At 42.3% G+C, this 288,358-nt stretch overlaps 2 protein-coding genes across 9 annotated transcripts in view; one reads left to right on the top strand and one right to left on the bottom strand.

The window, feature by feature from the left end:
* The window catches only part of MECOM (MDS1 and EVI1 complex locus), a 333,266-nt gene extending 273,306 nt beyond the window's left edge, over nucleotides 1-59,960 (top strand). Inside the window, exons 1-16 of one of the 7 annotated variants that reach the window (XM_064665807.1) lie at nucleotides 11,644-11,912; nucleotides 13,504-13,638; nucleotides 23,947-24,049; nucleotides 25,922-26,138; nucleotides 28,438-28,585; nucleotides 29,611-29,767; nucleotides 35,100-36,462; nucleotides 38,632-38,719; nucleotides 41,616-41,642; nucleotides 48,776-48,942; nucleotides 50,297-50,374; nucleotides 52,150-52,319; nucleotides 53,424-53,568; nucleotides 56,335-56,571; nucleotides 57,136-57,322; nucleotides 58,283-59,960. In XM_064665807.1, the coding sequence (XP_064521877.1) occupies nucleotides 24,001-24,049; nucleotides 25,922-26,138; nucleotides 28,438-28,585; nucleotides 29,611-29,767; nucleotides 35,100-36,462; nucleotides 38,632-38,719; nucleotides 41,616-41,642; nucleotides 48,776-48,942; nucleotides 50,297-50,374; nucleotides 52,150-52,319; nucleotides 53,424-53,568; nucleotides 56,335-56,571; nucleotides 57,136-57,322; nucleotides 58,283-58,417 (3,168 nt within the window). In that variant the 5' untranslated portion in view covers nucleotides 11,644-11,912; nucleotides 13,504-13,638; nucleotides 23,947-24,000 and the 3' untranslated portion in view covers nucleotides 58,418-59,960. Of the gene's footprint in view, nucleotides 1-11,643; nucleotides 11,913-13,503; nucleotides 13,639-23,946; nucleotides 24,050-25,921; nucleotides 26,139-28,437; nucleotides 28,586-29,610; nucleotides 29,768-35,099; nucleotides 36,463-38,631; nucleotides 38,720-41,615; nucleotides 41,643-48,775; nucleotides 48,943-50,296; nucleotides 50,375-52,149; nucleotides 52,320-53,423; nucleotides 53,569-56,334; nucleotides 56,572-57,135; nucleotides 57,323-58,282 lie in introns of those variants that run through there. The other 6 variants (XM_064665804.1, XM_064665803.1, XM_064665808.1 and 3 more) reach the window with 6 other exon arrangements.
* Nucleotides 59,961-94,092: 34,132 nt separating this feature from the next.
* Nucleotides 94,093-286,962, bottom strand: LOC135419443 (multiple epidermal growth factor-like domains protein 6). Of its 2 annotated transcripts, XM_064665802.1 has the most exons (38): nucleotides 286,689-286,956; nucleotides 274,361-274,495; nucleotides 273,600-273,709; nucleotides 272,046-272,150; nucleotides 183,409-183,531; nucleotides 163,733-163,855; nucleotides 157,597-157,719; nucleotides 152,973-153,095; nucleotides 150,276-150,398; nucleotides 147,596-147,733; nucleotides 145,174-145,296; nucleotides 144,183-144,305; nucleotides 143,074-143,232; nucleotides 140,562-140,693; nucleotides 138,372-138,500; nucleotides 138,016-138,144; nucleotides 136,761-136,895; nucleotides 135,651-135,785; nucleotides 135,083-135,208; nucleotides 134,034-134,165; nucleotides 133,030-133,158; nucleotides 131,316-131,447; nucleotides 128,164-128,292; nucleotides 122,295-122,423; nucleotides 116,989-117,117; nucleotides 115,237-115,365; nucleotides 114,626-114,751; nucleotides 113,468-113,596; nucleotides 113,127-113,255; nucleotides 111,911-112,042; nucleotides 106,815-106,943; nucleotides 105,822-105,947; nucleotides 105,243-105,371; nucleotides 102,893-103,021; nucleotides 102,482-102,610; nucleotides 101,685-101,810; nucleotides 99,266-99,394; nucleotides 94,093-98,905 (listed from the first exon to the last, which is right to left on the bottom strand). In XM_064665802.1, the coding sequence occupies exons 1-38, from the start codon at nucleotides 286,772-286,774 to the stop codon at nucleotides 98,826-98,828; spliced, it is 4,782 nt and encodes a 1,593-aa protein (XP_064521872.1). In that variant the 5' UTR covers nucleotides 286,775-286,956; the 3' UTR covers nucleotides 94,093-98,825. The 2 variants fall into 2 exon arrangements, 1 of the variants encoding a protein (XP_064521872.1); XR_010432993.1 differs by lacking the exons at nucleotides 94,093-98,905; nucleotides 99,266-99,394; nucleotides 101,685-101,810; nucleotides 102,482-102,610 and having other exon boundaries at nucleotides 102,908-103,021; nucleotides 105,243-105,360; nucleotides 286,689-286,962.
* Nucleotides 286,963-288,358: the final 1,396 nt, after the last annotated feature.

Here is a 288,358-nt window from a genome sequence, read left to right as displayed (position 1 = left end):
ACACTGGTGGAGACAGGGGTTGCCCCATCAAACTGGAGCTTCAGGCAGAACTGAGCTGCTAAATCATGATTTACTCTATTTCGGGCATCTCTTGTGTGTCCAGATGTAATTCTGTTCTGATGCAAACTGGTCTGAGCACCGAGGGAGAGCAGCTTCGCTAACGCTCGTTAATCTGCTGTCATTTGCATATATGCAAGGCAGTGGGTTAACAGGATTTCCCTGACGCCCTGCCAGCAGCAGCAATGGTGTTGGTTTCCTCCAGTATGTCAAGCAGGTCGCTGTTAATCAGTTACCATCAGGATTTCTGTGCCAGCTCCTCTGCTTGATCTGCTGCTGTGTCCACGGGAGCAGCTGCAGCAGGGAAGGGCTTCAGGTGCAAGCACAGGTCCCAGAAAAGCTCCAGGTGTAAAAGGAATAAAATTTAATATTCAGTGCAAAGTTTTGTCCCCTCCATAAGCCAGCATAGGGGGAAGTTTGAAGGCATGGCCATTGGGTGAGAAACACCTGGCTGTGCTGTCTGCATTCGTGGAAAGCTGGGGAATGGCTCCTAATCCAGCAGGGACAGTGGGGTCATGTCATTAGCAAAAGAGGCTTATGAACTTTATTCTCATTTGTTAACAACCTAGTGGTGGCTCTATACACACAAAATTTCTTGGGATGTGACCAAGCATGTGCCCACTGACACTGGGTGAAAAAGGGGTGCTTCTGGTGGGACACTCCTCGAGTACCCTGGAAGTGTCAGGAAGCTTGGAAGCAAAGGTACAGAGAAGAGCTTGATGAATAAGATGATGTGAAACTGAATCACTGCACAGAGATGAATCAAAATTATAAAATCAATAGGTATCGATCTATATATATCACACAAATAACTGTGCCTGAAGAGGTGCCCAGATTTAACATGCTGATTATACAGCAGTCAGTGGAAATAACTTGAGATCTGAAGAGCTATTAGGTTTTAGTTGTTCAGTGCTGCAGCTGAAGCTGATAATATCTTAGTTGAAATCTCTTTTAAATTTTTTCCTGCTTGAAGTTCTTGGTAACAAGTATATTTAATCAACAAACCAGAACCGAAGAACAGATTTTTGGCTTACAAAATATTCTTGAGCCATCTAAAGCTGGAGTCCAAACACTACAAATTCTTCTAAAAATATACTCCTTTCATTTTAACTTCCATTTGCTTTTACTACTGGCCTCACTCACGCAAGCCAAGGTCACTGCTCTTCAGATGTGTCTGCTGCCCACTTGGCTACTGACAGGAGTTGCAACGAATCACATGGAACAGCATCATCCATGGTCACCAAACCCTCTGTGTGGCTGACTGGAAATCAGGTCAACAAGGTCTTTGTTATATCCTTTTCACATAAACCCCATTTATGTCTTATTCTTTGTGTACCCCTTAAACTGGTGGAGCTGCACCAGCTGGAGGATTTACTGGAGTTTTAGGGGTTTTGGTCAGTCTTTGAATCGGGAGTTGATCTTTCCCCTCAGTAGATGTGTTAAGGAAGGAAGGATGTGCTTAACTCAGTGTGGTGAGTAGCTGTCTCTATTATTGCTTTCTTCCAGGTTCTCATGGTGTTCTTTGTCCCCAGATTTTGCTTCCTAAACTCAGAGTAAACACAAACCTAACAGATATGTAAAAAGGCTTCAGATCAGTTACTTGTCATACGTGGGCAATCACAGTTTGAAATCGCTGCAGAATTACTTCCCATCTTTATTCATGGATTGATAATGTTCATTTTCCTTTGCTGGATTAGATTTGCTGAGTAGATTTCCGGGCATATAAATGATATTTCAGAATGAAACCCTCACATTTTATAAATCATTCAAGCCAATTCAGTTTCTTCTTTCTGTATAAGTATTTCCTGGTCCACAACAGCCTTGATCTAAACCTACTGTTTTCTATTTGAGACAAAATTCATGGATTAACTTAGAGAATGAAATAAGAATTAAGTAATTCCTTAAGAATGAGCACTCATAACTCCTACTTTCATCTTTTATAGCATTGTTAAATGCACCACAAGGGAAAATTTTGGTCACTCATATCGAGACAGATATTTGTACTTTATCGCCCAAGCTGACAGATGTCCTTCATGCAACACACAACTGGTTTGAGCTTCTCTTCACAGTGCCTGGCAGGACACCTTCTGGCTCCAGTTTGTTTCTGGAGGTGTCAAAAATATAAAATTAAAATGATAGCGTGCACAAATGTAACATTAAAAAGATAGAGTGGATAAATGTCTGGCATATCCAGCCACTCTTGCAGGTTACCAGGGGCACCATACTTTGGTTGATCCAGAGCTTTCCAGGCTGCAGCACTGTGGCCCAGCCCCCCAGTCCTGGAGCTGAAAGCAATGGAGGGATCTAGGACTGGCTTTCATCTGGAGCTGGAGCAGCTCATCCATCTACAGCCCTTGGGCAGCCTGGGTCTGGTCTGAGAGTCCTGTTCAATTCCAGGACTACACAGTAACTTTGGGTGGAAATGGTACTCTGTCTGGGCTTGATCAATACTTCTGGCCACCAGTTCAGCTCCAAGGTAGCCAACTGTCTTATGTCAGTGCTGTCTTCAGGACTCGGAGTTGCTGATGCTTTCCTGAGGAATATGTGACCACCCTTCCAGGCACTGATCTCACCATAACTCCTTGACAAGCCCACAGAGATGACCACCTTCCTCAGTCAATACATACACATCCTATGACATCTCTTTAACCTCAGTGGATCTCCTGCTTTGCCCCACGTGAGAATTCCAGCACAGGGAAGACTGGGGAAAGAAATGACCTTTAGTGCCATGCTTACCATACTGGATTCTCAGCAACACAGATCATACAGTCTCTGAAATTCTTTCTGGTGGAAAAATATCTGTTCTCAACACATTGCTTTATTCTGCTTCTATGGACCCAAAAAGTTGCAACCTACCCCAAGCACGTGCCCATTCCCTGCTGCTTTTTGCAGTCACTTACTGAGGTTTAGCAGCAGATGATGGGGTGGTTGGGGCACTCTCTCCCCCCTCTGTCTGGTGGGGATTGTGATCCATCTTATGTTCAGCACTTGCATGATTGCTGGAGGACTCCTAGCAACAAGACTTGACATCATGAACTCTGTTTCACATTTCTGCCACAAAAGTCAAAGGCAGAGTTTGACATATCCTCCCCAAAACTGTTTCTACAGGAGGAGCTTTCAGTTATGGCACCAATCAGCGCAACGTGCTTATGTTTAAAGACCTGTTCCAAAGTATCAGCTGCTCATTCACAAAGCTAAAATATTTTCCTAGCTTAAAAAGGGAGATAAAGTAGAACGTCTGCTACAGATGAGCCATATTAAAGCCTACAGAACTGTTTTTACTGGCAGAGACCAAGCAGACTCCCACTATTTATCCATGGGAAGCCGTGAGCACCAGCGGGCAGATAGGTGCTTCTGTTCACTGCAGTCAAAGGAAAGGAGTAAAAAAGCAACTTCTTCAGTGAGTGAAAGTTATGGGAAAATATTGCATGAGGTTCTGCCACTGATTTTCTCCATGAGCAGAACTCGGTATTCCATCTGTGAAAATAAAATGATAATCTTCCCATCTGGCACACCTTTTATCCCGTCCATGCCAACAGTAAGCTTTTCAGGGCAGAGTTTTGTATTTATTATTTTTCTACCCACAAAGGGTCCCAGTTTCCACTGGGGCCTCTAGGTGCTGCTGTAATGTTAATAATACTAATAATTCTGCTAGTGGCAAATTTACCCCAACATCTTAGGCTTAAATAAGTTATACGGAAAAATGGTTATAAACCAGCTTCCATCCTCCTTCACATTGTGCAGGTCATTTTGCATCTGCAAAACTCAGTTTGTGGATTGATATGCATCTTATATGTTGTATCTCGGGAATGTTTTCTCTATGAATCTCAGACAAAATCTGCAGCATGACTTGTGGATAAAAAAGCCACAGAAAAAAATGCCTGAAGCTGTACCACTCACCTCCCTCCTCCTTCGCATGCACACATGCCCAACTGCTTTTTTTTTTTTTTCCTTTCCCCCTTTGTTTTATCAGTATGGTGCTAAATTACCAAGTTTGAAATTTCTTCAGCAAATAAGGGATGCATGCCAGAACACAAGTGCCCCGAGGGATCTGAGTCTTAGGGGAAAAAGCCCTTAATCTCCAAGTTTATAGGTAGCAGCACTTTCCTGAAACTGGAAAATGTTCAACTCATTTATGAAGGAAATCTGCCACAAGGATACGGTGATGTTCACAGCTATTTCATTAATAACTCATTGTGATCCATGGGTTATAGGACAGGTTTATTTGGACACCTGCATCAAATATATTCTCACCCCCCTCCCTGCCCCAAATTTTCCCGATGAGCAAAAATCTCTTTAGTGCAAGCCAGGTAGCTCTGGGAGTAAGGTTTTTCAAAATGAATCAGGCACCTTTAGCCATGTGTGACTAATTTATGTGGAGCAGCACTTCACATGCACGCCCAGGTGGGCTGTTGTGCACGCACGAGGCTAGTTAAGCATTTACAGCTCAGGACCCTGGTTTGCACACCCAGGGTGGGGGCACATGAAGAGCTCTGCCTGCCTGTGGTGGGGAGCCTGACCCACTCACATGGCACCCATGGTCCAAATACTTTATGACTTAATCCCAGGGTACAGGATAAGGATCAACTTTGCATGTTCCTCCACCGGCTGAATAAATTAACATTCCTGAATTTCAGTCCTCGGATTTATCTACCAAGCATGACTTGAACTGTTGATGGGGATTTTAATGTATTTATAGTTTCACAACAAACCCATAACAAAGAATTCTTCCTCTCCTACCCATATGTAAATAATATCTAACACTACTGTCAGGGTTTGGCAGAGCAGCGATGTTTTGGAGGTAATGTGGATCCTCAGCCTGCTTTTAGCAGGGCATCTCTCTACTTGCAGGCAAGTGCCTTGCAATAGGAGGAGGATTAATCATCACTATTAGAGCCCTCGCTTTCCTCTGCAACCTTCTCTTCCCAGGGATGATGAGTTAATTCAGCTGGAACAATGTTAGTTCATCAAGTTTTGTGGTTTATCTGAAAATCGAATGGCAGTAATTTCATATGGCAACTGACTTAATGCCCATTTAGTTCAGGTTTTAGACAACTCTGGTCGATGAACACAATGGGTTTAATAAGAAACATAGGAGGGATGAAACTGTAACACCAATGCTTTCAGGCAGGTTTTCTTCCCGGCTGCAGAGCTGGTTATGTTGGCTGTCTGCACGTGTGTTTCTGCATGTAGGATGTGTATCCTCCTCTCTGAACCTCCCCTAGAACCATCCACACATGTAATGTTTAAAATAGCAAATGCAAACCTGAAAATTTTAAAATGAGTGTTTGACATTTTATTGGGTGATAAATTGCTTCTTACTCTTATAAAGTCCACAGGTGTTTATGCCCACTCTTGTACGCCTAGTTAAAACTTTGGCTACAATAGGAATGCTTTGAAAATAGCCAGTCACTCCTAAAATTGATTATTAAAATAGAATTACCTGTTATGCATCACATTATTCTAGTTGTGTAAAGTTCTGTTGTTTAACCCTTTCAATCTCTATTGTCCTGGAGTTTTCCCCGATTCTGTATTTTCTTTTCCACCCTTTTGGTTTGTAAATTCTGTTGTCAGATTCTGGATAGTGCCTAGACCCAAATGGCTCCCCAGGACTTGCTGCCACACACCTTCCTTCTGTGGGTCTTCCCATGCCATGAGAGCTCTGGGGCTAGAAGAAGTCTTCCAAAGCAGACCATCAGATTTTTTATCAAATGAGAAGGCTTGAAAATTAAAAATTTGGAAGGAATGGAGAATTAATGGAACCGTGTTGAATTCTTATGCACATACATACAAAGGAAGTCTGCAAAATCCTTACACTGTGCTTCCTATTTTGTGGATATCATGCCTTCTCAGGGTGTGTTTTTTAGGGATCTTCCATTTTTAGAGCAGCCTATGCAAAATGTGGTGTTTTCAGGCAGAGAAGTAGTGGCTACATCATGTGGGGGCCTCTGTCTGCTCCATGGGTCCCACTGCTCCATCTCTGGATGAGCAAATCGTGGGAAGCAGGAATGAGTATAAACCTGAGAGGTTTACTCAGTTGTATTTCAGCAAGGACGAATGATAAGTGATTAAAAAAAAAAAAAAGGTGGTTTTTTTAGTCACGTTGGTAGTATTTAGAGAGCCAAGCACAAGCTCTTACTCTTTGGGTGGTTAAAAAAGAAAAGAGCCTTCCAGGCTGCCAAGTACATAGGGGGGAGATGCAGAATAAGGGCATTGCCAATGGAGTTTCCCAGATTATCCAGGATTTTGGCTTCTTTTCAAAACATGAGAAAGGTGAAGCACAGAAAAGCACAGCTTCTGGCTGGCCAGGAGGCCAACACCCACATCAGTCAGCTGCAGCCTCACAGTGCCTGCCTCTAGTAGGTGCTAAGACAAGCTGGCTAATGCAGGTTTCTCCCCCGACTTTTATTGTAGCCAAACTCGTGCCAAACTTGCCCAGTGGGGACTGTCTCACCCCGCAGGTACAGAAACCCTGAGTGTGAGAAGGGCCCAGGCTGGATTTGGAGGCTTCCAGACTCTTCTGTAATGGAAGTAATGAATGCTGCAAAGGAAAACAGCAACAGTCCTCAGCATCCGGCGCCAGAACACGCGCCTTGGCAGGGAAACCTAAGGGAAGGTTTGGAGGAGGAAAACGAGGAGATTTTTTCCCATTGCAAGGAGGATGGTCACAGCAGGGAGTGGATAAGCAGCACTGCATCCCTCAGCATCAAATTTTGGGGTGTGCTGTGAGTGCCGTGGTTTATTTGCAGTAAGGCAAACATCTTGTCCTGCTGCAAGGAAGGGCAGTTTCTGCAGGGTTTCCTCCCCAAGGCAGGAGCAAAATCACCTAGGCAGTTGGATACTAGTCAGTGAATCATTTTTACATCTTCCTTATCGATGGAGAGGGTAAATCTTCTGCAATTTGCCTTCTCCTAGTGTGCAGTAACACCCAAGGTCCAAAAAGATTCAGGCTTGAACCCCAGCAGCACAGCTCAGCGTCTGCCAGAAAACTCCCTCCCACCAGGCAGCCCCTGCTCAGGAAGTTTCCCCTCATCCATCAGCCGTGACCCTCACCCCCACAGGGAGACTTGGACCATTGGGATGGGATGGAGCCACTGGCACACATGGCTTCAGGACAAGAGGGCAGCAGGTCTGATGGGATCACACACACCAGGACAATGGGAGATGAGAAGGTGGGGTTGGGCTGTCAAGCTTAGATCGGGGTACAAAGGAATATGCTATTTTAAAGCCTAGATTTTAATAGGAGAGAGAAAGTGAAGCCTTTCTGCTCAGTACTTGGGTAGTTGTTTGGCTTGTGCCAGTAGAAGCATTGTGCTGTTACAGACCATAAGAGGGGGTGCAAGTTGCAGCAGTGCCCATGGGAGTGCAGGGTGGCTTCACCCACACTTGGACCCCAACAGTGCTGGAGCATCACTCATGTGTGCCATGGCACCATGAATTCCCTATAGATTGTGCTGTGCCAGGGGGACTCATGCAGCAGTCAGAGAGTGAACCTAAACACCCGCTGCCTCTTTGTATGGCTGGGAGCTGTGTGTGCTCCACAGCTCCCCGAGAACACCTCTGTTCCCACAGGAATCACAGAGGCCCTTTAACTTTTTTTACCGCCTGCACATGCACCCCTCTGACTTTTTTGCAAGGATTTGGGGTTTATTTTTTTTCTCCTGAAGGCAGTCGGTATTTTCAGCAGGGAGGGTGTGTGTTTTTCTGCATGCTCCTCATTTCACACTGGGTAATGCCCCTTGCTACCTGGCTATGAGGGGGGGAATAGTTATGGGGCTCCCTGACTCAGCTGGAGGTTCTGGGCTTCGCTGCCAAAAGGGGACCACCTCTGCTGGTGGGGAGAGCCCCAAGGACCCCCAGAACCCTGCGCTGCCCTGGGGAAAGGGGTTCTGGGCGCAGGAAAGCGCTGATCCCCCTGCATCCCACAGCCGGGCTGGGGGGAGGAAACCCACCCTCCAGCAGTGCCGGCAAAGCCAGCCTGACCCGAGCAAATGAAAATAATCAAAAGTAATTAGAAGCGTGCTGGACTGCTCCTCAGAGATCTGTGCGAGAGAATAAACATGCCGGAGCCCTCCGAGCCACTGCAAAGGCCCATGTCTGAGCTGTTAGGTGCCCTGACCTTGTCCACATAAAGACGTGATTTATGAAGTGCAGGGCACAGCAGCAGGGCTTCTGTCTTCTCCAGGAGAACCAAATTACTGAGGTGGAGATTAACATGCTTTCAGTTGGGCCCATTTCCAGACCAAGGGAAATTTTTTATTTACATTTTTTTACCTTTAATTTTCCCCTCCTCTCCCTCGCGTGAAAACCGCCTTTTGGCTGGGAAGGATGAGCCCAGCAGCGTGTGAGGGCAGGAGGGGCAGCAGGGACAGGGCACCAACGTGAGGGGCATCACGATGCCCACCCCACTCCTTCATCAAGGGCTGGAAGTGATGCAAATCTTCCCCCTGAAATCGGCAGCAACACTTGTGGTTTCGCTTGATTTTATTTTTTTTTCCCCCTAAGTTGACATCCACAACATGGGGTGGAGGAATTGACGTGCAGAAACTGTGTCGCCTTTTCTGCTTGTCGTTGTTTCCCAGGTCTGTCCCGGAGCCTTTGGATATGTCAGAAGGCTGTTGTTTTCTGCATTTGTTTTGCTTTGCTTTTCCTTTCCCTTTCTCTCTCCCTGTTTGATGCACTCACACGGTATTTCAAACACTCCCTGCAGCGTTAGTCAGGATGCTCAATGTTGCATTTAGTCACCTTGAGAAATACAACATTAAACCCCACTTAAAAAGGTGGTTGTGAAGTGGCTTGTCTATAAACATAAGGATAATATTAAGCCTAATATGAACATTTATGGTATTTAAAAAATCACCAGCGACTTGTCTGATTTTTCCCCATTGTCCTCGGCAGCATTTGGCCCCAGGAAGCCCATTAAACGTGGACAGTGCCGTTATTTCATCTGGCTGTGGCCAAGCTGCTTTGCTTTGCTTTAATGATGTGCTGGAATGCACGATGCCCATAGGGTCTCCATTAGGAGAACTTTTACTTCTGGGACGACCATGAAGTTAAAGGCTTAAAAGAGGCATCAGTTTACAGCCTGGTGGGGATTACTAGCAGACTGGAGTACTAACTCCTGACTGCTCCACTAATAGAGCGACTTGTTTTAAATAAACAATTGCCAAAGGGACCCCGTGGAAATATTCGGGCCTCTTGAAGCGCCCACCGAACCGAGGGGAAAGACGACGGAGATGTTTAAAAGGTTGAAACGAGAAAAAAGAAATGCATCGAGGTGTGTTGATGTGTGTATCCACTTCCCCGCACCGGGATGTTGGAGGTCCCGACCGGCGGCGGGGCCAGGCTGACCCCCCGCACCTCCCCAGCCGCCAACCCTCCAGCTGGGGGGCTTGTGCCTTTTTCCCCCTCCTCTTCCTCCTCCTCCTCCTCCTCGGGCCGTGCTCCCCTCCACCCGGCTGGAGGGAGCCGCTGGGAGTGCTGCATGAAGGGGAATTACTAAAAATGGGGGTTTTCCCCCCAAAAAGCGGGTTTTCCCCGGCGGCGATCGCCACCCAGCGGCGGCGGAGCCCCGGTGCGGAGCAGCCCCGCTCCGCCGGTACCGGGAGCCCCTTTTGTTTATCCACCCGCGTTTCCTCCCTTTGTGGCACAGCGGAGGGGAGGGGGGGGGAGTAGGGGGGGGTCTCCGGCTCCTATCGGGGGCTCTGATCAGGCCGATGGGCTCGAGCAATCAGTTTCCCAGATTACTTGTATTTAATACACAATGCATCATAAAGCAAATCCCTCATCCTGACAGGGAGAAAATAGAACAGCTCATAGCGCGAGCCGGGCCAATTTATGGCTAAATTAAAAAAAAAAAAAAAAAAAAAAAAAAGAGAAAAAGAAAAAGAAAAAAAAAAAGAGAGGGAGAAAAAAATAAGAAAGAAAAAAATCCCCAACAATGGGGAGCGGAGGGAGGGCAGGAACCCACGGCCCCGCACACCGGGCGGGCGCCGGTTCCCAGGCCCGGGCGCTCTGGGGTTTTTGAGGTTATTGACAAAGGATTTTTTTTTCTTTAATTTTTTTTTTCCTGTCCTACCTACTACCACTGAGGTTCCCCCCCCCCCTCGTCTCTCTCCCCTCGGACAATAGCCATTATCTGAGCTAACAGGTCAATGTCACAGATAACGGGCCGCTGAGACAAATCCATCAGCATCTCCTGTCACCCGGCTTCTCGCTCTCTCCCCGTGTTCCTTCCCCAGCCCCTTTCGGCCCCCGGGGAAGAAAAATCCACTTTCAGTCTGAAAAATATATATGCACTTAAAAAAAAAAAAAAGTGGGTGGCACTGCTGGATGGTGCAATAAAAGATACAACTCAGCACTCTTAGGTTTTTTTTTTTCCTTGCCCTCTTCCCAAAACACACAAATGTACGTGGATCTCGCCGTAGTGAGAGCTGTTCCAAACTTTGCGGATGTTTGCGGTTTTGCGCGATTTCGGGTCCATTTGCGGAGCCCGGAGGGCCCCGCACCGGGGGGGGGGGCTGCGCTGCCGCGGGGGTGGGAGCGGGAGCGGGCCCGGCCCCACCGCCCCCGCCGGCAGGTAGAGCCCGGCCTCCCGCCGCTCCATTCATGGGATTCGTTACCAAAGAAATAAAGGGGGGAAAAAAAAAAAAGGAGTAGTTTAGGAAGCGCCGGCAAACGTGGAGGTGGTTCCGCGGCACCAAACGGGGGGGTCGTCGGGAAAATTGACCGGCAAAAAAAAAAAAAAAAGTTGCATTTCATTAAAAATTGTTATTAATAACCAGAGTGACGCGATGACGGGAACAACTCGGGTTAACGCGCCGGCTCCCGGAGCGCCGGGAGAAGCCGTCGGGGCGAGCGCGGCGCGGCTCCCGCTCGGGGCTGCGGGGGCGAGCGGCGAATAAATAGAGGCGAGCGGGGCGAGGGCCCCGGGGCATCGCGCACCGCCGGCCCCGGGCGGGGGATGCGGCCGGGGGGGGTTTGCGGGGGCCGCCCCCGCGGAGGGGCCGCTCCGCCGCGACCTGGCGGTGACCCCCGGCCGCGGGGCCGCTGTCGCTTTAAGCGCGCCGGGAGCGCCGCCGCCGCCCGGGCCGGGGGGGCCGAGCAGGAGGGGGGGAAAGGCGGCCGGAGCGGCCGGGGCTGCCCCGCTTTAAAGAGACAGTGCCCGGAGGGGGAGCGGCGGGCGGGCACGGCCCGACGGGGTGGGCGGGGAGGGGGGGCGGGCAGGGCCGCGCCGGGCCGGGCCGGGCCGGGCGCTGCCCGGGGGTGCGGCGGGGAAGCAGCGCCGCGGGCAGGCTGCGGGGGTGGGGAGGGGGAGAGCTGCCCGCCCGCCCTCCCACGCGCACTCACTTTTCTCCCATCCCCGGCGGAGAAGTGAAAGAAGTTTGTTTTGTTGAGCGGTGCGCGGTGGGGTTTGTTGTTGTTGTTTTTCTTTTTCTTTTTTTTTTTTTTTCTTTTTTTTCCCCCTCCCTGAAGAGGCTTGTGTGAGGGTTTGGGGTGCTTTCTTTTTTTTTTTTTTTCCCTTCCTCCCTCTTCCTCGAAAACTTTCTTCGCACACCACCCCCCCCAAAGCCAACCGATAAGACCAGGAGGGGCCGAAAGGGGACGGTGATGGCGAACCGGCAGGAACCCGCCGAGCCCCGCCGCCGCTGAGCCCTCCGGGGCCGGCAGCCCCCGCCCCGGCCCCGCCGCCCCCCGCACATGGTGGAGCGCCCCGCGCCGCGCCCGCCGCTGCCCCGGACACCGACGGCCGCGGCCTCCGCCCGCCTTTAGCGCCGAGATGTTGCTTCCAGCCGCCTGAAGGATATTTGTCCCTCTCCCCCCTCCCTGCCCCTGCGGGCTCCCGGCGACAGAAGGTAAGAGCGGTGAGCGCGGCGGCGGCGCTGCCCCGGCCCCGCGGGACGGGGCCGCCTTGCCCCGTCGGTGCCGCCGGCCCCGGGGCAGACCCTCCTCCGCCGGCCCGGGGAGGGGGGGTGAGCCGCCCTCCCCTCCTCGCGGGTTACTTTGAAAGGGAAAAATTAAGTGTTCCCCCTTCCAAAAACCAGCCAGAGGTGCGGGCGGCGGGGCAGCGCGCACGCCCGCGGGGACCGAGCGCGCCTCGTTGAGGCGCGGGATTTGGGGGGCTGCGGGGTTGAGGTTTTCCCCCTTCGTTTGCCGGGGGCGAGAGGAGACACTCGGGTGCCGCGCGGCGATGCTCGGCAGCCCCGGGGGGCTGCGCGCACCCACCGCACCCCCACCTCACGGACGGGCCCGATCCCGAGCATCCCGATCATCCCGATCCCGGTTCCCGGGGGGGCGGCGGGGGGCCGTGACCCGGGCAGCCCCCGCTGTCCCTGCGCTGTCCCGGGCTGGCTCCGCGGGCACAGCGCGTTTAGTGCCCGGTCGTGAGCCCGGGGCAGGAACTTCCGTGGGCTCCCGGTGACCGAGCACCGGCAGCGCCCGCTCCGGCCGCGGGTCCAGGCGCTTCCCGGCGGGGCACAGCCTCCCTCTCCTTTCGCTTTTCGTTTGGGGCGTTTTAAGGTTGTTTCCTTTTATTTTCCTAATAAAACGGGATGGCTGATGCCCGTGCCAAGCGGGAGAAGTTACAGTTTAGCAGTGAGCTCCCTGGGATGCGCTGGGAAGTTTGGGATAGGCCGATGGTAAAGATTGCAAATAATGGTATTCAACCCGCTGTAACGATTAGTAATTTGTCATAATATTAGAATAGAACATCCTCTTTAGGTTGTCTACGAGCAGTCTCATTATATTTGTTTATTGTCTGCATAATTTGAACCATTTATTGGTGTGTATTGAATTCTGCCATGGTTTGCATGAGTGTTTACATTGTTTTTCATTTATTCTCTTTTATTTTGACAGAAGGAGTTTTGTTATTTGCTTCAATTAGGGGGAGGGATTTAAGTGTTGCACAGGACTGTTCGGGGAGTGTAATATTAAAACAAGATAAATAACTCTGCCTACCAAATAAAGTTTGGTTCAGAGCAACAAATCCGAAAATTCTAAATGGGAGCTGCAAACAACGTAAATTCTGAAACAAAACAGAAACCTCAAATGAAGCCAACACCATCTATTTTAATAATTTTTGTTATATTCCTGGCAGAATCTGATTTAATTATAATTTCAAATGTAGTCATTGATGAATGCATAGAAAATCAGATCCATCTTAAATTAACATAGTGTTTCATAGCAATAATTAGACATCTCAATTACTTGTATATGTTTGTCAAGATATTTTTCAGAACGTTTATTGCGCTTTTATAGTTATGTGTGTATTCTGATAATTCCTAAAAACAAATCTCACCAGGGAAACATATTTCTGAATAAGCACACCTATATTATTATTATTATTATTATTATCCATTTGTTTATCTGGAAACCTGTGATTTATCTTTTGATTAGTACACCCAGCCAGCAACAGAAAGATTTACTCTTTCATATTCTTCTTTTTAGATCTTGGATGAGTTTTGCAATGTGAAGTTCTGCATAGATGCCAGTCAACCAGATGTAGGAAACTGGCTCAAATATATCAAGTTTGCTGGATGCTACAATCAGCACAACCTTGTTGCATGTCAAATAGGTGATCAGGTACGTGGTCTTCAGTTTCTGGACTTACTTTTTTAAGGAACTTGAAGGTGTCAATGCAAAAAAAATAATAGCAATTCACAGCAGCTTTTGGCCTGTTTGGTGTTATGGCAAAAGATAAAGGACAGATGGGAAAGGCAGAATGGAATAATTTTGGTTATGGGTGCTAGAAAATATGAATTTTCCATTTTTTCACAGTGTTGTTTAATTCATAAATGATTTTTTTTTTTTGTCTTACACCTGATAAAAATTGTGACCGCTTTCTTGGGTGTACAAAGCCAGTATTTGCTGATTTTGAATTAGCAGCATTTTCTGGCTCCTCTTCCAGTCCTCTTGGGTTGCTCCCATAAACCGTTGAGTTGATTGGAAGCTGTAACATAAATGTGATGGCAAGAGTGGAGGGGAAGGCACAGAAGTGGTGATGTTACCAATGTAGTTGCATGTGTAGGGCTTTGGATTTGAATGCACATGTGCATGGATATTATTGTGCCTTCCCATACACTTTGCTGGAACTCGTAATACTCATATATTGAATCGGGGTCTTCGGTGGTTTTCTTTTTCTTTTCATTTATTGCTCTTAAATCCACTCTTTGTTGAGCTGAAACATTATTTATCCTTGTGTGTTGGAAAAAGGCTGATATAGGCAGAGGAAGGACACAGTAAAGCATTTTGTTTTCAATTATGCTGATGAGTTATTAGGTGTTTCTTAAATCAGGGTTCGCTTTTGTCTGCAGATAATACATACCATTATGAAATATTTTAATGGGCAAAGTTAGGTTAAGGAAGCTTTGCTTCTTTAAAGTGAAATATCTAAAATAGCAAAGCAAATGATTGTGAATTCTGGTTTCCAATTTAAACTTTGCTACCTGCAACATAGGATTCAATTCATTTAATCAGTGTTTCATTTCCCCCCCCTTAATTAACTGCATCAGGTGAATGTTAAAGATTATCTTTAGCTGATTTAATTGCCCTGACAGTATTGAAAGAAGAATCACAACCAGACACAAAGCTTCAATTAGAAATCATTCTTTCTAATCAAATTCCTTACGTATAGGAAATGAACGTGAGACAGCCTGCTATTTCCAGCCCAGCATTACATATTTCACTCATGCAAGATAGCTGATTAAAACAGGTTTAAATAACTTTCTCAATCATGAGAGAAGATCTTTTTAATTTTCAACTTTTCCAGTTCAGCCCTGAGCACATGTAGCACAGAACGAGCCAGCCAGCCGACCGAGAGATAATTTCCTTTTCATACAGCAGCTGGTTTAACTAAAGAAACCATAAAAATTATTAGTAAATGCAAGATACATTTTCCAAGCTGAAATACACTTTATGCTGAAAAACGATAAATTCTCTCAAGTGCAGAGCATTTATGGACGAGCGATAGGAAAAGGAAACTATACAGATTGATTGGAACAACAAATTCAAATATTTTACGTTTAGTAGGAGCTGGCATAGATAGGGAAGATCAGAAGTGGGATCACGTGCATTGGTCAAAGCAACCCACTGTCTTTGGGTTGGAATTGGGGATCTGCAACTGAAAATGCACACGAGGCTGAAACATCAGCATCTCCCTCTGCAACGCAGACACGCACCCGCGCCTTGACGTTTTTGGAAGGAAAGTCATGGCGCTTTTAACTTTCTCTTTTTTTAGTGTTTACATTTCTGACATTTGGTAATGGTGGCTGTACTGCTGCCAATAATTTCTTTCATTCACAGGAGGCTTGTTATTTATTTTGCACAGTATCGTGCTGTTCATAATTCCATACTCTTATAGCTTTTTGTTGCTGAGATTTGCAAATTAGGATTTGGTTGTCTTTCAAGTAGCATGTTGTGAGCTGGGCGCTGTCAGCAAGGGATTGTTGTCCGTTTGGCCCTCTGGAAATGCTGTGGATTTACCCACAGAATCATCCGCGTACTCCCAACGTTTTATGACCAGAGCCTGAAAAGTTAATGCTAAAAATGTGCTCTCAAATCTTAAAGCAAAAAACCCTTTCTAGCAGCTCCTCCTTCTGCTTTCTTCTGGCACAAACTCACCAGAGGTAATATAAAATATAATAGGAAGGCAGACTGGGAAATGGACGTTACATGGCCAAACGTGTGCGTGCGTGTACGAGGAGTGACAAATGCAAGTCAGGGCTGAGCGTGCATATGTAGACTGTATGGGGCTGCCAAGGGGTCACGGGGCCTCGGTAACTCCTGGAAAGAAGGGGGGGGAAAGAAAAACATGGGGAAAAAAAGGGAAAATAAAAATAAGGTGGAGCTGAGGATGTGTATCAGTGGTAGTAGCTAGAGCTGGAAGGCAGAGGTGATGCAGCCCAGCTGGGACAGGAGACCCCAGCTCAGCTGGAGCCACAGCCAGTGATGGGTGCAGGGGTGGGGGGACACCCTGCTGGGGGGACACCCCAGGTCCGCTTTCTTCCCCCAGGAATACAAAGGACCTCAGCAGCCCTGGGTGCACGGGGAGCATCCCCGCTGCGGAGACGCTGCTCGCTCCCGAGGCACAGACACTCGATCAGCAGTAATTGTTCACCTCTAATTGCTTCAACTCATCTGTAAAATTCACAAGCAAACATTGGGCTCTACCTGAGAAGGTAAAAGATCCTGCCAGCGCTCCCAGGCTCATGCTGCCCACAAGTTTATACTACTAAATTCAAGCTTGACTGACAGGCAGGTATGATTCCCAGACTGCTTGAGGCAGGATTTAGATGGACTCAGGGCGATGTGTAATGTAGTCACTCTGCTATGTTCTACCTGCTGTATTTAACAAAAAGAGTGAAAGAAAAACATTTTTTGTCATTTTTGCTATTAGAGTTTTTTCAGAGACATACCACCCCACCCCCTGACTCACGGCTGAGGTTAGGTTTCATCACTTAGGATCAACTTTACAAAAGGCCTGGGCTCTTTCTTATGACTATATAAATGAGCTTTGCTGAGATGAACAGCTCGATAATGGTGGGATGCAGTCAAAACATGCACGCTGGATGCAACTCGTGTTTCATTTGATTGCAGCTGGAGTAGGGTTTAAAAGCTGCATTTTTTTTTTGTTGTTGGTTTGGTTTTTTTTTTATTTCAAATGAGATTGATCTAGGATTTCTTTTTTCTGTTTTCCTATTATCTCCTGTCATGCTTAATCTGACCTGAACATATGTAATTCAAGATGGATATAAATAATCAAATTCCACAAACAGGGCACTCTTGTTTTTGCCTTTCCCCAAAGAGACTACAGCGTGTGCAGAGCTGCAGAGAGTCTTGTCCCTGTTCTTGCCCTGGAATGCATTTTTTCATCTCAGAGTCAGGATTCAAGAGCAGTTTCTGCTAACTTGGACGACTCCCCTGTTATCATTAAATATCTATTAATTCAACTTTTTCATGACTTCAGAATGATTAGCCCTGTTAGGCTTTCTGGCGGCACTGTCAGCCCAGCTAAAGCATTATTTTTAAAGATGTACGTTAATGAAAGTGCAGTTGCAATTCCAGCAGTGACTATGGCAGTGGCATGGCAGGGACTGTCACACATTCCAGGCTGGGATCACGGTCACCTTCAAGCTCTAAGAAATAATTTATTTTTAAATTTTTTTTTTTTTTAAGAAACGTTGTTGATGTTGAAGTTAAAATACCTGAATGCTGTTTTTATCTTGCTTATTGCTCGCAGAGTTCTGACAGTGATACAGCCACATACTGCTGTGAAACTGCCCTGAGCTTCCAGGTCTTTTCCCCCCTAACAAAGCAGCTCCTGAAGACTCCCTTTGGTTTATCCATGGAAAACTCAAAGTGGCTCAGATCACTTTTCTGAGGTTTTAGCTTGCTGTGCGTGCTGAAATAGGTTTTCGGTGGGGTTTTTTTTTGTGCGTGCTTTGTTTTCTTTCCTTATACTCAAGTATGTGCCGCTGCAAAGGGAGAAAAACCAGTAGTATCACACCCTTAACAACGTGCCCAATGTCAGTGATATAAACTTACAGGAGTGAACCTACTGCTGTAGGTTCCACCAGATCTGATCCCATCTTACACGTTTTACAAACTTTTTTAATCTGCAGGCACAGCCTCATGTTTCAGGTTTTACGGCCGCGGCCCCCCCTCCGTGGCGGGCAGAGGCTCCTTGCACAGCCACCTGCAAAAGTTGTGTATTTAAGGAATAGTTTTGAGGCTTTGTTGTCAGAGAGTGAAATTAAGGTTTTGGCTGTTGTGGGTCAGGAGGGCACACACACGCTGAGCTCATACGGGGCCCTATTCTGTCATGATTCTTCCTATGATTTATTAGTTATTAAGCAAATAAAACTTAATCCAGCTCCCACTGAAAATCTGTCTCCAGTGGAGCAGGGATGTATTAGCTTGGGGCTGGTGGAACAAGGAGCTGCTTGGTGTTTTTCCACTTGCTGCAGTTAAAGCTGAGGCTGTGGGTGAAATTCCTGCCTGGGCTTTATGACTGCCTGTGTTATCTGGAATTTGATGCACTTGGTGGTGTTACCACTCTTGGTGTTGGACTGTCCTGATGTGACCTAAAATAAGCTGTTCAGAACCAAACCCAACAACCCAGTTGTTGCCATTTCTGCCAAGTGGTAAGGTTTTTATTGATGATTTGTGTTTAATAAAAGGGATAAGGCATGCTACCTCTAAACAGAAATGCCTTTTTTGTGATGAGAGCTGTCAAATCCTTCTGATCTGCTTGCCAGAGTGTAGAGGATTATGGAGAGCCACAGAGCCAGGACACAGCTGCACCTTGCTTGACATTCATGTGGTTCATTAATGAGGGTTCAGGACTGTTGGAGGACAACTGAGTGGTGAGGTCAGCTCAGGAGAACAGGTGGGCACACAGGAGCTGGGGTCTGGTATCAGTGGTTAGTGACCCCCAAGCAGGAGGTTCTGCAGGACCAGAGCAGCTTGGCTGGATGTGGCAGCCTTTCACCTGGAACTGGGTCTTTCACAGAAGCTAAAATTCATGTCTGAAGGAAGAAGACATGAATGGCTCTGGGGAGGTGGCCTGCAGCCCCCAAGATGCCAAAGAGGGTGTCCTGCAGTTCCTTCCTTGCTCTCAGGGAGCAGGAGGCACCTTTTGCGTTGGAAGGTCGAAAAATGGGGATTCCTGGACCATTCTTCCTCCAGTCTATCCTGCTTGACAATTTTGGGGCATTTTGGAAATGAAGAAAGAAAGGATTCTTAGTCCTGGTGCTGAGGCACTGTAGTGCTCCTCCACCGCCTCCGCAGGGTGAGAGGAGAGTCCTCTCTCCCCACCGGGCTCCCACCCGTACCTCTGCAGACACTTGCTGAGTTTTGCCTGTGGATTTTTGCTGAAGTTTTCTTTGGGCCAAGTGCAGCTTTCAGGCAGGACTCCTCTACATTAGCCCTTGAAAAAACTCGGGTTTGTTTCAATTTATCATTTGCTTGAGTACAGCAAGAAGAACCTGGCTCGGGTTTCATCACACAGCTCTCCAGCTGCACAAGTTGTTCATCACAGGAGCTAAAGTTGAAGCTTCACCATTTGGACCTTTTTCTTTCTTGTTTTTTCCTTTCAAACTCGTAATTAGGGCTTGTTGTGAAGTTATATATCTCTTCGTCCTTCTCCTTTTCCTGGCGAGCATAATTCCTGGTTTTGATGGGGCTCCTTGAGCATAAACGCTTATTATTAGTTTTGGACATTTAATTTGTTTTGCTTTTCAAGCAAGTTCCACTCTTGCTCCGAAGCAGCACAGGGGTGAATGCCAGTTGGCAGTGTGCAGGCTGCCTCTACAGGCACTCACTTTCCTGCCCCAATTCAGGACATGCTCTCTCTGGAGCACCAGAGCCTCCAAGGACAGCGAGGAGTTGAGGCTTGAGATAGATATGCCCATGGCACGTGGTCCAGCTGGTGCAGGAGCAGCAGTGCAGGGGTTTGTGGGTGCTGATGGTGTTTGCTGGGGAATGATCCACCTTTGGGCTCTTCTGTTCCATCCCACCATCCCATGCAGAGTGGATCCTCCATTCGGTCCTGCCACTTACAGCTGTGTGGGGCAGGGCAGAATCACCGGGTGCCTTCCCTCGTGGTGGGAGCTGTGAGTTCAATACATGGGCTGGCTGCTGAAGTACGAGCAGCAGCACCTCTCACCTGCCCTAAAATCTGAATTTCCCAGGCAGCAGTGGAGCCCATGTAATGTTTTCTGAAGCTCTTGTGTGCACAGGGTTTAGTTGTGGACTCTTGGGGCACAACTGATGTGTGCCTGGCAGCCGGTGCCTTTGCTCATCTGCCAAAGTGTAGCTTTTCCCCCCAAACTGTAACTTCAGTTAAATCCTCCTGGCTCTGGGGGGGTGCTGGGAGGGAGCAGAGGGGGGTGCAGGCAGGGTGGTGTGGGGCTGGCCAGGGCAGGGGGGTGGCCGGGGTGTTTCACAGCACGGCCCGGCCGAGCTCGCGGGGAGTGCGTTTTAGCTATTATTGCAATTATTACAACTTCCTGAATAGGTCGAAGGTCGTTCATAATTCACGCTTCTGTCATCTTTACACATGCCAAACGCAGTCTATTAAGCATAAATAAAATTTCAAGTGCCTGACCAGGAAAAGTAAACTGGGATTCATAACAATGAGGCCTTATTCATCCATTTAAAAGTAAATTGTGTGTGTTCCTTTTTTCTCCCCCCTCCTCCCCTTTCCCTTTACGGCTTTGCAGTTTGGGAGCTTTTATTTCTGCTCGGTAGCAGAGATCTCTGACCTGCAGTGTGGGCAGGCACAGAGGACTGATGAGCCAGGCCTCCCCCAACTTCTCCCCACCTCGGACCCCCTGAACTCTGGAAGTGTTTCCAGATCTGGATCCGATTTTGCTCTTCCTATATAAACTGCAGTCACACACCGCTGATCCCAGGGCATGTGAAATGTGCATCTGGACTTTACTTTTCTTTTTTTCCCCCCTCCGCTCATTGTTCCTCTCCTGTGCAGAAGCTCTTCCTATACTCAATCTCGAGGCAGACTGGTGCACACTCGCACAGGTTAACCTGAAAAAGTTGGGTAATGGAATGGGCTTGATAGTCTGGAGAAAATGAAAATCTTTCATTAATTACAGTAGAGTCAGGACTGCACCCAAGAAATCTTCAGGCTTTGCAATTGAAAAATCCACTTATTCTATGTTTGTATTTCCTAATACAAAAAATACTGCCCGCAGTAGAGGTGCTGTAGTTGCAAAACGTGGGCAGCCTGAGGAAGACCTTAAGGGCTGGAGTGAAATTATGAGCTTCCTCATCTGAGGGTTGCAGGACCCCCCCATCACCAGCCCTCAGTAGGCTGCTGCTGCCTCAAAATTCGGGTAACATGGTTCATTGCAACAGTTGGCTTCTCAGTTTTTCTCAGCCAGGATAATTCCAGGAGGTTTTAGGTGAGAAGAGTGAGCAAACAAGTTTTTTTTTGTGAAGTAGTAAGGACAGCTCTTAATATCAGATTAAATTTACCTGCACGATCGTTTTGGTTTAAACTTCAATATGTTTTATTTTAGATTCTCACTGCAACTCAAATTGATGTGTAAAGCGTTAGTGCAGGTGAGGGTTTTTTTGTACATACAGAAATTAAGAAATCTATTTTTAATAATAATTAAAGTTAGTATTATAATAACATGTAAATGCCAGACCCGGAAGTCTGTCACTTGGCTCTTGAGTTGCAAAATAAAGAAACATCACTCAGACTTGGGAGTTTTTTAGAACACTGTCTCATCTCCCCACTGAGGTGTGGAGGGGCTGGCCAAGGAGTTTCTGATGGGTAGTTCGATCATCTCTGCTACTTTTAAATACCAACACAGACAAGATAACTGGCTGCAGAGTTTATTCCCTGTGTAGGGATTTGTCCCACAGCTGCAAGAAAGATGCAGCATTGTACCAGCACTTCCCAGAGAGAAGGGATGCTCCCCAGCACAGCACTTGGTGAACAAGGCCCTCTTTATGCCCCTGTACAGTCCATGTGTCCTCACTTTGCTGTGAGAGGTGAAAAGGTCTATCAAAGGTCTATCAAAACACCTTTGATGGGACAGGGAAAATACAGGAGGAGGCTTTGCTGTGGTTTCGTTTGCTCCTTGGTGTGGAGGCACCACCAACCTCAGACTAGCAGCTGCATTTGCCTGACTGTGACGCAGAACCTGTCCTGGGCAGAGCAGAAGCTTTGGCACAGCCTGTGGATGGTGGAAGTCCCACCTGGCTGTGTGGTGGTCCCGATCCTGCTCCCACCCAACAGGGAAGTTTGCAGAAGTCTCTCTGGTCAGTGTGCACATATTATTGTTGCACATTTTATTTCCACCCAAAGCCAGGCAGCAGCCAAGCTTATCTTCCACAGATCCGACTGCAGCTTCCCTTTCAGATATGTGGAGTCCCTTATGCTTCTGGAAAAAAAAAGCCAGTTTTCAATACATTTATCTTAATAAAGGGAAAAACAAGCATCACTTACAGAAGATATTCACTGGATGTGGTGCTGTCATCAGGTTTATTTTCAAGAGGTGGAAGTTGGCTTCACTTGAATGTGTTTTGGTCTTTGATGAAATGAGTTTTGTTGCCCCAGCACGTCCCCAGCACGCCGAAGCCGACAGAGCATCCCCGTATCCTTCAGCACCGAGGATGGCATTGCCTCCAGAGAGGATTGTGGTACCAGGCATTCGTCCAGCTGCAGGATGAGATACTACAAAACCCTGCCATGGCTCTTTTGGCCTCCAAAATACTCGATGGAGTTTGAAATCCCCTCGGCAAGAAATACAAATGGGAAGCCCAAACAGCCCCAGCTGATGGTTCAGTGAGGGTGGTGTGGAAGAGGAGGGAGGTGCAGCCTGGGCAGATCACACCGCACATAAACTCCTCCTCCTGGTTTTTATGGGGAAAATTTGCCACAAGCAGGAGTTTGTGGCACGGGTACATTGTGCCTGATGTGTTTTGCCAGCGCTCCTGTCACCTGGTGAGGGGTGAGCACCGGGGTGGTGGGACGAGCTGCCCCAGGAGCCTCCACCACTGCTCGTTGCACCCTCCTCCAGAGTATCTTTTGGGACAAGGTGAAGGAAAAAAAAATCCAAATCCGAGGAGATGCAACTTAATCCGTTGTTTTTAGGTATTTAGCCCGTGTCTGTGGGCACAGTTTGTGCAGAAAGGAAGGATTAGGCTATACGGCCACCTCCTGGAGGACACCGGTATGTGCTGGCTGCCGATGGTGTCAGTCCATGTGCAAGTGGGCAAGGAAAGCACCCACAAACCTTCACAGACCCGTTCCTACCTGTGACAGATGCACCTGTGTGACTTTGAACAACGCAGGTGATTTTCTGCCCTACTCCCAACAGCGAGTGTTGAGAGTAAAGAGTTTGGGAGCAAAACACTTAAAAATACATTAGTCTGAGAAAATGCAAAGACATCACTTTTTAGCATAGGAAATATAGCTGTCATGTGTTTTTGTTTAACAAGGCCCAAGGAAGTTACTAATATTTATTTGAGCTGTTTCGTGGAGCTTTTTAGGGCTCTTCACATTTCCTGCTGAGAGAGAAAGCAGCCAGATGGATTTTGGGAATTTCCTTTCGGCAGAGCCTTGTGGTGCTGGTGTGTGCTTCCTCTGGTGCATGGACCCAAGGGAGGGTGTCCCCTTTGACCCCTTCACAGCCTCCTGCCTCCCTGATGGGCTGCTTCCCACAGCCCAGTATCACCTGTATGAGGGGACCAATGTCACTGGCCAGGGTCACTACCAGCAGCTTTGGCTGCTCACCGTGTTTCTTCATCCAGGACTGATTTTTCCTTTGATTTCCATTTGAAGCTAAGGAATAACCAGGCTCATTGGTTTGTATAAGTCTGTTTCCTCACAGCTTTCTGGACTGCGTAGATGGTTGGAATGGGGGATGGATGTCTGTGGCTTAACTAGTAGCATCTACTCATGTCTGCTTTAGAATTATGGAATCATTAAGGTTGGAAAAGACCTCTAAGATCATCGAGTCCAACCATTAAAGTTACTTTAGTACCTTTTCCCAATGCAACAGGAGTTCCCCTTTCCAGGGATTACTCAGGGATGTGTTTTATGGCCACTCTGCTCACGGGTTTGGTGTAACTCAACACACAAGTTGCTGGTGATATCTGCAGTCATCACACAGCTCATTTTGCAGCAGAGGCTGTTGAAAGCACTCGTCCTTTTCTGTCCTCACAGAGCCCAAAGTACAACAGCTTTGGGGCTGGAAGGAGCAGACCTGCCACAGTCAGTGGGCACCTCTCCAGCAGCAGCACCACGACAGGGCAGGCTCTGGCCACATGGTTTTGGTCTGTAACACTCACCAGCAGTGGCTGATACCTCTTTCCCTATTGTGCTGCTCATGTTGCTTTCTCTTTTTGTTTGTTTTCCAGATATTCTACAGAGTGGTAGCAGATATTGAACCAGGAGAGGAGCTCTTACTGTTCATGAAGAGTGAAGATTATTCACATGAGACAATGGCTCCGGACATCCACGGTTAGCCTCTTCTTACTCTTTCATCTAGTTGAGAGTATCACTGAAATTAAGCCAAAATGTAGGGAGATTTCTCCTCTGCTGGAATCCTGTTGAAATCTGGGATGGCTTTACTGCAGCCAGGGAGGAGAGCTGGACCATGGTTGTATCTGTCCATCTTCTGCCCCTCTTTTTCTGATTGAAATTTGATTGGTTTGTGGGTATTGCAAAAGAAGAACAGGAGTTCATGTCCTTATCTTACGGCTGTGCTGATCCTGCAAGACACATATGGACCCTGATTATAGGTTATTTTTTGTCACTTAGCCAAACGTCTGTTACCTTGAAAAGAGTAAATCTGAAAAGAGTAAATCCCAGAATGTTCTGAGTTGGAAGGGACCCACAAGAATCATTGAGTCCAGCTCTTGAAATCTCAGACTGTTAATGTTGTTGTCACTTGTGAGGACATTTCAGCCATTCTTCCTCCTTATGCTCATCCCACACACAGATTCTGGGTCTGAAACTCCTGAGTTGTTGCTGAGATTTGTTCTCCACCTCCAAAAGCTCCTTTTGCTGTGCTGCCTGTCAGGCAGTGGGTTACACAGCCACAGTGGGAACTGGGTGTAGGATATCTGCTTGGTGCCCAGTAGGTTGCAGTTCATGCCAACAGGGACATTTTACAAATTCTCAGGGATTCAAGGACAGTACACAGGGGTTTTCCCGGGGCAGGAAGTATCAAGGTCTGCACTTTCTTCACTGCCTGTACATTTAAAGCAGTATCTTTTGTTGTCTTAAGAAAAAGGTAGGGATTATTCATTCATTCCTTCCCACTTGATTTTGTATTTGGTTTTTTTTTTTCCTCCAGTGGTAACTTTGTTTAGTTATTGCTAAAGATGTTCCCCTTTTCAGCACAGTGTTTTCCCTGTCTAGTCCTTATGGTCAAGTAGCTATTGTATAAGTGACACCAGAGGAAATCTCTGCAGTCACATGCAGGATTATGTCCCACAGGGCTGATTTAGAAGCAGATTGAGCCAAAGTGTTGCTTGTGGACAGCCAAGAACAGAACCCTGTGACGCTTTCTCTGGATCAGCTCAACTGTAAAGTAGCAACCAAGTACATACATTGGAGATTTCAGCCAGACTCCTCAGTGCCTTTCTGACTCAGGGCCTCTGGGCATTTTTATCTGGAACCAGACCAAGGTGTCTGGCTCCTCATGTGGACCAACAGTAGAAAACCCAGCAGAAAAAAAATCATGATACTGTTTGCCAAGTTTGTTTTTTGGGATTTTCTTCAGCTAATCTATTCTTTTGCAGGAATTGCTAATTAATGGAATGCAGTATTCACTCCAAAGTAACACTCCAGTATGTTCTACACTCATTTTCAGTGAGAAAAACATTATGACTGATGTTATGGAATTTAAAGCAAGGACTTCAACTTCCTGTGTCTCTGGCTTACTTGAACAGGGTTGGGTGCTGCAAAAGGACTCATGGAAATGAAGAGGCTTTTAAAAACTATTAACACCTTTTTGGCTATTTTAGGTGCTGATGTTTGTGTCTGAGTCATCTCCTTCACCCTCTACTGGAGATCCACCTTAGACCTCATATATATAGTTCCATTTAGGATGGTATATAGACACACTGACTTTTGTCCTGAGCCTGTGTTAGGGATCCCTATTTGATCCCAGGCAGTTAACATGTAGTGTTGCACTGTCATATATTGTAGAATTGAAGCATTATTATAAAGCATTCTTAGGAATCCTTCTTTCTTTTGAGGTTCTTCTCTTTTTAATTGAATAGCTCTTCATTTAACCACGCCATCATCCAACTCCTGATGGGATGGTGGTTAAAAATGGCTGAAAACTGATGTGGTCTCCCTGTGCCCAACCCCTCTGTGTTCCAGAGGAGCGTCAGTACCGCTGCGAGGACTGCGACCAGCTCTTCGAGTCCAAGGCTGAGCTTGTAGATCACCAGAAGTTCCCCTGCAGCACCCCTCACTCTGCCTTCTCCATGGTGGAGGAGGACTTCCAGAAGAAGCTTGAGAATGAGAATGACCTTCAGGATGTTCATGAAATCCAGGAGTGCAAAGAGTGTGACCAAGTCTTCCCAGACTTACAAAGGTAGGAGTAGATGCTTAAAATGTAGATGCAAGTTCTTCAGTGGCTTCAGTTGGATTCCCACAATTCCATAGAGTCTTCTTTCCTCTCCACATTGTGTGGGCACAGTTGAAGTGACTGTGAACTGCCCTTTTTGGGATAGCAGTGTGTCTGTTTGCACTGCTTAATAATCATGTGCCCCTTAAATGCTGACTTGTCAATTTGGAGTATTCAGTGTGTTTCACAGAAACCTTCACTAGTCCATGATTCAGGGTGTCGTGGCGCCTGTCAGAGCTTAGCATGGATTTCTGCATGCCCAGTGTTAGTCCTTTTGGATAATTGCTCCTGGAGGCTCCAGGTGCTTGTTCTGCCAGATGGAACCCTCTCTCCCAAAACAGAGACACTCCTTTGCTCCTCTTGATGGGAGTGGAGGTGGCTCAGCATCACATGGGGCATCTCAGATCAGCGTTATCTGACCTGATCCTTTCACTTCCACAAAATTAGTGACACTGAAATTAAAACATGATGTGCCAAGCATCACTCCCCACATATTAGGTCAGGCCCACTGAGCAGGAATTTGTGCAGGCACAAGGTCTTGTTCACCCACTGATGTTGAGCAGTGTGTGGCTCCACCTGTCTAATTTTCAGTCTGAGGGATTGATTCGAAGGGGCTGATGGAGGCAGATAAGTCAGAAGGATTTCCAGCAGCTTGGATGAGGCAGGACTCTTGTCCATAACGGTTTTGCGTATGCGAGTTATTTGGTGTTAAAGTCCTTTTCTCCCTGAGAGCCATAGGATGATATCTAACATATGGGAATCATTGAGGAAATGTAAATTTAGCTTAAAATATTAAATATTGAAGAGAAAGGGCAGAAAACAAAGAACGAGTCATCATAAATAGATGGGCAGTACTGTGAGAAAGAGTGAAAAATGAGAGGGAATGCAGTTGTTCTCCCAACTCTTGAATTATTGAAAGGCTCATACACCACAAAGACAGTTCACAGCAAAAAAGTGCCAAAATGTACTATATCCAGATTATATAAAATAAAAGGCCCAAGTGAGCCATGGCTGGGGAAGTGAGTAACTACATGAAGAAATAGCTGAGCAGGAAGATGGAGATGTTGGGTCCAGGAGTGCCCAGTGCTGATGGGGAGTCATGGAGCTGCAGCAGAGTCAGGGAGCTGGTGCCAGAGCCAGGGACAAGCATCTGTTTGGGTCTTATGGCAAATTTGCTTATTAGTGCATGATGGAGAGTCAGTTGGTATAAAAATATTAGGAGGAGAAGCCAGAAATACTTTTTCCTCCCCGAAGGAAGGAGAGAGGTAGAAGAAAAAGCATCCACAGGGTGAAAGTATTTCCATTACCTTTGGCTGAGGATGGAGGTTGCTATTGGGGCTGCACAACCCAAACAAGACTGTAACCCCAGTAGATTTTGTCACTGATTCTGCAGAGATCACTGGGAACTTCATGTGAGAATAGGTTGATCCAGTTGGGCATCCTGGGCTAAAAATCACAGTTTCCAGTGGCTTTTCTGTGGACCTGTTCTTGCGTTATGTAGTGATCTTTCCCCAAGCAGTAGTGTGAGTTATGACTCAGTTTGTGACCAAGCAATACAGGTGTTTAAAAATATATGTTCACTACAAATGAATAATAAAAATTCAGAGACAAAAATTAATTCAAAGACATGCAACGGAAATTAGGTGGACATTGAATATCCTACTAATAGACTGAATAAACCACTTAGAAATTAGTGACTAAACAACTACACAGTTGAACACAGTTAACAGTAATCATCAAGAATAACTTCATTTGTAGTGTACCATATCTAAAGGCTTCTTAAACTCCTCCTGTCCTACTCCAGAGGTGTTATTCCTCATCTATTCCTGCTGTAAGGAAAATTGATTACCATCAAAGGAGTGGATTTATGGCAGGTGGTGGGATCCAAGGTGTGTTTAGAGGGAAAGTCATAAGGTAGAAATAATTCAGACTGCAGGGAAGAATTACCAGAGTGAAATATTGAGACGTGTATGAAATAATTTCCTTAGGGAGAGATGGCAGCAGCATCTCCTGGAGCATTTGCAAGTGACCTGGCAAAACATGAGAGGATGTGTTATTCTGGTAGGGAGGAGGAGGTTCTGCCTCCTGGCTGGAGTGAGCCTGATGTTCAAAAACTTGTTTCTGTCAGGATTGGGCCTTTGGGGCTATTAAAGAAATTTTTTTTTTTTTGCTGTAACTGTGCACTCTGCTCTTTCTTCTTCCTGTAAACCACTGATAAGCCCACGTGTGTGATGGACCATGCTGAGCCCTGTTCCTCTTTCCACAGCCTGGAGAAGCACATGCTGTCACACAGTGAGGAGAGGGAGTACAAGTGTGACCAGTGTCCCAAAGCCTTTAACTGGAAGTCCAACTTGATACGTCATCAAATGTCTCACGACAGTGGGAAGCACTACGAGTGTGAGAACTGTGCCAAGGTACAGTGAATTTGTAGGCTGCCTGGCACTTCTTGTGCTGCTGGATACACGGGAGCATGGAAATGGGGATACCTTGGGCTGGGATATAGGAGGGTGTAGGGTTTCTGCCATGCTCCAGGTGGATTTTCAAGGGTTTACGCTTCTACATTATAAATATGTTATTTTTCTACCCCTTTTGATTTGGTTATGGCTGTGGAGTCTGAATTGAGCACTGATGCAGGATGCTGAGCAATCTCAAGCTCAGGGCTTGGTAGCCTCAGAGGATTGGTGGGGTGTAAGAAGGTCCCTGAGAGGCACTGAGGGGCAAGAAACCCCAGTGAAACGCAGGGTGGAGAGTTCCCCAGGCTGTGTGCCAGCTGTTGGGACCAGAAACGTCAGGACACTACTGCAATATAAAGGAAAATAAGAAATAGCAATAGGCCCCAGCTGCACTAAGAGAGCACAGCTCATCTCTAGAGCATCTCCCGTCACTTCCCTGTGCTGGGCTTGCTGTGTGGATTATTTGTATAGGATGTGGTGCTCTGCATTGCTTTTCATCAGATCCCCAAAGCTTGGGCCTTCTGCATGAGAACCTAGTTGGTTTTAGGTGGATTTGCTGCAATAAAAGGAATTGCTATTGACATTACAAGCCCTGGTTTCTGGGACTGTATTGTGTACAGGATTTCTTGCTGTCACACTCTCCATTGTTGATATAAAGTATTTTTATTTCAGTAATGCTTAGAGGTTTCAAGCAACCACATTTTGACACATTTTCCACGAAGTCCCTGACCTCAGATGTGCGATTCCTAATGGCCAGGTCAAATGCATTTGCTGTAAAGGGCTTAACAGATCCACCCAATACTTGGCTGATCCTGGGAAACTGAGGCCCCATCCTGCAGGCACAGCTCCCACTGATGCCCATTAGTGAGGTTTTTAATCTTAGGCACTCCCAAAAATAGCTCCAAGGTTTGAATTTTAAAAGACTCTTGTAATAACTGGCTTCTTCCACAGTCAAGTTTCTTGGTTAATCAGTACTCATTTCCTAGCAGGTTTTCACGGACCCCAGCAACCTTCAGAGGCACATTCGTTCCCAGCATGTTGGGGCTCGTGCTCACGCTTGTCCAGAGTGTGGCAAAACCTTTGCCACTTCTTCAGGCCTCAAACAGCATAAACACATCCACAGCAGTGTCAAACCTTTTATATGTAAGTCTTCAACTAAATGTGTTTGTTTAAGTGTTTCTTTTGCTGTAAAGCAGGGCGAGCTGGAAGCAGGAGGTTGTGTTCTGCTCCCTTTGAACTGCCCACCGGTGTCGTGTGGGTTGTGAGTAGTTAAATGAGTTCTGGGTAATTTGTGATCCAATGCAAAGAGTTATTTTCATTTGATTTTCCTTTTCAGACAGACCCTGTATGTTGTATAAGTGTACCTGTTGTCCCTGGGAATTTTTTCCATGCACAGATGCAAAGCGAGGAGTGGGATTTAGCAGGGAGGAGCCATGCCAGCCTCGTGCAGCCTCACTGCTTTGCACCGTGCTGAGCTGGCTGCTCTCCTTCCTGCTCTAGGGGTTAATTTTGCACCACAGTCTCCACAGCAGATGCCATGACTTTTGCTGGAGTTGGGAAACAAACCTCAGAGGCAGTGAGTTTGAGTCAGAGCAGTTTGCTGCCCTCCTTGAGGCTCCTTTGCATGCCCCAAGTTTTAAGTACTGAATGAGCTATTAGATCTTTCCCAGCAATAAAACTTGCCTTGGACGTGAGCCTGACTCTGTACTGGGCTTAAATCAGATCCTTAATGTCTCATGGGTTGTGTTTGCTGCTGAGTCAGACCCTGCTTGATAAGGGTGCAGGTTGCTATCTCTCCCTTTCACCAGGGAAGCACAGGCAGAAAATATTTTTAAAAATTGTTCTTAGTACTGCTCCTTTCCACCACAGCCTTTTCAGGCACCTGCTGTGGCTTGAAAGGTACCTTATGACCACTTCCCCTACTTGTCCACTAGACCTCTTAGTCTTTTGCTGCTCTCAGCAGTAATTTACCTAAATATTGGCACCACAGCTGGAAAAACCATTGGCCACAAGCTTATATAATTCCTCTAGAGAAGGAGTATTGTCTTAAAAAACTAATTTGTGCAAGATCTGTAACCTGCCATTGGGTTAATAATACTTTTGATTTGGATTCCTTCAGTGAGAAAAATATATAAATAGATCCAATGTTAAATATCACTAATAACTTTTAAAGCTGATTGCAGGTTAAGTAGTGACCCTCAATTAGAAAACACCACCTTCTGGTTGAGTGGGGAGTCTTCAGATAATCCTATTGCAACATCTTACATAAAAGTCTCTTAAGTGGCACCTCTCGTACATGAAGTAATCTCTCAGATGCTCTTTGTTGCTATTTATTCTGATAAATCCAAACAGCAACTGGTATTCTTCACATGTACAATGTGAGGGATGAAACCCCATTGAGCAACCTACAAGTAAGAGCCGTGTAATCGCAGAACAAAAGGGTTTGGAGACCACATGTTTGGTCAGCTTTGCCGAGCAATGAGAGGGAGGTAGGGTCACCTAGAGCAGATATCTGTTTTCCACCAAAAGGCCACACACCATGATTTACTCGTACCAGTCTGTTTATGGCAACTGTCTCTTATTACAGTGCACCGCCCAAGCTTGAGTGAAAACTCACCAACACTAAGGTAATTACTCACTGCCTTAGCAAAATCTCCAGCCTCCCCAAATAGAAACCACATGCCATAATAGACTGAACATATTCAAAATAGTACTTACAGTAATTTTTTTTTAATAAGCAGAAAATATGCAAACTTAACTGCTGGCTAATTTGGGGTCCAGAGACAATGGTGGTACAGAGAGTGCTTCGGCATGAGATTAGTTTTTGCAATTTGGGATCCAGATTGGGAGTTTGTGTTAAACCTGGGGTCTCTAGAGCAATAAAAGCTGCAAGAAGGGAAGCTTCCCTTACAAGTTAGTTGCTTAAAAGTATGGCACTGAGATTTAAAGGGTGTAGTAAGGTGTAATAGGTGAAATCAAACCTGGCTTATGTTGCTTTGCTACATGGAAGCAATTAAAGTTGATAACCATCCTCAGTCTACTAAAGTTTAAGTCACGTGATGAAAAGGAGGTGGATCTTATAACACAGACTGAGGAGTCCTGGCTCCTTGGAATATCCATGGAGGTGGCGGTGGCACAGTCTGTTTAGACAGAGTCTCCTCCAAAATCCGTGGGGCATTGAGTGTGCCTATCACTGTGATCACCCAGGCTTCAGGTGGCAGTCCCCAGGAGTAAAACTACTCCAGGGGGCAAGGGCTTCAAGCTGGGCCCAAAATTTCTTTTCCAGCCTTTTGAGCCCATGGATTAAACAGAGTGCCTGTTAAATACAAAAGGCACCTTGAGAAAGCAGCACCTCATTAAATAGTTTCAAATAACTTCAATGCTCAGAAATGTGAAATCCTGGGTACAGTTGTTAATTGTTTGATTGAGATTGTAACGATAAATATTTACATATTTTCATGGTATTGCCATTATTGATTGAATTTAGCTTTGAAACTGATAAAATACATTTAGTCAAATGATGAATTTCATCTCCCTTAACAGTCTGCAAGGATATCTCTCAATTCTAAGTGTATATTTTTGCTTTTCTCCAGAACTGAGTATTTCTTGATTCTGTTGACTTTGGAGTATATTAATGGAGAATAATAATTTAATACTGTACCACTTCTCTCTAAGGCAGAACTTCCTAGACTTTAGGAAGACTAAATCTGTGCCAATACTTCCCTTTTCACCCCCTTGCCACTCCAGCCTACCTGAGCAAAGCCTTGTCTTTAATAAAGCCATGTCAATAAGAAGCAGGCTCTCAACGCAATCTGGTAGAAGATCAAAAGTTCATAAAACATTATTTATTTTTAATTCTACCTTAGCCTAGCCTTGGAAATGCATGCATTTGAGATATTTTTGTCTGGAGAAATATATATGGTCTGTTCTGCTTTACACATGGAGAGAAGTTGCTCCATAATATTCAAGATGAAGCTTGTGCAAAATTATGGATGCGACACTCATGTCACCATTTGGGTCAGTTTAATTTTGGTTTCTGTGAGCAACGTGATGGGAGCAGGGGGAGCTCACTGTGTAAAACCTCAGCAGTGAAGGTAAGGGGCCTGGTTCTGTACCTGAAGTTTGGAGGCGGGAGCAGAAATTTTGTGCCTGCAATTAGGCTAAAAATAGGAGAAAATAGCAGAAAAATCAGAGCTTCATACTGCAAAAAGTAAGCAATAAATAGTTCTATATTAAATAAAAAATATTTCTATGTTAAATAGGCAAATAAAAAATGAAAATATTTTTAAAAAGGGGCAGAAAGTACTTAAGAGGAAAACAGGCATTTTCAAGGAACTAGAATAATCTCTCCTCATCTTTCATGTCTCTCTTTTTTGTTTTTGTTTCCCTTCCATATTTTTTCTTCTGTATTTTTCATTATACTTTTAATTTTCTCTCTTTTCTCTCTTGTCTCTCCTTGTGAATGAAGATTTCCAGCAGGAACAGTTACTGATACACAGCACCAAACATTCTTCCTGAATTACCGCATTGCGAGTTTCCTGTGTTTGGGCCCAATTCTGCACTCTCTCTGCCCCACGAATTGTCCCGGGGATGTCAGTGGGATGTGAGCAGGGAAAACGGGTGGATGGGGCAGGATCGGGCCGTGGAACAATAGGAGCATTGTTGCTGAGATATGGAGCAGCCTCCTGAAGAGGTAAACAGTTAAGGGATGACAACAAGTGGTCAGGTTTCTCAAGGGCAGAGATTCGGAGGAGCAGGAAGGCTAATGCGGCCCCGGTGCGAGTGGAAGTTAGAGGACGTGATTGCAGTTCATGGGAACCAAGAGTGCAGGATGAGATACATTCAATTCAGTTTCCTCTGCGGGCTTAAAATAGAGCCATTGTAAATTATGTCAGACTGTCTCAAATCATGAAAATGATTGTTAAAAAGCCCTCAGAATACACAATGTGTATTGTTGCACGGCTTTGATGTGTGAAAGATGAGAGTTTATGATATAACACAAATTAAATAAAAATAAAACGGCCACATGCTTTTTCCTGGCTGGGAAAAAAAAAAAAAAAAGATTTATTGCAGAGGGATAACACTGCTTGCTGATAATGCTGCTGCCTTGTTTTTAAACAACTGTTAGAAGCAAGGTAGTGCAGAGGTACAGACAAATGTCAGCATAATGAAGAGCGCAAGACTCAGACTTGCCCAATGCTCCTGCTTATCCAAAGGATGCCAAAAGGGGACATAAAAAGGCACTGGGGAGCTGAGCATTACCCTCTTCCAAACCCCACTTTAACTTATAACTTAGTTGTTGCCCCGGTTTGCTCCCTAAGCTTTGTAGCAGCCAGAAAATCAGGAATGTGCAGAATCCTGTTTGGATCAGTGACGTGATGGTGATGGGCTCTTCGTAGTGTCTCCCTCTGTACCACCAGGAGCACTTCCAGCCTCCTGCTACTGCTAATGGTTACTGGAAGCTGTGCTGAGTGTCACAGGCTAGATCAGGTCTGTGTTCCCAAGGTAGATCTGCTCCCCTCTGTGGTCCCAGGCTCTCTCCAAGTGCTGCTTTTGTGAGGCTGAAACTATTTCTCATCCCAGAGGAGTTTGAAGGGAAATCCACTGGGCTCTTACTGAGCATCAGACGTGCAAATAAATACAGCTTCATTCTTAAATTAAATTTTTTTCGAAATGCAGTGTATTTTGTCATGTGCAAGAGGCAAATAAGCAATGTTATGACTAGTAAAGTTATTAAGATGTGGGATTTAGAGTTACAGCATCACAGGCACCTGTAAGGACTATGCTTTACACAAATAGAAATGCTTTGGACATATGAGAGTACTAGGCTGAGGTTACTCAGGCTCTAGCCTGGACTTCCATGAGATTAAATTTTTAATTGTAAGTGGAAAAAAGTGTTGTTCGTTATCAAGATTATACCTGGAAATACTTTGTTGTCTCCTCCTTCACCTCTTTCCTATCCTTGTGGTCTTACAGACTGAAAGCTCTGTGAGGCAGCTCCATCTCTGTCTGGTCGTGCAAATATTTATTTTAATGACTAATTTCCACATGGGAATAGTGACATGAATGGATGTCATTTGAAGACACCTGTGCTCTCACACAGGAGTGCTGTGGGTTCATACAGGGTCACAGCACCGTGGCTCTTGGTGGGGCTCTGGGGGCTGATGCAACATGGAATAACAGTACTGACTGTGCAACACTGTGCAATGCAAAGAGCAAACGAGGAGAGTGTGTCTTTTAGTGATTCCAGACCTTTTCTGGTTTGTTGGAGCGGGTTTTGATTCTGTCTTTAGACGTTTGTCTGCCTTGCTTTGGAGAGTACAATAGCTTTTGTACATTTGTGCACCCAAACTTCTCCCTGCGGCTTCCTCGTTGACATTTGGTGGGTAAAAAAATGGTGTTATTTGCACAATTTTGGGGGTGGGGGCAATTACCATAAAGCCTGAGATGTGTTGTTGTTGTTGTTTACATACAGGTGAGGTCTGCCATAAATCCTATACTCAGTTTTCAAACCTTTGTCGTCATAAGCGCATGCATGCTGATTGCAGAACCCAAATCAAGTGCAAAGACTGTGGACAAATGTTCAGCACTACGTCTTCCTTAAATAAACACAGGAGATTTTGTGAGGGCAAGAACCATTTTGCAGCAGGAGGATTTTTTGGCCAAGGCATTTCTCTTCCTGGAACCCCAGCTATGGATAAAACGTCCATGGTTAATATGAATCATGCAAATCCGGGCCTTGCTGACTATTTTGGAGCCAATAGGCATCCTGCTGGTCTTACCTTTCCAACAGCTCCTGGATTTTCTTTTAGCTTCCCCGGTCTGTTTCCTTCAGGCTTGTACCACAGGCCACCTTTGCTACCTACTAGTTCTCCTGTTAAAGGACTTCCAAGCGCAGATCAGACAAACAAAAGCCAAAGTCCCCTCATGACAAATCCTCAGATACTGCCAGCCACCCAGGATATTTTGAAGGCACTAAATAAACAACCACCAGTAGGGGAGAATAAGCCAGTGGAGCTTCAACCAGAAGGGTCCTCTGAAGAGAGGCCGCATGAGAAACTCAGTGACCAGTCAGAGAGTAGTGACCTTGACCTTGACGATGTCAGTACCCCCAGTGGCAGTGACCTGGAAACCACCTCGGGCTCTGATCTGGAAAGTGACATTGAAAGTGAGAAAGAGAAATTTAAAGAAAATGGTAAAATGTTCAAAGACAAAGTAAGCTCTCTGCAGAGCCTGGCGTCAATAAATAATAAGAAAGACCACAGCAATCATTCCATTTTCTCACCATCCTTAGAGGAGCAGACTGCGGTGTCAGGAGCGGTGAATGATTCTATAAAGGCTATTGCTTCTATTGCTGAAAAGTACTTTGGTTCAACAGGACTTGTGGGGCTGCAAGACAAAAAAGTCGGAGCCTTACCTTACCCTTCCATGTTTCCCCTCCCGTTTTTTCCAGCATTCTCTCAATCAATGTATCCATTTCCTGATAGAGACTTGAGACCGTTACCCTTGAAAGTGGAGCCCCAATCACCCAGTGAAATAAAGAAGATCCCAAAGGGAAGCTCTGAGTCTCCCTTTGACCTCACCATAAAGCGTAAGGAGGAGAAGCCACTTACTCCCATACCCTCAAAGCCAGCAGCCCCCTGTGCAGCCAGCCAGGACCAGCCGCTGGATCTCAGCATGGGCAGCCGAAGTCGAGCCAGCAGCACAAAACAAGCCGAGCCTCGGAAGAACCACGTCTTTGGAGAGAAGAAGGGGGGAGACCTCGAGCAAAGGAAAGCTTCAGAGTCCTCTTTGCAGCACGCCAGACCCACCCCATTCTTTATGGATCCCATTTACAGGTAACAGACTGTCTGCTGCCTTTCAGCATCCTTTGGGACAGGCAGCCAGGGCCACAACCCCGTCCCCCTCCCAGTGTCCCTGGAGGTACCATCCCACTGTGGGGGTATAGGGGGGGGGTGGTCCAGGCTGCATTTTGACCTGCACATCCCACCTCACATCCCAGCTGTTCCCACCCAGCCCCAGGGCTGGTAATGCTGCAATTAACAAGTCTTTGTGACTGCCCTCATTGCCATGAGTCATTAGTTTAGCCTGCATAGCTTGATATGCAGAAGCTAAATATATTCTCTTACCCATAAATGAATTGGCATCAGTGTTGAATATTTGTATATTTGCTGTGTATTTGACATAACTGGTTTGCCTGAAATTCTTTTTTTCCCAAAATGCTGCCCACTCTGGCTTCCCCTGGATTTGACAGTGCATCTCCCCAGGATGCCTGTTGTACTCCACCTTGCCAGTTCCTCTTGAATTCAGTGGGAGTATCTCATAAGTACAACATTGGTCCTAAGGAATATTAAAAACATGGAAATTGAGAGTGATTTCTGCCCTTTTTTACCATTATTTGAGTAGTGGGTTGATTTCTTCAGGCATTTCATTCATGGAATTGAAGGCACAGCGTCCTTGTGTGTATAAAGCCTCCCCAGTGGGCTACTTAATCATAGAGTTATCACAGAAACACTTGGGTTGGAAGGGACCCTAAAGGTCATCTCCTTCCAACCCCCTGCCATGGGCAAGGACACCTTCCACTAGACCAGGTTGCTCAGAGCCCCATCCATGATCTACCTGGAATGATCTGCCATAGATCTACCTGAAGTCAGTGGGAGCCTCAGTGTTGGCTTTGACACGTGAACAAGCAGACACTGTCAGTGAGCTGAGGTTTTAAAAACCAGTGGTAAAATCCAGACTTCCTGGTGTTTCCCAGTAGAGCTAAGATGGATCTCACTGGGATCTGAATTTCACCTGCATCCTCTGTACGTCAGCCCCCTTGCCCTTTCTGTAACCAGCCAAAGTCATGCATCTAAATTAGTTTAGAGAAATATTAGCCATAAAAATATTTGTAATATAAATGACTGATTTTACAGCCTATTGTTAAAAAAAGGTTATTGCCGTGTAAATTACGTTAATTTATTACTTTATCTGGTAAAGGAATGCTGTGGGCAAAGTTTTTGCAGAATGCTTGTGCATAAGACAGCAAGTCTGCATTATGAAGAAACAGGATATGATGCTATTTAGTGAGATGGTTTTATTTCATGCCAGATTGATATCTGTATTAGACCATAGGTTTTCTTTGCGTCATATTCATTTAAAATGCCTGAAGCAGCGGAAATAATGATCCGTCCTTTATGGCCCTGCATTACAAACTAATTAAATTGCATTACAAACTCCCCTGCCCACAGCAGGGGGGTTGGAACTAGATGATCCTTAAGGTGCCTTCCAACCCAAACCATTCAGTGATTCTAATGAAATCTGTACAAGTTCTGGCAGCGTAGCACGAGGCCAGTTGTTACTGAGCCTTCCTTTTCCCTGAGTTACATCTGCATGTGGACAACGGGATCTGTCCCTTAAACCATACACACCAATAACAAAAAAAGCAAAAGCCCCAAATTCCCACACTGTTTCTGAATTATTCATGCTGTGTTTTGCTGCCCGAATGCCCATGAGTGGATTGCAGTCTTTGCTGCTGGCACCTCAGATTTGGTGTGTTTCCTACAAGCCCACCTTTCTCCCTCATGCACACGAGAGGGTTCCAGGGTGATGGCTGTGATGTCCTGCATGGGCAGGCAAGAATGGACCCATTGCTCAAGTCTCTGTTGCCTTGATCTCCCCTGAGTTGAGACCACACTCTGTTGTCTTATTTCTTTATAAAAGTACTCAGTAACTGATCATTGGTTCCTGTTATAATTATTACCAATCTCTTGTTCCCTGTTTATATAGGCTTATTCTGTATATAAATGGTATCATCTCCCTTTAATGAAGATTCACAGCCCCCCACCTCAGTAATGAGCTGTACCTGGGTATTGAGACTTGACTGTCCTCCCTTATCTTGTACCATTATCTCTAAGAAAAGAATTACTTGATGCATAACTGCCTATTTTAAACATGAGTAGCTGTATGATTACTATTATCTGAGACTGATTCATCACAAGAAAATCTAATTTTAACATTTACAGAGTAGAAAAAAGAAAGTTAACTGACCCACTGGAAGCTTTAAAAGAGAAATACTTGAGACCTTCCCCGGGATTCTTGTTTCATCCACAAGTAAGTATTTTGGGAATTTTAATGTTGTAAACAAGCCTGTTGATGCTTCAAAGCAGGTGCAGAGAAATGAATGCAGTCTTAGTCATTTTTGGATTTCCTAAAACACACAGTTTTTACTGGGCCATTGTGGTGGAAAAGCGTAAGCATTGTTCTGAGCTTCTTGATGTTTTGCAGATGAAACAACATGTTTTGATTATAGAGGAAGCCAGATCCGAACTACATGTATCTTTTAGAACCGTGTTCCTCCAAAACCACAGCATAGCTACCAACACTGGCAGCTACTCGTGTCTTCTTCAGCACTCCCGTGCTCTGGGCGAGTAGAGCCAGTATTGACTACGAGGACTCAGTGCAGGTTCAAAGTAGGGCCAGCAAAACTGAGCATCCCAGTTGTCAAGCGATTTTATTATATTTAAGGACTCCCATAAAAGAGATAAAAACTTCCACCCAATGTTTTTCCAGTTTCATAATGCAAATGCTCCATCTTTTTGAGGCAGCTGTTGTGGGCTATAGTGTGTGCGGTCACTGTGTAGGACCCCTGCTCCTCCATACCTGAAGATGTGCTATGTGAGGGCTGCTCTCTTGTTCCTAGGCCACACTCCTGAATAACAAACACGTAGGAGGGTGTCTCTAAAATGGTGTAACAACTGCAATGTGTATGTAGTATAGGAAGAGGATCTGTGTGCAAATTACGTTGCTTTTCTCCACCGGCACCACAACCTCATTTTGTGTTCCTCCTCCTTGCTTAAGGAGATTTTGCTAAAAATTTGGGTTAAATCTTATACCTGAAATAAAATGCTCTGTGGTATCTTCAAATTTGAACCCCTTGCTGACGGTGGGCTCTTTCATTTTAGTAATGGCAGCCTATTAACACATCTTGTATTTTAAGCACACAACCACGAGCTCCTGTCTCTGGTTCAGGTTCCTCTGAATTCTTGGGCAAAACACCCCATTAATCTGCCACCACTTGCTTTCTTTTTCCAATGAAGTCCTAAGTTATTATGTCTTAAGTTATATGGAATATATTCTGAAGTATGGGACTTCTGGAGAACTGGGAAGAGCAGCTGATGGCATATATGGTTGCAGATGCACAAACATAATACTACTGCATGGCTGGAGAGTGCAGAAAAGCACCCTATTCTAATTTCAGTTTCCAAAGGAAGTGTCGGATCTAAGTATTGAAGTATTTAGTAGTATTTATGTGCTATAAATATTTACAGCACTATATAAGTATTTTTAAGCATTAAATAAGTATTTAAGGTGTATTAAAATTACTGAGAATTTATGTGCAAGATTTAATAGTAGCTCAACACTTCTTACTGAGATTACCCTAAATAAGTTAAGTTTGCTTAAGTAGGAAAACAGCAAGTGAAAATTCCCATTTCATAGCAGATAGCACTAATGGACAAACAGGAGCTCAGTCCTCTTTGTGTCCCTGGTGTAAAACCAGACTGGTTCTTCTCCACTGAGTGACTTATTCTGTTAGAGCAGATAAGGGGCTGTAAATTATTTAAATGAGGGCATTTTAGGTACTGTGTTGATGAAAAACCCGGTATTATTTTGCTTAGTGCTCTCTGTTCAGAAGGTGTAACTCACTGTGGTTCAGCGAAGTTGGATTCAGGGGGCTCTGAAGGTGTCACAGGTCTGATGCCAGTGTTAGGTTGGGTGGTCAGTGGGTGGGACAGGGGCTCTTGGGGGAGAGTTCACTGTTAGGAGTTTGGCTGTGGTGGACAAGGAAGGAGCTGGATACTGTTCTGTGTAGTGATGGCCAACTGAGTTCCCTGGGGAACTGGGAGTCAGGCCAGGATGCTGTGGATGTGCAGGTGACATGGAGACTTTGGGCATTTTCCCATTAATGGGCAGGATGTCTGGATTTCGCCCTTCCTGTTTTTTCACAGAGGGTTGGTTAAACCTCTTGTTGGTGCCAGAGGAAGGTGCCAGTGCTGCCACCAAGTCCCTCAGTGTGAGGAGGAGGTGTCAGATGCCACCTCCCCACGGCAGGGCCAGCCCAGGTGGGGCAGAGCCAGCACCCTGTGGCAGGAGGGAGGGCTGGCTGTGCACCTGCCTTGCTGAACCCCCTCCTCCCCATTTCCCATTGTGCAGTTGAATAAAAAACCCACGGCAAAGCCTGGGTTCCATTTTATCACTTACCTGAGTGAGTGGGATAACGTCTTAAACATGGTGTGAGAGGGATCCATGCAAAGGTCAGCAGTGTAACAGGCACTCTTAGTACATTGTAAAAGAAAACTAAACCACCAGCACATGTCCTGTCAAAAAAGTAAATGCCAAAAGGTGCTCTCTTGCAAACTTTAATAGAAAGGAGCCTCCTGTTTGCAAAGGCAGAATCTGGCTTGGTATTTATAGAGGACTGGGGAACGGCAGAAAAGCTGTTTTTCCTTTATAGTCCTGTTCACCCCTATAAAAGCACAGGTGGGGAGTGCTCCACAAGTTTTCATTTTCTGCTGGCAGGACTTATCCATGTAAAATATCTCCGGAATTACTGTTTGTGTCCTACAAGCTTGTGTTTCTGTAGGTGAATTTATTTCTGAAAATTGCCATCTCATGAAGAAGGAATTTCTTTTTTTTAACTGGGTAATATGACAGCAGACAGATGTATCTTTTGAATAGGTTTCTGAAGTAGAGCTTAAAGACTTAAACCCTGTAGTCCTTATCCTGTCCCTGCCTGGGCAAAATGAAAATTAGAAAATTTAATGGCATTTCACGATAATTTTTCATTACAAGGATTACATTTTTAGGAAGAGGACACCCCCCTGCAACAAATAATGCAGGATAACATTTTAATTAGTGTCTTTAAATAAAATCTTAGTAGATAGATTGATTGCAATGAGGGTTCCAACGCAGGAATAATATGTTGTTTTTGTTTCAATTTTGCTCCCAGTTCCAATTGCCTGATCAAAGAATTTGGGTAAGTTCACTGCTTATATTTTTGATTTAATCACTGTGAGACAAATTGCATAAGAAAAATATAATATGAAAGATAACTTACCACTCAATTATGGACCATGCCACACTTTCCTACAGGGTGTTGTAGCTATAGCAGATAAATATCCTCTTATGTCAAATTGGCTTTATTTTTACGTACCTGATCCTGCTGGTTTTATTTGGCAAAGGCAGTAGGAGCTTTACCTGGGTTTCAGAATGCAGTCTTTGTTTATATGTAACTGAAATTGTTCCCAGCCATTTCCTTCAGAGATTGCAGTGAAATTTTCAGGGTGAAATCTTGTTGGATTGCAATAGTTAATAAATATTTAATCTGCATTAAAATACAGACCCTCAGAGGACTTCATGTTTCTCTCTCCTTGACTTCAGTGGGAGTTAGTCACTTTAATAGTCACTTTAATAGCTTTGAAATTTGGAGCTTAATTGCTCATTGCGGTGCTTAAAGCAGAAATAAAACACCCGTTTATTTGCGGTGTTTAGGTCAAATTTGTCCTGTGTGTATACTTACATTGTCCCCCTTACACGAACAGGAATCGTGCTTTTAGTACTGTGGGATAAATTTGAGATCGCTCTTCTATTTTTATAAAACGTTATTTTTAATAGGTCTAAATTGTTCATGAAAAAAAAAAAAGAGAGAGAGCTACAGCAACTGCTTTTGCAGATGCAACTCAAATAACACCGTGTTCTGCTCTTGCGTTGCTGGCTCCTCAGCTGCAGCGCTGAACCCATAAATACTCGTCCCAGATTTTTCCCAACCTTTGGGCTTGGGAGGGGAGAGCTGGAGCCAGGCGGCTGCGGGTCCTGACTCACTCGCTCATCGCTCGCAGAGCGACGTGGACTCATTTCACAAGGCAAAGCCAGAATTTTGCAAAGTGAGCTCCGGGATCTTCGCGTGCTCCTCCCCACGTGCACGGGGCTGGTGTGGGAGCCCCCAGAGGTGCTGCCCCTGCAGATGAGCACTTAGCCCCGCTCTCCATTCCGTGCCATCCATGGCACACTTGAAAAGCAGTGATGGACCTTGCTTTGTGTACACGTGGCTTTTAATCCCACTGTCTTTCTGTGCAGCCATGGTTTATGCAGCTGCAAGAGATGCACTGGGACCCTGAGCTGAAAGGAGCTGAGGCACTGAAGGACTCCTGTGAGCACCCATGGGTGCTGATGGAGCTCAGCAGGCAGGAGGTAGCATTAGATGCCAGACTGGGAGAGCACAAGAGCTGGTTTCCAAACATTGTCTTTGCTGTAGAGGGAATTCAATGTAGGACATGAAGGGGGCATGGTAGAATCTGTGATTTGGCCCAGGCACCCTTAATGCTCTGCTCTCAGAAAAGTGGCTCATTTTGGGGATATTTGGGAATTTGAAAACCCAAGCGCAGTCTGTTCCTTCTGTCTGCTTTCCTTGACCTTGGCTTGGTCCTCAAATTTCCATCATCCTACTTCTTTTGTGAGTGTACAGCTCCTGGCTGTGCTCGTGCTTTGAGCAGCTCCAGCAGAAATAGGTATTTAAAACATAAAGTGACTGAGCAGGATGCTGATTCATGGATGAATCTCCATCTTGGGAGATTTGAATATGTCACACAAGCCTTTCTATCTCAATTCCCAGTTGCATGTGCCATATATTTCAAGATTATTTGAGATTGTTTTTCATTGTTTGGCAGGAACCCTGTAGTACAAATCAATGGCCTACACCCTCTCTTGAATGGATCAGGATTTATTTGATCTGTGGACTCTTTTATCCCCTCCTGGTCCCGTCAGGAGAAGGTTGCTATAAAGAGGTTCTGTAATGATAGGCACCCATTGTCTGCAATAGCTTTATGGAAAATCATTTAAAACAATTTTACAAATAAATGAAAAAGAATTTGGTGAGTGCATTTACAAAGTTTTTATTTTGCTGCGCTTATTTTTAGGACTTGATCCATTCTGTTAGCTCAGCTAAATCCCCACCAATTGTATTCATACAAATAAAGTTATTCTGGAACCATACTGCAGATCAGCAGGAGTTTCTCGCTACTGCATCATAAAGTTCAGCCACATGTGATGGGTCTCTTGAACGTGAATATAGCTCAGCCAAGTTCCAGGACTGGATGTCCAAATACACCCAGTTCCAAGACAACAAATTCACAAGTTGTAGTTTTTAGAGGCAGCATTATAACTTGAACTAGGGAGGGAGAAATCCTGAGCTTTAGTAGCTGGATTTTGAAGATTTCTCCAAATAACAGTAGTAAAAATAGAAAGCAAACACTTGATCAGTTTTTTTTCCCATGAGTTGCAGCCATAAAGTCAGTTGTTTTTGTGATAGTAGCAATGAAGGAGTCGCGTTTGTGAAACATGAGGTCATGTAATTCATGACATTGTCTGCGAGATTATTCCATATCATCAGGTTATTCTTAAAAAGCAGCAACAGCGAACCTCTGCTTAATTTATGCCACTTTTTCTTTGGTTGGTTAATAAATTTTAAGACAAATGCTCCAGGCCCCTGCTGATGATATCTTGCCCACTGAAATGTTTATAAATACTTGTTTTAGCCGATTATGGTAATGTCTGCATTTTTGAGTCGGAGCTGGGGAATTGTGACTGCACATTAGTTTGCGTCAGTCGGAGGTTAATAGCCTCTCAGGGAGCAGGAGGGAGGTGGGGGAAAGCTGCTTCCTTTTCCAGACATCTGGACACAGATAGAATCAACAACTCTTATATATGTAAATCAAAAGTTACTGTTCTATATAAAATACTGTCATTCACTGATCTCAGATTAGGAGCAGGCACGACTTGTCCATAAGGCAAGAGCTGTATGTAAAATATGTAATAGGATCTTCTCGCTCTCTACCTCCTCAGAGAGCTTTCTCCATGGACATGGCAATTACACTAATCCCATCCTCGGGGTCAAGCAGTGCCTCCCTCCCCATGCCCCGCTCAGGGATCGCCGCAGCCCTTGGGCACTTGGCTCGGATGCAGACCCCCTTAAAGTGCTGGCTGGTGTCTTGAGCCACATGTCTGCCTCCCTGGTGGTCCCCAGGGGCCATGCCTGGAGAGGTGAGGTGACCATGAGCACCCACCTAGACTCCCAGGACAGATGCCGTCGCTAACAACTCGCTGCAGGAGTTTGGAGGATTGATGACCAGTAGCATCTCCGTGGCCAACACAACCCCTACGGGGGCACTTCTTGCTTTGCCATCAGCAGTAATGGTGTTTTGAAGGAGGAAGAGGTACTTAGTTGTGTTTCAACTGAAAGAGGGAGTTCCACTGCAGAAGCAGGAAAGTCATCTCCTGGGTTAATATTTAGTCATTAAAAAAAGAAGGCGAGGAAAAAGGGCAAGCATAAAGTAGTGATTTTTACAGTCATTGAAAATGATCAGTGAGTCCACCTTGGGGTGTCTTTGGGCTCTGAACTATGGCCTGTGTCTGTAAATGCCATAGGAAGAAGGATGATCAGGAAAAGAGCGGAGTTTGTGACTGTTTACTGAGAATAGCCAAATCCAAAGCTGTCTGTGAAGATTTTGCAGAACAGTCAGAGAAAGCTGAGTCACCAGGATTAAAACAGCAATAAAACTCAATGTCAGTAAATACCCAGTAATATCAAGGGGAAAGTGTGACTCTTAACTCATGTCATTCAGGAAAAAGATCTTGAAGTTGATAGTTTTATGAAAATATCTTCTGAGTGCTTAGCAGAAAGAAATTGAAAACATTGTTATGTTATAATGCCTTCAGGTCTTAAATACAGCCAAAGTCCCCCTCAAAAAGGACATAGAATTAGAAAAGACACAGAAAAGTGCAACAATAGTGATCAGAGGTAAGGAACAGCTTCCATACAAAAAGAGACTAAATAGATTTTGATTTTTTCAGCTTGGAAAAAGATGCCTGAGGGAGCTGTGCCCCAGCTCCGTAGCCCATGAATGGTGAGCAGGACCTGAATGAGGAGTGGTTATTCATTAGTGTTAACAATAGCAAAAAAAAAAAAAAAAAAAGAGGTGCACACAGCTGCATTATCAGGAAAAAGCCTTGGTAGGAACAAAAACCAGTATCTTTTCATACGCACCTAATTAAATTGGTGAACTCTCTTTGATGGAAATATAAATGGGTTTGAAAAGGGCTTAGTCAAGTGAATGGGAGCAGCAGCAGCCGATGGCCATTTAACACCATAAGTGAGATGCAGCCTCCAGTTAGTGCTCATGCACCTCTTGATGCTGGAGCATGACAGGAGACACTGGGAAGAAGGTCTGTCCCTCCTGCACATCCCCTGGGGGCACTGCTTGGAACTGGGATACTGCCTTCCAAACGTGTGTGTCACAGGTTTAGAATTCCTGCTTGGTTTTGGTGCCTGAGCTGGTCCTTGATGAGACCAACCCCCAGATTTCATACTGCTTGGTTGGTATTTTGCAAGTAGACTGATGAGCAGAGGCTGCCTGCTTGCACGTGAAGTGATGGAGAGCATGTTGTGGGTCTGTGCTGGCAAGATTTTCTGGGCTGGAAGACACCCCCACAGCCCAGGTGCTCATCTCATGATATGTATTTACATCCTGAAGGCTCTGAGCATGAACACACTCCAGGACTTGTTAAGAAAATGCCTCAGTTTTAGTTCTAGTGAGCCCTACCTCCAGCAGATAGTACCAGCTCTAATTATCTGACAGTGCCTCGTATCAGCAAAGCTGTGAGGCCAAACTCTTCCTGTTGGTGCTGGTCCAGTTCTTCAAAAACATAAATCATTCCAGGTAACTGCACAGATCAGGCTTTAGAAAAAAACAGACCAAAACACAATAGTCATTCCTATGGTGAGAAACGTATTTTTAGAAAGCGGTAATACTTTAAAATAATTGGAAGTGCTTGTGTTTCCTCTGGATGAGGGATTTAAGATTAGGTGCAGGTTTCATACGTATTTTGGGACTGATGTAATCCTGGAGGCGGTGTTGGAGGTAGCACTGATCTGCATCGCTGTACATTAAAGGAGAATCAGTCTCAATTTCTCCTCTGCAAAATCCTGGAAATAAGAACTAAAAAAAAAAAAAACAGCATGACTAAACCATTTTAAATGTAAGGGGGAAAATATTTGCTCTCATATATTACAGGGGGGGGCCATGTGCATGAGAAATGGTGATCCAAAAATGATTTAAACCCACTAGCTAATGAAACGGACTTGAATATTAAATATACATAAATAAAACATTTATTATACTTCTCAATACCCTTATTATTCTTCACCATAAATATGTGCTTTCATAACCCATGCACTGTCTTGTCACTGCTAATCAGCCCGAAGGCCAAAGGGCATTTTTCATTCAAACCATTTCTTTTCAGCAACTGTAAAATAGACGAGTGAATTTGTGGGAGGGAACAATTAGAGGGAATTAAAGGCAGTGGAATGACTATTGTAAAAGCTTTAAGAATCAGTTCTGACTAAAGGAAAAGATGGAGCCATATAAAAAGAAATATATGGTAATGTTGGGTTGTATGGGTTGATAATGACATCTCTGTGCCGAGATAGAATTACCTCCTCTCCCAGCAGCATCATCATTACATATCTCACGCCTGTGATCAGTACATGTCAAAATCCTTCATATTGACAAATGTGCTGTCCACTTGCATCTGTGGAGAATGTTTTAGCAGCTGAGTGATTATGAATCAAACCCCAGAGCTTACAGCCCCTACTGCCTCGCAATGCTTTCACATTTGTTGCCTGACAAGTAAATGTATCTTGACTTCCCTCTGAGATTTTTTATTTTTTTCACCGTGTTTGATGAAAGACATTTGGCAAATTGGCAGTGGTACCCTGTACGTTGCAATTTGTACTCAGCATTAGGAATCTGAGCATGAAATGAGAGGGCAGGCTACAGGCTAAAGGGAAAAAAACAACCCAGGCCAAAGGCAGAGCTAATCAGCCTGGAAATAGTCATTCCAGGAGATAAAGGTGTAATTCCGCCAATTAAAATAAAATTAAATAAACCCCAACAAATGTGCAATTCTTCCAATTAAAATTTCGATTTTCCAGCAGTCAGAGCAGTCTGTTATGGATTTTAAAGAATGGTTTGTGGAGGTGTTCCAGCTGAGAAGTGTTCAGCATCTTGTCTTTCATAAAATTTCCTTCTTCTTTACAAGCCAGATATTGTACAGGCTCATGCTGTGGTTTTTTTACTCTGTAGGTGAGATCTTGGCATGCTTTCTTTTTGTTTGTTTGTGATGTTATAACGGGGTGGATGGTTACTCTCATCTGTCAGTAGGCTCAGCAGCATTCTTGAACTCTTCAAGTGGCAATATTTGAGGTTTTGGACTAATTTTTCATGGGCTGTTCCAGACACCTTAAAGGAAATAATTCTCCAGAAATTATTTAATCCCCACTCCCTGCAAATTACAGACAGCTAATCAAGGGTGGAGACATTCCAAAGCACAGAGGATTTACAAGCAACTAAAGACAGAGCAGGAATATTAAGAGGTAGTAGAAAATAGGGTAGACATCTAACAGGTAATGTAAATACAGAGCACCAAACTCACCAAAACTTCATTTCTTATGAGTTTATCTCTTGGTCTTTGATTGTGATGGGCAAAAAAACTGGCCTGAATGGTTGGTTGGATGTGGCTGAGATATTGATGGAGCCTCTCTGGATCTGGCTTGTTGCAACCCTTGGTTGAGCTACAGTGTTCATGAAGTTTCCTTTGCAGTATTGTCCTCTGCAAGTCCTTAAAGAAAACAGATGTAGGAATTCAATTATTGTTTCTGTTGATTTGGTCAAAATGGCCAGTGCTTTCAGCAGACGGGATGCAGAGACTCATAGGCACACACCCACAGAACACGACTGCAAAAACTAGAATTTTATAGAAGCTGGGACTTAAGAAGAAATGAACACTGGCCGATTCAGATGTTGTGTGGAAGCAGCTTTCCATTATAACAATTAGGACAGCACCCACTGTAGGTGGCAGTATTCCAAGTGGGACAACATCTTGGCCACAACCTCACTTAACGTAATTTTTGAGACTTCAGCTCTCCATTGGCTTTTTTTTTCCCTGTTTCTTTTCACTTGTCAGTGTCTGCTCTCCGTATTTCGTGTTCCCGGTGAGAGCAGAAAGCCGCGGTGGTATTTACCCTGACGGGTTCTGTGCTCCCTTCTCTTGCAGATGTCAGCTATAGAGAACATGGCCGAAAAGCTGGAGAGCTTTAGTGCCCTGAAGCCCGAGGCCAGCGAGCTGATCCAGTCGGTGCCATCCATGTTCAACTTCCGCGCGCCGCCGAGCGCCCTTCCCGAGACCCTGCTGCGCAAGGGCAAGGAGCGCTACACCTGCAGGTAAATCTGCTCCCCAAATCCCCCCGCCCAGGGGGTCTCTGACAGGGACAACGTTGAGACTTTCAGCGCTCTCTGTGCCCAACAAAACACGAAAAGCCTTTTTCCTTTGCGGTTCTTATTTATTAAATTATGGGTGTTACGAAACAAAGAGTTTTCCCTGTATCATACCGGTTTGATAAATGAGGTGGAAACTATTATATAAACAATCCTTTTTTTTCCAGATTTTCTCATCGCTTTCATATATGAAAGTGCGCTTTCATTATTGATTTTTTTGATCATAAACTACAGACGTGTTTTCTCTCAGGCTTCTGGTTTTAATATCCAAAGGGATCGGTGATAAAATACATGACTTATTAGGACTCATGTGTACAGACTTAAAAAAAAAAAAAAACAACCCACAATGAAGATAGTCATTGAACGTGCGCCCAAAATGAATGGGAGCTTTGTCAAGGAGAGTGGAATTGGGCTGTGTGGGTATTTTGAAGGCTTATACATCACGTTGTGGAAAAATAAATGGGATGGTAAAAGTGAGGGGATGCAATCTTCAAAGTCATCACGTGAAGCAACCACCACCCTCATTCACCTAAGAGTGTGCTGTGTGTGCTCTGTCCCCATGAAAAAATGGGCTCAATGTCCTTAAGAGAATGGGCCAATTATAAACTGAATATTAATATTTTACTTGAACAAAGGATAATTATTTTTTTTGGCCATTATTTTTCCTGTGACATATTATTGAGTTTGGAGAATGGTTTTTAAATTGCATTATTTAGGTCTCTATATCATCTCCAGAATGCGCAGGTGTTTGACACTGGCATATCGGTTTATCTGATCTTTTTGAAAACATGTCACCTTCTTTCAAGACATGTTGTTATAGAAACATACCTTGATGGATTAGGTCTTTGAGTCTTGTCTGCTCTGATCCTATTCAATGCACAGAACGGTGTCACGTTTGCTGACACGTAGAATTGGTTGAAAGGTTTGAAATTTGCTTACATGGAGGCAGAAATCCAAGGCTTTAATAGCAGATTCTCTTGATTCCAAATCTGAATGAGGCTGATAATCACCTAGTGAGCTTAGAAACTTGGGGTGATCTTTAAAATCGGTGTGTTTTTGTATATCCCTCCATTATGCACAAGCAAAGCTGGTTGGTACCAGCAGTTCCAGTCCCATTCTCATGTGTGTGTGTCAATCCCTTACTTCTGCTGAATGCTTTTATTAGGATGTTGTTGCACCAAAGCAGTGCCAATAGTACCATATATTAATGATTCCATTTGGGCTGTGCAGCCAGTGCAGCTCAAACTGGGACAAAGCCATTGAGGGTTGTGTTCTCTTATCAAACCTTCTCTTATCACAGATACTGTGGCAAGATTTTCCCGAGATCTGCAAACCTGACACGTCACCTGAGGACGCACACTGGAGAGCAGCCCTATAGGTACCACGACCCCTCACCCCTGTCTGTGCTGTTGTCAAGTGATCTTTAAGGTCCCTTCCAACCCAAAGTATTCCAGGATTCTCTGAATAAAGCCAAGGAACGGGTGTTCAACATCCTTTCTTGGCCAGCTCCAGCCATTCCTTCTTAGCATTGATGACCCACCGCTGCATTTTGGTCTCTTTGTGTGTTCTATGCTGATACTCAGTGTTGGAGCTGCATGAAGGGGGAGTTTTTTGGTCCTAGTTAGTGAAATTCTTTTGGCTGAGGCAGCTCCCCAGCACTGTCCACAAGTTCTGCCTTTGCTGGAGGGATGGCTGGCACTGCTGAAGCAGTGTGATTGAAATGATGTCCAATAGGGCTCATGGGCATATTTTCTCTTGCAAAAATGTTTTTTCTTAGAGTTCTGTGGTGTTATTTGCAGCCTGAAGTTGGGTGATTTGTCAATCATCTGATTTCTGAAAGGTCCCGGTTGCAAAGGCGTTACTGTATTTATTTGTTTCCTGCCTAATCTGGATCCTTTCTGAGGTCTGCTTAGCCAAAAACCCGTGTGGGTGTACTCTCCTGTTGATAAGAATATGTGTGTGATACTGAATCCAGGACAGTCAGATGCAGAAATGTGGATAGAAGCTTCACCTTATTGAAAATGAAAGACTAATTTAAACTGGACAGAAGCCAGTTCATGTTCCAGTAAAACAAATGCACAGATTTCTGCATTTTATGAGCTGTAAAGAGCAGAGTAAGCTCATTGTTTGTGAGGAAACAATATGTTTTTTTGCCTCTAGTCTCTTTGGGAAATGAGATTCACATCTGATTTTATTGAAGGAAAGTCTTGATGCATGTTAAACCCATCCACTGCATAAAAGCCACAAGCAATTAGTAGCATAATGGACGATTTCAGCACTAAAAAAAATTTGACATCATTGACAAGCATAAGAGAGGCACGGGAGAAGTAAAAGATTGAAAAAGTAAAGTGGTGAAGACTGTTGGCTACTTGCCAGCCAGAGAATTTGGAATAGTTATAGTATGACTTAGTAATGGCTTAAAGAGCAATACAGTAAAGGCTTTAGGGACTCCAAATCGCTACAGAGTATGAAAATTGATGCCTCTGGTACCAGAGTGATAGACTAAACTACTCACATTGGCACGGTATTAAAGGTTGGGATTGTTTATTGCTGGTTTTTGCAAGATAACCAAATTTCCTCTGGGATTAGCAATCGAGCAAGCTAATTCCTCAAGAAAAGATTTAATCACACAGCATAATTTAGAATAGGAAAAGAAATAGCCCTTTTTACCTTATTTGAGCATTAGAAGAGATCTGTTTCATGTTTTTTCCAAAAGTGTTTAATTGTATTGTATTGGCAGCACATGAAACAATAGAGTTATTGCTCTACTGTTTTCAAACTTCCCAACTTTGCGTGCAACAGTTTTAAAAACATGGGACTCAATTACCATAGCTAATTTGATACCATTAACTCTGAAATATTATGCTTATTCCTAAAGGCAGTATTTAAAATATGAAGTCTAATGTGAATTAAAGCTGAAAAACCAACCACAGAAATGAAGTGTCCATTCCAAGAGCACAGCTCTCTAGTTATACAGCCAAAATTTGTCTTTATTTCAGGGAGGATTGTGCCTCAGTAGGGACCAAGGAACTGCTGTTGGCTACTGAGACTGAGCCCAGGAGGTGCTTCATGTCTCTTAAGACAAATTTTACATTTCCAGCTACTAACTAACCCTTTTCTACCGACTTGTTTTGTTTTGGGTTTTTTTTGCAGATGCAAATACTGTGACAGATCCTTCAGCATATCCTCTAACCTGCAGAGACATGTGCGTAACATCCACAATAAAGAGAAGCCATTCAAGTGTCACTTGTGTGACAGGTGTTTTGGTCAACAAACCAATCTTGACAGACATCTAAAGAAGCACGAGAATGGGAACATGTCTGGTATGTGTGTCTCTTCCCTCCCCAGCTTGCCCTGTGTGCCATGTCCAGGGGCTGCACGTTCACTGTCAGTGCTGCTGGGTGTCAGTAGGCACACGCAGATCCGCACTGCCTGCTCTGATGAGTGGGGGGGTTGTTGGAAAATATGTAAGTGCCTAAGCTCTGCTGACATTTAAAGTGCTTTGAAAATCCCAGCATAAACTCTCCCCTTGTATAACTTAAGACCACTGGATGATGTCTTTTCTTTTGGTTTTAATTAAGCCGACCATAGCGTTTTGAGAACAGACTGGGAAAATTGGTTTAATCCCGTCGCCGCAATCACTTGGCTCTCCATGGGAGTCCTAGATTTAGAGTCTCAAGGGGCACTCTAAAAGATTTTCTTGGCACCTTCTAAAATATTCCCACTGTCAGGAGCTGAAAAGTGCTGGCTATTATGGAGGTAATGGTGCCTCTCAAGGCCCAGAGCAGGTCAGTCACCATACAGCAGCAGCAAAGGCAGCGGCAGGGAGGGGATGTCATTGCTCTGGTTTGGGTATCTGCAGCATTTAATGAAAACCTCTCTGCAGTCCTTCCAGTCTGCATTTCCCCTCACTGGAAACAACCAGGTGCAGGCAGTGAATCCAGAGCTGTCCCTTCCCCAATGCTCAGAGAAAGACGTCTGTCACTGCTCTCTCAGTGCTAATGAACCTGGGTGATTATGTCAGTGGCTGCTCCATATTATAAGCAAATCTGCATAATTAGTAGCTTAAATGACGTTCTGTTTGCTCAATTCAGCCATTGGTCTAACAAAGACAGTTACTGACAGTCCTTGAATCACAGGGGACAGGAGGGAGATGTTGAAATAGATACTTGGCAAAAGCGATTATAAACCATGGAAATGGCACCCAGAATGCAACCAGTCATTTTGGCTGGAAACCACCTCTGCCCTTGGGTAATATACTTCCCTTCTAATTGCTGGTTTTATGGCCAAAAGCTGATAGATCACTATGACCAACTTTTTCTGGCTCTCACCCATTTTAACCATAGTTTCAATTTCATTTTGATTTAAATAGTTAAATATAGAAAATATAAAAGACCAGCAACAGAAGTCATGTGTTTTGTTTTAAGGTACTGCAACATCTTCACCTCACTCAGAACTGGAAAGCACAGGGGCAATCCTTGACGACAAGGAAGACTCCTACTTCACAGAAATTAGGAATTTTATTGGAAACAGCAACCACAACAACCAGTCCCCCCGAAACTCAGAGGAGAGGTGAGTTGTGTCTGATCTGCATTCAAAAGGTGCCACTGCTCCTTTTCCAGTTTTGCAGACTAAGCCTGATTTCTCACTTTTGATGATGTCTGGAGCCAGAGTTATTTTAGAATCTGGTTGCTTCAGTGGTCATATTGGTGTCTTATGGAAAGAAATGTGTCGGTTCTCTCCCCATCGTGCATGAAGATATTCCAGGTGGCAGATGCTGGACGGAAGGTTCTGTCTGTGAACACATTTCTCCTTGTATCAGGAGCTCTCAGTTTCAGGTTCCCATCGTTCACTTGAGTCTGTTGGAAAATTCCTTCACTTTACAATCGTGGCAGAACAGGTGAATTCTACATCCTGTGGCTAAATGTATGGAGCCTCAGGATTTAAGTGCAATATAAATGTGTAATTAATAAAGTAGACTAAGCTAAATTCTTGGGTCAAATGAAAGGTTGTTACTGAAAGTCCTTTCCCGTAAGTAACTCAATCCCAAGAAAGATGCTGACTAGCCAAAAGCCCGTGAGGCTGTGGGTAGGCGTTGGTAGTCCACAGTGCTCCAGCATGTGAGAGAATTTTTTTCTACCAAGATTTATTAAGTATATGGGTGTTTGAATTCTTCTGAACTAACAGAAGAGAGACCACCTCTAAATATTTTCAGCTAATAAAAGTACAGCTAAGCAGAAAAGGCTGTGGGATGGATACGCACATGAGCCCCACATATTTCTTTGGGATTGGTGCTGCATTATGCATTATTTGCCCTTTTGAATTGGCATTTCATTATCAACATCAAAAAATTCTTACTGTTGGTGACAAACTTCGCTGTCTTCTCAATTTCCACATGCCTTTGTGAAGGGATAAAAATGGTGGACATAACACAATTTCCACAAAAGTATTGGATTAAGTGATTACATGCATATTCAAATTTCATTCCATCTTGATTGGCAATGAGGGTTTGGGATTTTTTTCCTCACACATCTGGTCTCAACATGTCCTCCGACAGGAAGTCAGCAAAGTGGAAAGGTTGCTGGGTTGTGCAGTGTTTCCTTTCTAAATTTGGCACTTCAGACTGCTCTTGACGGATATTTTATCCCTGGCAAATTGCTGCATTTGAAAGCATAATTAGAGAATCTGTTTTCTTAATCACATGGCTTTTGTTACTTTGGTTGTAGTCCATCTCCCTTTCATTTCTAGCAGCCTCAATTGAGCATAACAAGCAAGTTGGCAGCCCAAACTGTGCTCAATAATTTCTTATTTCTGCCTGTTTAAATAAAAGATGATAAAGAGATATTGCTCTGATGATCTTAGAGGGGGGTGGCTGCTTCAGCTCTCCCTGCTCTGCACAACCTCAGATTTTTTGATAGTGCTATAAAGACAGACCATTCCCTAGAGCACTTTTTTAAGTGCAGTACTAAACTCATGACAATCAGTTGGAATTTGCTCGGAAAACAGATAAAACTCTGCTATGTTTAGGAAGGCGATGCTGTTGTGTAAGAAACCAGCTTTGCTTGCGTACACTCCTCAGAAAGTCCGTATGTTGCAGCAGCAAGTCACACATTAAAACCCAACCAGGCTGGAAGGGCTCATCTTATCTTGCTCCAGCTTTTCGTGTATCCTACATTGTTCCACACAGTTTGAAGCACACGGAATCTGAAGCAAACTTCGTGCCGACAATAACGTTTCCATTTTTGTAACTGTATTCCTGGAAGAGTTAAGGACCTTTTGCACAATGAGAACAATAGATGAATCAAGGCCTCTGTGCTACATAATGTGGCAGAGCAGATAGACTGGTAGCATGAATATGGGGGGCTCCACCAAGTGCAGCCTGTTCACACCACGAGTACCTCTGGATGGGCGTTTGTTGACGTGGTGGTGCCGAGGTTCTTTAGCTCCCATTTAATGTGGTGGATGCAATGCAGCTCCAGATGCTCCAAACCCTACAGGATTGCGACCATTACTAAACGAGCCCCTACTTCAGCGTGGGTATTATGTCCTTGATAAAAATCCCATAGGAAGTAGTTAAGAGAAGTCATTGTCTGAAAGCAAAGGACAGCGTAATTACAGCGCGTAGGCCAAATGGTTTTCCGTGTGTGTATTGCTGCAATTACTCATTTAGTAAGAATAAATGCACTTAAAATGCTATATGACCTTTCTTTTCATTACTTCTTGCCCTTCAAATCAGTTCATAATCTGGTTCAGCATGGAGGAATATTGCAGGCCACTCTTCAGGTCTTCAGCTCAAGTCCCTTAGGTTCCCATGTGTGAAATCCATACGTTCAGTGAAGCAGTATGGCTTCCAAATGGGTGGTAGCGTGCAAAATTAATTATGCATGTAATTTTGACTTTAAAACTCTGAATGTGGTATTGGATGTCATTTTTTTTAAAAATGCCGGATCTGATTTTCAGCGTTTCTTGGCCCCTACAGCTCCTGTTAAAAGGCAGTGAGTTGTTTTGCCCAGACTACATGTATGATTGGAAACATGAGACGAAATAATGCGTGAGAAAATTTGGAATGGATATCTGAACATACCTCTGCTTGAACAGTAGTTTTAGCAGGGTAACAGGAAAATCCCATGCTGATGGTGCTGTAATGTCCCACTGATTTTTGAGTGGAATTTTCTCCAATGCTGCCTGAATGTCTGAAGCCAAGCAAGATAAAAAATACAGAAATCACTTTATTCTGCTGGGACAGATCCTTTTCAGATCTGCCTCCAAGTGTCTGCTGGTGAGGAGCTTTCATATCTGATTTGTGTTGATAGCTCGGGTTTGTTTTGGTACTTTCAGAATGAATGGCAGCCACTTTAAGGATGAAAAAGCCATGGTAGCCAGCCAGAACTCAGATCTGTTGGATGATGAAGAGGCAGAAGATGAAGTAATGATGGATGAAGAGGATGAAGAGAGCGAAATGGCAGGGAAGGCAGTCAAAGAGCCCGTTACGAGTGACATGCACGAGGGGACTCCAGAGGAGGATTACGAGGAAACAAGTACTTTGGACATGAACTGCAAAGCTTCCCCTGGCAGGTTGGTTCCTTCCGAGTATTGGTGTACCCGATACGTGGGATAAAAACAATAAACCATACAAGGATGCCAACCCCAAACTGTGCCGTGGGAACCGGTCTGGAGTAGCCGACTTCCCAGTTACAATAGCAACGTGCGTCTGTGTTTGGGTCAATACCAGCCCTGCTTCCAGCCTCTCCATGCGATCTGTAGCCCTTGTTAGGAAAATTAACTGTGCTTGGGGAGCTATTGTCAGGTTCTGGGTGAGACAGGAAACAGGGTGAGACAGTTTCATGGGAGAGACGTTATCTGCTCCATGAACCGTCCTGGATCCCTTGTAATGGTCTTGTGAAAAGCTGTGGAGACACCAGGAGAGAAACAAACTCTCCCTCCCCCACTCCCACTTCCCACCCTTTCTTTAGAACAGAAAAGGGAATTCCTTTTATTTCAGGATCACCGTTCCATGAGCCAAGGGGGTTTATGAATGTGAAAAAGGGGGAAAATGCCCAGATGTGTAAATCTGAGAGGACAAGGGAACACAGAGAGGATCATTGAATTGACATTAAAATCTCCGTGGTGTTTCTGTAGGTATAAAGAAGAGGAGTATAATAAGACTGGACTTTCGGCTTTGGACCACATAAGGCACTTCACAGATAGCCTCAAAATGAGGAAAATGGAAGAAAATCAATACAGTGAAGCTGAATTGGCAGCTTTCAATGCTTCCCAGCTGCCAGAGGACCTCAAGCAACCGTTGTACAGGAAATCCAAATCCCAGGTAAAAGCTTAACTCAGTTAAAGTGTTATTGTCACCAGATACCCACAGGATTAAGCTGTTAGTGTGTGGCAGGCAGGGTTGTTCCAGCTTAGTCAAATGGGACTGTGCTCCATGTCCACAAACCTCAGGCTGCCCCGACTCCCCCTTTGCTCCCACTGCACCCCAGAGACGTGACAGGGTCCTTGGGTCCCTGAGAATGGAGGATTTCCATACTTTTTTCTTACTTTTTTTGTTGTTTTTGTTCCTGTCTGCCACCCACTGAAATGCCATGGTAAGAACTAGCCCCACCCTGCTCTCAGACAGCCGGTGTGGTCATGCTGATGCTGTGGAGTTTAGCTCCTGCCTCCCAGGGATGTGACTTGATCTTCTGGTTGGCTTGGCTTTTTGGTATTTTTTTTTGATAACCTGTTGGATGTTACCACCTTAAGGTCCTCAGTGTGTTTTACAAACAGCAATAACTAAAATTATATCCTAGTGCTATTTCTTATAATTTTTTAAAATATTTTTAAACATTTTTTTAAATGTTTTAGAGGGTCTTTTTAGCCCCTCTAAAAGATTCCTGTTTTAAAAACTGCAGAATATGCACGTAGGAAAGGTCAGCAAAGGAGACCCTGGTGAAGTACAGGACCAGCCAAGGGATAATGTGATTCCTCAGGCTCTTGAAAAGAGCCTCCTGTGCCAAGAATCTGAAGGCAAAGGAGACTTTGGGACCTTGTCTACTATCAAAGGTTTCTCAGAGCTTTGTGAAACCAGATGAAAGAAGAAATTATTATTACTATTAGTGAGTCAAAAGTGTCGGTGAAAGGCTTGACAGTGGTTTTACCTAATGCATTTTCATTTTGTTTTAAAATAAGTTGAGAACAGTGGCTGTAGCCTGACGGGGTGGGGGTGGCACCGGTCCAAGCTCAGATCGGCGCCGCGGGATCGTGACCTCTTTGTCCTTCTTCTGTCCCCATCCAGGCGTATGCCATGATGCTCTCTCTCTCCGACAAGGACTCCCTTCATTCTGCATCCCACAGTTCTCCCAACATGTGGCACAGTATGGCGAGAGCCGCCGCGGAATCCAGCGCCATTCAATCCATCAGTCACGTATGACAGTGTGAAGTCTTACCAAGAATGGGACCAAGTCCAAACCAGTAGCATGGCTCTTTCATATATGACTATTTAAAAAGACTGCTGAGCAGAATGCCTTATAAATCTGCAGGGTCACTCATTTAAAGTCCGGTGACCTTAAACTGAATAATTTTAAAAAGAAAAGAAACTATTTATTCTCAATATTTTGTTTTGCACAGCAAAGGCAGCTGCTGACTTCTGGAGGATCAATGCGACTTAAAAATAAAAAAAAAAGTTTCAGTGGATTATGTAAACGGGGCCGGGAAAAAGTGTCTTCCAGTTCACCCGGCTTTGAGGGGCAGGGGCAGAAGGGTTAAGACTGCATTGATACACACATGGGCACTCCTTTAAAGTAGGAACTGAATTGATTTTCTTTTTGTATAAGATAGTTTGACACAGGATTGGGAACAGTTGCTTTTATGTACAAATCTCTTCATTAAAGCTTTATGCATTTTAGCCCTTCAAAGAAAGAAAATAGTTCTATCAAATGCACACTATCCATCGTAAATGTAGAAAGAAGTAACAGGGAATATTTTGTTCTCTCCGTAATTCTTTTGCCTTCTCAACTGCATTGTTAAAAAAAAAAAGGAAAAACGAGGAGAAAAAAAAAAAAAGACAGAAAAAGAAAGAACTCTGAGAAACAATACATAAGAGGCTTGTGTATATTGTAAACTATGAATGTTCACTACTCCAAGAAGCTAAATCATCCAGATAATTCCGTGAAAGCACCGCGTTCATCGACAGCACCACTAGTTCGAATCATTGTAAGGAGATTTTAATTTTTGACAATCATGTCACTATTTTGTTGTATTGTTTCCTTTCCCCCCCTACCCTCTTAATTTCTTCTTTGTGTTGTGTGTACCATGTATTTATTTGTTGGCAAACGATTGTTTGTTGATTACAATAGCACTGTTCCTGTAACAAACAGCACTGCTCCAGTCCCCCACTGCGTTACGATGTAAGGCACCCATGTACTTCCAAAAAAGTGAGGTGAACTGATCTGTGTATATGGGAGTGCAAAACAGTGTTGGAAATTTTCTTACATTCCTCTTTTATTTTATTTTTTGCCTTTTAATGAACTAAATAACTAATAGATACGACTTAGTTTGTTTTTTTTTTGTAATACAGTAAATTGATTCGATTGTATAAACAGTTATAATTTCTTCATGAAAGCATGATTCTTCTGATTAAAAAAACTGTACCCAATATTTTATGCTGGTTGTCTGCGAGCTTGTGTGATGTTATGTTCATGTTAATCCTATTTGTAAGATGAAGTGTTCCAAATTTATGTTTTAAAAAAAAATAAATAAATAATGGAAGGTATTCAGTTATTTTTTGGGGTTTTTTTTGGCCTTTAGTGAGGGACCAGATTTATTTTTCCTTTTGTTTATAATCTCATTTTGAAATAATCGGCAAGTTGAGGTACTTTCTTTAAATGCTTTGTACAATGTAACTGTTACGCATTTCAGTACATTACTATGGGAGGAACAACTTAAAAAAAATAATAAAGGACTACAAAACTGAAGGGATCTATTTCCTTATTGTCTTGGTTTTCTCTGGGTTGGGGCAGTATTGGCACTTTTTTTTTCTGCATTCTGGGCAGCAAAGATGGGTCTGTGGGGTGATGAGGATAAGGGTAATGAGAGGATGGGGCACTCTGAGGTGTCTTGGACTTGGCTGTGCAATGTAGGACCCAAGCCAGAGCCTCTCAACAGGCTGTTGAAGGGATTTAGATCTATCCTCTAAGTTTCAAAACACTACTTTGGAAAAGAAGAATATTTTAAGTGGTTTTTCAGGAGGGATTGGTGCAATGTCACCTTCAAAGACAGTTGTGGAGCCTTGAGCTTGGGCTGGTGTTGCACCCACCTGCTGCTCGTGGGAACAGGGTTGGGATGCAGTGTCTTGGATGGTGCATAGTGAAATACTGACTCACCAGAAGGATCAAAACCCATAGCTGAGAAGCTAAACAAGCCTCCAAGTGCATGAAATGAGCCTTTAGAGTCTAAAAGGGAAAAAAAAAAGTGTTTTATTTTGTGTTCCTTTTGAGATCAGGTCCAAACCCCTGCTTCTGGGCAGCCTGTGGAGCAGGGGAGGTGGGATGTCAGGAAAGGCAGCATTGGCCCAGGAACTGCCCATCTTAGTGCTCTGCTCATCAGCAGAGATAGAAGGACTGAGATGCTCCTCTCATGGCCTCTGTCAGTACACAAAGACCTCTCATAGCTCACCAGATTCCTAAGTTACATTTCAGAATGACCTGTATGTGTCCCTCTTGCCTTCTGCCCAGATGTATAACCATCCTGTAGCAACAAGGGCATTGGCAAGGCTGAGCCCAAACCCAGCAAGCACAGGTGTGGGCTGCCTTTGGTTTGCTGTCTCGGCTCTAGAGCCTCCTGCACAGGCTGATGGCAAGCTGAGACCTACAAGCTGATGGTTTCCATGCAGGAAGCCTAAACTAGAACTGAAAAAAAAAATTAAAGCCTGTATGCATATTCTTGTACTCACTTCACTGGCCTGAGGCAATGGCCAGGTACATGCAGATAATTGCATAAATAGGCTATTATTTTTAGTGCAGTTAAAGTCACCGTGAAACTTGGTTTTAGGTTTCTGCCAAATAAAGAGAACAAATAGATTAATCAAGTCACTTTTTATCTGCAAACAACTTTCCAGATCATTTTCCCCTTTAATTTGATGGAATGACAGTTCTTTTCAGCTCTACCCTCACCTGCCCTAGATGAAAGGGGGTTTGGGAGGTGGAGAAAGGGTGGGACAGTCTCCCCTGGGTTTAATGTTCTGGGTTACAGTAGCACAGGCATCATATACCTGTCAGGGAAAGTACTCCTTGAGCTGAGCTGCAGGGTTAGTTTAACCTGCCCATAACCAGGTCTGTTGACTATTAAGGAGCAAATGTTGCCACTCATCCAATCCCTGAGTTGTTTTCCCCATTGGGTGCCTGGAATTTGGTATTTTCTTGTCAAAGTATCCCACCCAGCAGCCCTGCCAATGGGATGTGATGAGCTGAGGGAATGAAATATATTTCTGTAATATCAGAAAGAGTCCTCCAACTCTTTGCAGGTCCCTTACCATGACCTTGATGTTCATTGCCTTTTCTCAGTGCTAGAGTTATTCACCCAGAGGAATAGCTGAAGAGCAAACTGAGATTTAATTAGTCATCTAATCCCCCAGTAAACAAAGAAAACTGGGTAATTTTTGTGTCATACCCTTCCTGATGGACCACACATGCACTTGTCCAGTTGCAGACATTGTTGAGTGAGGACTAAGGTTTCTGTCTTTCTGCTACAGTGATTTTATTTTTTTAAGAGGGGGAAAAAAAAAAGGCCAATTTCTAAAAACCTTTCAGCTTATTTCAGCATCATCCTACTGTTCACCCCACTGTAGTAGTTCTCTGTAACTCAGCAAATCATTCCCATGTGATCCAGCAGCCTTACTACATGGAGGAGCTGCACATTACCCCCTCAATTCCTATCTGCAGAACCTAACAAAGCCCCAGCATGACAAGATGATTAATCAATATTTCACCCTGGCCCAGCTCCTCGATACCACTGTGGGTCCTAGTCACCGTTCCCGTGTCAGCTGCTGTTTTTAATAGGTACATTTGTGGAATAATGGGAGGGGAAGTTATTATAAAAGCATTTGCGAGGCTGCTTTTGCTCAGTGATTCAGTTTGGCCCGTTGCTCCATGCGTGTCTTGAACTTTAAAACTTTCTGTCAGGTCTCTGTTACTCAGACGGAGAATCGCTGTGAGCTCCTGGATGGTTCCGCTGCATTCTCTGCCTTCAGCTATATTTAGTCTCAGTTGTGGTTTTGTTGGTCATTCATAGACTGGTGTGGAAAAGTTAGAGATGCTTCCAGTAATGATTTAAACAAAACAAAGGTATCCGGCAGCAAACAGAAACCCCTTTCTCCATGTCAAAGCCCGGGTACCTTGCCAGGACTCCAGTTAGGGGAAAAATGTATCCTGCAGCCTGGCCAAAACCATCCTGTCTCCCATCCCATTGAATGGCTCTGTAGGTTTGTGAGTGCACCTAGTCTGAGGCTTCCAAGAGCCTGATTAATTCAACTTTTGTTTCTATAGAGTAAATGGTGCCAGCTTTAGGAAAAGCTCAGCTCTACAGTTCAATGTCATGTAATGAAGCCTGGGGAGATGGTGAACATCAAGTAAAAAGTAAAAAAATAAATACTGTATTCCTCTTCTGTTACTTATTTTTTCCCCAGACTCATTTGCTGCTAGAGGAAAACAATTTTCAGCAAAATTGTCCCAGAATTTAGATTTTAATCAGACTAACAGGTAATCCCTAGAAAGAGGCCCCACTGCCAGGATTCAGGAACTTGTGGTACATCCTGCAAGACTGAAGCCTTTGTCCCAAAACTACTGCCTAGATTTTGGGACTGGTTGCCCACCTGGATGTGAACATAAACCAGACTGAACACAGATCCTTTTGCATGCTGGAAGCAGAGCCTCCTTTTTTTTTTTGACCAAGAGTGTCCACATTTTAATGACAGTTGAATCTATTTATATCTATAAATCCATTTGGGGAAGTTTGGGGAACCTTTTATTATAATAGGTGCTGTGAAAATATAGAAGTATTCTGATATAAGGAGCTTTAGCAGTATCTGCTCTGGCTGTCTGAGCGGGGGGTCTGAGAGAAGGCACCTCCAGGAGGCTCCTGCCTTTTCCCTGCTTTATTTTAATACTAATTAATTCCAGAAGGGCTAAAGATATTTGATGAAATGTTACACTTCTAAGAGAAAGTTTTGCCCAAGAGTCTTAGAGCAGGCCTCCCAGCTTGGGAGGGTCTGGTGGGAAAAGAGGGTTAGTGGTGATTTTGATGCTTAAATTATCAGTAATTAAGAAGTTGATTTTTAGGGATTGAAGAAAATTTTAAACAGCTGCTTCTTTGGGGCCTTTTACTCCTCATTTTCATTAGCATGTGCTAAGGCAATCTGGAAAATATATTTAGGTCTATATTATGCTGTGTCAAGACCTCAGCATCTGTACCTTGGGGCAGATACATGTGAGATAGCCGAGGGTAGATGTGCCAGCTCGCACATGTGGAAGCGTTCAATTTGTAATATGATTATAGCCCCAACACAAAGCCTGCTTGATACCTGTGGCAGATTTGTTTCATGGTAAGTGCAGAAAATTCTCAAAAAATCATGTCATGTTTCACATCACCAGCCAACTCAAACTAGAGAAGTAGCGCTTTAATTCCTGGGGAATCTCTTTCAGCAGGCGTGTGTCAGGCCCAATTAAGGCCCAGGCAGCCTTGCACTAATTGGGTTGAGTTATGCAGTGGTGTAACATGGTCCTTTAGCAAAGCAGCCCCTTTGACCAGGCCACACCAGCCGGTCTGTCTTCCCGAAGGTGGACAGCAGAGTAACTCCTGCTAGAAAATCACCTGGAAAAAGTTAACAACTGGAGTGAGAGTTTTTAGTAGCAGTGGATAGGACAGCTCATGGTGCTCAGTTAGCTCAGCATGGGACCTACCTCCTGCATTATAGGTACCACCACAGGAAATAAAGGTGGTGAGCTGTAGCCTCCACACACGAAGTATAAGCCTGACATCAGCATCCTCCAAGGATGCTCCCTCATCTCATCCACAAGTCTTTCTCCACTCCCAAAATAAAGAGGGCTTTTTCTGAAATCTGAAGTGTTAACACACTAGAGTAGAGAAAGAAAAATTAAGGCATGAGCTGAGATATGAAAATTAATTTAAGCTTTTAACCTCTCTTGAATCTCAGAGGCATTTGCGTGAAAATCCCCACAACAGACTCAGCTTCAGGTTGTCTGTAATCCAAATGAAAGTGAAACACTGGAGGGCAGAGTCTAATGGTCTTTGATCAACAGATCCCTACAAGACTCTTTATATCTACTCTAAAGTTACTCTCTTTTAGTTTAAAACCATCATCCCTTGTCTAGTTGCAACTGTCCAATTGCAACAGACTGCTAGAGTCTGTCCTCTTTCTCCTGTGGCTGCAGGGTCTGTTGGGCACCAGTCTGGTGTGTCTTCTCTTGAATTCATCTCGTGTCTGAGCCTGGCCAGGGATCTTTTCTAGCACCCAGTCTCTGGCTCATGTCTTAAAGGAGGATAATCTTTGCCACCCTTGGACCAATATGAAGTCCTGGCTCGCTGACACAAGCCTACCCTTCCTCAGGAGGGGACTCACAGATGTGAAGTCCAGTCAGCTGCAATCACACCATGTAATAAAGATTTAGTTCAGAAGGATCCACAGACCCTCTGCTCTGTGTAACCACAAGCCACAAAACACTTTGCAATCCACTGTAACGAAGGAAAGACCTTTATTACATTTAGACTTGATTCCCTGGTACTCTCTGGAAGCAGTTCTGCTGTTTTTATTACTTAAGAGCTATTAAAACCTTAACCACAGCATGGAGTAACTTGCTCCAGCTTTACACTTGTCCATAAAATATTTGACTGGGAAATCAAGAACTACCTTTTGGACCTAACACCCCATCAGCTGAGGAATGTCAGAGTCAGGTCTGAATTTGTCCCTGCCCTGGCTGAGTGTACAGGCCAGGCTGAGAGATGCTGAAGGGCAGGAGCATGGCTTGTAGCTGCTTTTCCCCATGGTTTTCTTTGCTGCCTGTAAGGAAGGACAGGGAGTGGGAAGCCACAGTGACCTCTCCTTCCCCCTTGTGTCGGCCATAAGCCAAGCTCTGCACATGCCAGCCTCTGTTAGCTTAGGAAGGAACAAAATTGGAAGGAAAAGTCACTGCATGGAGAATGAAGGAGAGCAGGAATAGGGACCGGGTTAATCCCACCCCAAAAAAACCAAAAGAAATCTTGAATCACCCTAAATTTGACACTGTGCTGGGGGAAAAGAAGCAGACATGGGTAATCAGCAGGATGGCACAGAAACATCAGTCACCCCTCTGAAAAAACCTTCTGAAGCACAAGTACAAAACCAAAACAACCTGACATGGTGTAAGGGAAAAAGTACCAGCCAAAAACTTCTATAAGGCAACTCCCTATGTTGCTCTTTATGTTGCCCAGATACTGGTGGGGTGTAACACAGAAGCTCAAAGCCTCTCATTATTTTGACTTTTTTTTATTATGAAATAGAAAAATCTGGCTTTCTCAGCTCGCTGCTGGTTCCAAATTATAACTTCCTCCTCCTCCTCCACTCTGCCACTGAATTTTTAATATTTCCTCTTTGGAAAATGGCAGGAGTCTCAGCAGGGTGGGGGCTTCTGCTCTAGTACAGCTCTGCCAGGGGTGAGCAAGGCTGGGGTGCCTTAGGACAACACTTTGCCCTTGGAAAATATATTCTAGCTACTGTCACCACAGAACAACAAGGGAAAGAAAAAAAAAGAAGCATTTTTCCCAAAACCTGAGGAACCAGCCTCATAAATTATCCATTTATTATGTTTCTTCGTTTCAGCTGAAACAATGATCCCAGTACATTTTCTTTTAAACTCTGTCTCCCCAGTCCAAGTGGCCACCTACTTTGTTGTCCAAATTTCTCGTGCAGTTTGAATCCTACAATGTGTAATCTCAGTAGGGTTATCAGTTATGTCATGCATTATACAGCCTCCAATCAGCGTAGTGGGAAACAACATTTTCATTTAATACCAGGAGAAACAGTGGAAGTCAGTGATTGATACCAACACAATGATGGGAAAAAGTGTCCAGAGGTGCTACTCACATAATCTCACTTTACAACATCTTGAAAATTCAATAGAAAGGACTTTGCTAACAATACCAGAATGACATCCACTGATTATTGTTCCTAAAGCTCTTAACAATAAGAAAGCCCTCTAAATATATCTCAACAAAAAACATATAACAGTTTGTTTCTTCTTTTTTTTTTTTTCTTTGCAAAGCACATAGTATTAGTCAACAATTGTTGTGTGGCGTGAGCCCATTAGGGCTGTTGGCTGGTAATGTTCTGGGAAATGAGCTCTTGAAAGATCTTTTTTTCTTTTTTAAACATGCCTAACAATTGTATCTTAAAACAATCCTGGATCAGCAAACTGCAAGGACCCACTCTTGTTTTCTTAAGCCTGAAGAAAAAACTAACCCCGCTTGCATTTTATTCACTCGCTTCGAAATTTGGTCGTGAGAAGTAAATTTTAGCTCAGAGCAGAAATGAGAAGCTTTCTAAGGACCAGCTGCTACCTGTTAAGCCTTTGGTCTGGGCAGGGTTGTGTCAGTTCTCCAAATTACACGTGGGTGCTTTCCTGGTCAGTCTCTCCCCAGCAGCCAGACCTCAGTGTAACATGACTTTCAGAAAGGGTTAAAATACAATTAAATTGAACAGTTAGTAAACCATGACATTTCTGTCAGGAGAAAAGTGGAAATAGGCATATTTACTGCTAAACTCACACATTAGAGGATGAGCCAGAAGCCACTAAGCTCTCAGTGTCTACTACAGAAAAGCCCTAAAAGTGGTTCATTGCTCAGCACCCTCCAAGAGCAGCACCTCTGGGGCCATTCCTGCTGCCCCAAAGCACACAAATGAAGACAGATATGGGAATAAAATCCTTCACTTACTTTGCAGCATCAGGTCCATTCCTATATTTCATCACCGTGTTATTGCACAACACTTTTGGGGTATATGGCCATCCAGAAACTAATTGGTAAAGATTAAATAATTTAAATTACTTTTATATTTTTTATATTTTCAAAATAAAATGAGCACTTACATGTCTCAGAGACCTTCACTGCATTTATAGCACTGAAAGGCCCGTGAAAGATCCCTAAAAATCGTTAACTGAAGTAAACATTGAATCACGTTACAGAATCAACAACAGAGAATTTTTGAATTAAATAATTGTGTCGCGCTCAAGGATATCAAGTGAATTATCCACTGGATTTTCTTTTATTGTGTGCTCTTAATCTCTCTGTTTATTATTGAAGTGGTTAATAAGCAATTCCTAAAACAGATCCAGAAGGTGTCTTTAGCAGCCTGTCAGCCCACACCATCCAATATGTTTTCCACCAGCCTTTTGCAATCCTAGCTTGATTTCACCTTAAAGACTTTTTGGAATGATTATTTTTGTTCGCTGAACTTGGACATTACTTGTGTAGATTCAGTTAAGATTTGTTTGCAGTCGATATAAACAGCATTTACTGGGTACAAGACATATCAGAAGGAAAAATTTTAACTTCTGCAAACATTTTTAGATGATCAAATGAAGGAAGGGAGAGAACATTGTGAAAATCTAACTCAAGCACTGGCTGCTTGGCACTGCTTTCCCTGTTATTGCCCGTCAATACCCCCAAATTTATTTAGAGAAATAGACCCATTATGTACTTCACTCGGAGAATTTTTTTCACTTCCCCACCAGACACTATGGATGTCCTTCAAAGCACCTTCTAGTAAATTTTTTGGCACCTGGTTATCAAACCAACCATCTCATCTCTCTCAATTGAATATATTTACTGAAACTTTTTTATTAAGTAATAAATATTAAGCAAAATTTTGTTTTCTTATAATTTCTCTGATATTTAAGTATAGACTCAATTAGTGGAATTCCTCCACAGGGTAACCTGAATGAAGCCTCAGCTGAATTAGGGGCTGACTCTCCCAAGGGCAGGGCTGGAAATACCCCTGGGTTTAATATGGTTTCAAACATTTTTTGCTGCTCTTCACTCCTCTGTGATTTTATGTACTTAAAAAACTCATATATCAGCCTTGCATATAATAACAACTACTTAAACCTGAGTATTGCATATAATTGCATATCTATTAATGCAATTTGTAGGCAGTGCTTATTGCTCACGAAAGGGACAGAGGCAACAATGGCTGTGGGAGTAAGGAGATGACTTCAAAGTACCTCTGGCTGAAAGGTGAGGGGTCCACACACCTGTGCCCAGGTGGGGTGTGTGTCCCCTGCCCCGGGGTCAGTGCAGGTCAGTGCGTGGCAGAGCCGCTGGTTGTTGTTGTTGTTGGTTGGTTTTGAAGTCATAGGAAACCGCTTGAATGGCTGGAGCCAGAGCGTCTCTGAGAGGGGCTGCCAAACATGAAACAACACACGGAGCTCAATCGGTGCTTAATTACTTTGTTGTTTCTTAAATATGGGGGGAGGGGGGGGTACCTCTGTTGAAAGGCTCCAACTTGACAGTACCAGGGAGTGGAGCTGGTGCTGCAGGGGCTGCTCACTGGGGGCTCAGTGCCATTGAGGACGTGAGGCAGAGCACTCAAATCCCTTTACAAACTCTTTGGCCTTGGGCACACTCTCCCTCCTCCTTTTTTTCTCCCAAAAAAATCTTTCCCAAACCCAGTCCTGGAAGAAAAGTACATCCCTGAAAGGTTGGAGCCCTGGCTCAGGGACACCCCACAGCTGAAAGCAAAGAGCCAAAGCCCTTTTACTAAGGATACTTGCTGTGCCATGCAGGGCATCACCCTTGCCCCTGCTCCGGGGAGAACACCGCCCCCAGCCTTGCTGTAGCACAGCCAGGCCACATGTCTGGAGGTGTGCAAGTCACCAGCAGCTCTGGCAGTGGGATGGGATCAAGCTTTGGACATCACAGCTCTCAGCTGGGCACGCTGCCTCGGACCTGTGCCCGGGAGCTGCTGTTACATGCCTGTGAAAATATGTATCCCAGGAACCACACCAGTAAACATGTGCCTTGTGAACTACATGATTCATATGTGATCTGAGGTTTTAGGATATTTCTGCATATTTTAAATGCTATCCATGTTTGAAAGCACTGTCCAGGAACATAAAGCCTCAATGTAAATTATTTTCTATTATTTATTATATTTATGTCTCTTTTTTGACAGTTCACCCTAAACCTTACAGTAAAATCTGGCATAAACTCTATGAAAACAGAGATAAAACCTTTTGAGTTTACAACCAAGATTTTAATATGCTCTGGGAGTGCTGCAATTCTTCACGGGAGCATCAGGAATGGTTGGATTTGATGATCTTGGAGGTCTTTTCCAAGCAAAAATGATTCTATGGCCCAATGAAACGTGCCCTGGCGGGGCCAGCAGCAGGCGATAGACCCGCACAGACCCCCTCCCCGTGCCTGCCTGTCTGCACAACATTTCTTGTCTCTATTGATGTATCTAACGTGAGAAATAAAGTGTGGAAAACTTATTTCAGCTGCATTTCACGGGCAGGCTCTTTGATCAGCCAGTGCCTGAGTATTACCCAGCACACAGGAAAATGGACAACTTAACTTTCAGACTTTTAGGTACAGCGCTAGCCGCCGCGAAAGGGCTGTCGACATTGCCAGCAGTCGTTAGGCTGCCTTTGGCTTTGAACAAGAGTATCCCAAGCCAGGGGACAAACTCCCCCATCCCCTGCACCGGGGCGATGTTCGCAGCCCCCACCCCATGCACCCACCCGCGGTAAACCTCGGAGCAACTCAAAACAAGTAGCCAGGCTTTAGTTAACCCTGGCTTGCATTCCTGACTCTAATTCTGTTTAAAGAGCGTCAGGCGAGGAGGGAACCCTGCGAAGCGTTTCTCTCAGCGTTGAGAGTGATTTATGTCCTCCCCGGCGCTGCCGGAGCCCTCCAGCCCTAATTGCCGGGTGCTCTCTCGTGGCTGCACAGGGAAGTGCTGGCGGTCCCTCCTCCGGCTCAGACCAGACTTCTTCAAAACAAATCAAAGCAAAGGGCCCGTCGCCAACTGGAAGTAACGACTGCGAAGTCCTCAGTAAGAGGACTCTTTACAGCGCTGGCCTACCAGAGCTCCTTGCTGGGCTGGCAGTGGGGAGAAAATTCAGATTTTTGCCTAATTATTGGCTGTTTGAGAAGCCGAGAAACAAACAGGAGCTAAGCCTGGGCAGAGGTACCAGTTTTGACCTCCTTGTGCTGGCAGTCTCTCTCTGTTAGCTGGTAGCTACCATAAGGATTTTGGAATTCAGCTTTACCTTTTTTTTTTTTTTAGTACACGTTAGTATGTGGAGCGGAACGCACGAGCCAGACCTGAGCAGTGAGGAAAGGCTGTCTTGATTCATTGCACTCATATGATTTTGGCTGCAGTAAATTCACTCTCCTGCTACAGCATGCAATTTGAGGGTTTATTGAATACTGGCACAACCAGAGGGGAATCATCAAAGTGGAGATAATTGCAGGGCTCTCGTTGCTTCTGCTGTCATTGCTTTACCAGCTATTGTCTCACTGCTCGGGTGAGCAGGGCCAAAGACCTCTCATAAGAAATAAAATAGTCAAAAAAGTCAATTTTATCCCTTCTTCTATTTCTTTTCCTTGTGGTAGGACTTACTCTTATGTGTGATTCTTTACAGTCTCCAGGAAGTTTTCGGTTTCTTCTCCTATTTCACTATCCCTTTATTCAGCGCTGTCTCTGAAAAACATTATACAAGATCCCGTCCTTTTTTTTTGTTAGCACCCAAACTCTTGGCCCCTTTCCGTTTGAGGTGGAAACCTAACGCCTCTCCTCCAGCAGCAGGAGTTTGGCCTGTGGAATCCCTGGAGAAGCTTTCTGTTCCCCTCAGTAAGCACCAGACCGACGGCCGGGAGAGCGCCTTCTCCCTCAGCCTTCCCCTGCTATTTGTCTTCCCTGCTCTCCCCACATTTCAGTTCCCCTAAAAATCACCCGGAGATCATTGGCCAGTTCAGCAAAGACAACTGCTCCATCACAGCCGAAATCTGAGCTCGCACATCTGGTTGAAGTTAAGCTAAGGTCTTCTTCCCAGAAATGCTTTGTGAAGTTCTTCTCCAGGCAAGACTTTTCCAGTAAGATAGTGTCTCCTTGCCTGCTATTTTGCTTAGTCTCGCTTTCTTTTATCTTCCTTGTCGAACTTAAATGTCGCCATTCACTGCTAGCAGATGTGGTTTGGGATTCCTACATTCTTTTATGCCTTTATTTCAGTGCTTTCATCACAGCTTCTCTTTCAGCTAGGTGAATCAAAGGCCTTTCCTTAGTCCAGTCAATGCGAGCTATACATGATGGCTTGTTTTATTTGGCAATCTTCTCCAGTATGTGATTCATTGTCTGCAGGTGATTCATAGTTAGGAAATTACTTCTGAACCCTGCCAGTGCTTGTGGTTGATTAAAGTTCAGAAGTCCCTGTAGTCTGTTCACCAGTGCTCTTTTGTCAACTCAAATATTTGTGTGCAGTAAAGAACAGTAAAAAGTGGATGTGCTATTGACATGAGCAATTTACTTGAATGTTTGCATCTTTAGAAAGTTCTACCAAAATCTCTAGAACTGGCATGAAACTGTTTCACAATGTCTGACTAAATGAATCACGTTTCACAAATAAATATCTGTCAAATCATTCAATTACTTGAGATCCAGTCATTAAGCAATAAAATAAAGCAGTAAATAGGAGACATCTGCTGCGAAGTGCTACAGAAACATAAGCATCTTTCTCAAGTTACCTTCTTTGCATTTTGGTATAATGATTCACCAAAAATATCTTACCCAAGGCAATCAAACATCAGAAAACTCTCCACTGCAAAACAGCATTGGCATAACATGGTACCTTACCCAAAGCAAATACATCTTGGTGGAGGCTACCAGGGAACAAAGAGGAGATCGATCAGCTGACATGCTGCAGCATTATTAGGTGAGCTCAGATGGCTCAGGGTACTGAAAACTTGAAACAAAAATAGAATTGGAAGCCATTGCTTCTGATCTTGAATTGATTTTTTTAAGATGTAAATTCTGTCCTTCCTTTGAAAGGTAATATTTCTCATAATGGCCAAGAGGTTCTCTTTACATCAGAGGTGCTTTACATCAGAGGTACTTGTAGGGATAATATTAAAACTCGAGGCCTGGATGGTCAAGGGGCTTGAAAACTGACTCTCTAAGGACCTCCTGCTCAAATCCATTGCAGCAGGAGCTGAATCCCAGAGTTTGGCAGCTTCTAGGGAGCTGCTGTCATACTGAAGTGGGGATAACAGCTCATGTCGGTCAGGCACATCCACATCAGAACCGCCACTTTCCCCAGAAGGATGAGGGGCTTTTTGGCAGCATCATCCTACAGGGTTGACCCAGAAAATGGTATTTCCAAGACTACAAATTAATTCAAGTACCTTTTGGAGAGGCACTCAGATAACAGCAGATTTAGGGACTTGTAGCCTCTTCGCTTTTCTTTTGGGCAGCTTGGGCTCATTGCTTCATCTAGAGTGTCAGTTTGCAGAGCAGTGCTTGATTTGCATTTCTTTGAGAAAGAAAACATTTTTAAAACTTATCTTGATAGTTATAGAATTTCCTGTGAAAGATACATTTTTCCTGCCAAAAGATTCCTACAATGCTCGAGCAGCACTTCAAAACCGGTAGAGCTGGACTGACATTGCATATTTTACTGGTAATGGAGCATAGTAAAAACAAAAATGGAAAGAACAATCAAGCACCCAAAGCAGCATTATCACAGAAGTATCAGCTCCTTTCAGACCTTTCCCTGGATAACATTTCAGCACCAGCAGCTCTGCCTATATTTTGGCTCGGAGATTATGTTTAAAATTGGAATTGCCTGTATTAAACCCATACCTATGAAGGCTTCTGTATCTAATTCAAAATTCTTCTCTAAACAAACCCTGTAACTTTGTGCTTCAGGTTGCAACAGCTTCTCAGTACATATCTCCAAATGGAGGTGGTTTTTTGACAAAATTGAGGTTTTAAATATCTGTTTAGTGACTTTAGTTACTTTCTACATTTCTCACAAGCCTAAGAAGTTCCAGCAAGTGCAGTGTGTGTTTCAAACCTTCTCTCAATATGCTTGTTCAGGCAAATATTTCTGCTGAGTTCGATTCCTCCCAGGGGAATATACTTTGGAGAAGAAGTGGTTAAAAAAACTCCCCCAGGATTTGACTGAGTATAACCAGCAGCAATTTAGTAAGAACATCAGGACATTGTGAAGTTTAAAATTGGATTAAAAAAAAAAAATCCATAAAACAGGAGGTTAAGACCTCAGTTTTCCATCTCATCCAAGAAATTGCATTTAGTATAGTTTAAATAAAGATGTTCAACAACTAGGAGCTGAACTCTTGACTTGTAGCCACCCTCTAAACCTGTCTCAGAAGACACAGAAATGCTCCATCTCAGGCAAGGTTTTCAAAAGCCATCACTTCTGCCCTGCCAGCTGCCACGTGTGTTTGCAGGTCTTGCTGGCTCAGCAACCCTCCAGGTTGGATTTGCCTGCTGAGATCAGCCCACAGCGTTCCTCTTCTATAAAAAACTGCAAGCAATGACAATGAATTTGGCATTTTATCCATTTGCAGTGCTCAGCTTTGAATTCCTGCCTCATTTAGCCGAAGATATTTGGCTTGGTCACTCCTCCTCTTTGACAGCTTAGATATTGGTGCTCTTTGCCTTCATGCAAACATGTGCTTTTTATTTTAGGCTATGCAAAAACTATGTCATGACTCTAGGGAAAATATATCCCCCTGCAACCCCAGATAAAAAGGATGGCAGTCAATTCAAATTGGTGTCCACTCTTCCGTGCCAGGTGCATGAAAATCTAACTGATAACTGTGTTTATTTCCAGTCTTCCTCTATGGTTCTGACATCAAGAGAAGCACAAAATCCACCATGAGTGGCAGAAGGACTTCCATGAGGAGCCATGCCTCTGGCTGATCTATTTCTGGACTACCACTCTAATTAACCTGAAAATGTCAAACACAACAAATGTGTCTTTCAAGTAGAAGTCAAAAGATGAAGAACACATACCAATGAAACACAAAACTAGTGTAGTTTTGCTTTTTTTCCTGAACAAAAAAGCAGTGCTATTATAAAACTCCAGTGTTCCTAGTTATGGTGTAGGGACTCAACACACAGGGCAGAGAGAGAGAGAGGAAGGAGAATGATGCCTTTCTGAAATAAAACCCCATGATTGTGTGTCACACTCAATTACACACAAGGAGAAGATAAATGCTGTTGGTCTGATGTCCATGTGCATCCTGCCTGCACAGCCATCAGAAAATGGAGGGGAGGTTAACAGCATCAGGACTTGACCAGTTGGGATGTTTGTAGGACATATAAAACAAGTTTAAAACAAACAGTGAGCACAAAGGAGTAACATGGGGAGAACCCTTCCTGAAAGCCTGGAGAGGCTCCTTGGAAACAACAACTCTTTGGAATCATTTACAAATGCTGCCCCATCTGTAAACACAAGAAACATCCGTAATGTAAACAGCGTCCCTCGCTCAGAAAGTGCGAGGAGAAATGAACAGGAAGCAAGGCAGCAGAAGGAGGAATAAATCAGTGACAGACTTTTATGAAACAAGACATCTTGGTCCTTACGCGTATGCGCACTCACCAAAATCGCTTATTAAGTCCACATGGATCAAGTGAGCTCTTTGGAAAAGAGAGTCTAAAGAGATGAGGAACATGAAAGGAGCATCTAGAAACAGATGGGACATAACGTTTTCAATAAACCTGAACATAGATGGGAATCTCTCATAGCAGCAGCTAAACTGCCTCGTGCTGTGAGCCCATCAAAATTCACAAGCTTAACAACATTGGACCGAGTCTGTACATGTGGATGAGAATTTGCAGAGGATAAATCTAGCATGTTGTTTGAAGCTGATGAGCTGTGTGGTTCAGCAGCAAGGACGCTCCCTCCAGGATAACACAAAGTACCCGTGTAGTGCATTGCTGGAATCAGCAGCTGCTCAGTGGGATTTGCCAACGTATCTTTCCCGGTCTATGGTTAATTAAAGGATCATACAATTCCCTTTCCTGTTCTCTAAACTGTGCCCATGCCAGAAATTCTTGTTCTAAGCCTGGATCTGGATCTCACTTTTAAATAAAATTTTTAAAGGATCCCCGGTGTCTGTTAGTATTCCATAGTTATTATTTGTGTTATAGGAAGACCAACAGATCCAAAAATAAGACAAAGGGCAATATGGTCATCTCAGTACAAATATAGTGATACAGTGTAATTCTTCTTAACTTAAAGAATTTCCAAAAATAGGCAGTAATGGACAGACATTCAAACAAAGGTTGTTAGCAATGCAGAGAATAAACATCCAGTTCCTTGATACCCCACAGACAGTCCTGTCCTGTTCTAGTTGACAGGGTGGTGTATGGTCAAAGGTTGGATGTGATGATCTTAGAGGTCTTTTCCAACCTAAATGATTCTGTGATTCTGCCCATGTTGCCTGTCCATCCTAGGCTTTCTAACCCTCCTCATGACCACTGAAGGCTGTTTTTTGATCAAGAGCTGCTGTGGTACTGATGAATACAAGTATTCCCTGGGATAGAAAAGTGATCTTGACTGCAGAGACAAGATGCCCCCAGGTAAAATCAGATTTCCCATTAAAAAGCTGTGTGTATCTTCAGATCTGACAAGACACTAATAGCCACCAGTTACACCTGACACAACAGATAACAAAAATCTGTAGTTATCTCTAATATGTAACAGTGCCTACAACTTAATTACCTGAATCACATTTATCCTTACTCTGAGGCTGGTGATTCACAACCAATCATTCCATCAAGCATTTGGTAAAAGTGCCTTGGAGGAAAAGTTGCATTTTATGAGAACACTCCATTAGGCTACGGATTAAGAAAGGAAATTAGTACCGAGGGTCAAATCCTTTTGGTACTATTTACATTGGAAACGGGTTCCCTGATTTATATCTCTGTAAATATTATCTCCTCACCTGGTGCCAGCTGCCAACACAAGGCCAGGCTGGTCTCTGTAGAGTGTAAGTCAGGACAGAATATGGTGTGTCCTCTGCATCCACCTGAAGGGCAGGTCCCTAAAGGACAGTGTGGTATGATGGGGTCATGCCCCTGGGGATGTGGGTGGAGGTGTAAGCTGTGACACAAGATCCTTCATTTTGGGCTGCAGGAAATTCAAGGCAGAAATATGGGCCCAGGAATGAGCATCATGGGCACAGAAATTGGGACACACACGTATACACATCTACATATATTGTGCTCATGAATTAAGGGATATCCCAGCAATTCACAGGCATTCCTTTAGGCAGCAGCAGCCACCTGCCTGCCTTGGGGCAGGAGTTATGTAGAGGGCAGCAAGCACACCTCACCCCGTATAAATCATATAAATCAGTCTGTGCTTGGGAAGATGGACTTTCTCCCAACTTTATCAGACATTATCAGCCCTTACCTTGAAGTCCTGACTCACTGGATCGGTCCTGCCTTTCCATTTCTTTCTGTGCCGTGCAGTCCCATGGGATGAACAAGGGATGAGCATGGTGCTGGACATCTCCTTCCTTCTCCAAAAGCTCCTCAGGACCCACCTTATCATCCCACAGTTTTCTGGGACATAATGTGATGTCAATGACTCCACCACTGCTTTTTGCCATGATTTTGTGCAGTCCTGACCCATCTGGAGGGGAAGGAGTGATGATAAAGCAAAGAGCCCCATGTGCAAACCAGAGCTGAGATACTGCCATGAGGAAATCCCAGCAGAAGTGTAGACTGAGCCACCAAGCACCTTCAAGAATCTGGTTTGTGAAGTGTCTTGGGTAAGTCAGACTCAGCAGTGCACAGCTATTTGCAGGAGGGGATTGGGAGAATGAACATAAATTATTTTCTTTACATTTCTGAAAAAGATGTGTGCTGGTTAGACTCAAGAATATTTTTAACAAAAGATGGCACAGCAGAAATATTTCAAATAGGAATTCCGTATCACTATGTAGGGAGTTATTCTTCAAGTCCAAGTGTTAGCAGGATTTATGGTAAGATTGTCCCTTCAACTATTGCTGCCACGACTGCTAGTCCTACCCAGTCATTAAATACTGGGTTTTTGCAAGAACTAAGAGTTTTTCACAGTAAATAAATCTAAGTATCCTCCATTTACTATCGGAGAAACAGAGACAGAAAGCAAAGACTTTAGATCTTCCTGAGATCGCAATCTGTGAAATGTCCATGCTGGAAAACCACAACGTTCAGGAAAAAAATGATACAGGATCTAAGAAAGCTTCAACTGTTTTATAGAAACATTTACACACATCAAAACATTTCATCCCAGGCCACTGCCACTGCAGGTAGCTGCTAATTAAAATCTGCTGTGCTGTGGCTACTGTCTCTAAAACTCTGGCCAGCACATGTTTTATTTCTCTTCCTTTTTATGCCTTTTTTTGTTTGTTTAGATTCTGAGCTTGTCTGATGATATTTTCAAAATTCAGTTTTATGTTTAAAGATTAAGTTTAATAAGCTTGTACGATATATAAAGAGATTATAATTTATTATTTAAAAAGTTTCCTGACAAGATGTCTACAAGAAACATGACCCAAACCACACCGCCTTGTAATAATACCTCTTAAAAATTCCTGACCTCCCACTAAACACTCCTGCAGACTTCCCTGCTTCAGTCCTCACTGAATATCTCATATATGTCCCCTATAACATTACACAGGAGGAAATGAAACGGGAAAGTCATCAGCTCAGACTGACGAACGACAGCAATTATCTACCACTGTGTTATTTTCTCTGAGTATTGACATAAAGCACTTTTTCTGGCAGTGTAGGGCTGGGGGCTCATGAAAGCAGTTTTAGATCCCCTGTGACACTTGATGCATCTGCCCTTTTCCTAAAAATGGGCCACTAAGAATAGGGAAAGGAGATACAATGCAATGAGAGAAACAATGCAAAGGGTGCAGGGTGTAACTGCCATGGGGAATACAGGCATGAGAGTGAGAAATACAGCCAGAAGAAACACAGGTGTGAGAAGTAAAGGCATAACCACGAGGAGCACAGTAGCCCTGCAGTCAGCCCTGTCTGACAGGGGTTTGGTGCTCACATACCCACACCCAAACTCAGTCCAGGGGTGATGCTGCCTCCGCCTGCTCCAGCAGCCCTTTTCAGGGGTTTCTCCATTCCCCTCCCCAGCCCTGCTCCTGCACACTCTGCTCACTACAGCAGAGGTTTTCCCACCAGCCAGGTCGTGTCTCCTCTCCCAGTAGTTTTCCAATGACCTGGCTGTCTCCCTTCCCTGCATTACACTACCTCAGGGGTAGCCACCTTTTTGCCATCACCACTGTCCCTGTGTCCCCACAACTGCACGTGAAGACCACGCTGGGTGCCAGGTTGGTATTGCATTGACATACCCATTTGCTAATTTGTGATTTGCATTATTACAGATTTCATATTTGCTAAAAGTAAGTTGCTTTTTCAGCTGGAGAATGCTTTTTTTTTTTTTTTTAATTTTAAGGTTTATTTTTATTCCTTGTGATAGGGTTTGTAACTTTAGGAACATTACTGTAAGAGAGCTTTGTGTGAGCTTGGTCCACATGCCAACAGCTACTCACCATCACTAATAGGTAAAACTACTCAGGGATTTTAAAGCTTTTAACAAGACCTTGTCTAGACTGGTATTTAGTGGCAATACAATTAAATCATATTGCAGAAGAAAAAAGAAAAAGAGATTAAATTATTTTAATTACCTTTTGAAGCCACTTCTCCCCTGTAGATGTCAGACCTTGATCTGATTTAAATTGGTGCACATCAGGTGTTGCTCCACTGATGTAGCAGCAGTGTAAAGGTTAAAGGGATCATGATGTTTTTATATGACAGGCTAAAGCCTGGCCTATAGCACAGCTATATTTGCAATAAATTTGTTCCTTTTTTCTTTTTTTTTTTCAGTTGCTACAAACTTTGCCAAAGGAGTCTCTCAGCATGGGATGTCACTCAGGTTGTTACTCATTTCTCACGTGAAGTTCCCAGGATGCAAATACTGGGCATAAGCTTTCCAGGGATGGATTTTCCATGGATGCATTTTCCATGCCTGTTCTCCATGGGCATCTCCACGTCCTTGGTGCCACCCTGCCCTGCAGATCTGCAGTGTGGAGGGAAGACCAACCATGGTTTTGCTGAAGGCAGATGCCAATGGGCTCCCACCGGTGACAGAGGGGGTGTTTGTGGCCATTCACTGTGGCACTGACCCAGGGGTGGTTTCACCTCTGAAACAGCCTCATCCTTCCCAGCCCGGAGTGGGCAAGGGCTGGTCCATACGTATTTCTCCCATATCATCCCATTTATTGTTTCTCCATCATACTGGGGTGGATGGCTTGACTGCCTTGCTCCATGGGCTATTCCAGTCCTCCCTCCACATCAGATGCATCTCTAATGCCTGATACTCTTTCCCTAGACAATTAAACCTTCATTTGTTGCTTCCTTGCAACTCCAGATTTTAAAACTATACTTTTTTTTTTTCCTGTTAGGTTAGGATTGCTTCCAACTTCCAATCCCCAATTTAGATTACACGCTCAGAAACTAACTCCAAACATTTACTGCGTTTGAAGGTCACAGTGCTATTGATTGATTTCCAGTTATAATGTATGTTGTCCTAACATGAGTTAAAAACATTCTGGGCTAAATCCAAAAATGCTGGGATCAAAGCATCTGGACTTGTTGCTTTCATGTTTGGCACATAAAGGGGCTGGCAGTCACCAATGTGGTCTTGGCTGGGCTATAGTTGTTTTCATTCTCTGATGTGAAACAGTTGGGAATCACAGACCCTCCAACAGTTATAGTGGACTAAATAAAAATTGGCTTAATAACCTGCCAAGCATTTGAAAGTGCCAGTCTCCAGAGTTTTTCACAACTTATTGGCTATGGCATGTTTTTCTTTTCATTTCTCTTGTGTTTTTTTCATCCTCTCTCTCTTTTTTTTAAGAAAGAATTTTCTATAAAATTAGACTTTCAGTTGGGTATTTGAAATAGGTAAAGTCTTCATCTCATCAGACTCAATTTATCATCTTTGATCTGACTTCACTCATTCCTTTGGCTGCTCCATCTGATTTTATAATTTAAAAAAAATTATAAAAACATTTTCGCTATCTAACTTATCACATAAGAAAATAAACAAAGCCCAGTTCCTTGGCTAGCCTGTCTTAAAGATATCCCAGCACTGCATCTGCATGTCAGCTTTTCACTTTCAAATTCACTTTAAACAGATTATTCCTAAAGTTTTTTTATTAGTCTCCCTAAAAGTCTTCTATTTATATTTGCTGTTTATAAAATCGCATCCAGAGGCCATTGTGCAACGCGCTGCACATAGTCAAAAGCCATCAAGCTCTTGAGACAAACAATGGAAACACTTTACAGATGGGAGCTGTTGTACAGATGGAAGACGGGGGCAGGAGAGATGTGGAGGTTGGAGAGAGGAAGAATTATGGATGTTGGCCATGGTTGCGAAAGAAGCCAGTGGCAGAGCCAGGCACTTAACCCACGTTCCCATCCAATTGCTTCCCTACTAATTAATTTTCCTCTCCCATCCTTTTAGAAGGCACATTATAATTTTTACCCCCTTCTCTCATGTTTCTAAAAAAATAAAGTGCTGGCGATTGAAAAATCAGACTCCTCCCGCGCGTCACACATTTTTCAGTCACTTTGGCTAATTTCTAGGAACTTTGCGTTGGCTTTTTTGGATCAGACATGGGGGCTGCCCCTGGAGAGGGCAGGACCAGGAAGGTCACTGCTTCCAAAGTAAAAGAGCTACTCCTGTTGTTTCCAGCCAGACAACACATCTCCTTACACACTGGGTTGAGGTTTACACCTAGACAAGGTTTTGTGTAGTCTATTGGTCAGAGGGAGCAGTGCTGCTCCTCTTGCTTCCCACTCTTGACAGGTAATCCACAGAAAAAGAAAATTTATTGTGGCCCCATCAGTGGTTCAGCCTTGCACTGGTGTTCAAGGTTGATGCCATCAGTGTTCTCTGCCCATTCCCCTGTGGCTCCAGCAAACATCTCCCAAGGGAGATGCGCTGCAAAACCCTTTTCAGATCCCCAAGCTGAGCTGAGATTCCTTGGATTCATGCAACTGATATCGCAGGGAAAAATAGGAGGAGGGAAAGGACTGTATGGTCCTTAACCTCTGCATGAGGAACACGGTCTTCTCTGGCTGATTTTTAAGCAGCTCATTTTAAACATCTACATGAGGCTTCCAATCAGTTCTGGGACAGTAAAACTTGGATTGAAGAGAGACTAAAACCAGCTAAAACTAATGTTTTAGAGACAGTCAGGACATGAGGGATGAAGTGTTTAAGTAAAGAGATGATTTCAGTTCTGGCACCTTTAGCAGGGCTAAATATCTCTTTAGGACTCTTAGTAATAAAAAAATGAATGTGCCGCTAAGAAAACCAACACTCAGCACAAAAAGCACATTTACCATTAATATGTAGTCTAGAGCCATCTAAAAGTAAGATTACTTTATAGTAAAATGAATATAAATTTGGTTTGCTAAAGGATTTTGAGGACTTTTTTTGTGTTCAGGTGAAACATTATCAATTGGTGCTGTGTGTGGCTGTATTTATACAGTTTGCTTTTCATATTGCCATTAGAAAAACCCGTGCACATTCTTTCCACGTAAAATAATTTTGTAAAATAACTTAGTCCAACAGTTACACCTAGTCTGAGTATCAAAGATTTTTTTTTTTTTTTATTTTTAATGTTTTGATTATAAGTGAGTAAATGAGCATATGTGCAATTATATTTTGGGTGCAATAGCTTCAGCCGCCACATTTTGGCATTTTATTTTATTAGCTAAAAGCTCACATATGGTTTCCATGTTTCCAATCTGGCTTTAAGGATGCAATGGCTGAATTAAGCAATGTTTCTCCTCACTCCAATTCCCTTAGATATACTTAAAAAGTCCATTCAGATTATAAAAAAAGTAAATTAAGGTTTATAATATTCAGAAGGTGGCCCATGGTAGTGACTAATACAGTGCTATCCTGTAAGTCCCCTTGCACCCTGCAGAAACTGTTAAAAGCCATGTTTCATAGTTTAAAATATTAAATCACTCTATGATCCTGTGGGGCACAGTCATGCCTGAATGCCAGCATATTTCTTTTATGAACAATGATACCATTGTAGCAGCGTGAGAACCCACAGATAACGGGTCACCCCATGTGGCCACCGGGATTTACAGGTCCTCCAGCACCTCCTCACATTGGACCTGGGGGCATTTGGGGAGGATTTTCAGAGAGCCTCCATTCAGCACAGTCTGACAAAGCCTAAGAAAATGACCTGAGGGAAGAAGCTCAGGGTCACTTGATGCGTAGCTGTGGGGGTGATCCACAGGAGCTGAGCGGTGCATGGGACAGAGGCCTGGGAGAGGGGCGCAGCTCCGGGGAGGTTGTGAAAAGGGCAATGAACAATTCTGTGTCCCATGGGGTTTGCAGCAGAGGTGGTGTGGGTTGGGCGTGAGGCAACACTCCCCAACTGCAGAGGTTGTGAAGCGCTAAATGAAAAGAGTGAAGTTAGTGAGTCCCTCGAGGAGAGCTTTGCAATAACTGCACAGGCAAACACATGTCAGGGATGGTCTTGGCCTCAGTGCAGCAGCTTGGCTAAGTGACCTTTTAAGGTCCCAGCCAACCCCGCAGTTTGAGCTCATCAAAATGCATCTATGGCTTGTCTGGGGTCATGGAAACATGGGACTTCTTTACTGCATTGATGCAAAAGTGAATCAGATTCAGGATATCCCTCTTTTATCATAGAATCCTGGAATGATTTGATTTTGAGGGGATCCTTTAAAGATCATCTCCTTCCAACCCCCTGCCATGGGCAGGGACACCTTCCACTAGACCAAGTTGCTCCAAGCCCTGTCCAACCTGGCCTTGGACACTTCCAGGGATGGGGCAGCCACAGCTTTTCTGGGTAACCTGTTCCAGATCTTCAAGTTTCCATCTAAATCCATCCAAATCCAGCAAAACATGCAAGTTTGAACATAACCCATATCCATAGGTACACTTAAGTATGGGATTAAACAGTTTGCTGAATGGGGTCCCTATGTTACTAAGGATTGGCTGTTAGTCTTGGCTCTTTTTTCAGCTAAATTAAGATGGGAAAAGGTTTTCACACTGGGATGAAGCCAAGGGGTTTTTTTCTCCCTTTCTCTTTTTTTTTTTTTTCGCCTTTTTCTCTCCAAGAGAACAAGATAGATGCCTGACAACTGTTTCTATCTTGTTAATATCCTGGAATTTAGGCTTTTGGGTGTGGGAAATTCAAGACCAAACTTCTGCTCAGACACATTCAGCTGAAGGTTGTAATCCCAGTTCTCACACATGTGAGCTATCCTGACCACCGCGCTCTTTAAAACAGCAAAATTCTTGGGATTTGGGTAAATCCCAGAATAAGAAGTGGAGACAGTTCAAGGGACGTTCTAAGTTCATCTGATCCTCCACAGGGCTTTGGTGTTGACAAATGATTTTCTAAAATTTTGTTTTAATTGAGCTGTTCTAACCAACTCTAAACATTCAACAGATATTTTAGAGGGTGGCCATTATTTTTTCAGTTCTTTGGAGATATCAAACTCCCATAACTTTGCCTGGAGTCATGGAGAAGAAGGTGACGTCAGGTTTTCTGAAAATCAGCTGTACGTCCCATGTTTGTGGACAGAATTACTGTCTGCGATCACCTTTAAAAATGTAGACCTTGGATGCCTTCCCTTCCTAGCACCAGTGAAATGAAATAATCAAAACACTGAGAGTTGGGAGAACAAGTGAATATTGTGCTGAAAATTCCACATAGTGCCTGGACTGGTCCACACGGACACACAGTCTGCAAGATCAAGAGATGCTTCAGCCCTTCTGCCGACACATGAAAAAGGCACTACAAGGTTTTAGGAGGAAAACAAATTAATGGAAACATCCCCTTAAAAGGACCGTTTCCAATCACTGGTACTCCATTCATTACAGGCCCGAGTGGTTCCAGAGACAACAGAAAACTATGCATTGTTGCAATGCCAAGAGCAAGAGAGGCAACAGGGATGCTGTGCTGCTTCTCACTCACAGCAATCTGAGCATTTTCATGCCTTCCCATCTCGCCTGGCATGTTCGTCACCCAGAAGGTTGTGGCCACTCTCTCACCTGTGACCAAATGGGACCCTTCCAGCCAAACACAGCTGGGTTGGGACGCTGGCACTGGAGCTGTGTTGCTTGCACAGCCCAAAGAGCAACATAAAGCAGACACTGGGCAGGATTTCTGCCTCATGCATTGTCAAGCTGAAAAGCTTTTACAGGAGGCAAAGTTTTTTATGGGAGGTAAAAACACAGCAGTCATTTAATTAACATTACCTCGAAGTCTTCAGAGAACCACATGGCTGAAGTTTTCCCAGGGCCGCTGTGATAACCTCGTTAAAATTTGGACAATATTATTTAATCCTTGCTCTGTAAGCCAGGCTTCTGCCATTTCCCCAGTGCCCCTGCAGCGTGACAGTGACATTACAGCATGGACTCTCCAGCTTGATGAAGATCTGAAAGTGTCACCACATGTTACAGGTATCTCAAGAGTGCTTTGAAAAACTTCACCTCAAAGCCCAGGAAGACACACACAATAACATAGGGCTCTTTGAGAAAATGAAGCAGCAACCTGTCATCAGAACTTGCTTCCAACCCATGTCTAACAGAGGGCAGGGTGCACCATTTCTAATTAGTCCCTAAGGAACCTGTACTCGAAATACTCACTGCTTCACCAGGTAAGGCAGAAACAACCCTACATTGTCCCATATTACCTGCACCGAGGTCAACAGGCCATAAGCAGGAGTAGGATCAGCTGCCACAGCCCAGTGTAAAGTCTCCATCACAGGCTACTGGAGTCGTCAACTTCTGTTGAGTTTGATCAAACCAGAATGGGTTAAGAAATGGGTATGTGTGGTGAAATTGTGCAACTTGTATTGTTTTGGCACTATATATATTCTAAACAAATGATCTTGGCTAAGACAGGCACTTTTTTTTAAATCTTTCCTTTTATGCCTTTTGTAATTTAATCTTACCCAAAACTTTATGGAAAGAATACATATTCACTTTATGCCAATCACTGAGGATTAGAACTTGCAAAGACTACTTTTTTCTCGTGCTATTTCGCATCTTGCTGCAGTTTTCTAGATCTCTTAAATGCGAAAATAAACAAACACCCATACATCTGGGAGCAGATTTCCAAGTCGAGCTCAGCGCCAGCTTTTTTTCCTTTTCTGAGCGCTCAGCACCCACGACGGGGCCAGTTCAGCTAAACCAGGGCCAGGTTTCCACAGAAACACGGCGATCTGGAGGCTCCCATCGTGACGAATATGCACAGATTCATCGTTTAACTCATCCTCCCACCCAGCAATGATAAAACGACACAGTGCTGTAGCAGCAATAACATCAGCTATTGATAACAACAGCAGCAACCCTATGGTGAACACATAAACAGCTGGGAGGAATGTTGGCCACGGAGGGCGATTGCTCAAGTCCCCAGTGAAGACCTGAGTGTTTGCTTATGTTCTTGCTTGGCAAGATACGGCTCTATCAGGATGCTATTTAGTGTTTGAGTAACAGTATCATTTCTGACATGCCACTGATTCCTCGGAGTGTAAGAGAGCCATTGGGAGGGGAGATATGCTGTTGGTAACTGCTCTTCCTTCCCAGTTTACTGGGCCTAACCCTGATTTATGAAGTGCAGCTCTGGACAGGATGTTGCCAGTTGAGGCCGTATATTGCGTGTCAGCTGCAGAATTTAGGGATGACCTATGTCCTGCAGGGAAATGGCTCTACCCTGGACAGAAGATGATCTGAGCAGGTGTTTTCCATCTCCAGCTTCTATGGTGAGTCGAATCATTCAGTTTGACGACTGCCAAGTGCACATTTAATTGGATAGGAGAGAGAGTTGGGTGAGCAGAACAGGCGAGTCTTGCCCTTATTCATACAGGCTGATGAATTTCTTTCTGCTACAGTCCCCCATGTTTTCCATTTCCTTTCCACAAACATTTCAGTGAACCAAATTCATGGAAAAGCAATCCCATGGTCTCATGTAAAAGAGTTACTGGGAGTCATTTTTGCACATACAAATACTTGGGCTGGTAATTAGGGGACAATAATGTCATGTGCCAGAGAAGCCACATGGTCAGATGTTGGGTATCTGATCCACATCTAAATATACACAGAACCATGGAATTATTAAGGTTGGAAAAGCCCTCTAAGACCACTAAGTCCAACTGTAAACCCATCACTGCCAAGTCTGCCACTAACCATGTCCCTAAGCACCACATTTACATGTTTTTTGAACAATTCCAGGGACGGTGACTCCATCATTTCCCTGGGAAGCCTTTTCCAATGCCTGACCACCATCTCAGTGAAGAAACTTTTCCTAATATGAACCCAAACCTCCCCTGGCACGACTTGAGGCTGTTTCCTCTTGTCCTGTCACTTGTTACCTGGGAAAAAAGATCATCCACCTACAACCTACAGTCAGACAGTTGTAGAGAGTAAGAAGGTGCCCCTGAGATTCCTTTCCTCCAGCCTAAACAACCCTCTTACAGCTAGATTTCACTATCAGACACAGGAGTGGTGAACAGTCACACCAAAAAAATGATTTTTAGAGGAATTAGTGAGAAAAAAACTAGGGAATAACAGCTACATGGATCGTCTTCCTGGTAAGAAATTATGTAGCATGTTTGAAACAACTTTCAGTGTGTGTGACTGCTCTGCATGCTATGCCTTTTTCACAGGAATTTTTTTCCAGCATTATAGAAAAAACCCTCAAACCCCCACAGTTATTTGCTCACTGTTTGTAACACTCTGCAACTTAAAAAATTCTTCCTCCCCAGTGCAAACATACTTCCTCAGAGAGGCAGCAGCAGAGCCCCGCTAAGATGCTTAAAAGGAGGTCAAGAGAAAAGCCATTTACCAGGGGAATCTCTCTCAGTCCTTAATACATTTTTATTACTACCTATGCACACAGTGTTCTCTCAGAGGCTAGATGAATAAATATGCCTCTTTTGAGCAAACATTTATAATGCTATTTGAACATGGGGGAAGAACAGTTTCAGCTTAAAAATGATACTCACACCATGTTTACATTTTTTTTTCCCAAGCTGCAGTTAAAATGAAACTATCCAGACAGACATTCAGCATGAGGCTTGGGAAAGATTGTTTCTTTTGGCCACTTCCACTACAGAATTTCACCTAAAAATGAAATACAAAAGACTGGGGTTTTGGGGGTGGAGGGGGAGAAATACAAAAGAAAGATTTGTTTGTAGATGAATTACTCTGTGCAAATCCATCCAAGAACATCAATGTAATTGCTCGTTAATAAGAGAGTTGGAAGATACTTAGAAATGTTTCTCTTCCTTTGAACTTTCTGAAGGCAAACAAAGTCCTCGAGCTGGTGATGTACTTGTGCATGGACTTCACTTGGAGTGAAGGGGTACCCCTTCCTTCCTCCTACACTGCCCAAAACCCAGCAGATGTGATTCTGATCTGCTTTGGGGCACCCTGGGCTCAGCCCTCAGTGGCAGATCTGCCCCTGGGAAAGGAACTTTCTCCCTTTTTTTCAGCTCTTCACCTTCAAATTTTAAATTCCTGAGGTTAGGGAGCAGCTCTTATTTTATCAGAAGATGGAGGAATGAGCTGGTCCTCTGGACACTATCCCAGCAGCATTCCTAATGCCAGTTTTAAGAGGACTCCTCACACACTAGAAGTCAAGGAGCACTGAAGGGCTTTCCTGGCCAGGACTGGAGGAGGGTAATTAGCCCCTGTAAGGATCCTGGTCCTCTGAGTTGGGAGAGACTTCAAATCCCACTGACTTCACTGGCACTTCAGGGCACTCAGCACCTTCCAAGATTAATTCCTCAAGCAGGGAGAGGTCTAGAAACATATATATTAGAGCACTTTACGTCTTCAGCTGCAGTAGGGCTCTTTCTGGTGAGCTTGACAAAGGACAGATTATATATTATGCCATGCCATAAACTTCAGCAATCTAAGAATTCTGAAAATACCCCGTTCTATTACTCTGCTTGCTTTGACATGAAATATTAAACACCGCTTACCAAAGTAACATTATTGAACACAGATGTCCACTATCAGATTCAAATTGTTCAAGTCAATCTAGGTTTATATATTTTCTTTACTTAAGCGTTTGTATAAACCCAAGTGTGCCCTGACAGTAATGATTTCACAATATACTATATTCAATTAAGGAGACAAATATGCATTTACATTTTTACCAAACTTCTTTCACACACACACACACACAAGCTCCAGCTCCAACTTATTTTTGACATTTGGTGGAAAATAAAGGAATAGAAAGGGTGCCACCTACTGAGTCGCTCAGACATTTTTGGAGGCTGAAAAACAGTGCAAATTACCAATATGTTCATTCCAGTTAAAAATAAACAAACCTTCAAGCTATATTTATAAGCCTGTGGGAAGATAGCCACAGGGAGTGTTTTCCTTATCAAATCACTCAGTGACTGGAGCTCTTACCAGGGTGTAGGAGACCCCAGCTCCAGCTCCCTGTTTCTCAGCAGGTTTGAAACCACCTATTCCTCTGGAAAACCCAAGCAAAATGAGTCAGTCTGTGTCATCACAGTCCATGAATACCTTTTGCAAGCAATGGATGTCACAAGACATGAGAATCCAGCAGTGCTGCACCATAAACGTGACCCATTGCACAGTACTCATGTCATTTAGCAGCCTGTCACTAATTGGGAAGGTATGTTGTCAAGTAGCTCGCACATAAACTGTATCAAGCAGATGAGATTTAGGCAGGCATCTAAATTTACAAGGTGAAAAGGTGTATCAAGGCTCAAGAATGAAGACAGGCTCTCAGTACCACTTCAAACGCCAGTGTCCCTTTTTGACATCCATCAAGGCACAGCCTTGTATTTAAGATCCTGCAGAGTGAGGCAGAAATATAGAAGGTGACAGGCTAGTGCTGCAGTTTCCTCACTTGGGGAGGATAAACTGTCAAAATAAACTTCAATGTTGCCTTGATATCGGACAGAGAAGCCACCACTCATGGCCTTTTTTCAGTGGTAAAGGTACACAGCCTGGTCAGCCTTAACATTCACAAGGGAAAGTTGATGAAGAGCTCTGTAAATACACCTTGAGGCAGGAACATCACAGCTCTGATAAATCAAGAGTTTGTCTCTGATCTGAAGCCAGTGATGAAGCAACAGCTTCAGAAGGATGGGGCACTTACCAGCAATCCCTCCTGACTGACCACCAACACAGCTCTCCTTTGTTCCCTCTAACAAAAAAGTTAGGAGGTGCTAGCCATAAAGGAGTTTGTTGCTTAACTTCCTTCCACAAAAGATGAAAATCATGTTGATTTTCTTTGGAAGAGTTGTAGTCAGGACTGACAGAGCCCCAGGTTTTTATTCTTCCTGATTACACACAGACCAGGGGAGGACACCACCTGATGTCAGGTGTGCCCCATGTCAGGGGAATGGCACAAAAAGCACAAGTCTGAGACTTTTTTTCATCTCTTATATAGTGAGTCAGCCTTGGGGCTGAAAAAGGATAGATTAAAAATCACAGGATCACAAAGCTGGGCAAAGAAATAACAAGATTTTCAATACTATGATAAGAAGGCACTGGCATAGTTAATTTTTCATTATGGACCACCATCTCTTCCCTAGTGCTGCTTCAGAACAGATCCCAAGTGTGTGCCCAACACATCCCATTAATCCCTCCCTGCTGAGTGCAAGCTCAGCTCACTGAGCCCTCACCAGACCTGCAGATGCAGCTGTATCTTGGTCTTGGCAGATCCAGACAGACCACAGGTTTCCACAGTTATCGCGTATTTAATATTTGCCAAAGTTTCTTGTGTTGGGGACTGGTGCAGCAATTACATACTTGGGAAAATAATTGTGAAACATTAACAAGTCCTTATTGTTAACAGGTATTTCTGGCAGAGATTCCTTCAGGGCAATTTGGACCAGACACCCCAGTTGAGCTGGTAATGGCATTTTTCCCAGAGGGACCTTCAAAGTCTCTTGTGTGGGGCTTTGTTTTGCTGGCAGCAGAGGCAGGAAGAAAACCAGTTTCCAACATCCTCCTTCATGCCTACTCAAAATAATACATTCACTTATGGACCATGATGCTTTTCACGTCTCCCATGACTTGGAACACACTTATTACGTGAGGCTGCAGCAGGCGCTGGAGCACGGATTATGTACTCGAGATAACAAGGGCTGTGGATCCATCCCTTTTCCAGCTCCTCAAGTGTTCAGGGGCTGCTTTCTGCTTGCACAAGCCCTCACTGAGATATGCATTAAAACGGATTTTTACTGCTGCCATGTGTAGTGAAATCATTCTGTCCCAAGCCCTTACAGAACTTTTTGGATTTTTCTAAAGGGAGGCAGCCCTGGCTCTCTAGAGGACCTCGTGTAGTAGTTGGGCTGCACACCTAGGAGCAGCACTTTTCTTTTTTACATATTTAGACAAAAAAAAGCTAAAAAACCCCCAAAAAGTCAACATTGGTTTTTTGATTTTTTTTTGTTCTGTTTTGTTTTGGGTTTTTTTTGTGTTGTTTTTTTTTTTTTTTTTTTTTTAAGTTAGAAGTCAGAAATAAGAGAAAATACACTGCAAATTCATCATGATGCTATACTTAGTATAGAGTAAAAAAACTGGACTTAAAGTACTGATGCACCAAGTCACATCTCACATTATCCAACCAGTGACACTGAACTACCAAATTAATCTGCGAAGCTGCCCAAGGGCAGGAAATCTCCAGCTAACACTCCACAGCAAAAAGGTTTGCAACAAGAAACCAAAGCATACCAACCCCCATCAATGCTCTTTTCAAAGATGTAAAGATTTTCCAGGTGCTTGACATTCACCTTAACTTTTTAAGTAATAAAACTTGAGGAGAGGATTCCCGTTGGATCAGAGGGGAGACTTAGCTACAACAATAGCTGTGTTGGCAAACCAACTCCTTTCAACACCTTCTTGAGTTTGTATTTTAAGTGGTTTTGCCACGTTGGCAGCCAAAAATAACTATTTTCTGATCAAATTCACTAGTTCTTGTAAAATATTTTAACAGGCTAAATATGACCGTGAGCAGTTCTAATAGTCCTTCAAGCTGTCTGTTCAAACCTCTTACTTTTGAGAGGGTGAAGGGTTCCAGGAGAGGCTGGAGCAGAGCAATGCCCTGGCCAGAGTGGTCCTTGTGAGGCTGTTCCTGCAGCATTCCCATCTCTCCTTACCCGGGAATACAGACCATATTTAATGCAATGCTATTATGCTTGCTGTTTTGTACTTAAGGTTAAAGAAATAATTAAGAGCAGCCTCCCCTGTGCCTGGTAGTGCAAGGCCGAGATCCACAACAGCTACCACAGCAGAAATGTCAGAGAAAAGAGAAAAAAGCAACTGGAAATGCAGGAATTACCCCACAGCCTCTGCTTGCACTGATCCTACTCTTTGCTGGTGGCGTACAGCAAGGAATCCTAATGTGGGTCTTACAGGATAAATAAATCATTTAAAACTGCATTTCTGGTTAAAAAAAGCCTCCAGCTGAGAAAATTAGAGAATTTTCATTAAGTCACTTTGTAAGTAATTTATGGTGCTCCAAGACTTATAACAAAGAAATGACAGGCAAGTTCCTTGTTAATGAGAACTGGAAAAACAGGACAGAATCAATGGGAACACGGAGCATTTCCACCCCAAACGTGGCTCTATTTAACTGACCAACATACATTCAGTTAACAATGCTGCTCCTACACTGGGAAATCTCCATGGCCACCTCCAAAGTAGGAGACAGAGATGAGACAACCCTCGGATTTCACAAGAGGTTTCCTTCACGTTTCTGGATGAACCAAGAAGGACTTGTAGGTAGAAAGAAAACATGGATTCAAAGTACAGAAACTCAGTTGTTGGGGACCAACGTGGTGGTTTCAGGGCAGGATCATCACCTTGATACCTTTGTGTAGCCTTTGCTCAGATGGACCATGGTCTATGACTGATGCCAGTAGGTATCAATATACTAATTAATTAGCCATGATTCAACCTCTGAGGAGCAGCAAGGCTAACTCTCCAATCTCTTACACCAAGAAATCACAGACCTTAAACTAATTAATTAGCTTAATTATCATTAGGCTCTTGGAATCACTAGAGGGAGAAGCAAGCACATGCCTCAAACCAAGATACTACATCTGGATGGGAAAAAACACCCAGTAGATGATGGCATGAACCATTTATACATTAACTATAATATCTACACCACATGCAGCTTCTCAAGATGTTTTGCTGTCATCAGCTTACTAAAAGATAAAGATTTATTGGGCTATTACTGAAAAGGAAGCTAGATACTGCCAAATGGCACGGACAGTTAGATGACTAGTTGCTGACATCTTTATTCATATATAAAACAACACAACTGAGCTGTATTTTTTTTAACTACCATGCTTGAAGGAATCAACAAAGCAATGCCTTATCATACAGCACTTTTAAGTCATTTTTAAATCATTCATGGGCTTTGGATAGCTGTTTTTATTGTGTGCATACAGAATATTCTATTAGCACCCTGTGAACTTCTAGTGCTGACTAAAATAAGAGATAAGAAGTGCTGGCTGCAGATTGCTATAACAGCTTCTGAAGATGCTGAGGGACCATCCCATGGAGCATTACTCCCTGGATACAGTCACAAGGTCACTCTTACTCTGCTGCCATATATCTTAGAGGTTGGGAAAAATTTCTTCCCTGTGAGGGTGGTGAGGCCCTGGCCAGGTTGCCCAGAGAAGCTGTGGCTGCCCCATCCCTGGAAGTGCCCAATGCCAGGTTGGATGGAGCTCTGAACAACCTGGTCTAGTGGAAGGTGTTCCTGCTCATGGCAAGGGGTGGAACAAGATGAACTTTAAGTTCCCTTCTAACCCAAATCATTCAGTGATCTATGATTTATGAACATTTAAGTGCTGCAGAGACAGTGCTAACTCTGCATATGTTGAGAATATTATGGTTAAATATTCCATGCCTACTTTTTGATCAGCTCTTAATAGCAATCTGAAAGGTTAGTGCAATAACATCAACAACTTATTTGAATAGTTGAAATACTGCTTCTAATAAAGAAATTACTGAATAAGTTGCAAGGCTTATAGGATTATTTTTAGAACATATGTTAAAAAGATGACAAACCAAATGAACTTAATTATTCTATTCCTTGTTGAAAACTGTAGGAAAAGTGAAGCAAATCATGTAAGACAGAACCCAGCAGTATTACAAAGCTCAATTTAAAACATTTGCCCAAAAATTTAAAAAGGATTCCAAGCCTGCAGAGCTGCTGTCCCAGAAGCTACCAAGCCATAGCTGTCCACTTTTGCTCTGACAGCTTGATATACTGTCCCCCCTTTGTTACACATTTTGAATTCAATTTAGCATGCTACTTCCAATTAACCAGCACACACTTACCGCATTATTTGGCATTAAACAGGCACATGTGCTCCTTTAGCTCCTGCCAATGTGAGAAGACAATACCCTGAAGGTGAACCAGGCTATCTGTTCAGCAGTATCAGGCTCTGGGAAGTGTCCAAGCAGGCTGGTGGAAGCCCACAGGTGTGTGGTTTCAAATGCCTTCAAGGTGCTTCATGCCCAAGTCTTCCAGAATTGTTACACTTCATAACCATCCTCTTCCAGCAAGATTTATGCTGTGTTTTGAATATTTCTGATACTCTGGGGTCTGAGTGCCAGAAACCTCTACTTATCAGTCTCAGTCACTGGCCAGGTTGCTCTGGTCAGGGATCATATATAAATCCATTTGTGCACAGGCCATTTTTTATTCTATACAAAATACTAAAAGCAGGTGTGATTTCAGTCTGTTTCCTCTGAAAAGGAATTACAGAATCACAGAATATGCTGAGCTGGAAGGGACACACCAGGATCACTGGGTCCAGCTCCTGGCCCTGCACAGGACCACCAAGAGTCACGTCATGTGCCCAAGGGTATTGGTTCAACAGAATAAAGTTTCATCCACAACATAAACCTGCTGCTTCGAGACTATCAATAAGGAAAAAACAAGAACAAGTTTTAATGACATGTTTATATAAAAGAAATCAGCATCCTTTCACCATGATATGTCTACAACAGAAAGTACAGCACAGATGTGAGATACATCCCACATATTCCTTGAAGAGGGGTTACAAATTCACAAAGACATAATATATTGCTATGTAAGTGCTTATTAAAAGCAATAAAAAGAACAGAATGAACAATTTATGCTCTACAAGTCTGAGATTTGGTGTTTACTGCTGGAAATTGCTTTATACAGTGTCAGAATTTAAAGCTTTTACCCTGCAAAAGAATTACTGGGCACAGTTGCAGCTCATGCATGGAGCTGCTCAGTCAGCCACAGGTCAACCTGCAGGAGAAGTCCTTTTGGAACTGGGAAGTGAGAAGGCTTCTAGCCTAAACATAGCAAAATTAACACAAGGATGTGACGATGGAGATTTCTTGGTCCATCAGTTCTCTCAAAGATTATTCTTAAGCTTACTTTGCTCTGATAAGAACTTAAATTCTAACAGAGTCACTGTTTGATCTACAGTATGAAGCCACGAGGGCTCCAAAATGTGTCTTTGCCTTTTCTGGGAAGGACATAAAGGTATTATTTCCATGTTTGTCCCGTTGGCAACTCCTGACACTATGCTGGTTATTACTTACACAAACAGAAATCTGCAGCCAATCAAAATAATATGGTTGGCAAAGAATCTGGGCAAACTTTAATAGCTATGGTTCTTCAACATAAAAAGGATAAAAGTGGAATAATAATTTTTGGCAGGGGAAGCGGGGAATTTTTAAAATTCTGATTGTTTTCCTATGAGAATAGTGTTAGTGAAGTCTAACTTGAAACATGTTGTTCTGGTTTCATAAATTCTCATTGAGCAAGATTCTGCTGGACCCACTGAGTTACACTCAACTTATTTCCACTCCAGCTGAAGTTATCTGGAATACACAAGGTAAGAGAGGGGGATTTGGCACAGAAACTGCATGGCTGAAATAATTCCAATGTCTTTCTGAAAGGAGTTATCTGCACATGCAAGTGTGTTGCAGAGGAATTCACAGAGCACTCTCTTCAAGAAAGTGTAATTAACTTCAGCCTCCTGGGAACCTGGGAGCCAAGAAAGGCCTTCACAAAGTGGAAGGTGGACATCAGTTTAACTATAAACTCCATTTTCACTGAAGTTTTCACTTTCATTTTCCACAAGCCCCAGTGCTATGGTCAGGACAGTATCACCCTGACACTCTTTCACTGGAACCTGATGAAGCAAATAAGCAGAGTTATATTAATTTAGTAGTAGCTACAATCACTTGCCATAAAATTAATCTGTGGATGAGGTGATTTAGTAGATTTTTCATTAAAAAAGTCCATGCTGTCTAACAAAGTCTACTTTGTAGGTAAAGAATTAGGTAAATGGGTTAATCTGTAGTAAGGGGCAGAACCAAAACATAATAATGACATCATAAGTAAACTTCCTTAATTAATAGTTAATAATGTGAAGTTGTGGCTCTTCTAGAAAACAAAAATCCGTAAACGTTTTTTCTGCCTTGTGAAAAAAGTGAAAACTTCAGAAATAGAGAACCAAGACAAGACATTCCAAACTACCCCAATCAAAATTCATGTCTTAGTATTTTTTAAATCTTTAATTCTGATTTTTACCTTTAAATGACTGTACTTTCTTTTGGAACAAAAAATCATACTGAGCCCCAAATCAGAATGATCTGTTTGATGGCACTGAGGGGAACTTCTTTCTCCAAGGCAATATCACAAAGAAGCTAAGAAGTATTTTGAAGGAGGAATGAATAAAAAAGACTATTGCATATGAATGGCTTTGTATGAATTGGCAGTTTTTGATTTAAAAAAAGGTTTGCTGAAATATTTCCCAAGCAGATCTACTTGGTCCTCTAAATTCATTGGCACAGGCTCAGTATTTGTCTCCTAAAATATGTGTTTCATCATGTACCTAAAATTGTGACATTCTTTAAAAACACTTGATACAAAAAACTTTTATTTCCTTATACTACATATTTACAATTCTATTATCAAGGTACTGTGGAAAATGTAAACAAGTGTACACAGGTGTAAATAATATGGCTTGAGAAAAGTGTCCCCTTGGATTAGCTGCTCGAATCATGTATCAGTAAAAAAAAAAAAAAAAAAAGAGAAAAACAGTACATTTGATATATTTTGCTGTTTGACAGCACTGTCAGGGTTTTATGCATCAGCTGCTGAGTAACCACACCAATCTCTGGGCATCTGTCCCTGAACTGGAATATCAGATGTCCTGGAATGGGGCCAGTGGAGGGTCACCAAGGTAAGAGGGGCTGTGCAGTTGGGTTGAGGAGAACAGGGTCTGCTCAGCCTTCAGAAGAGAAGGTACCACTGCTTAGTCAACTACCCCATGGGGGCTGTAGAGGAGATGAAGACAAACACTTCTTGGAGATCCACACTGAAAGGATGAGAAGCAGTGGACCAAACCTGAAACTTAGGAAATTCTGTTTGGAAAACAGGAAAAATAATAAAAAAAAAAAGGCATGAAATCTTCACTAGGACAGTGGTGGTGGGATCTCCATCCTTGGAGATATTCAGAACTCAGCTGGGTGAATCTCTGAGCAACCCCATTTAACTCTGAAGGCGACCAGGCTTTGAAAGGAACCCTGGACCTCCAGAGGTCTCCTACAACTTTACTCTCTCGATGATCCTACACAAAATCTTGAGCACAATGAGATATTTGCACTACTGTTGTAGTTTGGCTCTGCAGTAAATACATAGTTAAGAACAAAATATGTCAACTGCTCAACTTGAATTATTCTTTTCCAGTAGTTGCTTAGATTATATCTCATTGTCTCATTTACCTTATCAGTTCCAGTACAGTGAAACTGCCCCAAATGCACATAATTGTAGGATCAGACCCAGGCCTTCACATCTCCAAAAGAACATTTAAAATGCCACAGCCCTACTGAAAGTCATACGCTTCTGACTAGTTTTGGAACAAGAATTTTGTCACATTTACACTGAATGAACTTTCCATCAACGTTTACAGAGCTCTACAGCAGAAATGACAAGGGATCAGCATCAATCACACTGATATTTTGGCTGAAAGCACAGTTGGTTAATTAATTTTGACACATTCACAAATATCTTTACTTTCAATAGCTATGAAGTGATGAATAACAACAATAAGACTTCCACAAAGCTTGAAAAAATACCTTCCAAACCAGTATTGCTTCCAGGAGATCACAGTTTGAATTAAACTCCCCAGTGAGCAAGTGCCACTTGCTTTGTCCTGGATAGTTAATGATTGCAGATGTGTTTAAGACCTGAGAAGAACTGTGGGGTAAAATTGTTACTTCACCTACTCATCCAACCAACTGGATCCTACTTCACCAACTCACCACTTACGCAACCACAACAACAAAGGTCTTAAAAATCACAAATTACCATCAATTATTGTAATTTCGTCTCTCCTAAGACAAAAATCTGCTCTTGCTGCTCGTTATTGTGGGTGGATGGAGTGTGAACACAAGACCTGGGACTCCCCATATTTCCATACTGCCCATTTTCCATACTGAGCCCATGGTCCTGATGCCCTTTCCTAAGTGCACTTTTGAAAGAGTCAGACTTGAGTGGTTACTGCATAGCTTTGTAACTTCTAACCTAAAGAGGTATAAAGAGGCACTCTGAAATCTTTCAGTCTGGTTAACTCAGGGTATTAAAATATAGAACATAAGTTCTTTATAACAACATAGTCCTGTATCAAAGAACAACCTGTCTAAAGAGACAAAATAGCACCAAAATGTCTTTGTTCCATGAAGTGACCAACAGCAGCTGTCGAATGGTATCAGGACTGTTTTAAGCTGAGTTCATTAAAAAAAAATTGTGCAGTAAAATCATAAACCCCACAGAGATTATCTTTAAACATCTATCGTTGTTCACTGTCTGCTTTCTCCATCCAAGATAAAACCTCTTCTGCGTTAGCAGGTACTGTTTGAGGAGATCTGCTGCCCAGTTTGACTTGACAAACCACTGAAACTCATCTGACACGATGTGAGAACGCAGAAAGCCAGGAGAGTCTGACAGATGACACCACGCTCTTTGGAAGATGGATTCAGACATAAGCAAGATACAGATGGAGACCTTCCAATCAGTCAGTCCACACTAGAACAGCAGTAGATGTTCTTAAATTAATTAAGAACTTCTTGGGGACTGTGGTGGACTCTTCTTCAGCTGCAAGTTTAAAATTAGACTGCATGTTTCTCTAGAACACACAATGTCATTCAAAGAGGAATCAGTTTGGTGAATCCCACTAGTTTCTGTGCAGTGTGATTTTGCAGTGGATCTGTACCAGCTTCATAATCTGTGAAACACTCATTAAACGTGGTGGTGCTGGTTGTCAGGAGGGTTTAGAAAGTCCCTGATACGTGGCGTGGCTCACTGAACATTGATGTGTTACACACTGCTTATCCTGATACTCTCTGGAGCTGGTCTGATTAAAAACATGTCCAAGCTTTCAAGTGATGAATTATATTAATATCAGAAAGAATGTCCAGAGTAGATTAATGGAGGGGCAAGAGGCTAGAAATAAGTACATGAAACAGATTCAGCTTTTTAAAAGGATCCAACTACTAAATGGCCTCTGTAGTCTTCCATAAGAAGTGTGAATACTTCAGTACAATTCAAGCTGAATTGAATAACTGTTTTCATATCCAAATTCAAATACCGTCTGTGCATATAAAACAGTTCATTTATTAGTCCAAATGTTACTGTTGTAGAGCTCTTGGAAAAATACTCCCTTTTTCTTGAGTTTGTTCTTCATAAAAAGGAAGCTTTGCAGGGCCACCTAGAGAATTAAGTAGAAACACGGTTTCAGGTCTATATAACATAATACCGAAAGAGTATATAGATTATACAATTTACACTTAAATAATTCAATAAATGGTAGCCTTGAAAAGAAGGTAGGGGAAGTTACACGGTCCTCCTCACAGAGGCAGAGAGCAGGCAAAACACATCTCAGGTGGGAGGTTCCCAATGTGTTTCCTAAACTAAAGGAGGAATTGAGAGGAAACTTCCACTCAATACTACAGCTCATTAAGAGGAGATATCTAAATAATTGATCCTCTTGTCCAAACACTGACCACCACCACGTTCAACAAATGGTTTCTTCTACTAAAAAAGGCTGCACACTCCCAGCCTGTGTTACCTTCTCTGCAGGTTGGCCCCATCCACGTGGCTGGGCAGGCGCAGCTCCCGTTGTATGGATTGCACTGGGATTTGCTGGCACATTGGCACCGCAGGGAGCAGTTGGGGCCATACCGGTCTGACCTGCATTCTGGAAGGACAGAAGTCTTTGGAAGACGTGGAACACTTCCTAGCAGTCTCCCTGTTCTCTGGGATCAGGAAGCTGCTTAGACACCTACATCTGTTAACATTAAAACATGACATTTTGGAAAGCACTGCAGCCTTCAAGTTTCGTCTGCCACATGGTCTGCCCAAACTGCAGCCCAGCTGTCCCGAAGAAGTTCCCAGAATGGAAATCATTACTGGTGTAAAAACAGGGGTTGACAGCCCAAGAGAAAACATCTTGGGATCTGCTCAGGAAAGTTACTGTCAGCATCCTGGATCCACACTATCTCCTGCCCTTCTCCTTCCTGCACGGCTTGGCTGTCGGTGGGTGCCGGCCAAGAGCCTTCACTCACAGAATGTGTAATTGAAAATTAATTCATTTTATATACACTCTTATGTCTTGCTCCAAATTGTACAATTCTGCTGCCTCCTGGCAAATTAAACTCACAAAAAACCCACACTTCCAAATACAAATATGTTTCACACCATACCTGGTAAATCCTCACTGCAATTTTTTATGCAACAGAGGTACAGGTGTGAAGGGAAAGTGAGCAGCAGGTCACAGGGCAGGGTGTGAAGCATTCTGCAAACAATAGCCCTCTCTCTCTCACCTCACTGGAAAACCCAGGGCATTTGCTTTCTCCCATGAGCACCCTGGGGTAAATAAAGCTCTGCTGAGACCCCCATCAGCTGCAGCCTCAGCACGTGGGAGAACTTGCCCCGTGCGCTCCGAGCTTGGCCTTTTCAATTAGGAAATGTTATGAGAAAAGGTCTCCTCAAACACCTCTGGACCTGATTTTAATTTATGTAATACCACATTTTCATGTTAATAACAATGTGTATTTAAGACATCTGTTTGAAAGTCTGCAATGTTAATTTACTACAAAAAAAGAACGCCCATAAAAGTCTGTTATATTCTCTCTCTCTCTTTTTTTTTTTTTTTTAATTAACATTTTGCCTGTTTAATGGGTGCTTTACCAGAGTTCAAATTAAAATCAGGCCTTTTATCTTTATGGCTGCAGCACAGTCACAGCTGCTCACAGTTATATCACAGATGAACTGCGCCTAATTGAAAATAAAAATGCAAATAAAACCTACCCCATAACAGCTTTTCATGGATGGGGGCTACCCTAGCTGATTGGAGAAAAATAAAAGTGACTCGCAGAGTTTGCAAGAAGCAAAACCTCAGTTCCCATTTTTGGTGCTGAGCTTCCCCCTTGCGTTCCACTTCTGCCTAAAATTTCCTTGGAAAGGCCTATGGATGCCCAGTGCTGTGTGGTCACAAGGGTGGCTGATATTCCCCATTGGAGCAGCACTGCAGACTGGGTGGCTTCTTTCTCTGACCACAGGACAGTGCTCAGATGGAATCAAATAATTTTCCACTTTATTTTTGCAGGTTGCATTAGTGCTTAAGCTTCCAGCAATTACTTTTTGTTATTAATTGCCTGTTCAAAGCTGTTTCCTGCCCTATCCTAGGACAAAAGAAGAAATAATATTCCCCCAGTGTTTCAGGGGCTCTGGAGGATTATGGTTCCTGGTGTGAAGCTCCATAGTAGCACATGGATGTTCACTCCTTTTATCTTCTTTGCCACAGCATCTGGATCACAAATCTCTTACACTCAATTAAACCACTGCAATTCCTTTTACTCCTGTATTATCCTAAATCTATTCTATCATAATCATAGAATCACCAAAAGGTTTAGGTTGGAAAGGATCTTAAAGCTCATCTGGTTCCAGTCCCAGCCCCCTGCCACTAAACCAGGTTGCTCCAAGCCCCATCCAACCTGGCCTTGAACAAGGCACAGCTGCTGCAGCACCACTACCCTCATCCATAGGGATTCTCCCCTACTTCCAGGGAAAGCAAATCCTGAGTTGGACATACTTTTTCATTGGTCTGAAAAGGGTCACAAATTTCGGTGTGAAAAAACACACAGAAATTGGGGCTCTTGGTGTCTATCTGCATCCTCTGGAGTCCTCCCCACCACCTTTGCAACATTTCTTGGTCTATTCTTCCCCAGTCCATGTTTTCCAGAACTCCACGCAAATGACATTTTACAGCTGACCCACAAAAAGTTTTCCTATCAGTGTATCAATTTAAATATTGCTTAAATCACGAGGTACAGCCCTGCTGATAAAGGTGTTGATAACCCATAAGAGCAATTTGCTACAAACAATGTGATTTTGAACACCGGCAAAAGTCCTTCTACAGTTCTTAAACCAACAGGTCATAGTGGTTTAACTATTCACAGTCCAGCCCTCAAAAACATTATCCTTACCAAGGTCACATTTGTCTCCAGTCTTCCCAGGTGGGCAAAGGCACTTCCCAGTCTCTGGATCACAAGGAGAATCTCCGCAGTCACACCGATGCTGGCACCTCTCACCAAACCAACCCCTGTCACAGGCTGATACCAAGAGAACTTTTTACATGCACATTTCAATGGCAAGATGTACATTAAAGCCAGAGGAGTTTTCCCAGGATGTCTCAGAGGAAAGCTCATAAACTCTCTGCTGAAGCCAGTGTAAATGCCAGCTTTAATGAAGAATTGAATGTAGTGGAATACGCATAATATTTGTATGAGCTCCCCTTATGTCGGGTTTGTCTAATCTAACCTATCAAAGGTATCTGTAAATCTGTCTCAGAAATGTAACTGGCACTTATTTTCATTTTTAATTAGAACTCTCTAGAAGACTATTCCATAACACTCAACAGGTCTGACATGCACCTATTTAATAATCTTATTTGGAGCTTTAGAAGCAAATTTAGAATCAGTAAAAGGGACTTATTTTTAATAAATGACATGTGGAACTCATTGCTCCAAGACATCATGGAGACCAGGACTTTCACTATATTAATCGGAACCAGATTAGTTAATTTCCAAGGGAATAAGAACACCCAGCTGTATAACAGGAAATCTGTCCCAATTTCAGTGTTTCAGGATATTCACAAGGAAAATATGGAAGAAGTTGCTCTTAACAAACAAATATTTGAGTAATTACATGAGGCTTTTTGAGGTCTGTTTTGGCTCTGGTTTTTTGTTTGCTTTTTTCTCTCACATCAGAGGGGTACCAGTACCTTTTTCACAGTGGACACCGTGATACCCCAAAGGACAAATGCACTGTCCTGTCACTGCATCACAGCTCGCTCCATTTTTACAGGCACAGGGGTGAAGACAGCCCAGCCCATAAAATCCAAGGGGGCACCCTGAAAAATTAAATTGAGGAAGGTCCATGAAGGAAATCATACACCCCATTAAAATCCTTTGTATTCTCAGCCACGTTCCCCGGGAGCCATCAAAAGTTACCCTTAACTCTAATAATGCCACATGCTTTCAAACTTGTGCCACCCAGCATCAGAGACACGCAGGACCTGGAGGCAGCCAGGTGATCTGGGACACCCCAAAAATTTTAACTGAACCAGCAGGGTGTTTCTTGATTACTCTGAAGCCCCACCTCCCACCACAATTACCCCGGGGGCCCCACTTACTGTGCTCGCAGGAGTGCCCGTAGTAGCCCTGGGGGCACTGGCAGCACCCTGTGAACCTGTCACAGGTGCCATTGTGCTGGCATGAGCAGTCCAAGGTGCAGCCAGACCCATACTTCCCTGGGAGACATTCTGCTGGCAGGGCATGGACAGAAAAATGGACAAACAAACAAAAAAAACAATCACTGACCTCACCTCAAAAATACTCATACAGGATAGCTTGTATTGCTGAGAGATGATGCCCAGAGGATAACTTGCAGACCCAAGAATATGTGTTATGAAGACACAGAGCTTCTGCCCAACTGTTATGCATTTACATACTTTGATGAAAAATCGTTTATATTACATAAATGTTTGAACAATAATTTCCTCATACTTTTAATAGTCTGCCTTTTTTAATTTGTCTCTTCACATACTTGATGTTGAACCCATACCATGGGCTGTAAAGCCGTGTAGTGAATGGTATAAATGTTATCTTCTTTTTTTTTCTTTATCTACAGCAATATTTTCTTTTAGGCACTTAGAAAGTGCAAAAGAAAACATGAAGCTTTTCCTCCTCTGTGTTATCATTGGAGTTCACGCTATTCCAATTTCTAATAAAACCAGGAGAATCTTTTTCACACATAGCAACAGCCTTTACATGTATAATGAGATATCTGCTTTCACAGTACCAAACACATCTCAAATTACTGAAAGCCAAGCCATGCAAAGGGGACTGTGCCAATACAATTAACCCCAGCATCATCTCTGAATAAGTTAACTTCCCACTGCTGTGATAATTTGAATACAGGCAGCTGAACTTAAACGAGCGTGGCCGTCCAAGTAATCAGATTCAGAACTCTGCAAATGCCAGGCAAGATCTTTCAAAAACATCATATTTAATCACTATTAAAAGGATGCCTGATTAGCTGTCTTTGATTTCCAGTCAAAACACACTCAAACCCACACTGCTGTGGAGATCAAGACTCGATTTTCCAATAATTTCACTCTCTCTGTCAAAAGATAAACAGTGAAGTTCTTTCTAGTGACACAACACAGTCCCTTATACAAGGTGTGCAAGTCTGCCCCTCATGCTCCACTCCAGAGATGTTTCATCTGTAAGATACACCCACGAGCCACGACTCCATGTGGTGACACCTGCATCATCCTGCTGAGCCTTGGCAACCCCAATGCAGCCTATGGGTGACTACAGGGATTTAGAGGAACAGACAGAGATGAACACAATTGGTCTGTGAAATGCCAGGTCAGCCAGTTATTGGTTAATTGCAAATTTTTTAGTGCCTGTCCACAGTGATCATTCACTGTGCACTGAATGCTCACAGTACTCACGCTGTGAGTACCTCCATGTAGCATCTTTCTTTTTCTTCCTGCTTCTTCTCTGCACACACACATGCATGAATTGGGCTTCTGGGTCTTCTCAAGTGCAAAGTGAAACAATTATATCTCAGAATGCTGCTAAAAAGTGTCATTTCTATATAATACTTTTATATAGGGACACTGCCCTTTAAAGACCAGTGCGTGGTAAAGATACTTATGGAGTTTGAGGTGGACATTCTACAGGTGTCAGGGGCAGAAAGGCTGTAAGTAAGTTCCTAAGAACACGTTGTGGAGCTTGAACCATGGCAGTTATGTTCTAGGGATGACATTTGTCTTGAATGTGAACTCAGAACTCGTGGTTTCCTGAACATTTAAGTCTGCAAATATGCGGGTATTTCATCTACAGAGAAACATGGGAAGGTAGAAATGCAGAATTATTTTTGAGAGACAGACAGAAGGACAGATGTGGGAAGACTCTACTCTGGACTGGCAGGAGGGTTTCTGGAGTGAAAACTGAGCTTATTCTGTTAGTGTGCTTTGCCTTGTGTAAGGGAGAGCTGTCACAGAGAAGTAAGGGTGAGAGATAGCAGGGCAATCTTAACTGCTTTGGACAGAAGTTGTCAGAACATCTGTGAAAATACTTGAGATGTTCAACTGCAGTCCAGTGTCAAATGGAAAAGAAGAACATAACAAGAGAGGAGGGATACAGGCTTCTGCTGACTGAGGAGCAGCACATGAAAGAAGGCACAAAACAACATTCCCATGAGCAAAAGAATTCAAAAGTTGGACAGCAGAAGGAGTCTCTACAAAGGAATTTATGAGAGTTACAAGTAGAACTCACAAGGTTACTGTCTCTGAGAAATGACTTGAAGCTCTAACTAGGGGTAGTTTCATGTAAGAGAAGCTACAGAGGGGAATGGAGCAGTGATGTAGCCTACTTAAGCAAAAACTGTCTGTCCCCTTTTGTGGCTGCCTGGGGACACTTCAAACCTCTTCTTGAATGTACAAGTCCACTGGCATCAAAGCAGAAAATCACCTTTCTCACAGGATCTTCCTGTCCAGCCCAGCCCGCAGGTGCAGTTGCCATCCACGTGGTCACAGATGCCACCGTTCTGACAGGTACATGTCAGGTGGCAGCTGGGGCCATACTGTCCCTGGGGACACACTACAGAGAATTAACAAAGTTTGTAAAGAAAAATAAATTAGCATTCAAAAAAAAAAAAAAAAGAATGAAAGTGATAGGGAATAAATACAAACACATGCTCCCCACAGAGTATCCCAAGTTACTGGTGTCTCCCGAGCGTGGCTGGACACCACTCCATGACTGTTATCAGTTTCATCCAAACACTTTGTCTTGCCATATCTCCTCAGCCCCGTGGAGATCCCAGTGCCCTGGAACTGAGGGTGGCAGAGCGAAGCGGGGAGATGTGGCAGGATAAGGAAGGGTGATGGAGCAGAGAGGGACAGAGCTGAGTACACCCGACTGCGACATTGACATTATCGAGCAAAGGCACTGGGAATGCAGCTACAAACAATGTTTGGTGCTGGCTTTTGTTTGCTGGGTGTTTTAAGTGTGTCACCATTGACGAGGTGACCTCGGGTCCCGCTTTGTTACCTTGCTGACAGCCAGGTCCCATTTGGCCAGGGGGACAGGAGCACTTGCCAGTCCGTGGGTCACACCGACCTTTACCACAGGCACAGAACTGGGCGCAGTCCTTCCCATATCGGTTTTCAGGGCAAGCTGAAGGAAACACAGGCTTTTGTTAAACATCCCGATGCCAGTTTTCATCTTTAACATAGGCAGGATCTTATAGGTAGAGTTGGCTTCATTTTTATTCCACCTAATGTGCTTCAAAGCAACAGCTATGAAACCAAAACCCATCCAAAGACATGACTGCTTCATCCTCTGAGACTTTACCTGAAGTTATAAATATAATCTGTGGTTTCACATGGAGTATTTAAAAGATTTCCTACTAAAATGTGAGTGTACAACTGAAATATCACTTGCTCATCCTTCCAGCTAAAAACATCTTTCCATCTTTAATATTGATGCTGTCCTATACCAGAGAACAAAGCTATAGGCTCCTAAATGTTCAAACATTGCCTTTCTGTGAAAAAGCTGAAGAGAACTTCACAGAGATCAGAGCTTTGGAAACAGGACAGAAATTCGGCCACGTCATTTAGCTCTGAAACACAGAAGTAACACTAAAGTTGCCATGGAGTCTTTACCAGTTTTGCCACGATAAAACTTGATCTTTTTCCCATTTATTGAAACTAATGGCACCATAGTGTGAAGCAAAATATTGAGATAATTTCTCAACCTCAAAATTTTGGACAGGAAGAAGGAACTTGAGCAACTCATGCTGAGCTGGCTCTAGAAATACATTTGGGCAAGCAGGTTGTAATCCTGGGATGAGTGTCCTTGCTCCTACGCGTGCGGAAGAGAGGAAAAATATTTTGCAAGAGATTTTTTTACAAAGCTGGAATCCTGATTTACAATTCAAGGAAGAGGTAGCTGGGATCTGTCTGTTTTTCTACTGACAAGCTCTTATGCAAATTATTCTCTGTGCTGTGTTTTGACAGAGGCAGAACATGAATGTTGGCTTACTTTTACTGCAGTCGGCTCCAATGAAACCGGGCGCGCAATCACACGTTCCCGACGCGGGGTCGCAGTGGCCTCCGTTCATGCATTTACAGGGATTTTGGCAGTTTGAACCATAAGTACCTTTTGGACACCCTGTTTGAAAACAAAAAAAAAAAACCCATCAATTAGGCTACGTTGCTACTGGGCCTGCTGCTTTTCACGCCATAAACACTTTTTTTGCTTACAACCGAAATTAGATTTTTATTTTCTAAGTCTAGTCACTTCTAGAGGGCCAGGAGCAGGCCTTGGTGAGCAGATGGCTGCCTGGGGCAGCATGGTCCTTGGGGGAGCACTGACTTAGAATGTCAAACCCCTGGAAAGCTGGACCAAGTGCTGCTGCTGAGCCTGGTCCGACTGCTCCTGGCTCTGTGCTCCTTCCATTCCCCATATGTGACTGTAGAAAGACAAGCAAGTCCAGTTCTAGAGAGGTTTTCCTCTGGGATTTATGTTCCAAATAAACCTGTTCCCTCTTTCCCTCCTACAGAGAAGGAAAGATGGGGCCCTGCTCCCCCTTCCTTTGGGCAGCAGCAGCCTGGTTTGCCTGAGATGGCAAGAAGCCGTGAGCCATCTCCGTGTCTTTTAGCAGCCATTTTATGGATACTGGGGCAGGTCATGTCTTTCAAAAATGTGGAAGTTGGGGGAAGTTTGTTTTCTCTATTATCTACTGATTCCCTGCAAAATGGAGCTGGCATTGTAAGTGGTTGCCCAGAGAAGTTGTGGATTCTCCGTCCCAGGCAGTGTTCAAGGACAGGTTGGATGGGGTTCTGAGCAATCTGTTCTAGTGGAAGGTGTCCCTACCTAAGGTGGGGGATTGTCCCTTCCAACCCTATGGATAGAAGACTATGAAAACCTGTACCTGACAGTGCAGGTTATGTTACTATGTTACTGCACATGACAGTAACATGGAATTTCAGAAGAGACCTTCTCAGGAGACAGACACAGGAAAAAGATGGTTTAAATGCAAAGTCAGAAAATTCCCTGAGGAAAAAACCAAAGCAGCTGTATTTCATAAAAACCAGGGGGATCATTAGACCTGGATGGATTGTTGAGCCAGTGTTACATGGCAACAAGCTGTCCATGAAGAGGTTTTCCAGGTGCTAGTGACTATTTCTGGTTTCTTTCCGGACAGCTAACGTGGAAGGAGAAATGAATAAAAGATCAGGGAGATCTGAATGCATCTGCCGTGCTTAGCTTATGTCTTCAAGATGCTCTTTAGAGCAATGAAGGCTGGAACTGAGGGAAAGAGCTGGGCAGAGCTGCTGGGCACGTGCCTCTGTCTGTCACCACTGAACCTCCAGTGTGCCACCAGTGAACTCCAGCAATGCAAGTTATTCTCCTAATTTTCCAGTGTACTGGAAGAGAAAGTACCTGGTACTTTAAGAGCAGCATGATCATCATCAAACAGTTCCACTAGTGCTGCTACACCTAAATGTCATTTCTTTGCTCGCTCCTTCCTTCTCTTCCCTGGCAAAAGGAAAGTCTATGGCTACTTTGGAAATCTGGTTGAATATATATTCGCACACGTATCCAAGCAACAGATCCCTTGCAATCTGTGCATAAATAACTTCATGTATTTTCTCTTTCCTGAAGGCATGAAAACATGGCCTGAGCAGCTGGAGAAATCTCTGGATTTTCTGAACTATTCAATAGCAAGGGAGAGCTTATAGGGAAGCTTTGAAGGGGTGCCTCTTACAATAAAACTGAACATTGGCTTCTGCTCAAACCAGGATAGCAGATCATCAGGACTAAACAGATACACACTTTTATAACATGCAGATACTCTCCCCAGCCCTTCTCAACCATGAACTCTTCTCAATGAATACTTTGTCATCAGTGTTTCTGTCTGTCAGCACACAAATTCATGTGCAAACCCTGGCATCAAGGAGTGAGCCCTGCAACATCTAATTCATTCCCACCAAAACATGAAGTTAAGGACAAACCCAGATTCTATGATTTAATTGGACTCTACATGAGTTTCTCTTTCCTCTCCCCTTTCTTTTTGGTATCATTTGGCTTTCCTCTTTCTCTTTAATTCTGTTTCCCACACTCCCAAACACGTTGCTTCTCCTTGGCAAAGCTTCCAGAGCTGTTCCTCAGCTCAAGGCCAGTGATAGATGCTCCATCACTGAAAGGGATGCAGTAATTCAACACTCCCCCACACCCCCTTACCAATTTATTTACTCTTGCAGCACCATCTGTATTTCAGTTCAAGAAGGAGCAGCACAAGCAGGTCAAGCTCAGCCACTGCAGTGTGCACATATTTATTAACAAGGCCACTTCATCTGTTACTACTTTGCAGAAGACTTTCAGTGCAGACAGTGGGGACAATTTTACACCGTGTTCTACCATTTCAGTAGGCTCTGCTCTTCTAAAGAGGGTTATCCTCTCACTGCCATATGTCTTTATGTCTTTATCTCATAGAGACATTTTCAAATTCAACGGTTTCCTGTGCTTCTGACTTATGTTCTTCTGCTAACAAAAAAGAGTGGCAGCCAGATTTCCACCTCATTTCCCAATTTTTTTCCTTCTGGTTTGAGTTGGTTTGCCATGACCAAGAGCTCCTAAATCTTTTCACACCAGTGGCACACTCTGAGACTTTTTTGACCAATGTTATTAACTGCATTGTCAAATAATCCCTTCTGACACATCCTGTTACCTACAGCCTAGAGGTGAAGCTGGTGAGGTCTTTCTGGCTCTGGGTGTCCTCAGCCCAGTCAATGTCACCACTTACTGCTTTTTATTCATTTCACCCAAGCAGATCTTCCCATTCACCAAGTTATGGACAAGTGATGGGAACCTTATTGCTAATTTGTCTGCTTCCTCTGGATCCTGCCAAGAGACTGTTTCAGCTCTTCACTCCAAAATTTGAGAACATGAAAGCCTCGTTGCTCTTGGCTCCTGGAAATTTGACTTCCCAGCCAACTACACCTTTTATAGATACTTTCTTCAACCTTTTTTCACAGTACTATAAATATAGCAATAGTTGCCAGAAACTGTTTCCAGCAGCATCCAACCACATGTTGACTGGACTGAAGCCCATTTCACGTGTTTGGGAGCGGCTCCCTGTGCTGGTTTTAATATTCTATTGAAAGCTTCTTCATCCTGGAGCAGCCCCAGTTCTCCCTGTAGTGAGGACAGCGGGAACATGGAGTATTCCCACCAAAGTCACGCTAGCTATCCTTGGTTTTCAGTCAGTCACTTTAGAATCAGGCCCACAATCTCTCCCTTCACTGACCACAATCTAAAAATAACTCACAATTAAATGTTTTCCTTCTATTTTTGTGTCTGTCTATGCAATGCTCAGAGTTGTACAGGGGAGAATAGGAGGTTCTCTCTTCATGAACCTCCACCATTCCATTATTTCTCCAGTAAACGTTTAACAAGTCTGTATTTAAGTGAGAATTTTCTGTGCAAGACACTGTGCAGTTTTGGAATCTCAGAGAGCACAACACCATGAAGTCTCTTGTCTCATGCTCTATAGTTTTAATCCCAGCTACATAGAAATCCATGGCTAAATTCCCTCTGAATGCAGCAAAACACAGATTTCATTTTGTAATTAATCTTTTTATGTATTTTATATCAGAACTTCAGTGTCATTGTTAATGTTTTCAATTTTAAAATTCTGAAATAAAATCTTAAGAACTAAAGCAAGTTTGAAGACATTTACCATAATTTATAATTTAGATTTAGTGCTACACAAACAGGTAATGAGTCCTGAGGGATTGCTACATAAAAGTAATAGGCAGACCATGATTAAGTCTTTTAAAATGATACCGTTAAATAGTTGATCTCCACTACTGCTCTAACATTTATTATAATCTAATGTATAATGGATCCAGATGGCTCCAGCCTCAATGTTGAAGGCCAGACTTCGATCTCACTTACAGCAAAAACTGATGTACAAAGGAAGATTGAATCAATCTTTTCTATTTTATTTATAATTTATATTTTAAAGAATAGCTTGTGATGACATGATGGTACCACAAAAGCCAACGTCTAAAATGAGTCTCTTTCCTGCTTCTACTCAAGGAATAAAGAACAGGTTTAACCCTTACTAGAGCTGCACATGTTACAGCTGGCTTTTGTATACAAACTGTCACCCAAAAAAGCAATTAAACCAGGGCCACACTGAATTCCTAAGAAAGGAAAATCAGCGTTCGCCAAAAAGAGAAAGGCTGAGCTCGAAAGACAACGGCTTTTTTTCCCCCCTTTATTTTTTTCCCCCCCTTCAAAATGAGACTATTACAAGCCATGGAGTAAAACCAAAATTAAAGTTGTAAATAAAAAGGTAATTAACTGTCTCCTTTATTGGCTACTTTGGTATGTGTTTCTTATCAGTCGCCACATTCCAGCAGAAACAACTTTACAGATGTCCTAAAATACCGGCATGAGGCGTGTGGATCTGGGAATATTTTTTATGATGGAGCATTGGGCCAGTTGGCATTTTGTCCTCTACACTAGTCACCATTTTTCAATCCAGAGTAACAGTTGGTTTAATTTGATTGTTCCTCAGAAGGCCCTACAACTGAAGGGACTTTATGAATCACTCAGATTTATTGCCAATTGCAGCTTGTTGTTTTCTCATAACCATTTGTCCTTACTTGAGCACGCAGAGATTTCTGGAAGTATTTTGGACTTGGTATTTGGAAATGAAAGAGCTACTCAATATCCAGGTGTAGCTGAAGATGGGAGGTGTAAATGCAGAAGATATATTTATATCCTTTAGCATGGCATGAAACTGGAAAGAATTTACCTAATAAATCTGGGGGTTTTAAACATTAATTTAAATGTTGAATTAATTACATTTTCGAATTAAAAATTTTAAAATACATATTTTTAAATTAACCCCTTTCAACAATACGGGTATTTTTATTACTGTAAATTAATATGCTTACTTCTTATACCATAACTTCTTACACTAAAATTTTTATATATAGATATCTATATAAAAACCTCTATTTCTCTCAGTCAACACTGAGGGTACTGACACAGATGAACTCAAAAGCACTAGCACATTCTCCTGCATGACCCAGTCCTCTCTCCAAAAGGCGGGTACTCACGGAGGTGGCACTGGGCACCGTGGTACCCCGGGATGCAGGAGCATTCTCCAGTCACAGGGTGACATTCCTGGTTCTCGGCAGAGCACTGGCACACTCCGTTACAGTTCCTCCCATACGTGCCCGGTGGACAAGCTTTGGGAAGAAGAAATGTAAACCAATAAATTAAATTTGTCTTGGTAAATATAGCACTCAAACAAAGAGCGAGCTCAAATTTATTAAATAAAATCCCTGCCTATGGAACAACGCTCTCCTCCGGGACTTTGGATTTATTACATTTACTTGGGGGTTACTTGACTGCTTGATTTTGTTTTGTTCAGTCAATTTGTGCCCAACTGTCAAGGGCCAGATACAATTTTCTTGTCACTAGAAAAAAATCATAGGGAAATGTCAGGTAAAATTGACTAAAATAACAGTATAATTCCCAAGGGACCAGGCGTGTGGATAAAGACATTCTACCTTTTGCGGAGAGTTTAAACTTGCAAAGCTGCTGTGGCATCAACATCTCCACAGCTCTCATTCTGCCTGTTGACAGCCACATTGCCTGCAGGTTTGGACCTTCCACACGTAATTCTTAGGTCTGACTTCCATTAAGTTGCCCTAGCTATGGTCAGGATTTAGAGTCCTTTAGTGGGGGATACAGGACACTGATGTCAATTCTTTCAATTCTTATTTATTTCTGGTTTTCCTTTTGCTGAAGCAGGGCTCAGGCAAAGCTTTGTAAGGAGGAACAAAGTCAGGGTGCTGCAGCTGGGGTCAGAGCAGGAGCCTGCTTCCAAAGACAGCTCTGGGTGAAAAACTCCACGCTGAAGAAAAACCAGATAATGCCCTTCCTGTGAGCTTTGAGAGCAGGAATAGATGGTCTCTCATGGGGACGAAGCCAAGAGAAACCTGATCTGCTGCTTTACTGACAGCACAGCGATGGCTGTGGGCAGGAGCTGGGCTCCATTGGCACCTCCTCAGCCTATTTGGATCCAGTTCAGCCCCCAGCTGCTCTGAGAGCCGCAAACCCAGAGAGGGCAAACCCACCATCCCAAACTGTGCCTGGCACAGAGCTCAGAGCTGGGTGAGGGACAAGCAGCCCTTGGCCATCCTCCCTGCTGTCAGGTTGTTGTCTCCTCCCTCTTCAGGCACTATTTCATCAGGTTGGTACTGAAGAAATTAATTTCTTAATTAATTTACATGGGAAGCGTTTGCATTTTTATAACAACCAACTTACTTTTCTCGCAGCCGTGGCCGGTGAATCCCGGGGGACAACCGCAGGCTCCCGTCAGGTGGTGGCAGGGGCTGCCGGGGGGACAGCGGCACCGCTGGGCACAGCCCGTGCCAAACCGGCCTGGCAAACACGCTGCAGGGGTGACACCAACCCTCGTCAGGGTGTGGGGCAGGGCCTGGGCAGGATGGGGCAAAGCCACCCCGATCCAGTGGATCCGCTGCTCCCAGCCCTGTGAGCGCCTCCAGACCGACCCCGTGGCACAAGGTGGGAGCGAAAACACCCCGCCACAGCCCTGGATTTGGGAGGAACGTGTGCACCAACCTGAACTGCCTTCCTTCACTCACGTTTGTCACAGTGCCTCCCTCGCCATCCCTTCTGGCAGTGACACGCTCCGGTTTGGTGGTGGCAGGACAAGCCGTGCACGCAGTCACACCGCTCCTCGCACCGCTTCCCAAAATATCCCGGGGGGCAGGCTGAGGGGGAGCAGACAGAGCAACAGCTCTACCTGCTGCATGGACAGCATCCACCGCTGGTAACCAGCCAATATCATCCTCGACTGTGGGATGTATATTTGGCAGAGTGCATGGCCAGAAAAATCAGTGAAAGAGAAGATACTAAAAATATCAAAAGCATTTAGTGCTGGCTGTTAATGAGTCCGCACAGGAAAGCTTACAAAGACTTAGTCGTAGTCTGGAGTGTTAGTCCAGATATAGAGATGGTGATGCCATTTGATTTCACACAACTGTGCACAAAGAAACAGCTGTTTGAACAGAGAAAACATGCCCTGTCCACAAACTGCTTCCACCTCTCAGTGCAGAGAGTCAAAGAGAAAGTGAGGCCTGAAGAAAGGGAAGAGGGGGAACTGTGAAGGCTTTACAGGCCACGCTGTTGGCTGAGGCTTTGAGAGCCCTCAGCACCTGAGGAGATATCAGAAAACTGCTCATGTCTTGCAAAAATCACAACACCTCAGTGGCCCAGCTGAAAGCACATTTCAAGTCACCTGCACATGAGATTTCATCCCTATTTCAGGGATTCAGATGGTTCTAAACATGCCAAACAGCTTTGTCAAATCTGGATCTTTGTCAAATGCAAGATCTGTAAATCTGAACCATCACAGTTTATTTTGCTGAGCTCCTCTCAGAGACCCACAGAGACTCAGCAGCAGGTGGCTGATCTGGCAAATTGTCCTTAAAACTCCCTCCCTTTTGTATGCTCTTCCTTGTATCCCTAAGGCAGAGAAATACCTTCATTTTCTTAGCAGGCAGAGAACAGAGGTAGGAGGAGATAAAATGATTTGGACAAGGGCATGGCTGGGCAGAGAGGGCATGGTTATCACAGCCCCAGAGCCTGTGGGGCTGAGACATGGGGTGAGCAGGCATGAACCCTGACTGGCCTACAGAATATTGGAAAACTAAGACACAAAATAGAAAAGGACTTCATACTGTGGAGGCAGAAATGGCTGGTTGTTAAAATCAAGCATCTGCAGAAGGAGCTGCCCTTACCAACATCACAGTGGTCCCCAGTCCAGCCGGCACGACAGACGCATTTCCCCGAGGGCTGGTCACACACCCCGTGGTGGCAGCTGCAGTTCTGCTCACAGCCCTCTCCATGCTGCCCATCCCCACACTCTGAAACAAGATGGGGGAGACTGACAGAGGGCCTGGCTGGAGGAGCTCCAGGAGGAACACACTTATGCCTCTGCAAGACAGTGAGCCACCTAAACTGGTCTTAAAAACCTTCAGTGAGAGAGATTTTGAAGCCTCCCTTAACAAAATTCCTTAGAAATAAATATTTTTTTCTCTTGGAGGATTTACTACTTTTTTCTCCTCAAATGAAGGTCATTACCTATTTTCCCTGTCCCCAGGGGACAGGGAATAGCTTATTTTTCTCATCTATTAAAGAAGTTTCCAGCACCATCGTACATTCAAGTGCCAATATCTCCCTCATCTCTGACTAAACAACCCCAGTTTTTTCAGCCCCTCCACACCTAGTGCTCTCCATCCCTCTGCCTTCTCTTTTTTCCTGTGTTGTCTCAAACCAGACCCCACCACAACTGAACTTCCTAGCAGAGCAACTGAGGTGCTGGAGGGATGGAGGATGTTATGAGACTCACCCAGCTCACATGCTGTCCCTGTCCAGCCCTGGGGACACTGGCACTCTCCTGTCACACTGTCACACGTGGCCTGGCCGTGGCAGACACAGCGCTGGAGGCAGTTTGCACCATACCATCCAGGAGGGCAGCCTGGGAAGGGGAGGCAGCACAAAACATTCCATTAGGGAGTGCAGGAAAAAAATGCAGGTTAAACACCACCCTTTCCCAGCTCACACTCCTTCCCGCCCTGGAAGATGCTGTGGGAGGTACAACCAAGTAGAAATGGGGACATGATTGATAAGGAATTACTCAGGGTAAAACTGGTCTGGGAACAAAATAGTGGATGAAGTGAATTAGCTGTGACCCACCAAATGACCTTGAGATTTCCTGTTTGCACCAACAAAAAACACCCCTTGGTTCCTGCCAGCTTTCTCAACACCAAGGAGGGGAGTTATTGATTCCCCTCTTTTCAGAATCTCTTTGTACATTTCTCTTAAAATCACGGCTCCCTCTCTAATTAATCCTGCCGCCCACAGCTGGCTGATGAAATTTCACAGTTTACCTGGTTTTAATTTAGCAGGTTTGTATTAATTCCCATCAGAACCAGATGGACAGACTCTAACTTTTTGGCACAAAAAAACCCCAAACCTCTGTCATATGCCAGAGTGACACCTCTTTAGGATGGCAAAAGGAGTGAGTTCTCACTCCGCAAAAGCACAGTCACAGCAGGATGGCTCCCCCAGCCTCATACAATTTTTCTACCTCCTTACTTCCAAAGAGAAAAGAAATCCCCAAACATATCTTTAAAAGAAAAGGGTAATTTGACAATGTCTTCATATTTGACAACAGCTTTTTTAACTTTTCTTTGGTTTCGTATTTGAGGCTCTCAGACAAACCAGAAAAATTTAGGTCACGTCATATACATCATCAAGAGCGGTTTGGTACCTTCACAATTTTTTGATCCTTCATGGAAAGAATTCTTCAGATCAGGTTTTAAAGGGGGATACACTTAATTTATATATTATTCTACCCCTGCCAGCTTTCATCCCCTTTTCCTAACAGTCCTCCTGGTATGCTGAAGGCCACTGAGTGAAGGTGCTGACACCAAAGCCCAGCTCACCCAGGAGCATCCACAGCAGCATTCCCAGCTCCATGGCACTGCTGGCAGTACAGGGAAGGCACAGAACAAGGAGCCTTCTACAACGGGGATGGACAGACTTTCCAGCGGGTGAGGTGCAGAGGATTAGGTCACACAAGCTGCAGTGCAGCCTTTCTTTGCCAGCCTCTTTTCTTAAGGCTCTGTGGAGTTGGGCTTGTGTTTGAGTCACACGTATGGGTCTAATTGCCCAGGCTCAATGCCTTTCACATGTCCTGGATTTAGCCCACGTCTGGAACTGCACACGGTAATGACGAGGATCAGTCGGGCGCATGGGATGGTAAATCAGGCCATAGAAAAGAAACAGAGCTTCACTTCAGTGTCATAATTCGGAGTTTTATGGACCTTTTCTCCCTTCATCAGCCCTCAAAATCAGCTCTCTTTCCCGTTTATGGCTGTTTCAGCCCCCTCTGCCCCGTGCACACTGAGCTCCTACACCCTACAATGGTGCCGTGGATTTATTTAATGGACCGATCACGTCATTGCGGATACAGAACCAGTGACAACACAAGGCAATGAGCTGATAGTTAAAATACCAATGAACTTCCCCCAAGCAGATGTTTTATTTTTTTTCCCTCCTATAATCCTTCTTCAGGGGGTTGAATTTCCAACTGTACCTTCTTGGCAGGTGGCTCCTTTCCAGCCCGGGCTACAAAGGCACGTCCCAGTGACGTGATGACAGAGCGCTCCGTTGTGACAGTGACAAGTGTTGCTGCAGCCCGGCCCGTAGCTATTCCCCTGGCAGGCTGTAATGAGAGAATTCCATAGAACTCCATCAGGAAGCATCAAAGGAGGCACTGCACAGAGCAAACCCGAGACACAACCCAGCGCCAGGGAAATCAGGTTGGAATTGTCTTCTGATGACACACTTTTCACATCACAAGGGTGCCTAAGACCATATATAATCATAAAATCATTAAGGATGGAAAAGACTTCCAAGATCAAGTCCAGCCTTTGGCCTAATACCACCATGCTCATTAAACCAAATTGCAGAATGCCACATCTACTCATTTTTTTGAACACTTCAAGTGATGGTGACTCCACCATTCCCGGAAATATATATATACATATATATAAAACCATTTATTAACCTGACACTAGATAGAATAATAGAACTGTTTAGGTTTGAAAAGACCTTTAAGATCATTAAGTCTAACCATTAACTCAGTACTGCCAAGTCCACCACAGCATCAGCCAATACAACTGCAAAGGGTATTTTAAAACAATTCTGCAAATTAGGATCACATAAAATGAAATTGCTCTGCAACACTTGCAATTTAGAGGTAATGTATCTTATGAGAGCCTAGCACAATAATGTGGCTTAAAAATATGTATCATAGCACATTCTGAAGAGGTTTTTATGGAAGGGCTGGACCGCTGGGGTGATGGATCAGCTGTCAGCCCCAGCCCTGCAGAATGTCTTTGTGCTAAACTAATGGTCCAGCAGAACCACCAGTCCGACAGCCCGGGTATTTATTTGCATCCTGGTAAGAGAACTGACAACTTCATTGTTTTCAGTGTTCATTTTTCACAGCTGGATGCCTTCGCTCGCCCCGACTCTCATTCTTTGGTCAGAGAGGGGTGATATTTTCAATGAGTTTGGTTAAGCAGCTGGCTCCCAGGTGAAAACTTAACACAGCCATCTCGCAAGCGTACGCTCGCCGCAGCTCTGCTTTCAGTGCTGCTGCCTGTGAAAAATGGCAGTGATAAAATTCCCCCAGTCCCCGCTGCATTGGAGATTTGGATGGCTTTAAATGGTGGAAAGCAGACAGTACTGCTACCCTGTTTTCTTCAGATATCTCCCCAAAAATATACAAAGCGAGTTGATGCAGCTGGATCACCTCCTTGGACGGTTTTTGTCCTGTCTTGCAGGGGCTCTCCTGCACTTGGACAAAGCTGCCAGAGTCTCTCATCCCTGCAGCACTTCTGGCATGCACTGGAGAAGCAAAAAAACCCCAGATCCCTAATCCAGAAGAGTGTCCTGTGCTTGCTGGATGTGACAGCTCCCAGGCTCAGACCCAAACAGTGACTTTCCACCCAAACCTCAATACCTTTGAGGGTGTCAGTGAACGAGATGCAGTGTTGCAGGAGGACATGTCCCTGGGGACAGAAGGGAGGTGTGAAACCATCTTGGTCTCAGAGGTGAACTTGGTTGACAGTATCTGATACATTCTCAGCCCTTTTCTTCCCATCTGAAGACTTCCAGCTTCCCAGCCTGTTTCTCAGACACCATTTCTCCCAGGACTTCTTTTCAGCAGCGTTCATTTTTGTCATCACTTGGACCTCATTCACATTGAAACCACAAGAAAGAGAAGGAGCTCAGTCCCATCACAGCTAAAAGTTTGCTCTGCAAATGAAGCTTGGTTGCCAACTGAAAAGTTCAGCCCATCCTACAAAGCTCTGGCTCGATTTTGGGAGCAGAACTAAATATTTCCACAATACAGACCAGAACTATAGCATAACCAAGCCAAAGGAAAAACCAGCTCATCACCAGGTCCCCTGACTGGTTACCAGTGGTTTGTGTGAGGTTTATGGAGTATGTGTGCAAAGCTCTTGTTACACTTATTGAGAAGATAAAAGAGTGTTCCAGTGAAAATTCTGGTAAGAAAGCAAAAATTTCTAGAGAAGAAAATTTTTATTATTCTATTGGGTGAATACAAATGCTTTTTGCTTCTTGGTGGGACAATCCTGATTATCAAAGTACTTTTCTGAAGATTAAGAAAATAAATTATATACTGAAGCTATTTCATGAAGTTCCACAACTGAATGTACAAAATTCCTGGGCCTTATCTTTGTTCTTCATGGTGAGTGAAAAGGGAAGACTCAATCCAAAGGTTTAAATAATTAGATTTCTCTCTCTTTCAAAATTTTCCTCTCAGTGCCTTTCCCCCATAAGAGAAGGATTTACTTGTCTGCAGTCTTTAAAATCCCATTTTTGCATGCAGAGTAAGGAATATATGAACCTGGAGAATTTCTTCCAGACTGAAAGTCAAAAGCCACCCAAAGTGCCCAGGAGCACAGGGAAATGATGGGCACTAATGTTCTACAGGGTGTCCAGAAGCTTTGTTTTCATGCAGCTCCTGTGGATCATTCTCCACAAACTGAAATACTGGATTTAAAAGAATAGGGAATTTGCAAAGTCAAGTGTTCACATGCCACGAAATGTCAAACCTCTATTATCAATGCCTCTGGCAGAACCAATCTTTCTGTACTTGTTTATTTTTCAAACTAATGTGGTTTCTCTTTTTACCACAAGGAACCTCTTTTGTGAAGTTCCTGCTGAGCCCAAACAGCTTCAAAAAGAGGCATTTTTAGTACTGATAGAATTAGGGTAAAATTCAGATGTTTAATTGTATTTAGCTTCTACAGACCATATTCAAAATGAGATTCCTGGAGGTTTGGGTTGATTTTTTAAAGACTGCAAACTATGAATGAGTTTGTATAGAATCATAGAATGGTTTGGGGTGGAAGTAACCATAAAGATCATCTAGTTCCAACTCCCCTGCCATGAACAGTGATGTTACTCACTAAATCAGGTTGCTCAGGGCCCCATCCAATCTGGCCTTGAACACTTCCAGGGATGGAGTATACAGAAAGGAAGGTTACACTCTGTCCTAAAGAAATGCCAAATGTCAGATCCCCGCTTCTGTATCACTGAAGCATCTTGACACTCAATGAAGCAGTTTATTAAAACCCCCCAAAAAGAATAGGCAACAGACTTTTCCTAAATCTCTTTCTTGGAACCCTAAAATATCTTAGGTGCACACTCAAAAAGAAAAAAAAAAATCAAAAATAAAATCTCCAAACACAGACTGAAGCTGAGGCAGAGCTTGCTTGGCACATTTCATCCCAGTTTAACATAATTCATTTTCAAACAAACTGAAAACCACAGTCTGGTAATGGAAAGCATTAGGCAGCTTCAACAAAAGGCATCACTGTCTCTATTGCCCATAATTAGATAGCAGAGCATAAAATGCACTGCATGGCTGGCTTAAGATCAATTCAAATCCCATGATGTCAAAATTATTCCTCAATATCCTCCAGCACATTGCCTGCAATCTGATTACTTCCACACGAGTGCTGTCCTTCCAGCTGCTCGAGCTGGTCCCAGGAACCAGCAAGGTGAATATTAAACACCCGGTGGGGATGGGGAGTGGTGAGCTCTCCCCCACCCCTGGCTCCCTCACTCTGAGCAGCTCTGGAGCAGCGTGAATGAGGTGCAGTCATAAAATCGAAATGAAGATTCCTCACTTAGCCAAGAGAAAAGGAGGTTACACTCTGCACTGTTCACTGACCTCACTCTTTTACTTACAGGGACCTTAGAGGCTTTGGTATCTTCACCAGCCTGAGGAATAAATCAACCAACACAAAGCTCTCATGGCTCAGGCACAAGGCAATAAACAGGGTTTTTTCCTAATGTGAGTAGGGGAGGGGGCACAGGAGGCCATGGACAAAGAGCTGCATTTCTTAATTGACTTTAATGAAATACATAACAAAGCTTCCTGTCCCTAATGCAGGGTAAGGAGCAGGGAAGGGGTGAGGTGACACATTGCAACCCTGTGGCTCAGCAGTAAAACCAGGCTGTGACCAAGGAGCAAACATCACACCTGTTCAGCAGCACCTTTTCTGCTCTGTGGGATGGCTAAATGACTCTGGCTCTGCACTTATATTGTGGTCAATCCATTAATCTACAGCCACAGGGTGTGTTACCACCAGCATCTTCAGGTGGTGGGTGATGGAGGGCCAAGCGTTCCTATGGGGGGCACAGGGAGGCACAAAGGACTGCAATGGTGAGATGCTGGCAGAAATGTCTAAAATCTGGGAACATTCAGCAGCACTGACCCACCAGTAGCAGGGGATTCTGCAGGAGAAGATGGGTTGTGTTGCATGGTGGGGGCAAATAAGGGAAAAATATTATGAAGAGCAAGTGCTGCCCTCAAACAGGGCTGATGATAAGATGGCATATGGCTGGAGAATAGAATTGCTTCAATACAAGCAACATTTCCCTCTTTTTTGTAAATTAAACCAATTCTCTATTGCAGAAAACTACTACCCATGGTTTAAAGAAGTGTTCACAGAAGTGTTCACAAACAATCAGAGTTGGCTCCTTGTGGAACTGCTCTGGAGCCCAGCTCTACACCACCGTCCTGCAGACAGCAGTTGTATTTTCAAAAGGAAGTTTAGACCATGACATCATCCTAAAGTGAAACAAGGAAGTTGAGAGGCTAAACCCTGAAAATCTTAAAAAAGCCCACATATTTGATCTTAAAAAACCCCACATATTTGCTAAACTTTGCAAATAGGCTCAGTGTTTCCATGTGTAATGTCATGTAGCTAAAGAAAAAAATATAATTTCCCATGAAATGTAGTGAAAAGTTTCTCAGAAGAGACAATGTTATACATACACACAAACACCTTTTTAGCTTAAAGAGCGTGGGATAATCCATGTTTGTGAACATCTAAGAAGTTGACATTTGTTTTAAAACAAATAACTTTTCTAATAATTAGTTAAAAACCTATTTTGTCACACTCAAATAACAAAACAGTCCCAGCTCTGATTTTTCCACTTTGCGCATTTGTAATCTGTCACTTTATAATTGATAATTAGATGAGACACACCAGAAACAGATACACAACATTTCATCTCTTAATGTCACACAAAAAGAAAAAGCTGGGAGTTGTCATATGGCAGGAGACAGCTCTGCTATTTAAAACCTGATGCTTATCATGTTTGACGAGTGCCAACAGCGGCCAAAAAAAAATGATGTTGACGATTTCTGCAGCTACCAAAAATTGTTCCCTTTTTTGGCATCTTTGGAAAGGAATGTGATCCAGCTAAAACTGTACCCCGGCAGGTCATCCTGCATTCCCAGGGCAAACCCATGCCAGTGCTGGGGGAGTTTGGGAGCAGGGATGTACTCACGCTGCTCGCAGGTCTCTCCCAGCCAGCCCGGGAGGCAGTGGCACGTGCCCAGGACGTGGTCACAGCCAGCAGCATTCTTGCACTTGCACACCTGGTGGCAGTCAAGCCCAAAGAATCCTTCTGGACAAGCTGCAAATGCAAAACATTAATTTTTAGCACAGTTCCTGTTTGTTTTTTCTGTATAAACTCCAGCTCATCTTTTCACAGATGCTTAACAACCAAAGTTGCTTCAAGGGGCTAAGCCTGCACAATTCTGCTAAAAGCATCTTGGAAACATGTGACCCTTTTACATAAGCAATGGATTTCTGCACAGTAAAACATGGCTTAGAGTATTGAAAAGCCATAAAGCAAGTCAGAGAATGGAGCTGGGTTCACACAAGCTGGTACTTGTGCTTCTGTAACGAACAGAGGAAAAAAGAAATATTTCAACATAACGTGAGACTCCAGGGCCATCCCTGCTGATCTCCCTCCCTTTGGAAATGCAAAACTTCTGCTCCCATTTACTGTCCTGACACTTTTCTAAAGATTTTTTACAGCGAACATAAGCCACAGTGGTGCAGTTCAGTGCTGACATGAAAAACTGGCAAAGTGAATGAACAGAGAAAACCAAGATGAATTAAATGTAGCAAAACAACTCCAGGGAGCCGAAGGAGCTCCATATCTACATCTGGGAGATGTAAGGAAGAGCAGCACCATGGGTTCAATTTATATCTTTACCAGTGCTGAAAGCAGTGAAAATAAGCATTGGTACTTGTCAGTGGGCCACATCATAGCTAAATGTTTCACTACAAGAGTGCTAACGCTGCTATGTACAGTTTTAAAAAAATAAAATAGCCTTATTTAACATCTCTGCATATATATATGTGTGTGTCTAGTTTATTTAAATATCTGTATAATTATGTCTCACTAAATGATAATAAATCTGTAGATACACAATTATGTGTCACTCGTTCCCCAGAACCCCTGAATCAGTCTCAGGAATTATGCTGCTCATGAGATAAGCATAAGTTATTCAATAAAACTTATCTCTTTCTCCTCCTTGTCAATATAAACTTATATTTAAAACCAAATCCTCACACTTCTATCATGAAATCACAACAACTGTCTTCCAATAGAGTCTTATGACAATTATTATCACATACACTACCCAACAACCCTCCACACTAATTTCACAGCCCTCAACCAGATCAGAATAACACTGGTATCATCACAGAATGATTTAGGTTGGAAAGGACCTTAAAGATCATCTCATTCCAACCCCCCTGCCATGGGCAGGGACACATTCCATTACACCACGTTGCTCAAAGCCCTGTCCAACCCGGCCTTGAACACTTCCAGGGAGTTATCCGTGTGCATCTTTCACTGTTGGACTCTTCTGTCATTTTTCTTGCCCTGTGTCTTCTCCATGCCCAGGTTTTTTGTCTCAGTCTGCTCATCCTGCCTCTTCCATGGATGCAGATTCTGTTCTCCAGCAGTGAGCTGTCTGTTTTGGCTACTAGTTGGGGGAATTTCACATCCATAGCCAGAGGCAAACCTGACCTTCATCCAGTGACAGCAGCAGTGTAACACACTGAGCATCTGCTTTGGCTCCTCTACTCTCAGAGCTTCTGCTCAGCTTGTGACTACAAACCACTGTTTCATCTACTCAAAATCAAAAGGCTGCTCTTCCCTTTGTCCTGTCCAGAAAGATTTCAGGTTTCCCGCCCTTCCCAAGTTTGTGCTGCCTCAGTAAAACAGGAAAGAGCTTCATACCAATGTAACACCATAATGCATCCATCAGCCTCTGCTCAAACTGCACTGGGAGAGAGCTGTTAGCAAGTTGTAAGGATGAGCCACCTGTGTGTGGTTTAATCTCTCTGTCCATATTTATTCTGCTTCAGCAGACAAGGACAGGCTTCTCCTGCTGAACCCTCAGCGACTTCAAAGCCCGACAAAGTTCTTTATTTAACAGAGGGACTACGCAGCCTTGTCAGCTGTTCCTCGACATGCACAGTATTTATTTTCCCTTTTTATCTTATTAAAACAGTAATCTTGCTGGGCTATCTTATGACAATGATTAACAGCTGTAATCTCAAGGGAGAAGTCCAGTCTGTCCGTCCCGTGGCAGTGCTGATCAGCAGCTAAGATGCAAATGCCAAGTGCTGTGCCCCACAAGGGCAATATGTTGCTGTTACTAATGCATCAATTAATACATATTCTGCAGGAATGGCCCAAGACTCCTGCTGCCTTCAGTTAGTGAACTAATTGTCTGGCATTTGGGGATATTTGGTCAGATGAACCAGCGAACTGGATAATTCTTGTGTTGGCCTGATCCCATAACTGGACACAGCCTTGGGTCACACAGCACATACCAGGGAGCAGCAGGGAACGGAATTAAACAAAATTACAGTGCAGTGAAGGCAACCCCAACCTTCAAAGCGAGAGCAGCAGATGCTCAGCACTTCACAGAACTAAAACAATTATAACAATTGCCTCCCCAAACAGGAGCAGCCCCTGTTCAGGGCAGGGTGACTGCTCGCTCGGCACATTTCTGACAGAGCTGGGAGTGTGGCTGGTGAAGGCAGGCACACCTGGATTCCTCTGGGTTTGCTGGGCTGCCTGACATCAGGAGCCCAGGCTCAGGCTTCCTCCATGTCAGATGTTTACATTTAGTTGAAGCAAGAATTGATATATTTATCTAATTATCACAATAAAGATTGGTTTTGGAGTTGGGATTTTTTGATTTTTTTCCCCCTTGCCTTTTCAGCTGTAAGTGCATTAAACCCAAAGCCCCTTGGTAGAAGCATCTTTTCTGGAGAAGATGCTACTTAGGTTATCTGTGATTGAACAGGAGAGAGAAAGGACTTTACAAAGCCACCTTTGCCATGATCCTCGCCTTTGCACAGTCCAGGAACGTAGAGGCATTAATTGCTACTTGTTCAAGACCAGTCAGAACTCCATGTGTGCCTCTGGTACCTCATCCCCAAGCAAGTAACATTCTCCACCCAGATAAGGAAGGTATCTAGTGGCATTGCTAGTAGCATCTACCAAAAATTATTCACTTTCCTTTGGTAATGCAAGACCTTGTGAAGAAACATATATTATTTCATCGGTGTTCTTTTTGTATCACTTGCTGCTTTCAAGAAAATTCAAAGGAAGCCTTTCCTAGATTGTTCCTACAGACTGAAAACATTTCTTTGTAGATTATTTTGTTTTCAGCCTTATTTGCAAACGTTACCTATTTTGCAGCTGAAACACTTCTGCTCATTTTGCAACTCCTTTGAAATAGATTTGAAAAGATTCACGAGGTTCATTTTCACAAAGGATTGAGTAGGGGTGAAAGATGGAGCAGGCACGTCCCACTTTCAGAAATGTCTAATTTTCTTTCAGGAAGTGTCTCAATAGCTTTATTCTTACCCATCATTATTATATGTGACCACAGCACTACTGCAGGGGCAGCAGTACCACTGAATGACACCAGATGAAGGGCAGCTGATCAAAGGTGACTCAGGGCAGAGCTGAGCTGAGATGATGGGGGACAGACAAAAGTACTTTGAAGAGTGTGAGGTCTTTTGGCAGCTTTCTGTGGCCAAGGGCACAGAAGTTCAGTCACCTCCCAAATAATTCACAGCAAGGTCTCATGAAACAGCAGCCTGGAGCAAAGGTATCTCCTGCTATGACAGAGCTTGGAAACTGTCTTGTGCTGGCAAATGATGATGATGATGATGGTGGGTGTTTGGCTGCTATCTGTATTACTGACAGGTGATATACGTAGGTTGAGACTTAGGAAGGACTAAAATTACATTAATTATTCTAATAAATAATAAGAAGAGATTATGGAAATTTGTGGCAAGAACTTGGAAATGGCCACTGAAGTGGTGTTTTCCAATAGGGACTGGCAGGCTAACCTATGAAGCCCTACTTCATACTGAAGGTCATAAATTAATGAAAAGGAACAGGAGTACTTTGCTCCCACCTGAAGAAATGAAAAGCAATTCCAGAAAACCCCAAGGCAAATTTTGGGACTTCTGCAATTTCACCCTGAATCTTGATCCCACGCTGCCACAATGCAAAACACCAGAAGCAACGATTGCAGGTTCAAACACCCTCACTGTGCAGGGGTGATATTAATTATTAATATTAGTCAATATTAGATTTTGTAAGGGACTGCCCTCTCCTAGAGCTTTGAACTTCGAAGGCTGCAAAAGTCTCAGTCTCAACATATCTGTGACGACGGAAAAGTCCTTCCCAGCCATGGGATGAGGCATCAGCAGGATGTGAAAAGTCTGAGGCAACACCGCAGTGCTGGGTGTCAATCCCTAAATTTGTGCCTGGGAGGAACAGAGCCTGGCCAGCGTGGGTGGATTGCCAAGAGGACGGCAAAAAGCACATCCCTGCCAGAAGGAAACCCTGCCAGTCTCCCAGTCACCAGAAACAGAAGCGCTGCAGCTCCTCACAGAAAAGGTGCCAAGAAGGTTCTACCAAGGGCAAACCACCCACACGTTTTCCTCCCTCATCGTCTTTCGGAAGCAGCCAAACTGTTCTGGCTGAAATGTTTTATGTTAAAAGGTAACTCAGGTCAGCCCAGATCAAGCACCCTGCCTGTTTGAGAGAAAACACGTAGAAAACAGTGTTTTATGAACGTTAAGTACTAAATTCTACTCTCCCCTCCACAATCTTCTTTCAGGAATTAAAAAAGATAAAAATGTCCAACATGACTGATTTGGAAGGTGAGAGCTGTATTTTTTTTTTCCCTATAGATGTTATATTCCTCACACCTACTTTGGCAAAGGTTATTTAGTTTCTTTGTCCCCATTAAGATTCCTGCTGGAATGAGCGGATTTACACAACAACACAGACAAATGCTTTGTTTTTCCAATAAAAAATAATAATTAAAAAACCCCAGATTTAGGAAAACAGAGTTCAAGTAAATCATAATAAAAAGGGGACATAATGGAGATACCATAAATTACAAAGCTCTATTTGTAGCAGAGCCTTGGAAAAAATATTTATTTTGTATAATAATCCCTGGTAAAAATGAGAAGGAAACAACAAGCAGTGTGTGAACACAAGCCAGTGGGTGCTTTGCTGTATTCCTGGTCAGGCTGTGGAGCATCTCCCTTCCCATGAGAGGGCAGCAGCTGCCTGCAAGTGCTGCCACTTCCCTTTACTGTGGCTCTAATGCTGCCCTTGTAAACTGGCTGATAAAGCTGCTTTCTAAGCAAAACAATTGTGGTTTAAGGATCATAATTCGTGCAATCTTCAATCCTTTACACTTAAATAAGTTTCAGAGTGCCTGACTGACTATATGCTGTTTCTGTTGCATTTATTATGATCTGCACAATGATGCAGCTCAACAGCAACCTCCTTTGGTGACGCCAAGGACTGACTTAATAATGTATTTAAGGAATCCAGTCCAGCACTTTAACCAAAGGATTTGTAAAGTTTAAAAGAATATCTGTTGTTAAAGATTTCCATTGGGATGATCCACATATCCATGTGCATCTTAATCGTTTCAGGGAGGCACGAGAAACAAGCAAGTATAAGGCTGAACAAGCATCTTCCTGCTCAGAGCTCAAATAGTAGGACTCTGTTTAAGAACAGTCTCCTTAAAGACGTGATACAGCCAGACCCTTAAGCATATATCTAATTTTAACCATGTGAAAATACATGCCCAACACCAGGCACCCAGCAAGAAGCTTTGCTGAGTTAGGATGGAAGCTCACATTTCGGTGTTGGTTTCCAAGTAAGTTCAATGTTTTATTTAAATCTGACACTGTAAATTTTAAAATCAGCTCTCGGAATTAAAAAAAAAAACCCACAAAAAACCCAAAAAAACAACCAAAACCCTCTGCATAAACCCAAAAGGGACCAGAGGGAGCAACAGTACCTCTTTCACAGAAGGTTCCCGTCCAGCCCGCCGTGCAGGCGCAGGCTCCGCTGACGTGGTCGCAGGCAGCTCCATTCTGGCACTGACAGCTGTGCTCACAGCCTGGGCCAAAGCTTCCCTCGGGGCACCCTGCAGCACAGGAATCACAGCCACATGATGGGTTAGTGCTGGAGCAGATCAGGGATCAACAGGGAGTTTTGAGATACATGGGAAATCTTACTATTTCCAAAAGAAGAATCAAGGCATAATGGTAAGGGCTTAAAACTGAGGAGATTAAGTGTTCTCCTTGGGGTCTAGGTAAGTTGGGTTGGTTTTAAGATCTATTTTAGGAAAATATCACGATGTTGAAAGACTAAATTCTGCGAAGAAAACTGACATCTTCTAGTTGTAAAGCCTGAGACTTCACGAATTCTGCCTGATGACACTTTGCCCACTGGTCTGGAGTTGCTTATGTGCACATCTCCTCTGGGACTTCATCAACTGGGAGGGGAGAAGCTCCTCTGTTTTCCTGAAAATCCTCTTTCCCCAGAAAGCTGGAGAAAATATGAAATGTGGTGATTTCCTTCGGAAAGCTCCAAACTGAGTGCTGCACATTTTACTTTCATGCTCTGCTTTGAAAAATTCAAATGAAAATATTACATCTGGGGGACAGATTAACAATTACATTTCCACAGCAGTTAATGTAAGGAGTTACAAAAGATTTGCATGGTACTCACTACTGGAAGAAAGAAAACATTTGAGAAAGAAAATAATTTCTTCCAGGATTATAGGAAAATCAATTAAGAACAGGGCCAGTTGCCTAATTCACATTAGATATTTTGGACAGGTTGAAACACAGAGATACACTTGGCTAAACACGATATTACAGTGCCTCCACTCATTTTTGAAGACCATTCCTCTAAATGACTTATGTAGATTATTGCCAGATCTCTTCTAGAAGCATATGATTTTAGTGTTTGCATCAACAAAGTGATTTTCAGGCAATCTGGAAAGAATCACAGAGAACAGAAAGCAACGAGGGTCCTCAAAGACAATTCTATGCCTAGAATAAAGGGGTGGGTTTGGTGTTACCTATTTGGTGCCATAGGTGGGCAGTGATGGGAGCTGGCATGAATTCGGGTGCTCCTGCAGCTTAGTGACTTTCTCCTAATTGGAGCCAACCCCTGTGTCTCTTACAGAGGAGTTGGGGTGGGAGGCAAGAGAATAGCAAGCTACCTTAAGTATTTCTTTGCTTTAAAATAGTCAAAAAATGGGCCATCGTTTAAATATGAATATGTTTGAACACATTGTTTGCACTTACAGGTGAAATTCAGTCCCCCCATTTGCATCCCCTCCTGCTCCCAAAGCTGCAGATCCCCGTGCATCCTGCCTCCCGTGCTAGTTCAACAAGTAAATACACTGAAGTGCACTTGTGCCTTAAAAGCTGGATCCTTCTCAGTGTTTTCACTTGAAATTTCAGTCAGAGTTCAGGGAATTTATGCCAGGGAAATCACACTGCAAAGCAGCCACAGGTGTGGGGCTCTCAGCAGAGCTTCCTTCAAACCCACAGTGCTTAGCCTGGAGCTGAGGCTTTCAAGGTGATGGCAAGGGGTCAGTACACTTCACAAACGATTTCACAGTCCACATCACAGAGAATCTGCCCCTGCCTGAGCAGGCACAGGCTGCTGTGATGCATGTTGAGATCCAGGCACTCCTCCAGAGAGCCTGCTCATCAAGGGAAGGAGCCCAACCTGCAAGGAGAGGCTGGGGGTGTCTTGGGAGCAGAGGAGCTCTCCAGGGATAAAGATCTAACCTTCAAGGAAGCATAAAATGTTTAGGGAAGAATTATGGCTTTCAGAACCTTGCACACACACACACAGATCTATAAATATATATATGCATTTCATATATTCGCAAAGCCTAGCTATGATGATGATTATATATATATATATTTTTACACACACACACACACACAAAGTGGGGTAAAAAGCAGACTTAATAAAACAAAAAAAAACCCCATGGACAGAACTTTAAGGACTGCCAGATGTTTCATCAGTGGCAATGGCTTCACTGATTCGCTTGCCAGCCAAGATTAGACCCAGCTATTTGGCTACTTTCTGTCTGCAAAGCTGCTATTTTGAGAGAGATCAAGAGTGAAAGAGAAGTGGAGCTGGCAGCTCTTTCTCTGGGAGCTGGTCTTCCCAACACATTGCCCTTCCACTCCCTCTGTGCCAACAGCAACAAGGGCTGCAAGATCAACTTTCCAGGCTTTTTGTCTTAGGTCACATTTCCAGATTAATTGTTTTGACATTTCCATGTGACACCAGCAGTTAATCCTGCCTACGCTACTGAGACTCTGGTCTCACATCTGTGCTACTGTAAGATTGTTAAACTAATAGATAAAATGTTTATTTTATTTAACAACATCAATATAATCAATAATAATAAGAGCAGCTCAACCATGCAACTTACTGCCACAAGATGAAGTGGACTCCAAATGCTTGCACGGAATGAAAAAGAAAATAGGCACATTAATTGGAAAAGAAAAAAAAAAATCAAGTTGTGTTAAATATAGAGATATTGCTTCTGTCTCAAGAAGCTCCTGAATGACAAAGTGAAGAAACCTGGGAAGACGTATCAGGAATTATCTATAAGCTTGTTTTTATACACTTAAGGCCTCTGATATTGACCTCTGCCAGAGGTGAAGGTGAAGGTTATGGGCCTCTGGTAAGACCAACGTGCATTTTTGTTGTTCATAACCACAGGACCCTAAAACTTCCTGATTTTTCTTATGTTCTATACATGTGAAGCATTTCTATATGCCTGACCTTAAAAAGTGATTTATGGAGGAATAGTGCAGCCCTAAAACTGAATAAATAAAACCAGTATGGAAACCCTTATGCCACAAACCAAACATACATCTGTCCTATCCCTCACACGAGGTCTTGACGTTAAAAATTACTGCAGAGCCCAGAACAAGCCTGAAAATATCTTTTCTGGAATTCAGATTAGGGAAAGGATCTAACCCCGATGAAACCCGAGAGCGCTGCGATGCGCCGGGCAGACCGGGGGCGGCACAGCCGGGGGGTCCTTCCCGCAGGGAATTAGCAGGAAAACACGGTTTCCGCCGCTCAGGTTTGTAAATTCCGTGTGTTGACAGAGCAGGCACTTACTGTGCTCGCAGTGTGTCCCGGTGAATCCCGGCTCGCAGAGGCAGGAGCCGCTGATGGGGTCGCAGGTGCCGTCGCTGTTGCTGCAGACACACGAGTTCTCACAGCGCGGGCCCCAGCGGCCGCTGCTGCAGGCTGCAAGGGAAAGTGGGATTTGCGGGGGGAACCACCTTCAAACCCACCTCGTGGATTATTTTGCTTCTAAACGAGAGAACAGAAAACACGCGAAATGGTACAGCAGCCCTGGAGTAAACCCTCCGCTGCAGCGTGGGCACGAAGCAGTGGAAATAAAGACAGCTTTTGCTGAACTATTTCAGCTGAAAGAAGGCAGATATTATCCCATACACATAAAACTAACCATTGGTAGTCAATCCATACCAATCAATCCACAGCCACAAACAAGTAATTTCATGGAAATAAAATATCAGCTGTTGACTCACTAAACAAAAATCTGTCTAACCAGAATAGTTAATGGGTAAAACCAGACAGATTTGGGAGCACCCTCCATGATTTCATCAAAATACTGGGAAATGCAACACGGATATAGAGACATCTCACAATGTTTGTTAAAGTAACTTATTACTTTCATTGTAAAAATCACATCTGACACAATTATGACAATGCACTGCGGCATCTCCTCTCTTTCGTGTGAGTATAACGATGAAAGTGTCAATTAGGGCAACAAAAACCTGGGTTTGGAGGTTTTGGAGCTGGGAATCTGTTTCATGTCCAGTCTGCAACTGCTGGAAGAGGTGCCTTGCCAAGACATCTCTGCAAAACAACTTTTCTCAGATCTTATACTGAATAGAAATAAAAGCTTTTCTCTGCCATGGTCTCTCAGTTCTTTAGACAGCCTTGAGAGTCTTGAAAAGCCATCTCAGTGGCTCTACACGCTGCCAGCTGGTTTGATTTTTAAAATACCCATATTGGTGGAAACTTCAGATTTTCCCAGAGTTTTCTTCAGCACAGAGCCTGAGAAGTCAGGTCCAAAACTTACTGCTGTCAACACTGGCAATCAATTTAAATGATTTTATGTGTTTAAGACCACATTTAGAGGGAGGTTTGTATTCTATTGGCTTTTTGCAAGAGGCATCACAAGGAATCAAGCAGAATAGATGTGTCACAGGAAAAGGATGGAATCAAGCAGGATGGCTTCACATTTATATGGTGCCATCCAAAAAGGGCAAATCTACTCTCTTACACAACCACCAATATGGAGAGTGATGCTAAAGTCAACAGAAGGATGCTCTGCTCTTCCAGAGAACAGAATTTCTCACAGCATTTATATTCCCAAGTTAAAAAGTGACCTTTAGACACATGACTCTACATGCCACTCACTTGTTGAATAAATCTCCCCCAAACAAAATGAAAAATGGAGAATTAATCTCAAAACTAATCTGCACTGAAAATGAAAAACAAAACTGTCTGTCAGTCAAAAAGCTGACGGGACAGATGGTATTGGGCAAAGGGATCCATAGTGTTGAAATAAGAGCTTATATCAATACTTTGCGCTTCATCAGCCATCTATTTCAACGCTTTGAACCTGGATAATTAAGGATTATAACCACCCAGGCTGTGCAAACCCATAAACACACAATTTCAGAAGCAATAAGATTAACAAAACTATATTAAAAAACTGTAACAGACTAAGAACAAACGGAGCTGGTTCTTCCATGTGCAGTTGAGTCCCTGAGAGGCACCGTGTGCCCTGACTTACGGTGCTTGCAGCCGTGGCCAGTCCAGCCTGGGGGACACGAGCACTCTCCAGTGATGTGGTGACACTGGGCACTGCTGCCACAGCTGCACAGCAAGTGGCACTTTGGTCCATAGGAGCCGTCGGGGCAGGCTGAGAACAGATGAGCAGACTGTGAATTCTCCTACGTCAGGCACAGACTGATCTGTCCAAACAGACAGCAACATCTCACCCCCTATAACGTGATTTAGCTGAATCCAGAAATCAAAATGGCAAGATGAAAGAAATAACTGTAATTCATACCCTGGGTGGGTGAGGCCAGGTCCTGTAATGTGGGAATAGCTTTTGGAGTGACTTTTGGGTACTTCTGTGTATCTGTCTTGCACAGAGGATGGAAAACTGCTGAGCAAACCTTCCCTAAAATTCACTTTGTGACTAACAAGGATTAAAATATGCCACACCGAGGTCTGGCACAAAGCAGGGCTGTCCCTGAGAACCTGTCTGTGCAGCACAACAGCCATACTCAAGCAGCCTTTTAACACCCAGAGGCTGGATAAGCAGCACAAAACAGTTCCTTGAGTGTACTCCCATAGTCTCTAGCTGCAAGGATAGCCCTGACACTAATCCTTCATCCTCACTATTATTTAATCCTGAATTATATACATTAAAGAATGCTGCTGAAAACATAACCCACGGTGATGCCATACAGGCCAGCTGGTCAGCACCTCCTGCCAAACAGCCAGGATTACAATGCAAGTGTTGTGGCTATTAAGCACTGTATTCCTAAGTACAGTTTGCCATAAATTAGGTCTAATGATAACATCCTTTTGGGATGCAGTTTAGCTGGTCATCTGCATTTATCTGCAATCTCCCTCCCATAAATAATGTTCAGGGAATTCCTAAAGCTGAAGGGCACTTTATTTTGGATCAGCACGTTGCATCTCACAAAACAAGAAGAAGGTAGAAATCATTAAGTGAATTTTCAATCTGACTTTCTTTTCATGGGGAAGGCTGATGCAAGGACTTACTGTCAGAGCAGGATGCCCCAGTGTAGCCAGGGGGACAGTCACAGGCTCCAGTTTCTCTGTTGCACTGTCCCCCGTTGGCACAGGGCTCACAGGAGGACTGGCAGTCTGGTCCCCACCAGCCAGCCGGGCAATCTAGGGAAAAAATACATGAGGTTTCCCCAATGCCATTTTCTGTTACAGGACAATTACAGATTTCTGTAGAAGAATTTAAAAGTACCAGTAGAATTGAACTGTGTGTCTGCTTATTAGTTTGGTTTCTGACACAGTAATATCAGGAGTATTTGGATGTATCTGAAAAATTAATTATTGCACTCAGCAAAGGAGATCTCCAGAGGATGGTAATCTGCAGGAGGGGAGGGCTGCTGTTGTATTTTTGCTGGGCTGAGTGGAGGTCTGGCTGGTCACACAGCCCAGAGGGACTGGATGTGAGCTGGAGCCCAGGTCTCCACACAGCTCCACCTCCTTTGTGCTCTGTGGAGTAGTGAGACACAACCTGGGTCCAGCAGATGCTCCTCAGGTGTGTGACAGCCAGAGCTTTGAGAGTGGCCAGGGTACATCCCATGTCTCAGTAGTTCAGTGTCTCTGAGACTTTTTACATCCCTTTACTTAATTACCCACAATAATATTGTCCTTTTTAATTACTTCCTCCATTCTAGGTTCTTGCTGGTTTCACAACAGCTGGTTTTGGCCAAGGCCCCTCCACTGAGACACCCTGTGTGCATGTGGCAGCACAGTCCCAAGCTCTGCTCTGGGACTCCGAGCTGCTGCAATGCACCAGCATCTCTGCCCAACTTGTACAAACCCAGCCCAACATACAAATCACTGTTATTAACTGGAGCAGAGACATGGGGCAGGATAACTGAGCCACACTCCCTCTTTTCCAAGCAACCCCACGCAGTGGATGTCACCTGTTCTGCACCAAGACTGATCCTTTACCCATTCTGCAAATGAAGCACATTGCACTGCAGCAGTTTGGGTGGGAGACAGAGTGATTCCACATCTTATCATGTCTTCCAAAGCAGAGCACTCATCACCCTGGTGCAACGCACCTTGCTCACACGTAGCACCAGTCTTCCCAGCTGGGCAAACACACTGCCCTGTCTTTGGATCACATGGTGCTCCTCCACAGTTGCACCTCTGCCTGCAGCTCACCCCAAAACTCCCAGGCTGACAAGCTAGGATGAAAGAAACCCAAAGACCCGGTTAGGAAGCATTTTGAAGACATTAGGAGGCACCACCACCACCAATTTTTAACTGAGCTGCCCTGGTAAAAGTGATCAATATTAGCATTAGTGTCTCAGCAACTGCTGGTCTGTAATTAACTGCAACAGAGCTGTGGAAAATTCTGTGCCTGAAGCTTTAAAAGCAGCTACAGTTACCTGGACAAATGTTAGTTTTAGTAACTGGCCTCAGCCTTGTTCCTCGACCTTTGCGAGCAGAGAGAGACAGCATTTGCCAGGCTCCAAATATCACTTTGGTTTCAGTGGGGAACTGCCAACTCATATCAACAACAAATGTGCCCTTTTATTTGCAACTTCTATATCTGAACATAAGTTTCCTGAATAATCTTTCCCATCCAAAGTGCATCTCCCAGGGAAACATGCAGTGAGTACCTACATAAATGGCATTTTTCTCCGTGAAACCCAGGTGGACACGGATGTTTGCAGACTCCTGTCTCAGGATCACACAAAATATCAGGAGGACAGTTGCACCTCAGCTTGCAACCAGCCCCATAAAAGCCAGGTGTGCACTCTGGAAATGGAGGTAGACAGAGAACATGTATAAGAAAAAGGAAGAGTTAAGAATACTGAACTAAAAATCAGAAAACATAATGTATGTTTTAGAGGTGGTGGTAACAAAGTATAAATACTTTGTCCATTTGCGTGGACATTTCACAGAGGTTTCTGCTCATATACAAGCCAGAAACAGAGTGGCAGAATACTTAATTAACTTGTAACTTATTCAATTAGAATACTTAAGGATATATTCAATTACAGCCATTACAGAATTCTCTTATATGTCCGTATATTCTGCTGCTCTCTGCCTTGGTGCAAAGCCAGTGCTGGGCAAGGGATGCTCCCTGCCAGAACTGAGCCCCATCACCAAGAATGCTAAAATTATTAAATATTGTCACTATTGTTCTCTACTAAACCCCCAGAACCAGTGCCATCAATCTGTCATGTTCCTGTCTGCCCAGAGAAGAAACCCTATTGCTTTACTCCACTGCTGTCTAGAAAGGGCTACTGAGACATGCAAACATGAATGTGGAATACAATTCTCTTTGAACTACCCCCCAAAAACTACAAAGAGTAAGTTTGAATTCAAAGGGCTGCAAATCTGAAGGAAAACCAGCATTGCTGAACCCATTTACAAATCACGCTGCTGCCATAAAACAAGGGGTTTGCCACTTATTTACTGTCTGTGTGGAAAAAGCAAAGAACAAAAGTGAAAACTCCCACAATCTTCATTATTTAGGGCTGTATTAGAATTTGGGTTCCGGATTTCTGTTGCTATTTGATCAGGCTAAAACTCCTGCATTCTTAAGCTGTATTCCCCTTGATGTTCCTGCAACCCTGTGCCATCAGGGCTAAAAAAACCCACACTAAATTATGAGTAGAATATGACTATATTAGTAACAGCAGCCAAACAAAACAGATGGGCAGAAGAATGAGAAATTACTAGGATAAAGGAATAAGCAGAGATGGGGAATCTGGCTTTCCAGGGTACCTTTCTGACACTTCTTGCCGTGATACCCAGGCTTGCAGGTGCAGGAGCCGTTCCTGGCGTCGCACTCCAGCGTGTGCTCCTTCACACACTGACACTCCTCCGAGCAGCCCGCTCCGAAGGCCCACCTGGGACAGGCTGCAGCCAGAGGAAAAAGAGCCATTAGCTCTGTATTTATGCAAGAGTTGTTTGGAATTGCACACCACTGCTGCAAGAAGCAAAACCCTCACTTTGCTCTCAGCAAACACGATCCCCGTTCCTGTGGCAGCATCTGCTCGTGCGTGGGTGGGTAAAATAGACTTCACATGACTCCTGTGTTAAGTGATTCATTTCATGTCAAGCAGCATGTGAATGCGAGAACCAGAAACGTTTCAAAGCAAACTTAACTAAGTTTCTGAATGAAAAAATATTTGGGTGCGCTCCGAGACAAAAGCTTTCATTAAAAAAAACAAACAAAAATAAAACAAAACACAGAAGATTTTCAGTCTTGCACAGATTTTACAAACAAAGCCTGTAAGTACAATGAAACTTGCAATGTTTTTGTTTTAATTATTTTTTTTCCCCATTTAACATTTTGCCCTCATCCTGCCTCTGCTCCTCAGCTCCCACTCCAAACACATTGGCAGCCCCCAGCCAGCTCCAACCAGGCTCTAACCTCGGCAGTAACCCTAATGTTAACCTGCCCACCCCAGCCCAGCCCTACCTGTAGTCCTCACCTTTGTGTGTCAGTAAATCTCTGTCCTTATGGCAAAGATTAATTGCTAGAGGAAAAGACTAATGAAGTTTTTGGGGCCTCCTGACACATGTCAGAAGTCCTGTCCTCCTGCTACTCCCAGCCCATTGCAGAACCCAAAGCCTCACTCATTTTATCATAGAATGATAGAATGGTTTGGGTTGGGAGGGAACATGAAGCCCATCTAGTTCCACCCCCTGCCATGGGCAGGGACTCCTTCCACTGGACCAGGTTACTCCAAGACCCGTCCAACCTGGCCTTGAACACTTCCAGGGATGGAGCAGCCACAGTTCCTCTGGGCAACCTGTGCCAGTGACCACTCTTGTAGTAAAAAATTTATCCTTAATGTCTAATGTAAACCTGCCCTCCTTCAGCTTAAGGCCATTTCCCCTTGTCCTATTACCTTGCCTATGTAAAAAGTCACTGTCCTCCCTTTTTGCAAGCCTCCTTTATACAATGTGGAATCTTTCAACACTATTATGTGATGTGTGCATTAAGAAGATCCGAAAAATGCTGGGGACTTACTGAGGTGGCAGAAGCGCCCGTAGAGCCCGGGGTCACACAGGCAGGCTCCATAGAGTCTGTGGCAGTAGCCCTTGTTGGCACAGTTGCACGGCTTGTTACAGTTCTTCCCAAAGAAACCTTTCGGGCAACCTTTGGAGTGCACAAACACATCAAGGAATCAGCTGCCAAGGGTTAAAACCCCAGCTCCAAATCAGTTTGCTTTTAGCTGGCGCTACAGAAAGCCCAGGCTGGCTGGTGGCTGACCTGCAGCTCACCAGCCACTTGCTTTCTCTCACGCACTGTTTTGCTCATTATTTAAAAAAAAAGAAACAAGGGGGGAAGAAGTGGAGATGCTCCAGGCACAGATGGGGCCGTACCGTCCTCGCAGAGCCGGCCGTGCACTCCGGGCGGGCAGCGGCACTGCCCCGTGCCGGGGTCACAGGAGCCTCCGTTCTGGCACTTGCAGACACCAGCACAGCCTCTGCCGTAGGTCCCGGGGGGACAAGCTGTGGAGAGAGTAGGGAAGGTGAGCAGACTAAGAAATCCTTCCACTTTGCTGTAAAAAAAGTAAAATAAGATTTCAGTCATCAAAACTGAGCAAGGAGAGAGTCCTTTTAGTCCAGCGGGCTCTAAACAAAGTCATATTCTTTCTATGTAAGGCAATGGGCATCCATCTGGTATTTACTAGAACATTGCAAGGGACACCCGAATTAATCAAGCTTTGTGAAGTACTACATCACGTATCCAACCTTCCCCTGCATGTGCTCCCCTCCCCACAATTCCAAAACCATTGCCTGTCAAGTCCAGAGCTTAAAAATCAGAGCACAGCTTTGAATATTTGGAGACAAAAATTTTAAACATTTTTTTTCCCCTCTCCCAAATACTATTATGAAAATAACACTGTGTTTTTCCAACACAGTCTCTGAAACTGCCCAGATGATCAAGGCAGCAGTGGGGCCACAAAAGCAAAACCAAACTGTGAGATGAAGCCTCGCTCCACTGTTGCAGCCTGAGCTGGCTGAGTGAATACAGTTGCTGGAGTCATCTGACTTAACTGACATTTTATCAATGCACATTAAGAAAGTTGACATTTCACATCAATTTTCATTCAGCTTCTTTGGTGTATTATCAGAGAAATTTAGTTGCAGTTTTCTCAACAGTTTTAGCTTACCCCAAACCCAGGAACTATTCTGTATATTAAAAAAGTAAGACAAAAGACTGAAAGCAATCACTTATGACTAATTCATTAAATATTGTATCATCACTATCAATGCCTATTTTGCTGGACTACAGGTTTGGTTCAATAACACAGTCCTATTAAAGTTCTTTAAATTCCAGAGGTGAATTCCACCAATGGATATTGACTGTAAATATACACCAAAAAAGTTATTATTTATAAAATTAACTAAACAATTTATATTCTACCTTGAGATTTTTATAATCTATCCTGAATCATCGGAGCACCAGGAATAGAAGAATATGCTAACTTGATAATTTGATATATTTGCTAATTGATAACTGTTTTAGGGAGGCTGGAAATTATCATTTTAATCCTCTCCATTCTTATTCTCTCAGCTGTCCCCAGTGTTTACAAACCAAACCCACCATCAGTCTCCCAGAATAACTACGGGCAGACTGTTGGTTTCAATCACTTGCTGGGTTTTCTATATTTCTGTCCTTGTGATGACGCCTGATAAACAATCTTGATGGCAATTAACCTGAAGATTGCTGTCTACTGATGTCAAGTAATAAATTTTCATCGACTCTTTGTCTCACCAGTGACAGCACAGACTTTCTGAGTATGATGGGCCATCATATCACACACCATGAAACAAAGGAACTCATCTCAAAAGCACAGGAAATCTGCTCAGACAAGCAACAGACAAGTTTTGCCAAACTGCAGATGAAAAACAGCGAATCAAGAAATCACCACTCTCTTTCCAGTTGGTTTTGACACATACTTCTGAATCAGAAAGATCTGCCAGGAAGCAGGAATAAGAAGAGTGGAAAGCTATTATAAAGGGCACTGACTTGGCAAGAGAATTCTGAAAAACACAATTTCCAATATGAAAAAATAGTCATCCCAAGAATATGATGCTAATAATAAAAAGAATTATAAGGAAAAAAAATGGAAAAAAAAATAATAAAGGCAATGTCTTGGGATCCTATGATGGAAAAACTGAAGTTTAATGTACATGTCCACCCAGATTGTCACACCAGCTGCTGGGACAGACTTCTGAAAGTCATTGAGGCAAGTTGTGGAATGAAGCATGGCCAGCAAACTTTGGCAGTTTTTAGCAGCAGAGTGAATGAACAGCAACCAAATATTTAGGAGGGCTATGATGCTGTCCTGTACTGGAGGGCAAGGACCTCACTCTTTGAGGGTTTGCATTGTGTCCCACAGCACCCCTTACAATTTCTATTTACTGTGCCCCAACACAATAAAATTTTGATGTGCTCCTTAGAGAGCTTTGCAGATTAGAAGTACGACAGGTTATTCTTATTCCCTACCTGCAGTGTCCCAGCACGAGGACCAATTGCCCACCTTTTAAACCCTCTGTACTCACTCTCATTGCAGATAACTCCAGTCCAGCCAGGGGGGCAAACACAGCCGCTGTGGTCACTGTCACACCGGCCCCCGTTCAGACAGTCCTCACACCTCAGGCTGCAGTCGTGGCCAAAAGTGTTATCAAGGCAAACTGAAATGAAAAAAACCCACAATGCTCAGTGAGCAGCCAGACAAAATGCTTCTACACAAGCTCTTACCTATTGTTAGGTTGCAAATGCCACCGATTCGGTGCAGAAGACAGTCCAAAACAGAGATGCCTGAATTTTCCTCTTCGAATTTTTGACTCTAAGTAAAAGGGAAGCTGGGAGTTTAGCTGGAATTTACCCCCTAAAATGCTGTAATTCCCCAGCAAAGAGCACTTCAAGCTACTTCTTAAGAGCAAATATTTTGCCTTCAGAGAAGTGAATTTGCACGTAATGCTTAATATTGAATTTATTGGAAGAGACTTTCCTTCTCTCCTTGCTAGGTTAACCCTGTTTTACTGCAGTAAGTGGATGCAGTGCTATTTAAATATTGTTCATTGATATTTTTAACAGCATAGTTTGAGTGTTATTCTAGGATAACAAAGCAAAATACACATTTATCACTTCCTTTTTTCTTCATGGATATGAAAAAAAGCAGTTAGTTTATACAGGAAAACTTATATGAAAATGCATTCCTCCCTCCCCTTCTCCACTCTCCTTTTCTCCCTTGCACCCTCATGTTTTCTTTGTGGGGTCTATCGAAAAAAACATAGAAAATAAGTGTTACTGTCTGATAAAATACCTCAGTGGCATTAAGATCCCATCCACATGGTCACTTTATTGCCTTTGAGGCTTTGTGGCTGTGGCTGGAGGCTTTTTGGAAGGAGACTTTGAACAGCACCTGAAAGCGAGCTGGCAGCTTATTACAGCCTCCAGTAAGTCACAGGTTGGTTGCTTTTCACCAGCAATTTTCTATGTGAGGACAGATTTCCTCTAGGTCTGAGCACCCAACTGTTAGTTCCCTTTTCTGCAGCTGAAAAAATGCCCAAGCTTTCAGAGACATTCAGAATCCCAGTGCTCCTACTTGGGACAGGTTACAAATTCATATTTCAGCAGAAGAATACAGATTACCACTAAAAACATTATGCTTCCACATTAAAAAGTCATTCAAGCTGTAGAAAATATTTAATTACTTACACCAGCTTACTGATAAAACATGATCTTTTTGTAATACAGATAGCAGCTCAAAAAATATGTCTGAAAGTATAAGCAATAAATTACTATCTGGGAGATAAAAGAATCTACTAAACCATTTAAAGTTCTATTTCTCCATCACTTTTTCCTACAAACCACTGTGTGTTGCAAAGCCTCAGCCTTAGAAAAAGTGCAGCTTCTCAGCTATGAGTGATAACATCCAAATTTCTGTGGCTAAATATAAATAAAACATGCAAAAAGTGGTCAATAAATATTTGATTGTGGTTTCTAGGCCTGATAATTTTGCCTGTGGTTATCTCATTTATCAGTTTCCCAATTGGTTATCGGTGTCGCTGAGTCCGGCTGGATGCTGTGTGATTTGGGGGGGGTCTTAACAGTTGTGTTCATAAAAACAAGTTAATTTTTTATCAAAGTCAAGACCAGCTCCTGATTTTTGCCTGTAGGGCACAATCCTCAGATGAGTAATTAGGGCTTCTATAAAAATCATGGGACACACAGAGGAAAAACAAGAAATCTCAGTCGTCCCTGGTGACCCACCAGCACTCAGCACGAAGCAAACACAGGGTTTCACCTCATAATAGTCTTTAAGTGGTGAAGTTTCCACTTTAAGGTGGAAAGACTGAAGTCATGCAAAGCCCAGGTGGGTTTGCAAAGCTGCTCTGCACCCACTCCTGTGACAGTGGGTGCTCCTGTGCTGTTCATCACCACTGGTGCCGAGCCCTTGGCCAGTCTGAGCTATATGTGGATGGGTCTGTCCTTCTCCTGGAGAACATGCCTAAAACATCAAAAGACACCTGAGTCTTCAGAGGGTTGTTTGTTCCACAAACAAAAATGCAAATATCTTAAACAAAAGTCCTCCAGTTGTTATAAAAGGGTTTGTAAACAGGGACACATACTGCCCCCACACTCCCTTTCCCAGCTCTAGGAGAAAGGGAGTGTTTCCCAAGGGATTTTGTACACTCAGTAACCCACACAATCCTCTCACCCTTGGGATGAAGAGATCTCTCTCGCTGTTGCCTCTGGGGCTCTGTGCAGACACCCTGTTTTCCAAGTAGCCTCCCAGTCCTTGCTTGCTGTGCTGCTTACTTTTCCTCTGCAGCACCCCGTATCCCTCCCCACCGCATCCAGGCAGCCTCCCAGTTCCTCAAACGTGTCCCATTTGGGATGGGACACAGCCTCATCCCTGCTGGCATGAAGACAGGCAGGAAGCAGGATTAACGCCCATCCCGACACTCAAGCCCGGCCAGCCCAGCACAACTCTCGCCCCAAATCCTCTTTCCGAGACCGTTCCCCCAGTTTGCTGTGGTGGCTCAGAGCACTCAGGGCACTCACCGACCCTGTGCACCAGGGTGAGCTCTCCTCGGGGGTCTTCATCCTCGTACAGGGCCCCGAGCGCGTAGCGGAGGAGCTGGGGGGGACCTCGGAACTGCAGCCCCGGAGCACCAGCGAACCCCACTGCCTCCTCTGCATCCGCCTCCTCCCCACCTAGGGCTGACACAAACACACACCATCAGCACCTCAGTCTTCCCCCACAGCGCTTTCCTCTCAATTACATCTTTTTTTTTATTACTATGACACTGATAGGTTTTCCAGCGACACCCCTGTTCAGTTTGCCCAGTGGTCACAGCCAAGTCATTTTCTCACCTGGACTTACAGAGTTTCTGCTATCCAAAAAAAAAAAAAAAGGGAAGAGGGGAAACCCCCCCCATCTTTCCCTTTTCTTTCTTCTGGAAATAAACTCTGGTCCTGGTGAATTTAAAAAAAAAAATTTTAAACGAGGAGATTAATTTTCCTCACTTGAAGTTTGAGATTATTTTTAGTTAATGAAGGTCATTACTCTTGCTCGTTTTGGAGATGACAAATAGAGAGTCAGGCTGGCTGTGCAATTTATTTTCAGAAACACTAAAATTTGAGTCTTAAAATGACGAGAAATCAGTTGGCTTTCTTTTTGGTGTTGGTTGCAGCATCAAACTCTGCCCAAGCTTTAGCAGGTGCTAAACTTGGTTATAAAACTGAGTTGCTTAGCTAAACTCTGCACTGGTTACACTGGCAGAAATCCAGCCTCACACCACTGACTAATGGAAAACTTGCCGTGGCTGATCAAAGCAGAATCTTTGATTTTGGCTACCTTTTCTTTTCCACAGGATGTTAAACTTCATCGAACAGTGAAAGAAAACTGTCAAAACACTATTTATTTCAAAAACATGAGCATTAGGTTTTTGAGCATGTCCAGGGTATTTAAGTGTTCATCTGCCATTAATCTTTGGCAAAACCCATTACCGGAGGATGAACTTGGATCCACTCACTGCACGTAGCTCTACCCTGGCCACGTTCGGAGATGGCTCCAGTTGGGCTCCCAAAATCCCAGGATCTGTGAAAATCCCAGTTCCAAAATCACATTTTAAATACTTAATGGTCCTCAAGATATAAAAAGAACTCACCGACACAGGCCCATCTGTTATCACTGAGCCTGTACCCCTCCTTACAGGCACATTCGTACGACCCCAGGGAATTAACACAGAAATGGTCGCAGTTGCCATTATCCACACGACATTCATCCACATCTAGGAAATCCAGATAGAAATGGTGATTAGGAGCAAGTACCACACTGTACCTGGCTGCATTGGACAAACTGTTCTGCACATAAGAAAACCTAATTTTCTTTGTACTTTGGGTCTCTGTTTCTCACTAGTATTGGAGATATGAAAACATTTTAGGGCAACGTGGAACAGATTATTTGGATGTTTTTGTTTCAAGAGCAAACAGCTGCTTTAAGCTGTTAAGCCCAGTTGATCCTTCAGTTATTTTGAGGGCTCTTCTTTTGTAGAAGGAGTCTTTAACACACATCAATATACAGTGTCCGTGGAGAGAGGAGGAAAAGTTCCTCTCTGCTGGCTCATCTCTCCTGTCCCCTCTTTGCCATGCTGAATGCTGGGTTATTCCTGTATTCCAGCCTCATAAAGAGGAAATTACACATCTGTAAAACCTTATCAGCAAAGCTGGCAGAGGGTCAGCGATTCTCTCATTAGGGCAATGCCTACAAAGCCCTGCAATGGGCTTTGACAGCATTTCTTCTGCCCTTGGTTGTGCTTAGTTAGATTTAGCCTCTGGTATCAAAGGACTTTTGACAAGGGCATGGAATGATATAGAACAAGTGAGAATGGCTTTAAATTAACAGAGGGCAGGATTAGATTGGATATTAGGAAAAAATTCTTTCCTGTGAGGGTGGTGAGGCCCCGGCATAGGTTGCCCAGAGAAACTGTGGCTGCCTCATCCCTGGAAGTCCCAGCCGCTCCCATCAAGGCCAGGCTGGACAGGGCTTGGAGCAACCTGGTCTTGTTGAAGGTGTCCCTGCCCATGGCAGGGACGTGGGAATGAGATGATCTTTAAGCCCCTTCCAACCCAAAACCATTGCATGATTCCATGACTCACCGTCGCAGGCACAGCCGTCGGCGTTGAGCTGGAACCCCCCTTTGCAGGCACACTCATAGCCCCCCACGTAGTTGATGCAGAACTGGGAGCAGCAGGACTCCCCAGTCTCACACTCGTCCACCTCTGCAAGGAAAGGGCAGCACATTCAGCCCTTGGACACAGTCTGAGCTGCTGCCACAGTTCTGCTCACGGCTACTGTGCTTCAGCGCACATCTTTCTATGTCTTCCTCTCCCTTCACCCACCCAAAGCACTGGCTGAATCCTGAATCCTGACAGCATCTGTCTTCTACCTTCTCCCATAGCAGCCAACACCCTCCACGTCCAGGGAGAGGCATCTCCTCCACAAGTCTCAGTTGCCACGAGGTGATTTACAGAGCACCAGCTGGTCTCGGTGGTGACCAGCAGTAGGACCCAAGGGAACAGCTAGAGCTGTGTCAGGGGAGGTTTAGGCTGGATATTAGGAAAAGGTTCTTCACCCAGAGGGTGTTTGGGCACTGGAACAGGCTCCCCAGAGCACTAAGCCTGACAGAGCTCAAAGAGTGTTTGGATGACACTTTCAGGCACTTGGGGTGTCCTGTGCAGGGCCAGGAGTTGGACTTGATCCTTGTGGGTCCCTTCCAACTCAGGATACTCTATGATTCTATGAAAACAGACAACAGCTAGGACCCACCAGCCCTGAAATATCTGCTCTTTAGCAGTAACCTAATTTAACCACTTGGACTTTACATTTAGCCTTATTCAATGCAAACTAACAGTGAAACAATGCTCTGATCTAACAAGGCATTTTACTGGACATCAGCAGCTAGTAGGGGCAATTACAGTCTTTGTTAACTAATTGCAGTTTTGATAACTAATTGTCTGTTGCCTTGTCCTGCTCTGTGTTCACCCAGAAGTTGGTAGCATTGACACCCCTGTTCTGGTGATTAGATACAAGAACTGAGCTGTTATCTTTGCACTGCAGGCTCCTGGCTGCTGTCAGCCCAGGCAGGCTGCTGAGCAGCTCAGTGGCCATCCAAGGGCCACCTTGTCAATGCTGAGTCTGCAAAATGCTTCTGAAGGTTGCCCAGCTGAGCAGCTGCAGATGGGAAAGGTCAGTGTCTCAATTAACCTTGGAAGGAGCACCAACTTTATGAGGAAACACAAGCAGGAGAAAGAAAATGTAATTAATCAATTGAGGTGAGGAGGTCACTGTGAAAATGATTAATGCAGGTTATTTGAATGCAGAGTTTTCCAGAAACGTCACAAGCTGAGCTCCCCTGCAGTATGTCAGGTGATGCTCTGGGGTCCAGCAACAGCTCCTTGTTTGTGTAGGAATACAAAACATATATCCAACAAAAAAGAGATTTTTGCTATTAAGAGCAACTTTCCACGTCCTCAGCCTTGCCAAACCCTTCCTTTGTGCTCTCCCTTCCTTTTCTGTGCCTGGAGTAACAGCTTCCCTCTGAAACCCCCATCAGCAGGCCACTGAGCTGGGATGTGGGCAGGAGGCTGCTCTGCTCGTGTCAGCCATAGACAGACAAGACTGTGTAACCCACCCACCTCTGTGAGGCTCTGGCTCCAAATTTGCCTCCCAGACCTTTTTAAGTTTTGCTTTTGAAGCTGCATCATCACCCACCTTTGCCTTCCTCCTCCCCTGCTCCTCTCTCTCCTGCACTTGGCTTTTTTCCTTGCAAGACTCATTTTGTCTGTAATGCCTCTCACTCACCAGTGCTCCCACTCTCTACCTCTCATGTCTTACTCCACTGCTTTGTGATGCCTGCTCCTTTCCCCCCTCTCTCTTCTTGGCTATTCTTGAAAACTTTATTGGCTTAGTGACAGCAAGTCAAAACCAGAATGAGATGTAGTTTGCATTACAAATGCCAAACAAACAAACAAACAAAAAAAAATCACATAATAAAATTGCTCAAAACATGAATTTTTAGGCTCTTCTCTTGAAGTAAACCCAAAATAACTATATTGCTTTCACTTCCCAAGTGAGACTTCTCACAGCCAGAAGTGCAATCTCATCACTGAGTAAATCTGATGGAAACACAGCAACCTCCATATCACAAAGTGAGGTTTGTGCATGAAGCACTTCAGAGCAGCCGTGTCGCTGCTCCCAGCCACAGCCAACCTCTTCCCAGCCACCGGCTGAGAAGGGAAGGGAAATCAAGTCAAGTCAGGGCTGCACACAGTGAGATATGACCATGGCAACTGGTGATGCACCAGTGTCATCTTCCATGTGGGAGGCAGAACTCCTTCCCCTCGTTAGTGAACAATCCTCGTGAACACACAGAGCAGGGCAAGCTGGAGCAGAGCCGAGGAAGCGCCAGAGGACGACACTAATTAACACTTGCAGAAGAAGGGAAGGACTGGGAAGGTATTTCCTTGAGTGACAGCAACCCTTGCAGAGCCCCCCACACCTCCTGCCTCCCTGGATTACCCGTGCAGGTCTGTCCATCCATGCCCAGGCGATACCCGCTGTCGCAGGAGCAGCGGGGCCCCGCGGCCGTGTGCTCACAGTGGTGGGAGCAGCCTCCGTTGCCCTCCTGGCAGCTATCGACGATTTCCATCTCGATGCCTTGCAGAGAAATAAATCAAAAGGATGTTAAAAAGCAAGCCCAGGGGGGGAGTCACTGGAGAATCAGCCTTCTGTAAAACAGCAGCCATGAGCCGAGTGCTGCAGCAGGGAACATAAACTCAGCTCCCTCACACGCCCCAGAAGAGCACGCTTTGGAGTCACTGAGCTCCGGGTGTTTGTCTCCATGTGTCATAACAGTGGATTCACTTGACTTCAGCAACGTGAAGCCAGCTCAGCATTCCAGCAGCCTGCCTGCTACAGGAGCCTCCACAGGTTTCCTCAGATTTATGCTTTGTTTGGACACAATCCTTGCCCCAAAGGAGGAAAAGAACCATCTGAGGAGCCCAGGTGGTCCATCTCAACCCAGCCTGCTTATGCTTTCCAAAGAGCAGCTTCTAGATTTGTATGGGAATGGCAAAGACTTGGATGCTGAAACATCCACCAAACACAAAGGCATTAAAACTTCCATAGCAGAGTCCTGCTGGTGAAGTGGGCACCCAACCACAACACAGAACAATCTGCAGGTTTTGGCCCCTGGATGTCCTTTCCAGCAGCACAAAGCAGCTCTTCTGCTGAGACTCTGTCCCCTACAGCTAATAGAGGCTGGTGGTACAATGTCATTGCCATCCCCCTTCACCCTGACAGATCCCCCCACACTCCTGCACTGCTGGACAGTCCTCACAACATCCTGGCCATGTCCAGTGGGAACTCTCATAGAGAAAAGGGAACACCTGGCCACCTCATTCTCTCAGGTACTTCATCAGATGATTTCTTCAGGATGAAAAGAAACTATAAGGTCAATTATAAAGTTTCTCTTGAAGGATTAGCTGGATTGTCTTGTTACAGAGCTATTTAGAGAGGAATTAATTTCTCATGCTATGCAGGGGAACCGAGAAACATCCTTCCTAAAGAAGCCACTGTAGTTCCAGAAACACCCCAGCTCATTTCTGGCACAGAATTTCCCCAGACACATTTGTGGGTCTGGTCCTACCCTTCTTGGTGCTCCCAGGGAGAAACCTGCTTGCCAACAAGAAATGCAAGTCTAGCTGGAAGAGAGTATAAATTAGGAGAAGAAATATTGAGGGCTACATCTCATGCATAGGATGATTATGTGCACCAGGGATAAGAAATCCTGTCTCCTGTCCAGTACGTTAAGCTGGGATTTAGGAAACCCAGCGATTAAATGCAGAATCTGACTTTATACACAATCTTCATCATTTACTTTGTCTCAGTTCTTCATCAGTAAAACTGGAATAACAGCTCTTCCCCAAGCCACCGGGGAAATGAAAGAATAAACAAAGATTGTAAATTGCTCAAACACTGGGATAATCCTGATCATAAATATATGCAGAATGTTTTTATTTTTATTGTTTGCTCTGCAATATTGTTCATGAGGCACAGAGAATCACCATCCCCTGAGATCTCCTGAACATCCAGAAAATATATTATCAGAAAACCACAATGAAATCTAAGTGGTCTAAACCTCTTTTTTATGCCTATAATAGAACATTTCATATCTATATATTAATCACATTTCCTCTGCCATTGTACCACTCACAGTTCCCCATCTCCTATGAAATAGCTCTCCAGGATGTCTCTCACATAATTCGGTTTTGTTTTTAATGTATGCTAATGCTTTGAAACTGAATTTCATCCTTAATAAGTATTTCTTACACACACATTCTTAAATAAAGCACTCATTCTCTGGCATGCACTGTATTTTCCTAAGGAAACACTGCTGAAAGCTCTTGCACAGTATTATTAGATTGAATGATCTTTGCCCACCTCTTTGCTAAAACAGGTCATGCTTTTGTCTGCATTCCAGTGAGCTTATGTTAGGTCCATAATAACCCCAACTCTTCCACATCACCTCCTTTTTTTAACCTAAATTTGCCCTCAAGGACAGCCCAGGAATCACCTATCAACTAATAGTGCTGGGAGTCAATCCCCATTTCCAGAAAAGCAGTGTTGATTAAGAAGCCCCCCTGGCAAGAGGTAAGTATGTGAGAGAAGACAACAGGGCTGACTTTAGTTTAGTAAATCTTAGATGTTCAGCTATTTTTTTAATCCCCAATCCTTCTTCTTTTTTCTCCTTTTTAAAAAAGCATCCCCTTTATAGAGTCAATAAACTCAGGAGAAACATAAGCAAACCCAGATAGATAAAGACAAGAGCAGAACATCGTGTTCATTTTCTCTTGCATCGGCTTCAGCATACAAGAAAATTGGGAGGAGGAGGGCAGGAAGCATTTCATTGAGCAGCAATATTCTGGTAGCTCTGCAGTAGAATTCACCAGACTCTGAAGATAAACCAACCAGGCTATTTGCTCTTTGAAATGCAGTAATTAAGGTCTGTGAACACAGGCTTAGGAACGTGTCACCCTGCAAACCCAGCAGCAGCAGAAGATAGAGAAAATACTATTAAGCTTGAGCTTTTGCATACATTTATTTTGCTGGGAATGCTAATCTCACTGAATTAAAAGCAAAGCATAGCAGTTTGGAGCTAAACCAGCCTGAAACGTGCAGCTGTACAGGTGTCACTTACGGTAGCACTGCTTTCCATCAGCCCCCAGCTCGAAGCCGGGATTGCAGGCACAGGTGAAGGATCCCAGAGTGTTCACACAACGATGAGCACACCTGGCTCTGCCTTCTGCACACTCGTCAATGTCTGCAGAGCAGGGAGAAAGGCAAAGACATTCACTTGGATATTAAAATAAAGCATATTATTGCTCTACGTGGACATGGCTGTGTGTCCAAACATCTGCTGAAAACGGCATCCTGATGTGAGTCTACAAAGGGCAGCATCTGACAAATCCAGGGACACTGAAGTGACATTATTCTCCAAAACAATCTTTTTTTTTCTAAACACCATTGACCTTGAACTTCTCAGAGTGAGTATCTACAACATCAAACATTATATTTACAGTATCAGCCAAAGCAACTTGTTTATTATTCCTGTAAAAGAGCAATGGCAAAAGATGCCACATGAAGAACACAGAAGAAAGTCCTTACTCTGAAATTATCACCAGGTCCTCAATGCCATTATATTTAAATTAATGGAGCAGGAAATAGCTGATTATTTTGTGAATGTCAAATGATCTGGGTTAAATGGTGGCTGGGTTTCAGCGGGGATGATGGAGACAGAACTTCTCTGTTGCATCCCTGAATCCTGCAGTTGCTTCTACAGTGGCACAGCAGGAGGCACCTGCTCCAGCCAGAGGAGCTTCACCCCACTTTTAAGAAAATAAAAAGGTGCAGAGCTGTAGGTGGAGAGGCTGTTCTTCCTCCAGTCCTCTGTCAAACAGTCTGTTCCTCACCTTCACATGTACTAGTCTGTGTTTTGGAGTTAAACATCACCAAAGTTGTCCATCTTCCTAAAACCTCAGTGGAGCATAAAAACACTTTTAAGAAGTAATTACTGCAAAAAAAAGCAAAGCAAAAACTTACACTAAGTACTGCACAGCTGCACAAAACACCAACCTCTGTGCAAAGAGTGGCATTACACATGGCAAACCCCTGACCCACCTCCTGCTCCTTCTTGTTCTGACATTTTCCTTGCAAAATGCAGATTATTTATTGCACCAATCCTGGGTCAGTGTCTCGCACACAGGAGGGAACAGTCTGGTGTGCAGCTCCTCACCTTTTATCCCAGCAAACCGCTTCCCAGGAGTTTTTTTCCTCCACATGTGCTGTAAGCAGTGCTGTACTCGTGGCCCCTCATAGTTGAACACAAGCAGCCTGATGAATGCAATCAGGCTCCTTGCAAAGAGAGGCCCCAGGCAGTGCAAACACCACACACGGGCTCATGAAAATTTCAGGACAAATGACAGCTTCTCTGAAGCAGCCCCGTGAGCAGCTGCTGCTTAGAATAAAACGGCTTATTTCTCCTTTTTCTGTAATTGTCAGCTTGCAAGTAGAGTACATTGGACAGTGCTGTAAATATTCTTTTCTCTTCTTCTTTTCGAAAATAATAATAAAAGGTTGGTAACCCGTAAACAGCCACCATCCTGCATGTGTTTCTTCCTGTCTTGGAAATGCAGCCAAAGTATGAGACTTCAGTTGCCCTCTGTGTCCTTCCAGCTCGGCTTCCAGAGAGTCAAATACCAGCTTGAATTTTGCAAAAGACATTGAATAACTTCTAGGAGGAAAAACCAATAATTGTATATCCACGGCAAGACATGCTGCTTAATGATTCAAAAGATTGTTACCATGAGGCTAGGGAGAAAATTTGTTCCAATATATAACACTGCAAGTTAACTCAGTGCTTTAGTTTATACATAAATTAACAGAATTGTCAATGTGTATTTGAGATAGAACAAGTAACATGCTGACCCTACTGTTAAACCCACTGCTGTTTCCATCTAATAATCACCAGTGAAGTGTCTAAACTACTTGAAAATACTTTTTTTTCAGTAACTTCTTCATGAACTACTCCAGTAAGAGGGCAATTGCTGAGGTGTGCCTTGCTACTCATAGAAAGGCTTCCAGGCACTATAAAATACTCAGGGTAGGAAGCAAGTATTTTGCAAGGCACCCAGCACCCTTTATACAAGACAATAATTTAAATATTGGCAAAATGTTGACCAAATTATTAAAAGGAGGAGTTTAAAATTAGTATCTGAATATGTATGTTGATCCTGGCTTGGCTGTTAAAAATCTGTGCACCATGAAGTCCACCAATGCTTTCAATCATATTGGAAGAGAAAAGCAGGTATTTTGATCTCTAATTCCCACACATTTTGGGTCAGAGATGCTATAGATCCTTTTGAGAACCCCAGACTAAATACAGGACTTTGGAATTCAACTTTTTAAGCCACTCTCTTTGGAAATCTTACACATCGGGATTTCTTCCTTCACAGTAGTTTCTCCATTAATATGGAAACAGTTCTCCAGCTAAAAAGCCCTTTGAATTCTAAATAGGTTTTCAGTGACCTGGTTCAGAGTGTTACTTGAACCAATTTTCCAGGAGCTGTATCTGGGACATTATTTTAAAGGGAACATTACAACAATAACACTACAGCATCTACAAATCCAGATGCTTGAAAGCATGACTTAGGAGATCACAGAGGAGTTTTCATTACCAAAATGGTCCTTCAAGACTGTGGGATGATGTGAATATCACAGAGAGAGACGCTGATTCAAAATGCACACATATATTTGTGTAACACATTCCTCTTCACCCAGAGCTCAGTGAGCTCTGATTAATAACTTTCTTCACGATAAATAGTCCATAGTTTCTTACCTAAACAGGACTTTTTGTCTGCAGAAAGATAATGCCCTGGATGACACTCGCATTTTGCAATTCCTCCCGCATTTTGACAGATTTGTGAGCATCCTCCGTTCCCACTTGTGCAGGGGTCTATTGCTGAAACCAATTAGAGCACACTGTCAACTGAAAGGTCACTTTTTTGCCTGAAAATGGTCTTACCTGCCATCGTTACAATGAAGTAGCTGTAAGAGATTAGACTGGGGAAAAAAAAATTGACAGACTTTGGTACATAGTAAAGCCGTTGTTTTTCTGGATGTTATTTCCTCTGTTGCTGGACAATATTTTTCACAGAGCAGCAGCAATGCTTTAAACAGCAGGAAACTGAGCTTGTATTACACATGGGAAGTAGGACAAAAAAAGTACATTTTATTCTTATTTTGTTGTACCTGAACAGATTTCAAGAGTTCGCTAAACAACAGCAATTAGCACTCCAATATGTGTGAACCCATAAACACACACAGTGGTGCAGTTCACCATGAGACAATGAATATTTAAAAGGCTCTAGAGGAAATAAACACTGAAGAACCCCCAAAGACATCCTTCAGTCTATAAACATATGCCATTCATGTTGTACATCAAGGTTTTTCCCTTTTCTTGAACAATAACACACTTTTTCAAGGATAAGCCACTCTAAGGGGCAAGTACTTAGAAACACTTTATAAAAAGTGCCTACAGAAGTTTCAAGCTCAAAGATTTCACTGTGGTTTTTGGCTTTATTTCTGGAACATGTAGCTGCTGGAAGCATACCCAGGTATCTGCCTGGGTAAAGACTTGGCACACACCAAAATAGACCTGCCAGGACTGTTTAGACAGGTCTGATTTGGGTTAAGATCTGATATTCTGCATCAGGCTGAGGTTTTGGGTTGGAGCACTCATTACACCAACATACTGGTGAGTAACACTCTGTAGGTAAATTTGGAGGACACCTTTAAAATGTGTGCTCTAGAGTTCTGCTTAGATTCAATTGAAGCTTTTTAAAATTTATGCTTATTTCCTTACAATTCAAGCTCTAATTCAGTTTTAGCATTTTACTAATTATTGTCTGATTTGAGACATTGGACCAGTATTCCTCACTGGCCTCCAGCCCATCATCTCCTTCCCAAGCTCTGTAAAAGCCACCTTCTATCAGAGTCCCAGGGAGAAAATCAACATCAGTTCCACAGCACTGGCAGTGAAGTCAGGGTTTGAGGAACCCTGAAGGAGTCTTGATCTAGACCTTGTTGCTTTGCTCTTCCAGCAGCTATCCATATATATGTAGCTATGCAGAAGGGAATAGGAGAGAAAGACCTCTGCTTTCTATAGATACATTTAAACACGGGGTAGGTTTTTTCATTTCCTCCAATTTTCACTTTTCTGTACAGCCAAGCAGCATTTTGTGCCACAGTTTGGCAAAGGAGGACGTTGCCCCAGAACATCTTCAAAGTCCCTCACGTCACCGTCTCAAGAACACAACCATTCCATTCTGCAAGGCTGAGTTTGAGTTGACAGTATTTAAATAAACAAAAAACCAAAAAAAACCCCCCAAAAACATTGTTAGGGATGTAGAACTGAAATTGGACTTCTGACACGATAGGTTGCAAATAGGTTTCCAAGGAACAGCAGCACTTCATCGTACATGACACTTTCAAGGCTGACAACTTGGCTCTGCAGCTCGACAATTTGCACTCTACAAAGGATTTAGCTTCAAGCAAGAACTCACTCCTTGCTGATATGAAATATTGAGTTATTTGCTGATTCTTTTTCTATTTGGGTAAATTAAATGAAATCACTATCAAACAGCATCTGTTAAACCTGCATATTATAGAGGTTTTCAGAGCAGCTAGAGCTTTAATTTGAGAATGATTACAGCAGAAAGTAAAACTTGTAATGCTCTGTGACATGACAACAGGCAAACAACAAATTATATGGTAGATGGTAGTAAAACATAGTAATTTGAATAAAGATAGCAGCCTTGGAAGTCCTTAGATGAGATAAAAGTTTGTAAAGGAAAGATCTTCAGGACATAAGGCAATCACTGATTGACTTGCTTTCCAGTGACATATTTGTTCCTGGTATAGGCAGGTTTCAGGAGAAGCTAAAAATGATTCATTAGTGTTCTTTTTCCTACACATTTTGCTCTTTTTTTCCACTTAATATCTTCAGTAGATAACAGACTCCATCCTACGAAGATCTAATCCAAGCTGTCAAACACTATGGCAATAAATTTACTGGAATGATTTGATTTCCCAGATGTCCCAGGACACAGAATCACGAGATGCTGTGGGTTGGAAGGAACTTTTAAGATCATCTCATTCCACCCCCCTGCCACGGGGAGGGACACCTTCTGCTAGACCAGGTTGCTCAAAGCCCCATCCAACCTGGCCTTGAACACTTCCAGGGATGGGGCAGTCACAGCTTCTCTGGGCAACGTGTCACCAGAGAAGAGGTGTCCCAGATATCCAGGAACCTCGTGTGAGAAAGCCATGGTGATTGCACTGATGTGGGACAGCACCAAATGCTCTCGGTGCAGTGTGAGCACAAGCCCTGCATGTGCTGTGGACCTTCCAGACCTTCACTGACTGCAAGGCTGCAAAGAACAGGGTCTCCAGTCCTGCCTGCCATGACCTCTAGAGTACATAAAGAAAGAGAATTGGGCCTTATCAAATTAACTTCCTTGTTCACAGTAATCATGACTTTACACTGGGGAAAACTTAAAGTGGGTAAGATTAAAATTGCTAGGCTTGAGTGTTTCTCTATGGCTTTTCAGGGCTATGGGGTGCAGCATTAGCTCCCAAGGAGTCTGCAGGCATGAATTCACACCTGCAGAGCAGCTACCCCTGCTGTGGTAAATACCCTCATGATGCTGAGCTTTCTCGATCCAAACCATGCCTACAGCAGCCATGCTTTGTGGCTGGAAATTACAAGCAGCCAGGCTCACCTCCTCCCACCTTTTCTACTTAAAACACCTCTGATTGCCAACCCAAATGCGTTCATGGCCACTTCAGCTTCATTTGTTCCTGTAAAAATCTTGTCCGTTGGTTCAACTAGCACTTTTCTCTCCCAGGCATTCATTCACTAAGGTATTTATGGGGGAAGAACATCCTACTTGGTATTAATTTTGCAAGCTGAGCTCTGCTTACAGATTCTCCTTCCTCTGAGCTCAGCTGCCCTCCTGGGGAGGCTGCACTGATTTATTTTGATTTCCACACCCTGAACACAGGTAAGCAGGCACCCAGGCCAGATCCAGGCAAGGTCTCACCTGCAGAGCTGACCCTGCCTCTTCTCCACTGTTCAGTAATTACTGACTGGTGACAAATCGCTGCCTTTGGTGAGGGGCTGACCCTCATCAGCCCCACGATGTGAGGGAAGGAACAGCAGTGGCAAAACTGCCCCCATCAGAGGTCCCAGCCTGCTGGTTTGGCTGCTGAGCTGAACCAGCTGCTGGCAGCTGGGATACAGCATGAGATGGCACATGGAGGTTTGAGCTGCTCCATGGCCAACTCCATGGCTCCAAAGGGACAACTTTCACCCCTCCAGGCATTGCCACAATTAGACCCCACTGATCCAACCAGTGTCCCACCACAACACCAGAAAAAACACCATAAAGCTCTGTGCAGCTGTCTGCACATGGCTTGGCAAGGGACACCTGAAGTACCAGAGGCAGCGGAGGAGACATGAGAGGTTTGGAAACAGGATGGAGGACAGCGGAGCAAGGTCTCTGGTGCTCTCTCTGCACTAAAGCTCCCCTTTTCCAACTTTTCCTGATAACCTCAGGGACAAAACCTGGCCACTCCATGACAGACAGAGAGGTCAGTCTGCTGTGGGTGCTCACTGAGGCCCAGTCTCTGCAGAGGGCAGGACTTGAGGGGGCCAAAAGTGAAGGGCGCGCTCCTGCTGCACATGGTGGGAGCTGGAATCAAGCTGAACAGCAGGATTTACTTACACTTCATACACAGCATATAAAATCTCTGAGCAGAAGAGGAGCCATATGGAAACGGTTTTGTGACAGGGATTTTAGTGCAATAAATCCATAAATTTGGCCCTATCTTTCTCTGGCACATTCAAGGGTATGAGTGTGTGAGCTCGTGTTGGGGAATGGGGGGGGGGGCTGCCTTAAAAACCGATGAATATTTTGAGATATATGAGAAGAGAAAAGCAACAATCGAACCCAAAGGTAGCACTGCTGTTCTGCTTGTGAGAGTGCTTAGAAACGTGAAGGGGAGGATGAATGAATCAGACTGTGATAAGCCAAAAGCAGATAAAGAAAACACTTCATGTAGAATAAAACATGTTATGCAGGCCAACTCTATATACAACTTGATGAGTAATAAAATGTTAGAGTTAAAATACGATTAAGTTTCTAACCTATCTCATCATTGTCAGTGTGCAAGGAGCAGCCAGGGGTCTGCGAGGTCAAAATCTTGTTTGAAGTTGTGATTCAGTGTGAACTTCACACCTCAAACACGTGTCATTTTAAAACCCTGTTTATAAGTGATTCCTAAAGCTGCTTTCGGAGAGCAGAGGGAAATAGGAATGAATACTGTGACCCAAAACACCAGCCTGGGGTCTTTTAAATTGCCTTTACTGTGTGTCTCTGGGCAGGTAGAGCAGGACTTACCTTCACAGGATTTGGCATCCCTCCTCAGCTGGTAGCCTGGCTGGCACTGGCACTTGTAGTGGTCCTCGAGTTGAACACACTCCTGCTCACAGCCCCCGTTGTTAACGCTGCAGGAATGGAGGGCTGGAGCCAAGGAAGCAAGGGAGGAATGCACGTCAACAACCTGAGAAACTTATTTCCTATTTTAAATATATAAATGACAGTAAAAATAGGCAAACCTCTCCAAACTGCTTTCATAAAGGCACCTGTCCCATCCCCTGAGTGATTACCCTCCCTTGTTTCACGGGGTTTGTCTGACACAGTGTCCCACACTGGTGAAAGCCTAATTCCAGTGAGAGGCAGGTGAGATCTAAGGGCTGTAATGCTGACTGAAGCACAGCACCCTTTGATCTGACAGCACCAAAGCGCTGAGAATCCACTGAGGTAAGGAGGGGAGAAAAAGAGCAGCCCTGCTGGCACTTGCCCAATGATTGCTTTTTTCTCTCCTTGCTTTCATTGATTAAAAATAATAATAATAATAATAAAAATTGTCTTTCAGGCTGATTTCCTCAGCCTTGCGCACAGGAAAATGCAAATGACAGGAGCCAAAAGCTCCACAGGACAGATTTACAAAGCAAACCACAGGAACAGAGGGTCTTCAGTACATCTCAAAAGACGCTGCTTCTTTCACCCAAGCAAATTAATATTCTTTTTTGTTCAGCACATATCCCCGGCCTCTGGAGAAACATTTCTCCTCCTGCCAAAATATCTTCACACACACCCACACCTATTCACACGCTGCATGTAAAAATAAGAGTGATGGTTTGAAGCTGCTATTGTGCTGTATGGATGGAAGTGTGACTGTGCATGGCTGCATTTACATATATTTTAACAGCAGGGATGTAGAATGTAGAGATTTAAACTAGATATTAGGAAGAAATTCTTGACCCTGAGGGTGGTGAGGTGCTGACACAGGTTACCCAGAGAAGCTGTGGATGCCCCATCCCTGAAAGTGTCTGAGGCCAGGTTGGACGGGGTTTGGAGCAACCTGGGATAGTGGAAGGTGTCCCTGCCCAGGGGGTAGAATGAGATGATCTTTAAGGTCCCTTCCAACCCAAACCATTCAGTGATTCTGTGTTCTCTACAATTTCATGTTCTCCGTGAGCAAACGAAAAGACTATTTGGTCGTTCACGGAAGGCACCAAACTTTGAACCCAATAAAATTCATCAAAGAGCTTTGATATTTATTTTAGAAATATTCATATTAATCTGTAATTCATTTATCTGGACTCATTTATCTGTAATAGACATTAGCAAATGTTAGACACAAAGCCTGCTGCAGGATTTGTTTCACCCTGTGCCACCAATTAGCAAATACTGAGTGTGTGCAGTCAAGTATGTGATAAAAGGCGAAAAGAAAAGCAAATTTTTACATTCTCCTGGATGCACACCCAGCAGGAGGCAGGAGGCACCTCACTGCACAAGGACCTGACCTGGCTTCTGATCTCCATCTATGCCCATGAACCTTCTAACCTGTTAGCGATGGAACTTGAAAGCAGCTCCATGTCTACACAGGAGGCAGCAGATCCCATACACTCTGAGCTTCCAGCTTCCTGCACATTTGTATCCAAAGGCCCGTTTTTCAGCAAGAATATTCAAATAAGATGAAAATATTTCAGAAGATGAAAAGCATCTTAAAACCAAGTGACAGAATATACATCTCGGTTTTTAAAAGTGCCATTTTCCTCCCTCCTTTCCTGGGCACAAGCCAATCTGGATGCAAGAGGAGATGAGCAGCAACCTGTCATGATGAGAATTTTGGAGGCTTCAAAGGCAGAAGGGCACAGGTGTGGTGGAGTCCTGTGCCAAGAGCTTATGCTGGCGAGGCCGTTCATCCCAGTCCAGAGTGGGCTCTGCCAGTGGCCAGGGAGCCAGAGGTTCCTCTGGAGCAGCCAAGGCAGGTTTATCATGGCTGCTGCCGAGGCATCATGCTGGATACATGAGAGGAGGTGCCAGACTGAAGCAGAAGAGCCTCTGGGGACAGAACAGGATGGATTGTGCTCGTGCTGCCAAGCGCTGTCTGATCAGAAAGAGGGAGAGACTCGGCACGACATGAGTCTAATTCCACCTGTCATAAAGGGGCTTGTGGCTGGAGGTCTGAGCACCTCCACAGGGTCCAGGAAGAAATACAGAATGCCCTCTGCTTTTAAGGAATTACTCCTGAAATTTGGTGGAAAACCAGCCCCTCTGTGAAGTGCCAACAGGAACAGTGGCACAGGCACGGCCATGGCTCTTTGCCATGTCTGGGAATGCCAACAGAGGGAGGCAGCATTGCTGGAAGGGGGACAGAGGTGGGAGGCATCATGCAGGAAAGACAAAGATCATAGAATCATGGAAAGGTTTGGGTTGGAAGGGACTTAACAATCACCTTGTTCCAACTCTCTGCCCAGGACAGGAACACCCACTAGATCAGGTTGCTCCAAGCTCTGTCCAAACTAGTCCTGAACATTTCCAGGGATGGGGCAGCCACTGCCTCTCTGGGCAACCTGTGCCTCACCACCCTCACAGTCAAGAATTTCTTCCTAATATCTAATGTAACCCTGCCCTCTGTCAGTTTGAAGCCATTTCTCCTTGTCCTGTCACTACATGTCCTTGTAAAAAGTCCCTCTCCAGCTTTCTCATAGGCCAGATCTCCTGATAGTTGAGAAATACACATTTCTCAACCCATTAGTTTTTTATAATGGTTGTATTTTGACAAAGAGCTGAGACTGAAGCTATAGTTAGATGCATGTGTAGCAACCAAGGGGTCAGAACATGAAATCTCTTCAAGACTATGTTTTCCATCACCTTAAATCCAAGCTTAGCAATGTAAGAATTGTAACTTCAGAAATACAGTGCTTTTATTTATGTGGGAAAACACAGATGATAGAGTTGTAGAGATATTTTCTTTGTTACTTCCTCTATTAAGAGCCTTAGTGTGCTAAAATCTCCATAAAAACCTGCATCTCAACATAAAGCAGACATCAAAGATAACAGCTGGCACAAGAGATGAATCAGGGTCTAACAGCCGTGCTTTGCTTTCACTTCTAGGAGTTCAAACAGGAATGAATTCCAGTGAAGACAATGACTCTACAACAATCCAAACCCACAGCCTGATACTAAAATAAACATGTTCTTTCTGAGCTTCAGCTTTTCCAGATAGCAGTTAGTTAAACTCCATTGAAGCCAAATTCATTGCAATAACATAATCAAGGAATTACAAACAAAACAAACAGAAAATTGGACAGTGTTACCTCTGTTTACTCTAATTACCTAATTTGTAGTGAATATTTGGTCTGGCACATATATCCAAAAATGAATTAGATACTGAGCAAAATTTGTGGGACCTAAAAAGCTAAAGAAAGAAAAGGATCATTGGAAAAGATGGGATTCTGGCATGGCACAAAATATCAGATATTATCAAAGGATCCAAGAATGAAGTATTTTACATTCACAAACTGGTTTTCACTGAACAAGGGAATGCATTTTGGAGGGTCTTTGCCTTCGGGTACAAGCAGAAGTTTCTAATGAGAGCAGGAGGAACAACAAACAGATTTCCTCAATCCATGTACTTTGAGGATCATACTGGCAATGGAGGGATGAAGCACCAACAATTGGTCAGGATCCCAAACACACTATGATGACATGGCAGGAGGACTAGACTCACTGGAAAGAGCTCGTGACAGAAGTTCATTAATATTCCATGAATCACATGAGAAAGTAGCTTATCCCAAGTTTTTGAGTAGGCTGAATATCTTATAAGATGATAGATCCACTTCCTTATGTATGGGAGACATCCAAGCCATCCAGGCTGCAAAATCTGCTTCCCCTCAAATGATTTTGGCACTTTTGCTCTCAGAAACACAGGGTTGCCAAAAAAGAAAAAGAAGACGTGGAAAGAATGAACGCAACAGCAATCTGGGCTGGGCTCATCTGAAAAGCCTGTCTAAAGGGATGATTGTTTCTTATTTCTGCAGCTGAGATAATCACCTTCCATAAACAGCACAGTGCTGGAATGTAGTCCCTTCTTATTCTCAGCATGTGGGAGAGATCGTTAGAGCCTCTAAAGCATCCATGGAAGAAATACTGTTGCTAATCCAAGCCCTATTTGAAATGCTACATATTCTGTTTAGCTGCATGAGGTCAAAAGAGGGGTGTGTTACTGGGTTTACTTCTTGATCAGATGAGTGGTGAAAGCTGAATGCATAACCTGGGGCAGCAGAAGAAACAAACTCTCCATCCCCAACAAGCACCTCTGCCCAAATCCCAGTTCTAGGCACTCTTGGATTACTGGTTTATAGGAAATGTTTCTCATCAATTAGTATCTGTGCTCCAATGCATTAGAGCTTATTATATCCATTTATTTTGGTGTCTTGCCTAAGCAGCTGAAACAGAACTCAATATCCTCTGTCAGTATTGTGAAAATCCATTATCATGATAGCAGCTCTTTCTGAAACTCACTCCTGACTCTCATCTTAGGATTTATTTCTTGTGTCTCCTTGATAATTTCTGAGATATTGAAAACAAAACTGATCACTGCATGAAGTATTTTTAATAACTTCTTGAGAATACTTACATTTGTGAGCTGAAAACTTTTTCTCTGATACTGCTCCCAGCTCCGACAACTCCAAACTGAGCTTCTTGATTATTTGGAGCTTGAGAAAACTTTGCTATTCTATGTCCACAGAAAGTTTTACATATTGAAAAGGCAAAGTCATTCAACTGCCATTATATCTACTTTTTGCATTTATCATTCAGTTTATCATCCTCTTTTTCCCCAAAGTCACTTTAGTCCTTTTTTTTGTGTTAAATTCCCTCTCCACCACAGCTGAAAATGAGACTATTCAGAGAAACTCAAACCTCACATTTTTCACTTCTGGGTCTTCCCTGGTCAGATCTGATCACAGAGAGAAAAAATTATCTTTTAATTCAAAGAAAAACACTATTGTTTCTAGTTAAATATGAACCACTCTGCTTTTACATTATTTTTTCTCTAACAATAGTGTTTCCTACCCATTCTTTCACTAAATAAGATAATCAAGAAAAGATTGAGACTTTACCATATTTTTAATTGCAGTTAATTACCAAAACACTGAAAAGTCTCTCTGTGTGATAAACCCAACAAAAGAGTATATTTTTAACTAAAAAAAAAACCCAAACCATTATTCCCACAGCTTGAGCATGGGTACCTCTTGTGTTCTAGTTGCATCAGTGAATGTCCTGCTGTGATAATACCAGGAATGAGTGATGACACCCTTGGCTGATGTTAATCACAACCAAGGGACTTTGAGCAAGAACTGAGACAATGATCAAAGTGTGAGTGAACTTATTCTGCAGATGTGGTCTGACCACACTTGATGTTCTTCTCACATTACCTCAAATCAGGGTTAAAAATTTAAACAAATGATGCCCTTTTCCCTCTTCCCAGACGAAAGAACATTTTAATCTTTTTTTTTCAGAATTCAACAACTTGACTTCTGTACTGATTTAAATGCAATACAAGGACTGTATATTTTATATTATTATTTTTAGCAACATGCAGAATTTACTCTGTTATGTCTTGTTTCAGGGCTCAGAGTCCAACCTAAGAAACACAGGGTTTATTTCTAATGGCTCCTAATCCTCTCCACTTAAATGGGCAGCGCGTCACGGGCTGAACTGCTGAGCCCTCTGGTGCTGTCACTGACATGAGCACACACAGGGTAACTCCACACTGTAAATCACAGAATCATTTAGGTTGGAAAAGACCTTTAAAACCATCGAGTCCCAGGACAGGGAGATGTGCCACAAAGCAAAAAATGCTCAGAATTCAAAAAACACCATCATTTGACATGAAAACACTGTATTTCTCTAATGCAAAACAGAAGGAATTTTCACAAACATGGGACAGCATCACTGCTTTTTGTTCACAAAAAAAATCAAACAAAAAAGTAGTAAATTTGGCAATACCTGAACTCTCACAGGCTGCTTGAAGTGGGATGGATAATGACATCCTTTGTGAATTAGTAAAAACTAAGACTGGGGAAGTCTACAAACCTTTGCACTTAGACACAGACAGGTTCAGCAGAGAAAAACAACACCTTGGAAGTAGGTGAAGTGCTTGTTAATGTCTCCTTACCGATGCAAGTGCGTCCGTCGGCGTGGAGCCGGAATCCCGCCCGGCACTGGCAGTGGAAGGAGCCAGGAGTGTTGACACAGCCTTGCTGGCAGCCACCGTTCACCACAGCACACTCATCCACGTCTGGAGAAGGAAGGGAGATGGTGAGGAAGGCTTACAAGGGAGCCCCAGCACGGGCACACCCCGGTTCTCCTGGGCAACGCGCGGCTCACACATAACGCAGCCCCTGCACTCGGCCTGGGCTGTTGTTTACTTTGCTTCAGTGCTGTAAACAGGGCAAAGAAAATCAGAATTTTATGGTATTTTTTTCCTAAGTTCCCGCGGGCACTGCCTCTGTAGTCTCTACTTCTGAAGCCCTTGTTAAGTAGAGTGATTTGTGGCACGGCTGTTTCCTTGGGGCCAAGAGAAAAATACAGGGAACGAGTTAGGGTTAGATAACATCTGAGCTTGTAGGTACCACTGGTCAAACATATGGCTTCAGTAAAAATTTGCTGTGTGAAGATTTTCTTCTGCATCAGGCTTTTAATCCTATTAGCTCCTGAGGGTACAACCACATACAACTGACATAAATGCAAAAGAGTCATGCTCTCCATCACCATTGTATTTTCAACCATGGAATGCACGGAGAGCTTAACAAGCAAATTTAAAAATTTTGTCCTGCGTTTTCTGTGACTCTTGTCATAGAATCATAGAATCACAGAAGGGTTTGGGTTGGAAGGGACCTTAAAAGCTTATCTCATTCCAACACCCTGCATTGGCAGGGGCATCTTCCACTAGACCGGGTTGCTCCAAGCTCCATCAAGCCTGGCCTTAAACACTGTCAGGATGGGGAAGAACGTTGTCCCTTGATCTTAGTTGTGTTCACCTGAACTTCTCACAGCATCTTCTCTGATGACCTCCCAAAAAAGTGATGTGAGTTCCTGCTCATACCTTTTCTGAAGCTAAGCAGGTATCATTCCATATTTCAAATTTTCGGGGACTACATTCAAATGAAGAGGGAAATGAGCATTAAACCAACTTGAGAACACTGCTGTAATGTTTTCTCTGAAAATGATGGACAATGACGGACAAAGACCAAGAACAGTTTAAGTAAACAGGTGAAGGTCTGAAACAGACCCATAAAACTGAATTTCCAAAAGTACCACATAAGCAGTTTCTGCATCTTTTCAGCAAAGCCGAGCTGCTGCAAATAGCAGTTGATTGGCATGTTGACACCCTTACCTTAAAAATCAACACAGAGGTCACTGAAAGTAAGGGTCAATTAGTCCATTCTCTGAAAAAAATTCACCTGGCAGGTTTTGGCCTAGAATTTGTCTGCCCTTTCCATAACAGTCCATAGGAACGGCAACTCCGCCTCCCCATCTTACGCAGGGGCAACGCTGGTACTGAATTCTCCCAAACACCATTCTCCTCCCAAAGCCAAACCTCTCTCCTGCAACAGACATCTAAAAGGAACCCCCCTTTCAACACTAAAGCCTCTTGTTGATTTAATTGCCCTTTACATCATGTTCTGAAATCATTTAATGAGGGGCAAATCCGCAAGTGCTCCTGTGGGGAAACGAGCCGGCAATGAAGGGGTTTCCCTCCCATACTGCACTTGAGGAACAAGGGGTCTGGCTTTCATATCTTTGCTGTGGATGTATCTGCTTTGCATTTAGCTTTCATGGTTAACATATTTTTAATGCTTTTATGTTTATTCCATTTTAGAAAATCTAATCAAAATTAAATGAAAAGGGAAGTTTTAAAGATGATTTGGAAATGCACAACATCCCAGTCCTAAGGAAATGTATTTATAAAGTTATATTTTAATACTTCACATGTGAATTTCCCTCTCCTAAAATGAAGTCCTGGTGTTGACTGGTGTTTAAATTCAGACCATTTGTTAACATGAACCATTTTTTTAAACTTCTGCTATATTTGCCATTTTATTAGGCTGTATACTACATACATTTCCTACTGCCTGGAGACATCTGGAATTTCTCCTTTTTTTAAAACAGAAACTTTGCTTTTTAAAATGTAAACAGTAAACAGAAAATGTTATTCAACTTGTTGAATTCCATATTGTTGAGAACCAGCCTGAAAAATGCCAGGGCAAAATCAAACCCAGGAAACTATTTGTATTGAGTATCTGAGAAATAAAATTAGAAAAAAGACTCAGAAAAATAGAACAAGGAATCAGCTGAACTATATAGTATGCCACATTCTAGTATTTATACCTCAATAAACTCAAACACTGGGAGCTTCAATATATTCATTTTATGGGCTACAATCAGCTGCAGATTTTTTCTCATACACCAAATGCAGTTTTAAGTTAGAATATTGGCACTTGCAAAGGAGAAAAAATAGTCCAGATAATAAAAACGAGCTTGGAGTTAGTGCTATTCATTAGTCTTGATCTGAAGATTTAAAAGAAGGGACTTGGTTTAAGGGGAGCTCTGAGCCCAGCAGCTCTTCCTTCAATGGTATTTCCCTCATGCTGGCACATCCCAGAGGGTCATAAAGCAATGATATTGCTAAAAGGCAATATAATTCAATGAAAAATAAAAGATCCCAGAATACTTGTATAGTTGAGCTGGACCTACCCCCACCCTGAGACTCCCTGAAGCAAGTGGGGGGAAACCAGAGGTGAGACCCTCAAACCCACAATGCAACTCCACGACACCACATGAGCAGCAAACCTGATGACAGACGATCCCTTCCAGCCTCAGCCTTCCTCTGCAAGATCAATATTTTAAGGATTACACGTTGAAAGATTCCTTCACATCCCACAGATAAAATCAAGAATGATGCGAGGCGCAGTCGCCTTTCTGCGTCTCCTCCATCTCCAGGCCAGGAAACAGCTTCGCCCACATTTACAGCAGAAAAATTCCTTAATTATTTTGTCTGGTGAGCAGTCTGGAAAGCAGACACTGATCTAAGTGCTTGAACTGCACTTGAAAGTTTTAAAATTCCAAACTATTTGAACTTTTACGTTGGAACTGCTATAGTAGTAAAGGATACACACAGCAAGAAAATAACAGCCTATGGTGCTGTAGGCACACAAATAGCCATTTATTTTTCTACATGGGAATAGCTACAGAAAGATGAAAGTATTCTAGAATAATAAATGTATAAAACTATTTTTAAGTATTCCAGAAATATAAAGTCATTATATTATAATTCTAGAATATTATTGGATTATGGAAGATTGTATCTATGACTAAATTTGGATTCGTTTTCACTGCAGATCAAGCTGATCTGCATGCTCAACTTTCTATAGTTACAACTTAGGATGCTTATCTGAATAACCTGAATTTCAAGCCACTCATGGCTTGCTTATCACAAGTCAGACTATGATGAAAGCAACTGAATTCCCACAAAACAGAGGGAAAGCAATCCACAGAGACAAGAGGGGAAATGAGAATTGTGTGCTGTCCCCAGGCTGCCTTGCCAAGGGCTGGGGTGACCAAAGCAAAGGTGGCACTGTGGATATTCTCCTCCTCATTCTTGGAAGATTTCAACAGAGGTGTCTTATAGAGGGATTCCCTACTGAAGGTATCTCCCTGTGTTCCTGTTTACCCACTTTTCACCGGGAACAACCTGGGAGGAATAATCTGGTACTCAATAAAACCCAATAGTCTGTGTGTTTCCAAGATGTAAAGTATTTTAGCCATCATGACATGCATCTCTCAGGTCTCTTTACGCTTCTGAGGTCTGTGCATTTGGACTGACCTTTCCTCCATCCCATCACAAGGTATATCCCAAGTTCCAAACACGGGAAAAGAGGATGCAATGTACAAATGCCCACCCTGCTGTCAGCACTGCGCCCTTTCCAAGGGCGGGTCCTGCTGAAGGAGTTACAGGTTAAGTCCTCCACACCCCTGACTAAGGGACCTGCTAACCTCCAAGGAGCTTTGTCCCTAATTGATTTGAGGACCCTCATTGGCAATAGTCTGTTTTCTCTGCCCAATGCAGAGCTGTGTGACTGCTTGTTTGGAATTCAGGGTCATCACATCAGTGGCTTTTTCCATATCATTACTAAAATGTTAGGAACAGTTATGATCAATCAGTTCCTAAAAAATACACCAACAGTGGTGTTAAACACTGGTAAATACTAAACCTGAAATCATGTTTTTTACAAAGGAAAAAAAAAAGCAAGATGCTGCAAGATCAATTCCCTAACTAATAGCTTTGCTTTTATAAGAAATGTAAACAACATACTGAACTAAATCCCAAAAGAAGGAAAAAGGCTGTTTTGATGGCAGCAGGACTGCTTTTTTGCATTATCCTCTCAATTTTTATGATATTTCCCCTCTTTTATGACCATGCTGAGCAAGACAGAGTTGTGAGTGGGAGGACTACTTTTCAGCTCCCAGTTTTTAAGTTCTCCACTTGGAACAGCCTGGTAGCACTTGCAGGTCAAGAGCTGCAACCACAGCTCCCACAGCCCCGAATGGAGGAGAGCTGATGTCGCCAAAGGCTCTGGTGCCTACACTACAAACCAGGTACATCCTTAAAAGTGCACGTAAACACCTGAAGGATCACATTTGAGAATCCTGAATGGAAAGAGAGACGGTGTGCCAAGGGTATCCCAGGGATGGCATTCACACTGAGGACACTGCCAAGAGCACCACGTGAAGTCCAAGTGGGCACAGGGTGACAGCAAAGTTTAACTCTCAGGGAGCTTCACCGAGCCAGTGGCGTCGCTTCAGGGTGACAAATGAACAGGATTTCTCTCTTGGATATAAAAACATGCACAGATTGAGAGCTGTTCAAAGCCAGTACTTTCTGACAGATAAACAGAGACAAAATTTCCTCTTCCCAGCGCCCAGGCACTGATGGAGAAAGAAACCAGAACTGGATTGTACCGACCTTATAATTTAGATGAGATATAAGGAAAAATATTAGATTAGATATAAGGAGGAAAAAGGGTTGTAAAGAACTGGAACAGGCTGCCTGGGGCAGTGGTGGAGTCACCATCCTGGAAGTGTGGATCTATTTATTTATTGGGTTTTTGGCAAAAATTCTACTTTAGCAAGCAAAGAACACCACAGAGAGACAGGAACCAAGGAGTTCTGAGCATCACCCACCTCACAAACACCAGAGACTTCCTATGGATTAAAATATTTCTGTCCAGCTGCAAGCTGATGTAAGAACCCTTTCTGTGTCCTTGCTGGCACAGTCACCTGCACCCAGAAACCCAAACCACTACAGTACCATCTGCAGATCTGGCCCAAATAACTTTCACAGAAGTATAACTACACCCTTTTTAGCAGAAATCCTGAGAAATACTACATAATATTGGAATGAATGACACACACGTTCCCATTTCCCAGCCACCACAATCCCCCAGCTCGCTCAGAAAGGATGTGACCAGCAAAAGCAGAGAAACACAAAACCCTGCTTGTATTTTACTTAGAGGACAGTTTATTCTGGTGGTTTTAAAGTCAGATTATAATTAAAAATAATTATAGTAATTATTTATTTAAAAAAAAAATCATGACCAAAAAGAGGAAGCATGGTCTAATCTTTGCAGGATTATCTCAAAATTCAGTAAAATCAGGTTTTGGCTCCTCTTTACCCAGAGAGTTCTGCAGGTCATTGGTCCCCATTGACATTGTGGGGATCAGCCTGTTATGATGGTGATAGAGAAAGAGAGAAGAATGGATCTTGAGTAAAGAACCACAACGAGAAATCTTAAATGCCTCTATTTAAAATTTTCACAAGTGCACAAACTGTTCAACTTGAACATTCATTTGGAAGTAAGTTCCAACAATCTGTCTTATCCCTCCCTTGCCCTGACCAGATCCCCCATCTCTTCAGCTGAAGATCTTTTAGTACATCTGACATGAAAACTCTGATTGTTTGCTATTTAACATGCTATTTAAAATCAACAAAGATGCATGACAGTGCTTTCCCTTCTGTTATTTGTAACTACACTGTGACTACTCTCTTCTATATATTCCAAAGGATGTTTAAACCTCACACAAGTTATGAAGTGAAAATATCATATGGTCTTTCCCCACTAATTTACATGGTGTATTTTACACATTAATTTAGTGTGTCTCTAAATTAAATAATTTATGCACTTAAGGGAAGGAAGGGAAACAGGCTTGGTTCCCAGCCATTCTTAAGTTAATCAAAAAAGTCAGAAATTATTCTATAAAAGTAAAACTGAAAATAAGACCTTGTTATTCTATAAGTAAGTAAATTAATAATAGATTCAACTCACAGCTTCCTTTAAATCACAATCTCTCAAGTCTCAAGCTTAAAAATGTCCGTAATTTGACAACCAGTGTGAATCCTTTCACAAATGCACTCAGTACTAAGCAGGACATAATTTGCTCTTGCATCAGAAGTTTTTTAAAGGATCTCTCCTGCTTTACTAACACTAAAGTGGTTTTCAGGGCTTGAAACTTTGATTGGATGAGGTTTGAAACTCCTGTTACTCGAAAAATATTTGTCCATCTTTTCCACCATGAAGGAAGTTTGACATTGGCACTGACTCGAGGAAGTAAAATACAAGTTTAAAGTCTGGGCAAAAATAAAGTCTAAAATCAAAAAGGAAAAAAAAATGTTTATATTAATATAAAACATATTTCTTTTTCATTGAACCAAAGAGAGCAGCAAGGATTGAGAAGAGCAGTTTTGGATGGCTGGGAGATTTTAAATTGCAAACCCCCTAGTCTAGGGCATTTTTATGCTTCACAAAACCCCACAAATATGCTACAAGCTCTTTTGAGTGGTCTGCTAGAACCTGGTGTTAAAACATCTCCATGAAACAGCTTTCAGCATAGATAAATGTGCTCCTGCAGAGCCAGCTGGGTCATTTTGAACTGTTAGTGCTCCCAGGCTTTTATTTTTGCTCCTCAGCTATTTGCTCTGCCCTTTCCTGGCCCCTCTGATGGATTAGATGAGCATCCCTTGTCTGCTCTGGTTCCAAGCCAGTCAGGTTACCCTGATCACTGCAGCTCACTCACATTCCTGTAAGTCACAGGTGTCCAAGGCAAGGCTGCTACAGTGGAATTAATTAATGGAATGGCTTCAGCAAACTACCAAAAGGGACACATCAGGTCTGGTAAGTTGCTGGTTAAAAGGCCTGGTTAGTGATTCCTTACCCATTTAGCCTCCACAGTGAAGGAGCACCCTTATTAGTGCAGTCAGATTTCTACATTTCTTCACCCAGGATTAAGGACAAAGCAGCTTTAACCAGCACCCCTTTGGCAGGACTGTTCAATTAGCCACGCACAGAAACAGGCTTTCCAACTTACCTGATTATTTACCTTCCCCTGAAAACAGGGAAAGTAAATAATGGCATTAAATAACCAAATTAAATAACCAAAGCTTTTTGTACTGGATTCATTGTCTTTCAGTCTGTCACCTCCCTTCAGATCTCCCTTGGAGATTTGGTCACATCTTAGAGGAGAATCTTTTACCCTGTAATTGGTACCTTGCCCTAGGCTTCAGATGTTTTCCCAGGTAGTTTCAAGGATTTCTAGCTGTGCCTAAATTGGGTTTTCCTTTCTCTTACCTCTGGTTTATTTCTCTTTATACAGAGAACACCAAAGGACAGACACCACAGTGCTGTGAGATGCTGAACATTTCATCGATGGGACCGTGTCTGCCTTAGGTAATAAACACTTATGCCCAGATCTGAAAGGAGACACATCTCCTGATGCCTGTTTTAAAGGAGGGAAGAGGATAGAGGCATCTCCAAGCCATGGCATTTTTGACAGATCCATGGAGCAGCTGTGGAGAAATGGCCAGAGCTGCTTCCAGCACACTGTGACCTCCCCTACAACCTGCTTTTGGGGAGGGGACTTTTACAGGCACTGAAAGGGACAATTCATCCCATCAAGTCTAAAAAAACCGGATTCCATTTCTTGATCTTGGCTGTATTGGAGAATAAACAGATGAAACTGCTGAGATGTCACACAACCCTGTTAGTGGGGCCACGGCTGATTGGAAAGAATGACACTGACCTGCCAAAGATCCTGGTAATTTGAGTTCACTGTTGGGATGGGGGAGGAATATATCAGGGGAAAAGATGCTCTAAGAATTTTTCCTTGTTTGTTTATTTTTTGTTTGTTTGTTTTTTAATACTGCTTTCATGTGAGAATGGGCACAAGGCAACCACTGAAAGTGGTGACTTGTTCCTCACCAACGCCTGGATCCCTCCACCACAGTTCATTTCTCAGATGTCCCCCAAGAGACCTCCTGGACAGAGTGAACTGAAAAGAGAAAATTGGCCAATATTTGTGCTGCCCATTTCTTCTCACTTTCAATGCCTGACATGCCACTCTCTCCTGAGATATTTAACAGTGGTTTAGCTCAATAAACATCCAAGAGTTCCTCATCCACAACTCTATATGCAAACCATATGTTGCAGTTGAAAACCCTGAAGATTATAATTAGAACTGTCCATTCAATTTAAACAAAGTCAAGAATGAAAACTATTTCAAATTCAATAAACAGGCCATTTCAAAGTGTAGACACTGTGGAGGACAAGCTTAACAACTTAATTGACAGGTAAAGCTTCATTTCTAATCCTCATTTTGATATCATCTGTAGCCTCAGGAGTCAAAACACATCACTGCTCAGTCCTCAAAATATGCAGAGAAAATGAAAATGTCAGCTGAATGAAAAAAAGGAGAAGCATCTGTTTGATAGCTGTGTAAGCTTGTGATATGTAAACTGCTTTGGAGTCAAGCAGCTCTAATTAGAGTTTCAAGGCATTCTTCATTAAATATACACATACAGACACATATATATATATAAGTTTTGAGCAATTATTTAGACCAGCTAATTTGCAAGAAAATCAGGGTATAGAATTAAAGGAAGGAATACGATAATTTCACAGACCTCTGAGAATACCGTGATGTTTTCACACAGCTGTGAAGAAATACATATTTTCCACCTCTTCACAAAGCAGATCTGTACATTTTTCTCCACTCTTAGTCTTTAAAGCAAAAAAGAATGATCCATTTTGGGACCTCAGTGCAGCACACAGCATCTCAGCAAAGAAAAGCCAAAAAGGAAGAGTGGTAGGGTTACCAGCCTCCACAGTGGGGTTACACTAATAGATATTTTGGCAACTGCACACCCTTGAAGACTCCAGCTCCCATCAATATGAAACCCACACAGATGGACACAAAGTCTTGGTGGAGAACTGGTGCCAGGATAAGTGAATGACCACATGAAACAACATGGAAGCAAAAGCTGAAGAACAATAATTCAGATAGATGTGTAACTTAGGCTCTTATAAAATGTTTATATACTGGAAAAAACAGCTTCATTAATTTCACTGTTTCCTGTAGAAAAGAAGTGAATGTACCAGCGGTAAACAGAGAAGTCAGAAGGGAATGTTTTGCCTGTGCTGAAAGAAAACAATAGAATTTTATGCAATTTCTCCTTAGGAAAAAGGCTTTGAGATCCCCAGCAGCAGCAGCAGCAGCTACTGCAACGCTCCTGCAAGATTTTGTGACGTGGGCCGGAAGAGGAGAGGGAAAATTTGTTATGGGGCCATCAATTTTTAAATACAGCTCCTCAGCATAATCCAGTTGGGCCATGCTGGGAGGCAGGAGGGTGGCAAAGGAGGAAAGGATCTCTGTGAGGACGTGTACTTAATAAGGGACAGCGTGATACAGCCCAGACTCCTTGTGTGGACTCAGATCTGAGCCGCATTAAGGAGGTTTATATGTTGGGCCATCAGCATCTTTTCTCAGCAGGACATGGTTGCTTGAAAGAGCAGTTATGGAATAAAAAGAGAGGAATGCATGATCTGATGAGAACACCTGTTTTTTGCCAGCAGCAATATTAATGAACACTTGCTGAGCTCCGTGAGCATCTTTACTACAAGAGAATGCGGAGAAGTGTGTTTTCCACACACAGTAGGTAAAAAATGCACAAGGAAATTATAATCATGCAGACACCTTTGTAATCTGATGTTTCCACCTTGTTGGAAATATGGATGTCATTTGTGACAAGGCTGTGCAGGACTAGGAGAGCAGGGAGGGCACGCACAGCATTCAGCCACCAAGCTCCATCTCTTCCCCTCTGAACTAGAGCCCACAGTACAGTCTCCTCCATCTCTGTGAGAGCTGGCTCCTGGCATTGCTCTACAGCCATTTGTTCATGGGATGCCTTTTCAGATACCACCACAAGCGTTCATCCCCCACTGGAGCCATCCCAGCTCCAGGACAATCTGTAACACAAATTGCCAGTAGGAAAATGCCAGCATTTTACAGAGATTTTCCTGCTCTGCTTCCTTATGACACACATCGCATGAGACTCTGCAGAGATTCAGCCACAAGAAGAGAGAAGTGGCATTAAGACATCCAAAACGTGTCCATGCCAGCTTCCAGAGCTGGATCCTAATCACAGAATGACAGAATGGTTTGGATTGGAAGAGAGCTTGAATATCGACCTGTTTTAATTCCCATGCCACGGGCAGGGACACCTTCCACTATCCCAGGTTGCTCCAAGACTCATCCAACCTGTCCTTGAACACTTCCAGGGATGGGGCATCCACAGCTTGTCTGGGCAATCTGTGCCAGGGCCTCACCACCCTCACAGTGAAGTATTTCTTCCCCATACCTAATCTAAACCTGCCCTCTGGCAGTGGGAAGCCATTCCCCTTTGTCTTATCACTCCTTGCCCTTGTCCAAATTTGCTCTCCAGCTCTTGTATCCCCTGAAAAGGGAATAAGATCTCCCCGGAGTCTTCTCTTCTCTGAGCTGAACCACCCCAACTCTCTCAGCCTGTCTTTGTAGGAACAATGACACCTGCCACAGAAGAATTTATTTTACCTGCTTTTTTTCCTCTTCCTGAGATTAAAAAATCACATCAAATTAATCACTTGATTGCTCCATTTTTATTACTTGTTTTTGAACTCCTTGGCTGACACTGAGTCTCTTTTGGGATAGGAGCTGTTAAAAGGTTCTCAGGTGGGTCTTTCACAGACCTGGTATGCAACAACAGCAGGTTTACTTCAAGTTGGTCTTCTAATATATCCCAGCTAAAGCCCTCAGGTACTCCTGTAATTGAAGTTTGAGTAATCCAATATGATGCTGATCAAACTACTGATCTTTTAATAACGCAGTGGAGCTCTCCCAGCAGTTGCTATCTCGCTGACAGCCATGTCTGGATCGCTTCCTTTGGGCCAAGGCTTTGAACAGAGAAGCTGACAGATTTCTGTTTGCTTTAGATTTTATCACAAATTGTTTTAAAGCTTTTTAAAGATATATCAGATGGCTCGTAAAATCCACAGGCATTTCAATTAAAAAGAAACCCCAAAACCAAGTTCTATTAGCTGTCCTGGTGAAGATCAGGATTAAATGCTTCTAAAGAGCAACATAAACACCACTCAGGAGCTGTGTTCCTTCATGTCTTAGTCCCTGTTTGTGGAGCCTGTAGGCAAAGCTATAGAAAAAGCTGTAGTTACCCTACACAATACTCTCCACTGCAAGGCGAATGTGAACATTTTTCCTCTCGTAATTTCCATTTAAAGTACAAATTCAGGGTTTCTAAGCCTCGCCTCTCCACACAAGAATAATTTGGCTGCAATTTACATTTTTGATGTGCTCAAAATGAACACCAAGATGACTCATGTGCTGTTTATAAGATGCTTATATTTGCTGGTAAATACCTTGCTACAAACAAGCTGTAATTTAAGTATTCAAAAGTCTTGCTTCTGCATAAAATTACTACTAACCGTAATTTTGGAGACCATGACCAGAGCTTCAATTTCAGGCTTGCAAAACTCTTCCTACATAATGATTCTTAAAAGTACGAGTGGATTTTCTTCTCTGACAACGGCAATCATTGTATCTCTGTAATTGCAGAAAAGATTACCTGGCTTTTAATTCACATTAGTCAGCTCCAACAATACTGTGCTTCTTTCCTTTCCTTTAAAATAAACTAATTATCGTCAATCAGCCCAGTGGAATGTTAACATTCTCCATAACCTGCCTTTCAGAGGTAGTCATAAATGCTAGAAACTAGCTAATATAAACTAATCAGAGCCCTAGAAATATCTCAAAACATATTTGCACTGCAGTCTATCATTTTTGTCGTATTATTTCTAAATATTTTATTTTGTCTGGACAATAATAGTCTTTTCAAATAGTTATATAATGCTTTTCATGTAACTATTCAAAGCTCCTGCATTAATTAAAAGCATTAAATCCTTGAGTAATGCAGCAAATACTACAATATTTCTGAACCTTAATTGTTTTCATTGTCAAAAGCTGATCAATACAGCCTTATTCATGGAGTTGTTTGGACAAAGAAAACTTTTCAGACCTTTTTTTTTTTTTTTTAGCTCCTGCCCAATTTTCTGCACAAACCCAAAACTGCAAGACCTGGAGTCACACACAGAGAAACCACGGAAGGGGTGACTGTCACTGTCCCTGTCCCTGCACTTCCCACAGCCACTCCTTTCCAAAGACAATGGCAAGTTACACTTCCCACTTTGTGCTTCCTTCCAGCTGGTAGAGCCCATGTGAGGCTTTTCAGCTCCCAGAGGACGACAAGGGAGCTGGGAGCCTTGGGAAGCAGCCCATGTGCCGAGTCTATAATCAGCTGTGACGCACGGGGAGCTTCGAGCGCCATATGGACGGGGCCAGCAGATGCTCTAGAGATGGGACTCTGCATTTGTTGTTACCTGTGACATCTAGAAACAAAGTTTTCCCTTTCAGTCCGTGTCAGATCAGTGATCAATAATTCATCTGATAAGTGGAATGCAAGAAGAGGTGCCAGTTTTCTGTGGGGTATGAATAATACTGTGCTTTTTAAAAGGCACGCCGCCTTGGAACACAGCAGAAGATGTGCAGCAGGAAATGTATGACACGGTGACAAGCTGCACTACACCCAACCCCATGTAATCCTGACATAACCTGAACATTAAACTGCCAGTTCCATGGTTTGTTTATGCAAAAGGCTGTTATTAAAACGGTGCAGTTGAATTAAGCATTCAAAGAGAAAAATCCAGGCACCAAAAAAAAAGCTCCATGGAAAAAAGAGATTTTTTTTTTTCCTCCATGAAAAAAAAGATATTTACCAGAATTATGTTGAAATAACCATTGAAATATAAGTGGTCCCAGCCTGCCTCAAGAGTCAAGGCTGTAAATACAGGTAGGGCTCCTTCAGTTGTTGCTTTGGAGCCTTGGATTAGGATAATGCTCTTGACACCCAACTGGTGTGCATAAAATTTCTACTTAAAAAGTGACTGAAAACTGACTGTGCCTGTTCTCAGCTCCAATCGATAAAAACATGCATCCAGGATAAACGAGCTGAGCCTTCAATGGCAATACTCACTTTGGAGGGAGCTGTCATAACTGTTAGCTTGTCTACCCCGAGGGATAGCAGATGTGAGAAATTGGGTGGTTCAGCTCACAGCCGCCTTTGTTTGGTGTGTGAGAGAGGAGTGGGGAGACTTTAGCAACAGTCGAACAGGAATCAGGAAAAAAAACTGAACAAGGGCAATTAAAATTCAACAATAAATCAATTATCAGAGCATCAGATACTCTTCTTGGCCAAGACTGACATAAATGCTCTAAACCAGGTTGGAAGTGTCTGTTCTGGCCTAAGTGATGTGTCCCTCTCCTGAATGAAGAGAAACAGCTCAGACACAAAATACTGGGATTTGCTGAGTTTAGTATATGACATACTCTAATAAGATTGAAAGGTTTATGTGTCCCCAGTGTGTCACTGAGTGGATTAGGCTGGGGAGGCCTCACAAAAAGCAAGGGGGCTGACCAGGCCAAACCAAGGCATTTGCTGTGCTGACAGCCACTGCCAGCCTGGAATGAGCCCCTGGAATCCAGCTCAGGTTCCTGCCTGCTCGGGCTTGCCATGAACCAGGACTTAGGTAATCCATTTAAAAACTCCAATAACCTACAGCCAATGTTACCTTTACCATGAATCTGTTGTCATTTTTACTACCTATTTTGAGCACATTCTTTGGTGTAGAACTGCCAGGAACAGACAAATGCAGATAGATGACACTATTTGCCTAGGAGAATGTAACAGCTTCACACAGCTATTGATCCCAACCAGATCCCAGCTGGCTCCAATGCGGCATAGGAGACTGTAAGGAAGGTCAGAGGAACCACCTCCAGCCTTCATTTCTTCTCAAAAGCCAGAAACAAACACTTAAAAAAGACAATTCTGAAAGAATTTTACTCAGGAGTAGAAATAAACTCATATTCCAAATAGTTTGCAAACGTAGCTGTGAATGTCTCCAGTAGTTTCTGCCAGGAGTGTTTTCACAGCCGAGCACAAACACCCCTCAGTTCTCCTGCCTAAATGCAACAGTGTCCAGAAAACCACAGAAGTCTGAGTGCATAATGGTGTTTATAATGCACAATTAATCCTTAGTCTTAGTTAATTTAGTTCCCTTTATAAGAGAAGTAGGGGAACCTTTCTTTTTTTATTGTCAACTGGGATCTGAAATCAAAAGCAGTAATTATGCTTCTTGCTTGTGACTAAAAATACTTATTTGACAGGTAGGAGCAACCATAAATAAACAATATTTAAATGTAAAAACAGATATTGCTTCTTGTTGAATTAATTTCAAATATCAGACACTTACCAGTATTCTGGATGTGCAAACTAATGGAGAAGAAAATGTTTATTCTTAACCCCCTGGCAGTGCTCCACAGAGTTTTTTTATACTTTGAAACTTAAATACTTGGAATTTTCTGACTTAGCCCCGAAAGCAGAAGTCCCAGGATACCTGAGAGCAACTAACCACAGCATTGGAAAAATGAGAAATCAGGTTTTACCTTCTTTCCCCTCAAAAGTCTTTTTCTTTTGCCTATTCTTTTTCTTTTCCTTTTAGAATTGCTGTAAAATTCCAATACGCTGAAACACCTTAGTTATCAAGATTGTTCACGTGGGGTCAGTTAAGGTCATGGACGGAATTGTCTGTTGCCCTAACTCTCTGAGGTGGACATTGGGGGGACAGAGTAATTCAGCTACAAATAATTAGATAATTGTGATAAAATTCCTGCAACTGGATTTATTTCCTTTTCTCAAGACAAGCTCTTGAAATAATGAAAGACAAAGAAGTCGGGGTGGCTACACCTAATGAAGAAGTACCTTCACTTGACTGCCCTAAGAGCTGAGTTCGTGCAGTTTGGTATTTGTTGCAGCTGTAATAAGAACTGGTATATTTTTCCTTTTTGTGAAATGTATTTTCCTGGTTCTCCTTCTGTTGAAGTGATCCTGGAAATAACTACCTCTGTGTCACAGCATGCTGACACTACGTGTTGAGTCAAATGCAACTTTCGGAGATAAAACGATGCAAAAGCATCTTGAATCCCTCCAGTGGACTAAACTCCCTTGTTCTAAGAAAAATTAAATAAATGAATTAAAAATGCCTTGGCAATTCCCTAGAGCTGCATGGTATTATGTCCTTCAGGTTTTAGCCCAGGACATGGCAGAAGCCTGCAAATTGATTTGTTGGGCAGGGAAAACAGTCCAAATGCAGAACTAACGTTTGTTCTCTTTGACAAAACCAGAATTTGACAAGAATAAGTTATATCTCAAACCTTACCGACTTATTATACGCTGAGGTCACTTTAATAAACACTTCCTGACTCTCAGATAAGTCCCTCAGTATTCCTTTTAGCCCAGCTATTAACTCTTCTGAGGCAACAGTGTTTGGAGAGTTCCCATCCATCCTGGGATCAAGCTCCAGCAGTGACACTGGTGACTCTCCCATTACTGGGGTAACCAGCAGTGGCCCTGCAAAGTCACACACTGGCCGTGGAAGCAGCTGCTCCCAAAGTCCCTCTGGCAAAGGTCAGGAAACCTGCCAGGGCTCTGAGGTTTGACCAAAACCCCCAGGGACGGGGTTACTGCGATTGCAATATCACTCTAATCAGTAAAATAGAAGCTTCTTTTCATCAACAGTTAATCACAGAACTTCACTTGCCTCTAAGTTCCTTCAGTTGCCTTGACAGATGAGAGCGCAATAGCATAAATAAGAAATGACAATTTGCCAAAGAAGGTTAACATAAGGTCATGACCTTTTTTCTAGTTGACTTCTGCAGCTTATTCATGTGTGAAAACACGCTTTTGTAGCTGTAACCTCAGCATCCCTTACAGATCTGGACTTGTGCCAACAACTGAGCTTTAAAATTACCATTTAAAATGGTATTTATGTTCAGAAAATACCAGTTCTGCCTTTTGCAATGCTTGAGTAGAACTGCTTCGCATTAGAATAAAATATTAAATGTCTATACATTTCACAGCATATCTCACTGCCATGGGTTGTCAGTGGTGCCTCTGCTTAACAAACAAGGAGGTATTGCACACACACACATTTCCACTGCCTTCCTCAGACCATGTTACAGCTTTCTGAGCAAATCCACTCACAGACCCTGACGAGAAATGTCCCTGAAACACCACACACCAGTAGAGATCCACAGGGCACAGCATCAGGCCAACAGTCATACGCTAGTAAATGTCAAATCCTAATTTGTCATATTATTTGTGCAGTGATTTAAATCCAAATCCCTTCTCATCACTCATTTCCATCAGACACATGAAGAGCGGGAGGGAAGCAGGAGCTTTCTGTCACAATCTGTAATGCCTGTGCCAGTAACTGCCAGAAAATATTTCTCTGTCAGAGAAGCAAACTGAAGTTCTGAGCATGAAGGCTGGAGAGTGAAAGCTGCAGTACAAGACGGAGATAATTAGTTTTGAAAGGCTAATCAGGTCACAGCTCTGGCTGGCATTTCTTTAGAGATGCACATGCCTTCACCTCACCACAACTTGCCTCTTGGTGCAAGTATCCCTCACTGAAGTGAAGTAAGACTTTACATACCACACATCTCTGAATGATGTATCCTGCCATAAGAGCCCCCAGTTATTTAGGAAAGATCCCTCAGCAGGAGCAGCATGGACCCCAAAGTGCGGGGTGTCCCAGGCTGTGTTGCTCAATCCCTTTCCCCACGTGGCTCCAAGCAGCCACAGAACCACCTGAGGAAGGGAAGGTTTAGTCAAAGCTGAGAGCAATAACTATTTTAAGATTATCTCAGCTATTATATTCTGTTGTCTTGTGCATATTCATGGAGCCTTGTGTCTTGCACACTCCTTTGACACACTAGAAGGTGGGGATGTTGAGCATCCTCAGCTCATTCTAGCTGTGAAATTAGGCTTTAGAGTCTCCAAAAAAAATTGCTCACAACCCGTCCAGCAATGATTGATCAAACCAGCAGTACACTTCTTTATGTTGTTGGATTCCCTTCCTTAGCACTAAACAGCTACAAACAGCTAAAAAATATTTTAAAAAACCCAACAGTTATTTCCTGACAACATCTTTCCCTTTTGTCAGAAGGATACCCTATTTTGTTTCTGAAAAACACGATCAATCTTTCCACTAACAATGACTTGCTGAATAAAATCTGTGCTACTTCCATGCTGCTTTTCTAACAATGCACCTTATTTGTACCTTGGCTTATAAAAAACCCTGTACACCAATCGATCATTTCAGTCACCAGTGAAATAAAACCAACCATGAGACAAATAATGGGAGCAGAACAATAGCGAACACCTATTTAACGCTGGAGTTTAGACTGAGGGGTAACACAAAGCACAATGATGCTATAAAGGCAGAAAGAATGTAACAATAAGCCTTATTCTTCCAAAAACTCTGGTTAACCTGAATGAGAAACTGTTTTACTCCCATCTGCAAAATGACTCCTTTGAGCAATGCAGAGGCATCAATAAAACACCAATTCAGTGGCATGTCCTAAAAGACCTTCCAGCAGCACAGGCAGTTTTGTTTGGAAGCTCACTTTCCCCTCATGCTGTAATCAACCACTAAGTTACTCATATTGTAACATCTGATGGCCAGAAGTTGGCCAAAGCTGGCCTTTCTGCAGGTCAGTACAGCTCCTTGTATTATCACCTCTGCAAAAGGTCAGGTGTATTTAGTGTCACCACTATGTTCACTTTGTTCTATGACTTGAGCCTTTCCAGTTCATTGTGTTTCCATTTTAGTCTAAATATTTAAAAAAAGTGGCTTCAAAACAGCTAATATCTTCTCCTGCAATTCTCGGTCAGATAAAATACAGTACAAGAATCAAATACCTTAAGCTCTGTTTGAGTTTTTAAAGCATGTCAAAATGCTAGAATTTAAAGTATATTTTAAGAATAAATGAATTATGCAGAAGGAAGATTAATTTAATTAACTATTTTAAATCACAAAGGATTCTTGCATGCCAAGAAAATTAGGATTACAATGAGTAGGACCTCTGCTTTCAAAAACTTGGGGTTTGGACAACTTTTATGCAGACTTGAAATCAGTTAAGTAGTTATCAAAATATAGATCTGTACACTGGTTCATGGGCATATTACCATTCAGTCCCCAAAAGAGGTAGGAGCAGTCTGAGGTGAAGTAGCAGGAACCTGTGAATCACACATGGTACTCCTGGGCTGAGGTCTCAAAAGGACAAACTGAAAGCATGGAGGATCATAACAAAATGCTTCAATCAAAATAAAATAATCATCTACAGCTTGTTCACACTCTCAAGGTGGATCTCAAGTGATAGGTTGCTGTAGAAAATAATTCTATCATCTTTTAGTGAAAAAAAGAAGTTCAGACAAATCAATTATAAAGTTAGGATAAAGCATATGACAAGCAAGAAATACAGTGCTTTGTATCTGTATTTAATCTTGAAAAGGAGTTGGACAATGGTAAGAGGAAATCCTGGAAGAAGTGAATTTGTCAGACACTGTGCAACAGGAAAAGCCAGAGAAGACAGTTTCTTGTGAAAAGATGATAATACAATTCATGAAAACCTACCCTGCAATAATAAAAAAACCACCAATGGTGCAGTTACAGTATCAATGAAATGCAGCAGAGGGTGGAATCCGGGCACACAGCAGAGCTCTCGAGATCATATGGCAGCACACACTCATTACCTGTGTCAGGGGAGAGCTCAGGAGGAAGGAACTGCTCTGGCCTGCAATCCATTACACTTTGGGTACCTTACACCTCACCCGACCTCCTCTGCCTTTTGCAGCATCTGATGCTGCACAAAATGCAGTGACTGTAGGTCAACACATCACCTGGGCTTGTTTACACCTGCTCTGTTTACCAGTCAGAAGACTGACCATAATTCATTATGTGTTCTAACACAAGCTTATGTGATATTTTCCTTCTGCACAACGTCGAGCTTTTGCATAAGAACAAATTTTACCCTATAATGCACTAACTAGACTTATATTTCCCTTAGGAAAAAGACAAATGGGTTTACATAGCATGTGGTTTTAAATCCTTTTTTATTCGGTTAATCTCTAGCTGTGGAATTGTGATTGAAATGTGAAATGTATGTGTATTTTCTGATAAGGACCATTTTGCTTTAGAGGCAGATGAAATATTATCAAATGTATACACTTTCTTCAAGTTTTTAAATTGATGATGGAAATCCCATAATCAGAACATGGCACAGCCAATCCAGGTTAAGTGATAACGTTTTTTCAACAAAATAAAACAAACCCCCAACCCTTTGAAGTGTTCTTACAGTTACATCTTCATAATCCAGGCATGAGAAGATCCGCACTCTCGACAACTCCAAGCACACGCTCTTCGGCTGGCGCCACATAAAAGCCAGCATTCCCTTCTCCTTACCAACATCTCGTCTGATTCCTTAATAGCAGTGAGACAGAGCACAAAACATTACCTCCACATGATTTTCCATCTTCCTCCAGTTTCTGGCCAGCTGGACACTTGCAGTGGTAGCTGCCGACGGTGTTGCAGCACTGGTCCTGACAGCCCCCGTTCTCCACGGTGCACTCGTTGACATCTGCCAGAAGAAAGGACACAGCAGTCAGTAAGGTGTGGGCATTGACCATTTTTCCTGGGGATTTGAGGACAGTTGTGTACAATTCCAATGTGACAAAATGAGACAGTTACTGGGATGTGCAGATAAGGACCTTGAAGCAACCCCAGGAGCAGCAACTCCCAGATGTGTTGCTGGGCCCCCCAGACCAACCAAGTTGTGCCAGGGGAAGTTTGGATTGGATATTAGGAAACATTTCTTCATGGAAAGGGTTGTCAAGCTCTCAGGCTGCCCAGCAAAGTGATGGAGTCACCATCCCTGGAGGGATTTAAGAGACAAGTATCACAGAATCATTACAGTTGGAAAACACCTGTAAGATCATCGACCCCAACCATTAGTAGATGTGGCACTTGGGGACACACTTTAGTGATGGGCTTAGCAGTGCTGGGGGAATGGTTGGACTTGATGGTCTTAATGGTCTTTTTAACCTAAACAATTTTATGATTCTAAGAGTTGCAAGGGTGGGATTTTCCTCCTCCTCTTCTGCACAGCCTGAGTGCAGAGTCCACCCGGCTCTGGCTGCAGGTTCTACCCAATTCACCAAATTCCACCTCTGTGCAGCAACATCAGGAACAACCTTTATACAGTCACTTCCAGCAGCCTCACTTGTGTATTATGTTGCTTCCAGCAGTCGTAGCAGAGATGAGAAACCTCTGAAATAGGGTAGTATTTTAAATCAATTAAGGTCCTGCTTTCTGTCAGGCACTGGTATCTACACACCTTATTCACCTGATAAGTTACTGTTTGCCTGCATGCAAAATAGAACCTTACCCATTATAAATGAAGAACATTAAAGAACAGCATGGAAAAAAGAAATAAGTAAATAGGCAGTCTGTGGCAGAGAAAAATCAATAGCAAAGACATATGCTTTTTAGCCCTGTATTTATGTACCCTATATATGGAATTCCAAAGAAATCATCAGGCCCAGGATGAGGTTGCAGGTGCCAGATCTCTCATCCACAAGGCCTTTGGCACTGGCTGGGATCACACATTGCATTCAGGCTAGAGAGAATGAAAATCAGGAGGAGGAAGATTAAGCAACAGAAGATAAGCATCAGCATGACTGTAAAAAACCACAGGCAGTTACTTCATATTAGCAGCACTCCACGTTCCCAATAGGGAAATGAGGCTTTAAAAAACCCCCATTTAATTAGTTTGAGAAGACAAATCAAAAAAAAGAATTTCACATTCATGCAAGAGAGGTGAAAGCCTTTCAACTGCAAACCTTCGATGTTAAAGACTAAGATTTACCAAGGTTTGTTAGCTCTTTGATGAGCTCGAGCTTCACTTTACTGGCTCATTTCTGATCCCGGCTAAAAGCCACAGGCTAAAAGAAATTTTTGAGGAGGTTTCAGACTATTAAAAAGCTAAAAGAAAAGTGTGTCATGAAACACAAATGTTTGTTAAAGTCCAGCTGAAGAGGCACGAACTCACTAGAAGCACCTCTAGACTCGATGCAACAACTGACACAATGAAAACTTCTTTGTTCTCAGTGATACTAAAAAACACTGACAGGCTACATAAAAAAATAAGTGAGTAAAACTCACTTATCTCAGAGCTACACAACAAACCGAGCGCTAACTCGCGTGAAGTCAACAAGGCTCTTCTCAATTTCATGGGGACGCAATTTAGACGGAAACTTTTCCGAGGAAAAACACTCTCCCCCCCCACTCTGCTCAACTCCAAAATGCAAAACTAAATGGTACCAAAATAAGACGTGCGTCTGTTCGCTTCTCCTCGGCAAGAGACGGAGAGAACATATGACAAGCGACAGATTTTGGACATATTCCTCAAAGCACTGGAAGGAGGAACGACGCTCCCAGCACCGCGCAGGAGAGCGACAAACAGGCGTGTTCCAAGTGATTTACCCCCCCCACCCCCTCCACTCGCAGACATCTTGATGTGCCTCATGGTAATAAACAGTAATGAGCCACATAATAACCCTGCTCCACAGCTTCGACTTCTATTTATACCCACAGTATTGAAAACTAATAAAGTCCCTTGCTCTTTTTATTTTCTTTAAACAAAATAAAGGGAAGAGCCGCTTTATTCTTCCACACCGTGTATAGCACCCACAAACCTACATGATCTCCCAGCATAAAACATTGACTAAATGAGATGGTCTGCGATATACAGCCCAATTTATTAACACCAGTGTCTATATTTTGAACCAAAATATTGGAAGGAAACCTTTCTAGCTGAGGAGCTAATCATTATCCTCTTGATTTCACTAGGCTATAATCCATTTGGAAGTGTATAGTGCTGTTGCATACTAATATATAGAATGTTTCTCCTTTGATTGCAGGTCTATTAGCAATCAGAAATCTTATCCTTTCTTGTTCAGCATAAAATGCCATGGTCCAGCTATGAAAGTATTGGTGCTGTATGATTGAGAACTCATTTTCTACTTCTTCCAACTCTATCTTCTTAATGCTCTGTCCAGGATTTCCTTGCCTCTGCCTTAATACTTGTTTTCATCCTCTGATGAAATGTTTTTATCCATTTCTTTGCTGCTTTTTTTTACACCAGAAACCCATCGTTTTTTCTATTATACACACAAACCCTGACTTTTAATTTTCATGTCTCTTTAAAACAAATACCTTGTTTAAAGCTAATCATGATAAAAGAAACCATAATTTAATTTCTGAGTTAAGACACCAAAATAAGCTTTTTGATACAGCTTTATCCCTATTACAGAGCACTTATATTTGAAGGAATACACTCAATAGGTATAAATTACACTAGTTTATGGTTAAATTCCACGAAAATTTGCTCTCTAAGCATCCACATCCTTCACTGTCCTGTCTCTTGTACAAGACCTTCTCCATTCCCTGCACCCTGCCAAGTTGTTTTCTGCAACTCCATAATAAAAGGTCAGATGTTGCCTCAGTCCAAGAAGCACAGAAATAAATGATCTGAATGTGAAGTAATAAAGAATGTGTTTTACATCTGTAAGAGGATGGTTCATACGCCTCTTACAAGCCACAGTTAGCTGTTCCATATTACTAAAACAGAGTAGTCAGGGTTTTAAAATCCAATCACAGCTTTGCCACTGGAAAGAAAAAAACACAACCAAAACCACACAAAAAATAAACCCAACAAAAACAATTCTGTCAAATGATAAATAATTTCTGTCTGCTTTCCATATTCAATGTCACTCAAGGTTGCAAATATATTTTGCCTTTTGAATAGTGAGAAAAATGACAGAAAATTTCTGACATGTAACAAGTCTGCCACGTTAGGTCTGACAAAAGTTCAATGTTATCAAGCCTATCAATCCATCTGTAATGACACGCTGTAGGCACTTCAAAAAAAGAAATAAACGTGATGTTTGCTACTGCAATGTTTCACGTTTATTTATAGAGCCAATATTGCAACACAAAAATGTTATCCGTGGGACACACTGGATGTGAGCCTTCAATTCTACCATGGGAAGTCATAGGGAAAAATAATTGAAAACACCTTTCATCTAGATTAACCTGATCTTAATTTTATTAATGATCTGTCCACAAACTGTGGGGAAAAAGTCCACAATATATTTTAAATCCACTAGTATGTTAAAATATGGATTGTTGACATGTCTATGTCCCACACTACCTGCACAAGCGCTATTATAGAGTGTCACTACATAAAAAGATGTCTTTTCTCCAAAAATCTCATAAAATACTTGATATATAAGGTTATATGCCTTTTTTTTTCTTCATGAAATGGACCATCTTTGCCCAATTAACCATGCTTAGGAGCTACATGCTAAATGGAGAAGGACTCATCCCAACTCCTATTCTTGTTTAATGCTCCTCACTCCCTGTCTGAAAATATCACACATCCTCAGCTCTGGGGAAAACAACCCTTCACCAAGTTTTTTATGAAATTCTAGATGATTTCAGATTTCCCACAAATAAATAAAAACTTTACATAAAAGGAGACACTGGACAAAGTGTTTTTCATTGGTAATTCCAATTTGAAATCTAGCAGCAGTGACCTGCATTGCCACTAGCTCTCAGATGCAGAAAGCAGAGGGAGAAAAAAAAAAATCAGTCTGAAAAGCAGAAATATATATTGGCATTGGAGCAGAAATGTCCTCTACACTGAGCTAAAGGTGAGGGCTGCAGCTCTGCAGGGTCTCCACGTGCAGCTGAATTCAGCATCTTTAAAAACCAGTGCGGGATTAAGCCTGCCAAGGAGTGAAACACCACCAAATTTTGGTTTGTATGTTTAGACCCGTGGAACGCACCAGTTAACCCACTGCCTAGAAGTTAAAGTGTTTTTATTTTACCCATACAACAACTTTATGCAATAGGCATTAACATAAAGACTAATTTTTAGACAATCAAAGGAATCTTGTAGCTGCAGCCCGGTATTTCAAACCCATTTTCCAAAGTTTCTATATTTATCAGCTGCATATGAGCAACAACTTTATTTATTTAACACAACCACAGACAAACTTGCCATTTTGGTGCCCTGCTTTGGGGCTCTCCCACGCTCTGACCCATGAGCTGCCAGCTCCAGAGCTCCCTGGACTTGTAATAAATCACTGAAGTGGAATAAAATCTGTAAAATCATTCACATTGTTATTGCAATCCCGCATGAACAAAGCCCACCAGCATGGAGAGGGAAGGTGATTTTGATTAGTTTAAAAGCATTAGGCTAAAACACTGAGCTTCAATTAGGGGTCAAAGTAACCAGAACTCATTATTTAGTGGGAAGACAGCATTTCACTAATAACAGTAATAGCGCTTGGGACTTTCTTCTGAAGGCTGTGATGAAGGTGGTCTGACTTCAGAAATCTAAATGTTAAATATCTTTAAGAAAGCAGTTTGATTACTCTCTCTAAGAGGCACTGGTAGCTTATATTGACTTTTATAGCAGTTTAGAGATGTAAATTCCTAACTCAGAAAACATAACTCAAATGCTGTCAGGTCAAAGAACCCTCATAATGGTTAGGATCGAAACCTAAATATAGTTTGTCATGTGCAACTTAATATATCTGAGAGCCTGGTACACAAAGATGTATATCTGCAACTATTTTACAATGTGCTTTTATAAGGAGGTGTTATAGGCAAGTGCCTGCAAATCACAGTGCATATTTGACAATTTTTTATTCACGGATCTAAATAATTTGATTTGATTCTTTTAAAGTGCTAAAGATCCAGAGAATAGGTACCGTCTTAACTTAGGTTTTACACAGTGTGTTTTTTTTTAAATTACAGCTTAGATGGTCTGCAACCAAAACCACATGCCTAAAAAAAATCCAGAAACCTGAAACAGTTGATCTGAACTTTAAAGGCTACTCAATGCTATGAGAAAACGTGGTTCACACAAGCACATGCACACATAGATCACAGCAACGTTATACATAAATATAATGTAATGAGCAAACAGACTGGACAGGCTGTCGGGCACAACACTCACACCCCAAAAACTGCATTTGTCTTTCCCTTGGTTTGCTGTGAAAGCTTTGCAGCAGTTGTCTTTGAGCAGTAATTGTCTCTAAAACATAAATTACATACATCACTTCCAGCACTAACCATAAATTACCCTCCTGAATAGCAAACAAAGCTGCTCATTCTGATAGTCAGCGCAGCCCTGCCCGGCTATTGATTAAGCACTCTCGATGCTTTATTAGGTTTTCTTCCTCCACAAAGTCAATAACAGGATGAATATTTCTTCTTGGGCTGTTATGAAGTATCGTAAATCTGAGCCATTATTAACAAGCGCCTGATTAGTGCAGCAAACTTATCTGAGAGTTTGGCACAGGCTCCCGGAGTGTCCCCTCCCAGAAAACACCCATCACTGCCACTGTCTCCATGAGCAGCTGTGGCACCTGTGCTCTCACAACTTATCACCTCCTCTTTTTCATTTTTTTTTCTTATTTTTTAATTAAAGAAATTACTGCCGCGCTCATTCCTCTTTATCCCCATGTCACATTCCTGCATGCGGAGAACATCAGTCACGTAATGGTTATGTGCATGGCCCGTGCTCCCCAGGGATGTGGGCCTCTGCCATGGTTTGGTTTCTTTTTTTATTGGGGCACTAAAAACTTCCATTTAATGCAACTTAGATGCAAAACCAAATGCAAACAAAGCTCCTTGTTAGACACACTTAGCTGGAATTCATTTTCCTTATTAAAATCATCATCTGAACAGAAAAAAAAAACACAAACACATTAATCAATCATTTGCACTTGCTCACATTAAGAACAACTCCTTTGAAATCAGAATAAAATTCTGTGGGGGGAAAAAAAACAGGCTCAAAGTTTAAATAAGTGAAACAACAAACTCTTAAAGCCCAAGGTGCTGGCACACACTGCTGTGTTAGACTGGACCTGTAGCTCATCTTGTGCCATGGCAGAGAACACTCAGTGCTGTGGGTACAGAGATGGCCCCTTCCACCACAAGCCCTCACCCTCCTGCTCTCTGCTAACTACAGACCAGATGCACTTCTGAAACCTGGCATTTAAAAGGCCTTTTAAAGTCTCTATCCCTGCTTATGGCAGCTCTCCATAACCATACACATGGCTACTCTCCCTCTTTTTTATTCTTCTTTTCATTCCTAATGTCCTGCACATCGATGACATTTCGAAACGACGGCTTCCAAACCCAAACTTTGATGTGAAAAAACACGAGCTTTGATTTCTTTTAATCCCTCTTTAAGATTCTGTATCAAGCAGGAACAACTATTTCCTAAAAGTGAAATGCAAGACCTAAATCATGCCCAAAGTTTTCTTCTCTTCACCAACTAGAATAACTAAAGCAAGAGGTGGAGAGAAAAAGGTCTATCACAGTACAATGAAAACCTGTAATAGTGCTCATTTTTAAGCTATGTTTTCCCAGACAAGGTATGAATAATGCAACTGAACACCCCAGAAGATCTGAATAAAGCAACACCAGCCTAACGGATGTTAATTGGCGGCAATTGGAGCTGATTGTGGAGTGCGGCTGGAGCTGTGATTACAAACAGAGCTGATGCAGCCAGCCCAAACCTCAAGTACTGCTGCTGCAATTAAAGATATTTTATCAAATTAGACAAGTGTTTGCCTTTGCCTGCTATGATGGTTATGAGCAAAACATAAAAGAAAGCATTGCTGGCTGTAGGGCACCTTCCCCACATCAGAGCTCTGCCGAGGTGGGTTTCTTTCTGCTTTGACTTTTGATGCCACAAAATGGAGCCTTTTTAGAAAGAATCCAGGACTCTGCAGTGACATCCTTAAAAGCCCTTGCTTTTGTCTAGAAGTGCTTTTGCCCTAAAAATGCAGTCTTTTTGTGGTGTATCTAAGTTCCAGCATCGACAAGTGCTGCTTATGCACACACAAACAAGAAAAGACTTTGAACTTTGAAAGTTTGATTCCACAATATAAGCCCTTACACGTTTTTGCAGGCAGGTAGACATTCTTCAGACATCATTTCCAAAGCAGTGATTATTAGTGAGACTTCAGCAACTGGATTTCTTTTATGTTTCGGGTGCTAAATCCCAAGAACAAGCCCAGTGGTTGAGTCCAGTTGAGCCAAGTCCTGGTGCCCAAAGGAGATCACAAAGTTCACCCTGAACCCTAGAAATCTTTGTATCCTGCTGCCTTCTGCTTTCCTGACTGAGGAAGTCGGTAGAAGGCATCAGCCATGTGGTCATGAACTAAATCTGGCTCTTTCCTAGTACTTTCTATTATTCCCAACGAGATGTCCAACTTTCCTCCCTTTCTCCTGTATCTCAAGAACTTCTGTCTTTCCTTCAGGTTCCTACAAAGGTCTATAAACCAGGCTATTAGAACTAAATTGAAAATGGATACAGAAAGAAATATTCTGGGTCATTTCTAAAAGCTTAGCATTTACAGTCATTAAGTTTTACAGAGCTCCATAAGAACTAATTGCTCCCATATTTAAAAAAAAAAAAAAAAAAAAAAAGACTATGCAAATTTATTGAAGTTTTCAGGCCCAGACAGCTGGAGAGTGACAGCCAGTGACATGTATAAGTGTAAATAACCTGAAGGTACCCACGGGTTAGGTAGTGCCAATGTCTTCAGGACCAAACACAAGACCAGATACCACAGCACTGGCATTAAAAAAGAATAGAAAGGAAGAAAAGGCAGCAGCTCAGCTGTATTTTTCAGAGACTTAAGATGCCATGTCTTCTGAAGACCACTGCAATAGTCCAACACATAAATAACAAAACCAGAGATAAAGATAGAGGTGCCCATTGCTGACGCCTTTCAGACTCCCCAGGACAGAAGGTGAATGAGCCATTTCAAACAGAAATAAATGCTTGTTCCAGGTAAAACCTGTAAGGATGGGTCAGATTCTACCAGTTCAGTGCTGGCATTCCATGTGCAACGTGGGATGTTCAAAAGCTCTGCTATATATGGCAGCAACTGGAGTTTGTGACAGCAGGAGTGTGAGGAGGACGAGCTCCAGCCAGCAGGGTGCAGGAATGGGAACCGAGCGCTACGGGAACGGCTTATCTGGAAATCAGCTCCCAAACTTTCATGTAAAGGGAACTCAAATCACAGCTATAGCTCCGAGCTGCAGAAAAGACAACAAAGAAAAGTCCTATTGTAAGTGTAGAATAAGGTAAGTGTTTATTCCAGCTTTTTCTCTTTCTGTCTTTGTACTCAGGAGCAGAACTGATCACTCTGAGAAAGTGAACGGCTCTTTTTATCTACGCCTGTAAAATAAATGTCTCGAATCAAGGACTGTCCTTTCTTCCACTGCAACACTATGGAAAAGGGACACCTGAAGCACTCCACAGCCAATTCTGATAATTCAATTCACACCAGGGCAGGCTCTCACCTCGTACAAAACACTACCTGATGCCATGGCAGGATGTGGGTGCAAAGTGACAAGTGCTGCTGCAGGGCAGAGAGTACATCAAACCCTCTCCTGCCCACAGTCTCCACCACAGGACCAAAGCCCCAAGTCCAGAGGTTGCTGCTTAACCTACAAACAGGGTGATTATTACAATAGTACGGTCTGAGCAAGCTGACAAATTGGGCAGCTTAAATTTCAAGGCACTCCTATTGTAATAAGCCATTTCCTTACAAAATATTCTTTTTCATAATATAATTAACCCCAGGACTAAGCATGTGAGCAAATTAGTTCATTTTTCACATGAATAATGAACACCTTTTTTTATTTTTTCTTTTCCCAAACCATTATGAACAGAAATGAATGTAAAAAATTTCTCAGCAGAGAAAGGATGATGTGTGCCCAGCTTCCAGTTTAGAACAGGAATTCATTATTGAGATTTAAATGGAAGCTCCTCTTTTCTTTTCTTATTTTTCTTAATAGTTGTCCTTGTTAGTCAATCAAAAACTTTGCTCATCCTCAGATCTAGCCTGGAATCAAACAGCCTCTGCTACAAACTGAAACAGGTTAAATATTTCTTCCTTCCTATGTCCTCATGAATATTCTCTCCCATCTTTTTTTTCCATTTCTAGAGGATCTTTGTAACAGTTCTGTGGGCAGAATTACTCACTGCCCTGACAAAAATCCTGCACTAACTATAGTTGTAAAGCCACCTCACTTTCTACTACAGAAAAAACCATTTCTGTAATCATTCCCTGCGTGGCTGAAACACAACCACACAACCAGGTCACTCTTTTACAAGAGACATAAATGAGAACTCCTTATTTGGTTTACACAGAGAGATGTTTAAGACACAGTCATTGTGTGTTCTACTAACTGATCTTGTGTGTCAAGGGCAAAACAACCCATGGGAAAAAAAAAGATTAAATCTTCATCAGTTTAATTTGTAAAGCAACCCAAGGGAAGTCATTATTCCCAGAGATTCCATTACCTAATTTGTTTTATGAATTCTTCTAACTTATCTGACACCAATGGGTGCTTGTTAACTATTGCTTAATGTCCCTGCTGTAAGGGAGTCCCTGGGTGCTTTGGAAAGGCAGAGATGTCATTTAGTGCTGAACAGGAGCTAAATATTTCAGAGAGGTCTGAATCCCCCTCATCAGACATGGCAGTGAGGTGACCATCCTTCAACTCAAAGGGAATTCCCACTAAGCAGGACACTTAAACTTGGATATAGAGTTAGATGAAGCCTGAAAAAAAGAGGGATGTACAAACCATTAACTTGCATCAAGATTTTACCAGTGACAAGCTTGAAGCAAAGAAGTGAAGAAACAGGGTTTTCTTTTTCCAGTTAAATTAACAATGAGCAGCAGAGCACAGCTGTGATTTCTCGGGGCCTTTCCTAGCAGAACAGCACAGAGGTCTCCTTTAAAACAAATAAATCAGGCTCAGCACGATGGGGTAAGGCAGACACTCTGAAGAAAGAACAACTTGGCAGCAAGTTCCCTCTGCCTGACACCAGCATTTGAACCCAGGACCTGCCCAGCTCCTGCACACACATGTGCTCCCCATGTGTAGCTCCTGGCCTGAGCAGAGGCAGCAGGTTCAGCTTTACAGCCTGGGAGTCTTGCTTATAAAAATATGTGATCTCAAGGTTTATAAACCAACTGATGGTAAAGGTGATCGCAGGCAGAAGTTAGAGGGCTGAAGTTGTTAATCCTGCATTGCTAAAATTGATTTGTACCAGAGCCAGAAAGAGTCGGTTTTATGTAACCCAAACTTTACACTCTGGTTCCCAACACAAACTAAATTTGCCTTTCAAATCTCTCTGGATATCAGGCATCTGGTTTTGATGGAGAGCCATAACCAATTTTTTCAAGGGGTATAACCAAAGAGAAATTTGCATTTGTGTTTTCAGCAAGACATCACTGTCTTAGTGTAAATAATTTTAAACTTCCAAGTTACTGCATGAGTTGATCTTTTAATACATGATCATTTTACACCTTAAAACATGCGTTCCTCTACTTCTCTCCCTGCAAACAGATGAAATATTTTATGTTCCTCACTATTAACAAAGTGTGCACCACAGTAAAATCTTAAATAACACCACACTCCTGTAAGATTGTTGAGTTTAGGATAACCAACACTATTTTTTGAGCAGCAGTAAGGTCCAAGCATTAAATTCAATACTGTTAAACAGAACGTGTATTAGAAATAAGCTCAAAGTTTTAAAGATCTACTGTAGATGTTCAAAAAATTAAAAACAGACAGCAAAGAGCAAACACTATTGGGGTAGAAAAATCCAAGCAGGGATATGAGATTGTGTGAAAATAAATGTGCATCCAGCTGACACTTGTGTGCACATGAGAGCAGGCAAAGACAAGTATATTCCACAGACACGTGGATTGTTTGGAGTCTGAGTTCTGCTTTCAGAAGGGTGAGGAAATAAATCAATAAATATGTTTACCTTGATCTTTACTCACTCTTATGGACCACTCAGAGCATCTCATTTAACCAAACCTCTTCAAACCACGTGCTGCTGGCTCTTCAGCTTTTGGAAAAACAGTTGTCCAAGGCTGAACAGCCTGGTCTGAACACATCCCAGACTGGATTGAGCACCATTTAAAACCAAGATCTTTCTTCCTATGTGCATAAACCCCCCCTAAGCGTGAGCATCCAGGTGGGATTGCCATGGCCGTAGGTCTGTGCCAGTTCACAGTTCAGGTTTCCGCGTTTGGAATTTCACCCTTTCAGTTCCAATCAAAAAATAAATCCCTCACACCCAGCCCAGGCTAATTACTTTTTTGCATGGAAGAGACAGCCAGATTCGTTGTGACGCACAAGAGGGAAGTGTGATCTACGAGCGGAGTACATGTAGTGTAATGTTATGGATGGTTCTGGAAATCCAGCCAGAAACACACGTCGCTCCCAACATTGCCTCTGTTGCCAACAGCTACCACCTAATGTTGTCTGAGAGACTGCAATGATTTCATGTTCAAAGGGAAAGGCAAAGCCTCTGGTATCTCAGATACCACGGTGCCGTTACTGATGGCAACGGGGAATTTTTAACAACTGGAGAATATTCCTGGAGAATATTCCTTCCCCACAATGGATGCAGTCACTGCTTACGTATCCCTGTGCTACTCAAAAAACAACACACTACCCCAAAATCCTGAAAGTTGGCTGTGAAGTTTTCTGCTGAAGGAACAAATGCAGCAAGGCCATAACTTGTTCTTCAATTACAGGATACTTTAGTTATAAATTTTACTTTTTCTGTCTGCACTGCACCACCTCTTTGGCCTACCTAGAAGCTTAAAAGGCTTAATTTTACCAGGCTTAATTACACCTTTTAATTCTACTAAATGCTTATACCTTTTAATTTTACTAAACACTTATATTTCATATCTCCCACACTACGACCATTAACAAACAGTAAAAAGAACAGACTACATATGGATACTTCTCTACATTTATTCTTTTAAACACAGGACATGTGTGAACAGTGGCCAATACAGGTAACACTAAAACCTGATTATTACACCACTGGAGCAAAACACCGGAGGTTCAAAGATGGGAGAGCAGGAAGTTAATATTTACCTTAACAGGCAAAGTTCTATAGAACATAAAGCTTAGAAGGATTATTTGTGAGTATTAGACAACTCAAAATCATTAATGAAAATTGTTTTAGCACCTGACAAGTTTTACCTAGAGCCAACCTTGGTGCTACTATAGCCCACAGTTCACCTTCCTGCTGCATATTGCAGGAGTTTTAGTGAGATATTCCGTGGTGACAACTCCTGAAGTCTGGAGAGCTTCAACATTGACCTCTGCCAGGTCCATGCAGGCTACACACAGTTGCAGGGAGGTTGTAGCAAGGTGGGAGTTGGTCTCTTTTCCCAGATAATATGCACTAGGACAAGAGGAAATGCCCTCGAATTGTGCTGGGGAGGTTTGGGTGGATATTGGGTAAAGTTTCTTTCCCAAAAGGATTGTTGAGCGCTGGCACAGCTGCCCAGGGCAGTGGGGAAGTCCCCACCCCTGGAGGGGTTTAAGAGTCACGTGCACACAGTACTTGGGGACATTGTTAATGGTGGGCTTGACAGTGCTGGGGGAAGAGTTGGACTTGAAGAACTTAGAGGTCTCTTCCAACCTCATCAATTCTCTGATCATAGAATCACTCTCACTTGCTTTCCACAGCCAAGCCTGGCTCCCTGTGGAGCAGGTGTCTGATGGTGCAAAGCAACAAGGGATGTTGTGCTCCATGTTAGATGATTGGACATCCAACTGTGCCATACACCTACAAAACACACGTTTTAAAACATGGCTCTTTTCCCTCTACTTTTTTGTCTTTTTAGGGACCATTTTTTGAAATTCCTCTTGTGCATTGTCAGAGTTCCCTAATCCTGAGACCCATTCCCTTGTAACACAGACCTCAGGTAGAAGTTCTTCCCAAGGTGAAAAATATTTTTAAGCATTTTATTCCCTAATTCTTTCTTTTCCCCTTATTTCTTTCATTTCTCACACCTCAATTGCCACATGCTTCTGATTAAATTAAAAACTGGCCAAGTGTAGTTTTGGGGGGTTTTCCCCTCCAATGCTAAAGTATAATTATAAGATGGGGGGAATAAAATTACAAGTTCCACCAAGGTCATTAATGTACAAAATGCAAATTGTCTCCCATTTGTCAAAGACCCTGGGGAAGTCTAGAGATAATTGAAATGATAGATGAACAGAGGAGACTAACTGCTAATGGTCTGTATATCAATGAATCAATGTCACATTTATGAAGGGCTTTGGGAAATTATTCTAAATACTTCATCTACAACAGCTGAAGTTTAGCCTACTTTTTCGTTTTAATGCTGAAAAATTAATGACAAAGTTCAGTTTATAGTTACACAAGGGTAAACCTGTGGTAATTAAAGCTTATTAGCAAGATATTGAAAAACTAGTTATTTTTGTGCCAGAAATGACCAAAATTCTCAGTTACCAGGGATTATGGTATAATTAAGAGCAATATATATATCAGAGATAATCAAATATAGGACCAGCCCTCACCCTCAAAGCATTTAAACTCATATAATTACCTGTGCAATTCACTTCCTCCAGAATTTAAATAAACTTGAAAGGGAGTATATTTACCACTGATTCTTGTGCTTATCTATTTTCCTGATATTTTCAATCACAAACTGAACTGCTTAGAGCAGGGGTTGTGTTCAGGTATATTTATGGGGCATTGACCAAACGGGAACAGGGAATGGAGGAAGGAAAACCAGAAACATTTCCTTTTCAAACAAAAAATGAAGCCAGTCCTGGAGGTAACTTTGGCACAGTTGCACAGAAAATTGTATTTTCACTTCAAAAGAGGAAAAACCCCAAACCAGTAAGTCACTCTGCAGAGTCTTCTCCCAGCTGTGAAGGGGCCAGGGTACATTAGTAAGGGTCAGTGAGGACAAGGCATAAGTAAAAAGCAAGTTTCAAACATTAAGATACCATTTTGGTTTAATCGGCAAATAGTTTGGGGAGGGGGGTTAGTTTAGAGGGTTTCATTACTATTACTATCATTACTATCCACATTTTTTCTGCTTTTTTTCCCACACAATAGAAAGGCTTCAGATGAAGGGAAGCCAGAAGGACACCTGCAGGCTTGCTTTATGAAAAAAAGCTTTTTTCTAGCAAAAAGAACTGAACCATCACACCCCACTGAAGTGGCAGACAGCAGTGCACTGGAACAGGCAGCATCACCGCAAAATCACCTGAATTAAACCCTTTTCAGTCCTGCTCTCACTGAACAAAATCACAAGGGGGGGACAGGGAGAAGAGGTGAGTTTTATGAAGGGTTTGTAGGATCAAAAGAGATTTGCTTCATCTGGAAATAGCACCGGGATCGCTCGGCTGGTGGAAACAACAGACCAATCCAGAAAGACATCAGGAGCAAGACCCTGGCCTTTACGGATTTTCAGGGGAGTGTTAACTCTCCATCACTGTGGACTCTGGTGCTGTGAAATTCCAAAAGAGCTGTCAGTCAGGTATTTCACCTCACAGGTGTACCACGAGGCTCAGATGACGCCTTCCGGCCAAGTTCAGCCCCTCTCCGCTGTTGTCACAGCCTGCTAAGCAGCCAATTAATAAAACATTCAACTCCTCCATTTGCTGAAGCACATTTGTTCTGCTAGATTCTAATTTTTTGAATGAGTGAAATACAAGTAAGATAATTTCCATGAGCTAATGATACAGAGGCAGTTAACTGATCACTCATTCTGCACGAGGAGATGGCTTTTCGCAGGGAACAATTTACACGCAGCCTTTCAGGGCCATAATTACTTGCAATACCACAGTCTCAGCACACTCTTCCCTTCTCATTTTTTGCTGTTTTACAGATGTGTCACTCTCAGAGTACTAAGTGAAAACAGATTACCTGCCACTGATTACCCAACACATCCGCAGAGGAAGGTGGGGGAAGCGTCTCGCCAGTGACAAGTTTTGATTTGTGGATTAAATTCCCCTCTTAATTGAGCCATACTTCTTCTGCTAACAAAGCCTTGTGGAAACCCCGGGATAAATCTACCTCTTTGCAAAGTAAGTTTTCCTCACGTCATACCCTCCCCTTTCTTTCTTCTCTTTTCATTAAGATTTTGAGTTATATATACAAACTCTTCATTTCAAACACTCATTATGGAAATACTGCAAACCCCGAAGATGTCACAGTCGTTTCTTTTACAGCTTTTCTTTTTCTAGGCGACAGTCATATTGCAGAATAATTTAGACAGTAATTTAATCACAGGGTTTAGAGGTCCAGCAAATGTTACATTTACATAATGTCAGTCTTTCAGCAGATAATTTGGTCCTTTGCATGTGTTAAAAGACGACATTGCTTGTTAAGTTCATGTTAGTGCGTTTAACCCAGCAGATGAATGGCTGCTTTGTTAATCTGCCACATATTTCTGATTTTCCTTAAGGATGATTAGAAAATTCTATTTAGAGTAAATTCACGAGCACCTTCAGTCCACTGGAGTGACAAATCAAAAAGATCATTAAATCTCAGGGCATAGAAATCTCCATAAAATGGTCATAAGCCCTTGCAACACAGTAAATACCAAATTTTTCCACGTGTAAACACTTCATTAGTCAATATTTTGCTTCTGCCTGCTTTCAGTACATGTGACTGAAGTTATTAAAATGTGTCTCATAAGTTTTATAATTTCTCCTAAGGTTGTACGGTATTTTGTTGCTGGAAACAAAATATTATTCTCTCTCTTGTCAAATGCTGCTAAAGGGAATGAAATAGGACATAAGAAATATGATTCAGTTTTGGCATGGTAATGCTACTACCCAGGACATCCAAAAGATAAAACAAAAGGTGGCAAATCATTATTGCTCAAAGAGAAAAAGCATGTCTGTACAAGTGATTTTCAAAAAGTACTACTGTGTATTTAAATTTAGAAGAATAATAACTTTGGTAAAAATCTCAGGAGCTTTAACACTGAATACTTACATTTAATACTGTATTTCTGCCTTTTTATTTTGAAGTTGCACATTTTATCCTCGCTGCTTACATTAAAATTGAAATCCCCCTTTTAATTTAAACTTGTACAATACCAGGATTTACATTAGAAAAAAAAACCTGTTGCATCATCAGGCCAGTCCATGCTGCTGTAGGATATTTCCTTATTTTCTACTCACTTGACTGGTTTTAAATGTACTGCAGCCAGCCACAGAACAAATCAATAAGCCAAAAATTACACCTGGAGCTGAGAGCACATTCTGATCATTTAGTCGTACCTTGGAACAATTTCTGCACCCTTTAAAACAGAAATGTGTTTACCTAGAGGACAAATTCATACAGTTTTCTATCAATGAAATAGGTAATAGACATCCAGGGCGAGGGTCTGGAAGCAGCTGGAGAGCAAGGCAGCAGAACAGTGTGACAGGAGACACTCATTATTCCCCTTAATCCACTCAACTGACAATTGTCACCAGTCTGACTTCTACAGCACTGAGAAACATTCACTCCCTCTCCTGGCATAAGATTTTGAAAGGGTCTCATTTCATTCCTAAAAAAAAATTATTTCTTATCATCATACACTTAAAAATCCCCTACTTTGGAATCTGCATCCTTCATGAATTATTTTTTCTTATTAAAGAAGCTAAATGGGGTTTTCCATTCATTATTTGTTTTTAAAATTAAATCCAAACAGCCTTTCTGTTGTGGCAAGTTTGGGCTGAGGACACTGGAAAAATGAGGAAACGCAACTTCTTCCCGATGTATCCTCTTAACAATAAAAAAACTGAATTGGCTAATTTTCATTAATACTTACATGATAAAGCTTTAAAACAATCATAATTAAATCAGATAGAGATTTAATTACCACCACAGTTAAAAAAAGGATTAGTTGCTATTGATGCCTAACACAGCAAGTTCCAAATTTAGTTAAGACATTGCATCGACTGGCAACTCAGAGTGCACTGGTAAGTTTGTCATCTGAGTGATAAATTCTAAGCTCAAGACACTTTCTTTGTATATTCTCCAATATAGTTTGTATTACGGTACTAAGACTGGATGACCCTTCACCAAATATATTTCCTTACTCAGTTGTTAAGTCCTTAGGCAGTTTAAGGAAATATCCAAGGGGTCGGATTTCCTGGAGACAGAAGGTCCCACCAGTTGACCCCTTAGTCAATTAGACTGGCACAGAAATAACAATTTGTGGATTTGCACTAGGAATCCATTGGAGAAAACATGCTTGATCTCAAACTACTCCAAAAATCAATGTGTATATTGATGTACAATGAGATCTTTAATGGCAAAATCCTTAGAAGTTCTTTACCTCAAACAAATAATTAAATTAAAAAGAACTAAATGTTTCCTAATTAAACAGCATGAAGTGCCAAATACTGATCTATTTTCATCTCCAACATGTTTCTGTCATTTTTCTCCTTGCAGTCCCTGATGTTTCCCTGTTGAAAAAAAATCTCATAAAAAAGCTGTCTTACAAATCCAAACAAAACCTCCAAGTCTCATACAAGAAAGCAGTGAAAAGTTATAGAAGTCACTCCAAAATGTTCTCATTAGCACTTCTTTAGGTAAGAATGAGAATGAAAAAACGAGCTCTGTGAGGGCTGAATGTCACAGCTATTTGTTGAAGCTTTTATAATCATATCAGTGGCTTATTGAATTTCATAGCTGCAGTTCTACATCCTTCACTGACAACTATCAGTGAGCTTAACTCAAAATAAAAGTCCAAATCAGGATGAAAGCATAGACACAATATGCTCACACACTGAAGAAAATAAAATCTCAAAAGGTCAGATTTATGGTCAAATAGGGACACACATAATGCTCCATTTCCTATCTTAACCCCAGTGAAGCCATAAAAGGGTAGGATATGAAGCTCAAAAATATATATATGTATTCCCTATTGTATAGGGATACTGTACAATACAACTTGATAGAGAACATTTCACTGTTCTCATTTTGCAAACGAACCTTATTCAGTGCCAGGAACGAGGCACTAATTCGATTTCTGGTTCTAAACTGTTACAAACCTTACTGGGAGTCAACTCCAGCCTCTGCCAGTGTCAAACCTGGGATGGGCAACCACAATCCACCACTACCAGGCACAGGATGTGCTTCCCTGAGAACCCACAATTATGAGTAACCAGCAGCTGGCACAAAGTAAACTTTGTATAATCCTTGCTACAACAGCTAATCTTCCTTTTACTGTACGAATGAGTCATGCAGTGCAAAGTGAAGCAGTGCCTTTATGATATATAGGTTTTTCTTACATGCAGGTTACACATTTAATTTGCTATTTACTGAAGCCTCCAAACTTGGCAGTAGAGGGAGACTGCATGATCGCCAAAATAATCGGAGAGAATTAAGACTAGACAGTGTAGTAATGACAAAAGCCTTGGGAGAGATCACACAGATGTTCCTGATGCTAAGCAGAAACTATCTGCAAACCCAACTAGTAAACAATAAACTAACTAATGCAAGTCCCCATCCAATATAAAAGTGGAATATTCAGTGACTCCATGTGTAAAACATCTCTCACCTGCTCGCACTGTCCCGCACGAGGCACGTAATCCTCGGTGTTGGTGTCGTGGCAAAGCCTGGAACATGTCAGTCTTCAATGGGCAAGGAGACAAACAAGATCTGTGATTTAATTAGGCCACAACTTTATTAACCTATTTCTTCAGGGAGCTCCCAGTGATCGCTCACTCGGTGTAGACCATGATTCATTTTTTAATCATTTCTGTCTGGTAAAGAGCTGTGTCTGTGTTTCCCTCCCTCCTCCTCTTCATAGCCAAACTCCTCTGAGTAACCCCAAAGGGAACTAGGTGTGGGGGGTTGTCTACTGTTACCAGCTCCGTGCTGTACCCCTTTTCTTTCTAAGGACACCTTCAATCCCCCAGGGAAGTGCTTGCACGGGCAATATGAAGGTATTACACAGTCGTTCAGCTCCTTCTCCTTGATATCAGCTGAGTATGGAGACAATTAACAGTTTCCTCTACAGTATTTCCCATAGGGAAGGTAGACATTAATACCTTAAAAAAAACACCCTCATATAGAATACAATATCTTTGGAAGGCAATTGCACATTCATATCATTCCTGCTGCCTTCTGGCTTTGTCACCACCTGAAAGGCAGGTCTGACAAATCCCAAAAAGTCCTCCATTCACAGTCCCTGTGTCAAACCCCAAAGGAATCCTGTTTGCATGCAGACCAAACACTTCACAGAGTTCTTTCTGGGGGGGAATTAGCCCATCTGGTCTTATGTTGGACAATCAAGAATTGTTTTACCTTCGAGGTACTGCTCCAAATTTCCAGGGGAATTGCCTGTCCATTTGAATACCCAGTGCTGAGTAGAACCAAACGTTAGCTCTCATTATTATAATTTTTTATAGCAAGGCTACAGCCCCAGGCACGCTCAGATGAAGACATGACAATCAACTTTTATGGCACTTGCAACTTTTGGGCCAAGTCCTCTGCAGGCAGAGCTCCAAAGACTTCAGAGTTACACCACCAGAGAATATGTTAATTGTCTGGCCAAGACCGTAAAAAAACCCTCCTTGTTATTGTTGTTAGAAACCAAATGACAAGCAATTCATTACTGCACTGTAATTCACTGCAATTTATTGGTTGATTTGCTGTGAGGGATTTTAGATACATACTAATACACATACTATAAAAAGAATGCAAATTCAGTAATGCAAGTCTAAATGAATAAGACATAACATTTTCTCACAGTTTGCAAGAAATTAACCTTTAACGTCTTTCCTATGCTTTGGGAACAGCACTTGGCCAAAAGCTCTTACAGTAATAAAGCAGTGACCCATAGCAAAGAATAAATGTCAGAGTGAAATGATAACAGCAAGCCTATTTGCCAGAAAGTGGTAATTTATAAGATTTTAATTTGAGATCATCATGGGGGGTCAGCCTTATCAAATAATTCAAAATGTAGGTCACAATTATAGCCCTTGAAGTGTGGTTCTGCTCTGAAATGTGACTGCAAAAATGGCATGTTTATTATTTCTAAATGATTTCTTTATCAGATGCATTGAGTTTACAAGGAAAATGCTAATGGGAGAGATTTGCTTTTTGCTTTCTCCAATTTTTACATTCATGTAGCTCACTGATTTCAGCAGTTATTTCTGATTTACATTCCTCTAAAAGGAAAATTAAACCCCTCAGTTTCTCACCTTCCTGCTTAAAGTTCCACAGAGCCAAATTACGTCCTTCTTGTTCCCTGTGTCACCAAAAGCTTTCAACAAATTTGCACATTTCTAGGCCAACTAGAATGTAAAGCCCTCTAATTCTCTCAATAATAAGGAAAAAAAAAATACAATCCACCTCTCACTTCAGGCAGATTCCTTGGGTGGTGTCAGTCATTGTGGTTCCATCAAAATCGATGGAGTTCTCCATCAAAAATCAATGGAGTTCACTCATGTACAGCTCTCTCTACAGCACTGTCCTTGGATTTGTTGGCTCTTCAAGTCTAACAGCAGAAGGAGAAAAGGCATTTAACAGGTTTTTAAATCAACCTGCCCAAATCAGTAACTGTGAAATGCTAACACCTGTCTGGAGCAGATCACTGGGGATGGCTGGAATCCAGCCTTTGCTTCAAAGCGAGCCATACATAGAAGATGGTCCAGGAAGAAGGAAAGAACCATCAAACACATTTCTTACCTTTTGTCGCAACATTTTCCAACCCTGTGATCTCCCAGTTCCAAGTGGATTTGGATATAATGCAGTATAATTGGTCATTACTCCCAGCCCTTCAGCCTATTTTCAGACAGGCATTAGGGACAGTTCTCAGCCCATTTCCAGAGAAACCAAATTGATTCCAGTGAAGCAACAGAATGAAACAAGAGCACAGTGAGTGGGGCCTGGCTAAAGATGTGTGTTAGCTCCACCACTGCCTGGATGGAGACAGGGATGTTGTGTATATGGAGGAGGGACCTCGCTGTCAATAGAACACACAGGGAGTCAATATTGCTGTTGTGTCTTGAGAACTCGTGTCTTTGCTTCTTTCTCCTTTAAACAACAATGAAGGTTGAAAAAGCCTGAACTCCTCTCTGGCAAAACAAGCTGTAAACATGGACAACAAAACCCATTCAGAACAATGGGCTGATTCTCCTTTGCATTACACAGCTTGGAGTCAATTAGAGTTTGAATAAATAGGGTTTAACACAATGTGAGAAGATGACATGAAACATAATCTTAATTTGAAATAGGGCCACACTCTAATTTTGTCACATTTCCAATTTTATTTAATAATTTTATTCCATAATTACATTTCTGCAGTAATTCTGTCTTTTGACATCCTTCTTCTGTCACAACTTTCTGTAAGCCAGCATATGCATTAAACTCAATATTGACATGCAAATGGATGATCAAACATCTTCGTTTGCTGTCCTAGAAATTGCCATGGACTAAAAAACAAACCCAACCATTGGAACACAGATTCCATGGGATTGCTGGACTCACAATTTGAACAAGTAAAACTCTGCTGTTAATTCAAAATATTTTAAAATCCACCTCGCTTTCTTTAAGGTATATTCCCAAGAGAGGGAATAACTGGACACTTATATAGGCTGAAGAACTGGTGACAACTGAACCCAAGGACACATAACATTAAACATAATACCTTCCATTATAAAACAAGGTAGGAGAAATGCAACAAATTATTCCTTACAGGCAATTTGTTGCTTAATGGCCTGAAGCAACACCAAGGGCTGTTAGAGTTGATAAGACAATCCTTAACCACAGTAACAATCTATACACTGGGACTAATGGCATCATAAAGTTCAGCAATGGTTTATAACTCCAAATATTGGCAGAAGCAACCAATTTTCTGTCTCTTGGAAAGCAGAATGTCTTACATTAAGTAAATCATAATTCAAAAGCAAGGAGGGTGGAGGAAAAGAAAAAAAACCCTGCCCGTCAAATGAATAGATTTCACTTACTATATATATTGAAAATAAATAATTACGAGTCAGGAAATAGAACATGAAGTAATGCACTGAGAACACCTTTCTGCTCCTTTCTCCAGGTTGAGGCACCATTCAGGCAGCATTTTAAGGCTGACACACTTGGCTTAGCAGACACAGGAGAATAAGCTGCTTTCAGGAGGCAAATGCCTGGCAGGACATGCTCAATCAAAAAACGACTGGAGATCTTCCAGAAGCAGCTGACAATTTGTCTAATAGTCTACCAACAAATATAGTCCGAAAAACACATCCTCTGTAATGGTACCTAAAAGCTTCAATGAACAGTCCAAAGCTCTTGAAAAGAAAGTATGAAAACCTGAAGAGTGACAGCAAGAGTCAAAACAAGCCCAAACTCAGTCCTAATAAATAGTATGTACAGTTCAAAGCTTTTAAGCTTTTAAGAATCTCAACTGAGGTGACAGATCCCGGCATATGAAGTTATCTCATGACATTTTTAACGTTCAACTTCTGATCCAGACTGGAATAAACACTTAGTAATCATTTCTTTCCTCAAGTCATCCACCACATTTGAGTTACCAGATGGGTCTGGAGCAGATGCAAGTTCAGGAACAGCAAGGGCTGGATTCCTATCAGAATTTTTCTCTTAAAGGATCAAAACCAGATTAATTGATATTAAAACTATCTTTTAAGTTTTCCCATACAGTAAGAACTCTGAAATGAAAGCACAATATGTTTCAGTGGACACATCTGAGTATTTTGTCTCTTTGCTTGCACTGGAGAACAGTGCAGAGGGAGTTGGCAGTGTGGCACCCTTTGATTTATCCCTACTGCCTCCTTGGACAGTGCCTGCACTGGTGTCTGTACAGGACTGGGGCTTCTGTGTACTGCTGGGATACAAAAACCAAAAACTAACTGAACAAAAAAACAACAAACAAACAAAGCCCCTCCAGATTCTCCCCCCCTTTTGCTACTGTAAGTTAAAAAAAAACCAAATAACAAACCCCACATTTTAAGCAGGGAGCTTTCAGAAAATGCACAGTTTTTTTGGCACTTCAACACCTTGTGTATCATCTTGCCACTTTCTTCCCTTTAAGTGGCTACATTATTCTTGCAAACTAGCAGAGAGTGTGGAAATATTTATTATCATCTATATTTTCTGTACAAATCATCAAAGGACAGTGAGAAGTGCCCGTGTGCAGAGAGGGGGAAAGAGAAACGCAATTACTCCTGCTTGATCTGTTTATTCCACAAGTTGGACACAAGTCATTGCCATGACATTTTCATTTTCCTGGATACACCACTGGTTCTAATCTCATTTGTGCTGGTGTAAGTGCAGGAGGATCAGTGAGTTTTCCCCCCCATTTAGGTTTTGGGAAGTAACAGCAGGAATCAGGCCCGTAACCCTTGATCGTTAATTCTGGTTCACCTCTTGCATGTAATAGTAGCTGTCAAAAGGATTTTGGAAAACTGTCAATCTCTGGTAAGAGATAAAATCTTGATTAATAAAAATAATTTAAAGCTGAGTTTGTTCATTGGAAAGAGAGGTCATTGGCACTACAGTGTCAAGAAGCCAATATTTTTCAAACACATGGTATTCTTAGGGGAAATCAAAGCAAAGTCTGTACAGAGCCTCCTGCCAAGTGAGCTAACAACTCCATTTAACAAAACAAAATCATCCTGATGCTTAGAAGAACTCTTTCCTTAACAAACAAAAATCAAAGCAAAATGCAGACCAAAGTGAAATTACTTCCATGATCAAATCACAACCTAAGGGCCAAGCTGTGCAGGTTGAGGGAAGGGGAGGGGGGGATGGAGTTTGGCTTTTAACAAGCAAGAAGACTAATGGAAATGATCAGCGGTGAAAATTCAGTTATCTGAGCTTCTGTTCCGCTGGCCTGGAATTTATCAAGAAGTTGCTTAACAGATTTGAGTCCACAGCTCAAACTGAAAAAGCCAAGAGACAGACTCCATAGGGGTCGAGATGATCTTACTCAGCCAAAGATGTGGTGCAAGGGCTACAACAATCAGGTTACTTCACCTGCACGTGCAGGTCTGCAAACCACTACTGAGCTTGGGCCACTTTCATTCCTGACACCTTTCAGAAACCAACCCAACCCACAGAGGGCAATCCCATACAGGGATGCTGAATCTACTTTCCCACTTCTGAGTATTCATGCTTTTATACCAGCACAATGCACGGATGAGGTGGGGAAATATCCACCAGATAGCACATACATGGATGTACAACACTCCTTGTTAGTCTTTTTAACTTGTGATAAAATAAACGGAGACACAGAGGCTTTTTCTCCAAATTTTAATTTGGAGGAACTACATCAGGGCTCCAGCAGATGCAGAGCAGATCAGTGAGGGTCACCTCCAGCTAAGCTCAGAGTGCATCTCTAGTACTCTGAATTCTCAGATCAAAACCCAAAATGTCTTTGCATCAAGTTTTCCTTACTGAAGTTACGGGAGGCTACGCCTAAGAAGGAAAAAAAATAAAAGCCAGGCTTCATTCTGTGCTTCTCTGAACTGCGCTCCTACGGGTAGGAGGATGTGTCTATGTTGCAGATAACTAACTAGCTACATGACAATATGCATCGGAGATGAAACCAAAGCAAATGCCAGCATGATATATTGTGTCAGTAACATCAAAGGAGAAGGGGAGGGGAAGTGAGTGTGAAAATCAAACAGAGTACTTGGGAAAGAAAGCTAATTTTGAGTTTGATGTGCACGAGTGACACTCATTAAAAATTGACGAGTGCATGTGAGAGGATGCCACCTGGGATTATGCAACTGCTAATTAACATTTAACACCATTTTCTAACCTTATAAAATATTCTTAGCCTGCTGAAGGCTTGTTCATAACAAGCACAATGAAAAAAAAACCTCCACCACCCAGCACCTAGCAACAGCAAATGGAACGGGGAAACTTTATGAACTTTTTAAAGCAACACAGGAGACACAAAGGGCTTAAAGGGACACAGCCAAGGGAGCACAGTCCATGGACAGATGAACACCTGTATCTGTACCCTGCTCCTTCTCACTTGCAGCACATGGGTAAGCCCAGCAAAGGGACAAAGGAGTGAAGGGACATGGCACTGGTTACAGGCACTGGTGGGTGAACGTGTGTCCTGGTGCAGACAGACCCCAGTCCTGCTGCTTTCACAGCAGCACCGACCCTCCTGCCCACAGGATTCACTGCATTTTCCTAGAATCATGTAGTTGTTTAGGTCAGAAAAGACCTCTCAGATCACCAAGTCCAACTGTTAACCCAGCACTGCCAAGCCCACCACTAAACCATGTCCCTAAATGCCACAGCTACAGCTCTTTTAAATACCCTCAGAACATATAATTTAAAATTAATATAAAATCCAACATATATTAAATATTTTCCAGCACGGCACCCAATTTCACCCTAAATGACACCCGCCTACTTATAGTAAGCCACAACTGAGGGTATTACGTGAGGTCTCTCACCCCTGAGATTTAGCATTAGCCTTGCAATAGCTGCTAATTTTCCCTCCAAAACCCACCTCCTGGATTCATGCCACAATTCAGCAGGGAAATCCTGGTTTTTAGTCCTTTTTGTAAAGGCAGTCAGAGGAAATATGGACTCCAAAGCACCAGCATCTGTTCTTGCTGTAAGTTCACATGGATTTAGAGTCCCAAAATAGTCATTTTGAGAAGCTGGGTAGGGAGTACTAGAGTAAAAATGAGAAAAACTGAAAAAAACAGGAGAAAGTAAGGGAGACAGTAAGAGAAAGTGGAGTGAAAGCAGGTAAGGTGATAACAAGACCCGAACCTGGGGGAATGGATCATCCCAAGAGGCACATTTGCTGATTCAGCACAAAGTTCAAGGAGCCTGAGCACTTCAGAGCTTTAAAAAAACCTAAACCAAAAGCAGCAAAATGTATAGATTACATTTGGGTTTGGCCATTTCTGCTGTGTGTTTACATTGTGCATTTCATAGTTTAAACAAAGAAAGGAGACCAGAGGGACAAACCCAAACAGATCTTGCCTTGCCAGGGCTCAACACGAGGCATCCCAGCAGATCTCTCTGCTCTAATGACAATATGGTTCTCTGCAGTTATGAGACATTTTTATAAACCCAGGAGCCTTCCAGAATTTTATATGTCCCAGAAAATATATCCCTTTTAAAAGGTAAACACTTAATGATATATAAACTGTAACTTTATGATAAAAGATGGCCCCATAATATCTTTGATATGGCTCTAACTGCAGAACACTGACATATTTAGGTAGATTTTAATTAATACATTGGTATTCATACAGCATGCCCAGGAGGATTTTTGTGTCTTTCTTCACATGCTTCCAGATGAACTTGCTAATTGAATGGTTAAATGCTTTCCACAGAGGCAAGACAGAGATTCTCCCTCTTTTCACTGAGAAAAGAGAATGGGATCGACTCCTACAAATAATTCTTCAGCATAATCAAAATCTTTTAAAACAGGGTAATACCTCCAGCACTTTTAGATGTGTCACAGTTTAACCACATTCCTTAAACGTCATATATACCAACAGCTACTGATGCAATGTAATTTATCTACACCCAGAAAGACGTGACGTGGTGCCTTGCAGTTCTCTGTTATGATTAACAACTACTCTGGTCCTTCTGTCCTGGGCAATGGATAAGAAGGAATCACACATTCAGGGAAGACTGAGCACAAAGCAAACAATAAAGGAGAAGTGCAAAAGAGGGAGGGGAAAAAAGGGGCTCAATGCATAAGCAGCAGAAATATTCCAGCTACAGCAGAACAAACATGAAAGCCCAAGACGAGGCAGTCGGGGGACCAGCAGCGTTAGATGCTGTCTCAGCAGACACGGTGCTGAAGCAAAGCAGGGAACTGGAAGAAGATTAATTTTTAAGCAAAAGGAGAGTTTTCTCCCCTGCAGAATTTGAAGCAGTGCAATTCCAGATGTTCTGCTTGGGACTTCCACGCCTCCACCCGCAGTTCCCACCCTGTGGATTTTATGGGCAGTGCCAGGACTGGGGACAGCTCTGGAGTTACTGGAGCTGTACCCAGAGCAGGACACTGCTGCACATCCAAAACTAAGAGTTATAGAAGATATATGCTCTAAATGGAAAATGAAAGGCATGTCGACATACAAAAGAAGAATTAAACCTCTGTAAAGAAGAATATTTTCATTTTTAATGGTCCCTCTTCACAATCAACATCCATATTGATTTCTTAGTGTGCCTGTCCTCAAGTTTGGATTTTACAAATCCCTAACATTCCACTGACTTTCTCCTTATGAATTGCAAAACCTACACAAAGAAAAAGGAGAGAATGAAGTTTAGATTAGTTTTTTAAGGATTATTTTTATCATTAAACACCATTGTTTCAAAAATTATAAAAGTACGGCCTTTTCTGAAATGGTCCCTGTTAAAATGTAAAAATATCCTTTCACATAAGGAGATACTTATTTTGCAGAAAACTCAGAAGATAAAGCTTACTGATTGCCATGAACTGTCATCTTCCCAGGAAAGAGAAAAGAGAAAGATCAAACACAGACTTTTAAAATCTGCCCAAAGCTTCTAACCCTTAAGCTAATAAAAGAAAACCAGTAAATCAGCTTTAAAAATATACTACCCCAAATACTATATTCCTAGAAAAGCATGTAACTGAAAACTATTACACCTCAAATGAGGTAAGGAAAAAAATAAAGGCCCTATCTTACATGCCAGAAGGAAATAGACCAATTAAAAAGGAAACAGGCTGCAAAAGCCTATTGAGAGGATGGGGGAACGGGTTATTTTGATTGCCAGTACGTAAATGAGGAAGGATGTGGATAAATGGCATGTAGGGATGTGATTTTATTTATTTATTAAAACTCTTGCTAAAGCATTGCAATACATGAACTTTGTGTTTCTATAGTAAAGTATCATTGCAGGGCTTTTCTTATTTCTTTATTTTCTAAACATTTGATTTCAGAGAGCCCCCAACAGTGAATTTTGGAGCTTACTTAGAGCAGGTAACTAGTTTTGTTTAAGGTGATTGATCACATAACAAATGTTTGTATTTGTCCATACTTCTTTTATTTATATGTTTCTGTCTGTACCCAGAGGCAAAACCAAAACCCAAAGGCATGGAATGGATTTCTGTATTAAAGTGCTGATTCCTTGGTCCATCACGTTTTTCAGCTGCTCCAAGGGGCACCAATCCAAGAAATATTGGAATAACTAATTCAGAAATCTACACCTGTGCAGGCAAATATGAACAGATACACAACCAGGAGACCAGAAAATTCACATTCATGGAAAAAAAAAACAAACCCTTTTCAATAACTCTGAACAGGCATCACAGCCTCATACTGCTTCCTGCCAGTTTTCCCTTTGCTTTTTTAGAAATTTCCATTTGATTTTGGTAAATGGGAATTTGAGTAAGTCACTAGCTGTGCTTAATGAAAGCTCACATGGATTTGTCCAGAAAACTTAAAATATGATGTTTTGGTACTGCAAGACTAAAATAAAGGTACAGTCATTACTGCAGGACACTTCTTGATGGGCTTCTTGTATAAAAACAATATTCTCTAAGGAAAACTAATTGAATTTTCTCTTCTTCAAGAACAAAATTTAGGGGAAAATAGGTACAGCATGAACAATGTGACACCCTTCCACCTCCTAAAATTACAGTAATACTAAAATCAAGATGTGATGAATTAATAAGTATTAGGTTATGTAAAACTCTGAAAGAAACAAAGGTTTTTTCCTGTTTTTACATGGAAGCTCCAGCCAATGAATCCAAGCTGCTTTCCACAAAAATACAAACCATCTATGAGGCATCAGGGATAAATTTCATTTTGTTTCCGGTCACTGTGCCTTAAAATCTCCCTCAAATTTACAGTTCATGTAATAAAAAGGAGGGTGAGATTTTTAAACCCTCCCTTCTTTCCTTCTTCACCAACAAAAGCAAAGCTTGACATCTCCTAACGCAAAATGCTCTTACTACGTACAGTTGATTCAGCTTTTCGTTGTCACAAACTTTGCTGGAAGCAGGAGAAAAGCAGAGTTGTTCTCTACTTGCCACACACGTTGTATTTGGTGTGAGGAAACAGCCCATAGGAAGCACATTGATCCCCAGAGGTGAAGAGAACCACACAGCCCCTGAAACCAAGTATGGGTCGCCTTAGAGTTTGCTTACGAGGTCTTACCCACCCTTGATTTCTGGAGCCATGGGGGAACTTTGGGAACACTGCTGCATCCCTGTGGATCCCAGCGTGGGGTGAAGATGGTGAGTGTGACGTCTGTCTGCTCTGAGCCCTCGTGGATTGATTATAAAAAAAAGGGGGTTTGGCCAAGAAACACATATGCCTGGTCTTATGACTTATATTTCCTGCACAACATTCCTCTTACATCATTTGTACTGTCTCTGTTGCACTTTACTGGGACTAATAAACATTCCACACTTACTCTGCAATGTATTTTCTCCCTGCAAGACAGCCTACTTGCTATTAGCATGTAAACTGCACACTTGCCAGTCAGGCTAACCTCATCAATCTTAGCCAAGGCAGAAGAGCTTGTACCCTCTTACAAGATTTCTGGGATTGTACTTTTAAGTTATTCATCCATTTATTGGAAGGAAAAAAAAAATCTTGAAGATTTCATCTCAAGGCTTCAAAAATAGGACATATTAATGGAAAGAAAAAAGGATCACTTGAGCTATTTTTGAACTCACATTTGAATTTTTTTCCCCCCAGAGGAATCAATTTTTGCGTTTCCCGGAAGAATATAGCACAATTCCATCTCTGCTTTGAATTAAGAAGGCAGAAAGAAGGAATTAAGATTTTTAAAATAACTATCAAAACCATGCCTTGGATTTCTGTGTTTGTGCTCTCGCTCAATAATGACTCGCCACTCACCCCCTGAGGAGCAGAATAAATTAAGCGTGTACCATATTAACAAGCTTCTCATTCTGGGGCTGACTTCAATATCCCTGCGTGCCCCTGCACTGTGTGGAGAAGATGATCTCCTCCATGACTCAAAGAACAGGGCTCTACCCTGCCCTGCAGGACAGGCAGCCTCTGCTGGGAAGGGCTTTCGGTTGAAACCAGGTGAGGAAAGAGGGTCCTTGACGTGTCCCTGAGGATCACAGCCTGACCTGGTTCAGCATCTGGCTGGCTGATGACTGGGAAATCAGCACATCAGGAGCAAAGGAAGAATCAGAAAATAGCCTGGGTTGAAAAGGACTTTAAAGACCAGTTCATTCCATGTCCCTGCCAAGGGCAGGGACACCTTCCACCAGCCCAGGTTACTCCAAGCCCTGTCCAACCTGGCCTTGGACACTTCCAGGGATGGGGCAGCCACAGCTTCTCTGGGCAACCTGTGCCAGGGCCTCCCCACCCTCATAGGGAAGAATTTCTTCCCAATATCCCATCTAACCCTGTCCCCTCTCAGTTTGAAGCCGTTCCCCCTTGTCCTGCCACTCCATCCCTTGTAAATAAAATCTCTCTCCATCTTGTCAGTTCCCTTCAGGTACTGGGAGGCCACAATCAGGACACTCTGAAGCTTCTTTTTTCCAGGATGAACAATCCCAATTCTCTCAGTCTTTCCTCATAGGAGAGGTGCTCCATTCCTCTAATCTCTGTTCACACTCTTTTGGGATTTCCCAAGACAAAAATTGCATCTGGGCCACAGAATCCAAGCGCTGCAGATGGGCACAAGATTTGTCTAGTTCTTCTGAACTCATTTGTATTTTTTTGGGACTTCACATACTGTAAAACTGAGTTCCCTCGTTTCATGTTGCTTGACAAAGTAATTCACTTTCTTAAAAAAAGGCACATGGGCAGCTTTGTTTTGCAATAAGAAGAGAAAGACAGAGAAAGATTATGAGCCTCGCTCAAGACTGTACAGGAAAACCACCAAAATAATAAAAAGACCTTTTTAAATTTCACCTCTGATATTTTAGAACCAATTCCTGAACTCCTCTGGAGGATATGTGAATGAAGAATTTCAATATGTTCCCTCTGCCTGAATTAACATGAGACTTCATTAGACAGAAGTGAACCTGAAACCTTGAAAGATTAGACCTCAAAGTGCAAAAACATTTGCCATTTCAGAGGCTCTGTTCCTCAGCAGAGCTGCTTCCTTGCAAAGCTTTTCCAGATGAAACTCCACAAACGGAGCATTGCTCAGAATGTGAACAAAAGCTTTCACTAGAAGGAAGGGGGGGAAGCATCCACATTATTTCATTCTGAAGAGTGGTGTTGTACAGCAATTACTTTGCATAAAATCTTTCATAATGAATTAAGAACCCCGAGTTAGTGCAGCAGCCAGGCTGACAGAGCAGGCAATCCATCACAGAAATGATTCATAAATTAAACCATCCCCAACTCAGGCCCTCACATATCACTGTGTAATAGCTCCTAAGGAGTCATTATGGGTATTCTGTCAATAATGCATAAACTTCATGACCCTTTTAACTCCCACCGCCCCTCAGATGCAAACAGTAATGGCCCCTCCCTCCTTCCTCCATCCCCAATTCCTGGGTGCTGTTTCCTCACCCCACAGAAGTCAGTGAGAGTGCTGCCATTGATCTCCAGCAACACAAACTCTCCTTCCCCTCAACTTAGTTCTTACAAACAAAGAAATTGAAACTCGGCAGTGTTGCCAAGGCTGGAGCTGAATGCAGAAGACACGGAAAAACAAAGGAAATTAGGGTTTAAATATCCATCTTGCTCGTAGTGCCAGAGCTCTGAGCAAACCACTGCTGGTGTGATACACAACATGCATTGAGGTGGGTTGGTTCAGTCAGTTTAACTGCTACCCATTTTATTAATTCTCCTCAACTTTATGCTTTCACATCATAGTTTCACATGCAGTTTCACTGACAAGAATTGAAAAAGCCAGGAGAGAAAGTCCCATTCAAAGTGGCCTATGAGACTTCGTGGTTTTTTTTTTAAATATCCCACCATAGCTCCACAATTACCGGAGTGAAACAATGAACCATCAGCTAAACATCAGGTGAAAACAGCTGGAAGGCACCTCCTCAGCCTAAGGGACACAGGAAGCACTTCAGCAGTGACCACCAGGTGCTTTTCAATTGAAGTGCTTTATATCAAGAAGTCAGCAAAAGCATAATTTCAAATCTGAAACATATTGGTTAGGGAATATAATAAGTGACTGTGAAATTCTGAGTCTGATGTTTTACAGCCCTTGTTTGAAGAAAGTTGTTTTGCAGATGGTTCTTTTGGTAGAAGAAATACGATGGACAAATTCACAAATGAACGTGTTACTACTAAACCAAAGCATTACAGGTTACACCTTCATTAGTTCGAGAACAGTTTCACAGAAGGAAACTGTTCTTCCTTTTAAAAAATTTGAATGAGTTAAGCAGTCTGTTTTGCTATATGCAAGAAACCATCCTGTAACTTGTTATGAAAACACTAAAGCAACGCTTGAAATACCACAGGGATTTTGCTTAGAAGGAAGATTTATGAAAAAAAAATAAATACAAAAACCTTTTTAGCACAACATATGTACAAGAGAATTTGTACTTTCTATAAAATCTCCAGACTCAAACCCATCAGTTTGGGGGTCTATTTGAAAAAAGTGAAAACTAGAATTCTGGGTTTATATTAGGATGCCCTTACCATGCAGCACAGTTTTAGTCCCTGCAACCTGCAGCTGTGCACCCCTAGCAGAGCAAAGCACAGCCTGCCTCATTACTGCAGCTCCTGCAAGTCATTGCTATTCATCTTACACCTTGCAGGGTTCACTCATGGATCAGTCACATCAATTACTGCTTTACGCTACGAGGCTCTGATATCACCTCACGGAAAGCTCTGCACATCCAAATTCAAAGGCTGCCAAGGTGCAGTCGTGACTTAAACATTATCATTTACTTTTCGCACACAACTAGGAAACCTATCATTGTGAAAATGGGTAATCAGCCAAATGATCTTGCGTTCACTTCATTTGAAGATCTGCAGTTTGCAGTTCTAACAACACAGTGAAAGTGTTGGGGTGTTTTAGCCGTAAATATTATTCATAGTTTACTGGAATTTTTCAGGAAACAAAAAGAAAACAATGCGAATGAGATGATGAATACAAACTGCAAGGAACCACACATCCTGGGTTTCTTTCCAGTGTTACTCTTCAGGATGGTTCAGATATTTCTCTTTCAGGGATTTTATGCATGGTAAGCAGTAAAAGTAACCAGAAATATTTTCATTGCACCAACCTTCTGGATCCACCAGGATAAATCACTTCTTAGAATAGTCGCACCAAATACTTCATGTCAGTTTAAACCTCTGGATGCCTAAACCCATCCTTCACTTCACTAGTAATTACTTTTGTAGAAAAAAAGAAATATTACCTGCTTGACAATTTAAGCCAGCACTGACACATTAATCTTTCTCTTCAGGTAGTGTCTCAGACTGAGCACCACTCCCAACAGCAAAGCCCTGGCTTGGGGAGACACAGGCGGGTGAGACATTCCCACACTGGGGAAGGTCACAGAAACTCCTACTTGCCTTGTTTTTAAGAGTTCTTAGATTTAGTACAGTTATTTTTATGTTCTTTTCCTTAAAAAAAAATCAGATAGAAGTTTATTTTCATTTTTTTCTCTGTTGTTTCCATACCTGAACACCAGGAGCCCTGAACTCTCCCACAGCTGCTAATCATGTTTGTGCCAAGGCTGACCCTGAAGCTCAGCCTCTTCAGCACAAACACAAAAACATTTTTCTCAGGATATCCAACATCCTGAAAACCATGATTTCCACTTGTAAGAATTCTGAGAATTGTGAATTTTTCAACTCCTTCCATTCCCACTAAAAACAAACCAGGATTTCTGTTGCCATTCAGGTGTCAAGCAGAAGCTGCTGTCGAACTAAAGAATGCACAAATGGGACAGTCAGGCTGACACAGTGTCAGCAGTGGGTGCAACAGGGACATGTCCTTGACTGCTGTAAGCAGCACTAAGTGAACCCTAAGAAATGCAGCCAGAAGGATTTATAGGAGCTGAGTTTCCTCCCCATGTTACACAGGAATGTGACGGACAGAGCACGGCGTTGCCTTCTGCTCTCCCGCACCACAGTTCAGGTGAATTTCTGTGCTCCCTAAGACCCTGATTTTACACCTGACACACCTGCACAGGCACTGAAGTCTCTTGACTGCTGCTCTTACAGCACTAAGCTGGTGTCAGAATACGTCTATAACTTTAGTAGGATAATAAGTGGTAGGAGAAGCAGACAAGCCAGGAAGGCATGCATGATGCAAGGGGAGCAAGTCTTGGGGGGAGTTTTTGTTGTTCTCTGTGGGTTTTTTAATATACAACCACATGAACATGGAATCTCATTTGTATTTTATAGCCCCACAGCTCTATAATCCTGGCTGCTCTGTCACCTGCCACTCAGCAGGAACTGTTCAGGTTTTATGGTGGCACTGGCATCACGTGGCCTGATACAGCAAGGCTGAACATGAAAACTGTCCCTGTGCACTGGTTTGGGTAAGGAAAAACAGCTTCATACAGTCAATGTAATTTCAAGTGTATTTGGTGAAAAATTACATCCACAATTCAGCTGCACATTGAACTGAGTTTGCAGGAAACTTAGATCAGAAGGTTGTTCTATATCTGAAACACAAGGTAACCAACTGCATTGGGCTGTAACCACTTGACACATGCACCCTACTTGGGCTCCTTAGAAGGAAAAAATAAGTCATCCAGAATAAGAATTTTCCTTTCCCCAAGTTTTCTTTTTGTACCCAGATGCACAACAAACCTTACTAGATCTCTGTGTAGCGTTTGCACTGTTTCTTATTCAGATGAGAACATAAATGCAATCCACCGGCTTCACGTCTTCGCTTCTCACGGATTGACTTTTTTATACCCTTACCTGGCCTAGTTCCATTTATTAGGAACATATAAAAAATGATTGCCTTCTATAACTCTTCTTCAACAATGCCTCCAGCCTGAAGGCTTCATGAAGTTATAAGCAAAGATTTATATGTAATAAATTATTGAAAATGAAAAATATTGGTCTTTGACAAAAGTAGTATATCTCAGGCAACAATGACTTTTCTAGTGAAGGGGAAGATAAAAGTGTATTTAACAGGTATTCTGATACCATAAACTAGAATACAATATTTGCATGCTCAAATATATTACAGAAAAATATGCTAATTCAAACCTGACATTAAGAAATGACTTCCTGCTGTAAATTGGAATTCCAAATGAAACAATAAGCTCACTAGACTTATACAGCTACACAGTCCAGTTGGCAAAGAGAATCCACTTACAGATTTAATAAAAAACAAAACCCCAAAATATATGCATATTACTGTTAAAGGAACAAAAGAAATACTAGAATGAGATTTTTTGCCTTTGTAGCTCATACCTTCTCCCAAATATCCCCTCATAATTTTCCTCTAGGAGTCCTACATCCACATCCCACCAAGTTCAAATGGTCTCAGCTTTTGTACAGAGAAGCTACTAAGTGGATTAAAGTTTATTTTTCATGTGTAGCTTCACACTTTACTGTGTTTGGCCAAGTTTCTTCAGTCAAGACGTTTGACTGAACTTGACCTAATTCAAACATGATTTTAAGATGATTTTACGTATATAAACACATTAATAGATAATAAAGATATCCTACTTAGATTCATTATACTAGAAAACAGCTCTTGAGATTCAAACTCCAAAGATGGTTCTAAAAGCATCTATCACACATGCTTTTTATGTTTTTATTTCAAATGAGAATAAATCCACCTTCACTGTACTGGCAGTTGACTTTGTCTCCACAGTTTAGGATCAGATTCAACTAATTTTAAATAGTTTAAACTATTTCTGTATCTTAAGTCGCAGAACCTACAATGTCCATAAAACTGTCCAAATGGAATTTATACCCCCATTACACAAATAACACATCAAACATGGAAGCCAAAATGAGAATGGCCCTTTCCCAACAACAGAACTGAAATAATATTGAAATAATACAATATAAAAACCTCGTGAGTAGTCCCTTCTAAATTGCAGACTTAAAAACCTCTGCAATGGTTTTACTGTAAAATGCTTCAATCTATTATAGTGATAGAAAAACTTTCTATAAAGTTGCTTTTATTCTCAATTCATGGAAGGAAAATGACAGTGTAAGACAAAGGTTCTAAGATGGCTACAGCAGAATAATTCCAGTATTTAATTCTCTTAAAAACAGTAAGTTATCAATCTTATTACTGCCAAAGAGAAAGTTTCCACTTCTGTACCCGTGACAAGCAGTTTTTCCCTACCATAAGGTGAGAGTGAACCATAAGGCTCGAATCTCAAAGAGTGCAGGGATGTGAAACTTGCTGTGAAAGCTGATTTTTGCCCTCTTCTCTCTGAAAAGCCCTCAGAGAACCACAAAGAAACATTTTAAAAATGCAATGTAAATAACTAATCACCACTTTATGAACACCAATAGGCACCAACCAGCAACTCACGTTAAGTCCAAGCAGGGGCTGAGGGAAGGCTGCTCCTCAGGAGGGTAACAGCAGCCACGAGCCATGTCCATGCACCTGGAGCTGATTCCAGCCATCTGGGCTGCATTACTGGATTAATTTAAACAGGGAGATGGAAGTTTTGCGTTGTCTGGGACATCAGCTTCATGATTCTGTCCGTTCCATGGCAAATGAGAAACACTCTCATAGTTGGGAGGCTTCTTAGTAAGCTCCTGAAGACTAGAGAAGGGAACTGTGGGGTGACCAGGCAGGGGGACTCCAAGTGTGTCCTGTACCCCTGGTCACTCGTTTACAGAACAGGAAAGGGAAGAGAATGAAATGAAAAATACAATGGTAGTCTGAAAACAAAAATATGTGGCTTATGTGACATGGCTGGCCTACAGGAGCAGCAGATTTGATCTGGTTACCCAGACTGATCCAGTTGCCCTAAATTCCCCTGAAATGGGCAGTTCCACATGGTCCTAAAGAATTCCATTCTGTCCTACCTCAGCACACTTGCACAGCTCCAGGAATACATCAAAAGAACCAGTTCTTAGTTCAAAGTTTAGTTTAGTTTTGTAGAAGTTTAGTTCAAGTTTAGTTTTCCCTTTCTAGCCTTCTGTACTGCTGACCAGGCTCCACACAAAATGCCCTGCAAATCAGATTTGCAGTTTCCATTTGAAAAAGAGAAATTAAAACACGAAAACTGCCACATTTTTCCCTACAAATGTACATTTTTTCAGAAAAGATGTATACTTCCCTCCTGCCAGTACTTTTGTGAGTGCTGAAATGCTGCATCTCTTTATAAATACAGTGCTCTAGGAGATGCCCAGGAGATTGCCCTATTCCCAGGAGAGCTTTAGGTTTATCTTGATCAGTTTATTGCCTTCCTCACATTGATTTTTGACAGCACAGCAATTTCATTTTGAATCTAAAAACCCTGACAATTTTTTTTTCATGTTGAATTTATTACTGGTCATGAAGATGCTGCTATCAGAGCTCTCCCAAAAAGGATGGGTGGATTTGCTTAGCCCTGAGAAAAGCCCCATTTCCAGGAGATAGTCAAGAAACTGAGTATATTTTAGTTTCTTCCATCAGCAGGCTGGACCATAAATACATGCAGGAAGTAGATCTGCAAGTAAGGTGTCATCATTACATACTTATTCTGAAGCTAGTGCCTGGCTTTAGTATCTTCATAATCACAATTTACCATTTAGAAGTTGCCCCAAGCTATTGCCAATTTATAGCAGACACCCACACTGAGCAATAATGGCTTGTACTGTGATAAAATAGATTTATTCTCAATATAAATATACTTACCGAAGCAGCTTTTCTTAAATCTTTATTTATAAGACACATCAGATAGCCCAATAAGTGAAAAGAACTATTTCTATGTATCAGTTTTCACTTCATTTCTTAGAAAGATTACAGAACATCATGGACACAAGGATCACACCAGAGCCTACATATTCTAATTTCAGAGAAAATAAAACACTATGAAGGAAAGTATTTCTACAGAAATCCATGCAAATATCAATCTATATGCCCAGGCTTGGCTCTAAAATGCACCTCAGACTTCAAAAGGAATGGAATTGAGTTGATGGACCCCATGAAGATATTTATCTGATCAAAGACTTTCAAATTACCCCCTCCTCCTTAAGATATTATTTTATAATGTACTTTAAAAAGCCCTGGCCCTTGGTATTCACCAAGCAGTACTGGATGGTGCTGAAATTAATAAATAATAGAGCCACTAGCAACACCCTATTGATTTTCTGCCGGATTTGTCTGTCTCCTCAGAATTTTAAGAACTGTTTAAACAGATATATCCATTATGTGTTGGAAGGAATTTTAAAACTCCCCAGTAGTGCTGTAGTTGATGACATATTGACAGTATCTCAGCCTGAAATAATTTTGGACACTCTGCTTGCATTGTCTGCAGATACAGAGCCAAAAACACCCAGTTGAAGGGCAAAGTGAAGGTCAAATGCCTAAAGCACTCACAAAAACAGCTATACTTGAACACTATTGCTTCAACCCTTGGACATTAGTTTGTGAAGACAGAAGCAATTCCTGTTATCAACTGTACAAATAAAATTATTAAACCATCAGACTGTTTTTCCGTTGAAAAGAGTGCCCTAAGGACTGAGATTTTAACTCTGCTGCTAAAGAGCTGAGGAGTTCTTATCTTCATTTGCTAATATAAACAGAATACCTTCACTAATTCCCCAAAGCAGCTCCCAGCTCCTTTGCAAGGTGTTCCTTAAGTTCCTTCCCCCTGTTCCACTTCTATTCTGGCACAATTTAAGAGACCATTTAATGCATTAAAACGTGAAGGCTTCAGATTCTCCATCTGAAATGTAGGACACCAGAACACTGTCACCTTGCTAATAGAATGGGATGATGTGGTTTCACAGCCTTTTACCAAACCCTTGGAAACTAAGGGCGTTTTTTTTTATATTTTAATGCACTAGTTTAATAGAAAAACACATAAGAGTTTTGGTTCAACTTTGTCAGGAGACTAAAACAAGAACATGTTAATCAGCTGTGTAAATGCTCCTTCTTGCATTGATCCGATTTGCTGCTCCTTTGCTTGAGCAGGAATGTTTCCCTCATAATGGTCCTGATCAAGAAGTTTGATGTGCTGACCTTGAATATCAAATTAAGCTCCACGCTGCAAGCAAAGCATCCTATCTTCTCTAGTGGCTTATAAATTCATTAGACGCTTTAGACAGAGTTTTAAAATTTGCTGACACTAAATTCATTCAATATGGAACAGAACTGTTAAGATTTATGAGGCAAATCTGCAGTTAAGTGAAACATGCAATCTCCAGGTGATTTCCACCAGGAATCCCTTCCATCTAGGCCTTGCCTTGTTTTTCAAACAATGCCCTATTAAATTTCAGGCTCTTAATTATCTTCTCATTTTCCAGTCAGATGATCAATACCAAAGGACAGACAGCAGTCTGACAGCTGCTGGGACGAGCCCGAGCCAGGAAGGCGACAGCTCCGAAGACGGTGCTCTCCCGGTGCCGTATGGCTCGAGACAGTCATGGTGCACACCCCACACGAGTTCAAAAGGAATAACTTCAGTGTAAAAGTTCACTTGCTGCTCTGTAGTGAAAATAATTTATTTCAGATGCCGCGTTTTTTGAAGCTGCCGGATCAGAATTTTAAATCCTTTTGCCATCTATATTCCCCAAGGGCACGAGAAGTGAATCCAGGCTCTTTTTTTACTTTCATGAATTCTAGACTTTGACAAGAGTTCACAGAGAAAAAAAAAATTCACTTCTGAACACCAGGCAAGCCCTGTGTGCCTGGTCTTCGCTTAACACGCTTTGGTTTTTTTTTGGCAGGATATGTTTTGTTTGCATTTAAAAAGGGGCATTTGTTATCAAACACAAGTCATTACCTAAAAATCAGCTCCACCACCAATGCCAGCCTCATCTAACATACAGGATAAAAGTCACAAAAGAAAGTTAATTCAGTCATTTGTAAAGACACTTAAAGGGCATATCAGGATGTAAAGCCTGCTCAAAACAGGAAGGAGGGATGAGGAGAGGGAGACATAAGGTAAAATTTATTATTGGAGTAATACTCTCCCAAGACTAATTTATCCGATATAAGGAAAAGTGTGTGTCGCAAACCTTCACGCTGACAAGATTTAACTAAGCAGATACACTGCAGAGAAAGGGTCAATGTGAGGACACAGAGGCACCTAAAATACCCAGCAGCCTTCCCTAAATACTCAGCTGAAATTATTCTCTCTCATCTTCCACATGGTGTGCGACACAACAGTCTCCAGCCGTATGGCACCGAGGATGCTGATGTGCACTTCTGCTGCCATCCTGGCCAAGAACCCAGAGCAGCAGCAGCTGCCACAGGGATGTCTCTTCTTTCACATTGATCATTTTGCTAAATAGTGAGGACCAGCGCAGCTGTACAACTCACAGCTCCAGGGTGGAAGCTGCATGGCTCATCCCAAGACTTTCTTGGAAGTCTGGTGTCAGTCTGCAAGTTAGTTTGGATAACAGGATCCAAAATCCAAGTGGCAGACAGGGTGCTTAACCAGCTGATGCAACCTGGAGCACAAAAATACTTTTCTCTGTGTGTGTGTAGTTTCGTTTAGAGCCAATTCTGCCTCAAATAAATATATCAAAATGGAATACAAATAGAAGTAAAAATTTGATACACTGATAGAAACCACTTACAAATAATTGGGACGGAAATGTTTATCTGGAAAGTGATTCAAACTGGCCTGAGGAAAGAGTGGCATCAACAGAACTTGATATTACTGTTCAGTTGACTTCCCTGTTCTTACAGCTGTTGGAGGGGAAGCAGATATATCTGATGTCGACAGTAACTGCTGGAGCTGCAATTCCAACCAGGATGGCAAGGTGGAAACAGGGATCATACCTTGACCTTGTAAGTAAAGAAAATAGAGAGTGTAATTACAGTCCACAAAAACCCAGCATGCAAACAGGGAAGGACAGCAAAAGGACTTTATCCCGCATTCCAGTTGACATTTCTAAGATTTATTACAGGAATGAAGGTTTGTAAGAAGTGTCTCACAGTTAATGACATCAGAGACGAGCGTGACCTTCACTAACCCGAGTTAAAGTGAACCTAAATAAAACAGCCAGTTAAAAGATGAGGTGAGAAATGTGATGAGGCCACTAGCCATTTCTGCTTCTTCTTGAACCAGAAAGTGAAAAGGAAAGGAAAGAACTTCACTCCTCCCTGAATGGGGGAAAAAACCCATAACCTAAGGTTTCTACCATAGCTAATCTTTCCCTAGGCAAATACAACTGGCTTTAACATACAACAAAGTCTGTCTTTTGCATTTTGGCCACTGCACATTTTATAGAGTACAAAGAGTGTTTCATTAATGCCACAAATCTGCTTTCTGAAAACTAGAAATCACGTATTGTGATTCAGTTACATGTAAAAAGACAGCAAAACACACCATGAAAAGTTGTACCTTGTATCCAAGCACGTTGTAAAAAAGCAACCAAGACTTTTCTCTGTGCTTTTTCAAAATATTTTGCACTTAATCTACAGCAGTATGTCTAATATTTTTGAATGAAATGTCATAGCAACCAAAAATATCATCTTCAAACATAATTTTATCCTTGTCCTCTACCACTTTTTCTTCCCTTCTGTTTAATGTTATTGTGCTCACATTCGATATTCCTGTTAACAACCACCTGCTTTTGTTCTAAAATAACATCACAGCATTTTGCCATGAAAGGCTGGACCAGATGATCCTTGAGATCCCCTTCCAACCTGTTATTCTACGATTCACCTCTCCTGTTGCTCCCCTTTCCAGATTTATTTATTAGACTTTACTCCCCAGTCACTGCCTAGTGCCACATACAAACTGATCAGTCACCTGTAGGTGTCCGGCCATGGCTTGCATTAACATTAAGCCTCAATTAAGATTTTTAATTGAGATACACAATTTGTTTGTGGAGTGTGGTGTGTTTAAGAGATGCTCATCTGAGAGCCTTTTCCTTCACCAAAAACATTCCTATTGGTACGAAGATGAACAAAATGGGCAGGGAAGGGAACTGGATTTTTCCCACTCTTTTTTTTTTTCATATTTTTTTATGCTGAGTTCCTGGGGAAAAAAAAAAAAAAGAAAGCAGAGACTTGACACAAGAAGTCCAAGATCTATAAATATCTTGTGCTCTGAAATGTATTTTAACTAAACACATATGAAAACACAAAGTTTCCATCACAACAGTGAAGGTTCAGTCTATGGTTCAAGTGAGCATTGCCTGCACAAGGGTCATAAAATAAAAGAATTAATAGTTTTTTATGCCCCTCAACTCTTCAGTTTTTTGGATTTATGTCTGGTACTAAACCAGGAACCTAAAATCCAACTGGAAAAATTGAAGAAACCCTTAGAAAAACTAGAGATCTGCGTCCACTGCCAGATGGTTTAACAGCAACAGCAACAAAACAATATTTAATGACAGTAAGATCTGAAAGAGTGATACAAATACTAGAACATAAGGTTTTTAAAGCAATTGCTTAACAAGTTTATGGGGGGATTAATAAGACACATCTGCTCATGCTAGCTGGAAATCCTGTCAGTGGCCCAGGAGCTTTCTTCCAATCTTAGGTCTATATTATTTCATGAGAATCTTTTAGTATTTAATGCATTTACTATCAGTGCTGCCCTGTGCAGCTGGAAACACTAATCTTCCTATTTTACCAGGCAAACAGGGAGGTTGAGGGCCCTGTCTGGGCTCACGGGGGAAGGAGAGTTCTGCTGCCCCAGTGAGAATGTGCCACGTTGTGATCTCATGTGCCCCCAGTTCAGACTTTCCCAGGCTGCTGAATATTTCCCAGTTGAAACTCTTCCTTTATTCTTTCACCTCCTCAAATTCCACACCTTCCCTGGCTGCTGTTAGACATCTGCATACTGTGTGCATTCAGAACTATCCATTCCCTTCCTAAGTGTTAGAAACTCCAAGAACAGTTGGAGCCCTTTCAAGTTGTCCCAGGCCCTACAACCTCATTTCTGTTACTATTTACTTTAGCAAGTACCAGCTGCTTGTTTTTCCCTTATCCAAGTTAGCACATTTTCAACCCCCTTCCAAGCTCTGAGAGGGATGTTGTGTTCCTATATAACATGATCCCATCAATGCTGCTCTCACCCCACCAACCATCTTCCCCCATGTTGTTTAATCTTCTCTGCAATGAAATAATTACCAATTCTCCCACCTTTTCCAAGATCAGTAAATCTCAGTCAGCCCTCATTAGTGTAACTCTCTTATCATAGCACACAATATGACTATCACAATTATTTCCTGAATCCTTCATACTCTTATTAACAAGTCAGAAACAGCTTCTGGATGGAAGAGTTTCAAATACTGATATGTAATTCACAGTTTAGTGTTGCCAAATCAAATTCTTTCTCTATCCACCCAAGAATATAGATGTATATAAAATATATGGTATAAATTGGTTTTAAGTCTGTAAAGCTTTTAAGTCTGTAAAGCATAGGATGCTCGGTGCTAATCAATAAGAATGTATTGCCATAAAAAAAAAAAAACACAACTCCCAAAAAACAGAAATAAAAGAAAACCAGCAAGGACTATCTTGAAATATCGAGCTTTTAAAAGAGATCATCTTTCTATATCAATATCTGGATCTCAGGCATAAATCCTTCCCTGAGGGTGGTGAGGCCCCGGCACAGGTTGCCCAGAAAAGCTGTGGCTGCTCCATCCCTGGAAGTGTTCAAGGCCACGGTGGACAGGGCTTGGAGCAACCTGGGCTAGTGGGAGGTGTCCCTGCCCATGGAGGGAGTGAAACAAGATGAGTCTCAAAGTCCTTTCCAACCCAAATCATTCTGTGATCAAGTCTTATTTAGTTGCAATTTAAAGGCACAAGCACCACCAGCTGGGTTAAGGACGTACCACAGCATTGGCCCACTTGTTCTTAAATAACTAACAACAACATACTGAAGGGGTTTGGTTTTCAATTCACATTGTTCCAGTGCTGCTGTCCTCGTCTCCTTGCCTTCTCCAAAGGTATCTCATGAGGGGTTTAATTGGTGGAATCAGAATAATGCTAAATGTGGCAGAGATTCCATTTTCAAGCACAAACCTCAGAACAACTTATGTGAACATACAGACACCAGAACCTGTGGTCAAATCCACTTGCTCCAAAGGAAGACAATTTGATTAAAGAAAGCAACAGAGTGGCTTAAACTAAACTTTAATTCCAAGCTCTGAGTTAATCAATCAGTCACTAAAAACCGCAGAAAAATTAGCTCCAAAATTACCTAGTCCTCCAGCTGCTACGGATTCATAACCACCATCCTGTTGTGCAGCCTGACTCCAGCAGTGAGCTTCACATCCGAGAAATTCATGTTGTCACAGTAAGGAATGTTAAAGCAAACCAGCCCCGTTCCCTGTGCCCAGGACAGGCATCCCACAGCTCCCACCTCCAACACCCCACAGCAGTGTTCTGAGTGCACAAAGACAAGGGGGTTTTAAGAGCTGGCCCAATTTCACTGCCAGGTAGACCTGACTTTGCTAGAAAGGTTAAATTCCCCATTTAGTTTAGTAGAAGTGCACTGGCTATTTTTATTTTCTTTATTAAAGAGGTCCAGTGAGGCAGCACTGTATTTCCATGATCTCCTGACTGCCCATGTCAGAGATCCTGCACAGGTTAATAAGAACCATGAATCCAACATTCCTGCATAGCACAGCCCCGGCTGCCTTCAACAGATTTGTCCAGCATAGCCAGAGCAGACCCCAAAAAGCCATCAAAATTTCCACTGCAAGTTCAGTTCTGATCAGAAATAAACTTCTGCTCATCCCTAATTCACTTTAATCCACGGACTAGATTTCAAGGCACCCAGGTACACTTTAAATGCAACAAATATGATGCTGGCTTTCTTTCTCCTGAAGGAAAGAAAAGTCTGATAAGGAGGGAAAAAAAATCAATTTTTGTTATGAGGCAACTTTAAGTTAATTTAACAATATTTCAGGATGACTGCACAGGGATTATCAGGCTGTCAACCACACAAGTTACAATCCTTTACAGTCTCATGCTGCACCTTGGTATCTGGTCATTGTTTTTGTCTCCTAAAATTAGTTTGGAGGCCTTGCTTGCACATGATTATTTTTTTCTTTGTTTGACCTGATTTTACTTGAAAAATTATCCCATAAATGCTTCTAAGCAGGATCACTGTTTCCCATAAAATCAGAAGGTGCTTTGTGGTATGGTGGCTATTTTAATTTTCTTTTATAACCTAAACTTCCATTCCTAGGAATTAATTGATTCAGCAACAGAATTTTATAGTTCTCCTGAAGGAAGGAAGGTTCCTGGAAGCTCTCTGTCCTGCAGAAGACAGAGATGCCTACATGCCCCCTTTGTGCTGCTTCACTGCATCTCCAGCTACTCTTACCTCCAGCTCAGGAGTGTGTTTTATCTAGAATGGTGAGTCATGCAAACCTTAGTCACCATATCTGCCTTCCTCTCTTTTAGACTCATGTATGGTGCCTTTAAGAGCTGATGTACTGCAAAGAAAATGAACTTGAAAGAAGATGGTCCCATCTATGCAATAAAAGAGTTTATGTTTGAGGATATTCATTTCTTCTTACATTAGTGACAAAAAGGATAGAAAGAAAAACCTGCCAGAAATCAGCAATGGAGAGCTGGGAGAAGAGTCTAATCTGAATCCTCAAGGGAAATTTAGCTAGACAAATTAAAGATCCCAGGTTAGATCTTAGCTGGTTAAAACAGCATGAAAGGGCAGTGAGAATCAAATTTTGGGTTTAAAGGTGCCCAAAGCCTGCTACTATCCTTTTATGTCCAAGGTTTGGTTTTTGTTCAATACAGGACCAGACACAACCTGTGCTCACCACACTACATTTAAAAGCAATTTCTGCCTCATCCTGTGCTTGCCCATGTAACTGCTGATCAGATCTGAGCTAACTAAGCTTAACACTGTTGGGTTATTTGTCTGCACCAAGTCTTCAAGCTTATATGGTAAACTTTTGCTTTGCTTGGTTTCATTTTAGATGGCGAAATGACCACAGAATACCAGAATCATTTAGGTTGGAAAACACCTCTGAGATCATTGAGTCCAACTTTTGACCAAACACCACCTTGTCCCCCAGTCCAGATCACTGAGTCCGGTCGTTCCTTGGACACCTCCAGGGATGGGGACTCCACCACCTCCCTGGGCAGTCCCTTCCAATGTTTAACAACCGTTTCCATGAAGGAATTCCTCCTGCTGTCCAACCTGACCCTCCCCTGGCACAACTTGAGGCCGTTTCCTCTCCTCCTGTCCCTTGTTCCCTGGGAGCAGAGCCCGACCCCTGCCCCAGCTCCCCCCTCCTGTCAGGATGTTGCAGAGCCAGAAGGTCCCCCCTGAGCCTCCTTTTCTCCAGGCTGAGCCCCCCCAGCTCCCTCAGCTGCTCTTCACTGCACTTACTCTCCAGACCCTTCCCCAGCTCTGTTGCCTTTCTCTGGACTCACTCTAGCACCTCAATGTCCCTCTTGAATTGAAGGGCCCAAAACTGGACACTGGACACCACTGACGAGGAAAACTTGAAGACCTGGCAACAATCATGCAACAGGACAAGGGGAAAGCCACTAACATGCAACAGAAGCATTAAAAGTTATTCTGGTTAGAAGGGATTTTTTCTAGTCACCTTTAACTTCCTACTCCACAGCCCTGAGAACTTCCAAGCACTTAAAGAGTCTCTCAGAAGAGAGATTTCAGAAGGACCACTGGAACTGTACTTTATCAGGATAATAACTGTCAACAGCCCCTGGTATACTACTTAAAGGCTAAGTTTTCTTTGGAATTTGCTCACAGATTGGTGCAAGAGGTGGCATTTGCTCGGAAGGTTTGTGGCCCATCCCCAGGAAATCTTACAGAAATTACTTCAGAACACACAAATGAATGTGAAACCAAGGAGAGAGTGCACACAAAAATGACAGTGTTTAATTTTGGGTCAGTAAAATATTACGCTAGGTTTTAAAATGAAAGAATTCAGGTTTTAAAACCTCCTATCTTGATAAAAGAAGGGGGTTCCATCTAAGTAGCTCTGGAGCAAGATGCGAGTTGTTTTACATATCAATGCATTTTAAGCCTATTTATCATGAAATCCTCAATATTCAGGGAGCAGTTGCAAGTGCTGTTGTCCCCAAACTTTTACAGATTTTATGTCCCATAGCATTGGCTCAGTTCACTGGTACAACACCATCAAGGGCCTGAGGAAATTGCCAGGAGCCATTGCAGAGAAGTGCCTAGGAGCCAGAAGCTGGGCAGAAGGGTTAGCCACAGCCAATTGAGCTAATTGAGCATGTTTCACTTATCCTGGTACTTAAGAGCCAGAGATTCCAAGTGTGCTGGTGGAATAAAAGAACATCTGCCTGATAACATCCATTTCGTGTGAGTTACAAGTTTTAGAGAGCAATTACACAGCATTTTTGTTTCAAATCCAAATCAGATGTTTAAACCATTCTGTGATTGCACAATTATCTTGTTTTATGAAGCAACCTAAACATCATTTAACAAGATTCAAGTACCACTGTGTATTTTCAATTTATTAACAAAAATACAGAAGCCAAGACCCCAAACATGGCAGGGAGAAGCAATGGAAAAGGATAACAAGGCAGTGGTGAAAACAACCTTGTTGGGAAAACACCACTCCCCCACCTTAATGGGAGCAGAGATGCTCCCAGATGTCCTGCTTTGTTATTGCAGGATTATTAAACATGCAGTAGGTGCTGATGAAGCAGAGGCACAAAGGGAAGCCAAGGCAGCTCATTCCTACCAGCTTTCCCCTAACTCTCACCTGGTGAGGACACGGGGAGGGGCAGAAGAGCCCGTTCCCAGAGCATAACACAAATCCAAGCACCAGGAGAAGCTGCTGCACTAAAAGCTCCCCTTGATTTTTGGTCCTGTCTGGGCCTGTCATCTGCAAGTCTGGTCAAGCTATGCAGCAAATGATGAATGCACAAGGTTGGACTCTGTGATTTTGGATATCTTTTCCAATCTGAATGATTCTGCGATTCTGTGAATTCTTTCTCACAGAAAGTCAGAGAATTAGAGACACAAACACGTCATCCCCTTATCTGGGTACTCAGAGACTTCCCATGACCTGTTACAGCACTGAGGGGAGAGCTAGGAAAGGATTTCAGCAGGACTGGGTTCCCTGAGTTACTTGGGGAACTGCAGCACAGCCCGGAGTTTTCTCACTCGGACTTTATCCAAACGTAAAATTGGGAAGGAGAATAAGCCAGATGCTGCCTTGGAGAGGATAGAGGCAGAGTAGACATAAACATAATTCTGTTACTCAGGAATTAATTCTCACCAAAACATATTTCTGCCACACTGAAATTGCAATGTTCAGCTTCCAAACCCACAAAACCCATTCCAAGAGTACTCAGTACAATTACACCCCTAAAAAAAAAAAAAGCTTTGATTTATCACGTCTCATTTATAAAACCTCCTTCTACAGTCGAAAGCTAATTCAGTGTTTTCTAACAGAACATTTCCAATATTACTGTACTGAATTAAGCAACAACACTGACAAGTCAAGGCCAGCTCTCACTCCTAAAGCAGTGTTGTTGAGCAGGGCCAACAAACAAGACTTTAAATGCTCACATGAACCTTCCAGTTTTCACTCCAGGAGCACAAACATGCTCCCTGCAGGAACAACCAGTCATGACCTTCACCTGGAGAAGGAGAGGGGTTCCAGATTTCCATTTTTAAGGTGAATCTCATCATATCCCTCCAGGCTTTAGCAAGATATTTTAAGATTAGGCTTTTCCTTAGGAGGTCATGAAATACATGAAATCTTTGCTGTGTAACTTGCACCCTCAGCAACCAGCTGCTCAGGGCAGGTTTAAGTCCCTCATCCCTCCTCGGACCTGTCTTTCCTTCTCATGATTCCCAATGACTGGCAAACCAAAACTCTGAAAAACTCCACCAAACCAGGCTCTCTTGCAGTGACAGAGCAGGAGAAGCCAGGAGCAGGGGGTAGTAGGTCTGACTGAACACTGCACTGCAAAAACCTCAGCAATGTAGAAGGATCACCACGAAATCTGGCCACGGCCTGACTAATTCCTTGAGGGCAAATGGTGGGAGCCAAGCAGGGCTGCAGCCTGAAAAATGTGGCAGAAATTGAGGACTGCAGACATAAGGCATTTAGAGAACAATGACAACCTCAAACCTCATACATAATTATAACCAAAAATAGCTGCTTACTAATTTTTCTGCCACTAATACTTTTAGTAAAGAGCCATTACTCTATTCAGTTTTATGGAGGAAAGGAAATGTTTATGGAAGCGAAATAATTTAATCATTCATCCACATTCAACAGATTTGAAGTCCAAGGAACACAGAAAACAGTGAAATATGTACTGCTTTTATATTTGTTTCACCACTGAGTAATTTTCATGAGCAGAATACTCAAGCCTCATCTCCTTTCTGCAAGATTTAAAAGATGTATAGCACCGAAAATAATTCAGCATCAACATAGGGACAGACTAGAGGACTGAAAGGTCTCCCCAGATCTTAACTTCTAACACTGATTTTCTGGATTTTCAGTAGAGGTTACATAAGTCTACATAATTTGCAAACTCATTTCCTCCTGAGTCATCTTTTATTTACCTTTTTTCTCCTCGCTGACTTACAGAACTAGCTTTGTGACTAAACAATTTTGGTAAGCCTTGCAATCAACAGGATTAAACAGTGTGTGTTGGGTGAACTACAGACAGAATTCATTTGTCAGATCCCCAGTGCCCTGACTTTAATCAGGGGTAATAAAGCCAGCAGTATTGCTAATCCAATCAGCAAGTCCAATGAAAAAATGAATTTGTTACTGCAGTTCAAAAACTGCCCTTTCACTGTGCAAAGCAAAAGTGGAATGAAAATCTCTCCCTTTTTCTCCCTCACTCCAAAGGTCCCTAATGAACAGAAAAGGGAGGAGGCAGAGGAGTTGCATATCAAAGCCCAGTTGTCCCTTGAAATCCAACTTTAATTATTAATACATGTGATGTGCTGAGCAAAGGCAACACATTTGAGGTCTTGCAAGCTTACACTGCAAAATGGCATGTTGCAAAGCTGCATCACTCAAAACCAAGGAGACTGCCTTTTCAACGAATTTCTCCTAATGAATTGTTGACCTGAATTTTTTCCTGCTCTGCTCCAAAAAAAATTTATTTCAAAACTTCAGCTATTTCCTTTTCCCAGGAAATTGTTCTCTGTGAACAGCTGCTTCTTTAATTCCGTTTGCAGAGGGGCGAGGTGCAGCTCAGAGCACCGGGAACCACGGAAGGGTTGCAAGGACTGAGCAGGTCACGGTGATTAATGGGCTCTTGCTGACTCTGCTGGCTCGGGCCGACGCCAGGAGCTTCTCCAGCTCACCTTCAGCAGACACGGATGGCAGCACTTCTTTGAAGCAAAGCAAAAGCTGAGGAGTGTCTATGTTACAACTCCAGCTCCCCTACACTGCTCCAGGGATTGTCATGGAATCACAGAATGGTTTGGGTTGGAAGGGACCTTAAAGCTCATCTCGTTCCAACCACCTGCCACGGGAAGGGACAGGTTGCTTCCACTAGACCAGGTTGCTGGTTGTCACTGTTTTTGGAAGAGCCATGATAAATATTTCAGTTACTAATGGTATCTTTGTTCCAGTCACTTATTACCAGGGAATTAGGAGTTTGAGGACTAAAGTCCCCTCCTGGTGGGGACGGGCACCCAGATTTTATAAGATTCTGTGCTTTTCACAAGCACTGAAAAATCCCTTGTCTTCTTAATGTACTGAAAAATCCCTTGTCCTCTCTTTGTCTCCATCAATTTTTAAAATGATAGACTCTAAGAATTTTCAAAGTTATAGACTCCAAGGCTGAGAATGGACAATTCTTTAAAAATTCATTATTTAGTCCATAATAAAATTTCCCTCCAAAGAAAAAAAGTCTGTAATTTTTTTAAAGTATTTAATTTTTTTTTTAAGTAATTTTAAAAACAAACATGTCAAAAGTAACACGGGTTAGGAGCAAACTCCCATCTCACTACAACATTAGATTGAGACTGTCCTAAGATCCATCTTGTGGACCAGATTCTGAAAAGGTGCAGTAATTGTTCAAAATCACTAATAAGTGCAGAGCAATGGTAAGATGAGTTTGCATTAATGACAAGATGGCAATACCTTCTTGAGGGTTTTTTATTAGAAGCTACAATCTCACCTATATCATTGTTACTTTGGCTGGATAGGTTGTTCCAGACAACAAAGCAGCTGTTGTAAAATAACCAGTGCTAATACTTTAATTATAGCCACATCATCATTAACTTGTGCTCTCTCAATCTGTTGCCTCCACCTGTTATTGTTAAGTTTATATTTATCTTATTATAATACCTGGGAAATAAATTATCTTCCTGTTATGTAGCTTTATATTGCTCAGCAAAACAGGGCCCCAAGAATGATGAGGACCTTCCTACACTACCAAAAGAGGAGAATAAAATTTTTAAAATTTTCTTTCAGTTTTCCCTAATGCTCCTGGCATGTGATGTAATGACTGAGGAACTCCAGCCTGGATGTTAATGCACTTTCATAAGGAGAGAAGCAGAAAAGTTCATAAACACTTCATAAAGCCCACAGGCGCTGATGAAAAGCAGAATATACATCAAATATAAAACATTATTCAGGGTGGCAACCTCTTAGCAGGTAGGCACTGCCTATTTGAACAGATATTTTTTTGTACTGATGTTGGGTTAATGAAGTAACTTTTTCTAGTTGTTCAAAGAAAAATCACTGTCTCTGCATTCCCTCTTATTATCAGAGCCTGTTGATCACTGAAGTGGAAGCTCTTTTGGTCCTCTGAGTCACAGCAGGAAGCCAACACACAGCCACGAGCTGATTGAAAGTCTGAGATAGTGACTTGGGATCAGCTCCCAAACAAAGGTATAGTTTTAGAAACAGTGACACACTGTCTAGAGCTGAAAAAAAAAAAGGTTGTCACACATGACAACCCCAACACAAGTCCCTGACACCTCACCTATGAGCTTACTCAGAAAATCGAGGAACATCAACAAAAGTTTCTGAAATTCTCTCCAGACAACAAAATTACTTCATATTTTCCCCAGACAACAAAAAGACTTCAATTAATCTTTACTCTGATAGACTGTTTCAGGGCACATTTGTAAATGGCCTAGGGAACCATAATTAAGCAGTTAACTTGATGAACAGCTGCACTTTTTTGAAAGCAGTCATTAAAAGTAAGGACAGAGTTACCTGCCTCATTGTTTAACAAGATCTATTAGAATAAAAACATGAAATAGCAACCCTGGAGGAGAAGTCATTCTTCAGAAAATATTAGATGGTTACATTTGGTTTCCCCACAGAGTTTCTTTCTAGTCTCCAAATTTCTTTGGGAGGAAGGCAGCATCTCATTACTGCTCTTGCTCTTTTTAAAAAGAACAATGCTTGTGATTTAGCTAAAGAGAAGACATTTCAAGGAAGTGGGTGACCTCTAAATACTTTTTGGATATAAAAATTCAGAAAAGATATGTATGGGTTGCAGCTTCCTGGAATTCTCAATTAAAACAATATTACCTAAAGTATTAAGATGTCACACAGTCACAATAGAGGTGTGTTATTCACAAAACATTTTATCTTCAGTGTTTTTCTAATGCTAATTTATAATGACTCAGAATTTTATTCACTTATAAAAACTATACATGCATTAACACAAAAGCTTTTCATGTTGTCAGGGTTCAACAACAACAAAAAAACCCAACCTAGGATGCTTCAGTTTTGAAAAGAGTTGGCTGCAACACACAAAGATATGTTTAGTTTCTTTAAAGCCAATTGTTTTATCAAGCTGCTATAGAATAGATTAAAGAAAAGTATCTGAAGGTATAGCTCATCTTATTAAGTATCATGAAAAATTCTATTTATTTTTGTATGAACTTGGTTAGGAGTTAATGGGAAGGCTCTACTGCCTTCCACTCACGATGGTGCCGGGATGTTCCTATAGGGCACATCAAAAGGAAATGCAAGAGAAGCATCATCATTATTTTTTTAAAAATCTCAGTTCCCTTTGTATAACAGAATCAACTTCAGTGGCATCCAAAGTCTCTTTTCAGATACAAAAAGAAATTAATTCAGTAAAAGAAAAATAATCAGACGAGAGGTCAACTTTCTCACTAAAGGGACAATTAGTGCCTGATCTATTCCCAAAGTAGCAGTGGAGAGACTTGAGAGTATTTGGATCAAACTGAAAACAGAAGGAGTAAAGAAAGCCTGACCTGGACACACACTGCAGATTTGTTTCAATATATGGTGCCAACAACCTGAAGGAGAAGGAACTGTATTTTGCCTTTGGATAGGGCTGGTTTAAGGGTCTCATTTATGCCCCACTGAGCTTTACTCAAACCAAAGCGCTTGGACTAAACCCCCTAGTGTTTACCAGTGTCATACACCAGTAAAAGAAATTTTTTCTGGAACTGAGAAAAACAGTTTGCCCAGAGAAATTATGCAGTCTCCCTCACTGGAGATATTCCAGAACCATTTGGATGCAATCCTGTGCCTTGTGCTCTGGGATGACCCTGCTGGAGCAGGGAGGTTGGACCTGATGACCCACTGTGGTCCCTTCCAACCTGACCCATCCTGTGATTCTGTGACTCAGCTTTGGAAGGCTGTGACCAACATTTTACAACCCAAAAGTCTTTTCTCAGTTGTCAAGCTCACACACCCTCTATTTCTCAGATTGTTTAGGTAACCACTATTTCTGAAAATCCAAGCTCCAGGAGCAACCCATCCTTCAGGAAGGTGAGCAAGTTACCAGCAAAACAGATACCCCTTGATGGAAAGAGTTAAACCCCACATAAACTGGCACATGGGAGTCACAAAAGTAACTTAAGATAGGGAAATCTGGTTTAATTATTGCTGTTTTCACCAAGTCATACGTCCACAAACATTGAACAATGTGCCTCAGTTTCTCTCACATGTCACAAAGTTGATGCAATGGAACTCCCACGTGCTCAGAGATGAGGTGATAAGGGTGTCCTTTAAAAAAAACATGAGTGTATTGATTCCTTTAACTCAGCCCTGAGAAACAAGAGGCAGACAAAGCCAATTTGGCATTGGCCCTGCAATTTCGGTGCCTCTGCGGCACTTTGGATTAACTGAGGAGCTGCAGCAGACGAAGCTGCATTCTGTACTTTCCTCACACTGCAGCTTTTAGTGGGAACAGCAAAAAATATCCTCTAAGCTCTAACCTTGTGTGAGCACGAAAGGTTAAACAGGCAAAAATCGGGCCACATAATGAGAGACTGAACGAAAGGAAGAGAAACCTTCCTGGCCAGAGTGCTTTCTGCTTCTGGAGCAGATAACCAGGCAAAGATCACACAATCTGCCCCCGGAAGATAAAGTTTCTGGTGCCTGTTCAATGCAAAGGTTTCTGCTTGTTCAGCACAGTATTTTTTTTTTTCTGTATTTGTTTCCCTTAGACCTCGGTGATCTTTCCTGCATTCAATTGCTCGGCTCTATTTCTCATCATGCTGCGTGTTACAAAAGCAACTATTCAGGAGTTGGAGGTGCAGAAAGTCCTTATCTTGAATTTTAGGGACAGATTACAGTAACCTCACTCACAGTGGAGAGTATTTTATACAAAGTGTTTGCACGACCAAAGTCCCTGAGAACACCAATGCTACAGAATACAGCACAACAGGAGCAGAGATATCACAAAGAGTCAAAATGTTTTCTTGGCACTTCACGCTGGCTGATAAATACACCAACACAGTACAAAATTTAATTGGTACTGGAAGTCTTTGATATTTATTACCTAAGAAAATTTACATAATAAAATCCATACCTGCACCAGAAGAGTAGGGCAAGCTGCATTTGTAAAATTCTGCTTGAATTAACTATTTTTACAATATTTCTTTCTGCCTGGATTGAAAGCTCTTGCAATATTCTGACTAAACCCAAAGGGGAGGGTAGACTTTTCTTGCTTTGGAACACATTCAGATGCCAAACCACATTCAGATGCCAAACCACAGGGATTGCTTTGGCTCTAGAGAACCAAGTCTTCTAAATTTCCGTTCCTGGCAGGAATTACGAAAAGTAAATCAACCTCTAATGGGGAAAAGTAAATACAGTGTCATTTCCAAGAAAACAAAATTGTGGGAAATCATCTGTCATACATCAGAAAAGTGAAGATGAGCAGAGTTGAGCATCCATGGGCACGGGGAGACTCACAAACCTGTCCATCTCACAGATGGGGCTGAGCTGGAGACTGCCAGCCCCGACAAGGTCAGGCTGGCAGCAGTCCCTGTGACAACGGGACCACGGTCCGGCCAAGCGTGCCATGAACAGGCTGCCAAACAAAACTCACACTCTGACCTACAAATTGTGCCCATCAGTGTTTTGCAGGTGAAAAACAGAATCACAGAAATTCTGCACTTTGACTTGTTTGGGCTTTATTCAAGATTGTCTCTTCATCACTCTGCACTGAATCACAGGCTACCACAGCTTATTACGCTTAAGACAAATTTCTAAAGACTGTGCATGTGCAGTGCACCTCACCTGCCCCTTAAATCCCACCAGCTCCCTCACAGATGCTCCTCTGAATGCCAACAGCAGCCAGGGCCCTCACCAATCCCACCCAGCAAACCAAACAAAGGCTCCAGATGAGCAGAGCGAGCCAAGAGAGCCCCAGGATTCCTGGCACCCACAACAGCGACAGAAAAGCTCTGTAGGCTACCTTTTAACTAAAAACATCTATGAAGCTTGTATTTTTTTTCACAGTATTTCTTTTCATTCCACTGGTTTTGGTTTCCAACTTCGAAAATCATCTTAAGTAAAATTACTGCATGTATGTGATCCAAGAACTTTTTTTTATTCCATATCACTGAATCTCACAGAGATAGCATTGAATATACTTATTATCTCCAGAGATTAACTTTTTTGTTCAATCCTTATTAAGGAGGTTAACGTCAGCATTCCTCAAAATAACCTGAAAAAATTTATTTTATTCAAACATTGTGCTGGGATTCTGGGATTAGCTCTATCATTTACACTTCTCCGTATACTCTAAGTAGGATCGTATGTAAGTGCACAATCACAAATGTTTTATTTCTCCAGAAGTATCATTTGTTCAATAGCACATCTCATGTCTTCACACGTGCCATTAATTTGAATCACTTTTTACTTCTTTGTATGACATAAGTAATGCTGAGAAGCAAGTAAAATTAGAGGACCGAAGGGCAGTACAAAAAGACACAACCTGACTGTCAGCCTGTCTGAAATCAGCACAAATATGGGATCATTCAGAGGTCTCAGCTGCAAGAACCTGTACAAAATCAAGCAAGCTGCCAACATGGCACAGCAAATTACCACTTCCATTGCTTCCTACAAGCTTTGTGTCCTGTTAGCTCAGCTCCCAAATGCAGCGTGGCTAAATTAGCTAAAAAAGAGCAACAGGTTGTGTGGGGGAAATTCCAAGCTAACCCAGCTGAGAGCACACAGTAGTGTGAAACTGTCTCCATTCTGAATTAGTTCAAACAAACCAGAAAGAAGTGGTAGGAGGAGAAAAACAACAACAACACAGCAAAGCAGAAAGAACCCACCAACTCAGCCCATGCAAAACAATCCCACAGCCATGCCAACCCGGGCTGGGCCTCCTTGGCTCCCCCAGCTCACCCTACATATCATCCCATAACATATGGTGAAATTCTGCAAGACTGCCAGTGAGTTATAAAAATTACGATGCTTGAAGTGAAGGTATTTCTGCACTTTGCAAAGGGGACTCTGTGCAAGCACCCTCTGCTGAACAGCACAAGGGATGGTAACACCCTCCACAGCTCCCCACTGCCATGGCAGTCGTTCCACAGGTGTCACACTCTGATGGAAAAGTGCTCTCCCAAGTGCCTGCTCTCTTCCCCTTTCCAAAGCACGAGAGGTTTTGGCTTGCGGGATTATCCAGCCCTCTTCCAACTGCTTGGATCCATCAGCCAGTAAACCCCTCCCGGACCTGCCCCTCTCTGCCTCCTGACTGGCAGTGTCTGGGAGCTTCAACCCTTTTCTGAGGGGTCTGCCCACGAGACAGAAGGTTATTCTGTTCCCACTGCAAATATTATTCACTACCTGTCACCAAAGGCCAACAATATCTGGTGCTGTGTAAACATAAAGATACTTTGCTGTACAGAGAATGTAGACTCACTGGCTCTTTATGGATAAATAGATTTACTCAATATAGATGCTACCCCAAAGTTATCAGGCATTAATATAGTGAAATAAGGGCAAAACAATACCAAGCAATGACCTATACAGTTTTTACCTATCATAAACAAGAAATGAAAGCCTTTGATATACAAAAAACACTCTTGTAGACATGAATCCATTTTAAATGGATTTTGTTTAGAGCCACTTTCAACTTCTACTGCTTTCTTACAAACCTCGGGACTTCATTTTTAAACAAGGAACCCTTTGTATTCTGTCACACATCCACAGTAGTAAAAGCCAGATGTGAACTGCAGAGCCTCATTAAAAGCATCATTGCAAAGAGGTGATGGAAGCTTAAGAGGACTTATGACCAAGCAGGGAGGTCTGAGATTCCAGTAACAGTACAAGAATACATTTTCAGGGAATATAGCTGTTTAATGTGAAACAGCCTTTGAACTTTCAAATATGTATAGTAGTGCTGAGAGCACCACTGTTTGTAACGTAGTGGTAAGAAATAAAGATAACCACCATTTGTTAGGTTTACTTCATTCTAAAAATGCTGAAAATAACTATGGCTCCCAGTCAAATAAATTCTGTGCTCCCAATACTAGTTCCAAAGTTAAATGGCTTTAACCCAGATTACAGCTAATACCTCCCCACGCTGCAAATAACCCCAATTTTCACAAATTGCCTTACTGGAAGCCTGAAGTGGGAACAAAGGCACTCTCTGCTTGAAGGGGAGGGTTTCCACCAGGGACAGCATGATTGAGGCACGGTGGTGGTCCAGTAACTTGGAAGGCAGTGTCCCTGCTCCCACTCTGGGACAGATGGAAGGATCCAGAGCTGATGTTTCACATGGTTCTGTTTCTCTTTTCACAAGAATCATGCTTACAAGGAATATTAAATAAAATGTAGGCTGGGTGGAGTTAGGGCTTTAAATATATTTGGGATTTGTACTGTGATCATTGTGCATAATGCTGATAGAGCACTTTTGTTGGTAATGAGAGGGATGGAGTCTTAACAAGGGTAGTAAGATCCTTGTGGGCACTTTCCTGGCTCAAATGCTTAAAAAAACCTCAAGCCAGCACTCAGACCATACACAGACAAAATTAACATTGTACATTCGGTATCAGACTAGGTAAGACTTCAAATTTTGCACCTTTTAACAGTCAAGGTATATCCGCAAAATCATCTTCTCTGCTCCTACCAGGACACATGAAAACTCCGATACCTCTCTTTTCCTAAATATTCATTTTGTTTTAAATAAAGTCCCATCTCCCACTTTATCAGAAGCATAAAGAAGACATTGCACCAGAGAGTAATTGGGCGGATTTAGGAATTCAAACTTATCTCCTCTTTCAGGAACGATATAAGTGAATTTAATCCAGAAAAATCGTATCATTAATATGTGCTTACAGGCATTTCCTTGAGCTTTCAAGTCTGTAGAACAGTATGAGTTATCATATCAAAACCTTAAGCATTAGACAGAGAAAATGTGAGTTGCAAGGTCTGTGATGAAACATTAAGATAAGGGGAGAAAAAAAGTTTCATTTTCACATATGTAATTTCATTTTTCTTTAAAAAATAAGTGCTAACTTTTCCAGCCTTCTCGGCACCACTGTGTGACTCTCCTTGTATTAATTCCACTACCCATGGCCAAAAGAGATGAAGTCCAATTCTGGTTTTTGTGACAAACAGAAAAAGTTATCAGTGATTAAATATTTCCATCTGGTAAACAAAGTGCCAGAGAAATATCAGAACCACTGTCAGCAGCAGCAAGGCAGAGATTTCCATTCAACCTTTAGCTTTGCTCTTGCTATCTGAAGTACTTAATATTTTCTTTCACTTCCCAGTAGGCTGCTTGAAAGGGAAAATAATTCAGCATTGTCTACACAGAGAAACAACAAAACTGTATCTTAATACAGCAAAGAATTTGTCATTAAAATGACTGTTTCCTAAGTTTCATATAGAAAAACTGTCCTGAAAGTACCACTATCAGAACTGACACAGGCAAAAAAAAAAATATAGGGATTTAACTAGTGATTCACATTCAAGCAAGATAGAACATACATAAATTTTTAAATGAAAATCCTTGCCCTTAGTTTCTGTGAGATGTTATCTAGATCACCTTTTTTAAACAAAACACCCCAGTTTACTGGCAGCTGTGTATCAGACACTGCATAGTTATTGTTGTTTGTTATCTGCAGCTTGCACAGGCAAAGTATATTAATAAACATCCCCCTTGTCTACAGCATGCTACATCTTCCAGTTTGCAAGTCTTTGTATAATACTGCAATAGCTGGCTTGAAAATCCTGCACAGGGATGAGATTCCTGACCCAAATGGCTGGACAAATTCCTCCTCTGAGACTTCCCCTCACAACACCGACTAATTCTCCTAAAACAGAGACACATCCTTGGGTATGCAGAGCAAGGGAACGCTGCTGACAGAGACAAATTTCCTGCAGATAGCACATGAAAGGGAAAGCTCCCGGTGCAGGGGGGATGATCACAGGGCAGAAAAACAAAACACTGAGCTCATTTCACCTGAGCCAGAGAAGAGGCACATTTGCTCCTGAATAGACGCAGTGTTAGACATGCAATCAATGCTTCTAATTAGCTGCTAATTATAGTAGCTAGGAACTAGTCGTGGCATAGTCACTCAACAACTGAGATCATAATTTTAAACAAAAGTTCCTGTAGAAAAAAAAACTATTTCTGAAAAAAAAAAAAAAAAAAGGAATATTGGCACTTTTTAGTGTCAAGCAACAGCAATTAAAAGCAATTACAAACAAAGGATTTGCTTTCCTATATAATCATATTCCCTCAAATCTCTCTGCTGGCAGTGTGAGGGGAGGGTCAGGCAGGAGACAAACACAGAGAGAGCTGCACAGGTCAACTCAATTTATTTGCAAGTCTCAGTGGACTTCCAAAATAAAGAATCCTTATGAAAGGGGAATGTGTCAGCCACACAGGTCTGATGCTAAATATGTTTTAGCTTTAGAAAAGAAGATACAAAAAATATTCAACGATGAAGCACAAAAGATTAATAGTTCTGGTCATGGTCAGGCATTTGATGAATTTTCTCAAACTGACAAGGTGGGAAAAGTGAAGATCAAAACAATTGATAGCAACAACAAAATATCAAAAGGAGAAATAAAATGTGAGGACAGACCCTGCTGCAGGTGACAAAGGGGAGCAAACACTTGACAGTGAGGAAAACTCTAGATTAAGATTCATCCAGTCTCTGGGGTAGCTTTTCCAAAATGAATCGCTTGAGATTTGGTTTATCAGCTTCATCTGCCTTTTTTCTAATTCTCATATGGTTTTGTTCAAAACAGGAGCTAGCTTACTGTTTGCTTTTATCTGGATTTAAAATTATAATCCTGTTTTCCCACAGAAATTTCAGGTATTCCAATTATTTCCTTGGACTCTTACATATGTACTTTTGAACGGACAAGCTGATTAACAATTTGGTTAGATGTTTTAAAGGGATCTCCAATGCCTTTGAGGACTAATTGCAGTGGGGAGAATGGGGTTGTTCTGTCTGGGTATTATTTGGAGTGAAAAAACCTGCAGTACCTTTTGCCTACCAGGTACATCACCATTCTGTGAGGTTATCTGCTAACCTGCACATCATTTTTTTAATTTTATTGTGAGTCCAAGTGTTGCAACTTCCCTTGTTCACATCCATACAGACCTGTGAAACCCCCAGTCTGGGTAAGTGGTATTTGCAGCCAGATCTTGGTGTTCTTCCTTCTACTGGCTCCTTCCTCTCTGAGACATCAAGCATATATTTTCCTGCCTTACCACACTTCCAAGGTCCCCAACAGCTCTGTCCCATCAATCAAGATGTCAGACTTCATCACCCATATGATAAAAATAAAAGCAAACCTCTCTCCTTGCATATTGTCTTACATTGTCTCTCACCTTGTGGGACCAGGCAGGGACACAACTCTCCCTGAACAAAACTAAATCACTGCCCACCTTCAAAAACCTCTGTAGCAACTTTGTTACTAAGAAACTCAACAATTATGTCACTGGCATGACAAAAACACAACCTAAACCAATAAGTAGTTTAAATTCTCATTGGTTTTCTACCTTCCTTTTACATTTAAGGTGTAATTCTGAGCAGTGATAAGCAAAATCCCTTTGTATTTTCACCACTCTGAGAACCTCATCCATAACTGAACTCCACAGTAATGGTGTTTAAGTGAAATATCATAAAAATTATTACATGCTTCTTATCCCTATGAGTTAAACAAGAAATAAATCTACTACTTTGCATCTTTCAATAGAGATTGATAACCTTTGTAATTTTTGTCCCCATTTTTCCCCCAAATCATCAGGAACATGCTCCTCTTTCTCCTTCTGGCCTCCACACAACCTTTGTGATTTGGCAAGTCTGTATGTTGATATATCAAGTATTTTCCAGTGAACCATCTCAACTCCCTTCAATATCACACTGAGGGACAATGCACTTGCTTATGCTAAAAGGGTTTTATTACACTTACCAGTATTTTCTAGTCTTCTAATGTTACTAACTGTGGAGAACAGAGTATGCTGGGCAGGCAGAGTGCATTAATCTTACTGCCAGAAAGAGTAAGAGTTTTGCACTGGAAGCATCTGGTAAAAGCACACTAGAGACCTTGAAATCATGACTGGTGTTCTTACTATTTGCAAAAAAAATGAGTAAAAATACACACTAATTTGATTTCCCAGACCCTGTTTGCCCAATAGGAACCATCTGCTTCTATTCATTGACTCCTATCCACCCTGATCCAAAGTTCATGAATCCAGCAGCAACCATCCACTCTTTGTCTGCAATGCCTCTGCATTAATCCAAAGCAGAACATGAAATAAAGAAAGTTAAAATGAGCTTTAACAATCTACAAAATCCTTCCATTATGCACTTTATGGCAAACGATTATCACTGCACTTTGGATTCCCATAATTAGTTACTTTCTTAATAACCTCCTGAGGGCATCATAGAACAGAGTCAATGGCTGAAAATTATAGGGCAAACAAGAGACAGCTCCACGTTGGTGTTTTATATTCAACAGCAACAGACATGCAGTGGAGTGACTTGGGCTCTGCATACCAAGATGATCTCAGTAACTTGAGTGAATGCAAGAGAAGAATTAGCAGAGCTCCTCTCAACTCAGCAATGCCTGTGTATTTCTGTCCTCTGAAAGGATATATTTGAGACACTGAAATAACAGCAGACAGAGCTGGTGCAGAGCAACAGATTTTCACAAAGAGGAGGAGCTGTAAAAATCCTGTGTTCTGGACAGCACCCCATTACTCATCAGGGACAGCCGTAATGGAAACAGGGACTGTGTGAATCATCTGAGCTGCTCTCTAGGAACACACTGGACCGTTCTACATAGGCCATAATAATAACATTTCTTATTCTACAATGGACTTTTAGATTAACTGTCTTATCTGGTTTTATGATGCCGCGCTCGGTGCATTTCAACACAGCGGTGCTACAGGAGGTAAATCACTTCACCAGCTCTCCACCCAGAAAGCCATAGTATATCTTGAGAGGAAATAAATATTGATCAAACCTCTGTCATAATTACAGACTCCTCGGAACACTCCGCTTGCACCAAGGAAATTTTGCCATTACTGGGGAAGACTGTGTGTACCTGCAATGAGATCTACTGCCTCTAAAATTAAATTGGAAGAATAATTTCAACTGAAAGTCAGGTTAGTATGAGCACTGGCCAATATTAATTACAGCCCTGAATCACGTCCTTCTGCAAATGATGACCAGTGAACAGATGCAGCATTACCAAGTCAAAGCACAAACAGGAAGATGCTGCAATATGCATAAATGCTTTGAGCATGTACCTTAATGATATTTATTTTTCCTAAAGTTTTGGGGAACTTACAGATGAGACAAATAAAATCTAGAAAACAGTTTTCTGCATGTCGGCTTTTTTCTCTTTTTTTTTTTTAAAGGATGGCAGTCACAAAGGTAAAACCTTTGAAAAACCATAATATCATTATATATGCACAAGGTTACAAGAGTTTCTAAAACTCTTTTCTGACTACACTTCCTCATTCTCATTAGCTATGTAACAGTTGCCAAACACCTCATTACAAGAGAAGCTCAGTTTTATTTCAGAAACTGAGGAACAGACAAATTATCTGACAACCCCAAGAACAAACTGGTAGTAAAAATGGGATCAGAAGCTGCTTTTTATAATCCCATGAAATACATATCTCAAAAAAGCATCATTAATGAATTTTCTCTGAAGCAACCTTTGAAAATTCATCCTAAGAGGTGAGCAATACAAAAAACCTAAAAATAAAAATAAGTGGGCATAAAAACCTGCAAGATCTTCAGTTATTTTTGAATCTCCAGATACAAGAGAAGAGGAAAAAATAAGATAGGAAGAGAAAACATTGCAAAAACAGTTCAACAGATAAATGTTTTTATATCTTAAGGAGTTAATAATTTACAGAATGTTAGAGATAATTACTTGTTTAAGCAAGCTACCCCCTGGACAAATTTTAAAGCCATCAGGGGTTTTTTATTACAGTGTATCAGCTCAATCCTGATTCAGAAAAAATTATATTTTACTCAGAAAATAAACTGTAGACATGATGTTCTCTTTGAAATCCAGTACGAGCCCCCATTCTGCTGCAAGAAACGCTTAGGGGGAGAAGCTGTGTTTCAAATTTATTAATGATTCCTCAAGTTGTTATAGAAACGCAATTGCAGGGAGGCAATGTCTAGAGACACGAGCCCCTTTCATGTTCACTTTCAGAGGAGCTGGTTGCTGAGGTTACCTAACAATGGAGGAACTTGTACATCCAATTCCCTCTTTACAAAGGCACCACAAACCCAGGGCTTTCCACACAGCAACGCTGGCTAAAGCAACCACTGGGCTTTATTTACAGTGGACAAATTTAGAAAACACTGCTATCTGCTTTCTTCAAATACCTGTTGGCCATTGTATGGAGAATCAGTTTTTCTAAGAAGACATCAAAAAGTTTTTGCTGGGGAAGAAGAACACTATAGTTGTAAAGCAGGCTTCAACTCTACCAACTGCTTCTGAGCTTACAGCATGTCCTAATTCATTTTTACTTTCAGTAGGACAATTGACTGCTCACTGAGACATTTAGGCTGAGATCTTAGAGACTTACATACACTCTATTACCTTCAGTCAGGACCGTAGATCCCTTCAGCAACAACTCCAGGGATGAACAGATAACCTAAGTTGTGTTTTTTCAGACTTGTCAAGCATGTTCTACTTGCTGTCAGCATCAAAAACTGTTGGGCTATTTCTCCTCTTCAAAAGGCAACAGAATTTGTGAGGAAATTTGAATATGTAGGGTTAGGAAGATGGTGAAGGTCCTTGAGGAGAAGCCAAATGAGGAGCAGCTGAAGGCACTTGGCCTATTCAGCCTGGAGGAGACTGAGGGGAAACCCCACAGCAGCCTAAAACTTCCTCATGAGTGGAAGAGGAAAGGTAGGTACTGATCTCTTCTCTTTGGTGACCAGTGACAGGATGCCAGGGAATGGCTGGAGCTGTGCCAGGGGAGGTTTAGGCTGGATACTGGGGAAAAGTTCTTCCTCCAGAGGGTGGTGGGGCACTGAACAGGCTCCCCAGGACAGTGGTCATGGCCCCAAGGCTGCCAGAACTCAAGGAGTGTTTGGACAACGCTCTCAGGGACAGGGTGGGATTGTTGGGAATGGTCCTGTGCAGGGCCAGGAGTTGGACTCAATGATCCTCATGGGTCATGCAAAAGAAATAAAAGTTTGTTGTTGTTACTACAAATTGCATTTGAATATGATGCAAGTGAGCAGGGCTGAAAAGTCAAGCAAGGATGGAGAAGAAGGCAAAGAGAAAAAAATAAAAAAGGAAAGGTTTGTTTTCATAATTATAAACAGATTTCAAAAGGAAAACTCAGTTCCATTACAGTCAAGGAGTGCTTTTCCATCAATGCTAAGGAGCCATGACTTCACTTCCAGACTGTTATGAAGTGCAACCAGCTACTACATCTTTTTTTTTTTTTCTTTCTTTTTTTTTTTTTTAACAAAGAGAGAAATACTAAAACGAAAAACCTTTGAGTCTGGCAAATCCCAGAACAGCAGTTGAATACAAATAAGGAGATAAATGATGAAGTATGTTAAAGCAATTCTTCAATGGCTTGGAACAAAATAAAAGTTTGCAATCTCACTCCACTTCCCCAACATGATTTTTGTGAAACTGGAACTAGGAAATCATGGCTGGGTATCGGGAGGTGTCTCATCAGGTGACTAAACAGCCTCCATGGATTTGAAAAGCAACTCCTATAACATGTCTTGAGGTGTACACAACCACATTTGCTAAAAAGAGACAATATTTAAAAAAAAAAAGTTTCTTTATCATTTTTTAAGTTCTTGCAATAAGATTAACTGGTATTCTTAAAAAAAAAAAAAATAGCTGCAACTGCACTCTGTGCTTTTCTCCTTTGGCCTTTTCACAATTTAAGTCTCGATTACTTGTGTTCTATATGGGATAGTTCCAGAGATGGGATCTGTGCCAGCTTTTAACAAGACTACAAAGTGTTTCTGCACCTTCCTGGCCTTTATATGAGGCAAGCACAGACAGCAGGGCTGCACTGCCACAGTCACTTTGCATCCAACACCCTTTCAGACACATTCAGAAAGACTTCCTTGCTGGTTCAGCTTGCACTGGGTCCCAACCCAACATTTATACTGGTCCCAGTATAAAAGCAGTGGAAGAACACTGTGTACCTCTGCAGTTAAAGGAATTGGTCTTATTTACAATTCATTTATCCCGAGTGCTCAATTCTGTACAGAATGAAAGAGGTGACTGAATTTTAAAATTAAGAAAAATATGCTCAATAGAAGGTGTTCTTGGTAGATTTGGTTTAACAAAGAAAATGAGTCTTTTCTTTGTCAGCCTTTTCTCTACAGACTTTTTGCTCAGCATTTATCCAGTTCTCAACACAAGCCTTCTGCTACATGTCACAGTGCCTAAAAACTCCAATTCAACACTGAGGAATGCAATTCTCCATTCAGAGCTCTAAAAGATTATAAGAAAAGGCTATTTTTCACAGAAGTGGCATAAAGAACACTAAATAATTCCAAATACATGAGTTCTGTATCATTTCTGTGTATGTATCATTTATATGATTAAAAGAGTAATGGCACACATGTCTAGAACCGTCAAGCTTCACTTAATGAAGATGTTAAAAAATTAAATGCCTTATTTTTATTATGCTGTTCAGAGGGTGTTGTTGCCTCTTCTCCTGGCCAAACACAGTCTGAAATCTAGATTCATTTAATAAATAACTTCCTCTTGTAAACATAAACACCTGAACCATGGACAGAAAAGAAACTTCTCACAAGCCCTTCCCACCTGCTGTGGCATTCTCCACCTCCCCAATGAAAAGATCTCAGGCTCCAAAAACAGCCTTTTAGTTCCTTAATGGTTATGGTTCAGTAAAGCTGATATAACCCAGAATGGCTTTAAAAGAAGATATCCCCCAGATAAGATCTATGGATATTTCAACTTTGTCCAATAAGAATAAATTGGTTTCAGCCTTACACAACAAAATTGATGATGAACCTGTCTTGAAAACAATCCCTTACCAGAGCTGGACAGTGTGCCTGCAACAATTACAGTCTCATCCACACAGATGACTGATGATCTGAGAGTCCAGTGTGTCTTACTGAACTTTATTTAAACTCATCACAGCTACATAATTGCTCTGGAGATCTCACAATTTCTCTCGTTCCATGTCCAGATGTTTATCAATAGCTTTGAACCAGCACCGAGGCTTTCAGTGCCTTTTGCTGCTTTACGCTCCAGAAAGTGAGGGATTTTGGGAATGTAGGCCTGCCAGAGTATTAGGCAAAATGGTGCTGGACCTGTTCAACCAGAAAGCTGAGCCAGTGGGAGATATCACATCTACAGGAGATACTAAGGTATAAATTAACTGGAGACCCATCCTTGTTCCACAACATACAGGCTGCCTACTTGATATAGCACTGTCACAGGAGGACTAAAAGCTCCTTCTCTTAAGGCAACTCCTGCCACAAAACCTTTTGCAAACTAGTTTTCAAACTCTCCAGTTTCAATCACATAAAGAAATTTCAGACTGGGGCCAGTAAAGCTGCTCCTGATTTACAATGATGGAAAGAGAGGAAAATTTCACAGGAGAGTTCACAGAAAGTTAATTGGCTGAACTTACAGGCAGAGAGACTTTCTCCATTAGACCATTGCAGAAAACTTAGAATTAAGAACAAAATGATCCTCTGAACCTTTAAGCACAATTTAGTCTACAAGACAACAGAAGGGGAGAAAACAGCAAGTGTTCAGCTCCAGCACTGGCTGAGTCAATTCCCACAATGTTCATCCCCCAAACTAAATGCAAAGCTGACTGCCAGAGGACAGAGATTAATGTATATTTTATAGATGCTCCCCTGCTGCATTCTCCCTCCATCCTTCCAACATTTTGTCTTCCTTTACAGTCACCACTGGCAGGTCCTTAACGTTTCCATGACTGCTGGTGAGCCTGGGGAGGAGAAGAGGGTCTGCAGGGCAGAGGGGTGGGGGGCACTAATATGGAACTACATTATGGAGGAAAGAAAGCCACCAACCAGACAAGGAGCTCCAGATGTCACAGAAAACTCCTGTTCTTTGTATTATGGTGCAGTATTCATGATAAAGTGGCAGCAGTGGGGCAGAAGGACAACTGAGGCAGAACCTTTAAGCATTAACTTGTCTTGTAATCCACAGCAGCCTAAAACTCACACCCATCCTGCTGCCATTTCCAGTGCTGGGCCCTGGAACACTGGATAAAATTATAGTCTAAAAATTTCACACAGCACATTGAAGATAAGTGTTTGAAATTCCCACTAAAGGGAAACAGATGTTGGAGTGCAGCAGTGGAACTAAGAGTTGCATCACGGCACAGAAATTATTTTGAAGAATTATTTAAAAGTGTTTGGAAGACACTATAGTTCTAGAATTAGGCCAACTTATAATAAGATGAACATTTTAACATTAATATAGAACAGAGCTGAAGCCTCAACTCTCATTTCTATTGACTGCAACACACATTTCTCCTGAAAACGGGTGATGAGAGAAGATGTGTTTTCTTTTAGTGCCAGACATGCACATGGATCTGACACTGAGGAAAGTGTTCTACAATATTCCCCAGTGGCTGCAGCTATAATCCAGAAACCGATCCTTTAAGAGCATTTAATCATAACACTGGTACTTTGCAAATAAATCAAATCAAAGTGGCCACAGCATTAGATAAGACATTGGATAATTTTGCTTAGGACCGTATTTACTAGCACTGGGAAGAGCCTACTCCACTCTATGATTTCTTTGACTTTTAGTAGGACTGGAGTTTAGAGGGAGGGTGGCTTTTTCTATCCTTTTTTTTTTTTTCTTCTTCTTTTTAAAAAGTGATGCTGTAATTCAAATCCTGGTAACCTTGGAAACAGCCTCTCTCCTCAAATATGTTGGTGTCAATTAAAGTAATTGGGACACTCCAGCTAATGGTGCCTAGATTTCAATATCCAGGCTAGTGCTGAAGCATTAGTCCTAAAGGACTCTCAGCTGACAAACAGATCCTCTGAAAAAAGCTTGTCTTGGAAAGGTCCTGCTCTCTCTGTAAGCATCTGTCAGGAAGTCAGCTGGGAAGAGCTACCTTTAAAGAATTTCTTTGTATATATTCAGAATGCATAGGGAATATTTAGCAATAGTGAACTTGGACTTGGAGTTAGTCTGTAAACAAGCAGAGCAGAGAAACACTATCTACTTACCTTAAAGTTTCACTAAAAAACTCTGCAGATTTACAGAATTAACATTTTTCTTACCTTTTGATAATATTTGCATACATACACGTGGCACACACCCCCCTCCATGTTACATATTCATTAAGAGACAATCTCTGTGCACAGCAGGGTCATGAACAAACAATATGGACTTTACTGCCCTAGGCAACCCTAAAAATTGGAATAAAACAGAATTCTCACCTTGTAACACGAGTGGCCGGGAAAAAGAAAATCAAGAAACTGTTAGGAATTTCTCACAGCATCTAAAAGCAGCTCATTCCTTCTTTATTGAAACCAGAAAGACTTATTTAAAAAAAAAAAAACATTCTCTAACTTATTTTGAAAGTCACACAGACACCAATCAATCACTCAGTTCAGTGACACCCATCACAACTGCTCTGCAGATATATATATGTACTCTCTCAAAAAAAGGCTTTTGCTAAAGTATATCTTCAGATCCACTCCCCCACGCCCCAAAAGAAGGCATTAAAATAATACTTCTTCCACAGGGGATGTTCACTGCAAGAATACTGGCAGATAGCATTGCTAATTAAAAGGTATGGACATTTTAAATATATTTGTTCATTTTTTCATGTTATGTTATTGTAAGAGAGAAAGCAATTTTTAGTGGATGCTTTTGGTTGTTATGCAAATGGTGAAGTGACTAAACCACATTTAACATCTGTCCCTTCCATCCCTATCAACAGCAGGGAAACAGAGAAGGAATGAAGTAGCATTTGGGAAAAACAACCTAAATAGTGCTGGTTTGAAACTACTATTACTGGATTTTTCAATTGTCACCCATAGCACTGGCAATGGGAATAAAATAAAGTCCAAGCTCCAAGGAATCTTTTCCTATATTAAGGATTTACTTTAAGGCTTTTCTAAAGCTTAGATGATCCAGACCTTCCAGGCTGGAAGACCAAAACTGACCAGCAAATGGGGTGTGCAGACCTAGGCTGAGGCAACTAAGTGATCCTTTGATATTAATAATGGAAAAGAAGGGGGGGGGGGAAAAAAAGCAGGCAGAAGAGTGCAGTAGCTGAGTCAGGACCCATACACACATCACTGCCAGCAAAGGCATAAAAGATCAGAAAAGTCACGGTGCAGAATTGTTGTTTCAGTCCCCGGGAGATTTAAAGTTATTTATGTAAGAAATCTGTAATGCAATATGGAATAACTCGGTCGGCGGGATTTAAAGTGAGACGCACACAAGTCTGCAGAGGAACAGCTGCCAGACTGGACTTGGACAGCTCCTCTCTAAAAGGCCATTTTTCAGTTTAAAGGCTACAATGAGCAAAATCCTGAAATATTATGCCTGTAAAACAGTTTGGAAATATGCTGTAACAGCCAGTAAAACCAGCAAAGATAATGCAAGTTTCAACTTGTTACTCGTTACAGTTTGAATGTGGAAAACACATTCTAGACACTGAAAACCCAGACAGGAAGGTTTTCTGGAGCAATTTATTCTTATAAAGAAAAAAACTTGCAGTTTCACTCTTCAGATGGGTCCAATTCTCCTTCCACTGAAGGAAGTCGGGTTTGACATTCACATCAGCAGCAGCAGAAATGGGCTATAAAAGCTACAACTGCACATAAACAGCTGTCAGACAATCACATTGCAGAATAAACATAAACCCAAAATTAATTCAGAGTAATTATTTATACAGGCTTAAGTGAGATCAGCATTGTGGATTTTTTAATTTGGTGAAGATAAAGATTATCTTTGTTTTATTACCGTATTTTACGTGAATAGATGCTGAATACTGTATCTTGCTTTAAAATATTTCATATTTTAGCTTAAATATTTATATTGAATTTCATTCTGAGGCAAAGTAGTTAAAATTAGTGTGTTATTTTCTAGTTTTACATTAAAATCAAAGCAGTTACATTCTCAGCAGAGGAGATTTTAATGCTGTACTAAACCCATTCTGTTGACCATCTATGAGAAGAGGCCCACTACAGTGGATGATGCCAATCAGATCTTCCAGAAACACCAGCAGACTTAAATATACAGTAAAGGCTATTGAGAACTTTCCAAGCAAAACAAGCTTGTTTAGATTTTAGATCATTCAATAAAATAAGTATCTTACAGAAAACACATGAGCTGAAATCCAGTTCTGATGAGACAAGGAGGAGGTACATGCTCGTGCAGAGCAAAGCTGCTCAGCAGCTCGTGCAGGTGGCTGCTGGAGATCCCTGGTTTGCAAAAACCCTAAGAGCCCATCTGGAGGGGTTATGGACCACAAAACCACAGGGTTTTCCTTCAGTAACAGAATGGGATGTTCTTGGGAACAGCCAAGCTGCAAGGCTTGCACAGAACCAGGGACATGTCACGTTGCATGACTGAACATCTCTTCATTTTATTGATGAGTCTCATTGAAGTCACAATGATCATTTCAGGTTCATTCAGCACCTGCAACATCAGGTGTCTTCTAAAGTTATATGTGTTCTCTATCTGAAGCAAAGTAAGGGAGATCTTCAGGGCCATAAACACTTGAATTTTGCTGCTCTGTTCTAAATCAGAGCAAGATCAAGATAAAATATCTCTCTCATGTTGAAAGCAATCTCAGAACAAATCTTGTTGCCCAGCCAGCCCTACACTATTGCACACCTTCTCTCATGCTATTTACAAAGGCACTGCAGCCTCAGCCTCCTCTGTCTCTAATATTCAGTATTTTGTTCACTTCAAACTAAGTGCAGGATGATGAAAACTCATGAAACACGATGGTGCCAAAAGAAAATCTGCACCACCATTAATTGCTACATGAGTACATCAGATCTGTCACGAACAGTGACATGCCAGGCATAACAAGCATCTCTGAAGTCAAACTCCCTGTTTCTCTCTGCCATGGAATAAAGGATGCTGATGACAGATGGGCAGAGTTAAACAAGCCAACCGGCCAAAATCCTGGAGCTGCATTTCACTGCCAAGACCAGAACCTCAGTTTGTAGCAGAAACCATGAACTTTCTGGCGTCAGTCAGGAAGAAAAAAAAAAAAATCTATAAAAAATTAATGTTATAAATAATAAGAATAAAAATGAAACAATCATCCACTCTCCTGCTCCTATTCCTAATTTTCTGCTATGGCTCCAGGACTATTCCCTCTGCCCCCATAGTCCCAGATCCACATAATTGCAGAACTGCCACTCCACATCACTTCACACTGTTATCCGCTGAAGTCAAAACTCTTCTTCTCCCTTCTGACTATTTTTTATCCTCTCCACCTGAACTAGCATGGACTTTTATTCTGCCATGCTCTCTGGGCACCAGCTTGGAGACATTGGACAGAAAGATTCAGTCGTGCCTCGTGTGTGTGAAGTCTCCCAGTGCTTGTAGTAGAAGGTGATCATTTCTCATTTACTCCACAGGGACAGCCCATCACTTGCCAAAACGATATTGAAGCTTCCAAACATGCTCAGGGTGTGTGCAGTCAGGAGGGACCCTGCCAGAGACAGCCACCATATACAATATGGTATTTTACTGCTTTGCTCCTGCTCTCCCAGATTCTGCTGCCACAGTTTGCTTCAGGTTCACACATTTTAACCTGAAATCACATTGTTTCATTTAAACTTACCAGTGATTCAAGTAGGAGCTGCAAGTGTCTAAGAATCTAGAAAGTCCTCTATTTCAGGGAGGTTAATGGTGCATCAAGTCTTCTGCTGCCTCATATCCCACCCTCAAAGTCAGCAGGGCTGAAAAGAGCCTAAGTCAGGGTAATTTCAGCCAAAGTCCCTTCAAGTTTTTGCAACATTCACATTTTCCTACCTTTGAATTGTAACTGCAAGTCACAAAGTACTGCCATTTATATAAACTTGTGCTTTCAGCTTAAATCTATTCTCAAGAAAATTAAGACAATGATTTACTTAAACATGACAAAGAATGAGATCATTACAAGTACACTACAGTCAAAAATGGCAAGAAAGTTTTCAAGCATTTCTTGATATTGGCAACTTGTAAAGACTTACTTCACTAGTCATTAATATCCGATCAAAGTGAAAACAATCAATAATACATTTCTAGTAAAAGAAAAGCCTAACATAGCACAATATCATATTGTGTGCATTAAATCAATAGCCCTCCTCAGTTTTAATGTAGTTACTGCAATATTTGGAGGATTTTGACATGCATGGTTTTTTTAAACCACAGAATCTTACTTCCTTCATTGTGAACAGAACAGGTTTTTAATGAGTGTTTCTCCATACAGATGAAATTCTCTATAAGGGCTTCTAAAAGGCTTTGCAATTATTAAGGAAAAAAACCAAACCCACACTTACATGTACTTCATAGATGGGTAAGATGAGAAAAAGTCTGAGGGCTGCTTGTCCCAGACACGGAACGAGCCAAGGACAGACCCGAGAAAGCAAGGTTAAATATTCATTTTCTCTAGCACAGTAAAATAAACCTGATGTAGAGTTTAAACATGGCAAAACACCCACCACAACAAAAAGAGTGTTAGAGGCCAGAAGCAATGGAAACAACTCCTGATGAACTGGGCAAGAGCAGGGATGGGGATGGTGCTCCTGAAGAATGTCTTTTGTTCTGTTGGTGGGTACACCCAAAAGCCATCAATTCCTTCACAAGGCCTGGAAACCTATGGCAAGGCCTATATAGCACTCAGTCCTTCCAGGGAAACACATATGTATTAATCCCAAAGAGCTGAGTGGCAGGAATAGGACAACCCTTTACAGCGGAGGAAAGACTCAGGGAGGAACAGGCCAGAGGACACTGTGCCATTTAACATTTCCTTTGTGGATTATTGTTGCTGCAACAGCAACGACTTCTTCCTGGCTTGGGAAAGAGAGTAGGTGCTTCACACATGCTGTCCAGAATTCCTGTACAGACTTCACTTGTACTCCAGTGCAGTAAAACACAAGATGTGTTCTGCAGGAGAGTTCAACCTGCTCTGGCCCATGTCCGAGGGACTACCAAATAAAGCCACCTAGCACTGAGCCTCACAGCTTATGCTGGCATTGTGCAAGACTGAACACAGAAGGAAAGCAAGGAAAGACACTGAAAGATGACCCTGAATCACATCGGCAAAGGGACTTCAGGAAGGTGCTGGATTCTTTCTGCCAAAAGTGCTGGATAAAGGAGGGATACCCAGTCCCTCAGTTGGGATGATGACACAGCAACACTGGAGAGCAACCTCCAGTCACCCTGTTCTCATACATGAGACCGTATCTATTTTCTCTTCCCCAAGTTGGTGTACAATATAAGACATGAACCATGTGGATGTGGTTTCTGACTGAAGATAACCACCCACCCTTTGTCCTGGTGCTTCAGTGCAGCAAAGCTGTGTAAGTCATCAACTAATTTAGCCCACAGACATGAGAGTGTCATCAGGAAGAGGCTGGTACATTTGTCATGTTGTATGTTACGTGGGCAAGAGTTCTTCACCATCACTAGTTAAAAATCTCACAGGTTTCCTGTTAGCACTGAACAAGCTTAATAATGACCACACACAAAAAACCTTTGAAATGGTGACAGAAATATGAGCCTCCCAACAGAGCAAGAAATATGACCTGTTTAAAACAACCAAGTCAGGAAATTTGATATTGGAAGGGAACAAGCCCAATAAAATAAATCAGGGGATAGTTACTAAGTACCTGTGTCAAGATAAAGGGCAAACAAAACTCAAGGCATTATATTCAGTGAATTGTATAGAGAATGAACTGCACTGTAGGTCAGTCAGAGGTGTTTGTGCAAGGTAACCAGGCTATAACTTACACTATGAACAACTATACTTCAAGCATATTCAACTTCTGAATCCCAATATACTTGGAGTATACTTTCATATTTATAAATTAGAATGTGCTGTTGCTATACAGGCTTTCCACTTGATACATTGATATGTCTATTAAAAATAAAAGAACGATACTGGCCTTGAATTTGCATTTTTGAAAGCTTATGTAAATGAACATTTATAAAGAGGCCCCAAGAGTAATATATCTATTAATAAGGAAAACTTGCACTGATAGAATAGCCCTGTTTCAAGAAATTCTGGTTAACCAAGACCAAGTCAGAGCAGATTTAACCTCACTCAGTTCTTCTCCCATGAGTTCTCAGAAAAGCAAGATGCAGTGGGAGAATGTTTAGATACATCTGAAAATTCACAAATATGGGGGTCTGGATATTTTGTGGTAGTTCAAGCTTTCTTCTTTGGATAGTCTTCCTTATTTATTTTTAAGAATGTGGAAAGGAGCATTCTTGGGATGGAGTAACTGGACTCTGAAGTGCTGGAACTCACCAAGTGCCCAGTTAGAGTTTTACAAGAAAAAAATTCTTGTAACTTGTCACCTTTTTTATTTTTAATAAGGACAGCAACAAATGCTTATCTCAAAATACACAAGAATTTTGAGAAAATGAAAGAAGAGTCAGGTGCTGACCAAACCTCACTTGGAACTGTTCTGGATGGATAACTATAATTTTCTCTGAGACTTTAGTAAGTTTTGTTACCCTTCATCCACTTGTCTAAATTTGTGGTTAGCTTTATCCTTCACCTCCAATAAGCTGGCCATAATCCATGATAGAGGAGTGATGGCAGTTCAGGTTTTAGGGGATTCCTTTATCTGCCATCCCATTTTCATACAAAATTAGATGAAACCAAAAGAAAATGTTTTCAGTGAAATTGAATTAGTTGCACAACCCGAAGATCCTGGACTATTTATTCACAGATACAGTAGTTCATCAGCTCTAAAACTCTCAGCTTTATTATGTGCTTGTCAGAATGAATGATAATGCCAAGTGCTGGCAGGATAATGAACAACTGCCAGGAGAAATGGATCGTCACACAAAGCTCTCTGAAACACAAAGATGATGACGAGAGCAACACTCAAAGCTACACCTACAGTTTTTCCCTTTTTCCAATTTTTCTCCATGTATTGTGCAATTTTCTTCTGTCTCAAGTTTACTTGGCTGGAACAAAGGTGGAACACAAAAAAAATTGTGGCTAAATTCTTGAGAGACATGAAGTACAACTCTGCTGCAATCAATGTATAATTGCATAGTCATGCCACAGATGGATTTGCTCTCCATGCAAAGAATTCAGCAAGCATCGTAACATATTAACTTATTTCAGAGTTATTAGATTTGCCCTCTGATGAACGTCTACCTTATCTACTCTGTTAGCACATTCTCCCTCCTGTTGCTTCCCACACCATATAAAACTGAAGGAAGATTATTACAAGTGGAGATTGGAATTATTTTTGCACACCATATAAGCAAATTCAGGTCTCAGATCTATTCATACAGTACCACCTGCCAGAGGATGAAAGCAGATTTTAACCACAAAGTAAAGGAAACAGGGAAGAGAGGATTTAACTGAACCCTCAACTTCTTTGACTGTACAAAGATCCAGAAGAGACAGAATGCAGACTCCAGCTTGGAAAACATCACTCACATAAACATCCCCTATTTGTAGCAGTAGCACAACAAGCAGACGGGGCTATTCAGTTAAACAAGTACTACACACACTTTCAAAACTATGTTCCATAGGGTACAAAGATCCAAGATGAGAAAGACATTCAGGAGGTTTAACATCACTTTGATTTTGACTTTTTTCCACCACCCCAAATAAGTTCCATTTACAGTTTTTACATTATTTACAGCGTAAATGAAGCACAGGGATCCAGAGGCCACAGTAGGAGTTGCAAAGGGTCAGGGGGAAGAAAAAGTCACACTGCAGATACATTTTAGATTGGAGTAGATGTAGGAAGATGAGATGGATGGAAAAGTGGAAAGTCTAGCCCTAGACAGGGGCTATTTCCCCCCTCATTTAGCCTTTATGTTATATACTAACAGGATTTCTAGTATTCACATGTGAAGGAAGCGATGTAAGACACCCAACAGATCATACTGCCTCCCCTAACTCCTGTCAGCTTTCTGAGCTCCAAAACAGGATGAGATTACAGGGAGAGAAAACAGATTCAGGTCAGCAACCCTGAACACAAAAGCTGTCCTTGCAGTGTGGGTAAGAGTGAGAAAAGCAATTGCCCGTGAATTCTTGGCGAAGCAAAAGCAATTAGATTTTACAAAAAAGGGAAACAGCTAGAAATAAGTTTTCTTTAAAAGGGTAGCACAGACACCATTTCCCTCACTTCAGTACCACCATCAGAATCTCTCCAACATCTGAAAAGCAGGAACAGCCACTTTTATTCCAGGTGGCCACGAAATAGATTTGGCCTTTTCAACTTTTGGTGTACTTAGAAAAGGTTATTACAAAGCACCCAAAGAAGAAGAAAACAATTTTGAAATAATTGGATCTAAAGTTTAAGTCACAACTTTGGGTTTGGAAAGTAGCGAGGACAGGGAAAAAAAAATAATGAGGGAAAAGAAGGAAGAATGATGAAGACACTCAATAAAAACAAAATAATTTCAAAGACTGACAGGGCCAGCACCTCCAGGGACCACCTCATCCACAGCTGCCTCTTCCTCCACAGGGGATGTGACAAAGCAGAAATTAGATATCTGCCTAGACAAATAAAAGCTGCACTTCCTTTATGCAGAGTAATTCAGTGCTTCATTATAATTGGGGAAAAAGGAACAGCCCTCAGAAAGGCCAGTGCAAGGCTCAGCTTTGAAACAGTCAAGTCCAGAATTTGCCCTACTTGCATGGGTTTTTAAGTGCCCACCAAAACTTACCTTAAACAGGGCCTATTTTCAGAGAACAGCAAATCTCATGGCAGGGAAAACAGAAAAGGGTTTCCAGGATTCCAAATCATTACTCACCTCAAAATTTAAGAGTATGTTGATTCATTTTAGGAAGCGACTGTGACCAATGATGCTGGAAAATGACAGCAGGAAATGTTGGACTGAGTAGAGATGAAAACCTGCTCCATATTTCCAGAGTAAGTTTGCACTGTAGTTACTGTCATTGCAGAGATGCTGGAAAGCCCTTCTGAGCAGAGAAAATTAAGCAAGGGTAATTAAACTTGTTAGGACAAATCCTTGTATTGCACATGACACCACAGTGTCTGTATCCACACATGAAATAGTGCAGCTTTATCTTCCTGGAGAAAGCAGTCAGAGCAGCAAACACTTTTGCAGGTGTATCAGGATGTCATACTGAATGGCACCACTACAGCCAAGTTTGAAACTAGGCCTATAATCTGCATCAAACATTGAATTTCTGCATCATTTAGACAAGCTCTTGTTCCATTCTGACTTGGAGAATATTTGAATTTGCCTGTGGAGGCTGTAGCTTCTAGTTTAAGTTTTACAAAACTCAATTTCACTTTAGAATTTTAAATTTTCCATTCTAGAAAAACTGAAATACATCGACCATAAAGATGAAAATATAATTTCTATAGCCACAGAGTATGTCGGTTGTGGTTGCCTATTCCTGACATATCATTGTATAAAATAACAAAGTGAAACTTTAAGGTGCCTTTAGCACATGTTTAAGCCTCCTCCCATCCTTCCCCCTGTTCCAGGCAGGGATAGTACCTATTTAAGACTGCTACAGAAATACAAAATAATCCAGTAAGTATTATTTCCTTTGTAACTTGTTTAGGTTAATCACACAACCAATGCTTGGATTAGATACTCTAAGACTTTTATTTGTGAATAGTCTCATATTTTTGGGTGAAAATAGAATAAAACACCACATGCCTGACATATCTGAGCAAGATCCAGAGAGACAAAAAACAAACCTCATCCTGCAACCTCCCTGGGGAAATCTTTATTCATTTTAATACTTGTTCAGTCAGCTGTCTCTGTGAATGACAAGGTTTTATCTCTAATGTGAATGGCTTCGAAGGCTACTTGCATTATCCATTCTTCAGCAGCTGCTGCTGAAACCACAGGGTTGCAAACTTATAATTAAATCCAGCTGCCACCACTGTGAGCTCAGTTATATCGAAGTGAGCAGCAATGCCTTGTGGTTGCTGGCAAGATTCTGTCTCTCTTTCTAGACAATGTAATTAACTCTTTTGCCCCTTTTAGATGAAATAAACATCAGCACTGAAAATGTTGTTAAACGACTGTAAAATCGTATTTACATAGAGGAATTCTGTTGCAGTCCTTACAGCTGAGAAAACAAATTTCTAGGGGGATGATGGCTGTTTCTTTAAAAGCACTGAGAGGACACCCAAGGAGACACAAGGCACAGGATGAAAGGAGTTTCCTGTAGAAAGAGAGTAGGAAAGGATGTACATTTAAAGATCTACACTTAAGCCTCTGGCATAAAGCACATATCAAGATCCAGCCTGAACAAAATGCAGGCAAGGACAGGAAAGGAACCAAGACAGGCACCACAGGCCTTCCCTTGATGCTAAAATAATTTCTTAAAGACCACTCTCCATGTCTTGAATCAGACTTAGAGACACCAGACCAGAGAAGCTGTGGCTGCCCCATCCCTGGAAGTGTCCAAGGCCAGGTTGGATGGGGCTTGAAGCAACCTGGGCTAGTGGAAGGTGTAGTGCAAAATGATCTTTAAGGTCCATTAAGACCCAAACCATTCTATGATTCTATATTCAATCCTGACTGAACAGCTGTACACACACATTTCTAGAGGTATCCTTTTTTCTTTCACAGACAAAAATCTGTTCACCCTCATATGTCAAAGCGTTTAGGTCAGCAAAAATAATTAGCTACCTAAATTTGACTTTGTCAGTCACAATTCTTGAGGTGCTGCTCAAGGCAACTCCACTTCCTACCTTTTATCAGAAACATTGCAATGACAATCCCCAAGAACACTTCATGGCAGTAACAGCAATCAGCAACGACATGCAAGACTAATGCACTGAAGTAGAAAGCCACAGTCAACTCAGCTTTGTTTGCACCTCTTTGGAAACCTGCATCAGTCCAAACATTTTTGAGGATGGGTGAGAAAGCACAGCAGAAGGCAGAAGTGCTTGACCTCTCACTCCAAGCACAGGAAGGTTAAAAAAAGGGAGAGCTATTTGTTGAGAGGAGAACGAGATGCATAGTGACCATCTCCAACTTCACTCTGAAAAACTCCCAAAATATGCTGGCAAAATGATTTTTAAAAACATAATGATCTGCTGGATATTCTGCCAAATCAGTCAAAACCCTACATTATCTAGATGCTTTTGTAATATAGGGGTTGCATCCAGAGCTACATCACTTCATGAACTGGGTGTTGTCAAAGCCCAGCCACGGTTCCACAGGCTGAACTCCTCCACATTACCTGATTGTGATCCAGCTCAAATCCCTCTGCACTGCACTGAAGCAAGCTGCAAACCCAAATAAATTTGCCCACGGTCACAGAGACCAGCAGGAATCATGAAACAGAACCCAGATGTTCCTAGAGACTGAAGGTCTGCTCACTCACCTTTTGGTAGTGGGGGGGGGGGGGCATAAGAATGAATCTCCAACATCTCTGCACACAACATTCAGTACATTTCCTGAACCAACCACAAATAAATGCCAGCAGCTAGAAAGCAACTTTTCCCCTATTGTTTTTCACTTTGTGCTTGCTGCCAAAGGTAAACAGCTTTTTGTAGCGAAGACAATATGGGTGAATTCGCTCTTGAGTGGTTATTCTGAGGTTCATTTACTTTTGACATCTTTGTTTGCTGTTTCCCCACTGCCTGTCTATCTGTCCCTCCATCCTAGTGGCTCTGAAGCCCAGGCACTCAAGAGCCTTTCAGCAAGATGGGCTGATTATTATATCCTGTCATATTCAGGAGAGAGCCAGTCACGATTTTTCAATCAGTGTTTTACCATTCTCATTTTAGAACGGCCAGGCTTTTATTCCTCCTGACTTTTTAGTGGCTACTTTAAAGGGCTTTTTAGCTGGAGAGGTTCATATCTTACCAGCACTGAAAGGTGTTTCTATAGACAGCACTGGCAAAGAGCAGGTGGGTGTGAAGAGGGAAGCAAAGGCAGGGGGAAGGTGAAGAAAAAAGAATGGAAAGGTTGGAGAAAGCTATGCTTTCAGGTTTTTTGAATCCTTCCTAGGATCTTGCTCATAACTGGAATTAACCTCTGAATCAACTCTTATCTATCACTTAGATAACATCATTTTATCTTAATCATAACTTTTTTTCTTGAGACACTGCAGATAGCCCGAACCTTCTGCAGTGTTCTGAGCACTACATTTGTCTCTGCACCAAAGAACATTCAACTCATCTTTCTCATGGGTTTCTAATCAGCTCCAGGCCTGTGACCTTTTATATTTAGGTCCAATGATCTCTAGTCACAAATGAATATGAATATATGATGTCTAAAATTTAATATTCAAATCATAGTACATTTGAAGTTTCAGGACACCTATCAGTTGCCATCAAGGTGCAGAGTACAGGAGATAGACCAGAGAAAGGTGTGTCACCATGAGACCAAACCCTGACAGCAGGTGACTGTTTTGACAGATCCACACCTAGGGGGTGACACCGTAGATTAGAAAGATTTTTTTTGAAATACTTAAAATAGTTTCTTTCTCAAAACATTTTCAAATCCAATGCAAAATTTACAGGCTTCATTAAGGTTTAGGGGTAAAAAAAAAAAAAAAGAAAAAAAAAGAAAATCAGCCAGTGAATTTTTGTTTTTCAGATTTTTGAGGTAATTAGGCCACTGAAGTGCTAAAGGTCTCCAGCTATCTAAAAGGTTATATCAGGAGACTTTGGCTAAAATGTCATTAAAGTTAGTAAACTAATTATGCACTCAAAGAGAAAGACATCAGGTTTTTTCTCCTATGTTCCCCTTGCTTCTGGAAAGTCCAAACCTGGATTTGTAGACCTTGTGATGTTTCACAGCCCCACCTAAAGCAGCTTCCAAGGTCACCAAAAGGCAGATTGCATGAGGAGCATCCAAATGAAGGAGCATCCAAAAGCAGGACACCAATTCAGCCCTGACAGAGGCTGATAATACCCTGAGGATTACACTGAGATACAAAGCTGCTTTTGGTGTGAACTCACCTGATGCCAGTGTGCTACAGACAACACCAAGGAAGGTGAAGAGGTGCAGACTAAGAGGACTAACACAGTAAAAACAGCAGTATCTTAGTATGAAATAAGATACCGACAATGAGAGAGGAAATTTGAAAAGGTCACCCTTACTTTAGGCTGCATTTAGCAAGGGCAGAGTTTTCAAGCCAACTGAAGTAGGAATTTAAATCCAAAGTCACCAAAAGTAAGTTAAATAAGAGGTATTTTTCAAATGCATGTTGAGCAGTAGAACACTTAACACTGAATAAAAATCACCTGAAACTGCCTTTGAAGCAGTTTTAAGTGTCTGTGAAATCTTCAGTGTAGGAAAGAATCACAGCAAAGAGGTAAATATTTACTGGATCCTCAGATCAATTCATCTAAATCAAGGGCTTCTGCTTTTGCAATATGACAAATTTATATTAGGGTTTCAAACCAAGACTGCCTGTTCTTTCACTGAATTAAAACCATTTGCTTTAGAACTGGCTGAGATGAGAGTGTCTGCTTCTTTAACACCACACCAAGCATTACTTGCTGGCCACAACCAACCTGCCACATGCAAAGTAAAGGCTCTTAAGCACCATCCTCCCTGCTGCTCGTGCCCCCTGTGTGCTTCACACATGACAAAGGAGGTGCCACGTTCTGCTCTTAACTTCTGATGAGATGAAACACATCAACACACCTTGTTAGCTGTGTTTGCTGCTTAAAACACACGTTTTCAAGTTTTACTGCTTGGAAGGGTTTTGGACACTCTAGCACACAGCACTGCTATTGCTCTGACAAGTGCTAAGAAAGTGCTCATTAGCACAGTCCCTAATGCAGGCACAAGTGATGGCACAGCTCTCGAGTGCTGCAGCACATACCCAGCCCACAGGATGCTCTCAAAGCTGTCAAGAGCTCTCTGGGGCTCCTTCACTGCCACAGGAAGGACTAAAAGCACCTACACCTTCATATTTGCTGTCTGCCAGCGCTTCTCAATCACCAGAAGAGTATGGTAGCCAAAAATTAGGTACAGGACTGATGGATCAGTTTTCCTGAGAGTTGAAAAGGAGCAGAGGAAGAACAGAAGAGCAGGTCCCAGTAGGAGTAGAGGATGATCACAAAGTTTCTTCCTATCAGAGGACAAGCACTTTGCAATCCTGAGCAGCCTAATCAGTCATCTCTGTTCCCTTGCCCTGAGAGGCTCGGTGGAATTTCACTAATGAGACTGAGTCATTTGGAGCAGAATGACTGTGCTAGAACAGAAAAAACCCTGATATCTTCAAGATATTATATGCACTAAAGTAGAGCAATCTGAGCATAAATTATCTTTGTACCTTCCTCTCCACCCTCCCTATGGAGAATTTTCATGTTAAAAGTGCACAGGATTTGCACTTTGGTAAAACTGCACAGGATTCATAACCAAAATATGGGGGGAAAAAAAGGCCAGAACCCTTGGAACAGTGAAGGTTCTGCTATCAGCAGCCCTGCATAAGCACTTTAAGAACTAATCTACCGACACAAATACTCAAACATTATCTCTTTTCACTGGGAAAGAGAGAGCCATGAAAACAGAAGACATATCCATGGGCAATAGATCCATGGGAGCTCTCACTTTCCCATTTGCTATTTTAAAGGACCTACAGAGAAGGAAAATTTATAGCACTGGCTCGTGGATGTACACTGCCCTGTAAGGCTGGTGTAGGTCTTCAGTCTCTAAGAAGAAAATCTGCATCTCTACAAGACACCAGGATGGCAGACAGTGCATTAATCAGAAGTTTTATCAAATAATTCTTTGCAGGAAGAAGTATTTCCTAGAGGAAAATGGAAGAAAATTCTTTTTCACGGTGAATGAGCAAATATTTTTATTTGCAAGAAGTAACATCAAAATTCTTGCGATTTTAATCAATGGTTTAAAAAAAAAAACAAACAAAAAACAAAAAACCAAAAAACCAAACACACCCACTTTTGTTTTAAGTAGTTCCGTAGTGTAAAAACTCTGAACTACCTGGACTAGGAGGTGCTGACATTTTTGTTTACTAGGATCTTTATATAGTTCAATATCTTAATAGCGTGTGACCAGAGCTAGGGAAGAGATTGACAGCCAGTCAATGAACTGATGAATATCTATCTCATAAGCATTTCATTTAGCTACCCATGCAGCATGCATTTTGCCTTTATACACACATTCCAATGCCATTATCTGACACTTAATTACCTGGGTCTCAAAGCGCTTTACAAAGGAACACGCTGTCATTATCAACACTTCGTGGACAAAGAAATCGAGGCATAGTGGGATAATTTGCTAAAAGTTACTGCACTAATATCCAAGGTCAGTGGCAGGTGAAAAAGAAAGCTCTTATCAGGCAAGCACTGCACTCAGCAGACCACACTGCACTCGAGATGTGGGCTTGGGAAGCTTTTCCTACAATCCTCAGTAATCTACATCAGGTACTGTAAAAGCATTTAAAATTCCACCTGTGTTACAGCAAACATTACATTGTAAAATTTAAATCTATTGACACTTGATCTGTTAAACACTGGAATATTGTGTTCAGCTTTCTTCAAATGATTAAGCTAAGATGACAAACATCATGTCACCATGAGATGACTTTCCTGACAAGTTTGCCCTGGACATTCCTCACCTATTTTTAAACATCTTCTGATAACATCCATCATGTCAGAGAGTTGTAGTTATTCTTTCCTAATTATGGGAGCCTCTTGCAAAACCTTTGTTGCAGTCATGAAATTACAAACCCTGTAATTTTTTCAGTTCTCACTCTGTCTTTTACTATTAATATTAAAACCATCGGGAGACATTTGGTAAAACCAGCAACAACTTGAGGTTTGATGACAAAATGTTTAAGAGCCAAAACTAACCCCTCATTTTGCACTGATCAATTTTATGTATGCGAAGAGTAAATAAATAATACTCGGTTGTAGAATTTGGGATGTTTTCACTAGCTGCATGTCCAAGTGCAAGTCCCAGGGCTGAATTAAACAAGCTAAATGAAATTAATTTACTTCCATGTCCAGCTCAGGTGGCCAGCAGGCCTTGAACAAGATTACCAGGACAACTAGTGAATAACAATGACACCAGCACTGCAGCAGACTTTATTCTCAGTGCTGGGTTTTACCTTCTCATTTTGTTACAAGTCTTCTCTCCCTTTCTCTGGGAGCCGTGGGGATCACAACTTCCAAACAAGTTAAAAAAAAAAAAAATAGAAAGAAATCCAGCTTGCAAGTTCACATTGTAATTGATATAAGTCTATTATTACAAGATGAATTGCAGCAGACAATGCCAGAGACAGCTCAATCTGTTACCGAATCCCTGTAATGGCTGGATGAAGAACTCGACCATTTCACTCATAAATCTTTCTTCTGAGTTTTTATTTGCTGCTTGTGTGTGTGAAATAATAAAACTGCAGAGTGACGTGTACAAGAGATGCAGTAACACATTTCTAAACACAATTACAGTAAGTTTGTTACAGGAACCCTGACCCTTTCAGCATCTAATCAGGAATGCGTCGTGTTCCAGGCTGCAAAAAACACCACAGGATATCTTTGAAAAGTCATTAGCTGAGATCATGCCAATCGTGAATAATCATCTCTGCTCAGATTGAAGTGAGGCACTGGGCTGTCATAAGTCATTCTGGATGATCCATCACAAACTTTCTGTAGGACAGCCCAGGACAAATCTTCATTTCCAGGACGCTGATCTACTTCCTAACTTAATGGCAAGCAAACTTCACCAGCAGGAAAAGCAAGATTGGAAGGTTCTTGAGATGTACATTCCCATTTGCTTTTTAGAGTAACTGAATTTAATAATATTTTTATAATAATTCCTTGTCTATTGTCTGCAGATCATAGCACCCAGCAAGGAGATCATGAGAGTTACTGCAGAAGCAGAACTTTAAAATTAACTGTCACCACTGATGACAGAAACAGAAAGAAGATAAGCAAAAGGGTTGTAGAGGGGGAGATATAAATGGGATACATGCAGCAATTTTGCTCCAGTGAGTGCAGGTGCAGCTATGAAATGTCCATGATTCCTCCTCTGTCAGGAGATTGACAGGAGGCCACAAAACCAAAAGTGACAGAAACCAAGATTACAACCAAGAACATCCAAGGGGCAGATTTCTGCCGGCAGTTTATGGTCTCATATCCAGTTAGAGCCTCCCTTCCCCTGTGTAAAAGCCCTTGAAACAGCTTCCTGAACACTCCTGCCAAAGAGGTAGCTGAGGGACAGAGTCTCAAGGTACAAGGTCAGGGGCCTCTGCACCAACAGTCCCCACTGACAGCCTCACAGCTCATAGCACCAGCTTTTCCACTACCATGTTATAGCACATGTTCCAAAAACAATCTGTGGTTTTCCTGGAACTCATCTATTCCACAGAATCCTCAAAGCAAAAGATGCTGGTAGGAGAGATCCCTTTTCCTTTAGTTCAAGTGCTGGAAGGAAAACAGTCAATTTTACAGTAAGGTTGCACAGGCAAGTAGGCAAGGCAGGGTCTAGACTTAATGAGCATTTAAACCCACAGTGCATTACCATTAAGTAATGCAGTTGCATTAAATCCAAGCTACTTTCACAGCAATATTCCAACATCAGCCAGGAAAACTAGAGGCTGTAGCTGCTAGTCCCACAGTACATTTCTTATCCAGTTTTGCTTGCACAAACATGATACAAACCTCACAAGCATCTGACTGGAGATGCCTGCACTGGTTAAGAGGCCTTACACTCTAAATTACCTTGCTTTTGTTAGGCAGGTGAATGGTCCATAACATTCTTCCTGAAAGGAGGTTTTTTTCCTTCAGAATTTAATTTATAAACTTACTCCTGCCAGGCTGCGATAGCAGCTGCTGTACAAACCTGAAAATGATGACGACTGGAATTCCATTCAGACCTCAGGAATCAATAGAGAGCAGACAAAACGACCAAGATAAAAAGTTCCACCCAACTGCAAAGAGCAAGAACTGCAGGATACCTCTCATTGTTTTACAGTGTCTGCAGTCACCAACCTGTGAAATAGAGACTGAACAGTCTCAGTTCAGTCTGAAAACCTGACCTGTGCTGTCCACAGGCTGCACCCACATAATCTGCCCATGGGGAATGCCTTAGTGCTGTAGGTATTTCCAGGCAAAAGGAGACTCAAAGGACAAGCAAGAACAGTTCATATTTTGCTAAAACTTATATTGCATTTGGTGAAAGCTTCTTAGAGAGCCTGATCTTTCTTACCTGGAAACAGCAGCTCTTCTGTAAGCTACAAACAAAGCAACCTGCATTGGTGTCACTCTGGTTCATATCAACTTATCCATATAAACTGGTGGTTTCACTGGGCAGTAAAGAGATACACAATCACAGCTTGACTGAACTAACTCTGTCTGAAGGCAGCTGCTGGCACAGTGTGGTCTCATGTCAGCAGAACATTCATTGTAAGCAGCTCTGCATTTTATTTATTACATTCCTTCTCACTTATATTTCATGACAGACAAGCCAGGTGAGGACAGGAACATATTAGAATTTAAAAGGGAAGACCCAAAGTACTTAAAAATCTGCCTTTCTTTGAACAAAACAAAATGTGCTTCAGATGAAAAGGAAATTATCATTTGCCTGATACAAAAGAAATCCTTTGTCCCAATCACAGCCTACTCTGAAGGAATGACTTTCTTCCTTCCCTTAAGAAGCCAAATGGATGCAGTTCTGTAATTCTGGAGAGCTTTACTCAGTATGTTAAATTACAAGACAAGCATTGTGGGTTTATAGATTGTGAGCCAGTGTATGAGACATAAAGGATTCTCATTGAGAGTGGGTGATAGTCTAAGTCATATAGAATTTAGTCTATGATATGCTAGAACACAGTTAGTGAAATGAAAGATCGGTGAATAAATTACTCCAAGAATACTAGGAAATATTTGGTAGTGATCTGTAAAACCAGCCTTCCTACCTTCAGATGCACCAAAAGAAATCCCATGAACAAGTACATTTGGTTCACTTGCTACATTCTTTACCCACTGCCCACCTCTTCTGACTCAGAATTTACTTTCACAAGTGTAAAAACAATGCTGAGAAATTTAGTAAGAGCACCACAAGGACGTGGAAGTTGAGAAGCCATTGAAAGATATTCCACTGGACCCCACTGCTGATATCCAATGATATTATCCTTTACAGACACTCACTCATCTGATATCAATCAAATTAAATTTTCATCGTGCTTTGTTATAAATCAGTACCAAAAAAAAAAAAAAGACAATAAGAGAACGACCAAATAAACACTCAGAAGTGCAGCAAAGGCATCTTTAATTTTAAGTCAACGTTAAAAAAAATATTCACGTTATAGCAATTGTTGTTGAATGTGTGTTTTCCCCAAACACCAGATGCATTTGAGACAATTTACATTTGACTCACCATACTGGCAGCGAGGACCCTGAAATCCTGCAGGACACTGGCACACCTGGGATCCTTCTTCAGAACATTTGCCTCCATTGAAGCAAGTGCCAGCTGTGCAGAGCACTGGTGCACACAAACAGAATGAAACAGGGGATTTTAGTGGATTTTGTGCCGAGGATCCTCCAGAATTGCCTTTGTCATAGTCCTGTTGTAACAACACCTTCCAAACAAGAAGAAATCCAGCTTTTTATTTAAGTGGAAAGGTTAGATTTCAGTAGAACTTGTTGTCATGGGTAAAGCTACCATGTTGACATGAAGAAGTTTAATAAAAATAAGACTAAGATAATGCAGTTTAACTTGAAGATGCTTCAGAGGCAGAAGACAGTTTCTAAGGTCTCAAAGCACTGCCTGAATCCAGAATGAAAGAGCAGAGGAACTGCTCCACAACAAAGCAGCAATGGTTAAGAACCACTGGTGTACTAAAAAATATTCTACATGTGAAAGGGAATGACAATTCTTCCCTTCCTCCAACAAAGAACAGTTTTTATTTACAATAACTTGAATTCCACAGACTTGAGCCAAAGTTGCAAAGAGTATCAAATATAAAAGAGTAATTCAACTACTTTGTTGCCTTAAAGAATTCAAAGCAAGTCTGCACTGCTCTTTCAGGAAGAAAATAATTTCATATTGCCACTGGTGCTAACGTACATTAAATTCCTTTACACCAGAGATTAACATACAGATTGTAAACATATCTTTGACTTCTTACAACTAAACAGGTGCACACTAAATATGTAGATTCAGGCTAAAACTAACAGGAACACCTCTCAGGCTTGTTTTAATTTTTTAACTACAAAGGCAATCATAAAAGCAAGATGTCTGAACGCAGCCCTCAAGTTGGTTTGAAGATTAAAAAAAATACATAAGAACAGATGCTAACTTTCATACAGAAAATACAATTACTGACAAAACAGTAACAAAACTAAACACTGAGTAGGTTGCCATCTTCTACTGATGTCTCGTTAACAGTGGCTGAAGCACTTCCTTATCATTTAAATTAAATTCAATCTTTAAGGAAAACATCCAATCATGATTAGATAGAAAGAGGTTCTCATCAGATGGAGAACCACAGGGCAAAACCACAATTGCTCCAATGGCAACAACAGCAATGAAAAAGCCAAACCCAGGCAGGCTCTGCAGTGAGTGCTACATCCAAGAAACAAGTGCCTTACAGCAGATTTCTTTGCATAATTTGGGTGACAGCAATAAATTTGGCTGGCCTGTCAAAGCCAGACTGGCACAAAAATGCTGCAACAACTATAATCAGAGTTTAGACTGTTAATCTAAACAGTCAGATTAAAATTAGAGCTATCTGGTACTTTTACATGACTGCTTTTGTATTTTTAAAGGACGTTCCTTTCCCCATCACTAGATCACCTCTTTAGAACTGGAAATCCCAGTTATAAACAGCAAGAAACAAAATCCATCTTTCCAGAAGTAGGCATCAGCAGGAAGGCAAGGGCTAAGGGATGTCATCTCCCTTGGTTTGTCACAGTTTTGCCACCAACTTACAGTGCAAACAGCCGGGCTCGTTGTCACGCTGGACCCACCCAGGGCAGCACTTGTAGACAGTCTGGTGCTCCATCCTGTACACCTGCTTGTAAACTGTGTAGTACCCAGACCTTTGAGGAGAGGAAGTTTCAGAGAACAATCACAACTCCTATTCCACTTATTGACATCTCATCAGTAATTAACTCTACTCATCTGTCATATTTACTAGATTTTTTTTTTCAGCCTCTATCAGAAGCTCTTGTTAAAAATGAAGCAAATATAGCAAACTGCATCCTGATAACATCCAATAGCTCTTATATGTTATTATGTCCACTTTTTTTTTTTGAAGAATTGGTATTCAGGCTAGTCAAAGGTGAGTAATTTTGTTTTGCAATCAATTTTGGGTTTAGCTGTTGGGGGAGTCAGATCTCCCATCAGTTCCAAGCATATGACAGAAACAGAAAGAAGTTTAATTTTTCAAAGTCAATGACTTGACAGCTGGACTTCACCTGAACAAGAATGAGACAGGAGCATTTTCTGATAATGTAAAATTGTGATCTAAAGCCAGCCAAGAAGTTCATGACCAATCCAAAACACATTAAAAAAGTCACACTTTCTTCTCAGTAATAACAGATTTTAAGTAAAGTCTCAGCAGGGCACTATGTCCATAACCAAGTCACACACATTTCAGATGAAAGAAGTTTACAATTTTCTCACAAAGCAAAAGAACTTGCACAAAGGTTAGTAATGAAATCCATTTATAAGGATAGATAATATATTACCTTCTCTCATAGCTCACACACCACCTCCTCTTTGTACACCCTTGTTTCCACATCTTGACCATCCGACTAAAGGCTTGAACACAGGGCTCTTGGTGTCCCACCAGGGCCAACTCAAACACTGGGCACACATTCGGCCTTGAGGGAAAGAAAAAGACATACTTTATTATTTCCAGCATAAAATTCAGACATTTAGAGAAATATACATAAAATTATTCTATGCATAACAGTTAATAACAGTTTGAAACAGAATTTATACGGTTGTTTAAAAATGTTGCAGCTCTACGCCTTAGGAAGCAGCACGTAAACATACACTGAAATTCAGGCTCCACACAAGTCACTGAAAGATTTACCACAGATTCAAGGGCAGATAAGATTTATCTAAACTATTGCTGGGGAAATTGTGTATTCTGTAAGAGCCCTCCCTTGCTATCAGTCCCCTCAGGGAAGCACATGAAATTCATAAGGGGAAGTATCCTTGTTCTCTGCTGATTATTCCTAAAATAACAAGACCAAAATAAAAATGCTACTTTGGAGGATGATATGTAATCTTCATCCTGCTACCTAGTCAGAGTTCAAAAATAGCAGGATTGCAGGAGCTATGGAGGGTCAAAAAAAAGGTTACATGTCGATGGTTTTGCAGAGATTGTCAGCCTTGTCCCAATTCCTTTGTCCTGGTGTAAATGAGGAAATTCTCTATGACAGAAAACAACAGCATCAAACTTGCAGGGTCTAACTAAAACCACAGAAACTGAGGGAGTTTGCCATCTTTTGAGACAGGAGCTTGCTGCAACAAAATGAAATTAATTTTTTCGAGCAGTTTACAGATTGTTAACACAATAATTTAATTACCGATTCCCCAAGACAGCCTGATGAGGCTTTTCAAACTTAAGCCTCAATAACTAAAACACAGAGGGGAACAGGCACCTTGTTTACCCACTCTGACAACAACAACATTCAGCAGACAAGTCTTTCCCCAAATTTCAGTCTGAGACCTCTCTTCAAGCTAAAGAGTGATCAAGTAACACACACACTGTCACACTTGTTTCCTCTGTCACTCAGCACAGGTATGAACATGAGCCTGTGCTACAAAACCAGGGGGGGTTGCTCAAATAAGAGAGAACAGTTCCAGCCCAACAGCTGCCTGGCAGTTAGTTCTCATCAGCTACACTGGATATTGTTAATATCTCATTCAAGATTTATGGTGCTTTTTATCTCAGAGGCTCCCTATTATGTCTGAACACCACACAAAGTAGCCTTGGTAATAATAGAGCACATCCTTCATCCACAGGTCTTCAAGTAGTTTACAAATATCATTAAATTAAGCCTGTGCAGAACAGGAAAATACTATAACCATGATCAATTTTACTGCTGAGCTGAATACATGGAAGAAACCCTGCCTAGATCAAATCCACTCCACAATATTCCCTGTACTCTACAGAGACCAGCGGTCCTGCCAAGCCCAGAGGATGGGAAATCCAGCCAGGTCTCCCAAAGGTACCACAGCTCCCAGGGAAATGCCTGGGATCTTACCTCAGGGGAAAGAAGTCCTTTGCTGAACAAGGACACTTCCGTAGAGAAGCAAATGAGATTTAAAAACAGATTTTAAAGCCAACCACCCCCTCAGGAATTCAGGTAGCCAGCGTAAAGGATGACAGAAAAAAGTCCTCAACTGTGTTCTCCAGCTGTCCTATCACACCATGGAAGGACAGTAAAGAGTCCATTTGTACTAGAAAACCTTGTCTGACAGAAGTTAGTTTCCTGAACTTGAATGTTTCTTGCTCCCAGGCTTTAGAGAAACTGCTCATCTCCATCATATCAAACCACGCTGCCCGGGGACATCCCCCCACGTTCTTCCTTCTCCAAAGCAGAGTCTAATTTCTATATTGCTCTGTATTTCCCATTCCTTGGGTCTGCCCTGTCTGCAGCTCCCAACACTCTGAAGGAGGATAGAAGACAGTTACAGCACAGTTTCAGATTGCTGTAAATTCCTCCAGAAACCAGCCTTCCTCCACATTCCCATGCCACTTCCATCACTAAGCAATCCTTCCCATGTGTTCCAGCCATCCCTTCCCTTTGGAATTACCTCCCCATTTAACAGATTCAGTTGAAGTTCAGAGCCATTGTTCCCAAGCCATTCTTAGCCCAAAGTCTGCCATTTGTTTCCCATCTGAAGAAGATCTTTGTGCACCCAAAATCTTGCCTGCCTTTTTTTTTTTTGTTCCATTACGTCAGTTGGTCTAATAAAACCCTCTCCTTACTTAGCAACCATGTCTCACTTAGCAGGCTTTTTAAAATGACTCTCCCTCCAGTGAATAGAACATCATGTTCTGATAATTCATGCATATCTCCTTTTATTAGAATTGCCTAAAATTTCCCAGATAAAGGTACATTCATATGCATCGCTCTTCCATAAATAAAAGGGAGAAGCTGACAATTGTTGTAATGACATATTGAGCCCATCCCATAAGTTCCTGCTCATGTGATATTGCCATGTTTCCAGGAATAGCTGTGTTGACTTCTAGGATATGGTTAATAGGGACAAATGGCGCTCACAGAGCAAAACAAGCCAGCAGCAGTCATATATTTATTAAGATTTATTCAAAGTAAGCCATTCCTCCTAGATGCCCTTGGGATAATTTAAAGGCAGATATCAAAACCACTGAAACACTATAATTAAATTGCAGCAATTGCATAACATGTAATCCTCTGCTGGCAAAGCTGGGAATCAAACATGCCCTCTCCAACCATTCACCATCTTCACAGCTCCCCCCCCAGAGCCAACACGACAGTTTTTAAGCCATCTGACTTATTTGATACCTTACCTATTAACTTAAGGACAGTGACTTGAACAAGGCCACAGCTATTGAAAGCTATTGAAAGCTTTTGTACTGTGGGATTCTGCTAATAGAGGCCATCCAAGGCTGACCTGAAGCCTCAAGTGGATGTAATGGTGTATTTAGAGGAGAACAGCTCCATTTTTACTCCCGTGCCCTTTGCATTCAGAAAATACTTCTTAATGGGAGTTTAAGTGTTAAAACAAGCAAAACACTCAAATGCATATTATGGCCCATGATTTGATTGATACACCAGTCCCTTAAAACCTTTTTATCCTGATGCTCTCTGTTAGCCAAGGCTAACACGAAGGCTATTATTAGCTTGTCAGTCTGACTCAGGCGAGGCAGAAAGCTCTCTTAATATTTGCATTAGGAGACTGCCCTTTAAACAAAAGACACCCTACACACTTCCAGCTGAAGACTTGAGATTCTAATGAACAGATAATTAGACCAACATGAAGCAAGAGCAGCCTGGACTAATCGTGTGGCTGTGGTGCCTGTGAACCACTGCACAACAGGAAAGTTCAGGGAAAATTAAAAGCTTCTCCAGGCAGGATGTCATTCCTGTGTTTAGAATTCTAAAAAGAAAGGGAATAGCTCTACCATAGAATCACAGAATGATTTGAATTGGAAGGGACCTTAAAGATCACCTAGGTCCAGCTCCCCTGCCATGGGCAGGGACATCTTCTACTACACCAGGCTGCTCCAAACCCTGTCCAACCTGGCCTTGGACACTTCCTTTTCTTGTTTCTCGGTTACAAACATACATCATATCTCTGTGACAGGGATATTTTCATTTTCTGCCTAACATGAGCCTGACACTTGGCTCTCGGAATGACAATTAAATTAAATCTCTCATTCCACCAACCCACTTTCTTCCAGCTCAATACAAGAAGCTAAAGTGAGGCAGATTTAACGGTAGTGAGAGAGCAAACACACATCAACATATCCCTAAAGGCTTCTTTCTACAGTGCAAACTTTAAATCAAAACCTTAATGAATAAGAAGCAAAGACTGATTTGTCTGTCTGATTTTAGGTCTTTCCACAGAGACTAAGTGAATGACACCACCTTCTACACTAAGTCAGGTGGCTGTTAACATCTTCTAAAAAATGAGCTGTTGTAGCCTGTACTGCCTCAGCTGACAAATTTGCAGCCTGAACACTATTGATCTTCCCATAAAACAGTCAATAGATGAAACCTGTCATAAGAAGCAACTTGCTGGAATCCTGTATTTTCAAAACACTAATTGGTCGGTGCTTTTATGCCTTTATGCCGTTATTAAAAGTTTAGAAAAGCATAGTCTGCCTTTCCAGATTCAGTTTGACAACATCAAATAAGAATTCTCCTTAAGGAAACCAAGATTATAGTCAGGGCTAAATTCTCCACTGCTGTGATGACAAGTGTTTTTGCTCTAGAGATGCACTGATGTTGATCAGAAAATAGTTGTACATTGGTATTATGGCTTTGGTTACAAACTTCTCAGGCCAGAAAATTGTCTGAATGCCCTCACAACTCCAACCACACGAGCAAAACATCCCCAGATCTCTAGAAAGGTGGGGTGGCCCCGTGCAGAAATGTGTGGCACCATAGAGGGGAAACAGCCAGCAATATGATATATGCAAACAAGATGTCATTTGAAAGTTTTCTCTATATATATTCTCAATTGGAAAGGAGAAAAAAGAAAATTTTATTTCAACACAGAAAGGAAAGTCAAATTCAGAAACAGGCCACAGAAACAAAAGGTCCAAAGAATAAGTTACATATATTTATTTATATAGATAAATTTTGTCTCTAGATGGATGTTGCTTAATAGCAATATTAATTCAGAAAGCCTGGAATGACAGAAAAGGTTTTTCTTTTTTAAACTGCCAAACTCCCCTTTCTACCCTTAATCTATTTTAAGGCTCATTTCCCCACATTTCCCTGATAAAATTCATCAGGACTACCAGAGACAATTAGGACATCCCTCTCTCTTGACCACTAATCAATCCCTGCTCTCTCCTGATCCTGTATCAATATTTGTGATGTTTATATGCCCTCTGGGATGGGGATTGTAAGCACCAAGCTCATTTAGATTAGGTCTCATTATCCCTGCTGTTCTCTGGATCTGTGGATGAAGGTGCACCACAGAAGACTCTCCCCAGCCCACAGGTGACTAATGCACTGCTGTGTCTTACTCACATCCCCCTTGATTATAGGGAGCAGCTAAAGAACAGGAGAGTCCCTCAGCCTTTGTGCACTGCATCCAGATGAAGAGCAGATCAATAGGAGATGATTAATTACACACTCAGCTATTATAACAACAATAAGATTTTTAGTTCTTACTGCTATCAAAGTGCAGCTCCTGTCGTTCAGCTCCTATTTAACCATCCTCCTCCCTCCCCCAAGACAGAATAATCTATTTTGGTTAGCAGGAAAAGCAGGAGATAAACATGCACATCCAGATCATTTTACTATGATTTGCCAAGTCATTTTTTCCTTTTTTTTTTTTTTCATTTAAAAAAAATAAATAAAAAAATCACTCCCTGTTTTTAATAGTGCCATGTAGTCTTAGCTCCCTGCCACATCCATTTTTACAGTTTATTCTACTTCATCCAGGAGAGGGTCAGCATCACTGCCAGTGACCAGGCCTGCAAAGCCTCAAGCAGCACCAACATACAGCTTTTCAGAAGACAATTTAAGGACCCTTGTCCCAAGGATTCATCTCTAATGTAATTAGAAAACCATCAGGGACATCACATATAATGCTAAGAAATAGCTTGCATGTTCTCATTGTTAACACAAGGCAAACAAATGTCCAGAGTATAGACAAAACTAAGCATTTCAACATTATAGAGGAAAGCATTGAGTAGCAACATCCATTTCTAGCTGAAATTTCTCATTCACTACACCCATGTCCATTATTCCACTGCAGAAGGGTGTGTAACACAAGTTACCCCAGTAAATCTGTCAGGTACACACACCTGAGCTTCTTCTGGCAACAAGGCACAAAGGGACCTGATACTAAAACATTAAAATAAAATAAAAAAAAACCAAAACAAAACACTAAAGTGTCACACCACTTTGTCATAGGGAGAGAAAACTCATTTTGGTTCACAGCAAGTGCCCTGTTGTTTGACAATTAAATTAGTTAGAAGGTAGCGAAATCCTCAGTTTCATTTGGGCAATCAGTATCTAAGAATTGTTCACTGCTTTTCTGGTGGTTGCTGGCTTTTGACAGTTTTAAGCCAAAACCTCTATTTTGAAAGCTTACTTTTGAATTAACATCTAATACATGTCAGAAAAATCCCTACATGCCAAGGTTTTACATGTTAAAATATTCCCTGTCTTTTACTCCTCTATAAACCTTGATACCACTGATGCAAATTCCCATTTGATGAGGTTTTTTGTTTGGTTTGGGTTTTGTTTGTTTGCTTGTTGTTTCTTAAACATTAAGCAATTTCAGTAAAGCTCAATATTTTATGAAGTTAAGCCACATAAACACAGCAACTAACAAGTGTGCATTACTGGATTACTGTTCAAGGGTGGTAAATGGGAGGGGGGGAGGAACCTCAAACATTTTGATCTTTTGGATTAGAAACTTACATTGAAGTTCTAAATAACCCACAGATTCCTGGTATTATTCTACAGACAAAGAGAAGGACAGGACTTGCCTCATGAACAATACAATTATAAGAGATAACTTTATGCAATGGTATTTTTCACCACTGATGATGCACCAGTCAGGCAGGGAGAGCCCCACCAATGACAAACACAAGAGTAACCACTGAAGAGTCTTCTAAGGGATAAAATGTATGAAAACTCATTTCCTATATGAGAATATTCTAACCTGAAAAGACCAGGCCCAAAACACCAAAGTGTTTCATATTTTGAGTGGATTTTTTTGTTATAAAACAATACAGAGCACCTTATAACTCCTCTCCAGGCACAGCCCAAGATATTGTGATATATTTTCAATATTGAAGCAATTTGTGGACATAAAAATACGATCTGGGCATGGCATTCCCTACTCAACAACATTTCGTGCCACATTCTGCTCTGACTTTAGGGGAAAGCAAGGTGTTCCTACTAAAGAACACAAAAAAAGAACATCAGCACTGATTTAAAATAACATTCCCCTTTTCATACTCGAGATCAAATATTCATCCACAGGTCAAAGGCACTGAAATACAGCTCAGTGTGGGCTCAGCTTGTGTACACATTAAAGCACACATCATCCTACACCAAAGGCAGAAATCTCAAGTTCACCTCAGGAACAATTAATGATTAGTTTTAAACCAAGACCAGCCTGGAATCCAAAGCATAGACCCAAGACTACATATGTTCAGTCCGTAATTTTAAAATGCTTTGATTTCGCAGTAATGAAAGGAAATTTCTTTCTCCTCGGAAATAAATTGAAAGCAATAGATTTGAGAGAGAACATAAGCAATAACAGGCTCGAATTTCAGAGGAAGGAAATCTATTAACTGTGTTCAAAGAGAAGGTATTTAATTGGTGAATAACACAAGTCTGCAACATGGGCTGTTAACTCTCTGGGAGCCAAAGCATCGCTTCCATCACAGGAGGTTCTACTGACAAGTCATCCAAAGATGAAGTTTTGCATTACAGATGATCTCACCCCTCCTCACCAGGAGGTTTCTTCGAATTTATTAAAAATATTCCATGTTCTCTGTCATATCTAGATCATGGCATGCCTAGAACTAGGATAAATAAACAGCACCGGACAAAAAACAATGCAGAAGAAAGAAGTCAAAGCAAAAAACAGGTAATTTTCCTAGAAATCACCAATACTGCAAACACACAGTGTATGAACATTAAACTATTGCATAAATAACTAAACAATATCAACATTTCATAATGCAGAACAATTAAACCTCAAGAAACCTGACAAGTTCTCTCCTCTTAGTGGACATTTTCAAAGGGTAACTTGAGAAGCCAAATCCCATTAAAACTGAAAAGCAGCAGGATCTTACCTACTTTAAATGTGCAGATTTAAGAATCATACAGTATATATATATATAAGCTACCGTGCTTATGGGTAGGAAATTTCTGAGCCTCTTGGAAGTACAGTTTGTGATGTCTCTGGCATAAAAACAAATATTTATAAAACTGGAAAATATTTCCAGGCAATCATGAGATCTTTGATAAATACAACAACTTCAGGCAATCACATTTTATGGTCCTGTCTTACAGCTATTTCAGAGTTTAGGAGAAAGTCTTGATCTCATTTTTCTCCAGAAGAGCAGGAAAATGTCATAAATCAGGAAAAGTACTACAGTAAGATGACACTCATTCATTATCTTTAAGTCTCCTGACAGCGAATATACCAGGGGGGAAAAAAAGACGGAAAAAAGAGCCTTTTACCATCTGTTAAAAGACTAAATTGAAAATTAATTTTCCTTTAGGAACTGTGAAACAGAAGCTTTAAGTGCAAAGTCTTGAAAAATGGGATTCTGTGCTCTAATGCTGACCAGCATGAGCTCTATCTGGTGGCAACACTCTGTAGTGCACAGGCTAAACAGACTATTTTTGTTCAGGGTGATGTTCACATTCACAAAGATGAGAAACACCTCAGACTTCAACTGCATATTAAGGGACTGGGGGGGCAGGGGTGTGGAATCCAGGGGATGAAACTACCATAAACTTTGATGCTGAAGCATTTCAGCCATGTTCCTAGAATCACATTACACAAATGCCAAAGGCTGGAGTAGCTGCTACTCAAGAGTAGTGAGGGTTTATTGCAACCTTACAGGTTCTGGGGAGGCAGAAATGGGAAGCAGTGCTTGAGGTTTCAGCTGAAGACAACTGGCAGTGACTCTGGGCTGCCAGCATCACTTTAAAGAGCTGATAAGACTCAATCTTAATGTAAGATGCAGACATAAATAAACTAGTGGCTCACTTATTATCAAGTGTTTATTTTCACTTTTAAAATTTTTTTTAAAGCGTCGAATCTCTGAACAGAAGATAACCCATTGAAAGAAATGGAAGGAGATTTTACTACATTACTGATTTCAGTAAAAAAAAAAAAACAACATCAAACTAGAAATACTTTAAGCCCCTATTTAATGCTGGGAATACAAACTTTCCTCACACCTGCAAATTGGCATCACCACAGGTGAAAATACAGTGTATTGGCTAATACACTGAGATAATTTCTCACCAAGAAATTCCTACACAACCTACTTTTCACATCATTTAGACAGTATTATGACACAACTCCAGGCTCCAAGTTCAAGCTGTATCACCAAATACTTCATAGAAGCATTTGTGTTTCTTTGTTTTCTGCATTGCATTCCAACATTCAAACTGACGTGCAATTTGTTTCACTGTAGCAATCAAAACCCAGAGGCATCTCTTCGTATGGAAATGCTTTGTACAAGAGCAGCAGTTTAACCTGAAATATGTTCCAGCCCTCAAAAAAAAAGTGGACTTCACCTTTTTCTTAATTATTCCTTAAAAGAAATTTTTATTTATGTCACTTGGAAGTAGCGCCCACAGCCACATCTGTTTGCAGTGAGACCTGGGGCAAGGATAGTCCTGTATCATTCCAGCCCAACAACTGGTACAGCTGAAAGGCCAAGTTTCCTGGAGTGCTGCAAGTGCAGATAAACATCTGAATGGAAGATTTTGCTTTTGGGAATGTGATTTATCTGGAAAAGCACAAGAAATCCTACAGTGCCCCATAGAATTGAAGGAAGCTGGAAAACAGTTACTCAGCCAGGAATTCAGTTCTACATCCAGGTGCTCCTTGGAATGCGACCAGATTTACTTGTTTATGGATAAAGTGAAAATATGCAGCTGCAACATGTGAGCAGTAAAGAAAAACCCTGAACAAAACAGTTTTATTGCAAGATTGTGACTGGCTCCTCTAAGACCAAAGCAGCCCCTTCAGATGTCATCCTGGACCTGCAAAACCACAGAGAGAGTCAAGGGGCTCAGAAAAGCCAGGAACAAAGCTTATCTCATGGTTTTTTCAAAGAAGTCCTCACTCATGTCACCTGGGAATTCATTCTCGAGCCCAGTCCTAACCATGGAAGGTAATATTTATTGCACAAAGGAGGTTCCTTGCACATACCTCATAACCACTCCTGCCTCTTGCTCTGTCCTATACCACTAACTATGAGCAGATATTTGTACTGCTCAAACTCCTAGTGGAATATTTCTCTAAAAGAGGATTTACCACTTCTGACAGCAGCCCAAGCCCTCTCCTCTTAGCTCCTATTCCTGCAACTCAAGCCCACTACTCTCACTTCCCATTTCTGAACCATCCCACAACCATCCCAGAATTCCATGAAGCATGATGCTGAGAGTGAACCCAATGCTGGATAACCACACTTGACATCTACACTGTCATTACATACCCCAGTTTTGGACTACAGAGCTCACTGTTAAAAATGTGCTTTTTATGATAAGAGATGGTTACTCCTCGTTTCGAGGCCCAAATATGCTTTCCAACGAAAATGGCATATTTGTTCTCTGGTCCTTCCAGTGTTCTCCAAAGTTCTAACACAAGATCATCAAGGGCTAATTGTCTGGAAATGTAGTTGATGGAAATAACCAGTCATCCTGTAATCTGTTCTACATTAAATCTCCTCAGGGGGCTTGGAAGCAGAACACCAACATCTACACAGATCCCTTGCATTTCTAGCTAGGAGTAAGCACTCAAGTTAGCAGCAGAACAAAAACCAATTATGAAGAATATCCTGTATAGCCTCAGCCACATAAGATCTCAATCAAAATAACAGCAAAGAACACACTCAGAGTGCTGTGTTCCAAGGGATACATTTGTTGTTCTTATTCCATTGACCAATGTCAAAAGAACAAACCAGAATTACTAGAAAAAGACAATTCATGAAGAGTCCTCTTGGACATTCCACTGCTTCTCGGTGAAAGCTGGCAGGCTAAGGAGTCATGACTGAGTATTTCTGTTTACATCGAAGGCAGTCCCTAAATAGCATAAAATAAGTTTGGAGTAATACTTATTCTTGCCACAGCTCAGGGAAAGCAGTAAGAATTGCAGCAATTTCAGGAATATGCCTCTTGGGAGAAGCACTCAAGGCTCTGCCACAGGTCTGTGGGTCTGGGTGGGTGTTTGTGATTGCTGCTGGCAAACAGTGCACTGCTGCTCCCAGTGACTTCAGCCCATCCTCACACAGCACCATTTCCAGAAGGGAACGTTTCCTGCATTCTTTCAGTGACACTATCTTCAAAAAGGTAAAAGCAAACAAAAATTGTTTGGAGGCAAATCACAGCTAACAGCACCTCCAGCTTCAAAAGTGCAGAATCATAGTTATTACTGATGTCAAATGCAAACAGATTAATGTAGGCCAATGCTATTCTTCCTCCTAATAGAGTAATTGCTCAGAAAGAGAGCAAGAGGACTTTTAACAAAGGAAAATGCTTTACCACAGAATGAACTTAACTTCTCTAAACACTGTGATGGATACTTTGTGCTCCAGCAAAATGGAGTAATATAAACCACTTCTGCTGAATACATATTTACATGGTATTGCATAGAAAACCAATGAGCAATAGGCTTGGAAATCTCGATTTTCTGACAGAAGAAATAACTACATTGAAACCAAATCATGAAAGGGTGGGATGAAGTTGATGAAGTAAAAAAAAAAAAAAAAAAAAACAAAAAAACCCAAAAAAACCCAGGAAGAGGTTAGAAATTAGGGTATACATAGACTGAAGACTGTTGTCAGGTTGCTTTGAGGGGGAAGCAGGGGACACGACATTCCTTAAAAACACAAGAAGAGCCTTGTAGAGAAAAGGTACACAAAGCAGGAAACAGTTTCCAGAAACGTTCAATTTCGACGAGCACAAAGTTTAACCACAGATTTTGCGCACGCTGCCGGCTACCCTGGTTTGGAATTTGATCAGAAAATTACATCTAGACACAAATGTTACGCCGCATTTGCAACAAAGGCCATTTGTTGCTCACGCCATGCAAAAACACCTCACAGAAACTTCCCCCCGCTCCCGCACACATGTGGCCCCGGCTCCTTTGTGTGCGCTCACCGCTGCGGGAGGATGCTCCCCGCGCTCCCACCCCTCCCGCACCCCGTCTCTTTTCTTCCCTCCTGTATTCACATTTGTTACTCTGCTCTCCCCTCCTCGATTCACGTTTGTTACTCTGATCTCCCTCCAGCTGCTCTCCCCCGGGTAGAGCTCAGCGTGCCCCTCGCAGGGCTCAGCTCTGCTCTCGCTCGTTAAACGGGAAGGCAGGAGCAGACCCGGGGATGCCGACGCGCTCCCTGGTGCTCCCTTCAGATCCCACATCAAAGGCGAGCCCGCCCGGGCAGCCTCGCAAGTGCCCACCCAAAGCAGCTCCGCGGGTCAGCGCCCTGCGCTGCGGGGACCGCGCTGAGTTGGGGCGCTCCCACCCAAACTTTCTTTGTGGCCGCAGGACCCGCCCGCAGGGACAAAGGCGGCGTGTCCCGGTGGTGCTGTCCCCCTCCCCGAGCCCCCAGACCCCCGGCACACTCACATGCCCCGCTGCAGCCGCGGCTCCGCGGCCGCGCTCGCCAGAGCCCAGCACAGGAACGGGCACAGGAGCGCCGGCCCCGCTCCCATCGCGCTGCCGGGGGGGAAAGGGAGGATGGAGCGGCCGCGGCAGCTCCGCCAGCACCCGCAGCAGCAGCAGCCCTGCCACCCCCGGCCCCCAAATCATTTAAAGCTGCGGCGAGACGCGCCACTGATGGGGCGGTCCCAGCCCGCCCTCGACCCGCCCCCGCCGGGGCTGTCCCGGGGCTCCCGCACCGCCCCGAGCTCCGAGGGCATGGGAGCCGCTTCTGGTCTGCGCTGCCCGTGCCCTCACAGCCCCCCCTGCAATGTCCCCTCATCCTCCTGCTGTAAAGGGAGTTCGCTCCTGCTCCACATCCCTCCGGGCGCGGCGCAGAGGAGGGGATTGTTTGCACTGAGTAGGACGCGAAGGGACGTGCAAACTCATGCTCGTGCCCGTCGCCAGTTCCCGGGGAGGAACGTGGGAGGAAAGGGCGTGAAGCCGTGTCAGGGGAGGGTTAGGGTGGGTATTAGGAAAAGGTTCTTCACCCCGAGGGTGGTCGAGCACTGGAACAGGCTCCCCAGGGCAGTGGTCCAGGCACCAAGCCTGGCAGAGCTCAATAAGTGTTCAAACAATGCTCTCGGGCACGTGGTGTGAATCTTGCTGTAGTCCTGGTCATGGGTAAGAGTTGGACTTCGATGATCCCTTCCAACTCAGGATATTCTATGTGAGAGCTGGACACCCCCAGCTCTGCCTTCAGCTCTGGTTCTGTTCCTCTGCCAGAGACATATATTGGCTTCTCCTTTTTCCTCTGGTCCTTTGTTCTGTGCGTGATGCCCATTGCAATCACATCTGAGCACTTCAAAGAGGTAACCATGAAAATAAATGCATTTAACATCTTCAGGGAGGGATGAACTGCTACGGCTGAGAGTTAGTGACAGCAAGAACATAAAACCGGGGACTGAGGAGTGGGTTTTAAATCCCAGAGCTGCCTGCCATCCTCTAGACCATCCATCCTCTCATCTTTATGTTCTCTACAGACCTTTACTGCTGTCAGAAGGAAACTCTTTCCCCTTAACTGGTGAGAGACGGGAGACCAACTGACCTGGAAAGGGAACTGCACATAGTAGCAATAAAAAATGAGAAAAACACACCTTAAGCATTTTATGATCTAATGTAGGTCCCAGGGTCCATTACACCACAGTTTTTCTCTCTCAAGAGACCTGTGACTAACCAGGCACTGGGCTGTGAACAAGCAGATGGGCCCTGAGCCAACCCATGCTAAAACCTGTGATTTCTTTCCACTCCAGTAGAATGGGCTTGGACTCAAGTTGCTCCAAGCCAGCTCCTGTACAGATTTGTGACAGAGAGAACTGGATGGATACACCAGCATCCTCACAGGTCAGGAGTCAGCCTCCATTTTACAGTGCATTAATTTATCTTCCTTTCAGTCCTGTAACAAGATCCACTGGCTGTTCCTTTCACACACACTTTACAAGCAGTTTCCTGTATGGTTTTTATTTTCCAAGGCCTTTGCTGAAGTAAGTAAACATTTACCATTCATAACAAGAAAACTGGGTTTATATTGTTCATTGCTTTGAAGCTTGCATTGACATGATCCCTTGAGATTTTATCAACTGATTTCTTTTTCATGG

This window comes from Pseudopipra pipra, chromosome 10, assembly GCF_036250125.1.
Source record: "Pseudopipra pipra isolate bDixPip1 chromosome 10, bDixPip1.hap1, whole genome shotgun sequence".
Lineage (NCBI taxonomy): Eukaryota > Metazoa > Chordata > Aves > Passeriformes > Pipridae > Pseudopipra > Pseudopipra pipra.
The sequence above is the reverse complement of the archived record's forward strand: the minus strand, read 5'-3'. Positions and strand labels throughout refer to the sequence as shown.

What these genes read in the sequence shown, in the direction of transcription:
- LOC135419443 (XM_064665802.1), bottom strand. Translation starts at nt 286,774, where the DNA reads ATGGGAGCGGGGCCGGCGCTCCTGTGCCCGTTCCTGTGCTGGGCTCTG. An exon ending in TGGGGCATCCTGCTCTGACA is followed by an intron (nt 133,159 to 134,033) that starts GTAAGTCCTTGC and finishes ATCTGTTCTCAG; the next exon opens with CCTGCCCCGACGGCTCCTAT. An exon ending in CGGGCACTCCTGCGAGCACA is followed by an intron (nt 102,611 to 102,892) that starts GTAAGTGGGGCC and finishes TTAATTTTTCAG; the next exon opens with GGTGCCCCCTTGGATTTTAT.